At 27.7% G+C, this 221,746-nt stretch overlaps 2 protein-coding genes and 2 long non-coding RNA genes across 15 annotated transcripts; 2 read left to right on the top strand and 2 right to left on the bottom strand.

Moving 5' to 3' along the window:
- Positions 1-24,235: 24,235 nt before the first annotated feature.
- Positions 24,236-114,347, bottom strand: LOC135922942 (dnaJ homolog subfamily C member 11-like). Of its 10 annotated transcripts, none has more exons than XR_010571077.1 (17): positions 114,230-114,347; positions 114,055-114,184; positions 113,943-114,016; positions 113,671-113,903; positions 79,893-80,067; positions 79,016-79,083; positions 78,793-78,860; positions 71,239-71,363; positions 70,994-71,073; positions 70,123-70,239; positions 67,575-67,730; positions 66,443-66,512; positions 65,730-65,857; positions 55,072-55,165; positions 52,614-52,743; positions 25,601-25,786; positions 24,241-24,328 (listed from the first exon to the last, which is right to left on the bottom strand). XR_010571077.1 is itself a non-coding variant. In XM_065457486.1 (16 exons), exons 1-16 carry the CDS (start codon positions 114,305-114,307, stop codon positions 24,300-24,302), a joined length of 1,761 nt encoding a protein of 586 aa, XP_065313558.1. In that variant the 5' UTR covers positions 114,308-114,347; the 3' UTR covers positions 24,236-24,299. The 10 variants fall into 10 exon arrangements, 4 of the variants coding, with proteins under 4 accessions (XP_065313558.1, XP_065313559.1, XP_065313560.1 ...); XR_010571076.1 differs by having other exon boundaries at positions 65,724-65,857; XM_065457486.1 differs by lacking the exon at positions 25,601-25,786 and having other exon boundaries at positions 24,236-24,328; positions 65,724-65,857.
- On the top strand, positions 30,607-31,671 carry LOC135922511 (uncharacterized). Its single transcript, XR_010570941.1, has 5 exons — positions 30,607-30,643; positions 30,982-31,190; positions 31,233-31,363; positions 31,406-31,517; positions 31,562-31,671. It is a non-coding gene; the product is annotated as an uncharacterized LOC135922511 (long non-coding RNA).
- Positions 114,348-119,811: 5,464 nt separating the features above from the next.
- LOC135931274 (phosphatidylinositol 4-phosphate 3-kinase C2 domain-containing subunit alpha-like) lies at positions 119,812-198,622 on the top strand. 3 transcript variants are annotated; one of them, XM_065468270.1, is made up of 17 exons: positions 119,812-120,150; positions 120,193-120,484; positions 145,889-146,490; positions 147,086-147,487; positions 157,808-158,672; positions 161,833-162,178; positions 174,533-175,238; positions 175,695-175,824; positions 177,766-177,902; positions 178,291-178,460; positions 178,736-178,892; positions 179,537-179,643; positions 183,567-183,876; positions 184,970-185,212; positions 193,817-194,003; positions 196,849-197,153; positions 198,355-198,622. In XM_065468270.1, the coding sequence occupies exons 1-17, from the start codon at positions 120,001-120,003 to the stop codon at positions 198,523-198,525; spliced, it is 5,280 nt and encodes a 1,759-aa protein (XP_065324342.1). In that variant the 5' UTR covers positions 119,812-120,000; the 3' UTR covers positions 198,526-198,622. The 3 variants fall into 3 exon arrangements, with proteins under 3 accessions (XP_065324342.1, XP_065324343.1, XP_065324344.1); XM_065468271.1 differs by having other exon boundaries at positions 157,808-158,624; XM_065468272.1 differs by lacking the exons at positions 119,812-120,150; positions 120,193-120,484 and adding an exon at positions 145,097-145,164 and having other exon boundaries at positions 198,355-198,620.
- On the bottom strand, positions 189,375-197,503 carry LOC135931275 (uncharacterized). The gene is made up of 3 exons (XR_010572993.1): positions 197,252-197,503; positions 193,799-194,034; positions 189,375-189,448 (listed from the first exon to the last, which is right to left on the bottom strand). It is a non-coding gene; the product is annotated as an uncharacterized LOC135931275 (long non-coding RNA).
- Positions 198,623-221,746: the final 23,124 nt, after the last annotated feature.

The following is a 221,746-nucleotide window of genomic DNA, read 5'->3' on the forward strand; positions in this document are numbered from 1 at the left end:
TGTATAATAATAATAACAACGACGATAAAAAGATGATTTACTTCTTATTTATGTATAGGAAATAAAATTTGTTATTAATAAATGAAATATATATTAGATCGTTTTTTTAAATGTCTTCTTTTCTTTGTTTGAACGCCGCTAAAGTAAGATGAAGAAATATATTATGTATAAAAAAATAAAGTGTATAGGCATTTTTTCAAAAACCACCCCATACATTAATAATAAATAATATAAAAAATAAAAAGACATTAAAAAAATGAAAATCTATTATATACTTAGTTATTTTTATTACATTTTACAATTTCAAACAATTTTACAAAAAAACAGGATCAAACCAATATGTAATAAAAATAAACTTAATTTCTTTATACAAAAATATAAATAAAGATAAGTGTATTAATTACAGAGGTGGAATGATGATTGTTTCGACCTCGTGTGCGAATTTTTTTTGCGTTCTCATTTTTATGCCCCCCGCCCCATACTATTCATTTTGCGGATCTTTAGCCGACCTCCGACCTGGTCCCCTTTAAAAGTTTATTTGTATCACATGTTTACTAATGGGGAATTTTCCCTTGCCCCCACATACTTCTATGATGTTATCTATCATGTCATAATCTTTTTATTAAAAATAAAATAATTAATATACAAATTTCTAACCCGTAGACATGCTTTTGGTCAAAAATTATAGAAATAATAAAAAACATTAAACGGCTACATGTCAATACAGAGAAAATTTTAACCCGAAATGCATTACCATGAGTATAATATCGCGAATGCATTTGCGCGAATCTATTACCGCGAAAATCTATCACGAATGCATTAAAGTGAAGGTATTAACGCAAAAAGTTACGAATGCATTACACCGAATGGATTATCTCAGCTGTAATAAGGGATAGCAGTTTGGTGAAAATTAAGCTTTTATATTTATCGGCCTTTAGATAGACTTAATGGGACCTGAAAATAGACCTAACAGAGGCTTGGATCTTAAAATAAAATTTTTATAAACCGGGCTCGAGCTTTTCCTTTTTTTGACTCAAAATATATAAAAAAATATTCTACGCAATAAAATAAATGTTTTCTCTAGTATTAGGAAGGATAAAGTAAATAAATTTTTATATTATTTAATTGTTTAAATATGCATTTAATTATATTTTTCCACTAAATTTGGGAAAAGACAATCTCAGGCCTAAAAATAAATAAAAATGTTGAGTCAGACTGGGGACGAAATAAATTCATTTTCCAAGGCACAAAAACCAGCCTTAACGTTGAGTCAAACAGATTATAGGTCCTCGGAAATAATTTTTATTTCTTTGACTAAACATGCTTTAGTTAGTGAGGGATTAAAAGTTTAATTTTATTATTTAGGTATTTTGACAGTATGAATATATGGAACATTCAAAGTACAGTTTAGAGGAGACTGGGGTAAAATGATTGGTATTTTGCATATTTATCATAAAATTTTGAGAGAAAAATAAAACAGAATAAATTATAAATTTTGGCAAGTCCCTCATCTAAAAGATAAAAAAAAACACTAGCTCACTACCTATAATACATTAGGAGCTAAGCATTAGGGTAAAGTGGTTAAAATAAAATTGAACATAACTCTATTGTTATAAAATGTTGCAATTTTAAAATCCACAATACAATCAAGGTTGCTAGATATTTTTCAATCAAAAACGTGAGTTTTTTTAATAATAATTTCCAATTTGCGGGCCTTAACCCGCTTTTGCATGGCATTCGGTCGAGTTTATCGATATAGCATATTCATCATACTTCATATATTATATTTAATGCAACAAAATTTTAAGACATTATTAAATTTAGTATTTTTTAATTGATTTTGTTTTGGATAATTTATCTTCGCAATAGGAATAAAATGCAAATATTCCTCAGAGAATATCTATATTTGATATTTTATAAATAATAGTAATTTTTTTAAAATTTATCAAATGCGGGCATTTTCTAATGTCATATGGCTAAGATATTTCCCTATATAGTATTTTTTAAACATCATTGATTCGTTTTTGAAATCAAAGCCTTTTCTTCATCCTAATTACTTTGTAAAATAAATTTTGTTGAATTTTTAAATTTAAAGAATTCTTAAATTTTTTGATAAGAGCATGAGCATGTAATATCTAAGACATCTTAAGATTGTAATGCATAAATATGCCTCTTTAATTAAATATTGATCCAATTCATTGGCTAGTTGGACTATTAACAAATACTACTTTTATAAATATTTGAAAATAAAATCAATTTAAAGCTTTATATTTGTAATATTTTAAAAAAATTTAAAAAGTGAGAAAAGTGTGATTATTTCAATTTGCTGTGGGAGGAAACGTGAATGACTAATGAGTAAAAAAATTTGGTATGAAATAATGAGAATCACGGCTAAATAGTGGCATCTGGCAACCCTGAATACAATATTAGAATGTAAAATATTTCATTAAAAATATCAAATTTTGAGTGTGACCATTTTAGGCATATCATACATTTCAATTATTCTTCCCCTTTATGATTATTTTTAAAATTTTATATTAAATAACACAAAAACTATTTATTAATGTTCCTTTTTGCTCAAAAATATTTTTTTATTTGGTGTAGACATCAGTGTTGTTAAATGCTACTTTTAAAAGTAGCGCGCTATCGCTACTACTATTTTATAAAAAAATTAGCGCGTTATCGCTACTTCTTTTTTGCAAAAAAAGTGTTTTTTTATTTCCACAAATAACAAATAAAAAATATGACTAAAATTTAAAATATATATATTATGTTTATATTTCATCTCAATAATAGTAACATTTCCATACTGTCATCCCCAAGTCTAGAGCGACGATCAGAAAGTATAGTTCAACACTAGCACGCAATGCAGTATTAAATTTAATGTACATAGTTTTTTATAAGAAAAATCGACAAAAATATTCATTTGAGTGTTTTTAGATTTTAAAAAATGCGTCTTATGAATTTTTAATAGTATTATTATTTATTTCAAAAAAATTATCTATAGTAGGTGGCGTTTTTGAGAAGGCCAGGGTCAGTCTAAAATTATAACAGATATATTTAGAAAGAATTATGTTGAGGATAAGTGGAATAAATGGCCATGTTTACTGACTGGCTAGGTCACCACCCTTTATCTTTTTATCTATTGAACCAATTTCTCTCAAATTTGGATAAAATCTGAAAGGATTGAAATAAGTATTTTTAAGCATGTTATGATAAAATATATAAATTAGATGAGTGGTTAATTTTAAGCATTTTTAGCATCCAGATAATAATTTTAAATATTATCATTAAATAGATGAGACTGATGAAAAAATGAAATGTTAATAATAATTATTTATTATAATTTATAATATAATTCTTAAATAATATCTTATGGCCATTTTGCGAATTCGAATAGGAAATTCCATAATATCATTATTTTCCAGGGAACTTTTTTGATATGATCTATACCAAAATTAACTTCAGTATCAATCTCTATCATCGACATTTTAAATTATTTTTAAAACTAGATTTATAATGCAGATTTTTAATATAAATTTAAATTTCAAAATTAAATTTAATAAAAACATTATGATTTTAGAATTAATTATAAATATATTTTAAGTTTTTATGTGCATTTATTATATAAATTTAAAATAGTGTAGCGCGCTACTTCGCTACTTTCTAAATTAGTAGAGAGCTACCGCTATCGCTAGTTTAGTGCGCTATTTAAACAAAACCGATAGACGATAGTATTAAAAATTATCTTTTTACAGCTTTAATCAGACAGAACATTTTAACCTATTTATCCTTAACAACTTTATCCTAAGGTGATATATATCATATAAATAGTTATGGCTATTCTATTAAATTCCGATTAATTTTATTTTGTAGCCATGACTTTAAGAAACATGTATGCAAAATTTTTAATTATGAGTGATTTTTATATTTTTGGATAAAAAAACGGTTTGCCGAATCAGGTAAGTTTTTTAAAAGATGAAAATAGGTAAGAAATTAGTTATAAAAATATAGCTTTACAGCATATTTAAGGCCTTTATGCTTAATGGTTGCGTTGGTAAATGGCTCGATTTGAGTGGATTTTTAAAAATAGCTAACTCAATATTTTCGCCAGAAAATTATTGCTTAAAACACAAGACTTCTCTAATAGATGTCCAAAACCAAAATTTTTAGAATAATTTTTAATATATAAGATATGAATAAGTAAAAAAAATTTATATAATAATATCCATGATCAGCCTCTTATTTCTTCTGTAGGCCTCAAATATTGACATTTTCTAGCGGCCTCAGGGTCAAAATGTCCACTTGGTCTTATGGCTAGTCCACATTAATATATATATAACATTTTAGTCCGCCTTTAAAAATTTATGAAGATGGCCTCTCACCTTATATTCAACCTCCTTTTAAAGGCGCCCGAATAATTTTTTAGATTTTTATTATAAAATTTGGGTGTCCTGGCTCTATTATTATTTTTTGATTATAGCTAGGCCTCGGGCTGTTTGCTGTAGCTAGACCTAAAAAGAATTAATATAAAATCGGTGTAATGTTGCAAAAGAAATCCATTTAAAAAGTAATCTATTTGAAAATTTTTCTGAAACCAACTTCTTTAAAGTTAGGTTATGGATAAAATGATTGCCAGGGGATAGGGCAGGGGCATCACTAGTCTTACAATCTCAAGAGGCTCAAAAAATATTTTTTAATTTTTTTCAAAATTACCTTCTCTTTTTTTAGCTAACATTATCTAAAATTCTTTTTTTTTAGCTAACATTATCCAAAATGACCTTTTTTTTTAATTGATATAAAAAAAATTCAAAATTTAGGGGGTTCTTCATGTTTTTCAAGGGGCTTGAGCTTCTTCGCCCCTCCCAATCTTAGTGACGTTACCGGGATAGGGTTAATATAAGAGATTCGCAATAATGGATATAATTTATATTTTAAAAATGGATCCTACCCGGAAGATATTTTCGTAGTTAAAACGGAATTTTCTATTATAAAAACGCGTTTGGCAGGAGCTGAAGATGGGATTGCCATGTTATAGTTAATGAATGAAAATCTTATTTCAGGATTATTAAAACTATAATTCTATCTTTTGTTAAAAAATTTTGTAAAAAATCCTTGTCTAATGTATTCATCTATAATTAATTATAATTGAGCACTTTAAAATAAACCAAAATTTTTAGAAAATTAGTTTTTTTAAAATAAAAATTTAACTTTTATAAATATAAAGAACGCAAACCACCAACAAGTTCGTCAAAAAAAAGTCTAATATGAAAGGATGGCCGTTCCAATATATTTTTTTTTAAATATTTTTTGTAATCTAATTTTGGCCGCTCGAGATAGGGGCTGCTCCACCCGTTTTCTCGTGGGTCAGAACCAGCACTTCTGCAGCATTACATCGGATCCGATACAAAATATTAATTTTTTTGGTCAGTTTAAGCTTTTTGGGTAGGTTTTGCAGATCTATAATTTATTACTTTAACCGACATCGCAATAAAAAAAATTTCACTTATAATTTTATTTGAATGTAAGCATCCCTTGCAAAATATTCAAAAAAACGGGCATTGTTAAAAAATATATGTATACTTTGCTATTTTAATAGCTTTTAAAATATTAAGGGTTTGTAAAGTGTTTTTTTAAATATAGGAATGAAACCGGAGGCTTTAAAATTGTCAGTTCTTTCATATTTGCTATGTGCTTTATCTATTCAAGTTCAAATCTTAATAATTAATGGAGGATTATAAAAGTAAAACTGGACGTTATTAGTGAAACACTTGGTACAAAATTAATCAAATATTAACCATTATAGTTGGGTAATCACTCCATTTTTATTAGGCTAAATAAAAGGCTAGAGTTTTTAGCTCAATAATATCATTTCAGCCTCGGGTTTTATACAAACATGGCTAAACCTTTGAGAAAGCATAAATAAATCATTACTCACGCCTCGATGCTTAGCGCTTTCTTCATCACGCTGTAGATTGGGCTGACTTTAGCCGATTACCAAACTAAAATCATAATCACAATGAAATATTATCCCTTTAGTCTAGCGTGAACAATTTAAAAGAGGTTTTGCATTAAAATATTTAGCGAATACCAAAAAAAAAATAATATAAAATGTATTAATTTTGAATTATTAAAAATATATTATATTATTTAATCTATGTGGTGAATTTCATTGTAGCAGGCGCAACAGTCGGTAGTATGAACAATAATATTAAAATCTATTTTATAAAACAGCCAATATATTATGATATTACATTCTGTAAATATAAATTTAAATATACTATAGGTTAGCATGATTTATAATTTTAAATTTTATTAAGAAAGAATAATATAATAAATATAATATGATATGGAATAGAACTATCATTAATCTTGTATATTTTCTCTTTATTACACAAGACAAGATAATGAACTTACAAAAATGTATATTTTTAAAAAAATTATATTATATATTATATAGAAATATCCTCAAAATCATCAAATAAATAGATTAAACGTTTGTTAAAAAAAATTGATTTAGATTCATTAAGAATAAGTGTCTATGACTAACTTTTAAAGTAATTTTTCGAAACCATAAATAAAAGAAATAATGCGTTATCCAAGAAGCCGTTACTGTATAATTACATCACTATAAAATACTAGCAAATAGCATGCGAAAGAATGACGGGAGATTCACACTTTTCTTTTATTTGATGAGGGATAAATCAGAAATAAGCCCTTATTTAAGGGGTGATCTAAAATTTGCCTTCATTTTGATGAATATTTTAATTATAATTTCTAAATGCTAAATATATCAGAAATCTAAAAGAAATGAGTATTTATTTAACTTTCTAGTTATAAATAAATATAAACTCGAGAACTTGAAACATAAATTTTAGCATTGGACACCCCATAAGCCAATAACGATATTATCCCCCTTCCATACACCCTCCCCCCCCCCCCGAATTTTTTTGTAATCCTAAACCACTCCGAATATAATTGCGAATATTAAATTTATGGTATAAAATAGAACCCTGCAAAAAAAAATGGGCTTGAGCACGGCTAGAAAATTTTAAGTAAAAATATAAATTATACGCATTTTTATGAAGTTAAATGAGGTTGATTAATTACTTCGTTTTGTCATTATCTTTATCATACAGATATATTTAAACATTTTATTATAATAAAACAAGTAAAAACATTACTTTTATTCTCTTTTAATTTTTTTTATTTTCAGGCCTGAACCCGACATTATTTTAACAATTCCCCATAGTTTTCTTTGTATATATTCTTGCAATTATAACATTATTTTGGTTAATGTTAAAAGGGGCCAAGTTAACATGTAACAATTTTTTAAACAACGACCAATTTTTTTCTAAATACACTAAAACGCATTTTTAATACATCTACTATTGCAGATTTCAAGCCCAGATATATACGGTCAGAGTTATACGGATTCGCCGAACAAATGCATACTGAAATCTACAATTTAATTGATATATATTACCTATAACTATAAAAAAAGGTTAGATACAAAATTGTTAATATTTTAAAAAGTACACAAAGAAAACAATAGGGATTTAAAATGCAGCCCGGCCAGGACTGGTTTTTTTAAAGGCCTACACGAAGGCTCAGTTCGTGATCAATGTTCGTTTTTTGGGAAAAACATCTTACACGCCTTTCCCTTTTATAAATTCTTTCCATTATTTTTTTTTCTTTGTGGATAAAAAAATATAGTTAAATATTTATTAAAATAAATAAATAAACAAAACAAATTATGAATATATGAGCGCATAATTATAATCTATATTAAAATTGGACAAGAAATATGTGGAAAAAATTTAAAAAATATAAATAAAAACCGGAGATGGTATAAAGCGAGGGGAAAAAAAATAAGAAGTAGAAAGGGCTAGGATAGCTCTTTGGCAAATAGATTACCATTGAAGCTGATGTAATTCGCTTTAAGGATAGCTGTGGCTAACCTTTGTCGAAAAAAAACCCCTCTCGAAGTTATTCTGAGAGTCTGCTGATTTGTGACCCTAAATTTTTGAAGAATGCTAGGGCAAGTTTGCCGAAGGTGGCAAGTGTGGTGCTTGAAATGATAAGAAGGAAGCAATTTAAAATTTCTGTGTATTTAGAGATTTCAAACTGTTCCTTTTGGTAAATGATGTTGAGGGCTTGGTTAGATTGGGCCAGGGAGTCAATACATAAATAGTCCCATACCAATAATTGGCCTCTCCTCCCTGGAATTTGAGTGATCCCGTCAGAACGTTTACCGTCTGACCTAAAAAGACAATGGGGTTCTAGTATGGATGGTATTTGAGCTGATTTCATGTCACGGATGAATTACATTGCGTATGTCTGATGAATCGACCATTGCAAGCGACAATGTAAACTATGTCTTACATTAATGTCAACGGGCGAGTTACAACATGAACACAAGTGAGGGTGGGTGATGGAGCAGTTTAGACGAATATCGATGGCGTTGTAAGTTCGTTGTTGGAAAGTTGAAGTTGAAGATTGACAGAAGGAATGGCCTCGAGCGACTCATGCCCAGTACCATTGAGCCGGGAAGAGAATAGGGTGCAGTCAGTAAATTGCATGCTAGATAAGAGTGTTTCAACGCAGCGAGCAACTACCAGCGCGTTCCAGTCTTTCTGTCTATGGGTTGTGGGAGGGTGAGAATTAACATTGATCCACGTTTTCCAAATATTTATGGCCTCAACTAAGGAAGAGTCTTCTTTAGAATAATGGGCGTTGGTTATTTGCTTTGATAAGAGGCTACTCGATATGAAAGAGGTTGTCGCTAAGTCGTAGGGAGATCTAATGTAAAATCCACCGAATTTGGCTGGGAGTGAAGATTGGGCCCAAACGGTTTCGTTGAATCTGAGGTTTACTATTTTTTTTAGTTAAGTCCTTTATTCCATTTTCGTATGTTGAGAGGAAAAGGATATTTAAAAATCGGTGTTGTGCGGAGTGTAGAGAATCCATAGAATAAAAAAAAAATTCAACAAGAAAAAGATTTGTTATGGAAGAAGAGTAGAGATGTCTTCCAATTTAAGGATAAGGGAATTGCAAATTATGTCCTCCTATGGAGATCCTAGATGTGCTAATTCATCAAGTGCAGTAAATTTGAAATTATGAGTGTTAGAAGCATTTGAATATTGGATGATTCGGATTTGCTCGGGTTGAATAGCTGTGCCCATTTCGTGAATTATGTTAACTGCTTTGTCAATTTCACAGCGGGAACCACTCGAGATTTCATCATTTGATGTACCACGCATGAAGCGATAGAGTACATGAAAGTTTATTGATTTTATTATGTCATTGATTCCAATACTAAGAATAAGGGATCCAAGGGGGTCTCCCTGTTGCATGCCCTAGACGAAAATATTTTTTCCGTGTTGAATTGTAAGATTATTGGAAATTGGTAGCAAGAGAAAAGGAATTTGGTGTAAGCAGAGAAATGGAAAGTGTAATGTGGGGTGCGGGAAAGAGTGTTGTATGCGTTGGAAAAGTCAATTTTCACTAAAACTTCGTTTGTTGGGTTATTTTCGAGATGAATTCTTATTAAGTGTACTGCAGCTTCATACCCACCGGGTATGCCTACACCTAATTGGTTAGGGCTGAGGATGGGTAATGCTTCAAGTTTGATTCTTGAAGAAATTAATTTTACTACCAACGATAAGTTGAACTAATGCGATGGGCCGGATAACCTTGTTGGATTCTTGGAGCGCGATGAATCTGACACCGAAGAGTAAGGAGGTTACAAAACTGGGTACATCTCAGTTTAAGATTTTATTGCATAGGTTGGTAATTTTAGTGGGAATTGAAACATTTGTACATATCAAAGAAGTGGTGATATCATGTAATAAGATTGGTCTAATCCCGTCAAGACCATCCGCTGAGTCGCGATGATAAGATAGGATTGCTTTCCTTACTTCTTCCTGTGTTAAATCTGTTGCACAATGCCCGTAAGGTTGAAAAATTATTGGCGTTAAAGTTAAAGTAGGGTGTTTTGAGCGTAGCTTGCCTACGGTTTCTTCGAAGAAATCAAAGAGCAATGGTGGAAATAAGTTTGAGAGAACCTTTAATGTTAAAACTGTCGATTTTCTTCGAGATCAATGAAGTTTTTTGCTTAAGTGGGATTATGTTTTTTTTTGTTTTTTGGATGTGCATAGATTTGGGTATCGTGAAGATGGGTATAGATGTTTAAATTGGCGTCCTTTATTTGTTGAGTTAAGGATTTCTGGACTGATGTTCAATATTTTAAAAGTGTACCCGAAGTAAAAGAATTTTAACCATTCTTCTTCTCTGTTAAAATTTTGCAGGAGAGAGGATATGCTGTCACTGAGAGATTTCGCAACTTGTATTCTCACTCCTCTGCTTATTCTGGATATGATACTTGGTTTTGTGGTATGAAAGTTGTCTGAGAAAGAGGTATTAGAGACGTGGTTTGAAGGGGGATCTATGATGGGCTAAGCGATCTGGGAGAAAGGTGTAAGTCTTAAATAAGGACACCTGTTAATGTTATAAAATACACCTTCATTTGTTAAATGTATAAGTTTCAGGCAGGAAGGGCAGATTTTGGGTTTGAAGGAGGTAACCATTGTTATTATCATAACGCGATTGAATAAACCAAAAGATTGATCGATTGAGTAAATGGCTCGACTTTGACTGATTTTGTTTAGGTGTCGAAATTATCACATTGCACTTTTGAAGATGTATCACAAGTATATTTGGAATCATTTATTATATTTATTTTTAATCTAGGAGATGCAGAATCCCAATTTTATGGATGGGAAAAGCAGTCGTTATATAGGCCCTGGTTCTAACAGCTCTATACTTTATAAATTTGCAGCATTCCTATTAACTCCTCATGAAAAATAAAATATTTTTGTCTAGTGGCCAACATTTTTACCCTTTTATCTATTTCTTTTTTTTGCTATTCTTGTGATGAAAACCGATCATTTTTTTGCTCACCTGTTTCTCCACGACACTCATTTTAAGAAGTTTTGAATAAAAATAATTAATTTTAAGAAGCAGTTGAAATAGTTCATAGTTAATCGCAAATGGATAAAGAATAATATAATTGCGAGATAAATAAAGTGGAATAGCGAATGCGAAATTTAAAAGATTGATGACCCCCCCCCCCCCCACCCCACATGAAAAATGAAAAAAAAAATTTAATTTTTTAATTTAATAAATTCTTAATAAACGCTTGATTTTTATGTTTTCAATTTATTATAAATAATAATAGATATACACATTTGATTATTTTTATATTTATTTTTGGTTTGCAGCTATTTCACACCACCCAAAAAAGGGAGTTATTTATTCAAACGTATCATAATATTGACTCAAAAAATCCAAAAAAAAAATTAAAAAGATTTTGTCCGACCAGATTCATCGAAAGACAAGAGTCAGTGAAACTCTTTATTGAACTATATGATATTGTCTTTGCAGCACTAGAATTTTATATATCAAGCAAGGAAAAAGATTAAGCAGATGCCGAAAATCTTTTGCAGGTTATTATTAAGCCACAGTTTTTAATTTCAATATAATGTGTTTATTTTTTATTAACGCCCTGACGGGATCTCTCAAATTCCCTGGAAGCGAGGTCAATTCTTGGTCTGGGATTACTCTTGTATTGATCCATTGGCTCCTTCCAATCAATCCCTTAACATTCTGGAGAACAAGGAGCTTCTAAAAATTGCAAAATATTCAGAGATATCCCAAGATCACTTATTCATTCCCATCATTTCCATTACCTTGACTACCTTTGGGAATAGTGCTCTTTCTTTCTTCAAGGAACTTGGATCGCTAATCAGCAAACTAACAGATGAACCTCGTGAAGGCTTCTTCTTAAGACAAAGACTCGCAATAGCAATTCACAGGGCCAATTACATCAGCTTCATTGGCAGCCTCATCTCACATGATGATTAGAATATATTTTATATAATTTTAATCGCGTAATGAATAATTTATTTATATAATAACTTTTCAATGTTCCTTTTTATATAATTATAAAATTGCAAATTTTTATTACATATATATATCAGAAATAATAAAAAAAAATATTAAAATATTTAAAAAAAAAAAAAATTAAACATGATTTTAGCAAAATGCCACAAAAAATTGATTTGGATTTAAGGGAGATCATGAATAGAGCAAAGGATATTGTTGAAATATTAACAAATATCAGAGAGAATGTGGATGAAAAATTTCATGAAATATATGGAAAAGTAAAGGAGATTGCTTAATATGTTTGGAATTGAAATTTTTAAACCTAGAGTAGTTTCTAGACAATCCAATTGCTCAAATATTGATGCATCTACGATTGAGGATTTTTATAAAATAAAAATTTTTATTTATCTTATTGATACATTTTATTTAAATTAAAGGAAAGGAAAGATTTATTAGTCATATTTTTATTTTAAAAAGCTTTTATTTTCTTTTGCCGGTTGAGTCTAAACTGTTGATTACACTTGAAACACGAAAGGATATTAAAAAAATCTCAGAGTTTTATGCTGATGATTTAGTAGGTTCATATGATAAGTTACTTTGTGATATCGAATTTTGGCATAAAAATCTTGACAGAATAGGGTATTCTTTGAGACCAAAAAATGCTCTGCAGGCCCTTTCCATGTGTAATTGCATTTTAGATTCCCTGCCTAATATCAAAACATTATTAATTATTTTAGCTACCTTGCCAATTAGTACCTGCACTAATGAAATGTCTCTTTCAACTTTAAAAAGGTTAAAAACCTATTTAAGAAACACAACCGGTGAAAAACGTTTAAATGGATTAGCCCTATTGAATATTTCTAAGGAGATTATTTATTTTAGATAAAAATTTGATTCTAGATGAATTAGCAAAATCTCAGAGAAAAGTAGATCTCTCTTTTTAAATTCAAATCAAAAAATAGCAATAAAATTTTATTAGTTTTAATCAATTTTTTTTTGTAAAAAAAGTATTATTTATAAGATAATATCATTATATTTTTTTAAATACCATTATTTGCATAAGAATTACACATATTTTATATAATTGTAAAAAATTACTTTTTTTAAATAGAGTCTTTATACATTATAATTTTTAATATTAAAATCTGTATTATATAAAATATCAACATTTTGAAAATATTTTAATTAATAAAAATATATACATGATTAAATAAAGGAATGTAAAATATATAATAAAATACCCTAAAATTTTGTTATATGAAAATATAAAACAAATTTAACAAATCCAAAAATATAAGCAATTAAGTGTTCAAAAAAAATGGGAGGTTTGGGGGGCTTTTAACCCCCCCCCCATGATAAAATCCTGGCTACGCCACTGCATACCACCAATAAAAATCAGATGAATTGATATGCTTAAAATAAGAGGTTTTAATTAAATAATAATAATTAATTTTTGAGGAAGTTCAGAGTTCATCGCGAATGGATTAAGAATAATTTAATAGCGCGAAAAATAAAGCTTTCGAATACGAAATTAAAAAAATTCATGATTGATACTGAGGGGAAAAGGCATGCACAATATCACAAATAAGGATCCAAAGATTTAATACTCATTATAAAAGTTTTTAAAAAAACTAATTTTAAAAAGCCGTTGAAAAAGTTCAAAGTTCATCGCGAATCAAAGTTCATCGCGAATGGATTAAGAATAATACAATAGCGCGATAAATAAAGCAGAATAGCGAATGCAAAAAATAAAAGTATGATTGAATATGAGAGGAAAACGAATGCACAGTACCACCAATAAGAATCTAATGAATTAATATGATTAGAGGTTTTGAAAAATATTTGAAATTTTAATATTTATAAAATTGTTTACATTATCACTCCTGCAATGCTCTATTCATCAAACATACGCAATGAAATTCAATTATTCAACTTGCCTTGAAATCAGCTCACATACCATCCATACTGAAATCCCAGGGTCTTTTTAGATCAGACGGTAAATGTCCTGACGGGATCACTCAAATTCAGTGGAGGAGAGACCAATTATTGGTATGGGACTATTCATGTGGTGACCCCTGGCCCCATCAAACCAAGCCCTCAACATTATTGACCAGAAGGAACAATTTGAAATCTCTAAATACACAGAAATTTTAAATGACCATTGTTTTATTCCTATCATTTCAACTGCACTTGCCACCTTCGGCAAACTTGCCCTAGCATTTGAAATTAATTTAGTAATAATTTAATTTTAATTAAAAAAATAATTATCAATTTTGAAAATGAGACTATTTCGTTTATCCTCCTAATTCATGGTCGTTAGTAAATAGCAAAACATGTTTTTTGTTAAATTTTAAATATCGCCCATGTTATAAAAGGTAAGATATTCGGTTTTTTAAAAATTTATTGTCTAATGATGAAGCTTATAGTTAATTAAGTTTGAGGCTATAAATTGAAATGATAATTTTAACTCAAAGGGGCAAAGCCCCTGCCATATAACCCTGACCTTGGTAAATTAATTTCTGCTAGATTAATAAATTTCGAGTAGAGTTTATGATAATTAAAATACTGTCACCCCTAAATTGCTTGATTTAAATTTAATTAATTTGGCTGCATGAAATAATTTATCAGAAATTTATCTATAAATGTTAATATATTCTGTTTGAATTATTATTATAATTCCATGAGTAGGGGAGACCGGGATAAAGAGTTGAAATTTCCTAAATATTTAAAGTTTTTAATTTTAAAAAGTGAAAATTTAAGAATAGTGAAAAACACCCAAGGTACCTTAGACTTTCGCAGTATGTGTTATAGCGCATCTTTTGTTAGATTATGATATAAAAATGTTGACCCTAAGTAAATTAATGAAGATACATTTTTAAATATGTTAAATATACCAGGATTATCCATATGGATACACCATTACCCGGAATAACTTGTTCTGTCACATAATTTACAAAAGACAAGTCAACCATCTTACTGTCAATCTTGAACCTATACAAATTCGTGGCTTGTGATCTTCTCGTAAATATTTTTATTTAAAATAAATCCCTGCTTAAAAATGGTTAAAAGGGGGAATATGACATGAATGACCATGTTTTTTCTTTTTTGAGAAAAAGGTATTAAGATATAGGTTTAGCCAAACAAATTTTATATCAATGTGTAGCCTAATTATTAATCTTTAAAATAAAATTTGAATCAAAACTCTATCTATAATAGTTTACTAGCAGATGAGGTTATGTGAAAGTTGTTTTTCTGGCCAGTCAAAACATAGTATGTATTGACTGGCCATATACTAAGTGTTAACTGGCCATAATTTAAGAATTATTATAAATATGAAATATTGCATTATGAAACACTAGCAAAAGACCTATCTTATATATTTCTTCATTTTTAAGTTGTATAAAAATTTAATTATAGACTAATTTAATTAGTATTAACATCTAAATTTATTATCATCTAGTTACTGATAATATTTTACAAATTAATATTTTAGTCTTATTGTTAAACATTCTTATTTCAATATAAAATTAACCACTATCTATTTAATGATTCTATAAATTATTATCTTAATTATCTACATGTTAAAATGATTATTTTAATAATTTAATCATTCATTAATTTATAAATTACGATGTTTAATAATCTTAATTAGACAAATATTAATACCCAACAATAATGAAAGGCATTTTATTAATTTATAAATGAAACAATTATTGTATCTTTATTTACATATGTAACAAACAAATAAATCATAGTTATTCGTACATTGAGTATGAGCCATTCTTCACATTGCAAATATTTAATCCACTCTTCATCTTTCTTTCTCTTTGAATATGCCTTCTTGCATATTATGCAAAGTCACTCATCATTAGTTTTCTTTAGATTTTTCTTTTTATTGTTTATTTAGTATTTGTTAATTTAAGTTTTTTGTATGGTGATGAGGTCAAAATTTCTGATTTATTTATCCTGTTGTCTATTTCGATAATATTATTACCATATAAAATTGGATGTGGTAGAATAGATTGTAAATAAAAATTATTATTGGACGTTACATGATGTTAAGTTATATAACTCATTATTAGAAGTGGTAGGTATAGGGCTAGGAGTGGATTTATTGAATCAAATTCAGGATCACAATAAGCGAATTTCACACTGTAAGAGTAATAATGGATAAGATACTAATTAAAAATCTTCAGAGAATATCAGGGTTGTGGATATATCCTAATGCTAAAATCCATTGGAATTGTAGCTTTAGGAAGCTCCATTTTAATAAATAATGGTATGTCATATATGGTAAATGATTTGCCTAAGATTTTACCTGTTTTATGACAAAAACCATGAGTGATTTGCTAGCTTGAATAAGATAATCTTTTAAAATGTCCTCCTGAGCTTTGGTGAATATTAACCTATTTGAACTGCATCCCATGAGGATATTGCAAAGTCTCTTTGTATCTATTCATTGCCCTTCTTAAGGTTGTTCTAGGGATATTAATTTAATAGCTCTTGATAATGTTGATCTTTTAAATGATTATATCATCAATTGCCAGTTTAAGTTCATCACTTGATTTTGCACCAAATTTTGTTTTGCGCGAGCTTTTCATTTCAATATGAATGTATGAGTTTGGGTGAGTCAATGCATGGCCAGGTAATACTCACCTATCTATTATTATTAAGTGCCTTTATATGTCTATTAAATAAAACTTTTAGAGTCTAATTTTTTTGTGAATAATGCTAAATGCCTAAGGATAATATTTATATAAAATATCAGTAATCTAAATTAGTAATTTCTCAACAAAAAAAAATGTGTAACGTGATTTTTCCAGAAAGAAGTACTAAAAACAGTATATTTAAAATATTTTTTTATTGGATTGCTCTATTCATTAACTTAGGTAAGGTATATATCATAAATATACACATTTTGACTAATTTTCGGTCCAATAGATAAAAGGCTAAAGGGTGGTGGCCAGTCTTCAAACAAGGCCATTAATGGCACATTTTCCCTACGCACTCCGCCGACCCAGGTTTCACATTTTATTAAAATTTTATTTTCAAGATATTAAATTAACATAAATATTGTCAATATTTTCATACCTGATAAAATTGAGATTACTTTATCATTTAGTATTAATATTTCGTCTTAGTAACTTTTATAAAAAATTTATTTGTAATAATTAGTAATGTAAAGTAACGTCAATGAATTAATTATTATTTTTTGAGGAAAAGAAATGCTATTCGTTACTTGTCTCAAAAGTTAATGAGTAATGCTTTTTTTAAAGTAACGGTAATGCAAAAACTTTAATTTTTTTTAAAAAAATATATAATTATTTTATTTTATTATATGCATAATAATCTTTAAATTTTATAAATAATTTAAGCCGAGTTTTTAATTCAGATTACCTACCAAAGTTCTTCAATTTGTTCTTTAATATTATAATTTATTTTATAAATAATATATGACAATAGTACTTATTTCATCAGATAAAGATGATTTAACTCTGCCCTAACCCAGTATGAAACATTTTTTACACAAATTTAAAAAATGAAGGGCACTAAGTCTACACTTTGTAATTGTAGATTGTGCTCTAATTCAAATAATTTAACCTCGATGTCAAGCAGCGCAAATCTAAAAAATCATATGAAGAAAAAAATATGGATTCAGAATAAATTTTGACAAAGAAACATTTTTGATGAGAGTCTGAATTTAGATTCTTGTGTAGATTATCTAATAAGATTTATTGAAAATAAAGATCATTCTTTAAATATTTTCAAAAAATTCCCAAAAATAAAGTTTTTTTTATTAACCCTCCCATCCAATAGGCTCTAAATCCCTATAAAAAAATTGTTAAAACTAAATTGGGAATCTCTCTTATACCGCCTAAATTTTATAAGTATAATTGAAAATAATATTAATAGATGTTAGAGAAGCAAAGCTTATATTTAAATTGAGTTTTTAATAGCTAAAAATGGAGGAAATATTGTCAAGATTCCCAGAATGTTTCTCTGGAAATTTATTTTTGGAATCTTGATATTTCCCCCATTTTAAACAATTTTTAAAAAACCCAATTTAAATTGAAGTAAAAATTTTAAAAAAAAGGGAAATGATAAAAAGTCATGTTAAATAACATTAGACATATTATTTATGAATTTTTTAAGTGCAATTTGTTTTAAATTCATTAGAAAAAATTTTGGATGGGTAAATGGTTTTATCAGACCTGTCTTTAATATAAAGTGCCTTTTTGTAACTCATTTGCCAGAAACCTTTTGATGGTAATTATTTCCTTAATTTAAAATCTATTTTATCAAATTCATCTGATCTTCATCATACTCATTTCATGAAGAATATTAAGGCTTATAGTGCTACAGGTTTCTGATATTCCCCGTAGTAACCTATATTACAGATCTTCTTATTTATTTTAACGCAAGATAATATTGATCCTAAGTTTACACAACTTTACGTTTTAGAAAAATCACAAGCCATTGAAAATAGATTGCATTGTGCATCCAATATTGCCTGTAATTATCATCATGTGGAATTTAATATTCTTCGGGGTGAAAATCCTTTCCTTTAAACTTTAAAACTTTGACTGATATTAAAAAATTGAAGCAAATTAGATTTTTATCTGAGAATATCTTTTATACCTAAAATATGATCTTTCGTTATGAATATTAATGAGATCTTTAACTATATAATAAACTTAATGTCGATGAACTATGATCGCCCTGGTGGCTTAAACAAGACACATCTTTATACTACTTTATAGGAGAGGGAAATATTGTATTACCCTTTGCACAACTGGCATGCACCACTAGCTAGTGGCTGATACATAGTTATTTTAAATTGCCCATATTAGATACTTCTAAATCACGATTAAATATGAAATCTCCTCAGGAAATGAAAATTAAATTATTGAAACTGATTGCAAATCACACATCGCGTTGTTTTTTATTGAAAGATATCATGCAAAATAATTCATTCCACTTTTGACGATATAGCCTTTTTATTTGGTGGCGAGTTTAGACAAACCAAGCATGTCATACTTAAAGGTTCAGAACAAATGTGCTTGACCTGTATCAAAAAAGCTATGATTTACGGCCTCATTTTGAACCACTTTCTTTTAAAAATAATATGAATGCCTAGCAGAGTGAAATATTAAATGGTAGCTAAAATTAGGCGATAGTTTATAACTTAATAATTACAATCTTCCCCCAGACAGATTATATAGAGATATCCGGTAATATGGTTGAAACGAACTCAATAATTAATTCTATTTATAGTTCAATTGATATACTAATATTGATAGAGCCTATACATCGATTATTTTAACTATTAAAAATAGTTTTGCGTTTAGCCTTAAAAATATAATCATTAATTTGATTCCAGGACCTATCAAATCTTATGTATTTGATTTGTCTTCGATATACCTATAGATGGGAAATGGCTTAATTATAGCTGCTTAGACTAATTTGTAGCTTATGAAAAATAACTATAGCTTTATTAGCATAAAAAATGACTATAACAGTTAATTTAAATAGATTGGCTTTTTTTAGTTATTTTAAAAAAATTGGTAAGCCGTATGCCGTAGTCGTTTCCATTTTAATTTTATATAAAAGAAAAATAAATTATTCTCTTATCTTTTTAATTTTCATGCTTCTTAAATTTTTTATAGTCAATCAGAGATCACTCATTTAAAAAAAAATTAATAAAAGATATTAGCTAATGTTATTTAAAACTTACTATGGCTATTAGTCGTATTCATTTTTATTAGAGGCAAAGCAGTAATATCCAAATTTACCGAAAACTTCCTGATTAAATTTGACCGACTTCAGAAAATCTTAGGATTTTTACCATCTCATCATTCATTCTTTCTCCTAAAGAATTTCCTTTATATTCCAAAAATATTGCATGCCTTTCGTTCTGCTCTTCTTTTCCAATTCCCAGACATGCTACTAGATTTAGAACTTTAAGTTAAAATATCCCTTGAATCAATTACTCAACAAATTCTCGCCCAGTTGCTAGATGCAAGCTGCTCTTTCATGTAAATTTGGGGTATAGGCTTTCGATCCCCGGCCTCACTGAATATTGCAGCTTTTCTCTCAACAACCAAAAGTCAAACAATTACAAATTTCTAACCACCACTACAGATCCCCATCTGGGATTGGCACTAGACCTATGGAAGTCGAGCGCTTCCTTTTCTTTATGCTCCAGACAACAAGATTAGGACTTACCTTTAATCCAGCATTCCGTTGAATTCCTTTACACGAATGCTGCTTTGAAGGACATTTCCTTTATCATCTTTAACCCAAATATCCCCTCCCCAATAAATCAAAGGATTGATTCCCCCCCCCCCCCATTAAATCAAAATAGTAATTCTCCATCATCAATTCAACATGGGATATGAATGGCTTGAGGCTAGCCTTAGCTCCAACCTTGGTTTGCTTCCTCCAGCGAATAACTTCGGATAGGAATAGGTCTTCGTTTAGGCTGTGATATCGTCACACCCTTAGCTCCCAATAGAAAGTCTAGACCATCACCGTCTTCACTGCCGTTTCTCTAAAAGCCGCTATCCACGCCACCAAGCAATAAATTAATTATTGCTAGAACTCCCCGTTCAGCTAATATTCCATCAACTTTGGAACCTGGTCTTAATCTCGGGGACAATAACAGGCCTGTCGGAATGACTCTTATCCTATAAAGAGAGGGATCTCGCTAGCCTTGGATTATAAATGCGTTGATCCCATTGCACCATCCTTTTGCTAATTCCTTAGTTAGATCGAAAATTAGAAAGATCAATAAATATATTACCATTCCCAATATTACTCTAACCTCGATTGTTTCTGACACAATAGGTGCTTTTGGACCTAGAGTATTGGAACACTAGGCAAAAAGATGCGCTTAATTTCGGGTGACCTTCAGGAAGGTTTTTACTTGTCCCAACAAATCTCAATGAAAATTTGTAGGTTGCATGGTATATCAATCCATGGTGCCATAACCTAGATGCACCTCCTCTCTTTTTTTAAAATTACATTACAGTAATTTATTTATTACCTTTAACTTTTTAATAAAAAAAAAAATTTGAACAATCATTCATTACGAAATATGGATTTTGTAAATGATCCATTTGAAGTTATTCCCGAATTATTAAATAAATATATGAATATGATAAATGATGGTGAAGATTATTTGACTGTAATGAAGTACTTAGATTCTCAAGATGACCTTAATTGTATTCTTAAGTCATTAAATCCTAAAGAATCCTTTCTTATTTTAATGGTTAAATTAAAAGAAAGTCATGAATTTAGTGTGTATATCTTGATTACCCATTGTATTTTAATAGTAATGTCAAATTTATCACAAAAATATGAAGCAAGTGATCTTATATTTATGTTAAATGAGAAGCGAATTTTAAATATTAATATGACAGGGAATGAACAAATTAATCTTTTTAGCTTGAATTTATATCTTCTAGACAAAATGTATTTGATTCTACATAATTTATCCATTAGTAGAAATTATCAGCAAAATATTTACAAAAATTTTCAAGCATTTGTCAACTGTAATATAAAATTTTTTGTTATACTACCAATTTCATATGATATCAAGATTAAGTTTCTCCTCATAGTTTTTAAATACCAACCAAATTTTTACAAAGATATTTTGATTTATTCAAACAAATTACCTGATGAAAATACTGATAATGCATTATTTAACCATGATTCCATAATAATTATTTGTTATCTACTTTTCCCTGAAAAATTTAGTCATGTTTCTTCAATATTTCCACAAATATTAAATTTGAAATATCTCTTCTTCTCATTAATACCCTCTTCCTGTAATTTATTACAGAGAAAAATTAATAACCACAATGATGAAACATATATTAACAAATTATCTACTTATACTCTTAAAACACTACTCATTTTTTTGAATTCTTATTTTGTTATTTATAAAAATGATTTATCTGATTATATTATCAAAAAAAATTTAAAAAATTTAATTAATGTTTTAACTATGGTTATTACTTGTGATAAAGTCAAAGAAGAGAGGGAAAAGGCTACCAATATTTTGGATAAATATCTCAAACATTTAAATATTGAATGTGGAATAGTATTGTTGATTGAATATTTATCCTGTAAAATTAATTTTATATCTGATTCAATTGTAGGATATTTGATTGATCAAATTAAAAATCTATATGCAAAATTATTCAATGATAATTTAATTGATAATAAAAGAAAACATATCATTTTATCTCAAATTATTAATTTTAGCATAAAATATTTGTTTGGACTTAATTCATTAAATTCAAATAATATGAATATAGTACATTCAAATTTTCATACAATTGCATCAACGCTTAATTTTTATCTTTATATTTTACTTTTATATAATTCTTATAACATAGATATGATAAATGATCCCAAAGAATTTAAAAGTTATTTTGTTAGAATTGAAAATATCTATGAGCAATATGTTTTACCTATAATGGAAATGTTGATTAAATGTAGATATACCCTTCTTAAATTTGTCAATCAAAATAATGGTGATAAGAAAAAAGAAATAGCCCAAATGCCTGTAACCCTAAAAATATTAGGTGATGATAAAAGAAAAGATATCCTGGCAAATATTAACAAGGAATATAACTATTCTTTAAAAATTACCCAAATTGAATTATTACTATCAATTATTAATAGAATATCAGATTTGCATGAAAAAAACATTGAATTATAAATAAAAAATGCTAATTATTTCATATATTATTTATATTCAATTTGTATTATTTAAATTAAAATATTTTAAAAAATTTGCTTTTATATATTTATACTGACTCATAGTTATTTTTTTGGTAAAATTAATCAATTCTACAAAACTTACCACCTTCTTTCTTAGCTCATCATGTTTTCCTGCTAAAATCCTAATAAAATTGAATTACCTACTTTTTCCCATGACATTTATATTTGTGATTCATCAAATTTGTAAATTTATATTAGTACATCAATAGAGGTGTATACAGCGTCTACATGAGCGGGAGGGGTAGGAACAGTTTGCATCCTATTTTTTTGAGGGGGGTAGGGAATAGGCTGTTTTAATGGGGGTAGGATAAAAAAAAATTTTTTTTTTTTTGGGGGGGGGGAGGTTATCTATTAAATTTTGAGATGAAATAGGACAAAATTTATTGCTGTAAAAATTAATACTTTTATTATAGAATTATTATAATACAATTCATTGACCAAATATATATATTGCAAACAATCATACACATTGTTTTCCAAATAAATCTTTCTGCTACCTTTTAAATTACATTTAAAAGGTTTAGATATTTCAGCAAGCTCATAATGCCATAATAATTAATTCATTGTAAATAATGGAAGTTTTAATTTAATTTATTATCTAAAAAATAAATTCTTTATATTTACAAAATATCGATAGTTGGTATTAGAGATAGATTAATTTAAGTTATCCTAGATAAATTCTCTGAAAAGAGTATCAATAAATTAAAAAGGTGAAATTAATAATAGACAGACACTTCCGCTGAAGGCGGCAAAATTTTTTAGGGGTGTAGGCAAAGGTTTTTGAAGGGGGTTTGCATCCAGTGAAAATCCTGTCATGTAGACGCTGGGTGCATAGTTATAGCCTAGGAAGTTTTTTTAGCTTTTTAATTCTCAATTTTATAATATATTTAAATAATTTGAATGTTTATAAATATATTTATTAATTTAAAATACACTGTTTGTTTTAAAAATTAGTAAATTTTTCTGATATAACATACTAATTTCTGACCTGCATCTTGGTAATATTTATAAATTTTATTTTATTTGTATTGTGAACCTATTTTAAATTTAATTTGTACTATAATAATCTCAGTAATTGATAAGTTAAACCAGGTAACATAAATTAAAATATTTTTGGGACCAGAAATCAAACATAACTCTATAAGCAACTTATAATGTATATTACAACTCATTGATTATCAAAATTTATAAGTAATTGAAGTAGATTAATCCTATTAAAGAGATATTTACCACATATAAAAGAAAAAAGGAATAATTAAAATAATCACGTTTTTTTTTAAAAAAAAGCCTAATTAACTGCAAATAATTAAAATTATATGTCTAGACATTAAAAATTATTACTAATCGAATTAAATAAATCAAGTTACTTATAACCCAAGTCGAAATCAAAATCAATCGTTTCATTTTGGTATTTTTTATAATATAATTTATTGTTTTTTATATAATAAAGTAAAGTTTATATAAGATATAGACTTTTAAAATATAAAAACATTATAAGTGATCATTATGTATAAATGTAAAAACGTGGCAATTGGGAATCAGTATGAATTCTGGAGTTAAAGCTAACTTGATAAGTCGATTGTTTTGTGTGCTTTTTAAATTATATAAAAAAAAGTAATAAATAAAGATTGATTGGGGATATAGATGGGGAGGGGGGGGGGTTTATAAATTATATAAAAATATAACAGATATAGAAATGGGATTGGTGTAGAAGGTAAAATAATCTGATATAGGGTTGTTCTAGAGGTCTGCATTGGCAAAAAAATTTTTAAACTATGTGCGGACTAAGAAAAACAATGGGCGGGCGGGTTAAAAAAATTTAAAATCATTTAAGTAAATATTAAAAATTGTTCTTATGACTTTTTGGGATATTAAAAACTCATTTTTTGGTATCATAAAAGGTTTTTTCTTAAAATAAATAAACTTTTTTGTATATTTAAAACTAATTTGGTGGAAAAGACAAGAAAGAGATATGCCGCTATCAAGATTAGCAAGAAAATTTTTTGGCAATTCCTGCATCTAGTCCTTCCAGGCGCGTAACCAATGGGGGGGAAAGGGGGAAATTTCCCCCCCCCATCGCAAATTTGACTATTTTCATAAATATCATTTTAAGCTAATAAAAATTTTACCCCTACCCCCCAGACCACCCCCCCCCCCACCCCACCAATCAAAATTTTACAAATATTTGAATATCAATTTTCCAACATATTATTCAAAAATATTAATAAAATGGAAAAATATTTAGTCAAAGAGATTGAAATCAAACGATAATTTATAAATAAGGTTGAGCATGAAAAAAAAGTAATGTGTCGTTAGCAGCGATATCATTATTGAATTCAATTGATCAATCAGAGTTTATCATTGCTGCTAGTTGCATCAATAAATTATTTTCCTATAGCTCACTACTTTGTAGAAATTTACAAAAACCAAATTTAGATTTGGTTCAGGTTATTGATTTGGCGGAAAATATACATGAACAGGTAGATACAATAAGAATGAATGTAGACGTTGAATCGAAGGCTAAATTTTATGATATAATACTAATTAAACCTCGTCTAGCACCTAGGCCATTATTGAGATGAAAATAAATATTGGCTCAACTGAAGAATATTATAAAATATCCATTTTCATCCCATTCTTAGATACTTTTTTATCGCAAATAAAAGTACGGGTTTTAGATAAAAAACAAGTCTTTAGCAATCTTCAAGTTTTATTACCCAAAGATCCTTCTTCATTTTCTAATGCCACTATTGGTAAAATTAAATATTTAGAAAAATTTTATTCCTATGAGATTGATACTGAAATAAATTTAATCAGTGAATTCGAATTGTGGTATAAATATTTATACGTTTAGCTATTTTACCTGAGCATGCTATTGCTGCGCTCAATCGGTGTAAAGAAACCTTGGCTCAATTTCCTAATATTTCGAAGTTGTTTTATATTCTTGCATGTTTTCCCATTACAACATGTACGAATGAAAGGACTTTTTCCAACTTGAGAGGGTTGAAAACATATTTACGAAGTACTGAATCTCGGCTAAATGGGTTAGCTCTGTTAAATATACACAGAGATTTGGTTCCAACGACAAACGAAATAATTAAAAATCTTGTATTTGATAAGAAGTTAAAAAAACTTGTTAATTTAATTATTTTCTAGTCAATATTTTAAACTACTATTAATATTTTCAATAAAAAAAATTATATTCTACTTATATTGTATGAGAATTTGAGCTGAGGCTAGTTTTTAAAGCAAATTTTATAAAAAAAATGACATTACACTTTATTTCAACTTTACATTTAAAAAACTTTATTAAATATATACCTATCTTGAAATAATAAAAAAGAGGCTTGTAATATCCTATCCATAAGCACGAATTAGTAAATAATAGTTAAAAATAGAAATATAATTAAATTATGAATAATTTAATAGAATAGCTAAATAAGACCGGGCCGAAGGCCGGGGGAAAGCTGGCCGAAGGCCAGGTAAAAGGGGTTTGGGGGCGAAGCCCCCAAAATTTTTTCCCCCCCCTATAAGAAAATCCTGGATACGCCACTGCCTTCTTCTGAACGGGGGATTTATCATTGCAGGAAGGTTTTTAGAAGAAAGAAGAGTATTTGAATCCCAAAAATGTTGATTCATTATTATTTTGCATTATAATTACATATAATATCAATTTTATATTTTTTTCATAAATATTTTATTTGATCAAATAAATCATCCATAATTTAATTGAATATTTTTTTTGCTTAATGTAGTAATTTCCTAAATTATAAAACTTTTTGTAGAGGTGTAATGCTGAATTATTAGATGCTTAAAAAATTGAAAGAATGGCTAGAATTAAATTTTATAACAGTGGGCTTGGGTTAAATTTTTTTTATAAATAAAGGGTGTTAGCGAGCGGTGTATTTTTATTAAAAAACTATGGGCGAGATATTCGGGCGGGTTAAAAAAATTTTAAAACATTGGGTGGGCGGGCTTATGGTCGAAAAACCCACCCAATGCAGACATCTAGTTTGTTCCATTGCAACTAAACAACGACCAATTTTTAAAAAAAATATGACATATTTGTTTTTAATATTTACTAAATTTTTTTTTAATTTATGCCTTTTTATTTCAGTATAAGAGCAAATTAAAATACTATAAAAATTAAAAAACTATATAAATAAGTTCCTAAAAAGGAACAATAACTATGTCGAAAATTTTTCATTTGAATTTTTTGGCGTATGTATAAAAATTCTCTGGCTTCTTTTGTAAAAAAGTCATATTTTATTGTCTAGATTTTTATAAACTAATATGTTAATGGTGAAAAATGATATTTGTGGAAGTCACTATAGGAGTAAATAGGAAGTTATTAAAATTTGTATTTCTTAATCTTTGTATGTTATTGTATTAGTGGATAGATATTTAAGTTTGAGGGCTATTAGTGATTTTCCAATGGTCCAAGGTATGGTTGTCATACCATCAGGTCTTAAGTACTTAAGATAAATTTGTGGGTTCCAGATGGTTCGGAATGTGGGTGGCTGTTAAACCTTGACTTATTACATGGGTTATTGCTGTGTGGCGCTGGTGTCGCCTTTGGTTTAATATATAATTAAGGCCGCACCTACCCTTTAAATCGAGGGGTGATTTGCATTTGATGCAAGCATGAGGCTGTAGGATGTCACAACCTAGACGTAAACCAATGGCTACTTTCAGTTCGTCTGATAAGAGATTACCAAGGTTACTACTAGGGAGTGATTCTAGGTATTCATGACCACCAAGTCTATCAGATGATTGAAAAAGTTGAATGCAACCTAAAGGTGGATTGCCTGATATATCGGTTTGTTATTTCGAAATTAAAGATGTGAAAATATTTTTGTGCGTGATTATGAGTGTTAATGGGTATAATTAGCCTTCCATTTGTCATAGGGCATATGAAGCCTGAAATCATAGAATTGTTTGTTAATCTGGATGATAAAAATGATAAGGATAAAAGATTGAATGGCAAAAAATCGAAACGCCTTATTTAGAAAGGTGACTGGGCGAGTGACCAATTGAATGGGTTTAAGTTAATGTTCAAAATCTTTTCTAGAAATATTTTAAATTTATCCTGAATTTTTGAAGGTTTCCTTGTTTTTAATAAAAGATGATGATCGAAAAATGTGTAAAAAATTATCAATTTCATTGAATATTAAATTCTCTAAAAAGGTCTAAAATTTTATTCCCCATACAGTTATTTTATTTTGACTGCTCGTAATTCTTTTGGCTGAACAGGAAGTAGTCGGAAGAATTAATAAATATTTATATTTAAATAAGAATTTATGATTTAAAAGTTAGTATGGTAAAATAACATTGTAGTTTCGTATAGCGCCATCTATTTTATTCAAGTAAAAATTTAAATTTTGGGTAAAAATCTATAATTTTAGAAGAGCCGGTAGCATCATCAATGTTTTCACATCGTATATAAAAGGTATCTATATAAAAGGCGAAAAAAATTTTGAAAACCAACTTCCTTTATTGCTTATAAACACGGGTAAGGCAATATAGGTAAACCGGAAGTTAAAGGCTTAAATTTATCTTTCTCATGATAGTTTAGAATTTTTTCTACCTATAACTTGATATATTAAATTTATTTTTACTATAACTAGTTTTTAAGATATATGCATTTAAAAAAATTTTTACAGATTCGAAAGTCACATTTTTCGCATCCTTGATGCTATCTAGGGAATCAGGTGTGCTAGCGAACTAAAATAAACTGCAATTCCGTTAATTTTTAAAAAGGGTCGGCCGAAAATGTGCCTTTTTTTAATTTGACATGGAAATGGACCTTTTTTTAATAAAATTTCTAATCGTTTTCATAAAGGTTTAGAAATATATTTTAAATATGCAGATTTTAACTGGCCCTTCTCACAATTACCTTAAGAATTTAAATATTATCACCATATTTTTCTTCTCGTTTAATGAACTATGCAAAGATATTCTTCTTTTATCACTCCCAAAGATAACCATTTAAATTCGATCTTGAATGTTTAAACATTTTGGCTTTGCCAGAAGCTGTTTTATCCAGTCTTAACATATCAAACAACTTTTGAACCTTTGACTAAAAATCTTCTTATTCTTGTCGAAACCTCCTTTGGAAAATCAACTATTACACAAAATACCGATGTAATACTGCTATGAATAGTTGGAGACGTTACCAAGTCGTAAACCTCTTATCAGATGTACAATTACGAGTTGCCATAAGTAACAGAATTAATGACATCATTAAACCATATATAACATATGTAAAAAGACGGTTTATTGCAAAGGGAGACACGGCCATAATTGCACATATAATCAAAACAGATATGTATGCGGAGATTAATTTAATAATTAGTCGTAGTCTTACGAGGGTCCGCCCGAATATCAAACATTCTGGAGCTTGCTAATTTATCATCAGATGAAGGCCTGATAAAAATGGTTAAATTCAATACTTAGTACATCGATAATTTAGGACTTCACATGCCTTTTTTTCTATCTCCGGGTGATGTTGACGAGACAAAAAATAAATAAATATTCGAAATTAACTAATTATGTTTATACCAATAGTTATCACTTCTTCCCTTGGACATATTTTAAATAGAACTTTAAGTTTATTTAAAAAAATAAAGGCGGCAAAATCAGAGCATTGCATCAGAACCCAAAGAATTTTTTTGAAACAAATAATACAAATTATTATTTCAATATAATTATGAGTCCCACTTCCATTTTTATAGAATGACCGTTTTTATATTTTCTTGATAAAATTTATTTTTAAAAAGAATTAGTATAATTTAAATATAAAATTTTTTAGGTAATTGTAATTAGGGATTAATTACATTTTTAAAAAGTAATTATGTCCATTTCTGATAAAAAAGATTTATTTTAAAAATTTCACATATAGAATTTTTGACATAAAATAAAATTTTTCTACATTTATAATTGTGGGTCAAAAAAGGATTTTTTAAAATGAGATTAAAAAGAAAAAAAATATTCAAGCAGTGCGCAAAAAATGAAATCCTGATAAAAAAGCTTTATTTTAAAAATTTCACATATAGAATTTTTGACATAAAATAAAATTTTTCTACATTTATAATTGTGGGTCAAAAAAAGGATTTTTTTAAATGAGATTAAAAAGAAAAAAAATATTCAAGCAGTGCGCAAAAAATGTAATCATAAAATACAAGGACTTTCAATTTTTATAAATCTCAGAAACATTTATATGCAACTATAAATAAGGAAGTGAATGATGATACAGAAATAATGATGAAATGGAAGTTAATAGATAAATTCCTATAATTATAATAAAGATGCAAATTATGGATTGTTTATTTTCTAACTTAATTAGTTCCACTCTAAACATAGGCATAGCCAAAAATTTGCCAAGGGAGGGGGGCACCCCATAAATTTTATTGGAGGTCTTTAGTTCCAATTATTATATTATAGGCCTTTAGCTATTGTTAAACAGTGACACTCATGTATTTTATCTTAACTTTAAAAAATTGTTTTTTTACATCCTTAAGATATTTATGGCGTAACTTAAAATATTTCAAATGTAATAAGAATTGTTTCTTTCTTTTTGTTAAGGCTGCGTCCAAAGTCATTAAAAAAAAAAAATAAATAAATAAATTTTGAGGAAAAAAATAACATAAGCTATTTTTAATGTAAAAATAAAATAGTGTCCTATTTCATTTTTCGGTATTTGTAAAAATTTATTTTTTTTTAAAAAATAATAAAAAAAAATAAAGTTGAATAAAAATATATTCAAAATTTTGAAATTTTTAGAAGAATAGTAAGTAAAATTTTTAATGATATTAATTTTTATAAATTTAACCAAAACGATTATGAAAATCCAATAAATAAAAATATCAGGGATAACATGGTTGGGAGAAGTGTACATTTAAGATTAGTAAGTGTCTATATTATAAATTTTGAAACAATAATTAATAACAGAGATTAAAATTTGATGTCTTTCTAGGATTTTACATTTAATAAGAATAAAGCTGTTGGAATGAATGCCCATGTTTTTCACAAGACCTTTGTATTTTTTTTAACCATAATTTAGCCATTATCTTTAGAAATTAATGTAAAAAGAATAATAGTGTATGATTTATTAAGACATAGACTATTTATATAGAAAATATTTACTAAGTTTTATTGAGCTAATATTTTGACATCACCTTATGTGATTAAATAGAGATTCTATAGAAATTAGGCAAATTCTTTATATATTAATATATTTTTTAGTGTCTGAGTATAATTTTATGGAGAGCATCAGAGAGCACAGAAGCCTCTGGTGTAAAAGTGACCTAAAATTTAGAGATTCTGTAGAAAACAAGCGAATATGGGAGGAAATAGGAAAAACCTATAGCTTGAATTATGATCAAGTGAAGAAAAATTTTTAGCAGTAAAGGCTAAATTTAATAAGTTATATTTTCTCACCCAGCAAAAATCAGGTAAAAATAAAAATTTTATTTTTAAATTATATTATATTTTAGGTTCTGGATCTGGATCTGGAGTTCTTAAAGGGAAAGATGTCATATATATTGAAAATTATTCATGGTTGAAGGAAAATGTTGAAAATATTACTAAATTTTCTGAGTCAAGCTTGATATTGACACAGACAAATGTAAAATATTAAAAGACAAAAATATAAATTGATTTTAATTAGGAATATGAAAATAGCCATCTGGGAAATTTTATATTTGTATTAAAAAGTAATTTATTTTTAGGCAGAATCATATCTGAATCAAATTGCTAATCCAGTATTTGAATTGGATGCTGTACATTATTTTACTATTATTTTATATTTATTATTGAATAATAGTTAGATCAAGATACCACAAACAAAGAGAATGAAAACCCAATTATCATTAAAAATATTCCAACTCCTATATTTAAAAGGAAAAAATTAAAAGTTATAGAATCTGAAAGAACAGAGATTCTAAAAGGTAAAATATTAAATAACACTTATATTATTAAAAAAAATAGAAATATTAGATTCGAATAAAATGGAAAAGATTAAGGATGTACATCATATGATGGGATTCTATCAATCCTTTTTGGATCAAACTAATGCTATGACAATTGATGATATATTTAAATTTAAAAAATTATTCTCTGACAATTTATCAATATTCAAATAAAAAAACTGTTTATTTGATGCAATTATTTACAATATATATGTATTTATTAAATTTATAAATGAAAGATAATAAAAAATATAATAAATTAAATATTTACATATCTTATAAAATTTTCTCTTATATTATTAGAGTTCTCATTTGAGCGATGGTATTTAGATTCAATAGATCAATTGAACTAAGCTCTATATTTTGAAGCCCTCTCTATCTATTATTATATTATGCAATACAAACTGCCTTAACAATTTGAATTGAATTTACTTATTATTTTGAAACTTAAATGTGTCCAAAGTGTTTTGTTATTAATTTGTGAAAATTTTAAGTATTTTTTCAAATGAATTTGGACGCAGCCTAAAAACAACTTTTATATTTTAAAAAATCAATTTGCTTATAAACTAATATTAAATTTTATATTTTATAAATCAATTTACTTAAAAAACGAATGTTCAATTTTATATTTTAACTTTAAAAAGATCAATTTATTATAAACTACATTAAATTAAATTGTCAATATATATAGGAAACTATTTTGAGTTATGTGATAATTATATTTTTTAAATTTAAATATCAATAAATTGACTTAAAAATTGTATTCTTGAAGTCTGCACCATTAGAAATCTTTAGAAATTTCATGGTGGTAGCGTATCCTAAATAAAATTTTCTAAAATATTAAATATAAATTAACTTCTTAAAATTTTTATAAAATCCAATACTATAAAATAGAAAAATTCAAGGATATTGTAAATTATAAATTATGAAACAGACCTCAAATAATAACGTTAATATTAATATTGAATTTCCAACATACACAGGTAATGGCGATGTTTTTCTGTCGTTTCGAAGACATATTCAACGATGCTCAGATCTCTGATATCGAAAAAGCATGATCCTTCACAAGAAGACTACCAGACGAAGAATACATCAAGCTCAAATCGATATGTTCACCTACCGATTTCATCAATCCATCGATATTGATTGAAAAATTTAGGTTATTACACCCGAGGAAATCTACAAGTTCGAAATTGTTATTATTCAATGCAGCTGTACAAGGTAAAAATGAAAGTTACATCAATTGGGTAAGTAGATTATGTATTTTACAAAATGAATGTTCGTTAAGCGATAGTAGAGTCATTGAAAAAGTAAAAATTTCATCAAATAGCAGAAGTATCAGGCAGAAAATTACGTTGAAAGAGAATATTACGTTAGCAGAAGTCTTTAAGTTTAAGAGATGATTTTGAGGAGACAGAATTAAAAGAAAATAAGTTGAAAACATTTCTTTAAGTGAAAAGACTGAAGAAGAAACAAGCGTAAAACATTTGGAAAGACAAAGAGGCATGAAAGTTGAAGAAAACAAACAGGTGGTCAGATACGACGATAGACATAATCCACGATCGAATAACGATAACAGACAACTATGGACTACGAGAAACAACAACTTTCAAAGAAATAATTATCAGGGAAATAATTACAACCCTAGACATCAGAACTATAATGCGGGTAACTACAAAAACGTTAGGGCAAATTACCCAGGATTATTCAATAATTCTTCGAGATATGATAATAGAGCTAGTTATAATAAAAATGACTATAATAATAATAGATTTAATAATGATTATAATTACAGATATAACAGACATTATAACGATTCAAGATGTATTCAAAGATATAACGATAATCATAATATTGGAAATCGAGGAACAAATCAAATGTGCAATTGTAAATATCATAACAACGACAATAATCAATCACGATATACAAATAAAGTAAACACTGTAAATATAGAAGAGATAAAAGAAGATGATAATGACAAACTAGAAAGAAAAGAATATAATTTATACAATTCAGACATAAACAACATGGATGCCGATAATAATTACACAGCTAACGATGCTTATAAGGTCACGGTATATTTGAACGACATGCCTATTTTGATGCAGATTGATACCGGATCAAGGTATAGTATCCTACCGATGTATGTTGCAAAAGAGATTAGTATCAAAATATTAAATAAATCAGACACAAAATTAACTGGTTATGATGGGAGAACAATAAAGGTGTTAGGAACTGTCCAAGTAAAGGCGAAGTTCGAAGACAAAACCCAAACATTAGATGCTTATGTTGTCCAGAGTGACAAGGTTCCACTTTTGGGTAGGACCTGGATAGCAGTCTTTAGAAATATACTAGATAGATTTGTAAACTTAGTCGAAGAAGATTATGACAATACTATTCAAGAACTGATCAAACAATGCGAGTCAAAACTTAGCAAGAAACCAATACTACGCAATTATGTCAAACTACATCTAAAACAAGGTGCTACACCGAAAATAATACCTCCCAGGCGTGTACCTTATTCAAGAATTGACTTGGTTACAAAAGAACTACAGAAGTGGATAAGCGACAAAATAATCGAACCTGTTGAAGAGGTAAGATGGGCCAGTCCTCTCACTCCTGTTGTCAAGAGCGATGGTTCACTTCGGCTATGTGCTGACTTCAAGAATACTATTAATCCTGCGTTAGAAGATTTCAAGTACCCAATTCCACGCATCAATGATCTTATAGCAAAGTTATCGAAAGGCAAGAAATTTACAAAGATCGACTTTAAAAATGCATTTCTTCAAGTTCCAATACACAAAGAATCAAGAGATTTTCTCACTATTTCAACTCATAAAGGCTATTTCAGGTTTACAAGACTTCCGTTTGGATTAAAAACTTCGTCAGCAATATTTCAACAAACTATGGACAATATTTTCGGGAACATGAAAGACGTCGTGTTTTATATTGATGACTTATTGATTACTGGGGAGGACGATGAAACTCACGTGATCAACATAAAAATGGTATTTGACAAAATATCAAAGTATGGGCTTACACCAAACTTCACAAAAAGTATATTTTTGAAGAAAAAACTACGGTTTCTAGGTCACGATATAGATGACTATGTTTATAATTCACTTGTTTTTTTTATAACTAGAAATTTTCAATTATTATTTAAAAAAATTATTAACTTTTATTTATTTTTCTTTTAATTTATAGTGATATATTGTATATATTAGCGTCAATGTGTTTTTCCTGACAGTGTGTTATTTTTTCAACTTTAAATTTAAAAATCTGATTTTACTGGAAATAAATTCCATCATGTTTGAAATACCTATGTTATGAATTGTAGACAAACCTTTAAGTCATTTATAAATTATATAAAAAATATGTGGAAAATTTAATATAAATTATATTACGTTCAAAAATTCATGGCAAAATTGTCTAAAATTTATAGGGTAGGCATCAGAGTTGTTAAAGAAGCGCGCTAACTTTTTTGGTAGATATAGCTAATAACGGTTTGTAATTATTTAATTTTTTAGCGTGCTATTTTTTTTGAAAGTAGCTAAGTAGCCGCTACTTAACTACTTTTAAAAAATATAATGAAGGTAAGTATAAACATGAAAATTTAAATATAATATCATGATTAATTATAATTTTTATGATATTATTTAATTTTGAAATTGAAATATATTTTCAATTTGTAATTTATATTTTCATTTGTATTATAAACCTAAATCACGTGTTAATAATTTAAAATGTGTTCGCCTATGGATATCCAAATCGTTGAAAGTGATTCAGACAATGATATTAATGAAATGGAAGATACCAGGGAAGAAAATGTTCTTAATAGCTATAATACAAATTTCCCATTCCCTAGATTTGAAATTTTTTTAAAATAAATATATAATCCAAAACTGGCTTCAAATTTATTTGTTTAAAATGTAAAAAAAATATGCTATAACCCCAAGAAACACCTAAAAGTAAATTGTCATTTTTACATTCTTATAATATTTATTATTTATTTTATAAGACTGTTCATAAGTTTTAAGGAAATGGAGAAACATCTAAATAATTTTGGTAAGGCGACTCTACATCCAAAAAGACTAATTTAATTCAAACCAAATTAATTAATAATGCAAAAATGACAATATTTCTCAGAAATTGGCTGATAAAGTTATTGTTGATTTTATAATTTATAAGGTTCAGCCTGGTTGATAATCCATCATTTACCATGATGATTAAAATTCTATCCCCTGGTAAAAGAATTTTATGCCGCCAGACACTAATGAATAAAATAGTAGATAACTTTAAAATGATGAAAGATGCTCTAATAGTAGAGTTATCAGAGATATCATATATATGTACCACGGCAGATAGTTGGACACATAGGTAATTGATCTGATTAAATATTTTTGAGCTTATTTGGGAATCACAGGCCATTGGCTAGACCATAGGAATTTAAAAGATCTGTGGCATTAGCCCTCAAAATGATAATAGGATGCCAGACATACGATGTGCTTGCAAATAAAATTATTGATAATCTATCTTATATTAAAAATATGTATATAAGATTAAATACGTCCTTACCCTCAAGTAGTGTTGTTAATTAGTAGAGTTCTTTCGACTACGACTAATAGTCGTAGTCATGGAAATCGACTAAAAACTTTAGCGACTAAATTAGTCTATTAGTCGACTAATTTGGTCGACTAAAACGATTAATATAGTCGACTAAAACGACTAATATAGTCGACTAAAACGACTAATATAGTCGACTAAAACGACTAATATAGTCGACTAAAACGACTAATTTAAGTCGACTAAAACGACCCGACTAAGTTGATCTATTTAGTCAGCATATAGATAAAAATATATATTGTAAACATATTAAGTTAAAATTTATGTGAAGATTTACCATAGAAAAGTGACAATTGTCATAATCGTTATTTTTGAACTTTTTTGAATTTTTTTAAAGTAAATAGGTAAGAATATATATTGTAAAGATGTTAAAATAAAATTTCAGTGAAGATGTACCATAGAAAAGTGACAATTGTCATAATCGTAATTTTTTAACTTTTTTGAATTTTTTTAAAGTAAGTAGGTAAAAATATATATTGTAAAAATGTTAAAATAAAATTTCAGTGAAGATGTACCATAGAAGAGTGACAATTGTCATAATCGTTATTTTTTTAACCTTTTTGAATTTTTTTAAAACAAATAGGTAAAAATATGTATTGTAAAGATGTTAAAATAAAATTTCAGTGAAGATGTACCATAGAAAAATGACAATTGTCCTAATATTTATTACTTTTTTGCTGAAACGAGCTGACTTTAGCTTACGCCCGTTATTATTAACTGCCATAATTGACGTGTATGGTTTAGCAAACCTCGCTAGCTCTAAATTAAATCATGATTGAAATGATATCTAAATTTCATAAATACTCATAAAACTTATTCAAATTATAGAAGAGTTTATAAACTTTTAAATAAGATTAAAAATAAATAAATTATTATATTATTTAATAAAAATTAAAATTCTGTCATGTAAAAAAAATAAATTTTTAGCAATCATTTATTAATGAAAACTATATTAGGATAAAATTTTAACCTTCTGGTGTAGTTAATTTTAAAATGAGATTAAATGGTTTTCCAAGCCCCGGGGTTTACTTAACCCCAGTGGCGTCACTAGGGGGGGGGCGCGCAGGGGCTCAAGCCCCCTGAAAAATTTGAATAGCCCCCTGAAGCAAAAAAATTTTTTTTTTAATGGTTCCTTAATATCCCCTTAAACTAAAAAGAACTTTTTTTGATTGTCCCCTGTTTATTATAATTCTATTAAGTAATATATAGATTTAATTTTATTATTTAAAACTTAATAAGACTATCTAAATTTTATTAGATTAGATTAATACATATAAATTATATTTTCACTATGTCAGCTTGCAATCAAATTCTTTGTTAAAAATAAAATATCAATACCATGCATAATGTTTAAATATCAATTTAAGCATTAACAGTTGAAGTTTAATTGATTTTTATTATTAAATTATTATATAACCCTAATTAAATAGATATAAAGATTTATTAATTGAAAATTAACAAATTTAATATTGTAAGCCGAGTTTAAAATCACTATTTAAATAAAATGACTTTGCGATTTAAAAATTTAAGCATTAAAGACTTTATGAAAAAAACTAAAGATAAAAGTAGCAATAATCTTGAGGACCAAAGAAGAGGATTCAATAATAAAGCTGGTGATGAACAAAGTATATTTTATACAGTTTTAAAATTCAAACTTTGATTTAGTTGAAAGACGATTAATTGTAGTTTTAAAAGATATAAATATTGCCAACAAAAATGTTAAAAGAAAGAAAATAGGTAAATAAATTTATATATAAGTCTGTGTCCAAAATGTTTTGAAAAAATCCTTAAAATTTTCACAAATTAATAACAAAACACTTTGGACATTTAAGTTTTAAAAAATAAAAATTTATTAGTTAATTATCTAATTTAATGGAAGGTTTCTTTTTCACTTAATCATAATTGAAGTTATATGTTTTTCCTATTTCCTCCCAAATTTGCCTAATTTCTATAGAATTTCTATTTAAGTCATTTTTCACAAGAGTATTAAACAATATTGATTTCTTTAGTTTTCAAGTTAAGCAAAAATTGCTTTACAATATATTTCCACCTTTCAGGAGCAGGACACTAGAAATGGGAAATTTTTTTAAAATTTTTCTATTATAATCACATAAGGTGATGTCAAAATATTAGCTAAATAAAACATAGTAAATATTTTCTATATAAATAGTCAATATCTTAAAAAATCATACACTATTATTCTTTTTACATTAATAAAGATAATATTGGCTAAATTGTTTACTCAATCATTCATTCATAATTTGATAATTATATATTTATTTGTTTATCCTAACTTAATAATAAACTATATTTTAATAAAAATGCTAAATAAATTTAGAATAGTTTGCTTATTTATATATATTTTTGAAAAATGGATACTATAATATGTTTTTATATATTATATTTACAAAAATAAATACACTGAAAAGAAATACATTTTAAAATTAATCTTATTTAGATTCATTGAATAATGAAGAAAGTATTGTGAATGACATGATTGTAAATAATGTAAGTACAGAAGGAAAGAAAATAGGTAAAAAAATTAATTTATATATAAGAAAAATAACAAATAAAAGAGCAAATATACCTTCTACCATTTTGAATAATTATATTCAAATAGATGATATTGTTTCTTCTAATCATTCTGATCAAACAGAAACTTTTTATAAGTGTCATGTCTTTTATCCAATTTTGGATATTATGATAAATGAATTAAAAAAGAGATTTTGCCAAGAAAACACAGATATTTTAATAGCTATAAATGCTTTACATCCCTCCTCCCCCCTTTTTTTAAATAATGATATCATTAAACCATTTATCTTATATTATAATCTTCCTGATCCAATGGAAGAATACATAATACTAAAGGCTTATATTTTAACCTATAATAAAAAAACACGAATCTACGTGTAAATCAATAATAGATTTGATAAAAATCTTACCCATAGATATATTCCCTCGTATATTTAATTGCCTTAAAATTGCGTTAACTACACCTTTTAATTCCTGCTCTTGTGAAAGATCGTTTTCAGCATTAAAACGGGTGAAAACATATCTTCGATCGACAATGGGTCAGGAACGATTAAATTCGTTGGCTCTATTGAGCATAGAAAAAAATATTATTAATACCATTCCTATAGATCACATTATAGATGAATATGCAATAATGACTAGCCGGCGTAGAGAACTTATTTTATAAATAATTTAACCTTATAATTTTTGAAACGCAATTTTAGGCGTTAGTATCTGCGAGTAAATATATCGTTTAATATTTATTTTATAAATTTTTTTTTCATATACAAAATTAGCTAAAAGACATGGTGCTTATAAAAAAATTCTTTTTGAGATAGGAAAAAATCAGAAAAAAACAGTAAATGCTTTCTTTTGATATGACCAAAGTTTCTGAAAAATTTAATTAAAAATATTTGAATACATTGACAATACATTGACAATACAATAATATATAAGATCTTAATTGCTTTCATCATATCACTATGGTACTTATTTTCTAGCTCCCAAATTATTTATTTCTAATTTGGCACACTTAAATTGTAAATAACTCAAGGCTTCAATATATTTGCATAATTTCTTCCAAAGATAATTTCTTCCAAGATTTTAGGTGTTTTTGCTTTATCAATATATCTAACATACTAGATTTTGATAAGAGTTAACATCGTGTATGTCATGGCTATGACTGCAAATTAACCAGCATCTATTATTTGTGTGGCTATGTGATTTAAGATTATTACTACAGCTGCTGAGAGCATATGATTGCATAATTAAGATGAGCAACAATGATCAACTGTCCAGTAGTTTATATAGGATTAAAAATGGAAGATAATCTTTTAGAAATTTAATATCTCACAATAATTTTCTCGATTACTTATCTAGCTTCCATCATGTCATCTAAGAGGAAGCTCTAACCACCATATAGTTTTATGATTTGGATTGGTCGTTTATATTCTCTTCTTCAAGAATTGTTGATTTGGTTAGGCCTATAAATTTTTCCTTATTAGTCCATTCTATAAAACTTTGTCTAAAATGGTAAGAGAGAGTTATATTAGTTTCATGACCTTTTGTTAATGTTAGTTGCTTAGAATTATATTGCCTTATGGGGTTTTTAAAAACATTAACAATTGAGGCATATGTATTAATTAATTAATCGGTTTTATCACTTGTAATTCTTTAGACGCGAAATTTTTTATATCAGCAATTTAAAATACTTTATACTGTAGTAAATCGATTTTGTATTGAAAAATTTGTAGAAATGTATTGTTTTAATTATTTATATTTTAGTTTTAATTATTTATATTCTAGCTTAATTATTTATATTCTAGTCTTAATGATATTTATATTCTAGTCTTAATGATCAATATTCTAGTCTTAATGATCAATATTCTAGTCTTAATTATTTATATTCTAGTTTATTTTTTACGTATAATATAATAAAAAACAAAATATGAAAATAAGAATAATCCTTCAAGAGTTAGTAATTTTTAAAAATATATTAATATATAACCCGGGGGGTGAAGCCCCCCATAAAATTTTTTTAGTTGAGCCCCCTGAGATTGTAAAGGCTAGCGACGCCCCTGCTTAACCCTAGTCTCCCCTATACTATTTAATAATTATGTAATTTAACTTCTAATATTTTGCAATTATATTGACTTCAATATAATTGCTATAAGAAGGTTATAATATATATAGCTTTGAATTAGTGATCTGCATCGGGCCTAATTTTTCAGGCCCGGCCCGAAATATTTTTAAAAAAGTTTACCCCGGACTCGAATTAATTTAAATAAAGAAATTGATTTATATAATTTCTCAAATTAAACGATATTTATTATATGGTATCTAGTTTCTATAAATAAAATAAAATATTTATATTTTACATAAAAAAATTAATCATAAAATTGATAAATTTATATAAAAAAATTTCTAAGGCCCACTCGACCAGAATTTTCTTTAAAAATATTCGGCCCCACCCAAGCCAAATCCAATTTTTTTTAAAAAAAATCCCGGCAGAACCTTGCAAATGGTACCTCTACAGGTCTCTGATTTAAAATTTTACAATCACAATACTATTTTTAAAATTAATCTTTTTATTCCATCAGTATATTCTAAAAATTAATATCTTTTCTTAAATTAAAATAAAAATACCCCCCCCCCCCCGCCTTGGTAAAAAAAAAATTATTTAAAAAACAATGAATTTTATATCCAAAAAAATAATTCCCCTCCCCTTTGGTGCCAGCTAGACGATAATTATAAGAATAAAAATATTTTAAGTTATTTATTTTTTTTATCTTGGAGAAAAATTATTATTAAAAATATAAACAATTAAATTAATATTAAAAAAATAAAAATTATAAAAAAAGAACCAAATAAATAAAATATAATATTATCCCGAAACATTTTATAAACACTTTTTTCATATGATCATTTTTAGCTTATTTCTTCATTGTTTATTTTATTTTCTATCAAATTTACCTTTCTTATATTAAAGTTTCGAAAATGACTTGTGAAATCTTTATTTAATGTATATTTTATTTACATGATAAAAGATCAAAAAATATTTATTTTTCTATTTATATTGCACATAATATAACGAAAAAATATATCTATGAATTTTATTGATGTAAATGCCCCGTCTATAATCATGTATTTTTTGAAACCATTAATTCCTATGGTGCATAAAACCGATACGTTTTTCCCCTTTGAAGGAGGGAGTTTGACGGATGGCCTCTTACCCAGAGGTGCCCATCTATATTGGGAAATGACGTGGGAATTGAAGCCTGTTTCATCTAAATAGAATATATTAATAGCACGTTCATCATATTTAAGCAATATTCTTTACGAATATTTATAACACCTGGGGAATTCCTTCTATCGGGTTCTTTTCCAACACTTTTCCTGCTCCATCCCATTGATTTAAGGGATCTAGATATTCCCGAATCACTCATTTTGAGATGAGGTGGTAAATTTTCCACTATATTTTTTATCGTCAATATAATTTTAGATTTTAATTCTGAATCATCATTTTTGTTCCTTCCTCTTTGATGGATTATGTAATCGGCCAAGGGGGCACCGTAGTATTAGGGGAATGGTACATCTTCACTGAAATTTTATTTTAACATCTTTACAATATATATTTTTACCTCTTTACTTTAAAAAAATTCAAAAAAGTTAAAAAAATAACGATTATGACAATTGTCACTTTTCTATGGTACATCTTCACTGAAATTTTTTTTAAAGACGTTTACAATATATATTCTTACCTATTTACTTTAAAAAAATTCAAAAAAGTTCAAAAATAACGATTATAACAATTGTGACTTTTCTGTGGTATCTTTCACTAAAATTTTAACTTAACATGTTTATATATTTTTACCTATTTGCTTTGAAAAATTCAAAAAAGTTCAAAAATAACGATTATAACAATTGTCACTTTTCTATGGTAAATCTTCACTGAAATTTTATTTTAACATCTTTACAATATATATTTTTACCTATTTACTTTAAAAAAATTAAAAAAGTTAAAAATAACGATTATGAGAATTGTCACTTTTCTATGGTACATCTTCACTGAAATTTTATTTTAACATTTTTACAATATATATTTTTACCTATTTACTTTAAAAAAGTTCAAAAATAACGATTATGACAATTGTGACTTTCCTGTGGTACCTTCACTAAAATTTTAACTTAACATGTTTACAATATATATTTTTACCTATTTGCTTTGAAAAAATTTAAAAAAGTTAAAAAATAACGATTATGACAATTGTCACTCTTCTATGGTATATCTTCACTGAAATTTTATTTTAACATTTTTACAATATATATTTTTACCTATTTGTTTTAAAAAAAATCAAAAAAGTTTACACTTAACGATTATGACTGTATTCAAATATATATATATGAGCTATTATTAATTTTGTTGTATTCAAATATATATAGATGAACTATTATTAATTTTGTTGTATTCAAATATATAGATATAACTATGATTAATTTGAATATGTAAAAAAAGAAAACGATGTCTATGAATATTGATAATTTTTGATTATTGTTGAAAAAGATACTTGTAATTTTTCAATTAATTATTTTTTGATGAATTTTTATGATATTTATAATTTTGGAATATTAAAAAGATGAATAAAAATGAAAAGATTTTAAAATAAAGAAAATCATTCTTAAAATTAAAAAAAAAGGAAATTAGAATTAAACTGGTTGTAACATTCGTAAGATTATTAACCGAATTCAATAAATTTTATATATTTATTTATTTATCAATAGATTCCTTCACTGTATTCACTCCCACTAGCCTCAGCAAAGAAATATCAATCCCAGGACTGTACAGTGGTGCCTTATAGTGATTGATCCAGGCTTTAGAAGATCGAAGGTCATTCTAATTATACATTGGAACTTAGGCCTATTCAAAAATAATTCGAATATTCGATTCGAATAATTCGAATATAATCGAATAATTACGAATAATAAATTATTTGTTTTATCTGAATACGAATAATCATTTATTCGATTCGAATAAAACGAATTATTCGTAATATTTAATAAATTGTTTAATAAATCTAATATTTGTCATTTCTATTTGTTGACCTGCCAATCTGGCAGGTGATGTGTTTGTGTTTATAAAAATTCTAGCACAAATTTAAAAATTTCTGAAGTGAAAATTTAAATTTTTATTTGCGACATTTTTTGAATCTCACGAAAAGTTTATTTTTTGAATCTCATAATAAATTATATTAAAAATTAAACAAACCATAGGTATATAAAAATATATTACATCTCTAACAATAATTATTGTTAGCTAACCTAATTATGTTAGAGGAGAATGCTTCTGATGAAATTATGCTTGATGTTGAAGATGAGAAAATTTCCTCACAAAAGAGAGTAATCATATGGTATCAATATCAAATCCTTAAGACGGTGAAAAGGCTGCTTGCAATCATTGCAAGAGTATTATAAAATGTAAAGGCAAAACAACCTCTTTTCTTATTAATCATTATAATAGGTTTCATTCACACCTTAGTAAAAAAAAAAAAATTGTCATTTTTTTAAAGTCTACATCAAATTCTTCAAAAAAATTAATTTTAAGGAGAATTTATTAAAATTATTGATAAATAATAATATACCTTTTAAAATTATTTATTCAAATGATTTTAAAAATTTTATAAGTGATCTTGATTGCTCTGTAAAATCAATATGCTCCAATACTCTTAAATTGCACATGTATAATATATATGCAGAAAAAGAACAGTTGGTAAAGGAAAAATATATAAAAATAAAAGTCAGATTAATTTTTCATCTGACATTTGGACTAGCATCACAGGTTCCTTTTTTAAGGCTAACAGCCCATTTTATTGATGATAATTTTAAAATAAATAACATAATTTTGGATGTCAGTCCAATAAATGAAACACATTCAGGTGAAAATATATTTAAAGCCTTTGTTAAAATATAAAATTTATAATTTAGAGAATAAAAATTTTTATATAACTTTAGATAATGGAACTAATAATAAAACATTTATTTATACATTTTCTTTAAAATATCCATTAATAAAAATAGGGCACATCCGATGCTTTGCTCATGTAATTAATTTAATATCCAAAGAAATTTTAAAAATTTTAGATCCTTCAATTCTAAAACTAAGAAACATTATTAGAATGATTTGTATGTGGTGGAAGGCAAATGCATATCGGATCCCCATGCTCTCGAAAATGGCAAGGGATTATCTATCTATACAAGGAACATCAACTGCTTGTGAAAGGCTTTTCTCAGTTGGAACTAATTTATTGTCAAAAAACCGCATGTCATATAAGGAAGAAAATGAAAGAAAAACTCTTAGCCTTAAATTGGCTTAAATTATAAATTAAATTAATAATATACATTTTAATTTTGTTTATAATTTGATTATATATTATTTATTATCAGATTATGATTACATATTATTATAATTTTTTCTGTTTAAAATCAAATTTGTAATAAAAAAATTTGTCAATATATTTGAGTATGATTTATTTTATTAAAAAAATTAAATAATAGTAGATTTTATTATTCGTACGAATTCAAATAGTAAATTATTCGAGTTTATTCGATTCGAATTCGTTTTTGAATAGGCCTATTGGAACTAGGTAAAAAAAAATATATATATATATATAAATTTTTAGATAATTTCGGTTTTCTTATTGATGTTATATAAAATTTGGATCATTGTATGGTTTTATTCGTATTTTTATATTTATTTAATTTTTTAAGATTAGTTAAAATTAGTTTTTTAAGTGGATATTGAGTACGCTTTAATGTATATTACGCAAATAAATTTATTAAGTTTAATACTTGAAAATATAAGTATAATTATATTTTTGTTGCTAATTTTAAGTTTCACGTTAGGTTTAATTATAGAAAGAAATATGACTTACGTTAAGATAGAGAGTAAAGAGTTAGAAAATATTAAGAATATATTAAGAGAGGAAGATAAGAAAAGAAATATAAACAACTTCATACGAACGGATAATTACAGACAGATAATTTGCTATAGTTGTGGTCAGCCGGGTCACATGTCGCGCCAATGTGAGATAACGAAGAATCTAAGATGCGCGAGGTGTGGCAAGAATGGCCATGTGGCTATAAGTTGCAGAGTAAACAATTCAATTGTAAGGTGCAATAGTTGTGCCCAAGAGGGACACACACAAGAAAATTAAAATAAATGACTAAGAGAGAGATATTGTAATTTTAATGATAAATTTTGTAATGATAATAATTTTTCTAATGTTAATAATTTTAATTCAGGTAAGAATAAAGATTTTAATTTTAATGATAAATTTTGTAATGATAATAATTTTTCTAATGTTGATAATTTTAATTCAGGTAAGAATAAATATTTTAATTTTAATGATAAATTTTGTAATGATAATTTTTCTAATGTTGATAATTTTAATTCAGGAATAAGAATAAATATTTAAATTTTAATGATAAATTTTGTAATGATAATAATTTTTCTAATGTTGATAATTTTAATTCAGGTAAGAATAAATATTTTAATTTTAATGATAAATTTTGTAATGATAATAATTTTTCTAATGTTGATAATTTTTCTAATGTTGATAATTTTAATTCAGATAAGAATAAATATTTTAATTTTAAGGCTAATTGTAATAATAATTTTGCTAATGGTGAAAATTTTAGTTCAAGTAAGAATAAGTATTTTAATGTTAATGATAAATCCGGTGATGATAATGAGTGTTTTAATGTTGATAATTATAATTTGAATAATAATAATAGAAGTATAGGTAAAGAGAGAAATATAAAGATAGAAAGTAGGAATTTTGAAATATATAGAATAAAAGGTTCAACTGGTGTAGATGTACAAATTAAATTAGAGGATTTTTTAATGAAAAATAAATGTCCTAGAGTCAAGATAAAGGCTGAAGAAGCAGAGATATGTTTTTTATTGGATACAGGAGCGGAGATTAGCCTAATGAGTGTAAAAGATTTTAATAAATATTTCCCAAAAGAAAGATTCATTACAAAGAAAATAAAAGTTAGACAATTAGACGGTAGCATGGTTAAAATAGGTTTTTATGTGATAAAATTGTTAGATATAAATAAGGAAGTAAAGTTATGGATTACGACACTAAAGATGGAGCCTATTTTAGGTTGGAATGACATTGAGTAGATAGGTCCTGAGTATAATTGGTGGTCTTTGTTTGAAAATGTCCGTGAGAAAAGCAAATAACGAATGAGATAATAAGAAGTGAGGATAAAGAGAAGACTGATTTACCTAGTGTAAGAGTTAAACAGGATATAGTTCTCGATGAACTCAAAAATCGAACACCAGATTTTTTAATTAGATGAAGTAACTTAGAAGAAAATAAGGAAATAAGAGATATAAAGACAATAGAGGTAAATACAGTCGAAGATAAACAACAATTAATAAAAAGGTAGAACTGAATGTTGTTGAAGACAATTTTAACAAAGAAATAAAGATTATTTTGAATAGATATAAGGATGTCTCTAAAGAAGAATTAGGGACTCTTAAAGATTTTGAAGTAGATATACGATTAGAACAAGATTATCGACCTAAATATTGCAGCACAAGAAGATTGCCGTTTTCGTGGATAGAATATATAGATAAAGAATTAGACAAGTGGTTAAAAGAAGGAATTATAAAACCAGTAGTGCATAGTGTATGGGCAACACCGTTAGTTCGCATAAGAAAACCAGATAACAGCTTAAGACTGTGTATAGATTATAGAGTATCAGTAAAGATATCCATTACCTAGAATAGAACAATTGCTGGCTAATTTAAGAGGAGCAACAATTTTTTCAAAAATAGATTTTTCGAATGCTTACTTGCAAATAAAGTTAAGTGAGAGAACAAGTAAGATATTAACGATTACAACGCATAGAGGATTATTTGCTTTTTGTCGTTTACCATTTGGTTTGAAAGTATCAGCTCCAATATCAAATAACTATGGCGGCATTATTTCAAGGAATAAAGGGAATAATGTATTATTTAGACGATGTTTTGATATCTGGTAGAACAGAAGAAGAACACAATGATAGGTTAGTTAAAGTGTTAGATATTACATTAGAAAATGCTTTAAAAACTAATATTAATAAAAGTGTTTTGGGAGCAAGAAAAATAAAGTATTTAGGACATATTATAAAGGGAGATGAAATTACTCCAATTGCAAAGAATATAGATAAGATAATGAATATGAAAGCCCCAAATAATAAAACTGAAGTACAGGCGTTTTTGGGAGCAACGAATTATTATCATCGGTTTGTTCAAAATTTTGCAGAAATCGCCTCACCGTTGTATGATTTATTAAAGAAAAATAAAAAGTTTGAATGAGGAGAAACACAGGAGAAAGGTTTTGAAACATTGAAGATAAAGATGGTAGAGAAACCGATTTTAAATTGTTTTAATGAGAAATTAGATATTATATTAGCGGTTGATGCATCTAATGAAGGTATAGGAGGAGTTTTATTACAGATGACCGATAAGGTGAGAAACCGATTTTATTTTTATCAAGACGGTTTAGTAGCACTGAGAAAAATTACTCCCCGATCGAGAGAGAGGCTCTGGCTGTGAAATTCGGGCTAGAGAAGTGCAAAGAATATCTGATTGGAAGAAGGTTTATTTTATATACGGATCATAAGCCGTTGGTAGATTTATTCAAGAAAAAAATAAAGAATTTATGATGTCACCAAGACTATAGAGATGGTTAATTTTAGTTGGTAATTTCGATTTTGAGATAAGATTCAGAGCAGGTAAACAAAATTGTTTACCAGATATATTATCGAGATTGTTTAAAAAAGACAGTGCAAACAAGGATACAGTAATCAATAGTTTAGAATATATAGAAGAGGAGTAAAAATTAAATAGTAAAGTTATAAGAGCTTTGAAGATAGATACAAGAGAAGAACCGATAACGTTTGAAAGAATAGAGGAGATATCCAAAAAAGATGAAGAATTAATAAGAATTAGAACTTGTTTAAAAGGAGAGGCAGAATGGAAAGGTGAAGACAAAGCTTTTAAAAATATAAGGAATGAATTAAATATAGAAGACAATTGTTTATTGAGAGGATATCGATTAGTGATACCGATTAAGTTAAGAAAAGATACATTAGCCGTATTACATTCAGGACATCAAGGCATAGAAAGAATGAAGAATAAAGCAAAAGAATATATTTGGTGGCCCAAGATGAATAGTGAAATTGAAGAATTAGCTAGAAGCTGCGAGACATGTAACATGTGAGCTAATGTACCACCAAAGAATAAAGCAGATAAATGGCCAGAAACGGACATTCCATGTAAAAGAATACATGTAGATTTTTTAAAATATGAAAAAAGAAGATATTTTATTATGGTAGATGCTGGTTCGAAATGGATAGATTGTCAACAGGTTTCAGGTTTAACGACGAAGATAGCGTTGACTAAAATAAAAGATTTTGCAGGTAAATATGGATTATTAGAAACTTTAGTTTCGGATGGAGGCCCAGCATTTATAGGTAGAGTTTTTAATCAATTTTGTGATAGGTGGAATATTAAACATTTAGTATCGCCACCACATTACCCGAGAAGTAATGGGCAAGCCGAGAAAATGGTAACTATTGTTAAAAGCTGGCTAAAAAAAGAAAAATATGGAGAGGGAAAATGGTGGTTGTTATTATTAGCATATAACAATACTAAAACGAGCAAAGGAAATTCACCATCAGAGATGTTTTTAGGTAGAAAAACAAGAACGGAATTAGATTTTTTGAAAGAAAGAATAAAGAAAAAGGAGGATACATATGATGATAAATTTAAAGTTGGAAGTCTAGTATGGATTCTACTGTTTGAGGGTCCAGTTAAATGGGGGAAGGGTATAATAAGTAAGAATATAGGGGAAAAAAAGTAGAAGTAGAGATTGAAGGGCAAGAAGGCACTTTTACTAGCAAGTAAAAGATATGGGAGACAATTAGAAATAAATTGATGATAGACATTATTATGGGAATCATATTGATGATAGACAAAATGATGAGAATCATAATTTACCAGGGGATACAATTAAAAGAAATAAATTGATGATAGACATTATTATGAGAATCATATTGATGATATACTTAATTATGAGAATCAATTGTTAAAGAGATAAATTGAGGATAGACATAATTATGAGAATCATATTGATGATAGACATAATGATGAGAATCATAATTTATCAGGGGATACAATTAAAAGAAGATAAATTGATGATAGACCTAATTTGAGATTCATATTGTTAGATGAAAGAAAATTGATGATAGACATAATTAGGAGAATCATAATTTCAAGAGATCAATGAGGAGAATAATCATTCTCGAGGAAATAAATTTAATGATAGACCTAATTATGAGGGTTTAAACGGTGAAGAAATTATCAGGTGAATAGTAGATTATTAGAAGATTATGAAAGATATATATTTTTATAGTAATTTTATAGATGGCATCATATGTCAGAGTAGGAAATAAGATTATCAAGATGGAAATCAGAGAAGCAGATGGATCGGCCGAATCAAACAGATGGATCAAAGCGGCAAGGGCAGAAGCCCAACAAAGATACGGAGAGTTACTGCAGGAAATACCCAGAAAACAAAGATAGAACGACGAATGGAGCCATATTGGGTTCGGAAGAATCGATTAGCATGTTGGGCGTGCGGAGGAATGCATAAATTAAGGTTTTGTTCGACGACAACAGCGTCCTCAATGAACGGTTCAGAGTTGGAGGTGCGAGAAGGTGGGGGACTAACGAAGGAAGCCTTGGAAAGCTAATCTTAAAGGGTGGAGGTGTTGTATTCTAATATATATATGAGCTATTATTAATTTTGTTGTATTTAAATATATATAGATGAACTATTATTAATTTTGTTGTATTCAAATATATAGATATAACTATGATTAATTTGAATATGTAAAAAAAGAAAACGATGTCTATGAATATTGATAATTTTTGATTATTGTTGAAAAAGATACTTGTAATTTTTCAATTACTTATTTTTTGATGAATTTTTATGATATTTATAATTTTGGAATATTAAAAAGATGAATAAAAATGAAAAGATTTTAAAATAAAGAAAATCATTCTTAAAGTTAAAAAAAAAGGAAATTAGAATTAAACTGGTTACGGTCTCCGACAAGTGATTATAATTGAGTGTAACATTCGTAAGATTATTAACCGAATTCAGTAAATTTTATATATTAATTTATTTATCAATAGATTCCTTCATTGTATTCAGTCTCTCCCAATAGCCTCAGCAAAGAAATATCAATCCCATATTAAGGACTGGTACAATGACGATTGTCACTTTTATATGGTACATCTTCACTGAAATTTTATTTTTTACAATATATATTTTTACCTATTTACTTTAAAAAAATTTTAAAAACAACGATTATGACAATTGTCACTCTTCTATGGTACATCTTCACTGAAATTTTATTTTAACACATTAACAATATATATATTTTTATCTATTTACTTTTCAAAAATAACGATTTTGATAATAATATTTTTCTATGATGGTACATCTTCACTGAAATTTTATTTTTACATCTTTACAACATATATTTTTACCTAAAAAATTTAAAAAAAGTTCAAAAATAACGATTATGACTTAATTTAGTCGACTTAATTAGTTCTTTTAGTCGACTTAATTAGTTCTTTTAGTCGACTAAATTAGTCGTTTTAGTCGACTATATTAGTCGTTTTAGTCGACTAAATTAGTCGTTTTAGTCGACTAATAGACTAATTTAGTTACTAAAGTTTTTAGTCGAATTTTTCGACTAAAACTATTAGTTAGTCGTCTGTTGGTCGACTAAATTTAGTCGATTAACAACACTGCCCTCAAGTGCTAGTGTCGAGAGATTATTTAGTAAGGCAAAACTTATACTTTCTCATCGTCGCTCTAGACTTGGGGATGATAATATTGAAATAATTTTATTATTAAAATGCAACAAATTACCAAAAATATTTATTTTTATTACATAAATTTTTTTATAATCCAAACTAACTATATTTTAATATTTATAAATGTTGATTTTTATAAATTTACTATACAATAACATTATAAGCAAAAAATAAAAAATTTGTATGTAAATTTTTTTTATAAAATGTAGCTAATAGCGAGCTACTTTTTTTGACAAATAGCGATAGCGGAGCGCGCTACTTTTAAAAGTAGCGTTTAACAACTCTGGTAGGCATTTCAAACATGATGGAATACATTTCCGATAAAATCAGATTTTTAAATTTTGAAAAAATAACACATTGTCTGAAAAAAAAGACATTGATTGTAGCATATATAATTTTTTGTTAAGTTGGGGATGAGGGGGATTTTTATTAGCTTAAAATGATATTTACTAGAACAAGTTTCCAAAGGAGGGAAATTCCCCCTCCTGGCTACGCCCATGACTCCAAATATCATTGATGACACTTTAAAACCTAATAATCAGAGATCTATTGATGCTTAATATTGGTATTGACCGATTTATATTTTTGCAAATACTAAATTATTCAACCCCATAAAGGTTAGTCGATAAATCAAATTAATTGATTTTTATATTCACATCTTGATATATAATATTCACAATTAAAGTGGGTTGAAAAACTACTTTATAAAAGCATATTTTTGATCGCTCAAATTAAGCAGAAATATCAAATCACATTCTAATATCATAATAACCCATATTTCAATGCTGAATTTTTTTAAAACCCCCTTTTGATTATGTAAATTTATATACCTGTTGAGGGAAGTTTAATGCAATCTTCATCACAGAATATAACTTCATGCAAAATAGTTCGATATTCGTAATTGATATATAAAGTTTTAGGTTCGCCATAGCAAACATCGTAAAATCCGGGGAGGTCAGCCTAGCAATAATAAAAACATGTATAAAATAAACAAAGTGTTTTTCCTATTGCGAAAAAGTATCTGTAGTATGAAAATTTAGAACAGGAGGAATGCGAGATGTAATATGAAATGATCATAAAATTAACTACTTTTTTCTTATGAGTTGTTATTTAACTAAAAAGTAGCTTTATATTTAAAAAAATCAATTTGGAACAAATAATGAAATGATTTCCATTGATTAATGTCAATATGTTTTGTATTTTCCTTCAGTATCGTGTCACTATTCCAAATTTGTATATTTCGATAGCGTATAATTTTTATATCATGTTTTTCCTTTCAAATTATAATTTGAAAATTAAAATAGATTTAAAAATTATAACAGGCATATATTGTAATGTAACCCCGAATCGTTGGTTTTCAACTTCAGGCAAACTAATCATTCTTGTCTGAATCTTTAGAATTTATATTTCACACATAACATTGTATATTAAGACAGAACTGATAAGTATCTGAAATCCTATAATCGAATGGTCAGCCTGTTAAATTTTAAACCTTTAGATACCGTTAAACTTTTGAAATGTTAATATGGCAGTAATTATTTAGGACTATTTTATCCCAAAATAAAGCATTGCAAGGTAGGCCCGATACCGGCTCAAAAGAAAATTCGGCAGGTTAAGGATTCTTTTCAAAAAGGTTGGGTTTGAAACAATTAAACATAAATAAATGTTTTCTTATGATTTTGATTGCATTTAGGTTCATAAAAATGCGTTTTATTTATATTTTTCTAAAAAAAAAAATAGGATAGGTTCGGGCCTAAAATCAAGATAAAACTTCCTACCGGGTCTAAAAATTAATAAAAATGGAATTTGCAGAGCCCTAATCCAAAGCCTCTTGATTTTGGGGTAATCATTTTTTATTTATAAAAAAAATTTATTTTTTGCAAAAATTGGCAACTGTTTAAAAATAAAGTTCAAACACTTATAAGGCCTTGGGAGTATTTATAATCTATACAGCAAATTCAATACAAAATCAAGGGGCGTTCTGAATTAAGCATTCAGTTGCTTTAGTGTCTAACACTTTTACTAATGTAAGGGTGGTCTGGAATAATATTGAGGCAATATAATAATTATTATTTCAAAAGTCAAATAGGAAAGTTGATTGGGATTCTCATTCAATCTAGCCTTGATGACGATGTTATATTTAAAATATTCAATCTTTTTCTAAAGTCTGAGACAAGAACTCTTTGTTTGACGGAAGCGGGGGAAAAAATGAATGATTCGTGTTTTATCCTTGAGATAGGCCCATGTCCATTAGTTTTAAAACTCTTTTATATAAGGTCTAAATTAATCGGCATTCAATATTTTAAAAACATTTGAAAGCAACTCTCTCCGCTATCAATGTTTCTACTTTATATCAGTAACCTACTTGTTGGAACAAGAATTAGATTAGGTAGTGAGTAGTGGCTTTGCTGTATAAAATGTATTATAGTTCATAACAATAAGTATGTAACAGGAGAATTAAATGTTTTTCTTTTGTATAGAATGCATTTTACATTACAAAGAAGAACACGAATATATTTGTAAAAAAAAAGGAAAATTAATATATGCCAGGGACCCAAAACAACGTGATTTTTGTGTTCTATTCTCTTCTTTTCAGATAAATATGTTCCATAACCGTTCTATTCCAGATTTCGATCCTTTCCCAATAGTTCTATAAATATACACCATTTATTCATACAGATCAACTATCATATCTAAAGTATTAACTAAGACATTCCCTAAAATATTATTCTATATTTGTGCGGTTCTTTCTCATTCATTTGATATTGGCAATAAAATCATCATTAAAATTTAAAACACCTATATTATATAATATTAATTTTATAATAATATAGATAAATAATTAAATATGATTTTAAAAATAGGCTTAAAATTACATAATTCTAAATAATAAAGGGTAATAAGAATAATATGGTTATGTTAAGTGAAACAAAATGGAATTAATGAAAGAAAACGAATATATGTGAATGAGCCATTATTTATTAAATTTATAATCGTTCATTTCGCGTTCCCTAGTTTTCCACAAGTTCCGTTTTAGTCCCTGATATATATATAACACTCGTTTTAAAATATTTCAACTTAAAATTAAGGATTTTAGTAATTGTAATTAAATAAAAAGTGGGATTACTAGTATGTAATTGGCTATAAGTATAACTATAATTTTAAACATTTCTAAAATGTATATGTTCAATCCTGGTATACAGTAATTTTGATTGATTAATGCTTAAATATTAGCGTTTGCTTTTGCAAGCAAATAACATATTTTAACAAAAATAAATAGGGGTTAACCTTTGACCCCTTAGGAATATTTAAACGGGAATCTTGAACCAAGCATTGCAAAGGAACAGTCACATCGGCAGCAGAAGAATCGCCAATGGCATTCCTATTTCACCGAAAATAAATGAGATTGTAAAAAGATAATTGTAAAAGGTTCATAAAATAATTAATATCCTTTAGATATAATTACTGTGATCTCATTATAACTATATTCGAAATGGTTAGGGCCCGCTAGTTCATATTTTATTTTAATCATAAATATATATATCTAATATTATAACAACTATTGACTAGTTTACATTTGCACTATGACCATAAATACTGATATCAAATATATTTTAACTCTTGATTGCATTCAGGTCTTACACCATATGTAGTTATATAGAGGTAAATTTAAAAAAATTCCAGAAAAGCCAGTATCCTCTGATTATCCTTTTCCATTTTAACGGTTCTGAGCATCATTATTTGTAAAATTTATTTTTCTCATATCCGCCGCTATCCCCTTTATCCACGTCATTTTAGACCTTTCTCAAGGTCTTGGTCCTCCTACTTCCATCGTGGTGCAACACTTCATCCAGTTATCTTTCGTTCCACACGCCCAAACCATCTCGGTCTATTTCTTCACTTTGCCACTTCCAATTACTTCTATTTTCATCCTTGCTAGTTCTCACTCTCATAGATACCATCTCTATTCTTTCCAATTAAGCTTCGTGAGTCACTTTATTGACCATGTTTCACCGCCATACACTATACAACTATTCACACAACTTGCATAAACTTTCATTATAACTTCAGGGAGATGTTTTATTTGTAAGAATAGTTACATCTTTCTCAACTTCTTATATGTCTGACTCTTGCAACAATAGCAAAATATACACCTACATCTGCGTTTAGCATGTCATCCAAATAACAAAACTTCCACTTTTCTCATGGCACCATTTACTAGGTTATCATTATTATGAACCCCTTTGATGCATGTTACACAAATAAATCGCTTCCTATCATCAGGCTCCCTTTTCCCCACTATATCTTTTATGCACCCATTACTGGCATCTGGTTCTTTGGATTAAATTTATAGCAACTCCTTTTCCACATACACTACAAGGCCAATTGCTAATTTCTTCCACCTGCAGATTGTCCCCACCAATCATCACCCTGCATTCATTTTAGACCCTTTGCTTGAATAGCTATCATCCATCCAATAATTTTATCCTTCAATTCTTCCTTGCTGTTTGCCATCAATACAAAATCATCCGCATATAATAGCTCCCATGAAAGTCCTTCACACATCTCTCTAGCCACCACATCTATTACAAAACTAATAATAATGGACTCAACAAGGATCCCTGGTGAAGTACTACCTTCACTTCGAAGTTCACTACTTGAATCATCCATACGTCTCGCAGTTTGTGATCCCACATGCATTTCCGCCATAACCATATGTACCCTTTCTTCCGCGAACTACATGTCCTTCGCCTCCTTATATCGCTCTTTATTATTATTATACCATTTTTTGGAACACCTCAGTTTCTCGACCAGAGTTTTTACTACCTCCGAATTCTACTGTTATATTTTTTTTAAAGGTTATAATATTCAATGTTATCTGAATAATATATTTGTCATACAATAATGTAGCGTATTTATATTTAATATTATATAAAAGATCAGTTAAATTGAATGATTATAGAAGTTAAATTGAATAATTACAGAATAGTATATATATATATACAAGAATTGAGAATAAAATGTTACCAGTGACCATATATTATGAGTTTTTTTCATAAAATTGACGACGAGATAAAAAAAAGAAAAAAGAAGTGGACTTCAATATTAAATAGAATTGTATATATATTTTTTATTTAAATAATATATTTTTAGAAACTATGGATGATTATTCAAAAATTACATTAAACGAATTTCGTAAGATTATTTGGATTATATTAAATATATTTTGAATGTAAATGTAAAGAATATTCGTCAAACAGATGAAAAAATTATTTATATCATATGGAGGAATATTAATAACAGATATAAAAAAATTACTATTTATAAGGAAAATTGATGTGGTATGGGCAGATTTATATAAAATCGCAAATATCTTTTTAAAGAGGAAAGAACTGTCTTGGCATCAAGAATTGATTTTATTAGATTAAGTTGCGGACCAACAGAATTAGTAATGAGTTATTTAAAAGATAAAGGAACTAGTCCGTAGATGTGAATTTGTAGATAATATAGAATTAAGAATTCGTGATCAATTAATCGCTGGATTAAAGATGTCGTAAAGAGATAAAGAACTACCGTTAAGATACCCAGATACTAGAGACGAAGAGCAACCGTTAAGCTTAAACAAGGTTATAGAAATGGCTTTAGCTTAGAAATAAATAATACTAAAATGGTTTATAAAATCACTAAACATAATGATAATAATAAAGGATTAAATCAAAATGATAATAATAATCGGCAGTATAATGATAATCGGCAGTATCAAAATGATAATAAAACATACGTAAAAAGAAAACCAATTCAAGGTTATAATAACTACCACAAATAATACAAGAAAACCGTACTATTTTTGTTCATGCTATTCGGAATTTTCCAGCATACGGAAAAAACGTGCAGATATAAGAGATTAAACCACTTAGCCGTCTGTTGTAAAAATGGAGAAAACAAATTACAATAGTAACGACGAAGATTCAGATTTCTCAATAAAATAAGTCTACAAATAAGGAGAGCACCTAACAATTATGATATTAATAAACAACCACGAAATTAAAATGGAATATGATACAGGTTCAGCAGTAACCATCAAAGCAATATGGAATAAAATTAGGAGGCCAAAACTTAAATTGGTTAGCGGTCCAACTACATATGGAAACAATAAAATAAAAATTATGGGAGAAGCTTATGTAAAAATTCAATCAGATAATAAAATAAAATGGCTTTCGTTATTAGTTACAAAAACAAATGATGCAGGGATTTGAATTTCCATGGACTATAGATGTTGATCTATATTAACCAACAAAGGTAAAAGTCAATATAATCAGCAATAAATATAACAATAATGGTAATGGAAACGTGAATTTTGAAAAATTATATAAAGAAATTGCTAATGTAATTGATAATAAATTAGGATTAATAAAAAATGTAGAACCAGTAAAACAACAATTAGAAGAAAATATAAAACCAATAGCTCTACTAGTAAGAAGAGTACCGTTGCTTTAAAAAGTAAAAATTGAAAATGAACTGAAACGTTTGGAAGAAAATAACATAATAAAGAAAATAAATCCATCAACAACAAGAGTAATCTGGAGTACTCCAATGGTAGTGGTACGTAAAACTTCAAGTGAACTACGATTATGTGGTGATTTCAAAGTAACATTGAATAAATTTTTACTAAAAGCACATAGTACCAACGTTTGAAGTAATAATCGCAAAGATCCCTAATGGAAATAAGTATAGAACATTATATCTGACGCATATCTACAAATGAGCATTGACGAAGAATCGCAAGCATTATTAACTATGGTAACACCAAGTGGATACTACCACTATTTATGATTACCTTTTGGTATAGCTACAATATCAATAATATTTCAACGATATATGGACGATTTACTGGCTGACTGTAAAGATACAGCAGTTTATTTAGACGATGTTATAATCACAGGAAAAAATGATACAGAACATGTAGAGAATATAAAACAAGTCCCCAAAAAATTACAAAATGCGATTAAAAGTCAATCATATTTAGGATACATAATAGAATAAAATGGAATACACCCAGATAAAAAGAAAATAATAGCAATACAAAAATATCCAACTCTAAAAGATAGACAGGGCATAAAATCATTTTTAGATATATTAAACTATCATATACGGTTCATATCAAATTTACGTGGCATTATCGCCGAATTACATAATAAAAGTAGTAAAACTGTTAAATGGAATTGGACCTAAAAAGATGATAGATTATTTGAAAGAGCAAAAGGAATAGTAACAGAACAAAATACCATACAGATTTATAAACAGGATCTCGAGTTAATATTAGAAACAGGTGCATCTAACCAAGGATTTGGAGCTATACTCCTGCAAAATTATATTAACGAGACAAATTTCCAATAGCGTACACCTCAATAACTTTACAAGATGTTGAAAAGAATTATTCTACAGTAGACAAAAAAGCTAAAGCAAGATAAAGGGTGTAGAAAAATTTCATAACTATTTGTATGAATGTGAGTTTATAACACGAACGGATCATAAACCTTTAATAAATATATATGACAATAAAAGAGATTTAAATTTATTAACAAATCAAAGATTATTACGATGGGCCTATAAATTATCCGCATATGATTACGATATTATGTACAAGAGAGGCGCTAATAATATAATTACAGATGCTTTATCGCGAAATTTAATAGAGAAAAATGATGCTAGAATAACAAGCGAAAAATAAAACATTAATTTATATAAGAAATCTTAGTTATGATACATTAACTCTATCTAGAAAAGAGCTTAGAGAAGAAACCGCAAAAGATCCAATCTTAAGAGTAAAAATATTAATAAATGGTACAAATATATACAAAACCAAGCACCAGAATTACAAGCTTTTAGAACAAGAATAGATGAAATAGAAAATGACGACCTTAGTTTGTTTTAGAATGGCAGATTATCATTCCGTACTCACAAAAGAGAGTTTTACATATATTGCATACTGGACATCCGGGTATTACATCAATGAAATTCATTATGAGACATTATATATGGTGGGAATAATTAGATAAAGATGTTGAAAAACTAGTTAACAGCTGTATAGGGTGTCAAAACGCAGAGATATACCAGGTGTTGGTGTATACCCTTGGAACCCGCCATCTCAACCCTGGGAAAAGGCACATTTCGATTTTGCAGGACCACTGAACGGATTTTATTGGCTGGTAGGAATTTATGCGTACTCAAAATGGATCGAGATCGATAGAATTAAAGATATAACAAGAATTTAATAAATAGATTAGAAAAATGGATTACTCTATATGGTATTCCATGTCTAATTGCAACCGACAATGATCTACGTAAAAACAAGAATATACAACATATAAAAACTACACCGTATCATCCGAGAAGTAATGGTCTAGTAGAGAGATACTATCAAAAATGATATTTCGCAAATAGAGAACAAACGAATGATGGGGAAAAATGCCTAAATGAAGTGCTATTTACGTATAGAAATTCAGAACTCTCATCAACGGGCGAATACCAGCAAAATTATTTATGGGAAGGAGACTAATACATTATTGGACTGGGTCAAATCTTCCTGAAGTGAAACCTAACAAGTTAAACAAAGGAATACGATATTTTGGAGAAAATGATTTAGTTTGGATAAAAAACCCAAATGAAAAAGGATGGCATGAAGAAAGATAATAAATCAACATGCTAAATTAACTTATAATGTAGAAGAAAAAGAAAAAATAGTAAGAAAACACGCCGACCAACTACGAACAAGGGAAGAACTAATTGAACCCGAATCAAAGGGGGGGGAGGGTGAAAGGAGGGGGGTGAGGAAGATGTAAAAAATTTTTTTTTAGATATGACAATATAAAGTTAGGAGAAGATAAAATAGTAGAAAAAAAATTAAACCAAGTCAAGAATGAATTCAAAACCGATATCCAACGAGGGAACGAAAGCAACAAAAAGATGAGAACTTGAACTCGGGGGAAATAAGATATATTATATTATATAGTGTTAAAATATTCTACGTTATTTGAATAATATATTTGTCATACAATAATATAGCTTATTTATATTTAATATTATATAAAAGTCAGTTAAATTGAATAATTATAGAATAGTATATATATATATTTACAAGAATTGAGAATAAAAAGTTACCATTGACCATATATTATGAGTTTTCTTCATAAAATCTACCACCATGTATCCTAGTGTCTAGACGGCTCTTTTGTCCATCTACACACGTCTACTATAACTATAACTAGTCGATGCTGAATACATTCCTCTCCCGGTATTCACTTTCACATTTTTTATTATGTACCATCACATCTCCTCACTAACAAAAAATCCACCGTACTTTTTATTATAATAAATAATAGATGGCTTATTTTATTTACATAGTTTTTTTCTAAATATAATTTTCTGCATCCAAATTACGTCATGCAAATACTGTAGTTCATCAAATAATTTATGGTTTTCGAATTAAATAAAATTTCAAATAATAAACAATATAAGAATGATCATGATTACAAATTTTTAAATTATAATTATAATAAACATAATATTAATTTACAAGTCTAAGAATTATACAATTATTAAACAAGTCTACAAATTATATCATTATAAATTATAGCGTATACATATCATAATTTATTTAGAAAAACTATTTAAATTTTATTTTTATATAAAAAAAATAACTATTTAATCTTTTTAACAAAAAATATTAGAAGAACTACAATATTTGTATTCTGTAATTTGAACACAGAAAATTATATTTGGGAAAAAAACTATGTTTATAAAATAAGCAGCTATTATTAAACTTATAACACAATTTCCTTCGAAGGACTTTACACCAATACCCTTCGTTATCTGCCAGCTGGTTCTTCCACAGTTTGCCCGAACAATATCGAATTATTTTTACCAACTATGACAGCTTCGCTGCAATCCCGGATAAAATAGTAAACTCCACAACTCCCAACATCTTATTTTGGACGGTAAGTAAGACCACCTTGCTTTCTGTCGTTCCTCTCTTGTGAATCGATTTTTGATATAGTTCTTGTCTATAGTTAATCATCTCTCCAAATAGGCGTGCCGCTTCTTCTCTAGCCCGTTGAAGCCAATCTCGGGATTTTCTTGAACCGTCGATTTCCCGAATATCAATTTTTGCAATCTTGTAGCTTACTCATACATGCGTAGCCATCTAATAATTAAATTAACATGCATATAATGCTTATCCCTTCCTCTCCTTTTCCCCTATCTTATCTTTATTTCTCCGTATACACCTCCCTCCAAGACAACGATTTTATCTCCCCTTGATAATCTTTCATTTTGTTTTTAAGACCGAAAATAGAGAGCAATTTAAACAAAATTAATAGAATATTTAGAAGTTTATTGAAAAATGAAAATTTTGGATACTAGCAAAATAATAACTTGAGATTTTATTGAAAAACAAAAATTTTGGATGATAGCAAAATAATAACTTGAGGTTTTTATTAAAAACGGAAAACTTTAGATGGTAGAAAAACCATAACTAAAGATTTTTATTGAAAAACGAAATGAAAGTTTATCAAGGGACGATAAAGTCGATTTGTCTTGAAGGGAGGGGTACAGGGAGAAATAAAGATAAGATAGAGGAAAAAGGTGGAAAAGATAAGAATTATATGCGTCTTAATTTTATTTTTAATGACTACGTATGTACGAGTAGGTAACAAGATTGTAAAAATTGAGATCCGGGAAAATAGACGGTTCAAGAGAATCCCGAGATCTTTAATGGGCTAGAAAAGAAGCGGAACGTCTATGTGGAAAGATGATTAACTAGATAAGAACTATATCAAGGGATCGATTCAGAAGAGAGGAATGGCAAGGTGGTCTTACTTACCGTACAGAATAAGATGTAGGGTTGTGGAGATGACCAATTTATCAGGGACTGCATCGAAACCGCCATAGTGGGTAACAACAATTCGATATTGTCCGGGCAAACTGTTGAAGAACCTGCAGGGGGATAACGCAGAGTACTAAAGCCCTTCGAAGGGAAGGAAGTATAAATAATAGACGGCTTATTTATTTACATATTTTTTTTTCTAAATATAATTTTCTGTGTTCAAATTACGACATGCAAATATTGTAGTTGTTTTTTTTATATAAAAGTAAAATTTAAAGTTTTTTAAAATAAATTATGATTTGCATATGCGATAATTTAATAATGATATAATTTGTAGACATGTTTAATAATTGTATAATTCGTAGATATGTAAATCAATTTTGATCCACACAATTGTCAAAATTACAGGGGCATAAAACTAATGTCACACTGTCTACAACTATAAGAAAAAATAATAGAAAAAAGGTTAAGAGACATAATCGAAATAGGAATGAGTGAAAAATACAGGGAAAAGAACAAAAAGCTACACATGGTCTTCCTCGATCTAGAAAAGGCCTTCGATAGAATCCCAAGAAAACTTATCTGGTGGGCGCTACGCCACAAAAAGGTTCCCGAAAAATATATAAGAATAATACAGGATATTATATGGGCCATACAACAATGGTCCGTAGCACAACAGGTACTTCAGCAGGCTTCACAATAGCCGAAGGAGTTCATCAAGGGTCGGCTCTCAGCCCACTTCTCTTCATTACAGTAATAGATGTATTAGCACAGTCTATACCTCAAACAGTCCAGTGGAATATGATATTTACAGATGATATTGTGATACTTGCCGAATCCAAGGATGAAATGAAAGAAAGATTAGTGAGTTGGATAAATATCCTAGAAAAGCACGGACTAAAAGTAAATAGAGAAAAGACGGAGTATATGGTGATAAGAGGAGATGAAACAGAGAGTATTGATATAAATGAATGGCAGATATCGGCAATTGAAAGCTGCAAATATTTGGGATCCACTATACAAACAAACGGCACAATAGAAAAAGAGATAAAGAGTAAAATTAATCAAGGGTGGTTAAAGTGGAGATCTTTATCTGGAGTGCTATTTGACAAAAGAATCCCACACAAATTTAAGGGAAAAATTTACAGTTCCATAGTACAACCAAAACAATTCTATATAGTTCGGAAACATGGCCAACCAAAGAATCAGACGAGAGAAGTCTACAAACTATGGAGATGAGAATGCTGAGGATGATTGCTGGGGTAACAAGAAAGGATAAAGTGCGCAGTACAAGATTACTAAGTAGTTTAAAGGTAGTGCCCATTAAGACTAAGTTAATGGTAAACAGACTTAGGTGGTATGGGCACACAATGAGAATGCCTATGAACTACATAGGAAATAAGGTTGAGAGTTTGGGGCAAACGTAAAAGAGGAAGGCCAAAACTTCAATGGGGCCATAAAGTTAGAGCCAATATAAAGAAGTATAAATATGATAAAAGAGATTGTATGAATAACATAAAGTGGAGAGAGATGTTGAAGGAGCTTACCACCAGAAAAGGTGAAAGCTAAAGAGAAAAAAAAAATTTGTAATAAATAAAGTCTTATTTTAATAATTAATTTGAAATTCTATTTAATTCGACAACCTTATTGACTTAATACACTTTAGCACTACCCGTTGTAATTCATCAGCTTCTCTACTTCTTTCTTAAACATTGTAACGTAACAAATTATATACATAGCATCCCTAAAATCCAAAATTCTCTCCCCTACCGAATTTTTTGTGATGAAATAAACCACCCATGTACTACCTCATATCACTACTCGCTCCGACGTGACCACTCAGATCAGCAGCCAGATTATCCCCTCTTCAATTGCCAGTCTCGATGTTGCCTCAATAGACTGTGCCAAAATATATCTTTCTTTTCTTCAATTCTGCCAACCTGAGGAGCATATGCCGAGATAATATTGAATAGCCTACCAAAGATTATTTTGATAATCATTATCTAGTCTGCTTACTCTTTGTCCACCCATTTCTCTGCAACAAATACGCCAATATCAGCTTTACTATCATTACTTCCTTGCCAGAAAAAGTTATACTTTTCATTTGTCTTGCTAATCATTTGTGCACCCAATTTCCATCTGTCACTTGTATATAACATATATCTATATGCGCTTTATGGTGCTTCAACCACTTCTTCCCGCATGCTCCCTGCATTCCACGTCGCAACTCTTACTCTATCACTAATAGACTCGTTTCTCCATATATTGTCAAGTCGTTTTCATGAATCGTGGTTCAGGTCTCCCATCCTTCTTTTTGTCACCGGTGGATGAGGAGACCCATGGGATACTTTGTTTGTAATCATTAGGGATGGGAATTTGGAGTGGGGTTTTATAAAATCGGATGCCCTCCTGGCATCAACCCCTATAGATGACTTTTACACCCGGTAGAGGAGATAGTGATTATATTCTAAATCCAGACCACAGGGACCCTTTTAAATTTCCATTAGATGACAGAAGACGTTGTCACTCCCCCGATGTGTTAAGACTTGAGGTAAGAATATTATTTATATTTACCTTGGATAAAAATTTCAGAAATAAAAATACGAACTAATGGATGATACCGAAATTTCAACATCACGGGAATAAAACTTTTGCCCGGATTTTAAAAAATGGTTCACATTAACAATAGCCAATGGTTAAATACTGTATATCATCAGCAGCACTTAAACCCTCATAGATGTTTAGATTATTTTCTTGCATAAATGAGTTTATCAAGAGTATCTCTTTACTATACCAAATTATTATAAAATTACTATATTATAATTTTTTTTTCAATTTCAAATATCAAAACGTTTAAAAAATATATTAAAACAAAAATTATTTGCCCACAAAAATTTTCAAGAAGTTAGATAAGATGGTTTGCTAGTGCAACCAACGATGTACAAATACCGATTAAGAATAACTCACACCTCAAAAAGCTTGGAAAAGTGAATTTATAAAATCCCATTAAAGGGCGATAATTTGATGTGATAAAAAATAGTATAAATTTTTTTACGCGCACCCACTGATCGTGTATTGGTATTCGGGTATAGAAGACAGGTTACCGTATAAAGCTTTATTTATTATCAGCCCCATTCTAGTTTTCTCAGAGGTTTTAATTTTGTTATAAGATTCTTTCATGAGATCGATCTTAAGTTAATGGTGCATTAATTTTAAAAAGTTTTTTTTTGTTAAATCCAGGTATGTATGTCGGAAAACCTTCTGGAATAACGACTTAACGACCTCATGCGTTCAAAATTTCTCTATCTTAAATCATTTACAAGAGCGGTTTTTATATTTAAAAAATCCAATTCTATCGCAAATGTATTTCCGTATTTGTGTAGAGTATATATCTTATGAAGTTCAAACAATTTTGTCGTAAATTTTGAATTACTTTTAATTTATATTAATTTCTTTATATCCGAATTTTCATATAATTAAAAAATACACAAAAATATATGGCAAAATATTCCGAATGCTAACATACATTTACAAAAAGGAAAGATTTTTTAAAATTAAAAAACGCTCTTGTGAATGATTTAAATCTGAATTGAATCCTTATGTCAGTATTCCGGGTAAATCCTTATTCCAGAAAACCTACGACATGTATTATATTATTTTAAAAATAATAAAATTGATTAAATATTAGGGCGTAAAATGAAATGATATTTTTAAAAGTAACGAGTCATCCTTTAAAATAACGTTTACATTATAGTAAAATAAATTGCATAATACCGATGCTTCAGCCTCTTTTTTCTTTTCGAATAATTTATCGGCAAAGAATTCTTTTTCTTCATCTAATTTTCTAAATAATTTATTTTTTGTATAAATTAATTGATGAAAATGATGGATAAGTAGGTAAGCCCTTTAAAATAAGTGTTACCAAATAGCAGTGACAAAGCGTTCACAGAAACAAGGGAATCATTATTTCCCATGCAATTTTTCTTGAAGGAAAACTTCCTTATCTTTATTAGTTCTCATAAGTATAGAGCTTGTGAATTGCAATTTTGTTTAATTTTATAAATATATTCTCTTAAATATTTATCACTATAAAATCTAGTTTTTAAAATTGACCGAAAATTTATAGCTTCAGGGATATTTTATAATATAATTTTAAATTACAAAAATGTTTTATGCTAAATAAATTAAAATTATATTTACTACGTTATTATACTATTTTTTTACTATATAAAAAAAAATTATATTTTTTTATCAAAATTTCCAAAATTTATTGTTAATTTAAATGAAACTTATTTTTAATTTACACAAGCTAGAAACCGAATTAAAGGTAGTACTCAGGGACGATGAATTTAAAAAGAATATTAGTAAAATACTCGAATTTTTAAGAATGACGAATTAATGAAAAGTTTTTAAAGATTTTTTAAATTATGCAAATTCATCCTAACTTTGTTTCTAACAACCGAAAGTACAGAGCGGAGATTTTCATCTTTAGAAAAAAAATAAAAACTTACTGTAGAAACAAAGTCAATCGAAAAAAAAATTATTAAAAAATTTAAAATTTATAACTTATATAGTTGAGTACTTAAAATTTTATTCAAAAACAAAGAAAATCCACTTATTTATAAATCTTTATGTTTTATATGCTTTCACTAAAAAAATTAATTGTTTCCGTAGTATTGGTTACAATTTAAGCAATATCATTAATTCCCAAGGAAAAGTTACAGCAATTAAAAATACCGGGTATTTTCCAACCCTAGTGACAAGTCATTTAGATTATCAGGAACTATAATTAAACATGAAATTAGAATATTTATAAAGTGCATTTCTATAAGTGCAGATTGTCTATTAATTAACTTTTTTTAAATATAAATAAACATGTTGCATTGACTGTTATATATGAGAAAACTTTTTATCTTGTCTAGCCATATAGGGCTGTACGATGAAATAGCTAATAGTAAAATAGGCGAGGTAAGGAGCCAGGGTGCCAATGATAATAGGCGCAGGTAGCAATTCTTGACAAAGCAATGTTACGAATGAAAAATTTTGATTGGCTCTGTTCATTCTATATAATAAAAATATAATTGGATAATATTCTTAATAGATTTTTATACATTAGTTACAAAATATAAATTTTAAAATTTGTTCAGAATCAATAATTTATGATTTCAGTAATATTTTACAATTTACGCAGTTACATTTAAAATATAAGGTTTCACCCCAGTCCGGCTTTAGGCCAGAGTGGAGGGTCTTCAGCCGGAAATAATCTTTCGTTAGCACATATTTTATATTCATAATCTAATTAGAAAAATTTTGATTTTCTAGCTGCTAAGACTGTTAGGACGTGGCTAGAAAAAAATTTGGGCAGAAATCGAATTTTTTTTTGGACCGGCCCTTTAAATCATCAATATTATCTATCAAGAATCAGTAAAATGTCTTATTTATATATTTTTTCTAGTAATTTTATATTAATATACCTTTCTCTTCATTTCACTGCTGTCAATTAGGGGAAATGTGTCATAAATGGCCATGTGTGAAGACTGGTCACCACCCTTTAACTTTTTATCTATTGGACCAATTTCTCTCAAAATTGGTCAAAATGTGTATATTTATGCTATGTACCTTACCTAAGTTCACTTATTGAATAGAGCAATTCAATAAAAAAATATTTCAAATAAACTGTTTTTAGTACCTATTTCTGGAAAAATCACGCTACACATTTTTTTGTTTGGTGAAAAAATTACTAATTTAGATTACTGATATTTTATATAAATATTATCCTTAGGAATTTAGCATTATTCACACAAAAAATTAGACTTTAAAAGCTTTATTTAATAAACATATAATGCGCTTAATAATAATAGAGAGGTGAGTTTTGACTGGCCATGTATTGATTGGCCATAATTCGTACATTCACATATTCTTATTAAAATGAAAAGCTCTTGCAAAACAACATTTGGTGAAATAAAATGATGAACAAGCTTAAGAATGTGTAGTAAAATGATAATTAAGATAATAATTTATAATATTATCATTAAATAGATGTGGTAATAAATTGAGATTTTAATACTAATTAAATTAGTGTATAATTAATTTTCTATATAACTAAAAAATGTAGAAATATCAATATAGGTCTTTTACAAGTATTTCATATTGTATTATTTCATATTTATAATAAAATTCTTAAATAATATATTATGGCCAGTTAACACATAGTGGCCAGTCAATACATACTATGAATTGACTGGCCAGAAAAACAACTTTCACATAATCTCATTTAGCTCATAAAGTATTATACATAGAACTTTGATTCAAATTTTATTTTAAAGATTAATATTTAGGCTACACATTGATAAAATTTGTTTGGTTAAACATAAATTTTAATACCTTTTTTTCAAAAAAGCAAAAACATGGCAATTCATGGCAAAAAATATTTTCAAACCCCTTTCTCTAGTCAAAAGCTGTCTTCCTTCTCCTTACCAACAAAATCCCTCTTCCTGTCTTTGTGTTTGAACAGTTTTTAATTGATATATAATTTAATTATTAAAATTAAATTTATTTTGTGGATAAATACAAATAAATTGTTTTAATATTTTTCGTTTCTTAATTTTAAAAAAATAAGCAAAAGAAAAATCAAAAATTTTTTGAAAATGTAATTCTAATTTCTATATCAATTTTAATTCCGAGGATGCATATAATTTACCAAGCAAATAATATTTAGGTGTAGGAAATACTAACAGCAATAAATCTTGGGCATAGTTAATTTTGGGGAAATCAGAAATTTTTTTCTCTATTTTTTAAAGAAAAGTTTCTAGTTTATGAAATTGCTGAGGTTTCTCAAAAAGAGATTGTAAAGGTAAGAGTTTATAAATATATAAATTAATGTTTTGGGGTATTTTTTTTATCAAATAAAACTTTTCAAACTAGAAGCATGAAAATTTTTGAAAAGGGTTTTCAGCCCATCCCGTAAAATAATGTTATACAAGTTGTTTTACCCGGTCCGTACAAACCTTTATGAAGGTAAAAGACATAAATTTTCCTAAATGTGAGCTCTAAAAAAAATTGCCCTTAGTCCAAAAAAATTTGCCTGACCCGTGGGCTTTGAACCATAAATAAATTAGTTCCTTTTCACTTTGATCTGTAATTTATTTTTAAAAGCAATTATCAAATTGAAATCAAAGTATAAGAGGGTGGATATTATGGGATCTATGAATCTGACTAGGTCTAACAAAAATTATGAAAATCGGGAGATCAGGTAGTTCTTTAGAGGCATCACTAGTTTAATTTATTTCATGGAAGCTTAAAAGCTAAGTTTTTTTAAACTATGCTCATAATAAAAATAAATGATGAAATATATCAAAGGCTATTGACATTCTTTAAATTCAAAAATAAAAACTCACCTGAAGCCAATGTCTCTAATAACAAACGTGAAATTCATAAAATAGATAAATTTAAACTTGAGAGTAATATTGACACCGAATGGTACACCCACACTCATGTAAGCCCCTACTACAGTATGTTGAGTCAATCTTTGTTCACAGCCATATTCAATCATTGCTCCAAAAGTACCAAATCTGATTAAATTAAATTTAATATTAATACAAAAAATTAAACAAATCAAAAGTTATCCCAAATTACCCTTTTCTGTCTTAGTATGATTGTGAAAAGGCAATCAGCAGAGGAATATCAGGAAAGGCTTCTGGTTAGGGTTTATTTCGTAAATATTTTAAAATAATTATTAGTTATACTTTTCACATAAAACTATTTAATTTTATACTTATTCTACAAAGCGTATAAATGTAAATTAATATATAATATACTATTTAATTTTCAGATAGTCGTTTTTATAATAACAATTATATTATTTAATTTAATATTATTTATTAAATAGTTAATCTTATTCATTAACGGAAAATATAAAACTGATTGGTTAGATCGAATTTTATACCCTATTCAACTATATTTTGCATTAAGCTTTTAATTATTGTTAGAGGTTATTACAAATAATGTGTTAGTCCTAAAATTATTATTTTTATTACCATAAAAAATAAAAACTCGCTCTACCATATTTATTGAACTGAGTGATTCTGAAGAATGTGCTTCGAATAAAGAAAATGCTAAGGTGTCTAACAATCAAAGATTTTTGGGATCTGCCAGTAAATGATAATTTTTTTAGTTGCTTAAAAAACCAAAACCTAGAAATATTGCTTTCTCACAGTATTAAAATGAAAGTAAATTGTCGCTTTGAATTAAAAAAAACATCATTTCATTTAAATAGTCATAATAGATTAAATAAAATAAAATTGAATTAAAAAATGTATCAATTACTTTAATTGCGATTTTATTTTAAGATCCTCTATTAATTGGCGCGAATATGATAGACTTATATATGAATGAGGTATTCCCAACTGTTCAAATAAAAATATATTTATGTATAAAAATAATTAAAGTGAAAATTCATAACTTTAAGCCATCAAATAACTATGCCTGCAAGCATAAAATTTGTGATAGATATCAGTGATACCAATAAATAAACTGATAATCAATGATCATGGGCGTATATGTTTTTAAACCTGAAACGAGATTACAAATCGGGATTTAGGCGTTTGACGTATGAAAGCAGTGCCCATGGCCGATGATAAACCCGCTTTCCATGTCAATTGTCCTGTCGTATATTTATCTAACTGGCGAGATAGGGCTATGATTTGGGAAAATAGATAGATATTAAATTAGATACGGCTCTTTTCTTTTATATAAAATAGTATATATGTTGCAGTGCAATGAGTTATCCGGTCACGTAAAAAATCGAGATTTAAATACCTCTGTGGAATCTAAAAATCAAAGAGATAAATAACTTAAGATTCTTAATAATTTATCTTATAAGTAGTTTTTTTTAAATTTATGTATCTAATGAAATGTAAATATTTTAAAAACCCATTAAATTTAATTATTGTTTCTCTTTAGGAATACAATTATGTATTTCTTAGGAAATCTTTTTTATATTATTATTTTGATTCGTAAATGTTTTTAATTCTATTTTTTTAGAAATACAAATAAATCTTAGAATGCATTCTAAATAAAATTAATCGAATTCCTTTATGAATGAAAAGTCAGTTTTTACAAGTTTGATTATTAATTAAGACTATAAAATGCCTTTTATTTTCTGGAATATAATCTTAGCTCATTTTTTTATACCAAATTATTTAACCACCTCTAAAAATAAGTGAATTTATACCATTTTTTAATAATAAAATATTTTTTGCAGAATATTGCCCCTTTTTTTTTCTTAAAATTATATAAGCTGTGAAATTAATTTTTAGTACTTAAATATAAAATGATTTTTTTTTAAAATTACGTAAATTGTGTTGTTAAACGCTACTTTTAAAAATAACGCGGTATCATTACCGCTACTTTAGAATTTTAAAATATTTTTTGGTATAAAAATATAAATATAATTTCAAATATATATGTAATAAATTTATTTTTTATTGCATTTCAATAATAATTTAACATTTCTATACTGTCAGCCTCAAATCTAGAGCGATGATCAGAAGGTATAAGCTTTACCGTAATAAATAATTGTTCAACACTAGAATTTGAGAATGCAGTATTGAATTTAATATACATATTTTTTATATAAAAAGAATCATCAAAAATATTCACTTGAGCATTTTTAGAGTTAAAAAATGCGTCTAGAGGTTCAATAGTATTAATAATAAAAATATCATTTATAGTAGGTGACGTTTTTGATCTGGTTTGGTATAGTATTATTTAACTTTACCATTAGCCTATTAAGTTGCCCTTTGGATTCAATCAAATTAATATACGGCAAATTTCAACTTAAAATTAGGGTGAACAATAGCAGCTATTTAAGATCCAAATAATAATAATCTATATAATATTATCATATAGTTGAGCCTGATGATAAAATGAGATATTAATATTAATTATTTATTGCAACTTTTAATTTATAATATAATTCTTAAATAATATCTTATGGCCAGTTGAAACATACGACGTTTGGACTGGGCCAGGAAATGAAATTTTACATAAACTCATCTCAAAAATTATTCAAATTTTATTTTAAAGATTAAATAGTGGCTACACTTTGTTATTAAATCTTAGATATATTATCTTTAAATATTTTCTCAAGTTGAAGCTACTAACTAGTCTTGTTTAATGATAAAACCTTCAGGCACATTTTACAATGAAATTTATGCCCTGTGTGAATTTTTTAATCGAGATTAAAATATTATGCGAATTTAGGAAAAGGAATTTCCCTATATCATCATTTTAAAAATTACTTAGTCGATATGCTCTGTACCAAAATTATCTTAATATCAATCTCTACTAGAGGTCTGCATTGGGCGGGTTTTTGGACTATAAGCCCGACCACCCAATGTTTAAAAAAAATTTAACCCGCCCGCTCATAGTTTTCAAAAATTATACCCGCCCGCCCATTAGTGTAAAATTTTTTACCCGCCTACTCATTATTTATAAAAAATTTTAACCCAAGCCCGCTATTATAAAATTTAATTATGGCCATTCTTTAAATTTTTTAAGCATCTAAAAAAAATTTAGCATTACACCTCTACAAAAAGTTTTAAAATTTAGGAAATAACTATATTAAGCATAAAAAATATTCAATTTAATTATGGATAATTTATTTGATCAAATAAAATATTTATAAAAAAATATAAATAGATATTATATGTAATTATAATGCAATAATAATAATGAATCGACATTTCCTGGATTCAAACACGTTCTTCTTTGTTCAAAAAACCTTCCAGAAATGCTAAATCCTCGTTCAGAAGAAACACTAGTTGCAGGAATTGCCAATATTTGTCTTGATAATCTTGATAGCTTTGGCAAATCTCTTTCTTGTCGTTTCCACCAAAGTAGTTTTAAATATACAAAAATGTTTATTTATTTTCTGAAAAAAGTTTTTGACACCAAAGAAGGACATTTTAATTTTTAATATCCAAAAAAATTCATAAGAAGAATTTTTTATTAATATTTACTTAAATTATTTTAATTTATTTAACCCGCCCGCCCTCCTATCCTTTTAAAAATATTTTTCGCCCGCCCATGAGGCCTCTAATCTCTATTGTGGATATTTTAAAATTTTAATTATTTTGAAAACTAGATTCATAATGAATATTTTTAAATATAAATTTCAAAATTAATTAAAAATTCGGTAAAATATTATGGGTTAAAAGTAAATTAATTTTTAAAATATATTTGATGATACATTACTTAAAATTATTCATTCAAAATATGGAAATTATTCATATATTATAAATGTCATTCTTATGTGGTCAATGTTAAAGAAAGAAATAACATTTTTACAACTATATTACAATATTATACATTATTTAAAATTATTCATTCAAAATATGGAAATTATTCACTTATTTTAGATGTCAGTCTTATATAATCAATGTTATTGAAAGAAATAACATTTATACAACTACATTACAATATTAATATATATAACTTTAACTTTATGCTTACATTATTTAAAAAGATCCCAAAATATGGAAATTATTCAATTATTTTAGATATTATTATGTGATCAATATTATTGAAAAAAATAACCTAGTATGCAACTACATTACATTACAATATTAATATATAGAATTTTATGTAATAAATATACCATTATTCTTTGGCAGCAAAATATGGAAATTCTTTTAGATTATTGAAAGAAAAAACTTAACATTTATACAACTAAATTACAATTTAATGAAACTAACTTAATACATAAGTAAATATTATATCATTATTCTTTTGTAGCAAAATATGTAAATTATTCAATTATTTTAGATGTCATTTTTGTGTATGTAATTAGTATTAATGAAAGAAATATAGATTCTTATGCAACAACATATGCTTGCATTCAAAGAAGTTGGTGAACAGTTTTTATTTTCTGATGATATAATAAAAATATTAATGGATGATCATAAGATTGTAATACCCAATGGTAGACCCGCATATTATGTTGGATAGAAGTTTATGTTCTCAATGTAGAAACTCTATGGGAATGGCTGTTTAAGACCCATAGTGTGAATGGACAAAGATTCCCCCTTTCTGGCTCTGCCTCTATTCCTTTCCTAACAATCCCCACAGTTCCCTTTTGTGTGACACAGTCATCTGTTTCATCTACATCAAATCATGGTAATATTGCTACATCAAGCATCCTCGAATTTAATATCCCCGATATTCATTTCACCAATTCCTTCATTGACCAACTCTTTGGACTATCCAAACCTCGTTTGATTTCTAGAATTCCAAGGTGCCAGACAAGGTGTTTCTACCAATTATGCTCAATGCATTGATAGGCTGTTAAAAAACTTCTCTTCTAAGGATGCAAGCTCAGCCTTTCTTTTATTCGGCTAGAAATCTTTCCAAATTCCTGCTGTGAATGGTAATTCTTTCACTAAGAATATTAAACTAGCATCTTCTAATATCAATTATGAACCCCGTGATATCATAACTCACACCTGCAACAAAAAGCAGGACGATTTAAAATTCAAGGTGAAGTTAATCGATAACAAAATAAACAAACAGGACATAAATGGTGCTTTAGATTATGCAGCTCCTTTAACACACTTGTTCCAGTGGACGCGGTGTTATATCAAAGACTACAATAACTCAATTATGCAACAAGGTCATCAATGGTGACGTTCCAGATTTCGCAAAAACCCTCTATCTTGGAGCCAAATTTGTCGCCCTGAGAAAAAAGAATGGTGATATCAGGCCTATTGCCGTTGGTGCTGTATATAGGAGATTATATTCCAAGCTTATAGCTAGCAGGATTTCTGCATAAATTTCTAACATACTTCTTCCTCTTCAATTAGGTGTTGGAACGAGCTCAGGGTGTGAAGTGGCTGCATATATAACTCGTATTTATGTTCAGAAAGCTAAAATCGCTCAACACCTTGTTAAATTTAGAAATGCATACAATAGCATTCACAGAAAAGTAATCATTTCACAATTCATAAAACATTTCCCAGCTTTTACAAACTATATCCTTTCATATATAAAAAACCATCCCATTTGGTATTTGGCCATTATATCTTAACCTCTTCTGAAGGTATTCAACAGGGTGACACTAGGATAAATATTATTTTGTCTGGGTATCCATGATTTGATCACTAAAATAAAAAAATGACAGCTCTACCTCTAAATTTATGGTACACTGATGATGGGGTACGGCGATTCTGCTAAGGTGGGAAAGGCTGTTAATATTAATAAGGCTTCCACTGACAGTCTCGGACTTGTAATCAACCAAACCAAATATTGTGAAATCAATACAATTTCATTAAACATTTTTGGTTTTAAGCATGTCCCTTTGAAAAATTTACACATTTGGGCTCTCCCATTAGTGAGGAGTCAGTAAATTCTTTTTTTAGCGATATGGATTGAAAATTTAAAACGCATTCTTCCCTGTCTCTCGGTTCACAAGGCCTTTTTTTAATTAGGAATTTCTTCAACATCCCTAAAATCCTTTACGCCCTACGATCGAGCACATTATTTTTAGAGAGGGTGCATCTAGTAAGATTCGAAACCAGAATAAGAGTAATTCTTAGTGACTGCTTAAATATCAAGTTTACAGACATTTCTTGGCATCAAGCTGCACTTCCTTCCAAGCATGACGTACTTGGTATAAGATCCCCACTGGATCTCAATATGTACGTTCATTGCTAGCCACCTTCAGGCACAAAGATTAATTGACCATAATCTGTCAGTCCACGATCCCTTTTTGAATACAGCTAGGACGGAATGGGTAAAATCCGCCACGACCATAACAATATTTCCGATCTCTGTAAAACAGAAGGATTAGGATCTACCACTCGTCAAAAACTCAGTTGATTACCTTATTTCGAGTCTTTCACCTTTGGCTAGGCATTGAACTTATCAAGGATCGGGGATATGAATTTTTAATTATTATTCCATCTAGCAATCTTAAGCATGAATTGGTCAATCACGAGCTCAGCTATGCTCTATGTAACAGGCTCAACATTCCTTTTCATTTTCATATAAATGCAGCAAATGTCATACTGATTATAACAAAATCCCTATCGATAAACCCGGCACTCGAGGTGCAATCAAATCATATCTCTTGCACTTAGATCAGCTGGTTATCCTATCTCAATGGAGCCTTCTGGTCTCTTTCAAATAGTAGGCGTCCTGATGGAGTTACACGAATTCCATGGTCACAAAAAGTTTATAGTATGAGATTTTTCTTGTTTGGACATGAACTCCCCTTCTAATTTTAACAAGGACGCTCTCTGAACAGAGCTCAAAATTTTAAAATCACCAAATACAGTGCTGATTCTTTTAATTACATATTCATACCAATCATCTGCTCCACTTTAACAACATATGGTGATTTGACTAAAAAGTTTTTTAAAGACGTTGGCCGCGTAATCAGGAAAAATTCTGGAGAACCTCGCGAAGGCTTTTACAAAAAGCAGAGGATCGCAATAGCTATTCTTAAAGCTAATTATGTTTGTTTTATCAATTCGATCTCTCCTGATGATTAGAAGAACAGGATTTTGAATAATTGGTTTTGCTTTTATTTATTTTGTATATTTTATTATTTATGCTCAATATTGTCTTTTTGTTATTATGATTTTTTTTTCTAATTCGTAATCTTTTACTAACTATTTACTTCATTATTATAATTATATTACTACTCTTTATTAAATATTTAATAACTAGAATACTTTTAATAAAGCTTGAAAAATTTTGGAATGGTTTAATTTAATTATAAAAATATTGTAATAACTTTCATAGGCATTTACTATATAAAATTTAAAGTAATGAGCTACCGCTATAGCCTTTTTTTAAAATGTAGTCTCTGCTAAAGCTACCGCTAATGAAAAAAGTAGTGTGCTACTTTAACAACACTGGTAAATTAAATAACGAAGCTGCTTATTAAATTTTAAACAATATTACTGTTAGTGGTCTGCAAATGGCAAAATTTTCAGGCCTGACCCGGTAGGATAGATTTTGCCTGACCCAAATTTTTCAGTACGGTTACCCAGCTCGGTTTCATTTTTTACTAAAGTTGTTCACACCAATTTTTTTAAAAACCGCACGGTTTTTTACATATCCTAAAATATTTGTAGTTGAACATCAAAATAAATAACCATTTATAATATTGGGGAGTGGTTAAATTAAAAATACTTTTTATCACTTCTATCAAATAGCAGAATTCATCGATAAGTCTCATACTTTACAATATATGTCCTATTTCTGTCAACAATAATTTACCCATGTTTTGAGATAAAAACCTAATAATTTGTCATCATTAAAATTGCAAATAAAAAAGTATTATTTTAACAAAATATGGCATTCAATAATTTTTTATATTCTCTAATATCTATTAAGTTGGGCCGGGCATCTCTACTTTTTGCCTGGTCCGGCCCAAAAAAAATTTCCAAAATTTGATTTCAATATGATTGGTGACAAAGAATTAAAAACAAATTTATTTTAATCTTTAATTAAAAAATTTAACACACATTAATAAATATATTCCAACACTTTTCATTTAATGATAAAATAAAAATTTAAATGTATACATTCATAGTTACATATGAAAATGTAACTAGTTACAATGTAAAGTTACCTTTTCAAAATCTAAAGATGAATAGTTATGGTATATGGCAAGTGAAGCTCCTCCCTTAGAATTTCAATTTGTACCCTTTGTTTTAAATGGTAAAGCTAAACCGGTGTTTTCCCGAAAGAGCTTCATTTTTAAGCATGTAGAATGCACAAGAGCCAGAAGGCACTTCGGATATATGTTTATTTATTTTATCAATACTTATTTAAATTCTTTTCCATAAGATGGCATATAAAATAAATAACAGTCGAATAAATACATTTTAATGTAATTTTGAGTCAGTTTATTATATAAATAAATATTTGTTTACACAATAAATATAGCAGCCAGTGGTATAAATAGAAACTTAAGGTATCACTTAATATAGGTGCATTTCTGATCTTGAGTATATATAAAATTTATATATACTCAAGGTAAAATTATTTAAAGCTTTAAATCTTACATATAATGAATAATATTTAAAAAAAACTAATATTTAAAATGATTAAAAAACTTAATTGTAATCCAGGGAAGATTGTACCATCACTCATTATTTTTGATAGAATCGAGCCATTTATATACCTAAAAATTATTTGAAACTTTATATTTTTAAGGTGTCTTAAATATAAAAAAAATTATATTAAAGGTATTCTTTTTGTATAATGTTCCCAATTTTATTAATTAATTATAAACATTATAATGATTACAGTTTATGTCATTATATTTTAAAAAATTACATGCGAGTTGAGAGAGAACGAAAATGTTTGAACCCAATAGTAAGGTCATTACCAAAGGAAGCTTCTATCTGTAAAATTAAAATATAATAAATTATTATTATAATAATTATTTAAAACTAAATCCCTAAAAAATTCTAAAAATCTTAAGCTATATAATTTGTTACAATATAAATGGTTAATTATTAAATGCATTCATATATTTTATCATAGACAGTAAGAATAGTTTAAATTACTATTAGTTAACATTGTAATTTCTAATGTCAAATTAGTCTCCATAATTTCACTCTTATATTAATCATTTGATTTTACCAAATTAACTAGCAGGGTAGCGTTAAGGGGAGAGAAGGGGATCGCCTATACTTCACTTTTTGCTAGCTTTTATATTTTTAAAGCTCTTTTGACGAGCTACTTTTAGTAGATATATTATATACTATTTTTTAAATATTTAATGAAATCGTACTCCTAACTTATAATTCTTAATTTACACTCAAATACGTCACACGAGAGACCCAGTCTAATGAATGTGTAGAGAAAAAAACGCGACAGATTGTATTTACTTTATAAACAGCGAGGTTAAACTTATATTTTTACATAAGGTTAACATTATTCATGTTAATAAATTTTAGCTTACTTCCTAAAGCGGGTGAAAAATCTCATTTGTCTCTTTTTAAATGATAAATATAAATAATTAATATTATGCTTATCTGGAAAAATCAGGCCGAAGGACCGCCGAAGATAGGCTATGGGGACAAAATTTTGAAAACTCATATAAAAGAAAAACGTATGCCTTGGAGTTAAGAATATATGACAACCCTGCACTAGTCCCCTCTTCCAACAATGCCACTGCTCAGACCTTACTTTTATATATTTATTATACTTCACTCCATTTATCTGGCGAATGTATTCTTCTAAACAATGTAGCTATTTCACCTGCTCCTGCACCATTTTTGGTATTTACTGAACTAGCTAGTTGCAAATTATCTTTTTGGGTCAATTGAGATTCGACTGATTGATTTATAGACATACTCATTAGATGTATAGAATCAATGGCACTAAGAACATATTTAAAACGTTTGATATCAAATATTAAAATATATTAATTTATCATTAATATAAAATATCATATTTAAAATGTAATATAAATTTTTTTAAATAAATTTGATAAGTTGCATGAGGGTAACCAGTTAAAGGAAGAGGAAATTTCCCCTGATTTTTTATAAATATCAATTTCAAGTTAATAAAAATTAACCCTCTACATACACTGAGTAGGACAAGTCTTCAAAAAAAAACTGAGTAGGACAAGTCCTCTAAAAAAATTCTAGATATAGATTCTTCTTAGGTAGCATCTTATTAAAAATATCAATAAGATACTTGTATCTTTTGCCAGAAAAGAGAATCCAAGATACTTTTTATATAATGATCATTTTAGATGGGTATAAAATAACATTTAAAATTGATTTGTGTAGAACATAACAAAGTATATAGAGAAAATTATTATTTGAAATTTGATTGATGAGGTAGATTACATAATCAAACGTTTCAATGTTAATTTTAAGCTCCGTGAAGTTGGAGGAACGATTGGAAGCACTGACGATGAATCATATGTCATATTTTAGTGCTTCGTTTTGCTTCAATCCGTATAGTAGCAGAATTTATTTGTTTATTTTTGTTTTTTTAATAAATAATTTTTTATTCTTAAATTCGGCTACAAAAGTGATTATATCTACAAGCGAAGCACTAAAGAATGATATATATCATCGTTAGTGCTTTCAATCGACTTTCGCGAAGTTGGCACAAGTTTTTTTAGTTTGTTAAAAACCCTATAAAATGTCACAAGTAATTAAAAAATGCATATTGTACTTTTGCACTTAGCCTATCAAATGTTTCTGAAGATCATCTACCATATTTGAGTAATAAAATGTTTCAGAAGCTTATATATATTATGGTGCCCAAAATACATCAATGAATAACTATAACATAGTCAAAAAAGATTATTACCACTACTGTTTAAATGGGTCCATTGAACCCTATTTTTTATAAGTGTATTATTTATATAATTTTTATCGCTTTTTATTATTTTATTGTAACAACTTCATTTTTTTTCCAACATTTATTATTCTGAAGTGTCATTGAATGACATTCTCTGAAATTTTTTATTCTAATTCAAATTGTTCCTTTTACATAGTTTTATTTTATTCGAAAAAAAAATGCATATAAATATTTCTATCATAAATTTTAGTTATATTTAGATCTCATTATTATCTATATAATTATGCAAGAATTCTGATAGTTACCCTGATTTAATAAAGTAGTGCCATATCAATCCTTCAAATTTTCTGCCACCTCTCTAGACACTTAAGAAAACTTAGAGAACCCATATCAAATTGAATATTATGTTTCTATAGATAGATATGAACAATTATATCCAAACTCCTCTCTATAAATTGTCAAAACGACTAAAAAAGTTATTAATAAAAATACACGTCCAACCATTTGGTGGTCGAAAATATAATTCTCAAGCGTGATCTCTTTTTATTAGAAAACGGTTACTCGATCATATATAGATTGTGGAATAAGAGTGATATATTTTTCTTCGAATATTATTACTACAATATTTCGATGGAGGAATAAAGAAGGAAATAATTATAAAAATGTATGAGTTAAATTTCAACGAATAAAACAGAAATTTGCGATAGGCATATAATCAATAAAACATTCTATATAAAAAATACTAATATAATAGGATTATAGCTTGTAACACCGGTATGGCTGAATTATAGATAATTTTAAATTCAATCTCTGTTGTCACAAATGCCAATAGCGGCCAGTGCAAAACCATTTGATTTGATAAGCTCCCAAGATAAAAACATTTTTCAACTCTAAAATCACATATATTATTCATTTGATATTTTAAAATATACTTTATTGTATAGGAATAGGAAACGCCAGCAAATACTCTATAATATATAAGATCGGTATAAATATCGGATATTTCCTAATGAGAGGGATGTTAGTTTGATAATTCCAGTACAGCATTAAATTTCAACGACAAATGAAATTCTTTCAAAACTCTAGCATAATATATTTTTTAATTTAATTTAAATCAGGGTTGGTATGTCGGTCAATTAACAGGTCAAATTCGGCCAATTGACTGGAAGAGTATTTGACCGGTCAAATACTCTAAAATATTATTGGCGAATAAATATTTTGATATAATTAACTAATATGCATTAAAAGCATATTATCAATCTTATTAGGTTATAATTTATTTAAAAATATATTTGTATCATGAAGGAATCGAAAACAAAAGAATTTTTTTATTACTAAAATAAATAAATATAATAATTTAGCTAAGTCATGGTTTATTTTTTAATAAATTAAAATTTTATTTAATATTTAGCCGGGTATAAATTATATTAATTCGCCTTTATTTTACTTCCACTTGCTACATTTGGATTTATAAATTAATTTTTTTTAGTTAATCTCGTCAGATTTACAAAATAATTTATTCAATTCTGGTAAAAAGTTTTATATTATATTATATTTTATATAATATTAAACCAAATCATTGAGTCGTAAAAATAATTAAGATTGATTAACTTTACAATATTTAAAATCTTTTAAGTTCAATTTGGTCAAACCGAAGCATCAAGTTTGAAAACATTTTCAAGAAGTACACGATGATAAATCAGTTAAAGCGGTGTGCAGGTTTTGCAAGATGTCCTATATTACCCAGATTAGTAGAATGGTCAAGCATTTATTAAGCAGCTGTAATGTATCCTGTCATAATTTTTATTCAAATTCCAAAATATCAACTTCTACAAAAAATCACAATAATGTAATTTTTAATACTTCTAGCTCTAGCGAAGAATTGGGTGAAATTAGTGAGAATGATTATAAAATTGACACTATTGTGTCTCAAGGAAATTGATTCCATTATCTCTGTTCAATCTACAAGCAAGACGATTAAATGTAAATCTCAATCTTGTACAACCGGTTTCATAGATAGAATGAATCCCAAAGAAAAAAGTGAGCTCAATTAATTGTTTGCAAAGGCTGTATATGCGAGCAATTTACCTTTCCACATCACTGAAAATCCCTACATCCAAGAATTCTTTAAAAAAATACGTCCTATTTACACTTTACCCAGGAGAAGGCAGCTGGCTGGATATTTTCTAGACAAAGCGTCAGAAGATTGGAGGCGAGAGTTGCAAATATAATACATAAAGCTCCTCACTTATCAATTGTATCAGATGGCTGGAGCAACATCAGAAACGAGAATTTTATTAATTTTATGGTGATGACGCCTGTTCCAATATTCTACAATTTTTAAATACTGAGGAAAATCGCCATAAGGTATATTGCCAAAGAATTTAAAAATGTAATTAATGAACTGAATCCGGTAAAAGTATATTCTTTAGTTAATGATAATACCGCTAACATGTTAGCAGCCTGGAGAATTCTAAAATCTGAATCTATTTATAATCATATACAATGTTATAGCTGTGCGCCGTATACATTGCAGTTATTCTTTCACGATTTTGAACAATTGAACGACTTCAGTTACCATATTTCAATTAAAAAAATTATTAAATTTTCAAGAATACAGTAATTTCCCGTAATAAGAATCAACATGGTATACCATATACATTAAGTACAATTAACCAAATAAGATGAACATCGTCAATAAAATGTATGGAGCAAATACAAATATGTAAGAGTTGTTGAAGAAGCTGTATGTGATATTTGTCCCATAGAAATTAATAATATATTAAATAAAGAAATATTTTGGACGAAAAATTAAATTTTTTTAGCTATACTCTAACCTTTAGCTACCTCATTGTTGAAAGTGCAAGGGAATAAATGTACTTTGGACCACGTAAAAAACGAGATGCTTAATTTGGAAAAATACATAATATAACCATTCCATGATTCTATATTTTCTCTATCTGAAGAAATAAAAATTAGTTATGTTTGAAAAGAGAAAAAATGATCTAAAAATACATGTGCTCACAATGCTGCTTATTTATTGGACCCCCGATATCATGGGGAGCATCTTACAAGTGCTGAATTTGATGAAGTATGTGATTTAATAACAAGAATTAATTTTACAAGGTGGTGATAATCAAAATATTTTAAGTGATATAATAAATTGGCATATTTAATAGCCAAAATATGTGGAAAGTGGTAACTTCCATAAGAAATAACCAGATTTCGGCCACAAGTTGGTGGAATGCACTTTGCCAACTTTGCCCATTAAGAGAAGTAGCTATATTTTACTAACATTTCCTAGTTCGACTTCTTCAGAAAAAAATTGGTCCGTTTGGGACAATATTCATACGAAAAACAGAAATCGATTGAAGACTTCTACAATGGGGAAATTGGTAAGAGTATATCATAACTTAAGATTGATTTAAAATATTAAAGAAAATAATGATATTGAATCTAAATCGGAACAAACTAGGGGAAAATTTCAAAAGAATAGTTAAAGAAACAAGAGTGGATGAAGAATTAAAGGGACAATATTAGGAATGATGAACCGATAAAGAATAAAACATACAAAATATGGAGATGGAATTGAGCTTGAAGGATTATTATGCCACGAAATATGAGAAATGAGATGTTACAATTGTATAAAGGACATCTAGGCGCTGGTAAAACGAAACTGTTAGCAAGAGATTACTTATGGTGGCCTGGTATTAACACAGAAATAGATCAAGAGGTAAAAAATTGTGATACATGCAAAAAATGGGCGGATAATCCACACAATATACCTATGGAGAACAACAACAAAAATGTTTGAACGTGTACACATAAATTTTGCACAATTCGAAGAGAACAAATATATGGTATTTGTCGACGCATATAGCAAGTTCCCGATAATAAAAAGAATGAAAAACATAACAACAGAATCAACTGTAAAAGAATTGATGAGAAATATTAGCTAATTTGTTATACCACACAATAGTGACAGATAACGGAACTAACTACCAGCTATGTATTTAATAATCATTGTATTTACATTTATTATTTAACATGCATTCTACTTAACCAATTACTGAATATTTCACCCTTATTTTGCACGGCTGCATTCAATTCAATTAAATATGACTCTTGAGATTTATCCGGATGTAATAATCTGAATCTTTCGAGTAAAATTGTTGGATTGCTAAATTCGGTGGGACATACGGCTTCTAACCTTAAGTATTCGTTTTCCGGCAATCTTGATGTGAAGGCATATGCTTTTAGTGTGTCATTTAGCTTCGCATCTTTTATAATAGGTTCAAATTTCTTTAAAAAAAATTCAACATTCCCAGTAAACACTGGATAATCAATTACTTTATTATTTATTAATTAATGGTTTCATGATTAATTATTTTATTATTCCAATATATATAACATAATTACTTTATAACATATTTTATGAAAAAAATATACGATACAACTTTTAACATTTCTCATATTTTTGGCATTTAAAATATAAGTCTTTCCTTGCTCGTCGTATTGTTTCCCATGTATTTTTGTATATAAGCCATCAGCATATTCTCTAGTCTTTCGTAATAGAAATATATAACCTTATACTAGTTTTGTGTATAGAAAAAGTATGATCACGTTTGTTATCGTCATAAGAACGTATGATTCGATATTTTGTTGGTATTTTACAATAATTAAATATTTATATATCATCGAATTAGAAAAGTGCTGCCACCATAATATATATGAAAGGCAATTGATAAAAAATTTTTAAAGTTTATTTTTAAATAATTTCAGTCTATTTTACAATTTTATCGACTTTATATACATTTCTATGATGAGTAATATCGATGTACAAAAGTATTAAAAAAAAGTGTACATGGTTAAATATATTATTTTAAATTGATTTTTTGTATCATATCTTCTGTATTTTTCTGTGGTAATCTCGATAAGCAATCTGGTACTAAATTATGTTTCCTAGGTCTATGCTATGTATTATTGTAAAATCATGAGCTCCCATCGCCAAATTTCATTTTTGCAGTCGCATCGATATTGAAGTATTTTCTTTTAATCCCTTCGTAAATATATATACAAGTGGCTTGTGATCTGTGATTATAGTAAATTTTGTCCCAATTAGGTATTCTTAAAACTTCTTTACCGCGTATATTATAGACAATGCCTCTCTTTCAATATTTGCCTTCCATATATTTTTAGAAAATTTAATATAAATTATATTAAGTTTGAAAGTTCATGGAAAAATTGTCTAAAATTCATAGGATAGGTATTCCCAAACATGACATCATACATTTCCAGTAAAATCAGATTTTTAATTTTTAAAAACGCGCTCAAAAAATGATTTAAAGTTGAAAAAATAACACATTGCTGGAAAAAAACAAATTAACGCTAACATATATATTTTTGAAACATTTGTCGATGATATTAAAGCACAAGATAAACGATATAAATCATTAGTATTAGTAACTAAAGTCTTGGGAAACATAGTCATCGCTAATTCAGTTCTCATTATATGTTGTTTATGTTTTATTCATGTGATATAAAATATTTAATAAAATGCTGAAAAACGTTATTTATTATTTGATCAAAATATGAAATATATAAATTGCTAGCTGCGCCACTAACCCTTGGGAAAATACATCAATGGACATGTATTCCCTATTAAAAACTGTTTTGTCACTATTTTTAAAGGATGTGCTATTATAAAATGATTTCCATTTCTTAATAATCCCAATTTAATTTTTTTGCCTTCTATTAAGTGCAAAATTACAGGACAGTGAGCCCCATAATAAGAATGTTTTTTTCTTGTTACTGGCTAATCCGCCAACCCTTTCCAGTTTTAAAATATTAGATTTTCATTAATTGAAACTTCATCGTCAATCAACTTCGTTAATTTTAAATTTTTGTATTTTACTCAGAGGTCTCTTGTGTTATTAAATCTTTTTCCAATCTTTTCCTCCTTAATTATCTCGTTAATTTCAAATTCTGACTTTTGTACAATATCTAAGTCAATATTTTTTTCTTTAATTAAATTTGTAATTCTTGCAGCTTCCGCCAGCGCAATAATACCTTTTATTTCGTTTAAATGTTTGCAAAAAAACTTATCCAAACATGGTAATGTTACAGATTTAAAAGTTCTTTTTTTTAAATTGTTAAAATAACTTTCAATATTAGTCGTAGAGGCAGTTGGTAGCCCATATTTATAATGTACTTGCATAATGTTAGACCATAAGGGATATGTCCTCAAAAATTGGCTAAATGTATCATAATATCTGGGCAATAAATATAATTCTCTTCTTTTACAAATATTGCACATTTAGATTTGGCACTATTTTTCAAATTTTCTATACAATGATAGAGATTACTGGTTATATTTAAATTAATTATCTCAACCTTCATCATAAATATCAGTTTCCATTTTCTCAGGTCCAGATATAATAAGTTTTAGGTATTTTTTAGCATTCCAACAATTAACGGGACATATTTCAGTCCCGCTAAATTCGCTAATACATGTGATTAGAACTCAATTATCTTTTCTGCCTGTTACACATTTAATTAACATAGCCATTGTGCGAATATAAAACTCTCTAAACAAACGGGGTTTTTTATATAAACCGCCATCTGCTTATTAACTTAATATAGTGGGCATCAACTCTAATATAAATCTTGGGCATGTTTAATTTTTGTCCCATTACTATATTAAATGAATACTCAATATTAGCCTTCACATCTATAAAATTCGCCAAGGATCTAACACCGCCTAGCAAAGCTAAAGAATGATCATAACAACTATTATGGGGATTTTGCACCACCTTGTATCCATATATTTAAAAGTGAAATATGATTAACGTGGGCCTCAAAGAGTATTTGCAAATATATTTTATAGAAACTATTTTTTAGAAAACTGCATTTGAAATTTTTTTTAGCCCAACGTTAACGTACTTTGGGCACGCTAACCAACAATAGGTGATAGTTGATACACCAAATAAAAAAGGGTCTAAATATAAAAATTTTAATATTGTAATTAAAGGCTTTAAAGTATATTCATAATATGCAATAATTAAGTTGAATCTAGGGAAAAATTTTGTAAAAATTAAAATAAAATATTATTTAAAATATATAAATATATTATTATTTTAGATGGATTTATTTTTATTATAATGCAATTGTTTTAATCAAAAATATATAGATGCAATAATTAATAGAACCAACCTAATCCTGTCCAACGCCATACACTCAATCTTATATATGCCATTTAAAAGCGTATTAATTTATGATTAATAATTCCGAAAAATTGTTAGCTTAAAAAATAGGGTTTAATCTTTCTTAAAATCGATTTAAGATTTAAAACTTTATTTTTTCGGTTATAGTTAAACACATTTTCCTCTGTTAGAATTTTTAAATAATTTTTAGCCAATAATGTAAGACAAATATTTTTATTGGGTATATGTTTCTATTCTTATATAATAATAGTTTAGTTAGATTATAAATTGGATGGATTGATGTTTCCCTCTACCCAGTGTCCAGCTTTTCCCTTTAATTAAAATTTATATTAAAAAATTGAAATTTTAAAAATAATAATTTATACTGTTATTGATGAATGGGTAAATTTATAACTCAACTCAACCGATTTATAAAAAATAAATAATTTGTCGAAATATTTAGGCCCATAAATTAATATCTATAATTAAAAAAGTATTATAGAGTTAGGATGGGAATAATGTAGCAGATTTAATATTATAAATAAGGTCAGGATAGGAATTTTTAAATAGAGATAGGATATGATTAGAATATAACACAAATTTTTTTTTTTAAATATGATTTGGTTTTTTTATAATGGCAGTAAAATAAAATTATAAAATATATAATTGATTTATTAATCACATGTGGAAAATTTTGTGGTTAATTTTTTTTATAATTCAAACTTTTATACATACTGAATCGGGGTAACTATCAGAATCGTTTAATTCCTGCATAATTATAAAAATGAGATCTATGTATAACTAAAAAATATTTAAATGCATGATTTTTTCGAATAAAATAAAAATCTGAAGAGGAATATTTTGCTAAGCTTCTAAAATATTTTATAGTAACCAAATATGGGAATGATTTTTTGGAAACAATTGATAGACTAAGGGGAAAAAGACAATATGCATTTTTTGATTACTTATAAATTTTTATAGGGTATTTAACCAAACTAATCGCGGAAATGTTACCAATTGATCATAAATAATGGTAGAACAAGATGTTTGTAGCTGCTCTAGTTCTGTTTTGGTGGTTGGCCATTTTTTTGTTTATTTTGTTAATAACTTTTTTATTTAAATTTCGGCTACTAAACTGATTAAAGCACTAATCTTGGCTAAGGAAGCATAAAAGAATGATATAAATTTATCGTTAATGCTTCCATAATTTTGCTGGCTAAAATTTGACGTTGAAACAATTTTTAATGTATAACTATTTTTTATTAAGGCGGTTAACCAAATTAATTTAGGAATTAAAATTTACTTAAGCACTAAATAATAACGTAAACCGGATGTTTAGCATTACTTCAGTTTTTGTTTTGGTCAACCGCCATTAGTTGTTTATTTTTGTTTTTTTCTTTAATAACTTTTTTATTTTAATTGTTGCTACTAAACTGAATAAGGCACTCATCTCTAGTAAAGGAGCACCTAAGATTGATAAATGTTTCATCGTTAGTGCTTTCATAATTTCGATAGTCAAAATTTGATCTTGAAACATTTATTTAACTTAGAACTTTTTTTTATAAGGCTAACTAAATTAATTACGGAATTTTAATTATTCAATAAATAATGGCGAAAATAAGATGTTTGTCGCCATTTTTTTTTATTTCGTTAATAACTTTTTATTTTAACAGGGGCTACTAAACTGATTAAAGCACTAACCTATACTAACTAACGAAGCACTAAAGAATGATATAAATTTCATCGTTAGTGCTTCCATAGTTTTACTAGCCAAAATTAAATAAAACATTTATTTAGCGTTTCATATGGCGGTTTACTAGATTCGGATCTCAAATTTACTAATTAAGCACTAAATATTGGCGAAAACTAAATGTTTAATGCTTTTATAGTTTTTGTTTTGGGACGTCGCCATTATTTGTTTATTTTTTTTCGCAAATAACTTTTTATTCTTAAATTCGGCCACAAAAGTGATAGAGCACTAACCTCTTCTAAGGAAGCCCTAAAGAATGATATATATTTCATCGTTAGGCTTTCAATCGACTTTTCAGCGTGAGTTGGCAGAAGTTTTTATTTTTGCTTATAACTTTTTTTCCTTAAATTCGGTTACTATACGAATTGAAGTACAAACGAATCACTACAAAATGACACATGATTTATCGTTAGTGCATCCAATCGTTAACTTCATGAAGCTAATTTTAGCCCATTCATAGCATTTGGGAAAACTCGTATTTTTTTATGGAGTTGAAATAATAATTTACAATAAAAATAATTTCAAAATTTATTATAATAATTATTGATGTATTTTATTAAATCAAATTAATATTTTGCAAGATTTTAGAACAATGATTTTTGATCAGATTTTACCTAACAATACCAAAATTTTTGTAATTTTCATGCATAAAAAATTTTTGTTGAAATCAAAAATTTTTTTAAATAATCAAATGTTCAATAGCTTTTTGAAAATTTTTTGAAATATGAAGCACACAAAATAATCAAGATGTAACTAGAAAAATAAATAAATGAAGAATAATTTTAAAAAATTACTTTTATAAAAATATTAGGAAATTTTACTCTTTACGTATCTTTTAAAAAGTATATGGTCAAAAATAAATCTTTATTACAAAATGTTTTTTTTATATACTCAGTAAACTAATAATAATTATTTAATTCAATTCACCTTTTAAGTTTATCAGAGGTCTGCAGAGGTAGTATTTGCTAGGTCCGACCCGGATTTGAAAAAAATCGGCCCCGGCTGTATTTTTTTAAAAAAATTCATGGCCCGGCCCGAATTTTATATTTTTAGACCTGGCCAGGATTTTTTTAAAAAAAAAAACGGTCAGGGTATGTAAATTTTTTTACGGCCTTTGTTTTTAAAAAAAAATATATAAACCTATAATAACTTTTAAATTATCTTATCTCCCATTTGTCGTAAAAGGTATGAGTTTGAATCACCATACTTTCTGACTAGTTGATGGTAATTATAAGTATCAGTCATTTGCGTTCTCTCTGGCAACAGACGTAATTGCCTGAATTTACAAAAAGGAGAGATAAAATGATACTTATCTAAAATTTAAAAATTGTATCATAGTTTAAATATTGAGTGCAAAGTTGCTAAAAGATACTTTTTAAATAGATCTAGATACAGATACATAGCCTAAAAATGGAACTAGACATAGAATACAATCTAAAAATGTATCTAGATATAGATACAATCTAAAAATGTATCTAGATATAGATACAATTTATATTATGCTTATATATAGGGTTCGCGTTGTTCTCGAACAGAAACTTTTATTATGAGAGCATAAAATATGTAAACAACATTTTTATATTTTGTTCTCATTTAATTCGAACACCATATTAAAAATAGTAAATACACCTATTTTTATCGTTTATTCGAATAAATTATTATTTAAAACGAGCTTTTATTAAAATTAATTTTTTACATTAAATTTATAATTTATTTATTAAAAGTTAGCGGAATATCTATAAAATTATTTAAAAAATTCTAAATAAATTTATTATTTGATTAAAATAATTTTGTGCAATGCTATTATTTTTAATAACTAATGGGCGTCCTGGCTAAGCAAGGATTTATATATTCCTTATAGATAAAAATATCCTTCACAATCTTGAATTGATATCTATAGATTTAAATGGAAAAAAAAATATTTAATGAATATTTATATAAATTTTTTTATATATAAGTTTCAATATTTTATAAAATTTTTTTTTATTATATTCGTCTTAATACTTTTTATTTATTTAAATTATATGCTCATATGAGATAAAATGAATTTTGCATTCAAATATTTTAATTTTTAAGATAAAAAACGTTAAATAAAAGTATACCAAAATATATGTGAAAAAGTATCTAAAAACAGATTCATATACTTTAAAATAGGGTCTAGATACTATATTTTATTTATAATTTTTAGAGATAATAATGGCGATTTAAAATATTCGGGCCTGCCTGGGTATTTGAAAAAAAAAATTAGGCTCGGCCTGGGTATATATTTAAAAAACGGCCCGGACCGTGTAAGATCTCTGAGGTTTATATAATATTAAAACCTATAAATATCTTATTATAAATACGATATATATTATTCAAATAATATAGTATCACAAATACAATAACCTTTATATCATATAAGACATTACTTAAGAAGTATATGATCTTAAAAACAAAACAGTTTTAAACCGGTTTAGAAAAATTTTATAAGTTCGATTGATTCTAAAGATGGTATAAAGGTTAAGTCCAATTTCTGGTATATCGGTTCGCTCCGAGTCTTGGGTTATAACACGATGTTATTATTATAATCATGTAAGAGATGTGCGTAATGTCAAAAAGTTTATTGTTAGAAATCAAATTTTGAACCTCAAAGTTTTTATCGCTGAGGTATCCCCGTTTATCCGATTTTAGTCATGCTAAAAAAAATTTTAACTTGCGGGTTGGAAGGTAGTGTAGTGTTATAAGACCTGTTTGCCGATGTCTCAATCAACGGCGGCGGTTTTTTTAAAAATTTTTTATCGGCGTTCGGCGGCGCACCAATTTTGCCGCCGCCTACAAAATTGTCAGCGGCGACGGCGCAATTTTTATTTTAAAATTTTTTTTAATGAATTTAATTTATAAATCATATTTTTTAATGAATTTAATTCACAAATTAATGTATTACATTTTTTATAATTTATTTAGGCGATCTTTTATAAAACATTGTTAACATAGTTTAATTGATCTTAAATTATTTCCTGTCTCACTTCAATTTAAATTTATGTATTTTCTCATTCTCTGAAATAGACGGAATTGTATTTTTACTCAGATCAGAGTCACATCAACCAACACATATAAGAAATATTCTATTGAGTTTTATTATGATTAAAATAAATTTGGAATGCAAGCAAAATATAAAGTATGAAATATAATAAGTCAGAATTCAGATGATTTAGCAAAATTATAATTGTCATGAATAAACAGTATTTTATCAAGATTTGTGGGCCATAAAGAAGTCCTTTTAGCATTGAGTATTAATCCAGCAATGGAAAAAATTCTTTAGCTGGGTGTACTGGTTGCTGGTATACAAAGAATCTTCCTAGCTAAATTAGCAAGCATAGGAAGTTCCAGTCGCTTTTTCTTCCAAAAGATTAATGCATCCTCTTTTGGGATATTATTTTGGCTGAGCAAAATATGGCATTCTTGTTCAAGATTACTAATATTGTTATAATCGTTAATAGGAAGGAAATGTTTACGAGCTAATTTAGCTATATAAGAGCTTGATGTTTGACCATTATCCTCAACTTGAATTTCACTCTGTGCATTTCTATCATGTTCTAAAAGTTTTAAATGTCAAATTAAAAATTGCAATGATGTCGTAGAATTCGAAATTAAATATTCTGAAACAACTTTGAAATCTGGGATCAAGTAGATCTAATGTTTAAAATATAATTTTATTAATAAAAATATAAAATAACTTGAAGTTCAGTAATGGGAAACCTATGGTCAAGCTTTTTTTTCATATTTTCTTTTAAGCATATAATATCTGAGCAATCAGATCTATTGATTTGTATATGAGCTTCTATTTCACTGCGAAATAATAACCCTAAGTTTATTGTAGATCCTTTTTGGGAGGAGAGAAATTCCACTGACTCTCGGAATGGATTTAATACTGCTTAAAGCTCATCAATCATATCCCATTAATTATTAAAGAGTTTTAAAGATTGTTTTCCTATTTTATTTAGAACATTATTTATAGGAATTTTGTTTAAACTGCGAACACTTTTCTAGCATAATTAATATGCTATGCCAGCGGGTAGGGCAATTTAATTTTAAAGTTTTTGCATTAATTATATTGTTGGTGCAATGCCATCCATTTCTATTATCCAATTCAACAGACATATCAAATGGTTATCAAGGTATGGATCAGAATCATCAATATCCAAGATATTACCTGTCTCATAAATTGACTGCAGACATTCACGATGTTCAGCCTCAATTTCACATTCCAAATCAGCTACTCGATATCTGAGGGCTGAAATAATTTCTCTAATTTTTTTAATGAGATTATCAATTTTGGTAACTTTTTTTATGCCATCAACTGTAACCAAATTATGAAGTCCATGCCCTAAGCATAAATGATGCTCATAATCCTCTAATCTGACGCTTCTTTTGACATTGGCCCCAGCATCAGTTACCATTTGTATTATTTTGGCTTTTAAATGGAACTCCTCTTCAATAAATCTCAGATAATATTGTTTCCCCAGTATGCTCTTAAGTCACATTTCTAGTTGCTAGGGTAAAATATTTTAAATCAAAATTTTCTTCTAAATGATGAAGACTAAATGTGATATAATTTCGACGCTTGAAATGATCGGTCCATAAATCAAAAGTGTTAGAACAAAATTTTGGTCCAGAATCAATCAAATTTAAAACATGCGCCTTTATAGATAAATAAACATCGTCTAGTGCACCTCGATTAATGGTTTTCTATTTGGCAATTCTGACGAGGAATCAATTATCTTATATTTCTATTTTTTGGGCAATTTATTTTTTAATAATCATTTTATATAAATTTTAAACCTTTAGAAAATCTGTCATTCCTTTATTGTTTATAGAATCAAATGGTATTCAATCTAAGCAGCACATCAAAACATAATTTCGCCCTATTAGATTTCATAGCCCTATTAGATTTCATATTTATTTTAAACATTAAAAAGAAATGTAAATGATATACACTAGTCTATTATATATAGCAAAAGAATAAAATTCATATTTTAATTTTATTAATGTTAGTATTCAAATTAAAATAATAATAATTTAATATATAAATATAATTAATATGCTTTCTAAAAATTACACACGCCGCGCCGCCGCCATAATAAAATCGGCGGCTTTTCCAGCATGAATAAAAATACCGGCGGCGCACAGGTTTAAGTGTTATACATTTCGATTTTTGTTTCTTCAATTTTATCTTAACCAAGTCCAATCAGTTTGGCTGATGCTGAATTTATTATTTCTTCTATTTTTAATTCATCAGTAAACACTATAATTATCTAAAAATTTAAATATAAGATGTAATCTTGTAAATACTGATATCTCCCTAGTTTTCCAAAGGTTAAAATATTCATCAAAAGCTCCTCTGACGCTCGTAATCTACGATTTAGTTCCCCCTTGCAACTACCTTTATCTAAAGTTACCCCAAGATATTTTAATCTTAAACTACTCTGATTACTTGTAAATAGATTGTAAATTTTTTTTATATTGGGGCACAAAGAGATAGAAGAATTACTGTTTTCTTAAAGCTTAACTCTAGATCAATTTTGTGACTGAAAGATTTGAGTATATTAAATAAGGTTATGTGTTTCCTCTATATTTTTATATTATTATAACTATATCATCAGCATATGATATAATCATTTGTTCCAGGTGGTGAATGCCAGAGAATTTAAATTACAAAACATCAATTGGTACAGCGATTAGTCAATGAACTAAAAATTTCCAAATGATACTAGAGTAAAGAAAATCATAGAAAAAAAATTAAGAGTTTAATATTATATCTTTACAACACTCTCAAGATAATATTAATAAGGATGCAACAAGTCCGCCCACTCATTGTTTTAAAATTTTTTAATCTGCCCGCCCATCCATGGTCTTGAAATAATTAAAAACCCGTCCGCTTATTGGTTTTAAAATTTTTAACCGCCCGCCCATTATCTTAAAAAATATAACTCACGTTCGCACTTTTCTTTTAATTTTTTTAAACGTCTAATAAAAAAATATTTAGATATATCTGCAAAAATATTTTATAATTTGAGAAAATACCAGGGATATGAACCCAGACCCTGAACCATCGTATTTTGGCCGTACCCGAACCCTTTTTAAAAGAGGAAGATCCAAGAGTTCTAGGTGTCATAAATTATTTATTTTTTTAAATAATATAAAATTTTATTTTATTTTATTAACTTTTTTTCGTGGAATCATTTTTTTTTTAACTTCGTATTTTTCTTTCAATTTCCTTCCTGTACTTCCATTTTATTTAGAGAGTGAAATATCATAAATTATTTTCAAGTGTAGGTAATAAAATTTTATTATGTAAATTTATGAATATGTTATATAATAGAAATACGTTGATTATTTTGAAATTGAATTATTTTGTAGTGCAAGTAATATTTTAATTTAAATGATAATTTATTAATACGCTCTTATAATAGAAATACTTTCATTATTTTGAATTGAAAGTGAAATAATGGGAATTATTTTGTAGTGCAAGTAATAATATTTTAATTTTAATGGATAATTAATTAATATGCTATATAATAGAAATACTTTGTTTACTTGTTTTATAACAATTTTATTGTGATTATTTTTATGGTTTTTTGAGCAGTAAATTTAAATTAATTAAAATTGGCAGTGTGAAAATATATCATTATTGCAAATCTAAGTTTCTTTAAAAAATTTATTAAACAAACTTGTTGACTAATTACAAATTTTGTTTATTTATATTTTAGTATGAAAATAAAAGATATTTTGTTAGAGTATTATAATGTAACATTTTGTTAGAATATTATAATGTAACTAAAGGGGAATCTGAGTAAAAACCTGCCACATAACAATAAAAGTTCACACAATACTGACCTGGAAAAATATTTAAGAAGGCATCAGTCTATAATTTTTGAGGAATACCTAAATAGAAAAACGAAATTTTTGGAAGACTGTTACAAAGTCTACTGTCAGTATTGTAGAGTACGATGTTGATTTTAAAAAAGCTTTCATATTGTAATGTCTGAGGAGAATTTGATGAATGCTTTAGTTCAGTTGGTTACAAAAAATGAAAGACCTTTCAGTATTATTAGGGATTCTGGTTTAAAAAAAAATTATTGATCCTATTAATAAGGCAATTGGAATATCAATCGTTTTAAAATTAAAGAACTAGACAAGCAAAAATAATAAAAGAAACAAACAATTAATTTCATTAAAAATTAATTCCAACAAAAGAATTGGGAGAGATATTCTAGCAATAAATATAAAGTATATAAAAGGAAATAATATAATATTGAGAAATTTCGCTATGAAGGAGATTGAAGAGGGTGCAACTTCTGAATATATAAAAATAATGATATTAAAAATATTAATTAAATTTCATTATATAAGAAATATTTATACAATTAATACGGGTAATGTAATCTTGTAATATCAATTAAATTATAATGTTCACTGTAAGAGAATGATGATATAGACACCGATGACGATAATTATTATGACATAAATGAAATTAATTTACAATAATAACATATTTCTCCACAAATATATATTACATTAAATGTGCAGCCCATACTCTACAATTGGCTATTAATGATTGCCTAAAAAATATTCACTTTAAAACTACATTGATAAAGAAAGGGATATTACAAAATATTTAAGAACTCCCACATTTGCAAGAATATTAAAATCAATGAAAAGGTCAATAGCAATATTAGATTGTACAACACGTTAGTAGAGAATATACTTAAAACGAATTATTTGTTATTCGATTTGATTCGATTCGTATTTTACGAATACGAATAACTTCATCGAATTCGAATAAGGAAAATATATTATTCGTCGAAAAAATTTTTATCTATTAATTAATATTAATAAATATCGAAAAATAATCATTTATTAGTAGGAATTATTTGCAATTATTCCTATTTAATAAAATTTCCTAGTGGAATAATGAAGAAACATTTTATATTTCTAAATGTTGTAACGGCTGTTTTAGTTCAAATAATTCATAATACAAAATTAACTTCCGAATATTATTTTATGATGGACGAAGAAAGTATTTATTCTTATATGTAATTTATAACACATATACGATTATAAATAACTAGTAGCTATCCCGTCATGAATGACGGGCGAGATATTTCTCCTTTGTTTGATGATAGAGAAATCATAAATTTGACTTTTTGCAAAAACTTTTTGTTTAAAAAATTTGCTGTTGGTATATTTGTCTTCTACATGATATGAATATTATATTGATTTTTCTACATTATATATAAATATACTATATATGTATGCTTCTATATTATCTTACTAATATAATTTTTTTGTTTTTTATCCATAGTTAAATTTTACAAAATAAATTTAATATGCTATCTTTTTTAATTTATAAATAAAATTTTCGAATTGAATCGAATAATCATTTTATTATTCGTACGAATACGAATAATTCAATTATTCGATTCGTATTATAGGTCTAGTAGAGAACTGTGGCTGTCCGTAGCATAATCCAAGCCTCGGTTCGGGTTTGGACGTTATAAATTTTTTACAGGTTCAGGCTCGGGTTGTAAGAGCTGTCCAACCCAAAAAAATAAATATTAATATAAGTATCCTAAATAATCATTATGATTCATAATGTCATATCATATCTTTTTTATTTATCACATTTTATCATTAAAATGTCAATCAGAATAACATGTCATTTTCAATTATTATCTTATAATTTATATAACAATCATATACCAAACTATTTTATGCGATTATATTATAGCATTGTCCATAGGCGTAGCCAGGATTTTCTTAAGGGGGGAAAATTAAAAAAATTCTGGAGGCGAAGCCCCCAGACCCCATTTGGGCGGGCCTTCGGCAGGGTTACTTTAGTCAATATATAGTAGATAATATTTTTACAAGAGAGGAGGTTATTTTTAATTAATTTATATAAAATATAATAAATTACTTGTATATACATTAATATAAAAGCATGGTAATAATTTATTCCAAACAGTATAAGAAATTTATTTATAAAAAGTAAGTAGACATATAGTTGATATTCCTCTATTATATATAATTGGTTACAAAATACTAGGTAAAATTCCACTTTTACAGACATATTTGACATTTAGAGAATATATTACAGTTAATATTTTAACAAAATTTACTAATCAATGCTTTTGATAATAAATATAGCAACAATTTGAATTATTTAACGCCATCTATTAATTTAAATGAAAAATGATATTAAAAAATAATCTTTATATTATTCATCCCACAATGTCTTTAAAAGTTATTTTCTGATGTCCTTATCAATATTTTATAGTTTTCTGTAAAATATATAATTCGCTATATTGGTAAAAATTATTTGATTGTCATATGATAATTGATAAAATTAGATATACTGTAAATCTAAGACATAATATTCCACTGTTTGTAATGTGCTTTAATTTTTTTATTTAATTTATGATTTAATTTTATCAATAGTTTTATAATTATATTTTACTTTTATCAATAGTTTTATAATTATATTTTACTTTTATTAAAATAAATAAATTAAAATTACTCACTTTATAAAAAATTATATTTTATCTATTATATTATTTATAATTTTATGGATCTATTATTAATCATTATAATACATTTAACTTTTGCCTTAAGACTTATCTTTGGCTTATATTCCATTTTCTTAAAAAACATTTTTGGTTAACTTTTTTTATATATAAATGCTTTTTTCCAAAAATGTATATATTATGATAAATAGTTTTATAAAAAATATCAACTTTTACATTCTTTCTTTCATATTATTGTTTAAGATATATGCATACATTTTTGGGGGTCAGGGAGTGGGGGGGGGAGGACTAAGGGGGATATTTTTTATTAGTTTAAAATGATATTCACAAAAAGTAAGAAATTTCTGAAGGGGGGATTTCCCCTTGCCCACCCCCTTTGGCTACGCCTATGGTATTGTCCATAGTTAAAACGATATTATTACATACTATACTTTCATCATATTCTATCAAGTTAAATAAAATATATTTTACTAATATCCATTTAATTAAATAGCCTCATATATTCATATAAAAAAATTATTTCAATGGATGCCAAATTAAAAAAATTGGTGAAAATAGCAATTTATTGAAGTAAGGGAAAATGCCAATAACAAATCTTGGAAAAAGTTTTCATTTCTATACGATGAAAATAAAGAAAAACTTAATTATGTAAGTTGCAATTTTTGCAAATATATTATAATTCTATAACAGGTTGGTATATTTATATATAATATATATATATTATTAAATTGTTTTAGGCACAAATCAAATAAAAAGGCATAAATGTGTATTTACAATAGAGAGTAAAAACACTCAATTAACAATTTATAGCCTTTTTGGTACTGACCCCAAAGAACTTAAAGTTGTACCAAATTTTTAAAAAAATGTGTACAAGTGTGCTTACCATGTTTTGTGGACGTGATTTGAGATCATTTGATAAAATTCATGGGGAAGGCTTTGTTGATTGTTGCCAATATTTTGCCAAAATTGACTCAATATATGGAAATATTGATGTTAAAAACATCATTCCAAATCTAACGACAATTTTTAAAAATTTAATAGATAATGCTGATGGTAACGCAATAAATTATCCGAAATTAAACACATGTATGAAAATGGATCGATGTGCTGGTAACAAATATATGAAAATATGGTTAAATGAATTTTTATAGCCACCATATACCTCTGGACTGATGTTTATAAGAAAGTATCCTATGGATTCCAGTAAACTTAATAAAGTTGTATTGTTTACATGCAAGTTTGAAGAAGAAAAAGACAGATGAAAATATTAAAAAGAAAATAATTAAAAATTTCACCTTATTAAGTATTGATTTCATTAAAAATAATTATAAAAATCAATGTATTTTTTATATCAGGATACAGTAGGGCATTTTAATTTGTAATGTCATTCATTACAGACCAAGGGGCTAATATGATTAAAGCATTTGAAAATCATAAACAATTGAATTGTGCATCTTATCTTTTAAATACAGTATTAAGGAATACCTTTGATAATAAAAATATTGAATCTCAAGGTTCAGAGATATATTAATGTTTTGTTGATTGTAAAAGTTTAGTTACTTATATGAAACAGAGTGGGTGTTAAATCAACTTTTTATTAAAATATAACATTAAATTTTAGATTAGATAATCAACTTGATAAAAAACTCCATTTGTGTATTGAGACTCGATGGAATAGCAGACTAAAGATGAATCGATTTTTAAAAATTTAATAATATTGGAGATCTCAATTCTAGAGAAGAGTCGATTAGGCTCGAAAATATAGATTTTGAAATGATGAGGGACCTTATCAAGTTTCTGACGCCTTCCAAAATTGCGAGTGATGAATTTGAGGGTGATTTAAACCCACCATTCAAAAATTAAATTAGGTCATCACTCATCACAAAATATTGAGTTTTTTTTTAGCTCATCCAAACATAAACTCGTAGTTTAACCAGCTATCGCAAAGGTGCTGGGAAATAATGGTGGATAAATTTCATACATATATTCCAATAAATTTCACCATTTTTGTGCCCAAAATTTAGGAATAAGAAATATGTTATCCCGAGAACGTTATAAAGATTTATACCAATATATTAACACGTTGAATAATGCAGAGAAGATCAACAGATATAATTGGGCAAAAATCTATAAATACCAACTCTAGAGTAATAAATAAAGGTTCATTAAGTTAATAATAAAATTACTAATTAAAAGATAATAAAGTAAATATATATCTTTTAAAATTATTATTATATTAGAATTTTTCTTAAGAAAATACTGAGGCAGATATGTTTTTGGATTTCTCTCTATGGGAGGCCTGACAATGCGTTTTCTGATGCTAGCGTTGAAGTTGACGAACTTCAAAAAATACCTAGATGCTAAATTATATATTGAAGATGACAATATTTTAAATTGGTGGAAGATTCACAATGACTTTCCAAATTCAAGTTGGCTCTTAAATTCCTAGCTATCCCTGTCGTCGGCTAGCAGTGAAAGAGAGTTTTCAGCTGCAGGTAAGGCCTTTTAAGAGAAAGGGACTCGTTTAAAGCCTGATAAACTGTCTCCTCATTATTTTTATATCATAATTATTCGCTTTGTGATACTTTTGATAATGATATTGATATTATTTTTTAATAACTATTTTAACTTTTATATCATCAATATTCGACATAAACCATGCTTATTGTTTTTATATAATCACAATAATTTTTATAATATTTTTTACAAATTAAATAAAATGCAACTTAGTATATATATATCTTGATTAGATTAAGCCGTCAAATAAACTTTTATTTAAGGTGGCGATGAATAAATACACAAATTTTTTTGGTTATTATAATATTCAAACGAAAATTGTAAAATTTTATTAGGGCTCGGGTCGGGTTGGAATAAAAAATGTGTTCTCGGGCTCGGGTCGGGCTCAGACAAAAAAGTTTTTTAAATCCAGGCTCGGGCTGCGAAAAATACTTTGCAGACCTCTACACGTTATTCCTCAATTTACATGATGCTAGAACGATTATTAAGTTTGAAAAATTTCTGTATTGATATTATTATAGGAGCATGTGAAGTCGTTTTGTCGGAAGATGATTGGTGCCAAATAAAGGACCTTACTAGTAAATTAGTTCCTTTAAAATAACAATTTAACACTGTAATCAAAACAATTATGTTTATCTGATTTTTATGGCAGATGGATTAGATGCCGATTAGATTTAGAAAGATTTACTAGTCCCTTTTCATACGAAATATTAGAAAACATGAAAATTCGAGAGCAAAAATATTTGAAAAATAGTGTTATAAACGCTTCTATATATTTAAACCTTCGGTATCAAGTTTTATTGAATGTTGAGCAAAAACAGATGGCTAAAAACCACCTTAAAAATTTATGACATACGCAAAACTTCATTATTTACAACATATTGGAGGCTAAGACAATACCTACTGGTTGTGGTGATAATAATGATAATGATAGCAACATTGAGATCTTGAAATTTTACTTTTAGAGAGAAAAAAAAATCAAATTATCATCGGATAGAAAGGAGGAACAAAAAATTCTAGTACATCTTTAATAGAATGGTTCTCAGAAGTTAGGAGAATAAATAAGGATACATTTTAAAATTCTGGGAAGAAAATTTTTCAATATATCCAAAATTATATATCTCTTATCTAAATCACCATGGCTGTACCGGCGATACAAGTGCAATAATTTATGTATTATAATAACTATCTATTTTAGGCAGCATAGGACGTGCATTTTCTTTGAAATATATATTGTCTTATTTAAGTGGAAATCTCAAGGATGATATTTTAGAAGATATTATGATTGTGCGATTGAATAAAACATTTAAAATATAAATTATTTTATTTTTAAATCCTTTATTTGTAAATTATGAATGTGTATATATTAAGTATAATAATAAATGAATGTAAAAAGTTTTATTTTGAGTTATATTTTTTAATGTTCTCTAACCCCAAAACCCGGACCCTTTTTTTTGTCGAAAGGTTCATATCCCTAGAAAATATAATGATCCTGTTTTATCAATCATAAAGGACTGTAAAAACACAGAGATTTAGTCATACATTATATAAATGCTTTTTAAAATTTTGTATTTTGTATTCCAATTCATGTCAATACTTTGTTCTGGGGTCTTATTATAAGTTTCACATTCTCACTTTTTTTAAAATATATTCTAAACGATTTTGCAGCTGATAAAATATTATTTATCTCGGAAGTATTTTCCAAGATAAAATTTGGTTGAAATGTATTCCTTAGAAATGTGTTCAGCATATGAGCTGAATAAAAGGAAGATATATATATGAATATTATTTAAGAAGCTTAGAATATCTCAAAAATTAAGATGAGTTTTATAAAATTTACCCTTCCAACGCCTTTTTTTTATATTAGCTCCTTGGTCTGTCATAAATATAATTTTAAAAATAAATAGTATTATGAATAAAATTATATTGCCAAATATGTAATATAAAATTTAATTTATATTAAATTTTAATTTATTAAATAATAATAAATTTTATTAAAAAAGATTCCACTTTAAAAAGATTTATAATATACATTTACAGTATTAATATGATTTGTTGTAACACATTTTCATAATGTGAAAAAACATTCTTATATAGTTAAATAACTTTCCATAATTATTAAATTTTTAAAAGTTTTTAAACTTTAATGAAGACTAACATCAAAGTTATGAATCAAATAGTTTTTTTGGACACAAGTTTAAGTGGAAAAATGAGAATTCAAAAAAAAAATTTTAATAATAAAGTTCTTAAACTTTAATGAAGACTAACGTGAAAGTTATGAATCGAATATAGTTTTTTTATGTTTTGGACATAAGTTTAAGTGGAAAAATAAGAATTTTAAAAGATATTATATAAAAAAAATTTCTAAGATTTTTACAATACCTTTTTTAAATTTAAAGAATTTTTCCAATATTTTAATTTTACTTTTAGCTATCCAAAGAATGGAAATCAGGATAAGAAATTTGAATAATTTCTTAAATAAACATGAGTGAAAACTCGAATTTAGGGTTTTCAGATAATTCTTATTTGTTTAGAATTTTTTATGATCAATTCGAAACACCAAAATAAAAAAAACCATTTATTATTTATTTATTCTTTGTAAAAAATATGCACAATATAAATCAATTACAAATTCAATCATTTAAAGGAATGCATCGAATTCCCTCTTTAATAAACTTTATGTTGTGAGAATAAAAATTTGAAAAATTATATGTAAAATAATTGCCTAAAATACTCGTAACAATTGAAATAACTTCATTTCGCTTATTGGGTTTAGGAAAATTTGATCTATATTGATTTTTAATTACTCCGAAAAAAATTTCTATCGGATTTAATTGCGGCGAATAGGATGGCAAAAATATGATATTTGGATAATTCTCACTAATTATCCTCGCTCGATGTATAGGAGCATTATCCATTATAAGTAATGAATTTGATGGTAAAAGTGCGAATAATTCATCCAGGTATGCCTTGAATTTTATAGCAGTAATAGCCCCATCTATTATTGTGAATTTTTTCAATGCTCCTATTGTGCATAGGTTACCAGAAGTTTTTAAAAATATAATGTTTTTCTTAAAATTTTCTTTCAAGTTTTTAAAAGTTTTTTTAAAAAAGGATGTATTTTTCTCAACAAGTTTTTACAATAATTACGGAAAGTTAAATTGAAGTGTAGGGGCTTCCGTTATGGGTAGAATGGTTGGTGGCACATCTCGATGATTTTTGGTATGCGTCATTTTAGGTTAATAAAAGCAACTGCAACAATTAAATTTTAAATTTTATTTAATTTTAAAACCAAAAAAAAATAGTAATTATCTGAAAACCCTAAATTCGAATTTTCTTTCACTTATGTTTATTAAGAAATTATCAAATATTTTATCCTGATTTCCATTCTTTAGATAACTAAAAGTAACATTAATATTTTGTAATAATACTTTAAATTTAAAAAAAATTTACAATGCATTTTAAAAAAAAATTATTCTAAAAATCTTAGAAAATTTTTATTCTCATTTTCCCACTTAAACTTGGGTCCAAAATATAAAAAAAATTATATTCGATTCATAACTTTGACGTTAATCTTCATTAATAAAAACTCTTATTATTAAAAAAATTTTAAAAAAATTTTATCAAAATGTTTTTACAATAATTATGGAAAGTTATTTAACTATATAAGAATGTTTTTTCACATTGTGAAAATGTGTTACAACAAATCATATTATTACTGTATATTTCGGATAAACAAGGCGAAAACGTTTATAAAAAAACATTGTATAATTATGGATGTATATTAGAATTATATTACCAAATAAGGAAAATAAAAAAGAATTTAATTTATACGGGACAACCATTGTTTCTTTAAAAAATAACTCGCCCATCAGCTCATTATTTAAAAATTATTCTTAACGCGTGCCCGTTGTCTAAAAATATTATCGCGCCCGTCCATCAGAGAACTCTAAACACGATACTCCTTCCAGTTTACCAGTTGAAAGACTCGCTAGTGTGGCTACAAATGTGTTTAAGAATAAACGAGGATACCTCATTGATAAAAACTTCGAGCATGTTTTATTAATAAAAGCTAGCAATAGTATTTTATAATCATTTAATTAAATAAAATAAAATATCAAACTGAATAAAAAATGTTTAGTTCATTTCAATTTGAGTTTTAAAAATAAATTATTAATTTTGACATTATGCACCATTTACAATAAAAAATGCAGATACAGACCGAAGCAAATATCGGCTCGGATTCAGATAAAAATAACGGTTCTAGGTTCAGATTTAGCTCATAAAAAAATAATATCCTATCGCTTGAGATAGGAATATACCGATATTTTATTGGATCGGATAGGGCCGATATTTCACTCATTTAAAATATCGGCTATCGGCCAATATTATGAAATTTTCTGATCCGATCCGATAAAAAATGGCGTTTTTAACAAAAATAAAATTTTTAAAAAATTATATCTAAAAAACCATTTATTTTTATAAATAAAATCGAAATCAGTTTTTATGTTATTTTTTTTAATATTAATTATTAAAAATTCTGCCATATTGTTATTTTTATGCGCAATTTGTTTATTAAAGTGTACGATAATTTATTTTAAAATAATCTTTAGTTTTATTTAATATTATTTGGAATATGTTTATATATATTATAAATAATTAAAAAAAATTTATACATTACATTATAATAATCTATTGTTTAATTTCAAACATTACAAAAGTTTCGGGTATTAAATTAATAAAATATTTTTTGATGGCTTCCTATTCGCTTTATATGGGATTATTTTGAATTGGATTCGCCAAGCTCTAATTTTGCAAGAGATGGAAAATTATAAAACACTACCAACTCGAGGAAGAACATCGAAAAAAATCTAACGACGCATTTGCACTTTTATTAACTAAAGAAAATATAAAAAAATGGAAAAGAATCAAATTAAATTAAAAACTTCTAAATTTAACCAAATAACATTGCCAGATCTGATAAATAAGCAGAAAATATGGAACATTGAAGACCCTAGATCCAAAGCTATATCGCTACTTATCAACCATATGATAGCATTCGATAATCAGTCATTTTCGATTGTAGAGAATATTGGATTTAATCGACTAATAACATTTACATGAAAACTACAAAATTTTATCAAGAAAATACTTTTTGGAAAATTAATAAAATAAAATGTCAATTAGATGGGGAAAAAATTCCCTTTAGTTTTACAAGGATATATGGTCCAGATGTTCTGGGTAGGATTCACATATCAGCTTCTTGTCATCTGATCAATAAAAATTTTGAACCAATTGCAAGATTCTTCATGCTATTGTATGTGACAATACACCAAAAAAGCTGATTGCAATTTAGGTAATTAAATTTAATATATATTTAGAAACCTTATTTAGGGAATTATTCATCTGTTTCATGTTTTGCCCACCCCCTATAATTAGTAGTAAAAGAAGTTTTTACATTGAAAGCTATTATTGATATGTTATCGAGAAAGATTACTGGTCATTTTAATCATTCATCTATTACTAACAATAGACTCAAAATTATCCAGAAGCAAATGAATTTACCCACCCACAAACTTATTCAAGATGTTAACAAAAGGTGGGGATTCAACCTTTTACATGTTAGAAAGACTTCTGGAGCAAAAAAAAGGTCTTGCTTATTTATTGCAATACCCTCAATATGTTAACTCCAAACAATGGTGCTTAGCAACAAAAGTAAATCTGGCCCTATTACCAATTCAACGCATCACTAAAGAAATTAATGGAGAAAATGCAAACATTAGTATAGTAATTCCATTTGTAGAATTACTTAAAAAAGAGCTTGCTAGTCATGGTGAGTATAATGGTGTCCAAACTATGAAGGATACTATGTATAAAGATCTTATTAAACGTTTTTCCTATATTTATAATGATAAAATATACTTTATAGCAACAATTTTGGATTCTCAATTTAAAACAATCTTTTTTCAATTCTATCAAACCTTTATAGATAAAAACTACTTCTAGAATGCTTTGACAGTAATCTCTGTGAGAAAATTAATTCTAAATCTATTTAATAAATATTTTTTTTTAATAATTTAAACAATTTAAAAAAGGATAATCAAATGAAGGAAGAAATTCCATCAACATCAGCAATAGATTCAACTGGCATATGGGTAAATTCCATGACAAATCGACCAGCGATCGGCCGACTATCTCAAAATGAATGAAACTTAGCATGTTAGTTGTTTATGTTGTAAATGTTAATAAAATCAAAATTTTAGAGTGCTAACTCAACCAGATCCAAAGATACACCCCTTCAAAGTAGAAATGAAGTGCGTGATTTCATTAAATTTTGTTTTTTTAAAAAATACTTAAGATAAAGTTACAAATTATATATAATTTTATTGCCCTTAATATTTTACGTTAGAAAATATTTAAAAAAAAATTAAAAAATTTCAAATGTTTATTTATTTCCGGTAAAAATAAAAAATTAACATTGTTAGGAAGGAGTTTTTTTGGGTGTTAATATTCACTAAAAATGTTTATTACCTTTATATTAAACGATTTAATAAAAAATCTCGAGAGCCATCTTTGTTTTTTTAATTTTATTTGAATTTTTATTATTTTTATAAATAAAAAAATGCAATATAGATGGCGTTATATTAATTTTTTTTATAGTTTATAATTTTTAATAAAAATATGAATAATATTGTGATTAAAATAAAAAATCAATTGAGTATAACCAAGAATGATATCCTGGGCGATATGTAAGCAGGCAGCCCATACAGATATTATTTTATTGACGCAATATTGTAAAATAAACATATTTTAAAATTTTATACATAAACAATATAAAAATAAATACCTCTTGTTTTAATCTTATCCCATTTTGTGCTTATTAATAGAATTTCTAGAGATGATAATTTGTAGGCACGTCCTGTCACTGTAATAGGATCTACTACTGTTATTATTTGATTAATGGCTAACCATATCTTTTCCGCAATTGTGAGGTAAAAGAAGGATGGGGATGTAAAAAGGAAATATATATCTCCTCAGTAATTTCATTATTTTTAGTACTGTGGCTAACAACCAAAAATCGTCATAAACACATGTTACGAATCCTTTAATATCAGCAAAAGACAAATTATCGGCATTTGAGATATTGTTAATTTGAAAGTCATCTGCATATGAATATATTTTTGATTTAAGTTTACTTAAAATCAAAGGAAATACAGCATGTATTTCTCGAGTTCCTGGAATGCTAAATTGAATCATTCTCGTAAATTAATCTCTTGTAAATTTATTGTTCGTTGGTTATATATGTAAAATTTACTGATGGCATGTTTTGTTTTGAAAATTGATATAAATCAACTGGCTTTAAAATGTGTCCAGAACTGATGTACTGAAGGCTTGAACGTGCTGCTAATCTTATTAATGTTCCGCCAAGGCCATCACATGGACCTTTTCCATGGGATGTAGCTGAAAAATGTCATTCAGCTGCTACACCAAAATCTGATTCATGATAACATAGATTTACAAAAAAATTCCTGTTTTTATATTGTGCAGCTGATCCGTCAGAGCAGTAATATATTTTGTTTGGCTTGCTGAATTCATTGGTCAAAAATTTTATCACTTTAGTCTGGTATAAATATACTGCAATAACATTATGTTGAAGTGGCTCTGATATTACCATATAATTCAGGTTTTCTATATTGCCCTTATTATTATAATATGCTATCATAGGATGGATAGTGGCTTGATTATTATTCCAGTGGAATCCTTGAACTCTTGGATTATAAATGCATATTTTTCAAAGAAATCACAAATTATAATAAATTCATTTGGTTGTAAAAAATGTTTAAGTTTTGAAATATATGATTGATTGGTAGCGATGTTAGGAATAAAAAAATAAAATAAGCTGATAAAATCGTTATTTTCAAATAATAAAGATAGTAGATCCATGAAAGAATATATCTACAAATTATGGCCTTAGGAATTTCTATTAATAAGCGCAAAATTATAATGGTTTGAATATAGAATTTTAAACAATATAGCGTCAATAAAATAATATCTGTATGGGCTGCCTGCTTACATATCGCCCCAGGACATCATTTTTGGTTATACTCAATTGATTTTTTAATTTTAATCACAATACTATTCATATTTTTATTAAAAATTATAATTTTAAAAAATATATAACGCCATCTATATTACATTCTTTTATTTATAAAAATAATAAAAATTCAAATAAAATTTAAAAAACAAAAATGGTTATCGAGATTTTTTATTAAATCGTTTAATATAAAGGTAATAAACATTTTTGAATATTAACACCTCTAAAAATTCCTATAATCATTTGAAATTTTTTAATTTTTTTTTAAATATTTTCCAACGTAAAATTTTAAGGGCAATAAAATTATATATAATTTGTAACTTTATCTTAAGTATTTTTTAAAAAAACAAGATTTAATGAAATCACGCACTTCATTTCTACTTTGAAGGGGTGTATCTTTGGATCTGGTTGAGTTAGCACTCTAAAATTTTGATTTTATTAATATTAACAACATAAATAACTAACATGCCAAGTTTCATTCATTTTTGAGATGGTCGGCCGAAAATTTGGTCGATTTGACGTGGAATCACCCATATATAGTTAGTGAGGATCTTATGCTGATGCTGTTAAAGCTAACGAGGAGTCTAACAACATTACCACTGAAAATTGCCCTTATTCCCTTGAGATTGAAAATTATCTCAATGATTTAGTATTCAAGGCATTAAATGATAATACCGCTGCTGATCCATTGTGATATTTTTTAATTTTGCAAGTTTTTGAGTATTGCTTTATTTTGATGTAAAGTTCAATATTTGCATCATCATGGCCTTTCATAATTATATCACAATCTGTAACTTTAAATTTGGATGTATTATTTATGATACTAATAATTTATATATTGGACTTAATTTATCCTTATACAATAACCATTTATGAGATTGGCGATTTATTAATTAAAAGTGTACATACATAGGAACAGTGGCGTATTGCGAAAGGCGCTAAGCCCACTAGCTAATTTTTTTTATTTTTAGCCCCCTTTCCAAATTTTGGGATTGTCTGAGCTCACCCACCAAAAAAATTTAATATTTTTTTCAAAATTTAAATTTGAATTCCTTTTCTTTATTATTGTTAAAAAACTAAATTTTTATAGTCAAAAATAGAATTTTTTTTATTATTCTTATTTTTTTATAGCCAGTAGCAATCTCATTTTTCAATATTTTTATTATCAAAAATAAAAAAATTAATTTCTTTCTTTTTAATAATTTTTATGAATATAAGAAATTTTATCAGGATAATAAAGGATAAAATAATATTTTTTAAAAATATTAATCATATTAAATATTAAAACAAAGAGTAATAAAAAAAAACAGGATACGTGAGGCTCTCGATCCATTAAAATTTTTTATAAAATAGATATTAATAACCACCATTAATATCTTAAACAGCAAATTTTTTTTGAGACTTCCACTTTATTATTTGAGGTTCACGATAGTGTTGTTAAATGTCTCGATTTGCAGATTTTTTAAAGCGGCTAACTCAATATTTTAGCCAGAAAAATATTGTCTAAGCCTCGAGATTTCGCTACTAGATTTTCAACATGAGCAAAATCTTTAGGCTTACATAATATTTCTCTAATTAATATGAGTTTGCCGTTTTAAAATTCGGCTCAAATCGAGCCATTTAACAACACAGTTCACCACCAAAAAGTAGTGGTGAGTAAAGGTTCCAATTTTAATAAGTTTTGAGACGACTCTAAAAAGGTTAAATCGTATTTATAAGAGAAAACTATCATCTTAGCCATGATCGAGATTTAAACTTAAAGGAATCTTGAAAAAAAAACTATACACTGGCCTCAAAGCTTAGTAAATTTTTATGATTGTTATGATTGAGACAATCTAAGAACATTACAGGCAAGAATAGTCCAATTTTAACTAAATCTTTTAAATGTTTAAATAACAATTTAAAATTTTTTCAAATAGGTAAGTTATTAGGATTAATCAATCTACTTTGAATGAAATAAGTGGGATAATTTTTATCAGATTCTTAGGTGCCTTTTAGTCAATGACACATTATTGATAGTGACATATTTAAAAAAATTAAATCATTAGGAACATATTGCCAATAATAATTAAATATTATGTATGTGAATATTTACAAATGTAGCTCAATACAGAAATTAAACTTTTATTTTAAAAATAATTTCTGCAGTAAGTATAATGAAGTTCTGTTTAATGGATAGCTTTGAAAATGAGGGAAAATGACTTGAATAAATATCTGCACCAGAATTATGGCTTAAAATTTGGAGATCAATTTTTTTTATCAATCAATGTTCTATGCAGTTTTCATAAAGAAATTTTTTAATTATATCAATAATAATTTTTATACCCATTTGAATATAAATTAGAATGCATATACTAAATAAATTTAACTTGATTTCATAAGCATAAAATCATGAGGTTCAAACTGGTTTATATATGAATTTTTTGCAGTTCAGTTCAAAGATTTGGAAAAATTTAATAGTTAAGGTTGGATAAAAAAATAATTGTTAAGACCACTTTAAAAGTTTGGTTTGGATCCCTGAAAAATATACCCTCTAAGCCAAGTATCAGTTAGATGCATTTTAAGAGTATCTTTTAACAAATTTTCTTCAATGGGTTTCAAATGGCGCAAAATTATCTAGTAAAATATATTTTGTAAAGGCATCCAAGATCCTGCCCCTTCAAGAAAATACTGGATAATCTAGTTAAGATCAAAGATCTAGTCCAAAAAATAGAGAACTGCCCAATTTAAACAAAAGTCTTTGGTCCAATCTTTGTAATTAGTTTTTGATTTAGTCTTTTTGGTCTGCATTCTGAAATTCTTTAAATAGTAAATATTTTAATTTGAGATTTATAAGTATTTTTTTATATGATAATAAGTGTTTTGCAATTATATTTATAAAAATATATTTAATAAGATATAATAAAATATATGTCATATTTTAATTATTTTTTGTTAAATGATATTATATAGTATAAATTTCAAATATATTATATTGACCAAAACATAATCTACATCTCAATAAAAAGGTCATCATAGTGGTAGGGCTGGGGAAATAATGAAAAAAAAAGAGGCAAATGTGTACTTAAAAAAACTGGTAAAACAAAAGAAAAATACAACTTTAAAAAAAATAAATGCAAAAAAAATTAGAAAAGTGGATTTTTTTAAAAAAACAGCAAAAATATTACAAAAAGTAAGAAAACTAATATTAAAAATAAAAATAGCATTTCCAGCTCTTTATTAAAATTTAATTCTTTAAGATCACAAAAATAGTAAAAACAAAACAAGAAAAACTAAAGGCATGTTAGAATATTTTTTCATTTTCTTGGCTACAGGTCTTAATAGAGGTTTTGTAAGACTTTAAAAATTGGTCTAGTCCAGTTTTTCTATTATATTTTAATATTAATCTTCTGCTCTTTTTATTTCAGTTTGGTCTGACTATCATTAAATACACCTATAATATGTTGCAAGAAATATTTGATATTTTTACAATTAATAAAATTTATATTTTAATAGATATAATAATAAAATAGTACAAATTGTTTTATAAATTTTACTTGAAAGCTGCTCGAATAAAATTGAAAATGATATTATTTGATTTAGATGTTGAATACTCTTGAAAATAAGAATCATTATAATTATAAGGCGAAAAGAGATCTGTAGCATTCAAAGTTATGGTAATATTGCCTCTAGGGTTAGCCAACATTTGATTTTTTTTCTCCATTTCAATAGCACTCATTCTTTCAAACTCTTTTCTTATATCTTCAGATGTTTTAAATTTTTCAATTAACTAAAATAAATTTATATTAATTAAATAATTTATCAGTACCTCCCATCCACCAATAACAAGTCCCTTTTCCCCAATAGTATCATAAATTGCCCTCTTTTGAGAATCACTTAAAACTATTTCAAGTTATGAGATTATTTTACAAAAACAATACCCCCATGAATTTTATTCACCTTGTTAAAAATAATAGATGCTTGTTCCTTTTTGTAAGAATCTTCATGTCGATCAGGGTGATAAATCTTACTTAATCTTCTATAAGCAGAATTTATTTCATTTTGGTTAGCCTATTTTTAAGAAATCATGTTTAAATATTTATAAAATAATTTTACATCTTTGTCTATAGAAAAAAATTGGTAATAATTATCTTTCAGTGGATCAAATTCATTCTGATCGACAGTATTGTCCATATATTTTGGTATTTTAGTTAATATCGAATATATCGTTTTACAAAAAATAAACAACTGACACTATGTCAAATGTCACATGACCGTTTTTTATTTATGATAGGTCTAGTGTTGTTAAAACGCCGCAAGTCGCGACCCCGACCCAAAGCTCGGGTCGTTTTATTCGACTCCGACTCAATGTTTGGGTCGTTTTTTTCGACTTCGACCTGAGTTCAAGCCGAAAAAAACGACTTCGACCCAAAATATGGACCTCGACCCAAAATATGGGTCGTTTCTTACGACTCCGACTCAAAATTTGGGTGGTATTTTTCGACTCAAACTTGAAATTTGGGTCGTATTTTTCGACTCAAACTTGAAGTTTGGGTCATATTTTTCGACTCAAACTTGAAGTTTGGGTCGTATTTTTCGACTCAAACTTTTGAAGTTTAGATCGTATTTTTCGACTCCAACTCAAAGTTTGGGTCGTTTTTCTGACTCAGACTCAAACATCGGGTCGTTTTATTCAATCCGACCCAAAATATGGATCTTTTTTTTAAAGACGACTTAAAGTTAGGGTTGCTTGTTTTCACCCATACCAATATCTAGATCATTTTTTTCGACCAAAAGTCAAATAACATTTAGTATATATTAATATTATCGGCGGGAAAGTTACTTAAAGCTTCTTTAAATTATAATATTCATCATAGTTATATTTTAAAATTTTTAAGTGAAGATATACCATAGAAAAGTGCCATTTGTCATGATGGTTATTTTTGAACTTTTTTAAATGAAATAGATAAAAATATATATTGTAGAGATGTTAAATCAAAATTTCAGTGATGATGTACCATAGATAAGTGGTAATTGTCATAATCGCTATTTTTGAACTTTTTTGAGTTTTTTTAAAGCAAATTGCTAAAATATATATTCTAAACATATTTAATTAAAAATTCAGTGAGGATGTATCATAGATAGGCGACAATTGTCATAATCGCTATTTTTGAACTTTTTCAAATTTTTTTAAAGGAAATATCTAAAAATATATATTCTAAACATGTTAAATTAAAAATTCAGTGAGGATGTATCATAGATAGGTGACAATTGTCATAATCGATATTTTTGAACTTTTTAAAATTTTTTTAAAGGAAATAGCTAAAAATATATATTCTAAACATGTTAAATAAAAAATTCAGTGAGGATGTATCATAGATAGGTGACAATTGTCATAATCGCTATTTTTGAACTTTTTCAAATTTTTTTAAAGGAAATATCTAAAAATATATATTCTAAACATGTTAAATTAAAAATTCAGTGAGGATGTATCATAGATAGGTGACAATTGTCATAATCGCTATTTTTGAACTTTTTCAAATTTTTTTAAAGGAAATATCTAAAAATATATATTCTAAACATGTTAAATTAAAAATTCAGTGAGGATGTATCATAGATAGGTGACAATTGTCATAATCGCTATATTTGAACTTTTTCAAATTTTTTTAAAGGAAATAGCTAAAAATATATATTCTAAACATGTTAAATTAAAAATTCAGTGAGGATGTATCATAGATAGGTGACAATTGTCATAATCGCTATTTTAGAACTTTTTCAAATTTTTTTAAAGGAAATAGCTAAAAATATGTATTCTAAACATGTTAAATTAAAAATTCAGTGAGGATGTATCATAGATAGGTGACAATTGTCATAATCGCTATTTTTGAACTTTTTCAAATTTTTTTAAAGGAAATAGCTAAAAATATGTATTCTAAACATGTTAAATTAAAAATTCAGTGAGGATGTATCATAGATAGGTGGCAATTGTCATAATCGCTATTTTTAAACTTTTTCAAATTTTTTTAAAGGAAATATCTAAAAATATATATTCTAAACATGTTAAATTAAAAATTCAGTGAGGATGTATCTTAGATAGGTGACAATTTTTAATATAACATGTTTAGAATATATATTTTTAGCTATTTCCTTTAAAAAATATTGAAAAAGTTCAAAAATAGCGATTATGACAATTGTCACCTATCTATGATACATCCTCACTGAATTTTTAATTTAACATGTTTAGAATATATATTTTTAGATATTTCCTTTAAAAAAATTTGAAAAAGTTCAAAAATAGCGATTATGACAATTGTCACCTATCTAAGATACATCCTCACTGAATTTTTAATTTAACATGTTTAGAATATATATTTTTAGATATTTCCTTTATAAAAATTTGAAAAAGTTCAAAAATAGCGATTATGACAATTGTCACCTATCTATGATACATCCTCACTGAATTTAATTTAACATGTTTAGAATATATATTTTTAGATATTTCCTTTAAAAAAATTTGAAAAAGTTCAAAAATAGCGATTATGACAATTGTCACCTATCTATGATACATCCTCACTGAATTTTTTATTTAACATGTTTAGAATATATATTTTTAGCTATTTCCTTTAAAAAAATTTTTAAAAAGTTCAAAAATAGCGATTATGACAATTGTCATTTATCTATGGTACATCTGAATTTTTAATTTAACATGTTTAGAATATATATTTTTAGATATTTCCTTTAAAAAAATTTAAAAAAGTTCAAAAATAGCGATTATGACAATTGTCACCTATCTATGATACATCCTCACTGAATTTTTAATTTAACATGTTTAGAATATATATTTTTAGCAATTTGCTTTAAAAAAACTCAAAAAAGTTCAAAAATAGCGATTATGACAATTATCACTTATCTATGGTACATCATCACTGAAATTTTGATTTAACATGTCTACAATATATATTTTTATCTATTTCATTTAAAAAAGTTCAAAAATAACCATCATGACAAATGGCACTTTTCTATGGTACATCTTCACTTAAAAATTTTAAAATATAACTATGATGAATATTATAATTTAAAGAAGCTTTAAGTAACTTTCCCGCTGATAATATTAATATATACTAAATGTTATTAGACTTTTGGTCGAAAAAAATGATCTAGATATTGGGTTAGGGGTGAAAAAAAGCAACCCTAACTAAAAAAAAAAGATCCATATTTTGGGTCGGATTGAATAAAACGACCCGATGTTTGAGTCTGAGTCAGAAAAACGACCCAAACTTTGAGTTGGAGTCAAAAAATACGATCTAAACTTCAAGTTTGAGTCGAAAAATACGACCCAAATTTCAAGTTTAAGTCGAAAAATACAACCCAAATTTTGAGTCGGAGTCGTAAAAAACGACCCATATTTTGGGTCGAGGTCGTTTTTTCGGCTTGGACTTGGGTCGGAGTCGAAAAAAACGACCCATATTTTGGGTCGAAGTCGTTTTTTTCGGCTTGAACTCGGGTCGAAGTCGTAAAAAACGACCAAAACTTTGAGTTGGAGTCGAAAAAAATGACCCAAAATTTGGGTGAGCTCTGTTCGAGCCGACTCGGCTAAGCCGATTAACAACACTAGATAGGTCACGTATATATTATTTTAGTCATTGACGTCACTTATTGTATTTTCTATTAAAATTTGATATTTGAAAGCTGAAGATTATAAATTAAGAATGCTTTTTCATCTGCTTTTTTACTGAAGCGATAAAATTTATGTGAATAAACATATTTAGATATACACAACTAGTGTGGTTAAATTTGATGGCTAGAACGTGTCCTGCATATCGATATACTGATAGATAGGTCAAGTAATTCAAAATGTATGGCAGATGATTATACACCCTTTTAAAGATAAAACATAATATGTTTTCTAAATTTATGAACAAATTTACTTTTTTAAAATAGTTATACATTTTTCATATAAACCACTAAATCCGAAGTGTATGAATAATTTTATCAAACTTTTTTATGTTATTTATAAGATCTTTTTAAGGATAATATTTAATGTGATAATTGTGATAATATTCGTTATTTTTAAACATTTTTGAAATTTTTTGCACAAAAGGGTAAAAATAAAATTTTCATTATAAAGATGATAAATAAATTAAATGAAGATGTTCCTTGAATAAATGATAATTATATCTGTATTTTTAAGATATTCGATTTTTTGACTTTAATGGTCAAAATTAATTTTAAACATGTTTGATAATTAAGATGTACCCTAGAAAGTTAACAATTGTCATAATGGTTATTTTTAAAGTTTATTGTCGCAAATTGGAAAAAATGAATATTGCAAACATGTTTAAATAAAATTTCAGTTAATATGAACCCCTGGATAAGTGACAATCGTCATAATCATTATTTTTAAGGTTAATAAAATTTTTTTGACTCAAATTGGCAAAAATAAATGTAGCAAGCATGTTTAAATAAAACTTCAGGGAAGATCTACCCTAGATAAGTGACAATTGTAATAATCATTAATTTTAAAGTTTATTGATTTTTTATCGCTGTTACATTATAGGAATTAATAAATTAAAATATTGGTTATATGTTTTAATTTATATAACGTACATTCATTATATTTATTCAAATAATATTTTTATTTTTGTTATGAATTCAAATTCAACTTATATTACTTTTTATTTTTCGTAATCTTACTTTTTGTTTTTTTGTTTAATCATATATATTATAATTTTATATAGTATATATATAGCATGTGTAAAAAGAAAAGAAACAGTGAATAATAATGAAATATATCTTTACTTACTAGCACGTTTATTCTCCTTCTTTCTTTTCAGTCGCAAATTGGAAATAATTAATATTGCAAACATATTTATATAAAACTTCAGTTAATATGTACCCTGGATAAGAGACAATTGTCATAATCGTTATTTTTAAAGTTTTTTAAATTTTTTTATGGCAAATTGGCAAAAATAAATGTACCAAGCATGTTTAAATATAATTTCATGGAAGATGTGCCCTAAATAAGTGACAAGTGTCATAATCTTTCATTTTAAAATTTTTTGTGAGCACCGACCAGATCATCGACCTGAGAACCAACTTAATTATTTTATTGTTAACTGATTGTGAATATTTTTCTCAATTATATTTTATATAGTGGGCGAATACTTCAATATTAGCATAGAAATATTCATATTTAATATTAGATTCCTTTTTCAAAAATTGATCCTTTCATCGACCCAATCATGGACAGAAGCACTTACTCCAAACAAACTTATTATATTTGTTTATTGTGAATATTTTGCGCAATCATATTTTTATATATAGAGGACAAATATTTCAATATTAACATGAAAAATAATCATATTTATTTAATATTATATTACTTTTTTTTAAAAATTGTTCTCTTCTTATAATCTATCAATTAAAAATTAGAGACCGAGTAATTCAATTCCTTATTAATTAGTGATATCGAATTAGAAATAATAATCTAGATGAGTTGGCTCAGTAGTCGACATTTAAACAACGATATCTTTTAAGTTTTAATATTCATTTTTATTTATATATAGGGGCCATTAAATTACAAATAAACAAAATATAGACTAATCATAATCACTTGTCAACCACGATAATTTTTTTTAAACAAAACAATTATTTATTTTTTTAGGGATGTACCAATGACATATTGGAATCGGCAATCTATCATTGTTAAAAACATATGATAGTATAATTAAGCCCAAACCGGAAAATGGTCAAACGCAACAATAATAAATTTTAAAGACAAAAAAATTGTTGATATCTTTTACACAATTGGATTAGTTATTTCATTAATAAATGATATTTACCCACTCTGGTGATAAGTATCATTAGCCCCTCAACTACTTACTATAATGGATTTAAATCTCATCGATTTAAATGACGAATGTGAAAATATTTTGAACTTTTTTGATCCCTTATTAAAAAAATCTAGTTCATCTAAAAATTATCAATATAATAAAAATGCTTTAAATATATGCCCAACTTTAAAGAAGGAGGAAAAGGTTAATTTTTATATTAATTTAAAAAAATTAAAGTCTAATTAGGTTAATGAAGGAATTGTAACACCTATTAACGATTCTATTATCATAATTAAAAACACAAAATCAATCGAAGAATTAAAAACATTAATTCACATTCTTTTGAACAATAATAAAGCACATACAATATATGAAAGCAGATTAATGCTAATTCAAAATCAAATTAATAGAAAACTGAAATTCAATTTTCTTCCTGCTTATACATACATATCAGATTTTCAAAATTCTTACAATGCACTTACATTTAAAATGATTGTTTGGTATTCCAACACCAATAAAGTCACATTTACTTGCAGTGGTATATCTAATATTATTTAAAAATATATTAAAATGTTTTTATGACATGTATATAACAATTTTTGAAACAGATATAAAAGCAATAAACAATATTTAACTAGGGTTGTGCTGATTCACAAATTTTTGATTTATCTAATCCAATATTTCTAATAACCATGCAAAATCAACTATTACCAATATCAATCTGATATTTAGATTGATTTTTATTTACTATCTATTTTTGAACTAATGTCATAAAACATACAATATTTTTTTTGCAATAAAATAACTAATTGTAATTTTGGGAAAAACATTTTTAAAATTTTCTGCCTTATGAAGAGTTTAAGATTTTCAAAAAAAAAATATTTGCCATTTTTAGGTAAAATTAAATCAAATATATTCTTTAAAAAATGAAAATTTATAAGTAAATATTTTGTAATTTTCATGCATAAAAAATTTTTCAAGATGAAATCACAAAAAAACTTTTTTTTCTTATGTCCAAAAAGTGCATTCATGATTTATTAATTGTTTTTGTTATTTATTACCCAAAAGGCAATCATCTTATTTAAAATTTAGACAATGATTATTACTGAATGTGACTTCTTAAATATTTTTAAATCCTTTTCTTGATGCAATTACAAATAATATAACATTACATAATATTATATTTTTACCTACTCTTAAAATAATTTGATTTTTTTAAACATTATAAAAAACCTTTTAAATTTGTAAATTATATACAAAATAAAAATATATTATATAATTATGACATAAAATAGCAAATGATATGAAAATATTGGATGAGATTTTATTTTTTGTAAATATTTATCTGATCTACAGAGTTGTTAAAAGATACTTTTTATATAGTAGATACAGATACATCGTCTAAAATAATATCTAGATACAGATATTTTAATCAAAAATCTATCTAGATACAGATACCACATTTTTATATCTAGATACAGGATCTAGATACTTATATCTAGATCCTTTAACAACTCTGCTAATTAAGATAAATATAATTATTGGCCTCGTATTCAAATTTATAAGTGGCACCACACTCTATTTAACTCTTAGCTTTAGCTTATCAGACCAAAATTATAACATTACTTACCTATTGGGTCCAACCGACCATTTATATTAAATAATAAACCTTTCACATTATTTTACATTATTATAATAATATTTATTAAATATAAATTTTTACAATATGAGTAAAATATAATATTCCACCTCACTGTTATGCAATCACTATTAATTATTGTCCTATATTAATTTTCAAATTAAATGAAAATTTATTCTCTTAAAAAATTTAAATTTTAAAATAAAAATTATTTAAAATTTTATTTTTATAAATAATAATAAAAATATTGTTTTAAATTACCTTATTCATAGATATCAGCTCACCAAGCTATGATCACCACCCCCTTGTTAGTTTATCTATTCAATTTTTTAAAATCAACAATTATCTTATTTTTTACATTATAATAAAATTTAATTAAGTGTTGTAGCATTTTTTAGTTTTATTTTATTCAAATGGGTGTAGGTAAGACCACAAATAATATTACTTGTGAGATCATTAACCAGAGAAAAATTTTTGGGAAAGAATTATCCATAAGTTGATCTACTATTAAAAAAAAATACTACAGGAATATAAAAATACTTGGCTTTTGAGCATACTTAATATATGGAGGACTTTTAAAGATAACTAATTCAAAAAAGATGATTCTACAAAAATCTGTTCTAAAAAATTGGCATGTTTTTTTTAAAAATATGATAATAATTTGCATATCTCATCTTCAGAAATATGATTTGATGATATTTCTGAAATTGAGAAAACAGTTATCAAATTAGATATTCTTTATATAAGGTAAATAAATTAGGCGGATAAGAACAAAAGCTGAAACTTTCCTTCCTGATGGCTTATGTGGTAGTTTCCATATAGTATAATAGTACAAGTTTGCATGAGTGCAAAACCTCAATAAAGTAGGGGAGATCAGGGTTAGATGACATGCTCTTTGCTCAATTTTAACATTTTTAAATTTATATTTGGGTTAATTGAGGCTACAATAAAAAGAATATTCGTACTAATCTCTTTTAGTTTGGGCACTATTTATAATTAGTAAAAGATGCTTTTTGCCATTTAAACGACAGTGTAAAATTGAAAATCATATTAGTTGGCAAATACCTATTTTCAAATATAAAACACAAAATATATTCAAAAATTTTAATTAATCAATAAACGTTTTAATCTATGCATTAATAAGGGCATATGTGAAAGCCTTGTTTATAGCAATAGAAGGTGCCCATTCGGTACTTTTAATCTGATTTCTTTGTTTAGTGGATGTCGTTCATCTTTTCTAATTTTGTCGACTTTATTTCTGAACCCTCTTGTATCATTTATCAACTTTTGAACAACAAACTTCTTACATCTTCGCCTAATTGGCCTGTACTTCTTTTCGGTTGCTCAAAAGTTTTCTCCTTTGTCATCTCCTCTTAAAAAGAGTCAAACACCGTTAGGTCCATTTTATTTTAATCTGTTTGCTCTGATGGATTCAAACGTATATACAGGCTCGCTATCTCTTCTAATTTAGCCGCTATCCATTAACCGTCCAGGAGAGGAGAGCATCTAGAGCGAATCTGGTCTAGATGATATGGCATTTTTCAAGCCTTGAACCAAGACGGGTACTGTGGTGTTATTTGGCGTAGTCTTCTCTTTGTATGTTACAAGCTTTTTAAGTCTTTTCCATGGTCGTCAGAATCTATTTCATTTTTTATTATTTTTCCAGAGTTCCATGTCGTGGGTCCACGAATACCGCAACTCTTGCCACTGGTGGTCGCTTTTAATGTCGCACAAATTTTTCACCTATAATAAAAAACCGATTCCGATACCGATCCTATATTTTTATTTATTTATTTACCATCTATCTTTGTATCAATGTCATGAAAATATTAAATTTTTTTTATTTTTAAAAATCCAGCTAACTTTCAAGGTGCATTTTATCTTTTTTATTCTCCAAAGGTTAATAATCTTTTTAAATATTTGCAATGTTTTTAGGGTATAGCTAGTGTTGCAAACAACTCCATTTAGCCGATTTTTAAAAAGGGCTAAAGCAAAATTTTGCCAAAATATTATTGTCTAAGCCTCGAAATTTTCCTAATAGAAGTCCAAATCTTTCTGTCATCAATGAGCAAAATCAATAATAAGTAATTCACTTTTAGCCAAAATCTTGAGTTAAACTTTTTTAAAAATTAGCTATATCTAGCCGTTTAACAACACTAGCTGAATGTGACTCGTTAGATATTTTAAAATCCTTTTCTTATTGCAGATAATATAACAAAAAATAGTGTTTTAGACTATTTTTTTTAAACATTATAATAAATTAATTGTATTTTAGTTCCTTTCATTAATATATTGTTATGAAATTATTTATAAAATAACCCAAAACAATAAAAAAAATATAAGATCGGATCGGTTTTAAAAAAATATCGGCCCGATCCGATATTTAATATTGGCACAGCCCTAAAAATATTTTAAAATAATCATTATTTTTAAATTAAAAAATGTCCTATGCCAATTTGGCCTATTTACTATATTTGCATAACTAAATAGCAGCTCATCGGGAACCGAAGAGGGCAAAATTGTATTATATTTAAAAAAAAATTAAATATTTCTTCAAGCTATCAATATCAAGAAAATCATCTTAGATAATTTAATATATCTAATTCAATTTCATTATTTTTGGAAGGTATTTACTTAAAGCAAAAATAATCATTCTCAATAAAAGAAGATGAATTTTTGAGTTGTTTCCATGTATTAATATCATCTTTGAGAATAACATTCTTCATCAAGTAAGAGATATTCCAAATTCTTTTGTTATCGTCACAATCAGCTCATTAATTTTAAATTAATGATTGGAAATGGTGTCTAGAAATATCAAAAATATTTCCAAATCTTTTATTATGCCAAATTTCGAGGTAGACAAGAAAGTAATTCAGTCTGAGATATATTATGTATACTTTTTTTTGTAACAAATAAAATTAGGACTCGGCCCTTTTCAGCCTGTTAAAATTTTTCTCACAAGATAACTGCAGGCCCGTTATTTCATGTTTGTCCGGCCCGATTAAATATTTTAATATAAATTTTACGAAAAGTCAGGCACGGGGTCCGTTAAATATTGTACGAATTTTCTGGCCATCACATTTTTAATGTCAATATCCAATCTATATTTATTCCCAATATCCAATCTATATTTATTCCCAATATCCAATCTATATTTATTCCCAATATCAATTAAGGTAAGGCTCTTTTAAAAAAATATCGTAAAATTTTAATTACCGGGCTGGCCCATTAAAATATTACGAAATATCCGGCTCGCCTATAATTTTCTATAAAATTGGAATATTTTATTTATAGATTTAATTTAGTTAGGTATTTATTAAAATAAAATGAAAATAAATAAACTCTTGTTATTTAAAAGAATATTAATCAAATTCAAAATCAGATATTTGTGAGTCCTGGACCCATATATGTTGTTGCAAAGTGGGAACGTTGCAATAAAAATCGAATGTGTGAAAAGTGAGAAAATTGCAATAAAAATCGAATGTATTAAAAAGTTATGCAATTCAACTTTATTCAAAATAAATTATTTAAGAAAATTTCATATATATATAAGTTTTTCTTTTCCAATTCATATATATATATGTATGGATTTAGTTTTACAAAATAATTTCTTTCAAAATAAATTAAACATATACTAATGTCCAATTTACATATCACAATTGAACAAAATACAATCTAAAAATATCACCTTAAACCAGTGACGAAGCGTCAAGTTCACTACTAGGGAAGCAATCAAAAATTTTTATTATTTTATTATAGTCAAACTCAAACCATAAAAACATTAAGATTTATAAATGAGTGGTATTCGCCTTTGTTTTTGAGTGAAATGATCAATTACTGCATTATTTAAAGTTATCGCTAGATTTTAAATTTTTTTTCAAGCGAAATCGAAGATACATTCGATAATCTATTTTGGCTCATCCTGTTTCTGCAATAAGAATTGATTCTTTTTAAAGATGAAAAACTCGGTTGAAGCCAAAGTTAAGATGAATTTGCATAATTTAAAAAACTCTTTAAAATTCATCAAATTGGTGTATATTAAAAATTCAAGTATTTCATTAACATTCTTTTTCTTTTTAAATTCATCATCCCGAAACACTACTTTAAATTAGGTTTCCCTTGTGTAAGTCAAAAAATTGAGAATAAGTTTCGTTTAAATTATTTAATAAATATTTTGTGAAATTTTGATTAAATATATGGAATTTACTAATATCTAACAATTCGACGAATTTGATATTTTTTAATGTTTCGAACCGAAAATCAATTTCATTGATTATATTATCTGTTATTTTAATTATCAAATTTTTATAAAATTCTTTTGTATTGGGCAATTCGGATCTATTGTTTTTTATCTAAATTGTCTTCAATATTTTCTTTTACATTTAAATTTCTCCAAAACACCTCAAAGTTTTCTATGTTTGATTTAACTGAATTCTGAAATCGTTAATACTTTTAAGGCAATAAGATATATCGTTAATTTTAGTTTGAAGTATATCTAGACCTGTGCGCCGCCGGCTCACGTCTGCGCCGCCGGCAATTTTATTCACGCCGGAACAGTCGCCGATTGAGATCAGCGGCGTGAGCCGGCTAGCCGCCGATTTTTCTTATGGCGGCGGCGCGGCGTGTATAATATTTAGAATGTTGTTTAATTATATTTATATATTAAATTATTATTATTTAAATTTGAATATTAACATTAATATAATAAAACATGAATTGTATTCTATTGCTTTATATAATAGAATAGTGTATATCATTTACATTCATTCATACACCATATTCATTTCGGCTATATTAATTATTTTTATGGATTTGCGCGTTTTAAACCACCCTATATACAATTATGAAATAACAACTCTCTCTACTAATCAAAAATCAAGTTATGTGTGGAAGTACTTTGGAAATCTTATTTTGAAGAATGAGAATAAGAAAAGCACGATAATGCCTGATTATATTTATTGTGAACCTTGTTTAAAATTGGGGAAAAAAGATGATTAAGATTCGGATAAAAATATTCCATTTTCACAGTAATTTATTTTAATTTTAGACTTATATTTATATATAATTTATATTTTAGTTATATGATATCAAATGTTATAGCAAAAATATAAGTACTTGTAACCTTTCTCGTCACTTAATTAATGTGCATAAAATATCAGAAAAAACTAATAAGAATAAATCCATTCAAACTCTAAAAATGTTTCTAAAGCCAACGCCAACATGTAGCAAGAATATAAAAGATAAAAAATGGCTCTTAGGTTAGTACTAATGTTTATTAATATTCATTTTAAATTTTTAACTGGTTTGTTAAATTAATTTTATTAAGCTCTATATGTTCAAAACAACTATATTTTTTAGTATGTTTTGTCAGCTCTTATTTTAAGAACTTTTTAATGTACAAACTTAATATATAATTTATTAAAATAATTATGTAAAACTTTAAAACAACTAAATTTTTAGTTTGTTTATTGTCAGCTCTATTTTGAGATCTTTTTAATGTATAAACTTAATATATAATTTATTAAAATAATTATGTAAAACTTTAAAACAACTAAATTTTTAGTTTGTTTATTGTCAGCTCTATTTTGAGATCCTTTTAATGCATAATTTAAATTTATTAAAATAATTATGTAAAACTTTAAAACAACTAAATTTTTAGTTTGTTTATTGTCAGCTCTACTTTGAGATCCTTTTAATGTATAAACTTAATATATAATTTAAATTTATTAAAATAATTATGTAAAACTTTAAAACAACTAAATTTTTAGTTTGTTTATTGTCAGCTCTATTTTGAGAACTTTTTAATGTACAAATATATAATTTATTAAAATAATTATGTAAAACTTTAAAACAACTAAATTTTTAGTTTGTTTATTGTCATCTCTATTTTGAGATCCAATGCATAAACTTATGTATAATAAAACTTTAAAACAACTAAATTTTTAGTTTGTTTATTGTCAGCTCTATTTTGAGATCTTTTTAATGTATAAAGTTAATATATAATTTATTAAAATAATTATGTAAAACTTTAAACTAAATCAAATTTTTTATTTGTTTCTCTTTTTTAAATATCTTTTTTCTAATAGGGCGAAATTATGTCTTGATGTGCTGCTTAGATTTATTGCCATTTGATTCTATAAGCAATAATGGGATGACAGATTTTCTAAAGGTTTAAAATTTAAATAAAATGATTATTAAAAAATAAATTGCCTAAAAAATAGAAATTTAAGATAATTGATTCCTCATAGAATTGCCTAATAGGTCAACTATTAGTCGGGGAGCACTTGATGTTTATTGTTCTATAAAGGCACATGTTTTAGACCTGATTGATGCTGGTCCAAAATTCTGTTCCATTACTTTTGATTTATGGACCGATCATTTCAAGCGGCTAATTATATTTCATTTAGATGAAAATTTTGATTTAAAATATTTTACCCTGGCAACCCGAAATGTGACTCAAAAGCATACTGGGGAAACCATATTATCGGAGATTGATGGTATCGAAGAGGAGTTTCATTTAAAAGCCAAAATAATACAAATGGTAACTGATGCAGGGGCAAATTTCAAAAGAAGCGTCAGATTGGGGGATCTTAGGCCACGGACTACATAATTTGGTTACAGTTGATGGCATAAAAAAAGTTGCCAGAATTGATAATCTCCTTAAAAAAATTAGAGAAATTATTTCAGCCCTCAGATATCGAGTAGCTGATTTGGAATGTGAAATTGAAGATGAGCATCGTAAATGTCTCCAGTCAATTTATGAGACAGGTCATATCTCGGATATTGATGATTCTGATCCATACCTTGATGACCATTTTGATAAGGAAGCGGATAATAAAAATGTCATTACACCAACCAATCTATATAATACAAAAACGTTAAAATTAAATTGCCCTACCCGCTGGCACAGCATATTAATTATGCTATAGTTCGTAGCGTGAACAAAAATCCTATTAATAATGTTTTGAATAAAATAGGAAAAAAATGTTTAAAACTTTTTAATAATGAATGGGATATGATTGACGAGCTTTATGCCGTATTAATTCCATTCCGAAAGTCGGTGGAATTTCTTTCCTCCCAAAAGGGATCGACTATAAATCTAGGGTTATTATTTCGCAGTGAAATAGAAACCCACATACGGATCAATATATCTGATTCCTCAGATATTATTTGTTTAAAAGAAAATGCTTGACCATAGGTTTCCCATTACTGAACTTCAAGTTATTTTATATTTTTATTAATAAAATTATATTTTGAACATTAGATATTAGCGACTCTCCTTGATCCCAGATTTCAAAATCTGAAAATTGTGTCAGAATATTTAAATTCAAATTCTACTACATCATTGCAATTTTTAACAAGACTTAAAACTTTTAGAAAATGATAAAAATTCACAAAGTGAAATCCAAGTTGAAGATAATGGGGAGACTTCCAGTTCTTATATCGCCAAAATAGCTCGTAAACATTACATTCCAGGCAGTGATTTTAACAATATAAGTAATTTAGAACAAGAATGTCATATTTTGCTAAGCCAAAATAATATCCCAGAAGAGGATGCATTAACCTTTTGGAAGAAAAAGCAACTGGAACTTCCTAGGCTTGCTAATTTAGCTAGGAAGGTTCTTTGTATATATTTTGTTTGCATTCCAAATATATATTTGTTATAATAAAAATCAATAGAATATTACTAATATGTGTTGTTTATGTGACTCTGATCTGAGTGAAAATGCAATTCCTTATTCTATTTCTGAGAATGAGAAAATACATGAATTTAAATTGAGACAGGAAATAATTTAAGAAATAAACTATGTTAACAATGTGTTAGAAAAGAGCACCAAATTATAAAAAAATGTAATACATTGATTTATAAATTAAATTTATTCGGCGGCGAAATCGGCGCGCCGCCGAACGCCGATAAAAAATTTTAAAAAACCGACGCCGTCAATTGAGACATCGGCGCACAGGTCTAAGTATATCAAATAATAAATCAGATTCTGGAAAAATTTCTTGAAAAAAATCTAATAAAATTAGAAAATTTGCATCATTTAATATATTTAAATAGCCACAAGATGTTATTAAAACATCATTATCCCAAACAATATCAGATTCTCCATCAATCATACTTTCAAAAAAAATGACTAGATCCTTTAAATAATTGAAAACTGTTTGAACCAGCAGACCATTTTGTATTCCCATCTCGCTGGGGCTACTTGTGGTAATCTTTTTTTGACATATTTATCAAATTCCGCTGTTCGTTTAGATGATGTATTAAAAAAACTGGCTAAACCAGATAAAGTTGCAAAAAAAACCTTACATTCTTTAATTTTGCTGCAAGATTTTGATAATATAAGATTTCACTTATGGGCAAATCAATGAATATTAAGTGCTGAAGGATTGACGTCTCTCGCTTGTAGTTCATGTGAATCGTCTGACAAAACAGCTGTGCCTTCGTAACTTTGACCTATTAATTTTTTCATATCATTCAAGAATTTAATGACAAATTTTGATAAAGAATTAGCATCTCGATGCATAGTAACTAGACCTGTGCGCCGATGTCTCAATTGAAGGCAGCTGTTTTTTTTAAATTTTTTATCGGCGTTCGGCAGCGCGCCGATTTCGCCGCTGCCTACTAAATTGTCGGCAGCGGCGGCGCGATATTTATTAAAAAAAATTTTTTAAATAAATTTAATTTATAAATCAATGTATTACATTTTTTTATAATTTGGCGCTCTTTTCTAACACATTGTTAACATAGTTTATTTCTTAAATTATTTCCTGTCTCACTTCAATTTAAATTCATGTATTTTCTCATTCTCAGATATAGACTAAGGAATTGCATTTTCATTCAGATCAGAGTCACATAAACAACACATATTAGTAATATTCTATTGATTTTTATTATAACAAATATATATTTGGAATGCAAACAAAATATTAAGTAAGAAATATAATAAATCAGAATTCAGATTTAGCTAAATTATAATTATCATGAATAAATAGAATTTTATCAAGATTGGTGGGACATTAAGAAGTCCTTTTTGCATTGAGTATTAATCCAGCAATGGAAAAAATTATTTCGCTGGGTGTACTGGTTGCAGGTATACAAAGAACCTTCCTAGCTGAATTAGCAAGCCTAGGAAGTTCCAGTTGCTTTTTCTTCCAAAAGTTTAATGCATCCTCTTCTGGGATATTATTTTGGCTTAGCAAAATATGGCATTCTTGTTCTAAATTACTTATATTGTTATAATCACTGCCTGGAATGTAATGTTTACGAGCTATTTTGGCGATATAAGAACTGGAAGTCTCCCCATTATCTTCAACTTGGATTTCACTTTGTGCATTTTTATCATTTTCTAAAAGTTTTAAATGTCTTGTTAAAAATTGCAATGATGTAGTAGAATTTGAATTTAAATATTCTGACACAATTTTCAGATTTTGAAATCTGGGATCAAGGAGAGTCGCTAATATCTAATGTTCAAAATATAATTTTATTAATAAAAATATAAAATAACTTGAAGTTCAATAATGGGAAACCTATGGTCAAGCTTTTTTTGCATATTTTCTTTTAAACAAATAATATCTGAGGAATCAGATATATTGATCTGTATGTGGGTTTCTATTTCACTGCGAAATAATAACCCTAGATTTATAGTCGATCCCTTTTGGGAGGAAAGAAATTCCACCGACTCTCGTAATGGAATTAATACGGCATAAAGCTCGTCAATCATATCCCATTCATTATTAAAAAGTTTTAAACATTTTTTTCCTATTTTATTCAAAACATTATTAATAGGATTTTTGTTCACGCTACGAACACTTTATAACATAATTAATATGCTGTGCCAGCGGGTAGGGCAATTTAATTTTAACGTTTTTGTATTATATAGATTGGTTGGTGTAATGACATTTTTATTATCCGCTTCCTTATCAAAATGGTCATCAAGGTATGGATCAGAATCATCAATATCCAAGATATGACCTGTCTCATAAATTGACTGGAGACATTTACGATGCTCATCTTCAATTTCACATTCCAAATCAGCTACTCGATATCTGAGAGCTGAAATAATTTCTTTAATTTTTTTAAGGAGATTATCAATTCTGGCAACTTTTTTTATGCCATCAACTGTAACCAAATTATGTAGTCCATGGCCTAAGCATAAATGATGCTCATAATCCCCCAATCTGACGTTTCTTTTGAAATTTGCCCCTGCATCAGTTACCATTTGTATTATTTTGGCTTTTAAATGAAACTCCTCTTCGATACCATCAATCTACGATAATATGGTTTCCCCAGTATGCTTTTGAGTCACATTTCGGGTTGCCAGAATATTTTAAATCAAAATTCTCATCTAAATGATGAAGACTAAATGTAATATATTTTCGCGGTCCATAAATCAAAAGTAATGGAACAGAATTTTGGACCAGCATCAATCAGGTTTAAAACATGTTCCTTTATAGAACAATAAACATCATCAAGTGCTCCCCGACTAATAGATGTCCTATTAGGCAATTCTGATGAGGAATCATTTATCTTAAATTTCTATTTTTTAGGCAATTTATTTTTTAATAATCATTTTATTTAAATTTTAAACCTTAGAAAATCTGTCATCCCATTATTGCTTATAGAATCAAATGGCAATAAATCTAAGCAGCACATCAAAACATAATTTCGCCCTATTAGAAAAAAGATATTTAAAAAAGAGAAACAAATAAAAAATTTGATTTAGTTGTTTTAAAGTTTTACATAATTATTTTAATAAATTATATATTAACTTTATACATTAAAAAGATCTCAAAATAGAGCTGGCAATAAACAAACTAAAAATTTAGTTGTTTTAAAGTTTTACATAATTATTTTATTAATTTAAATTATACATAAGTTTATGCATTGGATCTCAAAATAGAGCTGACAATAAACAAACTAAAAATTTAGTTGTTTTAAAGTTTTACATAATTATTTTAATAAATTATATATTAAGTTTGTACATTAAAATGTTCTCAAAATAAGAGCTGACAAAACAAACTAAAAAATTTAGTTGTTTTGAACAAATAGAGCTTAATAAAATTAATTTAACAAACCAGTTAAAAATTTAAAATGAATATTAATAAACATTAATACTAACTTAAGAGCCATTTTTTATCTTTTATATTCTTGCTACATGTTGGCTTTGGCTTTAGAAACAGTTTTAGAGTTTGAATGGATTTATTATTATTAGTTTTTTCTGATATTTTATGCACATTAATTAAGTGACGAGAAAGGTTACTCGTACTTATATTTTTGCTATATCATTTGATATCATAACTAAAATAAAAATTATATATAAATATAAGTCTAAAATAAAATACTGTGAAAATGAATTATGTTTATTCGAATCTTCCTCATCTTTTTTTGCCAGGTTTGGGGTTAAATTTTTGATAGATGAAACTTCGCTATTTAAAATTTATTTGGTTGATTCTTTTTATACATTCCCTCTATACAAACTTAATATGATTCCTTCTATACAAACTTAATATGATTCCTTCTATATAAACTTAATATGATTCCTTCTATACAAACTTAATATGATTCCTTCTATACAAACTTAATATGATTCCTTCTATACAAACTTAATATGATTCCTTCTATATAAACTTAATATGATTCCTTCTATACAAAATTAATATGAATAATTTTTTATAAAATTTGTATAAAGAATTTAATTTTTTTTAGTGATAACACTATAATTAAAGGAAGATTCCAAAAATAAATAAAATTTAAGCATAACAATCGAAATAATTTATTCATTAAATTGAAATATACTATTAAAATTTATACAATCATTAATAAAATGAATAAAAACATCAAAACGATTTAATACTCTACAATCATTAATAAAATGAATAAAAACATCAAAACGATTTAATAATCTATATTTTCGAAAATATCTATAAAAAAATTATTTTAAAATATCTTAAATAAAAAAAGATATATTAATTTAAAAATATCTTAAATAAAAAATTAACCAATAAGAAACTGAACCAATCATAAAAAAATAACATAAAAACAATAGTTTTCATAAAAAAATTACATAAAAAAAATCGCATAAAAAAATAACAAAAAATAACAAAAATAATTGCCCCTGAAAAGGTACCCTAACCGATTTTTCTTTCTTTCTTACTTTCCTAAAATTTTTAAAAAATATTCACAAAAACAACAAAAAAAAATTGAAAAAACGAAAAAAAACAACTTTTTTTTAAATCTAGCTATTTTTTTTATATAATAAAAATAAACTTAAACTCTATTTTAATTTTTCTTTCTTTCTTATTACTTTCCTAAAATTTTTGAAAAAAAATATTCACAAAAACAACAAAAAAAAATTGAAAAAACGAAAAAAAAACAACTTTTTTTTAAATCTAGCTATTTTTTTTATATAATAAAAATAAACTTAAACTTTATTCATTTTTCCCTTTAATCCCCTTTTATCTTTAATAATTTATTTTATCATATAAATGGAATTTCATCAAAACTCATTTTTTTAAAAAAAAATCCCCGAGCACAGATTCGTGGTTCAGACCCATATATTTTAAGTAATTTCTTATTGAACTTATTATAGATATAAATATATGGTTATTAGTTATCAATCGATAATTAAGACATATTGAATAGGCAACAAGCCAAGCGATACCTCTCGATGGAGAAGCTATTATTAAGGGGAGGGGGGTCAGGACTAATTTTATGTATCAAATACGCCTAATTCTACTTTAATATGGTGTATAAATATATATTTATTTATTAAAAATTTTTTTAATTTAATCTTAATTTTCTTTCTCCTGTTTTTATAAGTCAAACCCTTATTCGAAATATATATTTTTCTATTAAATTTGTTTTTATTTCTAAAATAAAATAATATACTTTTTTGTCAATTTTTGCCGTCTACTTTTTATTTTCTTTATTTGTTATATAATAAACTAATTAATATAAATTTTCAAAAAGGATAAAAATCATAAATATTTTCGCATGAATATATATTTTAAAAAAATCGGAATTAAAAAATAAATTATTTATTACAAAAATTATTTAATGATACATGACATTTAGTTGAACATTTAAGATTGTTCTTGTAACATTCGCATCTTTTGTTCATGCAACCCATTTTGCAATTACATAACGACGTTTTCTCATGGTTTGTAACACTCCGGGAGGCTCCTAAATATTGTTAGCAGTTTAAATAAATAATTAATATATTTTATATAGATGAATTAATTTGAGGAGTATGTTACTATAATAAAAAAGCTTAAATTACCTATGATTAATATATCTTTGTCGGGAACTTCAAAATCATTTAATTTTATCGTTTTATACAGACTAGAGGCAATAAACGGTGTTGAAATTCTTCCAGCACACGTACCTACTCATATTTTATTTTTTTCAATTTTTAATATTTTCCCTACTAAATTTTTAGGACAGATATTAGTTCTATCTGTCCTATGGATAGGTAATAATACGTGATCACCTAAGATTAGGTTATTTTCTCCTATTATTTGAGAGTAAATTATGTTTTGACGCCCTCGATCATTTAAATATAAAATAAAAGAAGGGGCCCTTTTTAAAATATTAGAAATATTATTCCCAATATTATTGGTAGCACAACTATTTTTCCATATAATTTTGTCGCCAACATTTTTTGAATAAGGACTACTAGTAATATTATGGACAATTTGAAAACACGAATCTCTGTTTGAAACCTTTGCTATTTTAGTAGCAATGTATTCAGCGTTCAAAGGTTTCAAACAAAGATTCGTGTTTTCAAATTTTCCATAATATTACTAGTAGTCCTTCTTCAAAAAATGTTGGCAACAAAATTATATGGAAAAATAGTTGTGCTACCAATAATATTGGGAATAGTATTTATAATATTTTAAAAAGGGCCCCTTCTTTTATTTCATATTTAAATGATCGAGGGCGTCAAAACATAATTTACTCTCAAATAATTGGAGAAAATAACCTAATCTTAGGTGATCACGTATTATTACCTATCCATAGGACAGATAGAACTAATATCTGTCTTAAAAATTTAGTAGGGAAAATATTAAAAATTGAAAAAAATTAAATTGTGCTGGAAGAATTTCAACACCGTTTATTGCCTCTAGTCTGTATAAAACGATAAAATTAAATGATTTTGAAGATCCCGACAAAGATATATCAATCATAGGTAATTTAAGCTTTTTTATTATAGTAACATACTCCTCAAATTAATTCATCTATATAAAATATATTAATTATTTATTTAAACTGCTAACAATATTTAGGAGCCTCCCGGAGTGTTACAAACCATGAGAAAACGTCGTTATGTAATTGCAAAATGGGTTGCATGAACAAAAGATGCGAATGTTACAAGAACAATCTTAAATGTTCAACTAAATGTCATGTATCATTAAATAATTTTTGTAATAAATAATTTATTTTTTAATTCCGATTTTTTTAAAATATATATTCATGCGAAAATATTTATGATTTTTATCCTTTTTGAAAATTTATATTAATTAGTTTATTATATAACAAATAAAGAAAATAAAAACTAGACAGCAAAAATTGACAAAAAAGTATATTATTTTATTTTAGAAATAAAAACAAATTTAATAGAAAAATATATATTTCGAATAAGGGTTTGACTTATAAAAACAGGAGAAAGAAAATTAATTAAATTAAAAAAATTTTTTAATAAATAAATATATATTTATACACCATATTAAAGTAGAATTAGGCGTATTTGATACATAAAATTAGTCCTGACCCCCCTCCCCTTAATAATAGCTTCTCCATCGAGAGGTATCGCTTGGCTTGTTGCCTATTCAATATGTCTTAATTATCGATTGATAACTAATAACCATATATTTATATCTATAATAAGTTCAATAAGAAATTACTTAAAATATATGGGTCTGAACCACGAATCTGTGCTCGGGGATTTTTTTTTAAAAAAATGAGTTTTGATGAAATTCCATTTATATGATAAAATAAATTATTAAAGATAAAAGGAAAGGGAAAAATGAATAGAGTTTAGGTTTATTTTTATTATATAAAAAAAATAGCTAGATTTAAAAAAAAGTTGTTTTTTTTTCGTTAGGAAAGTAATAAGAAAGAAAGAAAAATTAAAATATGGGTTATTGCTTAAGTCGGGTATATAGCTATATTTTCAATTTTCAAATAATAAATAATATAAAGTATTAAAAAAAACGAAAATATAATATTTTATGTTTTAATATATTTAAAAATGTTTGAAAAATATATAATAATACTATAAAAAAAAGAACGGAGATGGTGTGACGCAGGGAAACAAAAATGAAAAAGGGACGTAAGTGTTGTCTAGGATAGCTCTTTGGCTAGAAGACTACCAATGAAACTGATATAATTAGCTTTGAGAATCGCTATGGATAATCGTTGACGAAGAAAAAAACCCTCTCGAGGTTCTTCTGAGAGTTTGCTGATTTGTGATCATAAGTTTTTGAAAAATGCTAAGGCGAGTTTGCCGAAGGTGCCAAGAGTGGTTGATATGATTGGGATGAAGCAATGATCGTTCATTATTTCTGTGTATTTAGAAGTTTTAAGTTGTTCCTTCTGGTCAAGGATGTTGATGGCGTGGTTGGATGGGGCCAAGGGGTCAATACAGGAATAGTCCCATACCAAAAGTTGGCCTCTCCTGCATGGGATTTGAGAGATCCCGTCAGGACGTTTACCGTCAGATCTAAAAAGACCCTGTGGTTCTAGAGTGGAAGGAATTTGGGCGGATTTCAGTGCATGTTGGATGATTGTATTACATTGCTTGTGTCTGATGAATCGTCCATTGCACGACAATGTAAACTATGTCTACCCTTCGAGTCAACTGGCGAGTTGCACCCTGAGCAGATGTGAGGGTGAGTGATGGAACAATTTAGACGAATGCCGATGGCGTGGGTAAATTCGTTGTTGGATAGTTGAAGCTGAAGATTGGTAGATGGGATGGCCTCAAGAAACTCATGTCCCGTACCATTGAGCAGGGAAGAGAATAGGGTGCGGTCGGTAGATTACATGCTAGATAAGAGAGTTTCAACGCAGTGAGCAACCACTGGTGCATCCCATTCTTTTTGTCTATGGGTTGTGGGGGGATGAGAATCAGCATTGATTCTTGTTTTCCAAATATCCATAGCCACGATTAAGGAAAGGTCTTCTTTAGAATTATGGGCGGTGTTTATTGGCTTTGTCAAGAGACTACTCGATATGAATAGTTATTGCTAAGTCATGTGGAGATCTGATGCCGAGACCACCAAATTTGGTTGGAAGAGTTGCTTGGGCCCAAGCGGTTTCGTTGAATCTGATATTTGCTATTTTTTCGGTAAAGCCCTTTATTCCTTTTTTGTGGAGAGGAATAGGATATTTAAAAATTGGTGTTGACCGAAGTGCGTAAAGAATCCTTGGTATAAAAAAGAAATTTTTTAGCAAAAAAAAGGACTTGTGTGATGGAAGAAGTGTAAAGATGTCCTCCAGTTTAAGGAGTATGTCAAGTGTGGAATGAAGAAAGGAGCTTATTGACTCGTGTCCTCCTACAGGCGATCCTAGATGTGTTAATTCAACGCTTGATGTGAATTTGAAATCGTGAGTGTTGGGAGCATTAGAATTTAAATGTGAGAATTCAGATTTGCTCTGGTTAAGCGAAAGTCCAATGGTTGTGCCCATTTCTTTAATTATGTTGACTGCTTTGGCTATTTCACTACAGGGACCACTCAAGATTCCATCATCAATATACCAAGCATGGAGCGATAGAGTACATGAAGAGTTTATTGATTTTATCATGTCATTGATTCCAAGACTAAAGAGAAGGGATCCGAGAGGGTCACCCTGTTGGATACCCTCGACAGAAAGTATCTTTTCTTTGTTGAATTGTAAGATTGTTGGTGATTGGTAGCAAGAGAAAAGAAATTTGGTGTAAGCGGGGAAATGGAAGCAAGTTGAATATAGGAACGTGTTGCGCGAAAGAGTGTTGTAGGCGTTAGAGAAGTCAATTTTTACTAGGGATTCGTTTTTTGGGTTATTTTCAAGGTGAATTCTTGTTAAGTGCACAGCAGCTTCACCACCAGGTATCCCTACACCAAGTTGGTAGGGGCTTAGAATGTGTGCGGCATCGTGTTTGATTCTAGATGCGATTAATTTAGCGACCAATCTACGGTAAGTTGAACCAATGGCGATGGGCCGAATGTCCTTGTTTGGTTTTTGGAGTGCGATGAGTCTGGCACCGAAGAGTAAGGGGGTAATAAAGCTAGGTCCGTCTCCATTTAGGATTTTGTTGACTAAGTTTGTGATTTTAGTGAGAATTGAAACCTGTGTACAGATCACAGGAGAGGTAATGTCCTGTAAAAAAATTGGTCTAATCCCATCTAGACCATGAGCCGAATCCCGATGAAAAGATAGGATTGCTTTCCTTACTTCTTCCTGTGTGAAGTCTGCTGCACAATGGGAGTAGGGTTGGGGTAATATTGGCATAAATGTTGTTGTGGGATGCTTTGATCGAAGCTTAATTAAGGTATCTAAATTGGATTCCGCCAGAGTGTCATTGATTGAAATGAGTTTGAGGGCCCCTTGATATTAAGACTGTCAATTTTCTTCGAAATCAATGAGGCTTTTTGTTGAAGTGGGGTTATTTTTTTTTTGTTTTTGGGATGTCTGGAGATTTGGGACTCATGAAGATGAGTGTTGATGTTTAAACAGGCATCTTTTATTTGTTGGGTTAAGGATTTTTGGAGTGATATGTCAGGTATTTTGAAAGTATTGTACCCAAAGTTTAGAAATTTTAACCATTCTTCTTCTTTGTTAAAATTTTGCAAAAGAGAAGATATGCAGTTGCTGAGAGATTTAGCTACTTGTATTCTCGCTCCTTTGGGTATTTTCTCGTTATAATACTTGGTTTTGTGGAGTTAAGAAAAATATCTGAGAATGAGGCACCAATTACTTGGTTTAGGGGGGGGGGGATCTATCAGAGTTAGGGGAAGTGAGTAAGTGATCTGAGAAAGAGGCCGAATCTCTCTTTTAAAATTATTTGTTCTTTCTCATATTCATCTTCCATAATATAGGAGAACTCTATTCCTTAATAAAAAAATTATAATATATATATTAATAAATTATAAATCATATACCTTTTATATTTTCCTTACAATAGGCAAAAAACTCTTTAGGAGAAGTTATTTGTTCTGAAGTAGGTCTTTGTAAACTTGCTCTAGCCACTAAACGCTTGACGGTACCTCCGACCCCGTCACAAGCTGATTTGCCATGAGATAAAGCCCAGAAAAGCCACTCAGCTTTTATCTCGAAATCATATTCATGGTGGCAAAGATTGATTAAATTTTTCCGATTTTTATATTGAGCTGCTGCTCCATCTAAAAAATAGAAGAATTTTTTTGGCAGTCATTGAAATTTCTTTGTTAAGTATTGAACTAAATATTTTTGGAATATATGAACCGCAATTGTATTATGAACGAGAGATTCAGATATTATTACGAAACTTAAATGATTTAAATTATTAAGTGACTTGTAATAAATGACAAAAGGATGAATGGTAACTTGAGATTTATTCCAGTGAAACCCCTGTACTTCATCTTGAACCACAAAGGCATAATTTTCAGCAAAATCTGCCTGCACGATATATTCTCCTTCCTTTAAATTAATTTTAAGAGAATTCATGAATATTGTTTGCTGCTTTGTTATGAATGAGTGTAATAGTAAAATATTTAGCTTTTCGAAAAGCGTTTCTAAAAAATTAAAGGTTGATGAAGTGATAGTTAAAAGATCTGTACGATCTGTTGTTACCCATTGCTTGTAGGTAATATATTCGATATCAATTGAATATAATATTTCACTTATCATGGCCTTTAAATTAGAAGATCCAGGGCATTGAGCACAATCACCAAAAAAACATTTTGGTAATGCTGGATTACAAATTATTTTTGGTAATATATCCTTATATGTAATCTTAATTAAATCTTCATTTAAAGTAATTTTGGGCAAACTCAACAGCATTAATTTTGTGTTTTGAGGAATGGAGCAAACACATATTGAATGGGTACCACTACTGCGGGACGAAGATCACAAAATTTAGAGAATCCAATTTTAATATTTGAATGAATATCTTTAAATTTAAGATATAGCTCTCGTAAATTAATTAAAATTAATCTTTTTTGGACTTGAATCTTTTCACTGTTCTTTATTATGGTTACAAAATCCCTTTTCCCAGGCATCGATCTACTATATTGATCATTGTTATTAAAAGATTTGACAATATCAACGGTGGCGGCATCTATTGTTTTGCCGGGTTTAGGATTAGGTGTTGAAAAAAACCCCTTTTCTTTTATTAAACCTTTAGATTTTATCGCCATATGATATGAAATATTGAATTCTTCTTACTGTCCAATTTGATGGTAATAATGTTAATAATCTATATTTGTTTGTTATCGAAAGCTGTGGGAAATTGATTTTTAAGGTATCGAGAATTTCATCGAATTTTTCATCATTTGATGAAGATAATGGTATAATTTTAGTCGCTAAAACTTTTTTCACGCTAGATATTTCTTTTCACGTAAGCGTTTTATTTTAATGGGAGATTCCCCAATTGATTGTAGGGATATATTAATGTTTTAATTGCCTCTTGATTAACTATATGAGGAGGAGAATCATTGTCATTATAAGGAAGCTTTGCTAATTTTTGTCGGCATGAAGAGCATATTTAAATTGATTGGTAAATTTTTTTTGGTCATCCAAGGTTGAATCTTTCTTAGATTCTTGCGATAATATGCATGTTTTTGTAAATTAAATGGGTTACAACATCTTGATATTTTAATATTTGGTATATCCATCTTTTATATAGAATAAAATTTTATTTAATGAACCTAGAATATGGCTTGTTTAAAATTAATCTGATCGGAAAAAAAATTATATTAAACAGAAAGAGAGATTGTTTTAAACTTTTAATTTTTTAAAATATTATTATCGTAAAATATAATCGATAATATGTCTAATATAAATTCTTTTTTAATGCAGCTGTTATACATTATCGTGCCAAAAAGTCATTCGCTATTATAGTAGTAAAGCAGAGATCTAAAATATGTAAAAAAAATTAAGGATGGTGGGGGTGGGGGAGCAAAACTGGAAAATTTTATCGCATTTCTTATAAACTTATAAATATTTTCATTTTTAGGAATAATATTTTTTTAAACATTAGCGCCATCTATTTTTTTTACGATTTTTGATAAAAATGTATATTTTGGAAGAGTCGAAAGCGTCGCCAAGGTTTTGACATCATTCATATATTTATAAAAGGTGTCTAAATAAATAGCAATAAAAAAATTTCGAAAACAAACTCCCTTTTTTGCTTAAAAATACAGGTAAAGCATTATAGGTAAACCGGAAGTTAAAGACTCAAATTGGCTCCAATTTTTATTTTATTTTGATAGTCCTTTAGAGATTTTTTTTACCTACAATATGATATATTATATTATTTTTTACTATAATTAGTTCTTGAGATATAAGCATTTTAATAATTTTACAGATTCCAAATTGGCTCTTTTTTGTACCTATAAGCCCCTATATCTCAAGAACCAGGTGTGCTAGCGAGCTAAAATAAACGGCTTTCTCTTTTATTTCCCCTTCTAAATAATTCCAGAAATTTTTAACAATTTTAAAAGGGGTCGGTCGAAAATGGGCCTTTTTTGATCGATTTGACATGGAATGACCCAATATAGTAATAAACGAGTCAATTTTATTCATTAAATTGAAATATTGTATTAAAATGTATACAGACAGATGATTATTAAATTCATAAGAAATTCTCCAAATATTAAAATAAAAAATTTTGGGAAAGTAATGAAAGAAAGAAAAGAAAGATCACTTAAAGTAATAAGAAAGAAAGAAAAGAAAGATTTTATTAAATTCTTAAGAAATTCTCCAAATATTAAAATTTTTATATAAAGCTAAAATATTTAATAAAAAATATAATTTAATAATTTTTAAAAAAAATATTTAAATATTTTTTTTAATTTAAAAAGATTCCAAAAAAAACGTGGGGATTCAAGATCGGGATTCCGAATCCCACGAGATTCCATATCCCAATACGACAAAACGAATTTAAATACATATAAAAAAATCAATCTCAATTAACAATTACTTATTATGTAACCCAAATACTTTATATTATCTTTGCAAAATTCACTTTTTTTTATATTTTCAATCAAACCAAATTCCATCATTCTTTCAAACACCTTTTTCAATTTTTTAAAATGAGTATCCTTACCAAAAATTAATAAGTCATCGATATAATAAATGACCCCATTTATGTCAGCAAATATTTCATCCATGGTCTTTTGGAAATAAGAGGTTGAAACTGTAAACCCAAAAGGTAACCGATTAAATTGATACCTTTATGGGATGGCACCATCAGAAACTTAGAAGTTTCTTTAGAAACAGGAATTTACAAATACGCCGAGGAAAAATCTATTTTCGAAAATAACTTGCTATTTCCGACCTTAGCAATTATGTCACTTATCCTTGGCAAAGGATATTTAAACCTTTATAACTTTGGATTTACTGTGACTCTAAAGTCAGCACAAACTCGCAGCATTATTTTTTTTTAATCAAAACTAATGGTGTAGCCCATTGTGAAAATCTAACAGGTGTTATTATACCCTGATTACGCCATTGCTCTAGCGTGCTTTCTAACTTCTTCTACTCTCCTGGCCTTAACAAATTTTGGCTTAGAATCATCCTTTAACATAATATCTGTCTTTAAATTTTTAACTTTACCTATTTTATTATTTAAAACACAATCAAATTTAAATTAATTTATCAATATTAAAACTTGTTTCAGAACAACCTTCTTCCGTATATATTGACGGAATTAAAATATTTCCTTTATAAATATTATCCTTATTTTTACACGGATTGTTAAAAGTTAAAAAATTTAACTTCTCTCCTATCTCTTGCTTATTAATAGTGTTAATATCAAAGTAATTATATCAAATTCCTTGATCCAATCTTGACAACATGAAGATGGTCCCTCCCCATCCAAAACATAATCTAAATATTTAATAATATTTAACATCTAACCTTATAATTTCTGACTTGCCCAACGACTGTGATGGGAGGACCTTCATATGAAAACAATTTTCTCGAACAACTTTTCAACTCAACATCTTCATAATTCGTTATCTTTAAAAATCTTTGATGGGTAAAGATGTCACAGGAAAACCAATATCTATCATCAATGAAAAATTCAGATTATTTAATTGCATGTCAATAATAAAAGCATTCATAAAATTAATTTTATTTATTGGCCTCAGATTATACGGTATCTGTATAATCTCTTGTTTTTTGAAGTTGTTGTTGTTGGTCCCCTTAAAAACATTCTTATTTTCTTTCCATGCCGAACTGCCTTGCCATTCCGCTCCATCATCTCTTCTCCATGAATCTTTCTCTGCCCAGGTTTTATATCTGTTATTTCCATCGATTGTCATTTGACCACAATATCATCAATAATGTTTAGATCCGTCGTATTTTCCTCTATCAATCTTGCTTTAAGTTTTTCATTACGACAATTAATCATGAATTGTACCGAAATCAATTCTGTATTCAGCTCCGAACCACAGCTTTTAAGTCGATCCAGAAATTCTCTGGAAGATTCCAGTCTGTTCGGTTTTGAATTAAACAACTTAAAGATACGTGTAATTTTATTCTTTTCAACCTTTTTTTCTTTTAAATCTTTCATTTGTTGATACGTTAAATGTCAATAATGCTAACCGCCATCTCTTTATCAATCGTTTTGAACAGTTTGTATTTTTTTGTGGTTTCATCAGCAATATTCTCCGCTAAGAATTTCAGGTCCAATGTTTTTAATAGAACTTTGACTTTGATATAATTTCTATCCTCCACCATTTTACAAAGTAGGAACGTTACAATAAAAATCGAATTCATGAAAAGTGAGAAAATTGCAATAGAATTCTATTTAAGAAAATTTCATATATATAAGTTTTTCTTTTTCAATTCATATGTATATATTTATTTTTACAAAATAAATTTCTTTCAAAATAAATTGAATCACATATCACAATTGAACAAAATGCAATTAAAAATATCGCCTTAAACAGTAAACATTAAAATACCAATCGAAAATAAATTATTGAAACATTAAAATAAAATATTATTTAACAACAATTATAAATATGTGAATAATGGAATGAAAATTACAAAAAAGGATAAAATTTTATGTGACAGTTATGATTGGGTGGTGCCTCAAACATGTGTGGAAGAATCAAGGGTGATAATATATATTTCATAAAGAACTCTTTATCATATCAATATTTTAGGATATGAAAATAATTGAAATGGTAATAAACGAAAAAATAATAATAACAAAACCCTTTCAAGATACAATTTTTTAAAAATAAAACCAAAATATTAACGACCCGATGTTCAAATTTAGGTTTCAATTCTCATTAATCTTGATGTATCACATTTCAAAAGCTTGGATATAAACAACCTCGCTTCTCCTAAATGGAAATTTGAATACCTCCTAAAATGGGTACTAGTTTAATATTACTTAAATATTCATAAGATAAAATAAAAAATCTAATTCTTGAGTGTATTTTTGTATGATTGGACGTTATATAAAATAAAATTTAAAAATATTAAAATCAAAACTAAAAACCAAATGAATTAATCAAAAACTAAAATATACATAAATATAATCTCAATGCAAATTATAGTTTTGGTTTTCCCAACCCTTGCCTCACAAATTAAAATTAAAATTGCAAAAATTTGAAATACAAATAAAATAGACTAAAGTTATATAATACAATTGGCTAGGCCTAACTCTCATTTTGTCAGAAATTAGTAAAAATGATTTGTTCGGCCCAATATTTTTATTGGTTTCAATCTGGCCCAATTAGTTGAAAAATGTTTAAAAAAGTTATATCTTATTTTTAAATTTAATACATGTATTAATATTAAAACATGAAATTTGCTAATAAAAAATAATAATAATATGACTATCACTAAACAATTGGCAAAAAATGTAAAGCTTTTACGGTAATACACTTACGATAGTTATTTGCTGTAACATAGTCGGGGCTAGCAAATTCATTCGTGATAATGTTAACGCGGTATATATTTTCGCGGTTGCGTTGATGCCTAGGAAACCACTCGAATTAATTTTTTAAATGAAAAGAGGAAGACTTAAAAAAAATATTTTTTGCAATTCTATGTTTTATTTTCTATTTTTAAATAATCATACGTTATTGTAACAGGCTCTAACACGACTGAACATATCTTGGAACAGGTTCTCTGTTTTTTATCAACCGACTCTTTAACCCCAAATGGTGATAATAAAAGCATTAACAAAAACAAAAATGACGATGATAAAAGGTCTGTGCCGTTTTTTATTGACATCGAAAATCGTGAAATCGACCAAAAGCGATTGTATAAAACTGACGAGGATACACTCTATGTGCTCAGGGTTAAAGATAAGCGAGACGTACTCTACGCGAAAAATAGTCGCTTTGCTGCTGGCGACCTTCAAGGGTTGTTAAAGCCAACACCGCTGCATCGTTTCTATTACGTACGGGACTGTGTTCGCTCTGGCAAAGATGTACAACTCTACCTCGACCAGTTATCCCTCTCAAATTCTATTTACATATTCAACGAATCTAAAGAGAAAGTTCCTTTCGTTTACTTTTCACCGCTGATCCAACATATAGACGATGTAATATCCAAATTTATAAATCGTTACTCGCGATTCATAACATCACCGAGAGAAGGCTACCCTCTTGCCCCGGGTGCCATTCCTATATCTTATTACACTCTCTCCGTTATTGCTGATACCCTTAACAGTTTATCGCTTAAGCTGGCTGTAAGCATCCTCTATACTTAACATCAATATTAGGATATTAACTAAGATCGATAGCATATTTTATTGTTATTTAATATTTATGAGAGTGAGTTAGTTGGATGCTAATTGGGAAATAAAATTAAGTTGGACGATATATGACCACCTTGAATTGTAATTATATTAAATTTTATTATAAAATTAGTTATTCCTAATGTCCACATGCAAGGATCACATTTTTTAAAATTATAGATTTAATTGTTCTATCAACTTCAAGTTGAAATATAATAATAATTTATATAAAAAAATATTTTCTTTTAATATTGACAACATTTTTAAAATTATACATAAATCCGGTGTTCAGAAGCAACTGAATTTTCTTGGGACTCAACCATGGCTTTATCCTTATTTATAATATATCATGGTATTTTTTAATGTTTTTTATTAAATAATAGCATACATGTTATATTTAATATATTTTAGTAAATAAATAAAATGACCCTAAAATTGTTTTATTTAAAAATTATATAATACCCAAAGTGATTTCTTAAGATCATGAAATTCCTATTATAAAATATAAAATTTATATTGTATATCATTTTTTTTCCCACTATTCCAGAATATCGCTCTCTCTCCAGAACCTGGCTCGCTTCTTTATCGTCCAGCCATAGCTCTAGTCCAAGCGGTGAAGGCGGCTATAGTGCTGTCTGGATACCGCGACGCGGAAACAAACGAGCTAAATTCTATGGTCGCGCGACTCTTGCATGCTTGTCGACGTGATAACATGACGGATGCACGAGAGGTAATCCAGATTTCCACTCAACTCAAGCAGGCTACGGTCGATATGCTCAATATGTGTTCTAGTCTGACCGAGTTTCGACTCGAGATCAATGGTAACTCGGCCCTGGCTAACCAGGAACAGGAGTACCTTGTGGATGTCGGAACAATGGAACCGGCAGTAAAAGAAAAGAATGAAGGAAAGGAATTGATCATTGATAAAACAGGGTTCTTTTACTTGACGGTAATGAGATATATTATTATATACTAGCACTGACGGGTGAATCAGATGTTTCTCCTTCGTTGATGATGGATAATTTAGAAATTTAACTTTTAGCCCACAATTTTTTTTACCTCTTTATTTGTAATTTATGATCGGAAAAATTTAATATTGATTTTGCCAACCTTATTTTTTATTGCATACCTTATTAACGATCTATTATTGCCCTACAAAACCTGCATATTATTATAATAGAATATAAATTACTCTTTTTATATCTAAAAACTATATTATAAGATTACTCGATGTAAAGTTGATAGATATTAGGGATGCCAGAGGCTTTAATTTAGTCGGGACTTCCCGTTTGAGATATTTTTAGATTGTCCATATAGGATATCAATGCACTTTATTCCGAGTAGTGTTGTTAAACGGCTCGATTTGAGCTGATTTTTAAAGGGCTAACTCAATGTTTTAATCAGAAAACAATTACGCAAGCCTAAATATTTTATCTCATAGATTGGAACAAAGGTTTGGACATCTATTAGCGAATTTTCGAGACTTAGACAATATTTTTCTGGCAAATATATTGAGTTAGCCGTTTTTAAAAATCGACTCAAATCGAGCCATTTAACAATACTAGTTCTTAGGTATAAGGAAAAAAAAAATTTCGTCCAATAATTCCGGTTTCACTGAAACTATAGCTCATTAACACTTAATTAACAACTCACATTAGCTGAACACCAGAGCTCCCATTAATCAGCATTGCGTTAAAGTGAGAGGTGAATTTTAGGCGAGCAAAGAGGGAAAAAGATGGGATGAGTAAAAAAAAATAGAGATATGAAAGAAGAATTCTAAAAAATATATTAAGCATTTATACTTTAAGACTTGACGGTTATAGATTTTCAACACGCTCATATCTGTAACCACATTCATATCCCCGTAGAAATTTATTTGATAAATCTAGACCTGAATTTCTCTAAATGCCAAAATCAGTATTTATAAAAATTTTGCCTTTGTAAATATTATGTCATATAGCATTTCATATATATTCTTTCATTTCCCCACCTTATTAGGGGGTGTAACATTAAGACTTAACTCATGTTGATATAGCAATTATATAATATCTAAAAAATTTGTCTTTATCCGCAGAAGGCTTAAATTTTTTACCTTTTTATTTGTAATTTATGATCTAAAAAATTTATTATTGCTAGATGAGAGTATGCATACCTTATTTTCGAACGCATACCTTATTGTCAATTTCTGAAAAATAAAAGAGATAAAAAGCGACGTAATATATTTTATTTTGGAAAAAGAAAATTTTGTATACGTATATTTAATAGATTTTTATTCACACATATAAATTATGACAATTCAATAATATCTTAAAATCTCCATCAAGATTAATTAATTCAAAGAAAAACATTTTCTTATTTAAGTGATACGTGATTTATTTATAGTGCTTTTTCCCTCTATCATTGATGAAAAGAAAAAAACATTAATCAATGTCAATAAATACATGGTGAAAATAACAAAAGGTTCATTTCCTCCTATAATATAATATTTTTTAAAACCAAGTATAAATTTATCAAAGTAATGTGGCGTAAATTATCGAAATCAACAGACAAATGAATATTTGATTGGCATATTTTATAAATGATTGTATATAAATGTAAAAGTGACGATGCGAATAAGGAAATATATTTTTTTAAATGCTTAAGTGTATTAAACAGATGTATTTGCCCTACAAAACCCTCATCTAGCAAGATTAAATTATTAGGCCAAAAATTGCAAATATTAGTGTATAAAAATGCATTTAAAAGTATTTTTATATTTTACTTACACACAAGGCTGTAGCCAGGAATTTCTAGGTGGAGGGGCAACTGTTTACTTAGAAGGGCCAATATTTTTTTGAAATAAAATAAATATTTAGGCAGTCATAGAATTTTTTTTACTCATTTTTATTAAAAATTTATAAACAACGATTTTAAATTTTAACATAAATGAATTAAAAGCTGGTATCGACTTAGTAGCCTTTTTACTACATAGCCTTGATAATTTCTGAATATTGAGATTAAATTTTATTATAAGCTTCTCAGCCTTAATTCATATCAAATCAAAAGAATTTTCATTTATATTTTAATATATTAATTGTGGAATCACTTATCCACTATATTAGTACCTTCTGACTATAAATACTTATTTAGTGGATCTATTGTTATTAATACTTCATAAATTAAAATGGCCAATATAATGGAATTTATATTAACGCATTGAGATAAAAGACCAGGGGCTTACTGAATCATGAGTGGAAACTTCTGAGTTAAGAGTTCTATTAGAAAGTAAAATAATACTTCACCAATAGCACTTCTTATAAATGATATGATATATTTTTAAATGACCAGTCCACCTCTAGTTTAAAATTCTCTTAAGAGAATGGTCTATATATTTACAGGAAATGTTAAAACTCCTAAAATAATAATACAATGCATTAGATAAATAAAAAAAACTAGAAATGAAAACAATATTATTATATTAATTTTGAACCACAAAACTTGTGGTTGTTTGTGGTTGTAGCAACGTATATAAAAACGTTTCATTTTTTTTTCAAGCAGGGTTTATACACTTCCATTTTAGCCAGATATGACGTTTGTACATCATATACCTGGCATTATATTCGATGAATTAACATTCAATTCATTAAGTTGCTTTAAAATAGAATTAGTAATGCTTTCAGCAGAAAGGCATTGTAAATTAATGATTCCTATTATATTTTCTTGGGTTTCTCCACAAAAATATAATGAATATTTATGCTTAGGTTTTCACAACTTGTTTATTAATTTGTATAAATTAAATAAAATAAACAATATTTTTCTATAAATTTAATTGTATTTCATTTAGATTTAATCTTTAATGGTGAATTAAAATTTTATAACTAAAATTTTCGAGGGGCCAGATTTGGGGGCAAAAAAATTTTTCTGGGAGGGGGCCCCGTGTCTACGGTCCTGTTCATAGACATTTTCAGATGTTATGAAATCAATATATTTAAAAAAGTTTATTCACATCAATGGTCTGCAATGTCTGAAAATTCCTGGCCAGGCAAAAAATAAAGTAGCTAGGCCATGCGAATTTTTTTATATATATATTGGATGAATTCTGAATTTCATAGAAGTTATAATTTATAAAGTATAGTGTTTTTAATTTTACCACTTCCCAAAATTATAAATAGTTTAAAAGTTTATTTTAGTTCAACAACATATATTTTGATTTGGTCTTTGTATTTAAAAAAATTTTAAAACAGGGTCAGACATGGCAACCTTAGTAAAAATTTAATCTGGGCATTAAATAAATTCTCACCGGGCCGGGTCTGGGAATGCTGCCATTTACAGACCACTGATTCACATGTTCCAATTATTAGTTTATTGAAGGTAATAATAGATATATACTTCATTAACGCATTCTATGAAAATAATAAAAAATTTTAAAATAAACTCGTCAAAACAAAAATAAGTTTATGATTCACACCTCATAAAATACTAATTTCTGATTCATCCATTATCAAATAAACGGAAAATTTCTGATTCACCCATCAAAATTAGGAGAAATATGATTCCTCGTTTCTTGATTGGTTATCTACATGTTTAAATAACTCTTTTTTTATCTAAAAAAAACTATGAAAAGAGGAAAGATATTAGGGCTGTCCGATGCTTCAAATAAGTTAAACCGTGGGTCTTGAGATATTTTTTTTATTGTCCATATAGGCCAGTAAAAATGTACTATTTCAATCGTTTAGCCACGCATTGAAAAAACTTTGATATTATTCTTGAAAGTAAATATATACTTTATCACATTACTGGTTAATTTACTTGTTCAATAATCAGAAGATATTTTTTTGAAATCATTTCCTTTCCAAATTGTTCAACAAAATTCGAGGATTTGTTGAAATAGCTGATTGAGGAACATTTAATTTAAAAATCTATATTTAAAAATCTAATAATATTAATGTTATAAGGCTTTCTGCATTAATTACACTCTAGTTTTTGAATGAGAATAATAAAAGGTAATAATGGCATGAAGATTTAACCAAAATATAATATAAGATTTGTTTGCCTAATTACAATAAGCCTAGCACAGCCAGAAAGTTCGTATTTGATACGGTGTATCCCAGGTTTGAATCTGGTGGTTGCCAAAAAATTAACATTAGTTTATATAGTCTCCTTAAATTTTAATACATTAAGATGATAGGAAGAGGGTAATATTTCGATTATGGAAAATTCAATGCCATGATACATTTACCCCGGTTTTTAACATGTTATTTATCTCAAATAATTTATGGCACCCTTAATTTTATATTATCTGATTTTGCCGGAATCGTATTTCAGCATGTATTGAGTATCTCTGAATAAGGAACGCCATTCTTTACTTGTTTTAAAGGGTAACGAGTAATGCATTTATTTTTCTTGAGTGAAAGTAACGCAGAATGTTACTCTTACCTTAAATTTTTTCTTAAAAAACATGGAAAAATAATATTTTTTAAAAATTTTATAAATAATTTAAGCCGAGTTTTTAATTCAGATCAAATTTCTTCATTTTTATTTTATTTATTCATTTTTGTTTTTAATTTTAAACAGTCGTAATTTAAATTAATATAGAATGAATCATCAAGGTATGTTAATTTATATTTTATAATTTATTTTAGAATAATACATTTTTTTCAATCGCCGGGGTGGCCTAATGGGTTAGATGTATGCTTGGAAACAGAAATACGAACAAGGACGCAGGTTCAATCCTGGCAAGGAGTACTCAAGTTTTTCTTCGATGACTGATGTGTAAAGACATATGGTATGATGAATTTCGGAGCTTAGAGATGACACCACCGGTCACCAACAGGCCTGGACAGCCGGGTGCTAAGGATACCTGTCCAATAAACAAAATGAAGGAAACAAATGGAAATGTGAATATGAAAGCTAGGGCGTTCCCGGGTGTAGACCTCCATCCTGTGAAAAAAGTAAAGGTCAAAGCAAAGAAGACAAGATTAACAAGTTTGAATATTGGGACGGTAAGACGAGAGAATTGGCATCAATGTTGAACAAGAGAAAAGTTAATATAGCGTGCATACAAGAGACGAAATGGAATGGAAAATTGTCAAAATTACAGGGGCATAAAACTAATGTCACACTGTCTAAAACTATACGAAAAAATAATAGAAAAAAGATTAAGAGATATAATCGAAATAGGAGAGACTCAGTTTGGCTTTATGCATGGAAGATCAACAACCGATGCTCTCCATGCAATTAGGCAAATGAGTGAAAAATACAGGGCTTTCCAAGAAAACTTATCTGGTGTATTTGCAGATGATATTGTGATACTTGCCGAATCCAAGGATGAAATGAAAGAATGATTAGAGAGTTCGATAAATATCCTAGAAAAGCACGGACTAAAAGTAAATAGAGAAAAGACGGAATATATGGTGATAGGAGGAGATGAAACAGAGAGTATTGATATAAATGAATGGCAGATATCGGAAATTGAAAGCTGCAAATATTTGGGCTCCACTATACAAATAAACGGCACAATATAAAAATAGTTAGAGTAAAATTAATCAAGGGTGGTTAAAGTGGAGATCTATCTGGAGTGCTATTTGACAAAATACCACACAAATAAGGGAAAAATTTACAGTTCCATATACAACCAACTATTATATAGTTCGGAAACATGGATGATTACTGGGGTAAAAGAAAGGATAAAGTGCGCAGTACAAGAATACAAGGAAGTTTAAAGGTAGTGCCCATTAAGACTAAGATGGTAAACAGACTTAGGAGTTATGGGCACACAATGAGAAGGCCTATGAACTACATAGGAAATAAAAGGTGAAAGCTAAAGAGAAAAAAAAATATATGAAACATTTTTAACACTGTAGTAATATAGGAAATATTTATTATATTCGTCAATATGGTTATAATGATTATATATATTTATGATTAATATAATATCGAGTGAGGTTAACTACCTAACACCCATAGCATCAATTATAATTTCCGCAATCGATTCTATATGATTAACAACCTTGTAAATTGTATATTAAAAATTGAATAAACCTGTTCAGTATAGTTTAGTATAAGCGGCTTTGTTTATTGGCGCAATCGACAGGATCCTAATATTCTAATTAAAACAAGTAAGAAAATAGTTTATTAATTGTTAAAAATTATGCCTCAAACCAAAACCAATACAGTCATAAATATAGATAAGATCGAAAAACTCCTGGTAAATGTGACAATCGAGCGTTGGTTACAGTTATATGACGCAAGAATGAGATTAAAAACTGGACACCGACCGAGCAGGAGAATAAGGACATGTTCATGGTGAGTTTTAGCGCTGAGGGCATTGACATTCTTAAAAATAATATTTCCCGAAACTATTCTAACTACTGAATCTGATAAGCTAAGAAGTATTTTACTACAAATTTTTGAACAGAATAAAACCATCTTTGGTAGTTGATTAGTCTTTATAAGGTTAATTAGGAACAACTCAATTGGAGAGTTTGCAAATAGGATCAAACTGCGAAAGCGTGAGCTGACGACCATTTAAGAGATTAAATGGTTGTGGGTATAGACCTGTCAGGCCTCGAAATTGATCTTAGGGCTAAATATCCATTAGCATTGTATAAACAAAGAACCGCCGACGTTCCAATTTGCGCTAGATATGGCAAACTGCAGAAAGAGTTGAGAGGCAATTAAGAAAGACATTGTGAATAGTGTAATCAGGCAGCTAAACATGATAAACATATAATGCCTAATTCACAAGAGTGTGTTAAAAGAGATAATAATAATTATAGGAAGCCTAATAGCAAGTTTTATGAAAATAAATATAAGAATTGTGCTAGCTGATATGAAAAATATTTATGCCCAGTTAAAGACAATTTTGAGTGCCATAGAACCGGACACTTCGCAGCATGCTCCCATATTAAGCCCGTATATCAGAATTTAAATTCAGTGAAACACACTTTCCCTCATGTGATTCAATAAATATCTTTGGATAGGTAGATTAAATAAAAGGGCAAAGATTACAGCCAAAATAAATGGACAATGTCACGTTTGACTATGATACGGAAGCAGAGCCTCCATTATAGGATTGAATATTTGGGAGAAAATTGGCAAACCCCTTCGCATAAACTCATTATCAGCCTATGGAGTTATGCCCTTGGATTTAATGGGCGATGACATGGTCCGTGTACAAGTGGAGAAGGAAAATCGTAAATTATCAGTTATTATAATAAAGTTGAATGATCTATCTCTATTTGGATTGCCATGGATTTTAGCATTTGGGTTTGAGTTACCGAGGTAAGCATACAACAGATTATCAAAACGAATAGGGCTACCGTGGGCCATTCACCAATTGTAGCAAGTTGCTATCAGTCCTATGATGCCCCGATTGGCCGTTCAAATACAATAGGTGCCTCCGCGGGCCGCGAAATGTCATTAACGGAATACTCAATGGGGACATTAGCTAAACTCAAAGCCGTTTTTAACATAAGTTGATACCTAATTTAGTAATGCTACTCCAGTTAAAAGATACGGCTGTTCCAAAATCTTTTCCAGCTAGTCGATTACCTTTTCCCCTACACAGATCAGTCTAACTAATACTAGCTCGCCTCGTTGCTGCGGAGATATTAGAGCCAATTGATTCCTCTATAAGTAGGATGCTATGGGCAACCCCAATGGTAAATGTCAGGAAGAACAATGGTGAGATTCGTATTTGCGCAGATTTCAAGGATAGTTTAAATCCCCATCTATTATATGATCATCACGTTATTCCAATGTTGGATAATTTACTGGTAAAGATTCGGGGGGGGGCTGATTTACATTGATAGATTTAATGGACGCATATCTATAAATTGCCGTGGAGCCAGAGTCCCAAGAATATTTGGTAATCTCGACGCATAAACGATATTTTCTATACCGAAGAATGCCGTTTTAGTTTTTGCGCCAACTATTTCCCAGCGTTTCGTGGACAATGTTTTGCAATATAGCCCGATGACTGGATAATATCTGGACGGTGTAATTATCTCCGGCAAAAATGACGCCGAACATCTGGCTAAAATGGTACTCGATAGGTTGCAGGAAGCAGGTCTCAAAGCTAAATTTGAAAAAGTTCAATATTTACGGAATTCTGTTTCATTTTTAGGTGTTGTTATCAACCAGATTGGGGTTACACCCAAGCGAATAATAAAAGCAATCCAGGCCGCACCTAATCCCAAGAATGTTCATCATTCATTTCTTGGTCTTGCACGTATCATGAACGGTTCATTCCTAATCTTCATAGTGAGGTAGCAATTACACCGATTGACTAGCTTAAAAGTACAATGATGTTGGACAATAGTGGCACAGGAGGTTCGACAAAATTAAAACACTCATATAAGCAGAAGAAACGTTAACGCTGTACAATGCTCAATTGCCGTTGATTTTGGAGTGTGATGCTGAGCAGTCTTACTTCATCGAGTTTCACAAAACCAGGAAAAACCCAGCGCATTTCCGTCTTAGTAGTTGTTGCAGTAAAAAAACAGTATGCTCCAAGTGATAAAGAAGCGTGGACACTACTGTTCAAATTAGAAAAATTTCATAGGACAGACCATAAGCCTTTGGAACGGTTGTTCGGCTGACTCGTTGGGCCTGGAAGATGACCGCATACAATTTTAACGTGGAATACAGAGTCGTAAAGCTCTTATAGTCGACGCATTATCTAGGTTACCGTTACGATTTATACCGAATCAAGATATAAAACACACATTGGCGATTCTTAATATCATAATAGAGGATATGCAGGTTTCAGAGGGAAACTTGCAAAGAAATTCGATATAAGATCCGATACTAAAATAAGTGGCACGACATACTGAAAAGGTTGGAGAGGATTTGATAGGAAGGAAGAACAGGATCTAGTGATTTTCCAACCCAGCGAGAAGTACTAACAGTAAACAGAGAAATAGTCGAACGGAATGGTAGATTGATAATGCCAACTAAAGTTAGGAATGCAATATTGAAGACACTACATCGGGGACATCCTGGAATAAACGCGATGAAATCTATTTTTCGGTTGTATTGTTGGTGGCCTAAGCTCTTTTTCCAGAACAAATCTTTTTTCTTATTAAATTTTTTTTTTTTCTAAGGAACACTCCGCTCAACACCGATTTTTAAATATTCTCATCAAAATATACGCAGAATGAATAAAGAACCCAACTTAAAAAAAGTTAGTCTCAGATTCAACGAAACTGCTTGGGCTCAAACTTTGCTTCCAACTAAATTTGGTTCCCCTTACGACCTAGCAATGACTTTTTTTATATCGAATAGCCTTTTGTCAAAGCAAATAACCTACACCCATCATTCTAAAGGAAACTCTTCTTTAATCGAGGCAATAAATTTTTGGATGGATCAATGCTGATTCTTATTCTCCCACAACCCTGGGGATACGCCTGTAGTTGCTCTCTGTTAAAATACTTATTAAGTTTTCAATCTACTGAACACAAACCGCACTATATTTTCTTCTCTGCTCAATGGTACCAGGCATGAATTTCTCGAAGCCATTCCTTCCGTCAATCTTCAACTTTCTAACAACGAACTTATCTATGATGCCATTAGTATTCATCTAAACTGCTCCATCACCTACCCTCACATGTTCTTAATTTATAACTTATCCGTGGACACGAACGGAAGACATAGTATACATTGTCGTCCTTGCAATGGTCGATTCATCAGGCACACACAATGTAACTCAATCATCCAACGAGCTTTGAAGGCATATTAATATATTTTTTATGGGGAAGATATAAATAAAATTTTTTTTTATATATAATATAAAATATATTAAATCATGTTATAAAGTGTTAAAATAAATTATTACTCAAAAAGAATTAATCTTCATAGATTAAAATTTTTAGTCAACATATTGCTATGAATTGAATTTATAAAAAAAAATCAAAAAAAATTTCTAAACCGATAAGAAAAGAGAGATGGTACTGTTAATCTTTATTTCTTTTAATAATTTGATAGGAATTTAAATATTATAAATGATAATAAAAATGATAATGAGGATTTATATTTTTGTTTTTTTCAATAAATATGCTTCATTATTATTTTTGTTACCGGTTATACTATATTCTGAAATATGATTTCATCAAATTTAAGTCGTATAAAAAAATTTTAAATGAAAGATATACATCTACCTCTTTGAAATTCAGCCTAGATATTATTTTTTATTTATTCCGATCTTATCTAATTTTTTAAGATAACATTATATCAAAAACAAATGGTAATTCGAAATAAAGGTGCTTTATTATAATCGTTAAAAATTTAGATAAAATCACTTCATAACATATCCCGTCAACTTGATATATCTACTCAGAGCTGTTACCTACAGATAGATCTATGCCATGGAACCAAAACTTTAGAGATCCAAAGAGTTCCCATCAACACCGTCGCTCAACACCAAAACTTATCATCGTTCCTTGAATTCGACCATCAGATGCGTTCCTCAGGCGACCTCCAGGGGGGATCCGTTACCAAGTTCAAGTACGTTATTGATTCATGCATCAATTTCCAAACGAAAATATGCCTTTTACCCCTCGAGTCCTATCTGACTTTCAGCTTAGTATTACCGCTCACCACCTCATCTTTGCCCGTTTCGGCTCATCCCTTATTTCCTTCCAACGATCCACTCTTGGGAATCGGTTTTAGTGGGGGAACCAACCAATTAGCTCCTCGTTCTGATTTAATCGGATGCTCACCGGTCTCTACCACTTTCTCCGTTTTCGATGAGCACGATACCATTAGGTCTGGGCCCCGTCTCATAACACTTCTTCCAAATCAGCGTAGCACGTCCAATTATGATGATGTTTCCGCAACCGTTTTAAATCCACAATACCCACTCATATCTACCACGCTGACCCCTCTTCTAGCCTCTGAAAGCCGGGAAAGGTCCGTTTCAAATTTTCATGCTCGTCCTATCTTGCTACAATTTGATCTTTTACATTCAGTGGACCGCTTTTACTTCCCACCCGATAGTCTTTCCGTAATGCAGTCTAATAGAACAATTTTTAATACAATAATGGATCAAACATGTATTGAACGAGACCTGCCGCTAGTGACCTTATCTTCTGAGAGCGATGAATTAAGTGATGGCAACAAAACTTTTACTATATTGGATAATAGCGATGAAATTGGTATAATCTAAATTTCAGAGTGTTTGTCTCATTTTTCTAAAAGGAACTAGTTATTCACAGTAATGGATTTTTTAAAAGAAGTTTAAAAAATCATATATTTTTGGTTTTAATCTGATTTTTTTTTAACTTCATATTTTTATAAATACACGAAAAAGTAAATCTTCACCATAACCTCAGCTATAAATAACTTTATAATCTTATTCTTTGTTTTTCTTTTTTACCCAATTATTTATATCTTTATTATTCAAATCGCCTTAAAACCTATTTTCTTTCCATATTTTCAAAATCTTAATCTCGCCTTTTAATCATTTATCTAATTCTTTATCTATTTATTTTCATCCATTGGATTGACAATCTTCTCATATCACAAAATTTAGGTGGATAATTCTCAACTAATCTTATATCAACTTCAGAATCTTTTAACATTCCTTTCTTTAAAAACTTCATGATATTTATTTAATATATCTTCTATTTCTTTGTGAAACCTCTCTTCAACAATTTCTTTATTTCCATTCTCCTGATTTAGTATTCAGTTGTTGACGTTTTTAGTTACCTCTATTAGATTTATATCTCTTAATATCTTCTCTTCTATTTTGCTTTTATATCTAATTAAAATCTCTGGTGATCGTTATCAAGAACTATCTCTTAATTAACTTCTAAATTAGATAACTTAGTCTTATTGCCATCATTTATTTCTCGATCTCTATTGTTGATTTTTTAAACCTTTTCAAACAAATTCCTATGTTCTTAATGTCGCTCCAACCTAGGCTTTGTCTTTAATTTAGTTTCACAAAGTTATCTCTTTGTTAATGTCTATCAATCTCATCTCATAAAAGCCTAAAATTTTAATAATACCGCCCAATTGTCTGGCTCTTATTCTTGCTATAAAATATTTTTCTTGTCAATATTTTATTCTTTAAAACTTATCAAGCTGACCTCTACTCTATCTTGCTTCTTTTGTTTTTTCTTTATTCACCAATTCTTCATTATTTTCTTAACAACTTTATCTTTAGACTCTTCTTGTTAATTCTCTTATTTATATAAAATTCAGACATGCAAAATTTACTTTATTTTTAAAATTAAATTCCGTTAGTCACTTGTCTTGTAAATGATCACTGTCCACATCTTAAACTTCTTATTTTACTTCTACAAATTACATGTCCATCTCGGCCACACTTCACGCATTTAAAATCTTCCGTCTATTCACATGCCGTGAAATATGTCCTGGTTGCCCACAACTGTTACATATTTGTTCCTATTTTCTCTTCAATTCTTATCTCTTCTATAGTCTTTCTCTCTATTTTTATTTATTGTACATTTCTTCTTGCCCTACAGTAAAACTTAGAAACATTGGAATTTTTTTTAAAATTAATTTTCGCCGCATTTTCATATTGGAATCCTTGATTGGATCGGAAAATTTTATATTTGTCGATAACCAATATTTTAAAATGGGTGGAATATCGGCTCGATCCGATATAAAATATCGGTACATCCCTAGGAAGAATTTGAAAGAGGAATTAATAATTAATAACTTTTTAAAATAACGACTATAATTCAATTTTTTTAAAAAAAAAGCATTTTAATATATAAAAGTGAAAACCCAATATTATTTTTATAATCAAAGGTCAACAACTTCAGTAAATTTATGGGAAAAATAAATTCACCTAATAGTGTTTCCCCTCTCCTTAGCAAAATCCTAGATACCCCTATGAATGTACTTAATAAATATCTAATCAAAATTATTCAATTTTGCTAGTATGATTTAAAAAAATTACAACTACTAAAAAATTATAACTTCTAATCATTAATTTTTTAAAACCTTTTTTCTTTTTTTAAATATTGTAATTAGACTGAATAAGAATGCCTTAATCATTATCATTTTTTTGAAAAAGATTTTAATATTATATATTAGCACCACTTATATTATGTCAAAAGGTGCTAATTAAATTATTGAAATTAATTTTAATAATTTGATTTTAAATTACACAAAATACTATTTTGTTCTAATTTTATCCAAAAAATGAAATTTTTTTTAAATATTAAATAATATCATAAGTCGAACCAGGACACACCCTAAGTTTTCTTTAGCCATTACCTTCTTCCACCCTTCTTTAATGGCCTATTGGGATCTCATCTCATTAGGAAATATATAAATATAACACCTATAACAGCTTCAAAATTATATTTTTTTAAAATTGGGTATACACGAGCAAAAGCCCATCATCCAGTCCTCGTGTAAAAGAAAGAATATGATCAAAAATTTGTAAGGGTGCTCAATGATTAGAGGCCTGCACGGGTTGTCCAAACCTGACCCGAGCCTCGAGTTGGGTTCGGACATAGAAGATTTTTTCTTGGCCTCGGTTCGGGTTTTAGGAGGTGTTCGACCCGATAAATAAATATTAAAAATGCATATCCTTTTGTTTTATAAAAATGTCAATTAGAATAACTGATATTGATATGTTTTTTCAATATTTTTTAGAAATTTTTTAGAAATTTTTTCTATATATAAAGAATTATTCGACATCAATCATACAAATTATTTTTATATTAATTACAATAATTAATAAATTCGATTGTATTTTAACTTTACTTATTATATTTAAACGGAATAAAATTTATATATACACAAATTAAATAAAATGCAACTTTATATGAATATGTATATTGATTAGAATATGGGGGTTAAATATACTTTTATTTAGATGGCAATATGAAATACACATAATTTTTAATTGTTTCTTAGATAGTATAATATTTAAACTCAAATTATAAAAGCAAAAGTAAGACTGAGGTAGGGTTGAATCTAACAATGTATGTTAGGGTCGGGATTGACAGATTTTTATTTTTTTTAGTTAATATCTTATTTTTTTAGAGTATATTTTATTTTTCATAAAAAACTTAAATTTTAACAATAAAATAAATGTTTATGAAATTTGATGTATAAATATTAAGTTGCAATAAAAAGTTTAAATTTTTAATATAAAAATTATTTTATTATTATTTTTCAAAAAAAACCTTAAATTTTAATAATAAAATTAATTTACCTCTATTATTTTTCTAAGGATTTCTGGAAGGATTTTTTAAATGGTTTTTCCCCTTTGTTTTTAAAAATTTATAATCTTTAAATATAATTTTTGAAAAAAATGTTATATAACGAAAGATTCGCGCACTTTGCTCCAACCTTCTGTCTTGGCTGATATTAAACATGCTCTACATAAATATGAGTGTCTCTTACCTTTGGCAGAGGACGAAGCGGAAACTATTTGGGACAAGCGATGCGTTTTGCTGCAATTGTTACCCCTGCATCTCTGCATCCCGCTTGTTATTGCGTCATCACATTCTTGGGCCTGGACGAACGCTATACATGTGTACCGATTTTTGGACGAGTCTTCGGTCCCGAAACGAATTAAAATAAAGGAAAAAAACTCGATAGGTGAAATAGATGTCGGTAATTTGGGTTCACATTCCTTGGACATAAACTCTTGGCTCTTTTTGCTTCTTCCCGAGTTTTAAACACATGAGAAATTTTTACATATATAACTTAAGTCATATTATTAATTTTATTACTTTTTAAAAGTCCCAAAAATTTTAAAATTCCACTTTTTTTAACGTTTCATTTAATAAAATTTTTAAAAATCTTATGATTTTAGCATTTCTCAGTCTTAACTAGAGGTCTATCTATATCGCTTTTCCACTACTAGTCTTAGCATTTTTTTTAAAGTTTTAAATATTTGGTTCCTCTATTAACTATTAAAAACTTTAAAAGTGGATTGTACCTTTAAAAAGTCATCAATAGAATTTGCCTACTTGATTTCTTTATTTAAAAGAACTTATTGTTTATTGGAATTTATATTTATTGATTATATAATTAGAACAAATTTTAAAATGTCTAACCCAAACAAAATATAATAGTTCCATGGAAGCTATAGTAGTTCCCACTAGAGATCTGCAAAAATAGTCCCTGACCGTCGGGCTGGGCCTATTATTTTAAAAAAAAAATTGTGTTCGGACTGGGTCGGGCCTAATATTTTTTAAAAAATTTGGACCGGGTCGGGATAGAAACCAGACGCCATATAACATATATCTTTTATTTTGAGTAATTATAAAAATTAATTTCTATATTTAAATAAATTCGGGTTCAGGCCGGGCCGGCAAAACTTTTTAAAAAAATTCCGGGTTCCAGCCAGGCCGGCAAAACTTTTTTAAAAAAATTTCGGGCCGGACCGGGCTTGAAAAATTAAACCTGATGCAGATCAATAGATCCCACGACAAATGTTTATTTTAAATGATCCTGAAATAGCATGATTTAAAAGAACTGGGCTGGACATAAAAAATTTATATTTACAACCCAGAAAGATAAGATTTAAAATAATAAAAAAATTCTAACCCGAGCCGGATCATTTTATCAATTTTGAAACATTTACCTTCAGCCTCATCATGGCGGGGGAGGGGAAATGTCTTTTGGCGGCTAATAGAGTTTTAAAAGGTTCTTGTGGTCTGGGTCAAGAAGGATTACTGTCTCCTCGGATGGGTGTAAAACCCATCTAAAGGGGTTGTTGTCAGGAAGGGCATCCGATTGTAAAACCTTGTTTCAAAATTTCCTGATGATTGCAACAAAGCATGGGCAGGGTACAACCCAAAGTACTCCATGGGCCTCCTCATCAGCCTACTACAAAAAGAGGGATGGGAAACCTGGTGGGACCATGATTCGAAATGAAATATATGACGGCCATCAACCTGATAATATGTTTAGAAACCAGTTTACGGGAGAATAGAGTAAGAGTTGACATGGAATGTTGAGAGCATGAAGGGAAAAGCGGGTGAAGTGGTCGATACACTGCATAGAAGACATATAGATGTGTGTTGCATACAAGAGACGAGATGGAAAGATAATAGTGCAAGAATGATTGGTAGGACAAGTAAAAACGATAAGTTTTTCTGGCAAGGAAGTAATAATAATAAGGCTGGTTGCAGAGAAATGGGTGGACAAAGTAATCGAGATTAAAAAACTAGATAACCAGATAATGATTATCAAGATGATTTTTGGTAGAAAGTTATGAAATATTATTTCGGCATACATTCCTCAAGTTAGTGAAGAAGAGAAAAATACATCTTGGGACAGTCTTATGGAGGTGACATCGAGACTGGCAAATGAAAAGGGAATTATCCTGGCTGGTGATCTGAATGGACATGCGGCGAGTAGTGAGTCTACATGGTGGATTTAGTTACGGCATGAGAATTCTGGAAGGGGAGTTTATATTTGGTGATGCGATGGATATGATTATAATACAATGTTTAAGAAAAAATCAGAGAAGCTGGTAACTTACATGTCAGATAGTGCTAAAAGTGAGGTGGATTATTTGTTAGTAAGTGTGATAGGTGCTTAGTAAAAAATGTGGAAGTGATATCGGGAGATCAACTAGTTATAGGAAAACTCACTTTTAAAAATGCCAGGATTACTAAAAGACAGTTTATGCCAAGGCTGATTGTTTGGAAATTGAAGAAGGAGAGTGCTAAACGTCAATTTAATATGACATTGGCAATAAGAAAGGAGGAGGTGACAAGCATCTGGGGTAAATGACAAGTGGGTAGCCATGAAGAAAGCCTGGGTGAGGACAACTGAGGGTGAATAGACAAAATGGCCACCTAAACACAAGGAGACATAGTGGTGGAATCCGGAGGTAGCGAAAGCTATGGGCGAGGAACGGAGGTGTTTCGTGCTTCGAATGGTATAATAATAAAGAAAATAATGTTAACAATATTTACAAGGTGGTGATAAGAAATACCAATATATTAATAGCGAAAGCGCTAGAAGAACAAAAGCAGGACTTTGCTATAAATATGGAAAGCACAGAAGGAATAGGAAATGTGGTCCAGATGGCAAAAAAGAGGCAGGATGTGGTAGTTGTTAAATGTTTGAAAAATATGGAAGGAAAAATGGTGATTGATAGTGGTGGTATTAAGAATACCTGGAAGATCTTGAAAGGACTTGAACTAAGAGAATGACTGGCATAATGTTGTTAGTTATGCAAAGGTGATGGTCTAAATTTGGCAAAAACGAACTAAGAGAGCATTGACAAAGATTAAAAAAACGGAAGGCAGCGGTTTTAACGAGAGTGTTATCAAAAATATCTAAAGGTTCTGATAACTTAGGGATTGAATTAAATGAATTTAGCCAATCTATTGTCACCAGGGTTGCCATGTCTCTCCCCATCAGCAGGAGACTCCCGCAATTTTTTAGTTTACACGCAGACATCTCTCTCCCGCAAAAATACCGCAATTGGTAATCTACCGCGATTTTTTAATTTCTCCCGCATTTTTTTTTTAGTATTTTAACGTTTTTAATATATAAATAATAATTTTGAGAGACAGTAATTGATTATTTTTATATTTTTATAAATTTTAAATATTTATTTTAAAATGTCCAGTTTGTAAATTTCTTTCTATCCTGTTTTATTTTTATCCAATAAAAATATTCTCCAAAAATAATAAATAATACAGATGCAACTACAGTTGCGGAAATCGTATAAAACTATCATGTAGTTCAACATTCACAGAGCTATATCATCACAATGCGGGTCGAATCTTTCCCATATATTTAACGACTCCAATATAAGTTCAAATCTTACTTGTGGTAGAACAAAAATGAGCAAGGCTATCACAAGTGTTCTAGTACCTGAATCCTAGAGGTCAATTCTAGACGATTTGAAAGATGGGCATCCATATGCAATTCTAACAGATGCATCTAATAAGGGAAATATTAAACATTTCCCTTGATCCTTCACTATTTTAACATGAATAAGAATATTTCAATAAAACTGTTAAAAAATTTTTCCTTGATAGGGAAAAGTCCAACGATGTAGCTAACCACATAATGGTAAATATAGCTGATTCAGGGTTATCAATGATTTGCATGTCAGCTTTCTGCACTGATAATGCCTCTGTAAATTTTGGCAAAAACTAAAGTGTATTACCGAATTGAGGCAGCACAATAATGAATCAATACCAATTGGCAGTATATGCCATATACTACATAATTCTTGCAAGAAGTCAATGAATGTACTATCTGTAGATGTCGAAATAATTGTGATGAAATGTTTTAACGAATTTAGTTCAACTAAAAGAGTTAATGAATTAAAAGAGTTGGTGGAGTGGTCTGACTTGGAATGGTGTGAGTTGTTGCGATATGTTCCTAATCAGTGGTTATCATTAATACCTGCCATCGATAGAATTTTAAAATTTTACAAATCCTTAAAAAAATACTTCTTTAATAAAGATTTTAAAAGCTGTCCAAAAATTTTTAAAAATTTTTTCGAGTATGAAATGGCAAAAGCATATTTGGGATTAGTTTCACCTGTAGAAAATCTACTTCATGCAGTTAATATTCAGTTGCAATCAAAATATTCTTTATTAATAAAGATTCACAAAATCATGCTACAACTCTGTTCATCTCTACAGTTAAAAATTGATAATAAATTTTATGGCGCTATTGCTAAAAATATTATATTAAAATGATCAAATAATACTCTAATTAATATATTTTTAAATGAAACAGATATTTTTATTAAGACAATTTTAGAATATTTACAATCAAAATTTGATTTTAATAACTCTATTTACAAATGTATAAATATTATGACCTTGGAACAGAAACCATCAATTGATGGTTTTTGTAATTTAATAAATATATTAAAAATACCGAAAGACATTGATGTCTTGTTAGAGGAGATTGTAATTCTCTCTATTTTTTATGATTCGCCAGAATACAAAGTTAGATGGTCTAAAAGCAGAGGGAAAATATGTAGAATTTTTTCGTAATAACAATAAATCCCCATGCTTGGAAAAAATATGCCAATATGTCTTCTCCTTACCTCATTCTAATGCCTCATCCGAGCGCATTTTTAGCCTGATGAGAACTGTCTGGAAAAAGGAGAGAAATCAGATTGCTTTAACAACATTAGAGGCCGAGCTAATGGTTAAACAAATTTATAATATGTCATGCCAGAAATTTTATAAATATCTCAATAACGACGGTAAACGTTTAGTTCCATTATTTAAATCTCATATAAAATATAATTAACATTATAACTATTTAATTTTTCCCATTTTTTCTATATTTTATAAAATCGTATTTATACATTCGCATAAAATAAATATATTTTTTACATTGTAAATCAAAAATGAGAGCATTACAATCTCCTCAAACAATACATTAATGTCTATCTGTATTTTTAAAATATTTGAACATTTTAATATAGTTTTAACAATGGCATCATAAAATTTATTGTCAATTTTTAACTGTAAAGATGAACACATCTGCAGTATAATTTTATGAATCTTTGTTAAGATTCTTCTGATTGCATCTGCACATTAACAGCGTGTAGTAGATTTCCTACATGTGAAATCATTCCTAAATATATCTCTGCCATTCACTATTGAAAAAAATTTTCAAAATGAGGACAGCTTTTATAATCTATATTTAAGAAATATTTTTTTAAAGGTGTATAAAATTTTATAATTCTATCGATGGCGGGTATTAGGAACAAATCGCAACCTACATTGTGCTGACTTAATTCTATAAATACACTCTGGTTTTTTCCAAATTCTCGGAGGCATTATCAGATCAGAAAGCTGACATGCAATTTATTGATAATCCCGAGTCTGTTATATTTACCATTATATGGTTAGCTATGTCTATGGATTTTTCACTATTTGAGGGGAAAAAATTTAATAGTTTAATTGATAACGTCCCAAATTTTGTTGAAATAGCGGAGGATCAAGGAAATATTTTAATATTTCCCTTATTAGTTGCATCTGTTAGAATTGCATATGTTGCCCATCAAATCGTCAAGAATTGACCTCCTGGATTCGGGTTCTAAAACATTGATGATATCCTTGCTCATCTTGCTCATTTTTTTTCTACAAGTAAAGTTTTCATTTATCTTGGAGTCGTTAAATATTATGGGGATAGTCTACCTACATTGTAATGATAAGTAGCTCTATGAATGTTGTAATACAAGATAAGTGATTACAATTGCCGCAACTGTAGTTGCATCTGTATTATTTCTTATTTATGGAGAATATTTTAGTGTATCTACATACACTCCCCTGCACTGATTATAATAATGTGATTGAACTATAATAAATAAAATAATTATCATTGAAATGAGTACAATATTATCTTATTATGTAATAAAACTTGATACGTGATAATTCAGCGCCTATCCCTATAATGTTATACACACACACACACGGTAGATTTCCAATTGCGGTCTTGCGGAATATTCGCATAAAATATTGTAAAATAAAAATTGTTTGTTTTTTTTTATAAAATTTTATCTTTGTTTACATTCTTTTATATTTAAAAAAGATCGTTGGTTTTTTTTATAAATTAATATATTTTAATAAATTAAGATGTTATTTTATTTTGAAAAATATTTACCGACTTTGCATTTATAAATTATAAAAAACAATAGGCGGATAATTAAGTCAATTGGCCCGCAAAAATTTTTTTTTAGCAATTTTTATATTTCTACCGCAATTTTCATATTTTTCCTGCAAAATACTAAATTTCTCCAGCAATTTGAAAATTTTGACCTGGCAACCCTGATTGTCACAGAAGATACTATTCCTGAGGATTGCGAAATATAATTATTCCAATATACAAGGGAAGATGTGATACTTTATATTACAGGTCTTATAAAGCTATTAAACTCTTGAAACATGCAATGAAAATATTTGTGAGGGTGTTAGAGAAGCGGATAAGGGAACAAACAAAAATTGATGGAATGCAGTTTGGTTAGGCACGACAGTTGCAATTTTCGTGGTAAGACAAATACAGAATTATCTTGCAAAGGAAATGAAACTATTATGCGTTTGTTGATTTGGAGAAGGCATTTGACAGGGTGCCGCACGAGTTTACTAGATGGGTCTTGAGAAAATCAAGTGTGGAAGAATGGTTGTTATGGCAGTGATGGTAATATATGTGGAAGCACAAACTGTTGTACGGGCGGATGATGAAGATAGTAAAAGCTTTGAAGTGAAGGTAGGATTTCATCAAGGATCCGTGCTTAGTTTATTATTATTTATCTTAGTAATGGATGTGGTGGCTAGAGAGACGCGTGAATGACTTCCCTGGGAGCTATTATATGCAGATGACTTTGTATTAATAGCAAACAGTGAGGAAGAATTGATGGATAAAATTATTAGATGGAAGATGGCTATGGAAGCAAAGGGCCTGAAAATGAATGCAGTAAAGACAAAGGTGATGGATGATATGGGGTAAATCTAAAGATGGAGATATCCAGTAAGTGGTTGTGGTATATGTGGGAAAGGATTTGCTAGAAATTCAATCCAATGCACCAGATGCCAGAAATGGGTGGATAAAAGATGTAGCGAGAAAATGGGAAGTCTGATGTTTGCAAGAATGACCTTTATTTGTAGAATGTGCATAAAAGGGATACATAATACTGATAACATAGAAAATGGTGGTTTGGATATTGTCAATGGGTTAACCCTCGGAAAAGTGGATAAGTTTTGTTATATGGGTGATATGCTAAACGCAGATCGTAGTGTAGATTCCGCTGTTGTTGCAAGGTTCAGACAAGCATGGAAGAAGTTCAGAGAGATGTCGTCTATTTTAAGAAATAAAAAAGTCTCTGAAGTTAAAAAAGGAGAGTGTACGTAAGCTGTGTGAGAGTGTTTAGTTTATTGTGGCTAAACATGGGCAATAAAAGCGACCTACGAAGCCAAATTAGAAGGAACAGAGATGGGAATGATTAGATGGATGTGTGGGGTATCTCTGAGAGAGAGAAAAACTAGCTAGGAATTGCGAGCAAGGTTGGGTATAGGAATGATTGAAGTGGTAAGGCGAAGAAATGGACTAAAATTGTTTGGGCATTTGGAACGTAAGACAAAAGATGACTGGGAAAAGAAATACAACTTGATAGAAAGGAGAACCTAGACCTAGAGGAAGGCTCAAGATGACGTGGATAAAGGTGATAGCGGTGGATATGAGAAAAATGAATTTTACAAATATTGATGCTCAGGATCATCAAAAATGGAAAAGAAAAATCAGAGATAAAACTGGGTAAACCTGGAAATCGCCATTAAACGGAGAAGAAGAAGATAGACAATTTAACATATTTGCTTCATTTTCTTCTCTTTATTTTTTTTGCAATTATTTACAGCCAAAATTATTTTAAAGAAATTATTAAATTTTTAAAAATTCAAGCCGGGTTTAATGAAAAAAAAATCCCTGGCCTAAAAATTTGACCTTAGGTATCTGGTTTGAGATATTTTATTTTAGGAAGGGTTTGTCATTTTTTACTTTCGTCATTAAAAGTTTTGAATGATTATTTTTTATTTCAACAATAATTTTGCACATTCTTTTTTTAGAATTAATACTATCCTTTATCATTAATTCTCGGTTATCCTTGTTTTATTCAATACATTAATTTTTTCAAACTACAAAAATGTATTATATCAGAGATGCACGGATACTCACGATATCGACCCATACTTTTGGGGTGTACCGATACCACTTTTTGGAGGCCGATCAGATCCGATCCGACATTCCCATATTAAATTGATATCGGCCGATTACCGATCCGATATCATATTTAATTTTGTATTCTGTAAAGATACCAATGGTTTTATTTATTATTAATATACTTTTTATTAGTATAACATATATAATTTAACTATACCATAATATGTCATTTAAATAAATTATAAATCAGTTATAGTTTATATTCAATTCAATTGCAATTCTAAAAGTATATAAAATATTTTTATTTATAAATCATTTATTTATATAAGTAATAACATTAATCTATTTACATAATAAGTAATATACAAATATATTATGAAATTTGAAATAAATATTTAAAATTAATATATCGAAGATTTCTTTTTAGAAATGTCATTTCCAATTTATCAGTGGTCAGTGCGACGATGGGGACTGTCAATTTTACTAAAAACAGATTTTGAAGAGATTATCGCACACTTTTATAACAGAATGCGCAAAGAAAATAACAATATGGCAGAATGTTTATTAAATAATTATTATTATTAGAAAAATTTAACATAAAAATGAATTTAGATTTTTTTTATAAAAATAAATAGTTTTTAGATATATAATATTTTATTTTTGTTAAAACCGTCATTTTTTATCAGATTGGATCGGAAAATTTTATAATATTTGCCGATAACCGATATTTTAAAATGGGTGAAATATCGGCCCGATCCGATAAAAATATCGGTGCATTCCTACTTTTAATTATAAACCTAAATGATACTCATAAATAATAATTACCATTATATAATTAAAGATGACCTATGGTTAGTATAGTTAGACAATGGCTAAATGTTGGCTAATTTTACTCAATCTTCAGGCATCTGCCGGAGAATGTTAATATTAAGGCGCTTTAATTTATATTTGTTTCTCCCAAATTGGAGCTGTTATCCTTTTAAGAAAAACCTCGAGGCCAAAGTGATAGTTTTCGGCCAAAAACTTAGTTCAGCCTATTTTAAGCCGGCTAAAAATTGGCTTAAACGGCTAAAATATAGTAATTACCTAACTATAGTGGTTAGTCAACAAATATTACATAAACCTCAAGATTTAGCCAATAGATTTCATGACTCGGGGCATCTTTGATTTATCAATAAAAAGATTTTTATAAATTTTTGACAAACCTAATAAATTATGTCATTAATAACAATAAATATATTTAATAAAATTTCAATTCAACTTGTGTTATTTAATAAATGAAAAATTATTTTATTTATTTATCATATGTGAAAGTAAATTTATCCTAAAGGATCGAAATATCAATCAATAGTAATAGCATGATTACGATGCTTATTTATTTTTATAGATCGACGATCCAAGTAATTCGTCAATAGAGATTCATACAACTAAAATATTAATATAATACGAGCTAGAAGATATTATTAACAAAAAACAATTCCAGTCAAAAATATCCGACCTCCTTCAATTTAATCATTTTTTTAAAAATTTTTAAATATACATAACCATTTCAATCGTCTCTGAGAGATTATCATTTGAGAAATAAAAGAAATATCTGGAGGTATAATAATGGAAATATAAAGATGATTAAAAATCCGGATTTTGAAACATTATTGAATGGAGGAAAGAGAATCTTAAGGAAAATCTTATTCTGAATTAGCAGGATTACTATTCATTTTTTATTATGTTAAAAAAACATATTTGATTGACAGCTCTTCAAAATTGGAATATATTAAACTGGGCGAAATAATTTGCCAACAGGGCAATAGAATAATGCCATATTTTTATTTAGCGATGAAACTAGCTTAGCCTTAGTTTGGATAGGGTTGTATAAATACAGTCATTGCTTTTCATCCTGATTGCCATCAAAGGACAATATAATTCCCAGATGGTATGACTTACATAAATGGAAAAGGTCCAGGGGGTTATTATTTATAGATAGACTATAACTTCCATAGAATAATAATCCATTTTAAGCATTTGAATTCCATAAACCAACATATTTTTTTCCCAGTTAACAGGATGGAACCTCATATCACACCAAAACGACAAAAAATGGTACTTTATTACATAATCAATACTTTTTAAGACAAATAACCGCTTATTGTGAATTTTTTTAGGTTGATCTATTACCGATTTATAAATTTATATCGATATATTATATTTTTTTCGATAAATATTATATAATTCTTTATTAATTTGATTAATTATATAATCAAACATATCTGAATTGTAAAATGCTTTGTAAAAAAAAATTTAGAGTGGCTGAGCATGAATGACGTTGTTGATATAACGTTTCTCGGCTTGAAATTTTAACGTTTTCCAACTTAAAGGATTTATAATTATTAACGGGTTTGTATATACTACACTATTTTGAAAACAGAAGTTTATGTTTTTTATATATTGTAAACAATTGACTTGATTATTCTAGATCATGATTAGTGCCCTGCAAGTCGGCTAAAAGTCGGGCTCAGACCTAAAAAATAATTCAGGTAGGCCTTAAATATTTAAAAAATATCTGCCCGGGCTCGGGCTTGAAGATTCCTAAAATATTATAAAAAATGAATTATTTTTTTTTAAAAAATTAAAAATGCGTCTTATTTATTATCTTTAACTAAACTATTTGGACCGGGCTCAGGCCTAAAAATCAAAAAAAAATTTGACCAGGCTGGGGCCAAAAAAAATTGAATTTGCAGTGCTTTATTTCTGATATTTTTTGTCTCACATAAATGAGATTTATTTTTTACAAGAAAAAATGACTCTCTACATGTGTAATGCTTTATTGTTTTTACTGTCCATTTTAATTATCATCAAATAATTAGTGTTGTAAACGAACGCGTTCATTTTGAACGCGAAGTTCGTTTTTTTGAAAATTTTTTTTATTTTTGACGAACTTTGAACGTGAACGCGTTCCTTTTTTATGACGAACGCGTTCGAATTTAACGTTCGTTCAATTTTAAAAACACATTTTATTTTTATTTGTTTGAAAAATTTAATATTAATCCGAATTTTTTAAGAAAAAAGTCTTATATTTTATAATCAACTGTTTTTCCTTTTTCACATTTCAATTTTTTAACACGCCATTATTATAGTTTATTAATTTGGATATTATTGTTTATATTTTAATTTTATAGATTAGCATAAGCATAGATATTATTATTATCAAAATCATCTGATTCTGAAAATTCAAAATCAGATGAATTAACACCATGGCCCAAATTTGATAAATATTTTACAGTAACATCCTGTATTGAAGGAACTAATTTAATACTTTCCAAATTTTAAATGTGCCCAAAAATTATATAAGTTCAAAACGTTTAAGTTCCAATTCAAAACGACATTTGCTTATAATATTAATTATTTTATATAATATAAACTAAGTAAAATCATTAAATTTGGAGAAATAATGCATTTGGGCTACATGACGCCAACAATAATGATAGTTATTTTAAAATTAAAAAAAATTAGTAGCCTAAAATATGGTCAACCATTGATAGACGAAATATTAAATGGGATTAATAAAAGGTTTTAAACCTAACGCTATCAAATTAATTATACATATATTTTATTTTTTTTAAAGATTTGAACATATATATGAAGATCAATAAGTTCTTTCACCAATTATACATCCAGTATTTAAACTTCAATGGCCATGGATAAAACTTCTAGAGAACGAACCTATGAAAAATAAATTTATAGCGTTATTGAAAAAATGTATTGAAAACCCTAGAAATGGTAATGCAAAAACTGTTAATTTCGAGATATTCTTTTTTTTTTGACGGGGAAGTAGAGGATGGATTGTAGAAGGATAACTTATCTCAATTTTTTGAAGCAAAGGACAAAACAAAGTTTTTAATAAATTCCCCACGTTAAAAGAGTTGTTTATTAAGTATAATACCGCAATCCCCTCATTTGCCCCTGTAGAGCGCGTTTTTAATATAGCTAATGCCATATTAACTGCTAAGCGTTCCTCTATCAGATGAAAATTTTTAAAACAATTGTTATTAAAATTTAATAAGAAAATTTTTTTATAATCTTTTTATTCGCTATATTATATTTATTTATAATTATATTATCAAAATAAAACTATATTAGTTTTTAACATATCTAATTTAAAAAAATATAAAACATTTATTTAAATTTAATTTAAACTTTTTTTTGAAAGTAAACGTGAACGCGTTCGATTTTTGTCAGTGAACGTTGAACGCGTTCGATTTTTTTTAAAAAATTATCATATATATATATAGCAATTTTAACCCCCTTTCGAGGTTGATTTGATCCTTATCCTCATAAATTATATAAAAATTTTGTTTTTTGGTTTTATTATCAGTTTTCCCGATCAACGCGTGCGTCAAACAGCCGTCGATTATCTGTCACTTCTGAACGTAGATATGCTAGTATTTTACTCCCCTCAACTGGTTATCTTGCTCTTAAAGTTCGAAGCTCCTGCCTATTTGTCTTCTCGGGTTAGATTCCTCGAATCACCACTCTTAATTCTTCTTCTCGCGCGGGCCGAAGAGAACCTTCGATTCGCGATCCATCTGTTATGGAGCCTTAGCTATTGGGTTCACAAAAGTTACACTTTCTTCGAGTCTAATGATACTTTAGTAGATCATAATGAAGGATGTGTGCCAGTGGTGGAGAAAGAGGAGACCGAAATGGCAGGGATCGTGATGGACTTAATGTTAAGCCGGCGGAACGACGAGTTAGCTGCCTCCTTTGGTTTAGCCCGCCACATGTTTCTCCGCCAACTTCCACCCATTGCCGCAACCCTTAAGCGAGTTAAGGATGACAAAGTGAGACGGAGCGGGTTGCGGGTTCAACTTACTCGACTAAACAATCAATTATTTTTAGCGAAACCAGATCGCCAAAACCCACCCATACGCCTCCCTATCGATTGCGGGTTTGATTGGGCCCGGCTTGAACCCGAACGTTGTACGTACTATAGCTCCAAAACCGTCCCTCTTAAACTCTGCTTTAACGATTCTCTTGAAGTTATGGATAGCGAGCCAAATCTAGCTTATTTAATCTACAAAGTTATTATTTTTCATTTTTTAAAATAATTATGAGATTCCTGCTGACATAATAAACTGAGTATAAATTTTTTTCATTCCCTTAACTTTTATATGTTATATTTAAATTAAAACGATTTGTAAATACTAAAAATTTAACATTTTTTATACACACACTTTTTAGCAACAAACATGACATTTTCCGGTTTAAAATGAATTGTTCATTAAAATATTCTATTTTTAATGGACACATTTATTTAAAAAAATTTTACACACCTAAATTGATATCTAATTTAAGTATACATTTGGGAAGTAATTTTCAAATAACTAATTCTAATATTGTTCGTATCGAATACTTCAATTCAAATAATTCAAAGCGAAATAATATATAAAAACGATATGCATATTTGGTTTAAAACGAATCGAATATTAGAGGTCTATAATTTTTATAAATTATTTATATGTTATATTATTTAACAGAGCGGTGACGACCTTAGACAAGACCAATTTTGTCTTCAAATGATAAAATTGATGGATCTCTTGTGGCTCGAGGAAAATCTCGATTTGAATATAGTGACCTTTTCTTGTTTGCCCTTAGCCGAAAATGAAGGTTACTTAAAAATAAATTTTTTCGAACCGAAAACCCGGATTTTTGGAAAAAAGTTTAAACCCGAACCGAACCTGAACTCCGTTTATAAAATTTTCAACCCCGAACCGAACCTAGGAATTTTATTTGAACCCGGGTTCATTGTATTGTTTAAAATCATATATGATATTTGTATAATTTTAAATCCAAATATTAACAATTTGATTGAGATTTTATAATATTTTTAAATTTCCAATTAAGTGAAGTGAATAAATTTTAAACAATTTATTCATTTACGCCATTTTTAAATTTATTCTCAAAGATTCCTATTAAAGTGTTAATAAATTTTGGACAATTAAATTCATTTACGCCAATTATTTTTAACTCATTCTCAAAGATTAATTAGAGGAAAATGAAAGTGAACAAGTTAGAGTAAAAATTATTATTGGATATTGTTAATTTAAAGAATACAATACGTCTAAATAAAACTTTTAAAATTGATACATGACTATCTATGCTTTGTATTGACTATATTTTGCCTATAAATAAAATAAAAAATTTATTACACAAAATTTATGTCTAGTTTATAATTATGATTTAAATATAGATTTTTTATCAATTCAAAATTTTTAAACCCGAGCTTAACCCGGAACTAAACTCGAGTTCAAAAATATTACCCTAAACCGAACCCGCACCGAACCCACCTATTTTCTTAGACCAAACTCCAACTGAACCATGGCAAAAATTTTGACGGGTTCGCATCCCTGCCTCTGATTGCAATCATTTTATAATTTTCCCATTTCAATTATGTTATCTAAAATAACCTTAAAATAATATTTACGCTTGATTTTTTTCCGCATTTTTTAATGTTTAAATTTTTATTTTTTTTTACTTCTTTTTTATATCTCTAGATATGAATATATCAGGCCAAATATACTTATACAACTATAAACTAGTCATTAATTTAATATATTAATATTGAGATTCTTTTGGAAATGTATAAATCAATATTATTTATATCACGAATTTTATTTAAATCATGTTGTAAAATCGAATTTAAGTCCTTATGTTTTCTTCTAATGCTTAATAATAGTAAATTTGGTTTTTGTTTATCTTTCTTCGATTCTTTTGTGTTGGATAACACCTTATTGAGTTACTGAATGCTTCACATAAGTTGTTGACTTGACACTCCAAATTCGTGTTGCTGCATATCATTTATACTATTTATGCCATTTTTTTATATATAATTTTTAAAATAATTTTAAAAATATCTGATTAGTTTCACAATTCATTTCCATATTGAAATTAAAGGGGGTAGATAATAGTGCCATTTTTCCCGTCGCAAAACAATTTGGATCAATTTAATCATAAGGATATAAATTTTTGAAGCAGGAGGTAGAAAAATTGATAAGCATCACTGGAAAATCTTTATTAGTCAATAAATAATGAATAACCCAATGCTTTTTAAAATAATTTAATTAGAATCCTTTTACAATCAAACTTAATTTTTGTATCAATAAAAAATCATATATATTTGTAGGCCTTTTTCGTATTCTTGTGGTCTTCTGGGGCAGATTAAGTTTTGAGAATATTTTTTCTGACTTTATCTTTATAAGATATAACGATCGATAATTTCTTTTATCTTTCAATATATTTATAGTAGATTAAACAATCTTTTTTTATGTTTATAATAGGATTGATAAAAAATGGCTTATTTAGACATTTATTTTGACGGAATATTGTAAATAAATTGTAGTAAATCACAAAAATAATATATGTAATTTTAAATTTTTATTACCAATCGCTTACATGGATTAATGCAAAAAATATTGCATTTTTTTCCTCTAAATTTTTTTAAGGAGAGCCTGGCCTCCATTTTCCACCTCCTACCTTTCTATACCGATTTCAAATTAATTAAGTTCTATAACATATATTATATTTTTATTACTTTTGTAATTTCAAAAGGGATCGTAGAATATTTGGAAGATTGTGAGACTTTGCGAAATATTCAAAACACCCAGGGCATATCCGGCACCTTTAGAAATCAGTGCATATATGAATGGCTTCAACGTCACAATACCCAAGAGTTAGATTTCAAAAATGTTTACATTTTATAGTTTTTACCTTATAATTCACATATTTAGCCTTTAAATTTCTTGCTTATTATTCAACTTATATAATACTTATAAATTAACATTAATTATATTTTATCTAAATAGAATAGATTTTGCTTGTATATACAAAATCTGAGTTTGAAAGAATCCTCAAAATTTAGCAAAGTTTTTGAAGGTATTTTTTGAAAAACAGATTTTTGATCAAACTTTACCTAAAAATTACAAATGATTTTTCATATAAAAAATTTTTCAAACTCTCTACAAAATGGTCATATGATAAATTTTACAGTTATTTTTTTCTTTTAAACTATATTATTTTAGATCAGTTTTTTTTTAAATTTTCATCTTTTACCAATAAAAAATGTTTTTTTTACAGGCCATTAAATATTTCACTCGTTCTTGTGCTGGTTATTGTGTAGCCACCTATATATTGGGCATATGCGACAGACACAATGATAACATTATGATTAAAAGATCTGGCCATTTGATCCACATCGATTTCGGCAAAATATTAGGAGATTCTCAGATGTTTGGAAACGTTCGAAGGTAATTTATCCAGCATTCATATTCTTTTGATTGAGTTAGATTTTTATTACTCGATTTAGGAATCTATTTTGTTTGATTAATTTCGATCGCATTAACTAGAAATATTAAAAAGTTAATCTACTAAATATGTATTGATTAATCCTTAGAACAATAATGAAAATGCAAAAGGATTAAATGTTAAGGAATATTTATTTAATTTTTTCCTAATTAAATTACCTAGAAAATGCCAAAATAATTAAAGCCCATTTTTTTATGAAACCATATGATATCTATAGAGACAGGGTTCCCTTCGTATTTACTTCTGATATGGCTTATGTAATTAACCAGGGTAATCAACTTAGTTCTCATTTCCAAGGCTTTATTGACCTCTGTTGCGAGGCCTTCAACATTTTGCGAAAGAATTGCCGAAAGCTGTTAAACATGACCAAAATAGTAGATTAAATTAATTCTTCCTATCTTTAAATATATAATATCTATTAGGGCTTCACTATTTAATTTTGAGAAATTGAATCGGTGCTGATATTGGAATTTGTAAGAAAATATTGGTTTGGCCGATATTTTTTAAAAAACCGATTCGATATATTTTACCGATTGCTTGAAATAGTGAAGCTCAAACTACCAGCCGTTCCACTATCCGATAAATTTTTAATAGAAAGTGGTCGGCTATATTCGGAACCAAATGGAATAATTTAGTTATTTTATCGGCCAAATTGGTCCGATTCACCTTATAAAAAAATGTTTTTATATTAAAAATAAAGTCCCTAAATTTTTTTATATTTGCATTAAAATAAAATATCTTTGACGTCGTTATTCTAAAATTAAAATTACTAAAAATGAAATTAAATTTGGAAAAGGAAAATTAATTTTTTGCATAATTTTTCAACTAGCTCACTAGAAGATTAAGTTTTAAATTAAAATTTTTAACTCAAAAAATAAAAAAAATAATATTTTTTTTACATTTTCGTTGTTTCTGAAATTCAGAACAAAAACTTTTTGTTTGTTTTCTAATATAAATGAATGGGTGATTTACTTAATATTTCCAAAAAATAAAAAGAATATTTTATATATTATTTTAGATGGAATATGCCCAGATTCCGGGAATTCCTTTAAATTCAACCGAGTTCGTGCGAAAGACTTTATCTTTAGATCTGAACGATACTCAAGCAACTTCTTTATTTACCAAGTAAGTTATTTAAAAAATCTTAAATGTTAAAATTTTCTTCCCCCTGCCTGGATTTTTTTTCCCATTTTTTAAAGAACATTTCTGATTAAATTTTTTTTTGGTCCTATCAGTTTTTAAAATTTAGCTATTTTAAATAAATTTGGTTGAATTTTGAAAATAATTTCAATATGAAAGTTTATTATCCATCATGTAATTTTTCAACTGGTTAATTAATATAATTAAAAAAATTTGGCCTGACCCGAGTTTATGATTTTATTTATTTTTAGGTGACGAAATTTGGTACGGGTCAAGTCTCTGATATATATTAAGGTTTGATAAGAGAGAGAAGTGTCTATATATAATTGATAGAATTGAGTTGAACAAGAATATCTAAAACGCTAGCTATTAATATGAAAAAACATGATATAATAGATATTCACATTCAGGTTATAGTGTCTAAAAGTTATGGTGTAATAGACAAATTTTCAATTGACAACCACTCAAACGAGACTAATAAATAGTATGGACTAGAGTTTTGGGTGGCCATCTCAAAAATGAATGAAACTTAACATGTTAGTAATTTATGTTGTAAATTTTAATAAAATCAAAATTTTAGAGCCCTAGCTCAACCAGATCTAAAGATATGCATCTTATAAGTCGAAAATCGTTTATTTTTTTTAATAAAAATACTTTAAATAATACAGATTGTATATCATTTTATAGTCATTAAAATTATACATCGGAAAATATCAAAATAAACTTAAAAATTTCAAGTATTTTCTTATTTCCTGTAAAAATGAAAAGTTAACATTGTTGAGAAGGAATTTTTTTGGGTGTTGACATTCGCTAGGAATGTTTATTACCTTTATTATTAAACTGTTTGATCAAAAAATTGATGTGTTTTTTCAGGCTTTTTGATTTTATTAAAATTTTTATTATTATAAAAAAAATATAATATACATTCTAATATTAAAAAAATATTATGATATAATCTATTTAATAAAAATATGTATTGTATTAGTATTAAAATAATAAATCCATTGAGTATAGCTAATATGATATCCTAGGGAGATATGCTAGCAAGCAGCACGGATATGATTATTATTAATATTTTAAGCTTAACATATTTTAAAATTTTCTATGTAAAATATTATAATTTTGCTCTTATAAATATAATTTCCTGAGGCGATAATTTTTTGGTACATCTTGTCGCGGTTATGGGATCTACTATCGTTATTATTTGATTAATGGGCAACCATATATTTTCCTAAATTGTGTGGTAAAAGAAAGATGGTTAGGATCAATGGGGATGCAAAAAAGAAATATATATCTCCTCAGTAATTTCATTCTTTTTTAGTGCTGTGGCTAACCACTAAAAATCGTCATAAAACATATTACGAATCCTTTGATATCGACAAAAAGCAAATTATAGTCATTTGAGATAATGTTAATTTTAAAGTCCTCTGCATATAAATATATTTTTAATTTAAGTTTACTTAAACTTAAAGGAAATAAAGCGTGTATTTCCCGCGTTTCTGAAATGAAGCAGCTAAATTGAATCTTTCTCATAGTTTAATCTCTAATTGTATTGTTCATTGGTTATATATTTAAAGTTTACTGATGGCATATTTGTTTTGCAAACTGATATAAATCAACTGGTGGTAAAATGTCCAGAACTGGTGCGCTGAAGGCTTGAACATGCTGCTAATCTTTTTAATGTTTCATGGACCTTTCCTTAGGATGTAACTAAAAAATGCCAATCAGCTGCTACGCTAAAATCTGATTCATGATAACACTGATTTATAAAAAAAATTCTGTTATTATATTGCGCTGTTGATTCATAGCAGTCATATATTATACTTTGAATTTTTGCTGAAATTGGTCAAAATTCTTACTGGTATAAATGTACCGCCTGCATTAACATCATGTCGAATTGGCTCTGATATTGCCACATAATTAAAATTTTCTATATTGCCATTACTATTATAATCTGCTATCATAGGATGAATAGCGGCCTGATTATTATTATAATCTGCTATCATACGATGAATAGGGGCTTGATTATTATTTATTGGAATACTTGAACAGCGTCTTGGATTACAAAGGCATATTTTTCAGAAAAAAACAGATTATCCTAAATTTATTTTGATAACAATGTAGGAATGACGTACGTAACAAAGGTGTATAAAAAATTACTAATCTTGGGTTTAGTTATTGTTTTCATATTTATTCTATCAACAGATACCCACTGTTTGATATAGTTCTTTAATTGAGAATATAATTGAACAATAGTTACAATTAATTAGTGATCTGCATCGGGCCATTTTTCTATTTTTTTTTTAAAATTTGTCTTGTCCGGCCTGATCCCGAACGAATTTTTTTTTCTTTGTCCTAAAAATCTCTACCCGAAAAAAATTAATAGTCCGCCCCGACCTGGCCCGAATTTATTTAAATATAGAAAAATTTAATATTTTATTTAATTGTAAAAAAAATATTAGCACCTTGTTTCTTGCAAGAATTTTAAAATATATCAATTTATTTGACAAAATGTAATAATTTTAAAATTTAAGCCCGGCCCGAAATTTATACCGAAATTATTTATTTAAAAAACCCTCGGCTGGATCGTGATTTTCAGATCTTTAGTTACAATCTCCTAAATATCAAATAGGAAGTTCTGGATTGCATATAGCCTGGGCTAAAATATTTTAATAATTATGTAATGGATATTCTGGCTTAGCTAATAGTTTTGCCAAATTAGCATTTACAAACATAAGCTTAATATTTTGATGAATTACTCAAATACACACTGCGTGTACCACTAGATTCAGCCAGAATACAATTTTTTGGCCGTAAATCTGAAATTTAGAAAAGTCAACTTTAATTTAGGGTACCTCTCTTTTAATCACTCATATAATTTTAAATTGTTTAAAATTAATCTTTTTTGAGACTGTCCCTTTAGTCATTGTAGATTTATAGTCCTTTCCTGGCATCGCACTACTGACTTCATCAGGCGAATAAAATTTTTCTATAATATTCACGGTTTATCAAATGTTCGCCCAGGTTTTATATTGGAGGATGACATGAATTCTTTAATTTCTATTAGTTTTTATTCAAGAAGTTTTTAATTTTTTATATCAAACTCAGGAAGGCTGCTTTTTTAAATATCTTTTGATCTAATGCTTATTTTACTTTTTTATGTTTTGCTTGCGGATACTTCTTTTCTTTTTATTAGGGATATGTTTATCCAGCGATATATTTATTATATCAAAAGTTGAAATGGATGGGGCTGGTTCGAGCTCTTTATTTTGAAATCTCGATGGCTTCCATTTTATCATTTAAGCGACATGAGTGAATGATTCACCTATTAATAGACTTTTGGATTTTTTAATCATGCTTGGTCACCTAGTTTTATAAATTAAAATGATCACGATATTCAATAATAAATTTTTTTATATCAAATGAATCTAAAATTAAAAAGGTTCTAATCCTACTTTTTCTAGATTTTTTGAAATAGACTTATGGTCCTTTCTAAAGAATGAATAACGGCATAGAGATTTCATTGGAACAATTAGATTTATACATAAAAAATATACTTTTTGTGGAGCTAAATTATAAAAAAAAATTTAAGTTAATTTTTTACATTTTTGCCGGAAATAAAACACTTAGAATTGATTTTTTTTTGATATTTTCCAATGTAGAATAAGGGCTATACAATGTTATATAATTTGTGACTCTCATAAGTATTTTTATTTTAAATGAGATTTAATGAAATCACCATTTACGCGATTTTCGACTTTGAAGAGGTAAAATTTTGATTTCACTAAAATATACAACATAGATAACTATCATGTAAGTTTCCCTGACCTTAGAAATGGTCTTCCGAAAATCTCGTTTTATTGGTCGATTTGAAAAAATATATATCGTATACTTATGGTTAAAAAAAGGTTGATCAAGGAAAGCCTTTCATCCAAATTCACCCAATTTAATTTCTTCATCCATGGTCTAATGAAACATACTGGGGATTCCTCTTACTCCTCGAAACATATCAAGTATACCACGATCTCTCATCCCATTGCTCATGTTAACGGTAATGATGGTAGTATTTATAATATTCCCAGGATCCAATATGATCTTAAATCTCAAGCATTCTCCTTTACTAACAATTACTTCACTTTAGCTGATACTAAAGAGGAGATAGAGAATGTGAAAGTCGTTGGATTGCAGAAAATTTATCAAGTCGATGGCAAACTTTATGTATAAACAATTTTTTATCCAAAAAAATTATATTTTTTTTCCTCCTATAATTTTTTATATCAAATTTATATCTAACAATTACATGGTCCATTTTCTACTATATTTATCGATTTGGCTGACTTAAATGTGTTACCCGAAGAAAGAACGAAAAAAAGAAATAAAATATTAAGCTTAAATAATCGTAATTAACACAAAAAGAAATTTGTTAATGAAAAGTTTTCTATATTTGGCTAAAACGCATCTTAATTTAAGAGAAAATAGTTTTTATCAATTTTAAATTAAAAAAACGAGATTCTTTTAGGTGATTGATTCAATATACTTGTTTCGGAAAGTTTATAGATATTAGTACTGGGTAATTTATAATTGGTATAAGGATTTTTTTATAAAAATTAGGAATTAAAAGTTTTTAAAAAGTGATATTTTATAAGCAAATTAGTAAGTTCAGCCACTAATACTAGATTATTTATATAAAATAATTGCTATACTAATTAATTATACATCCAAATCTAACATTAAACAGTTTTTAGAATTTTATAACTTGGTTGTATTGTATTTAGTGATCTGCATCGGGCCTAATTTTTAAAGCCCGACTCGGCCCGAAATTTTTTTTAAAAAAGTTTAGTTGGCCCGGCCCGAATTTATTTAAATATAAAAATAATTTTTAAAATTACTCAAAATAAAAGACATGTTAAATGGCGTCTAGTTTCTATAAATAAAATCAAACATTTTTATTTTATATAAAAAATTCAATATAAAATTGATAAATTTAGATATATTTAAAAAAATTCCAAAGCCCGACCCACCCGGCCCGAATTTTTAAAAAAATATTAGACCCGGCCCGAACCCGATTTATTTATAAAAATTAGGCCCGAAGCCGGTACGGGCCGGGCCTACTTTTGCAGATCTCTAATTGTATTTACCCAGGTCCGAAATAGAATGTCTTAGCAACATTTTTTAAGCTGTTTGAATTTGAGTTAGTAATTTTTGCTGGACTAATTAGGACATGGGGGGTAGTATATATTTTTTTCTTTCTTTCTTTCATTTCCATATTTTTACAATTATTTGATATTATTTGATTTTTAATTTAAAAAAGGTTTACCATTGCAGGGTACAATATCAACGTACCCGAGGTCCGATTTCTGTATACAGAACCTACCCAGAATTTCTAGAGCTGAGAGCCAAATTGCGAAAACGTTTTCCTCTTGCCGATTTACCTCACCTCCCTCCAAACCTCCGCTTTTCTTCTCTAGCAGCTTCCATCTCATCTACCAATGTTACTGAAACTACCTCATCAACAGCTTCCCATAACAATACTAAATTTGCTTCATTTTACAAGGTATATATTACTTCAAGGCTGTTTTACCATGATTTCCCTTATGCCCCCCTTCCATTTGGCAAGACGTGTTTATAAAAAACCGTAATTTATTTTAAAAAATAATACGCCTCGAGGCTTAGATAATATTTTTTGAAAGTTTTTAACAACACTAATCATGACTTTTTAATTAATTTATGTTTTCACTTATTTTTGTATCTTTAAACTTGGATCGTCATTTAATTTTGATTTTAAACTACAAATAAAGAAAGACTCTTTCATTAGTGAGGATAAGTTTGACAAGCTGTTCCACTGTGTTTTAAATTTGTTATTAGAAGTACACTTTTGACTGATTTCAAGTATATTTCTTAGTGTACAGTTATTAGTATTATTTTTAGTTTAAATAACATTTATTATTGTATTATTTTGAATAATCTTGTTCATAATATATATCAGAACCTGCATGGTATTAAATTTTGTGGTTGGCCCCGAGATATGATAAATGCTAAAAATAATTTCCGAGATTGTTTTCTGCAATTTTATTCAACATCATAATAATAGCACATGAGAGATAGTCAAAAGTACATAGAAGTATAACTGTATCAAACATATAATGCATCATAATACTATAGATAATCTAAGTGTTCGTATCGCGAAATCAAAAAAAGAATATATAAAAATGAATGTCCTATTACAGAAATGTTTTTTATTAATCGATAAGATAAATAATAATAAAAAATAATCAATCATTTAGTTAGGCAAAACGAAAATAAAATGTTCTTCGTTTGAAATTAAATTTAACTTAAGTGATAAAATAATTTTAAAAAATGTAAATTGTAACGCGATAAAATATTAACAAAACTAACATCATTTAAATCACACCGTAAGGAATATATTTTTATATAACATTCCCTCCTTTGTTTTATTCAAGTGGGATTTTGCAAATATGTTGGCGTTATGATTGTTGTCATCCTTCCATTGAACGTATCCGATTTGTCCTATTTTTTATATATTTTTCTATATATTTTGCATACTGACCTCGTCAACAGACATGATAATATCTCTGAACCTCTCAGGTTTGTTTAGTGTTCTTACCGGTTTCGGTGCTGGAATAATTACGCTACCTTTTTCCTTCTTGAAGATTTTAGTGGATGAATCTCCTGAACATGATAACCTATGTTGCTCGTGCTATCTGATCTCTTTTTATTTGATTCAGATGACGCTTTATGATGTGGTTTACTGTATAAACTTCGTATAAAAGGTCACTATGCTTTCGTTTGATAGTTCCCTTGTATCATTTGTTTTCTCCAAATATTTTGAACAATACTTTATCCCCTAAGTCAATAATCCTATAGAAATCATGGTCATGACTTGAATATCATTATTATTAATAAATGTAGGCTTCAATAAATCCCCCTTGGTCCTAGTCTCATAAGTGAACATTAACTTGGTAGGTGGAATACCCGTAGTCGCATTTGGCATGTTTCTGTAATTAAACAAAAACTTTTCTAACGCTATATCAGCATCTATATTCTTATCTTCCATATTGCGTTCCATATTCAGTTTGAATGTCCTAACCATCCTTTCCACCTGCCCAATGGACTGTTGGTGGTATGCTGATGTAAAAAATGTTTTATACTGTGGTCACAACAAAATTTTTCAAATAATTTGCTGTTTAAATTAGTGCCGTTGTCCGTGACGATGGTCTCTGGTATCCCGAACAAATTTATTGATTTCATGAGATCTTTTAATGTTCTATCGGTGGTTATAGATTTCATCTGGGGGGGGGGGGGGGTGATGATAGTATATTTGCTGTAAGCATCCACTACTATTAGCCAATGTTTTTGAAGGAAATAACCTGCATAATCGATATTTAATCTTTCGAACGGTATTGACGTTGGAGCCAATAAATGTTGTATGGTTTTCGGGTTATCTGACCATATATTGCATAATTCGCAATTTTTGACATTACCTTCTCCCAAGGGTCCAGCATGCAAATCCTGCTACATGGTTTTTCTTATATTGTTTGGAATCACTATTTTATCCGCTTTGTAGAGATAATTCTTTACTATACTCAGTTCATTTTCTATTTTTTTATAAGTCGTATTCTTTACTAAGTCGCCTTTCCTCACATCATTTATAACCTGCGATAGTTCTTTGTCATTCATAGTTCCCGCTTCTATTTTTTCAAGTTCAACAGTACGTCCCATAAATTGTTGTTCTCCATTTCTTCTCCTAAGTTGTGTAATGCCCCTTCTGTATTTGTTATGAGTAATCGTGATGAGCAATCAGGTACTACATTGTATTTACCCGCCTTATGTTTATCAAAATTATAAACTCCGATGGCTATGTTACACTTCTGCAACCTCATGGACATATATGTGTCCTTTTTTAAGCTTTTTGAAAAAAATATATAATAACGTTTGTGATCCGTTATTATTGTAAATTTCTTACCAATCAAATATTCTTGAAATTTCTATATGGCAAAAATGACCGCTAGTGCCTCACGTTCAATATTAGTGTAATTTAACTCTGCTTTTAACAATGCTCTAGAAGCAAACATTATGGGTTTCTCTTTTACATCAGCTTCAAAGTGAAATACTTCTAGTTCCCTTTTAGAGACATCGGCAGCGATTCCAATAGGCAATTTAGGATTAAAGAAAGTTAAGTCGGAAGTTGCCTTATCAATAGTTTTAACTCGTTGAAACTTTTATTGTGTTCTTCTTTCCATGACCATTTCTTTATATTGGATCGGCTAAATCCGCGAAGTTATTTAAAAAATTTCTGTAATAACTGGCCATACCTAGAAATGTAGTGAGCTCCTCGATTGTTTTAGGTTCGGCCATATTGATGATCGTTTTCAATTTGTCTTCCTTGGGATGTATACCTATCTATATCGTGCCCTAAGAATCTTACCTTAGTTTGCATAAACATGCCTTTTTTAAAGTTAGAAACTAAACCAAATCTTACAATTCTCTCGATTACCTCTTTTATATTATCTAGATGTTTTTCATCATCATCACCCATGATCAAAAGATCATCGATGTAGAAAATGACATTTTTCATGTCTCCGAAAATTTGGTTCAAATTTGTTGAAATATTTCCGAGGCGGTTTTTAAGCCAAAAGGTAATCTTGTGAAATTATAGTAGCCTTTATGCGTGGCTATTATTAATATATCTCTTGACTTCTTATATATAGGTAATTGAAGAAACGCTTGTTTAAAGTCAATTTTGCCAAACTTCTTCCCTTTTGACAATTTTGCTATCAAATAATTTATTTTCGTTATTCAAGCGTCGGGTTGATAGTATATTTGAAATCGGCACACAGCCTAAGACTTCCATCATCCTTAAAAAACGGGAGTTAACGGACTGTCCCAATGTGTACGTCTCTGGCTAATTATTTTGTCCTGAATCCATCTGTTTAGTTCTTTACTAATTATATTTATTTCTTAGCGATATTATTCTTGGTATGGCATTTGCCTTAAACGAAGATTAATGTTGGTTTTGCTGATAGGTTTATTAGTCATTTTCAATTCGCAATCTTCTATAAGTTTAGTAAGTTTGTCATTATAATAATCATCATCTATATTTCTTACAAATTTTTAAAAATATTCTTAAAAGCATTTAGCCAAATTCTGCCAAGTAACGGACTTTTATTGCTATTGACAACGATCGCTTGCAAATTTTTAGGTACTCCTTCGTAATTTGTATTGATTTGCGTTCTTAAATTTTGACTTGATTGCCGTCATAGCCTGTTAACTTAATATTAGATTTCTTCATTTCAGTAACGCCTGCATTCTTAGCTATCGAACTGGGTATTATGGTAAATCTGGATCACATGTTGACACATGATTGTTGTAAAATAGTTCAATTTCAAAGTTATCTTACATGCGTTGTTATCATTGCCGTTGAATGCTAATATCTAGTAAGCCAAAATCTTTTTTTTTACTTTATCACTTTTAGTTTCATCAACTTCTTCTATGTTAATTGTGTTAATCTTATTCCCATACTCTATCTGATTTCTAATATTGTTATTTCTATTGTAATTGTGATGTGATCTATTATCATATGGTTGATTAGTGTTCTATAGTATCTATGACTCTGTTGTAAATCATTATTATTATGATATCTATATTGTCGCATGTTATTGTTGAACCTTTGATGTCATCATTTCTTATATAATTTCCGTCATTAAACCTCTTATTGTCTTGTCTGTAATTGTTAAATTTTCTGTTGTCGCTGTATTGATGGAATCTGTGACTATTATTTTCATGAAATTATTAGCATAAGGTCTGTTGTAATATTGGTAACGTGGGATGAAGCCTATTGATTACGAATTCTAAATTATTTGTTTTATCCGAATACGAATAACACTTTGTGACAAATTTTGACTTGATTTTTTGGGAGAAAATAAAATAAACATGTTTTAAGACAGTTTTTTATGCATATTCTAAATCTGCTGTCAGTTTTTTTCTAGCACGTCAGGTTTTTTATTTATTTTAGGTTAAAGTGGCCAAATAGGTCATTTTTAGCACTTTTTGAAGGTTTATAACTTCGGTTCTAATGATCCCTATACAACTAAAAATATCTTATTCCTTATTATTATTATACATTTTATTTTATAAAATCCTTACTCAATTTTTTAACAACCTATATTTTTTAAATTTACCTTTTATTTATAAAATCTTTTTTAATATAACTTACATTTAATATATTTATTTATTGTGGCTTTCGTTCTCAAAAAAAAATTAATGAAAGAAATTAAATGTAGCGCGAAAAAAAATAATTCTTCTCCTTTCTTCCTACTCGTTATTTAGCATTATTATTTATTGCCCATACTACGGGTTCAAGGTACTCCATTGGAAAATCATATATTTTGATATAAATTGATTAAAAAAACAAATATTCTTAAATACATCTAAAAAAAATAAATATTAATAAAAAATATGAAAAAATTACCAATTATTGCATTTTAAATGAATTTTGCTTCAAAAATGCTCAATTCAAAAAGAGTACAAATTAAAAAAGTGGGTACAGATATCTGATTTTGGTATAAATTAATCATAAATGCATAAAATATTACTAAATACAACTAAAAAAGATAAATATTACCTTAATTTTGCTTTAAAAATGCTTTATGCAGAGAAAATTCAATAAAAGTGTACAAATTAAAAAGTTCGAAAATATCTGTACCGACTTTTTTAATTTATAGATTTTGGTTGAATTTTCATGGCATAGAGTACTTTTGAAACATAATTAGAATTAATATATAATCTTGAGCATATTTGTAGCAAAATTATATAAAATTTATCTTCTAAAGTTAATAATTTTGATAGTAATTTAAAATTTAAAACTTAAGGCCCTTCTTTACCATTTTCTCAAAAACCAATCGATAAAAAATTATAAAAATTGGTAAATTTATAAAGAAATATAAGTTTAACACTATTACCAATTTTCAGTGATTTTTATTCAATACTTTTTAAAATATATCCGTATAAAGACCTAAATTTTACCATTTTTGAGATTTTGAAAAGTTGTCTTTATACGGTAATATTTTTAAAACTTGACGTGTAGGGAAAATTTGAAAAACCGATTCGAACTCAGCTTCAAATTCTGCACCAAAAATTGTTTTTATTTTCTTCTTCTATTTTTCTTGTCACACAGTGTAATTATTTATTCGATTCGAATAAAACGAATTATTCGGAGTATTTAATAAAAAATTGCTTTTAATTAATCTAACATTTGTCATTTCTATTTGATGACCTTCCAATCTGACAGGTAATGTATATAAAGACTAGCACAAAAAATCTTTGAGTGAAAATTAAAGCAATATTTAAATTTATATTTGCTGTATTTTTCGAATCTCGCGAAAAGTTTATTTTTTGAATCTCATAATAAATTATATTAAAAAATTACACAAACCAAAGATATATAAAAATATAATAAATTTCTACAATAAATTATTGTCAGTAGCCTAATTATGGTAGAAGAGAATGCTTGATATTATAGTTGACAAAATTTCCCCACAGAAAGAGTGATTATATGGAAATATCAAATCAATAAACACGGTGAAAAGGCTGCTTCAATCATCTCAAGAGCATTATAAAATGTATAGGCAAAACAACTCCCCTCTTATTAATCATTATAATAGGTTTCATTCACACCTTGGGAATATCTATCTATACAAGGAACATCAACTGCTTGTAAACGACTTTTCTTAGTTGGAACTAATTTGTTGTCAAAAAATCGCATGTCATATAAGGAAGAAAATATAAGAAAAACTCTTTGCCTTAAAAATTGGCCTAGAATTATGAATTAAATTAATAATATACATTTTAATTTTGTTTATAACTCGATTACATATTTTTTTATCATCAGATTATTGATTACATATTTTTTATTAATTATTTTAATAATTTTTCTGTTGGAAATAAAATTTGCAATAAAAAAATTGTCAATATATTTGAGTATGCTATATTTTATTAAGAAAATTAATTTCAATTATTCGAATAATTCGAATCGAATACAAATAGTAGATTTTATTATTCGTACTAATACGAATAGTAAATTATTCGTTTCGAATTCGTTTTTGAATAGGCCTAGTGGGATGTAATTGTTGTATCGATTGTTAAACCTTAGCAGAACCAGATTGTGAGGGCCACTGTTGAACGTGGTTAATGTTATACTGTACGAGTTGTTTATCTACATGAAATTTATTTGTAGTACTCATAACCTGTTTAACTTCTTCGGTTGCATTTGTTATCTGTTTCCATGGCTGTACTATTCTCGGTATCTGTCACGATATCTTCTAATTTATTACCTCTATTTTTATTAACTCATCTATTATGTAAATGTCTTTCTCACTTAATTTATATTTAATGTTTTTGGAATAAGAAGAGATTTTAATCTTTTCGATAGCTCTATCAAAATTAAAATTACATTCATTTCCTAATTGACAAATCCTTCCCACCCAGTCGGCAAACTTTTCCCCCTTAGCTTGTATAGTATTATAAAATTCAATAATTTTTTTTATTTCTAATTTTAGATGGAAATATAAGAATCAGCTTATTTATAACCAATGTCTGAAGACTTAAACTCCTCATCTGTTTAAATGGCCCTAACTTTTTGGTAAATTATTAGTTAATAGTATAGCCTTATTTCTATAGCTAAGCTTACTAGTTTCGAATAGATCCTTAATCTTAACAATATAAGAGTGTATATCGCCGATATATTTCGGAAAAGACAAGAAGGCATCTCTCTCATCCTTAGGTGAATTGATAGATATTTCAGCGTCACATTTAGTGGACTTGGACATCAAAAATTTTAATTGAGTTACTTTTTATAAATTTTTTTAACTATATTTACGTTAATATAATTTATTTACTATATATTTTATATTATTATAGATCTAATCTCTTTATCAAACAGAATATTGAAACAAATCATTTATATTTTTTATAATATTAATAATATCATTAATTAAGTTAGTCAAAACGAAAATAAAATGTTCTTCGTTATTTAACTTAAGTGATAAATGTAAATTATAACGCGATAAAATATAAACTAAACTAAAATAATTTAAATCACATCGTAAAGCATGAAACTGAAATATATTTATATGAAAATAAAATTAAAATAGAGGCCTGGCTTGGCTCAAAATGAAAAATGATGGCTCAGACTAAGTACATAAGATTAAGATGTACTATATTTGATAATGCAAATACAATAAGGCCTATGGTAATACCAAGCTATGGGCCAAAAATAAAATTTATTTTATATACTAGATGAGTTTATCTAATAACTAAATAAAACGATATATCTTATATTAGTTATTAAAATTAAATTTTACTTTTGGAATATTGACAAGAAATAAAATGGAATGCTATGAAAATATAAAATTTCTTAGCGTCTCTTCATGCTTTTGATTCATATTATGTAAACAATAAAAATCAGAATTCTTATAATAGTTGAAGCATGTCTGAGTATTTATTTATATTTATTATTTGACTAATAAGGTTAGTACATAACATTTTTTTAAAACTTATATTATTATATTATGTTGGGGCTTCGGAATTAGAAAAGCTATTTACAAATCAAAAATTTTAATTTTAATCCATGCTAGGACACCATGTGAAACTAAGAAAATATTAACCATTTAGAACCTGAGCTCTGGTTCCTGTTTTGACCATTTTTTTTATAAAATTCAGGCCTACTTCCGGTTTCTAAATTTTTAAAAATTAAGCTTCTGTTTTTAGATTTGATTTGGTTTCAAGGATTCCAGTTCCAAACTCTGTTACTAACTAAGCATTAAAAATAATTTAAACATTAAATAAACCTTCTAAAAGTGAATATAAATAGAAATTTCCACTTTTTACAGAATACGTATAAATTTATATACTTGGAACCGGTTCTTGTTAAAGGGTTATGGTTCCAAACGGGTTTTAATAATGGTTTTTATTGGTATCACTGGATTAGGTTTTTTCAATGTATAATATTTTATTTTTTTACAAATATAAAAGTTTAAGCATAATATTTGATAAGTTAGTATCGATAGATTCTGGCGTAAAATTTAAAAAAGATGATTTTAAAATTGATATTCGAATTATATACTTAATTGAAAAATTCCAGGGTCGCGTATTGGTAGACCAATTTTGTCAAGCCATTTTCGCCCTGGCACACGAGGTGGGGCAGTCAGGTCCCGTTATAACCTTCTTCTATCCTATGGTTAGAGATCAACGCGAAAGATACTTTGACGAATGCCCTCTTAAGCTGAGTCTACAGTTGGATTTGACCTTGAACGATCAGCAGTCTTCAGGTATTTCATAGGTCTTTATTGATTTTGTAATCTCCATTATTATAATTTTAGACATTATTATGATTTTTTTGAGATAGGAGTCAAGTATTTTGATTCTAATTGCTTTTTGATAAATAGCTCCTTTTATTTATATTGCAAGATTTGACTACCCTTCCCGCAAATATACGATAATATAAAAAATGACCATTACATAAAACGAAAGCTCTTGATAGAAAATATATAGATTACTGAAAATGACATAATTTATCCCTAATTCTTTCTTTAAAAACATTTTTTTATTAGATGGAACCTGCGGACCTTCTAAAAATATTTTAGCAGCGATAGATTATATTTGAATTCTTTAAAAATAGGCCTTACTCTAAATAAAGCTAAATTTAAAATATGTTTTTAAAATTCAAATGTACTTGAAGTTTTAAAGTTTAAAATTATTAAAAAGTGAATTTTTAAAATAAATAAATATATAATATCTTTATATATTAAAAAATAGCATAATATTAAATTAACATGTAAAAAAAATCAGGTAAACAATTTAAAAAGGACAAATATAAGAACTATATTTTAAAAAAAGACATATAGGAGGGGGGTAGCAAAACTCCCACTGATGTCCGAAGAATTAAGATAGTTGCCTCGGAATAGGTGATTTGAGTTGATTGTAACATTTTAAAAGAGGATCCCATGATCACCATTAATTTGAGAATTTTATTTACCCAAAATCTTTAAAAAATGACATTTGCTCAAAATTCAAAAATCTTCAAGACCTTGCTCTTTTGAAGTTCAAAAAATGTGAAGATTTTTTTGTAAAGAAAATTTAAACAATGTTTTACACTTTTATTTTGCTCAAAATTTTTTTTTCACGTCAATTGTTTTGATCTTGAAAGATTTTTTGTTCAAAATTTTGAAAAAATCTTCAAATGCTCATTTGAAATTTTTATTAAACCCTGGCTTTTATTACGCAATATTGCTTCCAATTTGGTTAAGCAAAATATTGCTTTATCTAGGCTTGGTATTATGGGGATAATGCTATTTAACTGGGATCCTAAGGAGATTGACTCCCTAACAATAAGCTTAAAACAATTAAAAATATCTGATGGGGATTCAGTTAAAAAATTTCTGTTTATCCATAATAATTTTTTTGGTTCATCTGCGTTTTTCCAACAAGCTTATTAGAATCTAAAAATATTTTAAAAGTAAAAAAAAATTTTTCTTTTAAAAATGAATTAATTTTTACCAAAAATCTTATATATTTTAGATCGCTTTTTTTTTAAATAATGAAATTATTAATAGTTTTCATGATTTTTTTAGAAATATATTAGATAATATTATAAATATAAAATTGGAAGATTTTATCACAATTACCCTCAAAATGGGATATTAGATTCATATCCATTAAACCATATATCTCATTTTATGGGGCAGGAGCTCGAAACCCCTGAAAATTTTTTTTATACCCTACAAAAAATCATCTTGAGAAAAGGTCATTTTGAAAATAATTTTTGAGTCTCCTGAGATTATAAAGGTTTACTTATTTTTAGGCCTCCAGCCCAAAATTTTATTATGATTTTTAGGCCTAAACTCGGCCCAAATGTTAGTAAATTTTAAAAATATTTTCGACACGAGCTCGTCGTGAATTTTTATAAAATTTTTCAAATTTAGGCCGGGCGTTGGGCCCACTTTGCAATGTTCCACCCTGAAATAATATTGATGCTGATTGATATAAAATATTATGGATATCTAGATCTAATAATTCATATAAAAATAAAATATATAGCTTTTCTAGTTACATAATGTCCTTCAAACACAGTCATTTTCCAAAAATAAAGTAGCTTCTAACTAGATTGGAAAAGGACACTATAAGACTAAAAAGCTATATATAAAATATATCTTAGTTTTTCTCATTGACAGAAATTTATAATATTGCCCAATAAATTATTGATATTGATACTTATAAAATACCTTAATCTAACAAAAGACCATTTCGAAATCAAATATATATTCGATAGTAAATATTTGTCTTTTTGAAAATTGGTTATAAATTAAATATTGACATTAAATTTATTATTTTCGAATCATTTGAATATATTAGTTTTCATATTTATTTAGCAGATCGAATATTGAATTACTTGATTCTATTTTAACCTAATTCTAAATAGCTTGCTAAACTTTAAAATATGTAAAAATAAAAAGATATATTTTTGCCATTTATATTTTTGTTTTACACACAGGCAGTACCTAAACATATAGCGATTTAACCACCTACTCTCTCTAAAATTAACCCGGCTACCCCCATCCTACCAAATCAAAATCAGCAAAAGGGAAATCCAAATCAAAACCACTCCCCAATTTTATTTAAATCAAGATAGCATCTTCATAACTATCTATCCCCCTTAATTTATTAAGGATCTCGTTTAGTACCCCCCTTCCCCCCGGTAAAAGCTACAGGTCACCGAGCCCTTTAAACTCCCTAAGCCAATGACGAAGTAAGGTGTGTAGTTATAAACACTTGCTTATCTGACATGCATACTTTTTTGGATATTTTTAGAGAATAAAAATTTTGTTATAAAAAATTCAAAATATTTTTAATTGGTTATAAAAAAATTAAATGGTAAATGGGGGGGGGGGGGGGGGGGGAGTTAATCTTATAATGTTATATCAAAAAAAAATCAACGCAAAATTGTAGTAAATAACTTGAGTCATACCCCCTCCCACCCTCTCCGTGATTTGAGGCCCTTGTTTTAGATAAATTCCAGACGTTACAAATTTTATCATGTGCCTTTTTGAGATAAGGTGCCTATAATAATATTTATTCAAAAATAATCACATTTTTTTCTCTGCTTTCCTCCCAAAGCCTTTTTGCCTTCCAATTTTTTGACGATCGCCGATGACGCTAGGGGGGTTAGTAGTGCGTTAAGAATAAACGAATCATTTGGTCTACCCCAGATCAAGCTAAGCCTTTGTTGTGGTAGCTTAAATCCCACCAACACTTATGATACCTTGCAAATTTTAGTGATTCATTGTAAAAATCTGTTGGGAAGGGATGGAAGCCTCCCGGATCCTTACGTTAAATTGTGCCTCGAACCTGATAAGGCCAAAATAACGAAACGAAAAACTCATATAGTTTTCAAGGCCTCTCATCCTTCCTTCAATGATATGGTAATACAAAATTTTTTAATGATTTTTATTCTCTTATTAAACTTAATCTCACACAAAAAAAATTTATTTTCACCCGAAAGAATAATTTTATTTTTTACTTTTAATTCCAATTTTTCTTCTATTTATGATAATCAATCCTTGGAATATGAAACTTGATTGTAATAATATTTCTTTAACTTGATATCTATTAGGGCTGTGCCGATATTAAATATCGGATCGGATGGGGGTCGATAGCGTAAAAAATATCGAATCGGGTCGATACCTTTAAAAACCCGATCCGATCTTTTTATTGTTTTTTATTATTATATTATTGTAAATTTATTTATTGTTTATTTGTTTATTTTACATTATATTTCAAAAGATTTTATTTATATAAAAATAGAATGGTTTAAATTTTTTTATATAAATAATAGCTCACCCATTTTATTATTTATTCTTTAAGAAAATATCCTTCATTTTTTTTAAAAATTTTTTACAATAGATTAAGAGAATTTTCAGGGGATATATATACTCCCCATCTTAGATTTTATTGACAGAAAATTTAGAAGTTCACATTTTTATTTAAAAAAATCGAAAATTAAATATAACTATTTTGATATTCATTCATACCAAAATTGCAAAATAAAATGTATACATTATTATAACATATTTTTTTGATATCTATTATAATATAATTTTTTTTTTTAATTTTAGTTTTAATTATGCAATAAAAATATTAAAGCAAAATTAAATGCATAATTCGATTTTCACTTAGGAAATATTGATTTTTTTTTATATTCGATTTGATTCAAAAATGGATGGTAAAAAATCAATATAAATAGGATCATTTAAACGAATATTGGAAAATATCGGATCGGTGATAAATATATGCATCAGTGCAGTCCTAATATCTATAATATTTAAAATATCGATTCAAATAATATATGCAATAATTCTTAGAAAAGTATTATTCTAAATTATTTTTGAATATTATAAAAAATATCGATTCTCGTTATGATTAATGAAATATAAAAATATTTTAAAATAAACTAACATTATTTTATTTCCTTCTATTCTCTTCTTTCTTCCTTTCTTTATTTATTTATTTTTCTGCTCCTCCATTCTTAAACCTTCATTCATTCTTTATTAAATCCTGATTAAAAATTATATTTTAGTATTATTTGTGATTGTATGTTTGCGATTTACTGTATTTTTTATATAGTTTGTGTATCCGCTCCCACTCGAGCAATGTAGGACCAAAACACTCAAAATTTCCGTGGGCAATTTTCAAAGGTTCAAAGAAAACGAAATTTTGGGCAAACTTAGTATACCATTATCTAATTTGGAAGCTAATAAAACACTCGTATCTTGGTTCAATTTAACTGTGGATTAGTAAAGTCATAATCAAATTATATCTTCTGCATTTTCTATTGAATAAAATTATTGTTAACTAATTTATTAATGGAAAAGTTAATTATTAGTATATATATAATGAAATATAATTTATTATCTCTATTTATTTTTTAAAATTATACTTGATATTTATACGTTAATTATGATTTTTTTTTAATATATACTCTATTCATAGTGGATTATTAATTTGTTTACGAGATACGTTGAATTATTTATATAAAAAATTTATGATCACCATGTTTACATACAACTCATTGTATCTTTAACTTATTCTATAAAATAATCAAAGACTTCTTTGAAACGATTTATACTAACACATTTCCTATCTCATTCAGAGATAAGGAAGAGGGGAAGGTAATTCCAGAAGAAACAAACAAATGATTTAAATGACCTTAGAAAGTGTATTCAATTTTTTGGCACATTGCCATCATATTTATATCTAAAATTTCTGATTTTCCGGATCAGATTGCTAAAATATTTTGCCCTGCCCGACCATGAAGATTTTTAGTACAAATTAGTCAGCCCAACCCATAAAATTTAAATCGTGAATTTTTTGATATAAATTTTGACAGTGGTGTTAAGCTAACAAGAAATTTAAATAAAATAAAGTTAACTAACATTTAAAATTGTGTTCTAAATTAAAAAGATTTTAAATAAAATTTCTGGGACAGTCTTAATCATAAAAAATATCTTACCCGAGTTGTCTGGCCAATAATTTTCTTTTCTACCCAGATCCAACGTTCATGAGAAAATAAATTAAAGGTAGCTTCCAGATTTATTCCCAAAATTCTTTTTATTCTACCCCCCTTTCTACACTTTTAAACATATATGTATGCAAATGCAGGACCCTAACCGTTGAATATTTGTTCAGATAGAAATTACGGTTTATAGTTCAGGGCTCTTAAAAAATAATATCTGTTCTGTTGAACCTTTGAAAATCTATTTAAATATTTTGAATTATGTATATAGAAGTACATCTTTTATAATTGTATCTCTTGAGACATACATAAAGCAAAGCTTATGTTATTATTGATGAACATACAAATGCAGCGTAAACCTAATTTAGAAATTATAACAAATATGATTTTTTAACTTTTATGGTTTGATATTGGCAGTATCTATCAAATTTGTATTTAAATAGAAAATCTTACATTTTTTTATTTCCTTTAAAGTTTTTTATAATATAAATGACCAAATAATATTTAAAAATATAAATACAAAAGCATAATTAATATGTTAAGATGTAATCAATACACATTATTGAGATCTATAATATCGAAAACCGGTTATGCATGACAATATTAACTTAATTTTGTATGTAATAGTTAAATGTAGTGTTGTTAAAAAGTCGAGTTCACCCGACTCAGAGTCTGAAGTCGTTAGTCGTGAACTCAAGTCGACTCGAGTCGAGAACATGAGTTTTCAACTTGAGTCGTGAATTTATGAATTTAAGTCAACTAGAGGACGAGTATTTAGAATTAGTATTGTATTGTATTATTGTGTTTGTGTATATTTTTGTTTGTTACAATTAATTAATGATTTTCAAGCCCACATTTTAAGCAAAATTTGCTTTGATAAGAATTTTCAATCTTCTTTAAAATAAAAAACTAATTTAATATAAATATCTTTTGACTCAAAGCATTCATTCTTGATCTTGATGATGATGATGGTATGACTTGGTCTGGGGGGTGGGTGAAGAGGGGGCGGGTAAAAAATAAGTTTTTTTTGATATGGGTATCAAATAAAAGCTAATTTAAATATCTTTAGACTCAAAGCATTCATTCTTGGTCTTGATGGGTATGACTTGGTCTGGGGAGTGGGTGAAGATGGGGGGGGGGGGGGGTAAAAAATAAGTTTTTTTGATATGGGTATCAAATAAAAGCTAATTTAAATATCTTTTGACTCAAAGCATTCATTCTTGGTCTTGATGGGTATGACTTGGTCTGGGGAGTGGGTGAAGATGGGGGGGGGGGGGGGGTAAAAAATAAGTTTTATTGATATGGGTATCAAATAAAAGCTAATTTAAATATCTTTTGACTCTAGGCATTCATTCTTGGTTTTGATGGGTATGACTTGGTCTGGGGAGTGGGTGAAGATGGGGGGGGGAGGGTAAAAAATAAGTTTTTTTGATATGGGTATCAAATAAAAGCTAATTTAAATATCTTTTGACTCAAAGCATTCATTCTTGGTCTTGATGGGTATGACTTGGTCTGGGGAGTGGGTGAAGATGGGGGGGGGGGGTAAAAAATAAGTTTTTTTGATATGGGTATCAAATAAAAGCTAATTTAAATATCTTTTGACTCTAGGCATTCATTCTTGGTTTTGATGGGTATGACTTGGTCTGGGGAGTGGGTGAAGATGGGGGGGGGGGGGTAAAAAATAAGTTTTTTTGATATGGGTATCAAATAAAAGCTAATTTAAATATCTTTTGACTCTGAGCATTCATTCTTGGTCTTGATGAGTATGACTTGGTCTGGGGGGTGGGTGAAGGGGGTGGGGGTAAAAAAATAAGTTTTTTTGATATGGGTATCAAATAAAAGCTAATTTAAATATCTTTTGACTCTAAGCATTCATTCTTGGTCTTGATGGGTATGCCTTGGTCTGGGGGTGGATGAAGAGAGGGGGGGGTAAAAAATAAGTTTTTTTAAAATGGGTATCAAGTAAAAGGTAATTAAAATATTTTTTTTATTGTATTAATGATAATCACTTTAAGCGGGTATGTCTATGTCTTGGGGGGTCAGGAATATTTTTAAAAACATAAAAATCGATATGGGTATCAAATAAAAGCTAATTTAAATTTCTTTTGACTGAAAGCATTCATTCTTGGTCTTGATGGGTATGACTTGGTCTGGGGGGTGGATGAAGAGGGGGAGGGGTAAAAAATAAGTTTTTTTGATATGGGTATCAAATAAAAGGTAATTAGAATATCTTTTTATTATAATAATAATAATCACTTAAAGGGGGCGGGTAGAGGTTTTGAGGGGTCAGGAATATTTTTATCAACATAAAATATCGATATGGGTATCAAATAAAAGCTAATTTAAATTTATTTTGGCTGAAAGCATTTTTTCTTGGTCTTGATGGGTATGACTTGGTCTGGAAAATGGATGGAAGGGGGAGGGGGGGTGTTAAAAATTTTTTTGTAATTTAAATATTTTTTTATTGTAATATAATAATAATCACTTTAAGCGGGCTGGTCTAGGTCTTGGTGGGTCAGGAATATTTTTATCAACATAAAAATGGGACTATTAAATAGAAGCTAATTAAAATATTTTTCTACTAAAATATTAGTATTCACTCTTGGTCTCTTAATGGGTTGGATTAGGTCCGGAGTAGGGAGGGTTAAAAAATCAAATATAATATAAATGAAACCTCTTAAGACTATAATATTAAATAACAGTAAATGGTCGGGTCTAGGGCTTAGGGCGTCAAAATTTTTCTAAAATTTCTATAATATATAAATTGAATGTTAGACGAAGTCATACAAATCAAGACCAAGAATGAATGTTTTCAGTCAAAAGATATTTAAATTAGCTTTCCATATCGATTTTTATGTTTTTAAAAATATTCCTAACCCCCCAAGACTTAGACCCACCCGCTTAAAGTGATTATTATTATTATAATAAAAACATATTTTAATTACCTTTTATTTGATAGCCATATCAAAAAAACTTATTTTTTACCCCCCCCTTCTTCATCTACCCCCCAGACCAAGTCATACCCATCAAGACCAAGAATGAATGCTTAGAGTCAAAAGATATTTAAATTAACTTTTATTTGATACCCATATCAAAAAAAACTTATTTTGTTAGAGATATAATATAAAATATTTTATTTATATATATTGTATCTTATTTATTGTATTATGTTAAAAAGTTATTTATGTTTACAAAATAAATAAATATTGTGTAATTTATATAATAATTTGAAGATATGTGGTAAAAATCTAATTAATATAAGATTATAGGCTTTTTAACAGCTTTTATCTAAGGTTTCACAAACGATGATCCCGGATAGTTCTGATCCCTTGAAAAATTACAACAATACTGAGGTTTTGAAATCTTTATGATTCTAAAACGAGAAACTATTATTTTTAAATAAAATTCTGTATTAGTATATTGAATTCGAACTTTAATATCATCATTTTCTTTTGTAGAAAATTGAGTAAAATTTAACAAAAAATAAAATTATACCTAAAACGAATTATTCACTATTCGATTTTATTTCATAAGATTCGTATTTTATGAATAAAAAAATTATTTGATTCGAATCGAATAAAGAAAATATATTATCTGTGGAATTTTTTTTTTATCTATTTATTATTCGATCGAATTATTCTTATTATTTGAAATAATTTATAAATATTAGAAATTATTCGTAATTAAATATTCCAAATTATTTGTTAATATTTCAAATTTTCAGAAATATTCAAACCCAGAAATATTTGACATGATTCTTAAGTATTTAAAAGTTCCTTGAAAAGTTTTTACTTTTTTTTTCAACATCTATAAATCACTTATTAAATTTTAATATCCTTTTTGAATATATTTTTGAAGAATTTAATTTTTGGCATCGAATATTCGATGAATCAAATCCAATAATGTTTTCATTATTCGAACGGATACGAATAAGGAATTATTTAATTCGTACTAATACGAATAATATAATTATTCGATTCGAAAACACGAATTATGTAAATATTTGATTTGATTCGTATTTTTGTAGGAGATTCAAAGAATTTTTTATTTTTTATGTAAAAAATATTAAATTTAAAAACTTTTTTTTTATTGAGGAAATATTAATTAAGCAGAAGAAATAATTTGTGTCCTAAATAAGAGTCTTCTTGAAAATTAAAAAATATTAGATAACTTTTTAGCTAAGTTCTATATCTCTTTTAAATTATTGAGGAATAATTTTGATCAAATAAATTTATGCTCGAATTTAAGCTCTTCACGAAAATTAGAAAGTATTAATAATAAATTTTTAGCTGTTTTATATTAGCTTTGTTGAACGGCCCAATTAAGATTATAACCAAAATTATATTTTGTAAGCCTGTATATTTTACACATATATGGCAGAAAGGTTTTTACCTCTATTTGCCAAATCTCCAATCTTGCATAATATTAATTGGCTAAAATCTTAATCAGGCCGTCCAAAACATCACTATTTTATATATCTCTTATATTATTTAAGAATTTGTTGATCAGACAGACCATAATTACTTCTTAGATTTATTAATGTTTGAATCTTTGAATTATAGAAAAGTTTTTTTTTAAATAAAAAATATTATAAAAAAATAATACAATAGCAACAACCAAAAATGATTTATATTTTAATTTCTATACCTTAACATGCAATGTTATATCTTATATTCTCATAATTCACCATAAAGCAAGGAATAATTGAAAGGATATTCAATTTAATTTCAATAAATAAGGGCAAATTGATTATATTAGTAATAAAATTGAGAACATAATATTAAAAAAATTACCAATATTAGACAATAATATATTATTGTAAGAAAATTTGATACTGTATAAATACCATAAAAAACTCAAAATCATAATTATATGAATTTAATTTGCATACTTAATTACTACAATTACTTACATGATTCAATAGTTCTAAATAAAAGAAGCTTTATTAAATGTAATGGAATCATTTATTTATAGAGCAAAACATATAGTCTAATGGCTATTTACTTTAAATTGAGTCCATTATTTGAATTTTGGCGGCCATTTTTTAGAGGACGTTATTGGATGCTTTGGCTATTTTGAGCTCGGCGATTTAGTGGTTATACGTAAAAAATAAATTCTCATCATGTACATAAAAAATTTATAAACAAAAAATGAAATATTATTTGAAAAAAAACATGATCTAACTTTGTCTGTTTATAAAATATATAAAAAATGTATCAGACATGACTTTGCAAAAAGTAAAAATAATTATATAAAATAGTTAAAATTAATTTTTATCCACGCTTTTATTTCATTTTTTTCTGGAATTATAGGGTAAATAAATGAGAAAGTCCTTTATTTTAGCTCGCTATAACACCTGGTTCTTGAGATATAGGGGCTCAAATCTGTAAAATTTTTAAAATGCTTATATCTCAAAAACTAATTATATATCATATTGTAAGTAAAAATATTCTCTAAAGGGCTATCAAAAAATAATAAAAATTGGCGCCAAATTGAGTTAACAACATTCGGTTTACCTATAATGCTTTACCTGTATTTTTAAGCAAAAAAGGGAGTTTGTTTTCAATGATATAATAAAATATATATTTATTAAATAATGTGAACAGAATTTCCATTAGTGTTGTCATACGGCTCTTTTTGAGCCGATTTTTAAAAACGGCTAAATCAATATTTTAACCAGAAAACAATTGTCTAAGCATCGAGTTTTCGATAATAAATGTCTAAACCTTTGTGCCATCTATCCGGATCTGGACCTTGGGTCTGAACGCCGGGTCTGTGCTCGGGGTTCGTGCTCAGAGCTGGTTTTATGGATATTTTAGACCCAAACCCCGGGTCTGGACCCTACACAACCAACCAATTAACAACACTACTTATGCAGGCAAAAATAATTTTATATGTAAATAGGAAAATATCAAGTGCAGAAAAGGCTAATTTTATGTAATATTAAAGAACTTTTCATTCACTTTAGAGAGATTCATAACGATATACAGTTAGGTCTGAGTAGATTTGCTTTCTTACCACCTAAAAACTGTGTTTTAGCAGGTGGTCCAGGTACACATACCATGTGTATCTGCACATTACATTAAAATTTTAAGCTTATTTTAATAGGTGGAAAATTAAAACAGCTAACAAACAATATTGGTCATTATAATTATCCTGTGTAAAAACAGAACAAATAAATTAATTAATTAATAATAACTAATATGAAATATTCGTCCTCTAGTCGACTCAATTATATATTTCGTATTCATGGTCAAGTTCAAAGTCTAAAGTATATAAATGTAAAAAATAGATCACAAATATCTTAATTAACAAAATTTGAAATATTCGTCCTCTAGTCGACTCACGTTCATAAAGTATAACTATTCGTCCTCTAGTCGACTCAAGTATGTATTTTGTATTCATAACTCAAGTTGGAAGTCTAAAGTAAATAAATGTAAAAAACAGAACAAATATCTTAATAAATAAAAACTAATTTGAAATATCCGTCCTCTAGTCGACTCAAGTTCATAGAAAACTATTTGTCCTCTAGTCGACTCAAGTATATAATTCCTATTTGCAACTCAAGTTGGAAGTCTAAAATAAAAAAAGTAATAAACAACAAATATTTTAATTAATAATAACTAATTTGAAATATTCGTCCTCTAGTCGAATCAAGTTCATAGAACTATTCTTCCTCTAGTTGACTAAAGTATATAATTCCTATTTAAATCTCAAGTTGGAAGTCTAAAATAAAAAAATGTAAAAAACAGAACAAATCTTAATTATTAATAATTAATTTGAAATATTCGTCCTCTAGTCGACGACTCAAGTTTATAAAAATATTCGTCCTCTAGTCGACTCAATTATATAGACTTGAGTTCACGACTTGAGTCGACTTGAGTACACGACTTGAGTCGACTTGAGTTCATAACTCAAGTCAGTTTGGGTCCATTTTTTCGACCCAAAACTTAGATCAGTTTTCGACTAAGTCGACTCGACTCAGTCGATTAACAACACTAGTTAAATGAATCCATATTATTAATTTTATAATATTTTTTTAAATTCATAGTCATTCAACTAATGTTTCGCTCTTCGTAGCAGAGTTTTGTTTTGATTTCATATGATATTATTTTTTTTCATGTTTTTTATCAATTTTCCTGCTGTTGAGATCTTCAATCGATTTCTGTTTTAGTAAGAATATTAACCCAGATCAACCAATTTCTTCTGAAGAATAAGTAGAAATAGGGATTGTTAATAAAATGCCACTTATCTAAATAGGCATGGTGGGCAAAGCTCATTCCACTAACATGGGGCCTGAATCTATTTAGCGAATTTATTCAACTCACTGCCTAAGAGAGCATTTCTATATTAGAAAGGGCTAGAGAATGAATACATGGGAAATATTAGGTTAAGAATTCCCCCCCTTTTCCAACGGAGCATGGTAAAACTATCTGGCCGTTTGCCATCGGAACTTTATAGTCCAGTGGGCTAGAGGGCAGATTTTAAGGCGCTGCCTAGAGTATCATTGCACTTTGAATGTCTAATCGACCTGCCTATAGAACGCTTGCCTGTTGCCTTTGGAGTTGACCATGTTTGACAGAGAATAAATTGATAGGGCATAACCATTTTGCATTTGGCTAAGGCCAATGGTGTGACATAGTTCATCGTTGCTTAGGAGTTGGTCAAAATTTCTCTATGAAAACCGTTCAATAAATTTGTAACCGTTACCTGCGAATGGTGCTCAATTTAAGATATGCATGTTGCCAACTAGATGGTAATCCCAGTCCTTCTGGTGATCTGGTGAGTTCATTTGGAAAGATACTGCAAATTTGGTTATAATATATATTTAAAAAATCGGGATTTTCGGGAAGAATCTGTGCCTCGAAAAGAAATAAGTTTGTAAAGATTGCGTTTTTTTTTGAAGCCAACTTGGGATGATATAGAGAAGATCGGATTCAACCACGTGATTCCGTCAATATATATTTTAAAAAAATAAGCGGGATTAATTATATTCTAATAAATTTTGGTAGGTGTATAGGCAAATTGGATTTTTATATAGAAAGTTGCTATATTAACTTGGCAGTATCTATCATTAACAGACACAATAATCGTTTATTCTGTTCCATGATTAACATCAAATAACAATAGCAATCAAATAGAAATTTAAATATATAAAGAATTCACAAAATATTTAACACGTCCATCTTGACAATTCCACTTGCAATCCTTCTAGAAAATTATCTGTGATATATGGATTCGGCATCCTCTACTTGTCAGTATTTGGTAGGAAATGTAATCTCCAATTACTAAATTTACTAGCTCAATTATGAGATGCATCTACATTTCTTTCCGGCCTTCGATTGTCTATTAGAGTGATTGATCTAACCAAAAAGCATCAATATCGTTTCCCTTGCACGATCGTTTTCACACCTGTGTAGCAAACCAATCTTCCACTTTAGTATCATACCAATCTCCCACCGGATCATTACCAAAATCATTTTATGACTGATCTCTTATCGGAGTATCAAACGGTTCTATTTTATGATTGATCTCTCACCGACAGCGTCTACATGAGCGAGGGGGGAGTAGGTGCAGTTTACTTCCAATTTTTTAAGGAAAATAGGCAAGATATTTATTGGGAGGTTTTCTAATAAATATTTAGATGAAATGTGGCAAAATATATTGGTATAATAAATAAGATATTATAATACAATGATATTGCTAAGCATCGACCAAATTTATATATTGAATACAACATACAGCGCCGTGTCGAGAATTTTGGAGGCCTGGGGCAAAATTTAATTTGGCAATCCCTTAAAAAAACAAAACGATATCGTTTTATTAATAAATACAGAAGATATTTAAGTGGATGAAATAAAATTTCCATTTCTATCTCTTTTAAAAGAGAAAATTGAAGTTTTGAAATATTATTCCAAACTTTCCGTAGTTTTAGTCTTTATGAAACAAAATATGGCCGATAATATAATTTTAAAATTAGGAAGATATTTGTTATGTCCAAATACCACAAGGAAACACAATTAAATTAAATTTTTTTCATTGAGAATTAAAAGCATATATTTATATATCCTATTAAATTTTAATCATAAATGAGTAATGCACATTTAAAATTGAATATAATATTAACTAAAATATTGCAATCCTCACCTTTTTATATGGAAAAGAGGATTATGTCAGTATAATCAAAGAATGAGTCAATATCATTTTCTATTGAAATTAAAGAGAGGTTAACAAGTCAGTCTATGCCATGCAGGATAGTAGTTAAGTTTTCATAAATTTGAGCGAGAAGCTGCTTTCTGCGTATGCCACGGTAGCTGGATTGGTTATGTAAACCGTAATACAATTGATATATTTGGTAAGAAATGGAGATTTTCCCTTTTTAATTATAATGATACTCTTCTTAGAGAATTTATAAAGGATAACTTAAATTAATCTATCTCTACTACCAACTATCGATATTTTGTGAATATAAAGGATTTATTTTTTAGATAATAAATTCAATTAAATCCTCCATTATTTACAATGAATTCATTATTATAACTTTATGAGCTTGCTGAAATATCTAAACCTTTTAAATGTAATTTAAAAATATAGCAGAAAGTTTTATTTGGAAAACAATGTGTATGATTGTTTGCAATATATAGATTTGGTCGATGAATTGAATTATAATAGTTCTATAATAAAATTATTAATTTTTACAGCAATAAATTTTGTCCTATTTTATCTCAAAATTCAATAGATAACCCCCCAAAAAATTTATCCTACCCCCTCCAAAAAATAGGATGCGAACTATTCCTACCCCTCCCGCTCATGTAGACGCTAAGTACCAATAATTAAAAACGTAGGCGGGGTATTGAAGGGTGTTGGCTTCCAATAAATATCCTGTCATGTAGACGCTGCCAACTGGAGTATCAAATCGTTAGATACCCCACTGAAGTTTCCATATCGATTGAAAAAAGTTTGCCATCAAGTGAATATTTTTATCAATTGGTTGAAAATTTTTGTACCAAGCCAAAGCATATATGAGAGGAAAGTTTATCAAATTTAAGAAAATTAGTAATGTCAAACGCGTTCAAAATTTGTTTTTTTGAATAAAATGATGAACGACGTTTCTTTTATTTCTAACGAACTTTGAACGTGATCATTTTCCCTTTTTTGAAGGGATCGTTGGATTTTTACGTTCTTTTAATTTTAGAAAATCTTCTTATTTCTATTAATTTGAACGAATTTTTTAAGAAAAAATGGTGATTTTTTAATCAGCTATTTCCTTTATGCATTTGAATTATTTTAACCAGACACTATTTCTGTTCTTATGTTATAGTTTATTAATTTGAATATCATTGTTTATATTTTATAGGTAAGAATAAACATGGGTGCTCTTATTTTATCATCATTTGATTCTGAATTAATTACCAGGGCCCAAATAAATTAAATACTTTACAGTAACAGCATATATTCAATAAACTAATTTTATTACCAAATGTAAAATATGTCTAAAATGAGTATTATATCAAGTTTCAAAATCTTCAAGTTCTAATTTAAAGAAATACTTGTTTGTATTATTTTATTTTTTGTATAACATAACTATAGGTATACTGTTAAAAATTTAATATGATTGTTGTATTTTATAAACTTATGAAATTATTATGATTATTATAATAGATACATAGCAAAAATAATTAGATTAAAAAATCACCTATCCATCAGCTGCTATAATCTTGTAAACTAAGTTACTACTAACATAATAAAGCGAGATTAAATTTTTAGAATACTTATTAGCATTATTCAACTTTAAGAGATTTTATAGAATTTAAAATTGTCTAACTCCATCACATATTAGAAGATGTTGAACAGGTTTGATCTCCACATAATAGACCTTTAGGACTACTTAATTTGGTTTCAGATATGATTTTTAGAAAATATAATAAAAATATTAATGGATGATCAAAAAATAAAAAAAAACTTTATGTAATTTAATTTCAAGTTATTGGATCTATTAATTTTCAAATAGTCGGATTGTTATACCTAATAGTAGACCGACATATTATGTTGGATAGAAGTTTCTTCTATTTTAATACTTGGGAATGGCCGTTTAAGGGCCCATAGTGTGAATGGACAAAGATGCCCCCTTTCTGGCTCTGTCTCCTCTATTCCACTTCTAACAATCCAACACAGCTTCCTCTTGAATCCTGTGACACAGTTATCTGTTCCATCTATATCAACTCATGAACATATTGCAACATCAAACATTCTTGAATCTAATATCCCTGATATTCATATCACCAATTCCTTCATTGATCAATTCCTCGGCCTTCCCAAACCTCATTTGATTTTATTCCAAGAGGTGCCAGACATGTTGCTTCTACCAATTATGCTCAATGTATTGATAGGCTGTTAAAAAAACCTTTCTTCTAAGGATGCATAGTCAGTCTTTCCTATATTCGGCCTCAAATCTTTCTAAATTTCTGTTGTGAATTGTAACTCTTTCATTAGGAATATTAAACTACATCTTCTAATATCAATTATGAACCCCATGATATCATAACTCACAACTGCAACAAAAAATAGGTTGATTTAAAATACAAGGTGAAGCTAATCGACAATAAAATAAACAACTTGGACCTAAATGGTGCTTTTAGACTATGCAGTTCCTTTGATACACTTGCTCCAGTGGATGCGGTATCATACCAAAACTGTTAGATAAGCAGCCACATTATTTGTGAAACTAAAACCCTTCTCTAATATTCACTTCGGAAGAAGTATCTAAACCAGTCAGATCTTTTAAGAAGGACAGCCCCTGGATTTGATGGCATCAAACCTTTATTTCTTCAAGATTTAACTACTCACAGTCAAACTTTGTTATTGGATATAATCACTCACTTATGCAACGAGGTCATCAATGGTGACGTCCCAGATTTCGCAATGACCCTTTTTGGGATCGTCCTGAGAAAAAAGGATGGTGATATCTGGCCTATTGCCGCTGGGGCTGTATATAGGTGATTATGTTCCAAGCTTATAGCTAGCAGGATTTCTGCACAAGTTTCAACCATACTTCTTCCTTTTAAATTAGGTGTCGGAACGAGCTCAGGATGTGAAGCGGCTGCATATATATCCCGTATTTATGTTCAGAATGCTACAATCGCTCAACACATTGTTAAAATCGACTTTAGAAATCTTATAATAGTATTCACAGAAAAGTAATCATTTCTCAATTCATAAAACATTTCCCAGTTTTTACAAACCATATCCTTTCATCCTATAAGAAACCATCCCAGCCATTATGTCTTATCCTCTTCTGAAGGTATTCAGCAGGGGACCCCCTGGACTCTATATTATGTTGTCTGGGAATCCATGATTTGATAACTAAAATAAAAAAAATGACTGTTCGCTGGCCCAGATGGAGTCATCTCTGGTGATTCTGTTGAGATGGAAAAGGCTGTTAATATTATTAAGGCTTCCACTGACAGTCTTAGACTTGTAATTAACCAAACTAAAACCGAATATTGCGAAATCAATACAATTCCATTAAATGTTTTTGGTTTAGCATATCCCCTTGGAAAATATTTTTATCGCATTTGGGCTCCCATTGGTGAGGAGTTAGAAAATTTTTTTTAGCGATATGGACAATATTTTTAAAAATTTAAAACACATTCTTCCCTCCTCTCGAATCACTAGACCTTTTTTTTAATCATGAATTTTTTCAACATCCCTAGAATCCTTTATTCCCTACGATCTAACCCATTATTTTTAGAGAGGAGATTCGAAACCAGAAATTCTTGGTGACTGCTTAAACATCAAGTTTACAGACATAATTTGGCAACAAGCCACACTTCCTTTCAATGGCGATCTTGGTATAAGATACCCATTGTCGATTTCAAATATGTACCTTTCAGTTGCGTCATTAGGCGGCGCAGGGGCTAGAATCTCCTGAAAATTTTGAATAACCCTCTTAAGCAAAATTTTTTTTTAATGGCTGTCTAATCAGGGTTGCCATGTCTCCCCCCATAAATGGGAGACTCCCGCAATTTTTTAGATTACACGCAGAGATCTCTCTCCCGCAAAACTACCGCAATAATCTTCCGCAAAAGTCTACCGCAATTTTTTAATTTCTCCCGCAATTTTTTTTAAAAGTATTTTAACGTTTTTAATATATAAATAATAATTTTGAGAGACATTAATTAATTATTTTTATATTTTTAAAATAAATTTTATATATTTATTCGAAAAACACGTCTAGTTTGTAAATTTCTTTCTATCCTCTTCTATTTTTATCCAATAATAAATCTTTCATTCATATAAGTCAGTACAGGGGAGTATATCTACATCGATTGCAATACAAAAATATTCTCAAAAATAATAAATAATACAGATGCAACTACATTTGCGGAAATCGTATACATTTATCATGTAGTTCAACATTCACAGAGCTATATCATCACAATGTGGGTCGAATCTTTTTCTCATGATATTTAACGACTCCAATATAAGTGCAAACCTTACTTGTGGCAGAACAAAAATGAGCAAGGCTATCACAAGTATTTTAGCACCTAAATCCTAGAGGTCAATTCTAGACGATTTGAAAGATGGGCATCCATATGCAATTCTAACAGATGCATCTAGTAGGGGAAATATTAAAACATATCCCCCTTCGCTATTTCAACAAGAATAAGAACATTTCAATAAAACTGTTAAAAAATTTTCCTCGGATAGTGAAAAATCCAACAATGTTGCTAGCCACATAATGGTAAACATAGCTGATTCAGAGTTATCAATGATTTGCATGTCAGCTCTGTAAATTTTGACAAAAACCAAAGTTACCTAATTGAGGCAGCATAATAATGAATTAATACCAATTGGCTGTATATACTACATAATTCTTGCAAGAAGGCAATGAATGTACTATCTGTGGATGTCGTAATAATTGCGATGAATGTTTTAACGAATTTAGTTCATCAACTAAAAGAGTTAACGAATTAAAAGAGTTGGTGAAGTGGTCTGACTTGGAATGGTGTGAGTGCGATATATATCTATCAGGTGGTTGTCATTAATAGCTGCCATCGATAAAATTTTAAAATTTTACAAACTTAAAAAAACTTCTTAAATAGAGATTTTAAAAGCTGTCCTAAAATTTTGAAAAAATTTTTCGAGTATGAAATGGCATAAGCATATTTGGGCTTCGTTTCACATGTAGGAAATCTACTTCATGCAGTTTATATTCATTTGCAATCAGAATATTCTTTATTAAAAAAAATTCACAAAATCATGCTACAGCTCTGTTCATCTCTACAGTTAAAAATTGATAATAAATTTTATGGCGCTATTGCTAAAAATATTATATTAAAATGTTCAAATAATACTATAATTAATACATTTTTAAATGAAGCAGATATTTTTATTAAGACAATTTTAGAATATGATTTTAATAACTCTATTTACAAATGTATAAATATTATGACCTTGGAACAGAAACCATCAATTGATGGTTTTTATAATTTAATAAATATATTAAAAATACCGAAAGACATTGATGTCTTATTTGAGGAGATTGTAATTCTTATGATTCGCCAAAATACTTAAAGTTAGATGGTCTAAGAAGAGGAGAAATGGGTAGAATTTTTTCGTAATAACGATAAATCCCCATGCTTGGAAAAAATATGCGAGTATGTCTTCTCCTTACCTCATTCTAATGCCTCATCCGAGCGCATTTTTAGCCTGATGAGGACTGCCTCGATAAAGGAGAGAAATCGGATTGCTTTAACAACATTAGAGGCCGAGCTAATGGTTAAGCAATTATATAATATGTCATGCTAGGAATTTTATAAATATCTCAATAATGACATTAAACATTTAGTTCTATTATATAATCTCAAATAAAATATAATTAAGTTTTAGCAATGGCGCTATAAAATTTTATGTCAATTATTAACTGTAAAGATGAACACATCTTCAGCATAATTTTGTGAATCTTTATTAAGATTCTTCTGATTGCAACTACACATTAACAGCAGTAATAAATTTCCTACATGTGAAATCATTCCTAAATATATCTTTGCCATTCATTATTGAAAAAATTTTTCAAAATGTTAGGACAGCTTTTATAATCTTTATTTAAAAAAAATTTTTTAAAGGTTTATATTAAAATTCTATTGATGGCGGGTATTAGGAACATATCGCAACCAACATTGTGCTGACTCAATTTTGTAAATACACTCTGTTTTTACCAAATTCACTGAGGCATTATCAGATCAAAAAGCTGACATGCAATTTATTGATAATCTCGAATCTGCTATATTTACCATTATATGGTTAGCTATGACTTTGGATTTTTCACTATTTGAGGGGAAAAAAATTAATAGTTTTATTGAAACGACCTTAATTTTGTTGAAATAGCGGAGAATCATGGGAGATATTTTAATATTTCCCTTATTAGATGCATCTGTTAGAATTACATATGTAGGCCCATCGTCAAGAATAGACCTACTGGATTTAGGTCTTAAAATATTGATGATAGCCTTGCTCATTTTGTTCTACAGGTATAGTTTTCATTTATATTAGAGTCGTTAAATATTATGGGAAAAAGATTCTACCAACATTGTGATGATAAGTTTTTCTGTGAATGTTGTACTACAAGATAAGTGATTACAATTGTCGCAACTGTAGTTGCATCTGTATTATTTCTTATTTTTGGAGTACCTTATTATGTATTTAAACGTGATTCGTGATAATTAAACGCCTATCCCTATAATGTTATACACACACATTAGATTTCCAATTGCTGTCGTTTTGCGGGACATTCGTATAAAATATTTTTTTAATTGTAAAATTAAAATCGTTTTTTTAATAAGATTTTATCTTGTTTACATTCTTTTATATTTAAAAAAGATTGTTGGTTTTTTTTAAATTAATATATTTTAATTAATCAAGATGTTATTTTATTCTGTAAAATAGTTACCGACTTTGTATTTATATAAACTAATTATACAAAATAATAGGCGGATAATTAAGTCAATTCAAAATCCCGGCCGAAGGCCTGCAAAAACTTTTTTTTAGCAATTTTTATATTTCTCCCGCATAATACCAAATTTCTTCCGCAATTTAAAAATTTTGACCTGGCAACATGCGGGAGAAATATAAAATTGCGGTAGAAATATAAAAATTGCGGTAGAAATATAAAAATTGCTTAAAAAATTTTTTTGCGGGCCTATCCGCCTGTTATTTTTTATAATTAGTTTATATAAATACAAAGTCGGTAACTATTTTTCAAAATAAAATAACATCTTGATTTATTCAAATATATTAATTTATAAAAATAATCAACGATCTATTTTAAATATAAATGAATGTAAACAAGATAAAATTTTATAAAAAAACGATTTTAATTTTACAATTAAAAATATATTATTAGCGAAAATCCCGCAAATCTACCGCAATTGGAAATCTACCGTGTGTGTGTGTATAACATTATAGGGATAGGTGTTTAATTATCACTTATCACGTTTAAATACATAATAGTACTCCAAAAATAAGAAATAATACAGATGCGACTACAGTTGAGGTAATTGTAATCACTTACATTGTTGTGATGATTTAATGAAACATATTGACGATTAAATTAAAACTCATCCATATAAAATTATAATCTTTGCAAAAATAATTAAAATAACAAAAGGAATAAATAAAAGAAATTTCAATAATGCTTTGTCTATATTTTAATTATTTTTGCAAAGATTATTATTTTATATGGATGGGTTTTATAATCGTCAATATGTTTCATTAAATCATCACAACACTGTATCTTGTAGTACAACGTTCACAGAGAAATGTTGGTAGAATCTTTTTCCATAATATTTAACAACTCTAATATAAATGAAAATTATACTTGTAGAACAAAAATGAGCAAGGCTATCATCTATGTTTTAGGACCTAAATCCAGGATGTCAATTCTTGACGATTTGAAAGATGGGTGGTAAATATAGCAGATTCGAGATTATCAATAAATTGCATGTCAGTTTTCTGATTTGATAATGCCTTAGTGAATTTGGTAAAAACAGAGTGTATTTACAGAATTGAGTCAGCACAATGTTGGTTACGATATGTTCCTAATACTTGCCATAGTAGAATTTTAAAATTTTATAAACCGTTAAAAAATTATTTCTTAAATAAAGATTATAAAAGCTGTCCTAACATTTTGAAAATTTTTTTCAATAACCCCCTGAACTAAAAATAAATTTTTTTGATAGCCCTCTGAACAATTTCTCTTATAATTCTTTAGTATTATATATAGATTTTATTTTTTTATTTAAAAATTAATAAAACTATCAAATTTTTATGGAATGAGTGCTATTTTAATTATTAGATTAGATTAATACATATAAATTATATTTTCTCTATGTAAGCTTGCACAATCAAATTCTCTGTTAGAATTGGAATATCAATCATAAAGTCTAAATATCAATTTAGCACAGAACCATACCCACGGAAGGGCCCCGGGGAGACATCCCCTCCCAAAAAAAATGTTTGGCCCCCAAAAATGGTCCCAAAAAATTTTGTGGCTCGAAATTTAAAAAAAAAATTTGTAATTGATTATTTTTATATTTTAAAATATTTATTCAAAACATGTCTAGTTTATAAATTTCTTTCTATTCTGTTTTATTTTTATCCAATAATAAATTATCATTTTCATGTGTGTTTGTATATAACATTATATAAGCGCTTAATTATTACGTATAACGTTTAAATACTTATTTCAATGATAATTATTTCATTTATTATAGTTCAATCACAATATTTTTATTATATAACCAGTTATTTAAAACGGTGAATATTTTAGAATTTAATTCTTATTTCAAGTTCAACAAATGTCAAGCAACATCACAACCTCTACAATCTAATAATATTACTACATCAGACTGAAACTAAATCTGCTCATAGGTAGTATAAATTTTTATTATGTTTTGTTACTTAGTGAGGAATTATTTGGCCGTGACTTATATGAGCAAAAACTAATCTCTATAAGAATGGCAATACCTATATATTGTAAAATAGTCCTCTAATAATTCAAGTTCAATTCAAATCCCCTAGGCCAGAATGAACCAAACCAAATCAAATTAAACAATGAAAAAATCATATCCATGGAAGGCTAAGATTATTTCAAAATCATGGTGCTTTTTGTTTTCCATATAGGAAATTTCAGAAATTGGAAAATGCGGTAGCTGCAAATAAGGGATTGCTAAAACATGATACCTCAATAGCTCATTTAAATTCAATAACCATTTGGCATGTTAAAAATACAAATAAGGATACTGAGATAACAACAATTTTGATAAGCCAACAAATTAATCGTAATTGTTACTATCATAAATCAATATTTGATTTGATGCTATTTCTTAGCATACAGGAGCTGGATTGGTTCAACAAAAATTACGGATGCTGCAAATGATGAAAATATAATTTATTCTTCTGAACTATTTATAGCAATATTTTCATAAACCATCCAAAAAGATCCTTCATTATATAAAATTATGAAATATATAATCCAAAATTCCCAATATACATCACTTGGAATTATGAAGAAACAATCTTGAATTAATATCTATTATGGCAGATATGGTGCTTAAATATATTTCAGATAAATATAACAAAAGTGAGATACCTTTTTTTTGTCTTAAGGCTGATGTGATGAGCATTAGATTGTGAAAACCTGAGCATAATTATTCGCTATATATTTTCTGAGGAAGTCCAAGAAAATTTATTAGGAATTATTAATTTACGGTGCTTTTCTGTTGAAAGAATTAATGATTACATTTTAGAGCAACTTAATGAGTTAAATATTAATTCAACGAATATAATAAACCAGGCATATGATGGTGCAAACGTTATATCTGGCAAAATGAAGGAGTGCAAACCCTACTTCAAAAAAAAATTTTAAAAAAGTTCCTTTTATACATTGCTACAACCACAAGTTGTTGCATCTTGTGGTTCATAATTGGTATAATAGTATTGTTATCACTTCTAATTATTTAGATGTTTTAACGTATCTTGTAAATATATAGGCCACAGAGGTAGACGGGTCATTTTGAAAATCTCACATCATTTATGAGAATTTTAAGGCCATTGGAGAAGTATTATTTTACTTTTCTAATAGAACACTTAATTGAGGTTTCCACTCATGATTCAGGAAGCCTCTGGTCTTTTATCTCAATGCATTAATATAAATTACGTTATATTAGTTATTATAATTTATGAGATATTAATAACAATGGACCCACTAAATTAGTATCTAAGTCAGTGGTACTAATCTAGTGGATGCTAAAAATTGTATTGATTCCATGATCAATATATTAAATAATAAAAAAAGCAATTATTGTTTTGATTTGATTAGAATTAATGCTGAAAAACAAACTTTTAGCGAAAATCTCACTCCAAAAAAATCTTCAAGGGTACGTAGAACGCCTATAAATTTTAAGATTTTTTAGTCGAGACCAAATTACAATTTGATTGTGAAGAAGACTCCAATTGGAGTTTTTTAAAAAGGAATTATTATGAAATTTTAGATTACTTTGTTGATCGTTTTTTAGATAGAATTACACCAGATGGTAATAATCTTCTATCATATTTTAATTGTCCCCTTTTCACCCTGTTTATTTTATAACAGATAAAAGGGCTTCATTAGAATCATTATTAAACTTAAATATGGAAACGTTACAATGAAAATAGCTAAATGATTATTAACTGTAGAAGTTAGAGAAACACATAACTTTAAAAATTTCCTAAATATTATGTATAAAAAAAATACCAACATGCATTTAAAGAATTTTATAAATGCTATTTAGCAGCAATCATCATTCAGGTATCGTTCTCTACACTAAAGAGAGTTCAATCGAGCACTATATAGTCTATGAAAGATCAACTTAAGCAAAATTAATATTGATGACTTATGAAAAAAAAACACAAAATTTATCCTTTAATTCATTAATGTTAAAATCTAAAAATAAAAATCGTCTTATTATATTATAGTATTATTTTGTATTCATATTATAATATTATTTTGTATTCATATTATAATATTATTTTGTATTCATATTATAATATTATTTTGTATTCATATTATAATATTATTTTGTATTCATATTATAATATTATTTTGTATTCATATTATAATATTATTTTGTATTCATATTATAATATTATTTTGTATTCATATTATAATATTATTTTGTATTCATATTATAATATTATTTTGTATTCATATTATAATATTATTTTGTATTCATATTATAATTAATTAGAAATAGCAAAAAATTTCTATGAATGTTTAATTATTTATTTTATTTAAAAAAAATAGTGGCCCCCTCAAGTTAGCAGCTGGCCCCCCTACCTGAAAATCCTGGCTACGGCCCTGATTTAGCATTAACAGTTGAAGCTTAATTGATTATTATTATTTAAATTATTTTATAACACTAATTAAATAAATATAATCATTTATTAATTGAAAATTAACAAATTTAATATTGTAATCAGCCAATTTCAAAATCATTAATCCATTTTTAAATTTAATTACCATGTCTCTTCCTAAAAAAATTTCCAAGGTCCATACAAGTATATTTCTTTATAAAAGGTAATTAAACATGTTAAAACCGTTTAATTGCTAAAGCTTGGGACCAAAATATTAAAAAATTCCGCAATTATTTGATATTTCGCAATTAACCTGTTCGAAAGAAGCTCTAAACACCATATAATTTTATGCTCTGGATTAGTCGTTTATATTCTCTTCTTCAAAAATTATTGATTTGGTTAGGTCTAAAAAATTTTCCCTATTAGTCCATTTTATAAAACATTGTCTAAAATGGTAACATAATGTTATATTAGTTTTATGCTTAGAATTATATTGCCTTGTGGTTTTTAAAAGCCATTTTCAATTGAGGCAGTATATGAATTAATTAACCTTTTTTATCACTTGTAATTATTGAGATGTAAAATTTTTTTATATCCGTAATCGAAAATATTTAATATTTTAATAAATGAATAAATATTTTGTATTAAAAAAATTATATCTTTTGAAATGTCTTGTATTGTTTGGCTTTTATTATTTGTATACATAATAAATGATAAAATATATAGTAGCATCTTAGGAATGGGCGCGCAGGGGCTCGAGTTACCTGAAAATTTGAATAAGCCCTGAAGCAAATTTTTTTTAATGGCGCCTTTATATTCCCTTTAACTAAAAATAAATTTTTTTGATAGCCCCCTGAACAATTTTTTTCATAATTTTATTAAGTATTATATATTGATTTGATTTTATTATTTAAAAATTAATAAGACTATCTAAAAGTGCTATTTTAATTATTATATCAGATTAATACATATAAATTATATTTTTACTATGCCAGCTTGCAATCAAATTCTGTGTTAAAAATGGAATATCAATATCACTCAGAATTAAATATCAATATAGTATTAACAGTTGAAGCTTAATTGATTTTTATTATTAAAATTATTTTAAATCATTTATTAATTGAAAATTAACCATAGGTGTAGCCAGGATTTTCCTAAGGGGGAGGAATTAAAAAATTACTGGGGGCTTCGCCCCAAACCTTCTTTGCCCGGCCTTGGGCCGGGTTACCATAGTCCTTATATAGTCATAAAATATTTTTACAAATTTTAATTAAAAAAAATAAGCCTGGAACAAATATGAAATATATTTTTATTAGTTTATATAAAATATAATAAATTACTTGTCTATACATTAATAAAAAGGCATGGTAATAATTTATTCCAAACAATTATAAGAAATTTATTTATAAAAAGTAAGTAGACATATAGTTGATCTTATTATATAGAATTAGTTACAAAATACTAGGTAAAATTCCACTTTTACAGAGATATTTAATAGTTAGAGAATATATTACAGTTAATAATTTAACAAATTTTACTAATCAATGCTCTTTATAATAAATATAGCAACAATTTGCATTTAAATATTTAACGCCATCTATTTATTTTAAGTAAAAATGTTATGAAAATTTAATCTTCATATTATTCATTCTACAATGTCTTTAAAAGATATTTTCTGATGTCATTATCATATTTTATAGTTTTCTGTAAAATATATAATTCGCTATATTGGTAAAAATTACTTGATTGCCATATGATAATTTTTTTTAGATGAGCTCTCTGAGATTGGAAAAGCTAGTGCCCCAGCCTTACACTTTGTTGATATTATCTGAACTTGAATGTAGAAGGTACCTAGAAAATACTTGTAATTATATAGTTAATAACAATTGATGTCGTGTTGAGTCTTCCAAAAAAATTTCTCCGTAAAATTCTAATTTAATAAAGTTATAAGGAATTAAAAAAAATATTTAAAAAATTAGTTGATTGGCAAATAAAATGTAAGTAAATAAATTAAAAAATATAAATAGCATATGAAAAGCAACCTACAAACAAGTGCTCTACGAAAAGCTTTTGTTCAAATATCATTAGTATTCAGAATAATGTGAGATT

Source organism: Gordionus sp. m RMFG-2023, chromosome 1, assembly GCF_954871325.1.
Source record: "Gordionus sp. m RMFG-2023 chromosome 1, tfGorSpeb1-WG-v2, whole genome shotgun sequence".
NCBI lineage: Eukaryota > Metazoa > Nematomorpha > Gordioida > Chordodea > Parachordodidae > Gordionus > Gordionus sp. m RMFG-2023.

What these genes read in the sequence shown, in the direction of transcription:
- LOC135931274 (XM_065468270.1), top strand. Translation starts at nt 120,001, where the DNA reads ATGGATTTAAATCTCATCGATTTAAATGACGAATGTGAAAATATTTTG. An exon ending in GGATAATAGCGATGAAATTG is followed by an intron (nt 158,673 to 161,832) that starts GTATAATCTAAA and finishes ATATAACGAAAG; the next exon opens with ATTCGCGCACTTTGCTCCAA. An exon ending in GCCCTTAGCCGAAAATGAAG is followed by an intron (nt 175,825 to 177,765) that starts GTTACTTAAAAA and finishes TAATTTCAAAAG; the next exon opens with GGATCGTAGAATATTTGGAA.
- LOC135922942 (XM_065457486.1), bottom strand. Translation starts at nt 114,307, where the DNA reads ATGGACAATACTGTCGATCAGAATGAATTTGATCCACTGAAAGATAAT. An exon ending in CGTTCTCTCTCAACTCGCAT is followed by an intron (nt 78,861 to 79,015) that starts GTAATTTTTTAA and finishes AATAATTTTTAG; the next exon opens with GTATATAAATGGCTCGATTC. An exon ending in CTTCCCTGGATTACAATTAA is followed by an intron (nt 71,364 to 78,792) that starts GTTTTTTAATCA and finishes CCCAAATCATAG; the next exon opens with CCCTATCTCGCCAGTTAGAT.